The 279,030-nt window shown below is 36.3% G+C and overlaps 38 protein-coding genes, 3 long non-coding RNA genes, 4 other non-coding genes and 6 pseudogenes across 56 annotated transcripts in view; 28 read left to right on the forward strand and 23 right to left on the reverse strand.

Moving 5' to 3' along the window:
- The first annotated feature begins 12,236 nt into the window (after nt 1-12,236).
- Nucleotides 12,237-17,851, forward strand: LOC148932827 (uncharacterized). Its single transcript, XM_089065246.1, has 4 exons — nt 12,237-12,261; nt 12,319-12,663; nt 13,363-14,539; nt 17,797-17,851. Exons 1-4 carry the CDS (start codon nt 12,237-12,239, stop codon nt 17,849-17,851), a joined length of 1,602 nt encoding a protein of 533 aa, XP_088921372.1.
- On the forward strand, nt 17,311-20,833 carry LOC148932828 (protein GRAVITROPIC IN THE LIGHT 1-like). 2 transcript variants are annotated; one of them, XM_089066066.1, is made up of 2 exons: nt 17,311-17,470; nt 19,242-20,833. In XM_089066066.1, the coding sequence occupies exon 2, from the start codon at nt 19,310-19,312 to the stop codon at nt 20,576-20,578; it is 1,269 nt and encodes a 422-aa protein (XP_088922192.1). In that variant the 5' UTR covers nt 17,311-17,470; nt 19,242-19,309; the 3' UTR covers nt 20,579-20,833. The 2 variants fall into 2 exon arrangements, with proteins under 2 accessions (XP_088922192.1, XP_088922193.1); XM_089066067.1 differs by having other exon boundaries at nt 19,299-20,833.
- Nucleotides 20,834-22,761: 1,928 nt separating this feature from the next.
- Nucleotides 22,762-23,522, forward strand: LOC125202416 (pectinesterase inhibitor 11 pseudogene; annotated as a pseudogene).
- Nucleotides 23,523-29,493: 5,971 nt separating this feature from the next.
- LOC125200558 (proline-rich receptor-like protein kinase PERK9) lies at nt 29,494-32,653 on the forward strand. The gene is made up of 4 exons (XM_048098207.2): nt 29,494-30,156; nt 30,583-30,843; nt 30,927-31,775; nt 31,896-32,653. The coding sequence occupies exons 1-4, from the start codon at nt 29,721-29,723 to the stop codon at nt 32,378-32,380; spliced, it is 2,031 nt and encodes a 676-aa protein (XP_047954164.1). The 5' UTR covers nt 29,494-29,720; the 3' UTR covers nt 32,381-32,653.
- Nucleotides 32,654-33,610: 957 nt separating this feature from the next.
- LOC125200559 (uncharacterized) lies at nt 33,611-35,925 on the reverse strand. Of its 2 annotated transcripts, none has more exons than XM_048098208.2 (7): nt 35,839-35,925; nt 35,371-35,638; nt 35,016-35,110; nt 34,851-34,931; nt 34,679-34,754; nt 34,503-34,595; nt 33,611-33,979 (listed from the first exon to the last, which is right to left on the reverse strand). In XM_048098208.2, exons 2-7 carry the CDS (start codon nt 35,612-35,614, stop codon nt 33,840-33,842), a joined length of 729 nt encoding a protein of 242 aa, XP_047954165.1. In that variant the 5' UTR covers nt 35,615-35,638; nt 35,839-35,925; the 3' UTR covers nt 33,611-33,839. The 2 variants fall into 2 exon arrangements, with proteins under 2 accessions (XP_047954165.1, XP_047954166.1); XM_048098209.2 differs by having other exon boundaries at nt 35,720-35,847.
- Nucleotides 35,926-37,157: 1,232 nt separating this feature from the next.
- LOC125199171 (protein BRI1-5 ENHANCED 1-like) lies at nt 37,158-40,016 on the forward strand. 3 transcript variants are annotated; one of them, XM_048097289.2, is made up of 4 exons: nt 37,158-37,292; nt 38,542-39,054; nt 39,527-39,728; nt 39,802-40,016. In XM_048097289.2, exons 1-4 carry the CDS (start codon nt 37,163-37,165, stop codon nt 39,926-39,928), a joined length of 972 nt encoding a protein of 323 aa, XP_047953246.1. In that variant the 5' UTR covers nt 37,158-37,162; the 3' UTR covers nt 39,929-40,016. The 3 variants fall into 3 exon arrangements, with proteins under 3 accessions (XP_047953246.1, XP_088920713.1, XP_088920714.1); XM_089064587.1 differs by having other exon boundaries at nt 38,575-39,054; XM_089064588.1 differs by having other exon boundaries at nt 38,578-39,054.
- Nucleotides 40,017-40,928: 912 nt separating this feature from the next.
- LOC125216080 (vestitone reductase-like) lies at nt 40,929-42,780 on the reverse strand. The gene is made up of 4 exons (XM_048117702.2): nt 42,620-42,780; nt 42,022-42,552; nt 41,321-41,516; nt 40,929-41,235 (listed from the first exon to the last, which is right to left on the reverse strand). Exons 1-4 carry the CDS (start codon nt 42,744-42,746, stop codon nt 41,094-41,096), a joined length of 996 nt encoding a protein of 331 aa, XP_047973659.1. The 5' UTR covers nt 42,747-42,780; the 3' UTR covers nt 40,929-41,093.
- Nucleotides 42,781-45,737: 2,957 nt separating this feature from the next.
- Nucleotides 45,738-45,810, reverse strand: TRNAK-CUU (transfer RNA lysine (anticodon CUU)). The gene has a single exon. It is a non-coding gene; the product is annotated as a tRNA-Lys (tRNA).
- Nucleotides 45,811-45,934: 124 nt separating this feature from the next.
- On the forward strand, nt 45,935-51,873 carry LOC148932829 (uncharacterized). The gene is made up of 3 exons (XR_016135253.1): nt 45,935-46,045; nt 46,122-46,212; nt 51,827-51,873. It is a non-coding gene; the product is annotated as an uncharacterized LOC148932829 (long non-coding RNA).
- Nucleotides 51,874-52,604: 731 nt separating this feature from the next.
- Nucleotides 52,605-60,332, forward strand: LOC125201310 (glutathione S-transferase 2-like). Of its 2 annotated transcripts, XM_048099367.2 has the most exons (11): nt 52,605-52,743; nt 58,141-58,296; nt 58,375-58,465; nt 58,542-58,598; nt 58,936-59,021; nt 59,124-59,195; nt 59,390-59,443; nt 59,537-59,612; nt 59,827-59,888; nt 59,982-60,041; nt 60,121-60,332. In XM_048099367.2, the coding sequence occupies exons 2-11, from the start codon at nt 58,279-58,281 to the stop codon at nt 60,217-60,219; spliced, it is 675 nt and encodes a 224-aa protein (XP_047955324.1). In that variant the 5' UTR covers nt 52,605-52,743; nt 58,141-58,278; the 3' UTR covers nt 60,220-60,332. The 2 variants fall into 2 exon arrangements, with proteins under 2 accessions (XP_047955324.1, XP_088921761.1); XM_089065635.1 differs by lacking the exon at nt 52,605-52,743 and having other exon boundaries at nt 58,127-58,296.
- Nucleotides 60,333-60,466: 134 nt separating this feature from the next.
- Nucleotides 60,467-62,838, forward strand: LOC125201307 (glutathione S-transferase 2-like; annotated as a pseudogene). The gene is made up of 11 exons (XR_016135783.1): nt 60,467-60,607; nt 60,796-60,882; nt 60,965-61,061; nt 61,138-61,194; nt 61,566-61,651; nt 61,754-61,825; nt 61,922-61,977; nt 62,070-62,145; nt 62,282-62,343; nt 62,430-62,489; nt 62,564-62,838. The product of XR_016135783.1 is annotated as a glutathione S-transferase 2-like (transcript).
- A 142-nt stretch (nt 62,839-62,980) lies between these two features.
- Nucleotides 62,981-64,383, forward strand: LOC125201309 (DUF1499 family protein). The gene is made up of 7 exons (XM_048099366.2): nt 62,981-63,212; nt 63,283-63,339; nt 63,426-63,551; nt 63,640-63,718; nt 63,804-63,896; nt 64,004-64,117; nt 64,191-64,383. The coding sequence occupies exons 1-7, from the start codon at nt 63,055-63,057 to the stop codon at nt 64,242-64,244; spliced, it is 681 nt and encodes a 226-aa protein (XP_047955323.1). The 5' UTR covers nt 62,981-63,054; the 3' UTR covers nt 64,245-64,383.
- Nucleotides 64,384-64,393: 10 nt separating this feature from the next.
- On the reverse strand, nt 64,394-67,895 carry LOC125201311 (proteasome subunit beta type-1-like). Its single transcript, XM_048099368.2, has 7 exons — nt 67,733-67,895; nt 67,518-67,625; nt 66,398-66,479; nt 65,363-65,492; nt 65,130-65,272; nt 64,962-65,048; nt 64,394-64,660 (listed from the first exon to the last, which is right to left on the reverse strand). Exons 1-7 carry the CDS (start codon nt 67,777-67,779, stop codon nt 64,586-64,588), a joined length of 672 nt encoding a protein of 223 aa, XP_047955325.1. The 5' UTR covers nt 67,780-67,895; the 3' UTR covers nt 64,394-64,585.
- A 221-nt stretch (nt 67,896-68,116) lies between these two features.
- LOC125201306 (65-kDa microtubule-associated protein 3-like) lies at nt 68,117-72,476 on the reverse strand. 2 transcript variants are annotated; one of them, XM_048099365.2, is made up of 13 exons: nt 72,345-72,476; nt 71,701-71,779; nt 71,387-71,593; nt 71,020-71,262; nt 70,549-70,758; nt 70,325-70,480; nt 70,059-70,218; nt 69,725-69,876; nt 69,544-69,631; nt 69,387-69,460; nt 69,209-69,283; nt 68,852-69,113; nt 68,117-68,781 (listed from the first exon to the last, which is right to left on the reverse strand). In XM_048099365.2, exons 2-13 carry the CDS (start codon nt 71,737-71,739, stop codon nt 68,351-68,353), a joined length of 2,097 nt encoding a protein of 698 aa, XP_047955322.1. In that variant the 5' UTR covers nt 71,740-71,779; nt 72,345-72,476; the 3' UTR covers nt 68,117-68,350. The 2 variants fall into 2 exon arrangements, with proteins under 2 accessions (XP_047955322.1, XP_088921760.1); XM_089065634.1 differs by having other exon boundaries at nt 68,852-69,119.
- A 1,103-nt stretch (nt 72,477-73,579) lies between these two features.
- LOC125202896 (U2 spliceosomal RNA) lies at nt 73,580-73,749 on the reverse strand (annotated as a pseudogene).
- A 3,479-nt stretch (nt 73,750-77,228) lies between these two features.
- LOC125201365 (uncharacterized) lies at nt 77,229-79,580 on the reverse strand. The gene has a single exon (XM_048099443.2). The coding sequence runs from the start codon at nt 79,445-79,447 to the stop codon at nt 77,438-77,440; it is 2,010 nt and encodes a 669-aa protein (XP_047955400.1). The 5' UTR covers nt 79,448-79,580; the 3' UTR covers nt 77,229-77,437.
- A 5,781-nt stretch (nt 79,581-85,361) lies between these two features.
- LOC125218327 (LOB domain-containing protein 30-like) lies at nt 85,362-87,624 on the forward strand. The gene is made up of 2 exons (XM_048119982.2): nt 85,362-85,813; nt 86,947-87,624. Exons 1-2 carry the CDS (start codon nt 85,466-85,468, stop codon nt 87,286-87,288), a joined length of 690 nt encoding a protein of 229 aa, XP_047975939.1. The 5' UTR covers nt 85,362-85,465; the 3' UTR covers nt 87,289-87,624.
- A 4,965-nt stretch (nt 87,625-92,589) lies between these two features.
- LOC125219665 (brefeldin A-inhibited guanine nucleotide-exchange protein 2-like) lies at nt 92,590-102,423 on the forward strand. The gene is made up of 11 exons (XM_048121712.2): nt 92,590-94,016; nt 94,907-95,224; nt 95,610-95,952; nt 96,041-96,463; nt 96,546-96,835; nt 97,181-97,454; nt 99,098-99,597; nt 99,731-100,052; nt 100,135-100,477; nt 100,600-101,276; nt 101,600-102,423. The coding sequence occupies exons 1-11, from the start codon at nt 92,833-92,835 to the stop codon at nt 102,209-102,211; spliced, it is 5,286 nt and encodes a 1,761-aa protein (XP_047977669.1). The 5' UTR covers nt 92,590-92,832; the 3' UTR covers nt 102,212-102,423.
- A 10,686-nt stretch (nt 102,424-113,109) lies between these two features.
- On the forward strand, nt 113,110-114,481 carry LOC125201158 (AT-hook motif nuclear-localized protein 22 pseudogene; annotated as a pseudogene).
- Nucleotides 114,482-116,375: 1,894 nt separating this feature from the next.
- On the reverse strand, nt 116,376-118,078 carry LOC125199185 (uncharacterized; annotated as a pseudogene).
- Nucleotides 118,079-118,870: 792 nt separating this feature from the next.
- On the forward strand, nt 118,871-120,287 carry LOC125201159 (early nodulin-like protein 18). Its single transcript, XM_048099128.2, has 2 exons — nt 118,871-119,193; nt 119,703-120,287. Exons 1-2 carry the CDS (start codon nt 118,992-118,994, stop codon nt 120,146-120,148), a joined length of 648 nt encoding a protein of 215 aa, XP_047955085.1. The 5' UTR covers nt 118,871-118,991; the 3' UTR covers nt 120,149-120,287.
- A 4,845-nt stretch (nt 120,288-125,132) lies between these two features.
- On the reverse strand, nt 125,133-126,167 carry LOC148932830 (uncharacterized). Its single transcript, XM_089065247.1, has one exon. It carries the CDS (start codon nt 126,165-126,167, stop codon nt 125,133-125,135), a length of 1,035 nt encoding a protein of 344 aa, XP_088921373.1.
- A 3,120-nt stretch (nt 126,168-129,287) lies between these two features.
- Nucleotides 129,288-133,586, forward strand: LOC125202371 (calcium-dependent lipid-binding protein-like). The gene is made up of 11 exons (XM_048100754.2): nt 129,288-129,618; nt 129,845-129,946; nt 130,595-130,645; nt 130,950-131,070; nt 131,229-131,350; nt 131,492-131,590; nt 132,030-132,110; nt 132,187-132,272; nt 132,574-132,799; nt 132,865-133,029; nt 133,129-133,586. Exons 1-11 carry the CDS (start codon nt 129,514-129,516, stop codon nt 133,468-133,470), a joined length of 1,500 nt encoding a protein of 499 aa, XP_047956711.1. The 5' UTR covers nt 129,288-129,513; the 3' UTR covers nt 133,471-133,586.
- Nucleotides 133,587-133,668: 82 nt separating this feature from the next.
- Nucleotides 133,669-135,356, forward strand: LOC125208496 (phenylpyruvate reductase-like). The gene is made up of 2 exons (XM_048108133.2): nt 133,669-134,210; nt 134,600-135,356. The coding sequence occupies exons 1-2, from the start codon at nt 133,761-133,763 to the stop codon at nt 135,122-135,124; spliced, it is 975 nt and encodes a 324-aa protein (XP_047964090.1). The 5' UTR covers nt 133,669-133,760; the 3' UTR covers nt 135,125-135,356.
- Nucleotides 135,357-145,349: 9,993 nt separating this feature from the next.
- LOC125200783 (agamous-like MADS-box protein MADS3) lies at nt 145,350-148,762 on the forward strand. The gene is made up of 8 exons (XM_048098549.2): nt 145,350-145,655; nt 146,901-146,976; nt 147,073-147,134; nt 147,286-147,385; nt 147,635-147,676; nt 147,882-147,944; nt 148,135-148,271; nt 148,382-148,762. The coding sequence occupies exons 1-8, from the start codon at nt 145,474-145,476 to the stop codon at nt 148,467-148,469; spliced, it is 750 nt and encodes a 249-aa protein (XP_047954506.1). The 5' UTR covers nt 145,350-145,473; the 3' UTR covers nt 148,470-148,762.
- A 2,704-nt stretch (nt 148,763-151,466) lies between these two features.
- Nucleotides 151,467-154,471, forward strand: XSP1 (xylem serine peptidase 1). The gene is made up of 9 exons (XM_048098546.1): nt 151,467-151,601; nt 151,670-151,758; nt 151,854-151,951; nt 152,033-152,276; nt 152,360-152,873; nt 152,945-153,267; nt 153,351-153,459; nt 153,541-153,754; nt 153,832-154,471. Exons 1-9 carry the CDS (start codon nt 151,467-151,469, stop codon nt 154,377-154,379), a joined length of 2,274 nt encoding a protein of 757 aa, XP_047954503.1. The 3' UTR covers nt 154,380-154,471.
- Nucleotides 154,472-154,533: 62 nt separating this feature from the next.
- Nucleotides 154,534-157,042, reverse strand: LOC125200782 (ATPase GET3A-like). The gene is made up of 7 exons (XM_048098547.2): nt 156,594-157,042; nt 156,098-156,222; nt 155,564-155,714; nt 155,261-155,371; nt 154,982-155,120; nt 154,794-154,909; nt 154,534-154,710 (listed from the first exon to the last, which is right to left on the reverse strand). The coding sequence occupies exons 1-7, from the start codon at nt 156,852-156,854 to the stop codon at nt 154,534-154,536; spliced, it is 1,080 nt and encodes a 359-aa protein (XP_047954504.2). The 5' UTR covers nt 156,855-157,042.
- Nucleotides 157,043-157,142: 100 nt separating this feature from the next.
- Nucleotides 157,143-158,705, reverse strand: LOC125200784 (E3 ubiquitin-protein ligase ATL41-like). The gene is made up of 3 exons (XM_048098550.2): nt 158,177-158,705; nt 157,630-157,727; nt 157,143-157,549 (listed from the first exon to the last, which is right to left on the reverse strand). Exons 1-3 carry the CDS (start codon nt 158,333-158,335, stop codon nt 157,300-157,302), a joined length of 507 nt encoding a protein of 168 aa, XP_047954507.1. The 5' UTR covers nt 158,336-158,705; the 3' UTR covers nt 157,143-157,299.
- A 1,751-nt stretch (nt 158,706-160,456) lies between these two features.
- Nucleotides 160,457-162,893, reverse strand: LOC125202243 (serine/arginine-rich splicing factor RS40-like). 2 transcript variants are annotated; one of them, XM_048100604.2, is made up of 6 exons: nt 162,787-162,893; nt 162,561-162,691; nt 161,661-161,773; nt 161,308-161,543; nt 160,845-161,108; nt 160,457-160,750 (listed from the first exon to the last, which is right to left on the reverse strand). In XM_048100604.2, the coding sequence occupies exons 2-6, from the start codon at nt 162,664-162,666 to the stop codon at nt 160,699-160,701; spliced, it is 771 nt and encodes a 256-aa protein (XP_047956561.1). In that variant the 5' UTR covers nt 162,667-162,691; nt 162,787-162,893; the 3' UTR covers nt 160,457-160,698. The 2 variants fall into 2 exon arrangements, with proteins under 2 accessions (XP_047956561.1, XP_047956562.2); XM_048100605.2 differs by lacking the exons at nt 162,561-162,691; nt 162,787-162,893 and adding an exon at nt 161,961-161,985.
- Nucleotides 162,894-163,853: 960 nt separating this feature from the next.
- TRNAC-GCA (transfer RNA cysteine (anticodon GCA)) lies at nt 163,854-163,925 on the reverse strand. The gene has a single exon. It is a non-coding gene; the product is annotated as a tRNA-Cys (tRNA).
- Nucleotides 163,926-166,863: 2,938 nt separating this feature from the next.
- TRNAC-GCA (transfer RNA cysteine (anticodon GCA)) lies at nt 166,864-166,935 on the forward strand. Its single transcript has one exon. It is a non-coding gene; the product is annotated as a tRNA-Cys (tRNA).
- A 5,355-nt stretch (nt 166,936-172,290) lies between these two features.
- Nucleotides 172,291-173,587, reverse strand: LOC125202677 (uncharacterized). The gene is made up of 3 exons (XR_007173149.2): nt 173,451-173,587; nt 173,231-173,379; nt 172,291-172,494 (listed from the first exon to the last, which is right to left on the reverse strand). It is a non-coding gene; the product is annotated as an uncharacterized LOC125202677 (long non-coding RNA).
- Nucleotides 173,588-176,269: 2,682 nt separating this feature from the next.
- Nucleotides 176,270-178,135, forward strand: LOC148932831 (uncharacterized; annotated as a pseudogene).
- A 2,927-nt stretch (nt 178,136-181,062) lies between these two features.
- LOC125199212 (uncharacterized) lies at nt 181,063-182,267 on the reverse strand. The gene is made up of 3 exons (XR_016135049.1): nt 182,166-182,267; nt 181,978-182,094; nt 181,063-181,241 (listed from the first exon to the last, which is right to left on the reverse strand). It is a non-coding gene; the product is annotated as an uncharacterized LOC125199212 (long non-coding RNA).
- Nucleotides 182,268-186,906: 4,639 nt separating this feature from the next.
- LOC125201334 (shaggy-related protein kinase alpha-like) lies at nt 186,907-190,488 on the forward strand. Its single transcript, XM_048099397.2, has 13 exons — nt 186,907-187,354; nt 187,903-188,157; nt 188,243-188,335; nt 188,423-188,482; nt 188,559-188,831; nt 188,935-189,009; nt 189,132-189,188; nt 189,275-189,415; nt 189,512-189,562; nt 189,639-189,734; nt 189,820-189,903; nt 189,996-190,098; nt 190,184-190,488. The coding sequence occupies exons 1-13, from the start codon at nt 187,295-187,297 to the stop codon at nt 190,249-190,251; spliced, it is 1,416 nt and encodes a 471-aa protein (XP_047955354.1). The 5' UTR covers nt 186,907-187,294; the 3' UTR covers nt 190,252-190,488.
- A 2,578-nt stretch (nt 190,489-193,066) lies between these two features.
- LOC125211599 (E3 ubiquitin-protein ligase At1g63170-like) lies at nt 193,067-195,939 on the forward strand. 2 transcript variants are annotated; one of them, XM_048111469.2, is made up of 5 exons: nt 193,067-193,753; nt 194,458-194,589; nt 194,669-194,801; nt 195,123-195,287; nt 195,420-195,939. In XM_048111469.2, exons 1-5 carry the CDS (start codon nt 193,188-193,190, stop codon nt 195,594-195,596), a joined length of 1,173 nt encoding a protein of 390 aa, XP_047967426.1. In that variant the 5' UTR covers nt 193,067-193,187; the 3' UTR covers nt 195,597-195,939. The 2 variants fall into 2 exon arrangements, with proteins under 2 accessions (XP_047967426.1, XP_047967434.1); XM_048111477.2 differs by having other exon boundaries at nt 193,068-193,753; nt 194,470-194,589.
- A 173-nt stretch (nt 195,940-196,112) lies between these two features.
- TRNAG-GCC (transfer RNA glycine (anticodon GCC)) lies at nt 196,113-196,183 on the reverse strand. Its single transcript has one exon. It is a non-coding gene; the product is annotated as a tRNA-Gly (tRNA).
- Nucleotides 196,184-198,225: 2,042 nt separating this feature from the next.
- Nucleotides 198,226-200,009, forward strand: LOC125211614 (16 kDa phloem protein 2-like). The gene is made up of 5 exons (XM_048111489.1): nt 198,226-198,381; nt 199,035-199,100; nt 199,333-199,459; nt 199,559-199,673; nt 199,765-200,009. Exons 1-5 carry the CDS (start codon nt 198,315-198,317, stop codon nt 199,828-199,830), a joined length of 441 nt encoding a protein of 146 aa, XP_047967446.1. The 5' UTR covers nt 198,226-198,314; the 3' UTR covers nt 199,831-200,009.
- Nucleotides 200,010-200,817: 808 nt separating this feature from the next.
- LOC125211584 (Tetratricopeptide repeat (TPR)-like superfamily protein) lies at nt 200,818-202,881 on the reverse strand. The gene has a single exon (XM_048111459.2). The coding sequence runs from the start codon at nt 202,651-202,653 to the stop codon at nt 200,947-200,949; it is 1,707 nt and encodes a 568-aa protein (XP_047967416.1). The 5' UTR covers nt 202,654-202,881; the 3' UTR covers nt 200,818-200,946.
- Nucleotides 202,882-203,472: 591 nt separating this feature from the next.
- On the reverse strand, nt 203,473-205,853 carry LOC125215396 (ankyrin repeat family protein). Its single transcript, XM_048116804.2, has 6 exons — nt 205,696-205,853; nt 205,114-205,201; nt 204,920-204,984; nt 204,003-204,071; nt 203,855-203,904; nt 203,473-203,753 (listed from the first exon to the last, which is right to left on the reverse strand). Exons 1-6 carry the CDS (start codon nt 205,846-205,848, stop codon nt 203,642-203,644), a joined length of 537 nt encoding a protein of 178 aa, XP_047972761.2. The 5' UTR covers nt 205,849-205,853; the 3' UTR covers nt 203,473-203,641.
- A 73-nt stretch (nt 205,854-205,926) lies between these two features.
- LOC125202248 (phosphomannomutase) lies at nt 205,927-209,290 on the forward strand. Its single transcript, XM_048100613.2, has 12 exons — nt 205,927-206,073; nt 206,201-206,290; nt 206,860-206,904; nt 207,022-207,088; nt 207,208-207,284; nt 207,575-207,610; nt 207,953-208,008; nt 208,086-208,185; nt 208,303-208,398; nt 208,470-208,559; nt 208,723-208,774; nt 208,953-209,290. Exons 2-12 carry the CDS (start codon nt 206,222-206,224, stop codon nt 209,003-209,005), a joined length of 741 nt encoding a protein of 246 aa, XP_047956570.1. The 5' UTR covers nt 205,927-206,073; nt 206,201-206,221; the 3' UTR covers nt 209,006-209,290.
- Nucleotides 209,291-209,634: 344 nt separating this feature from the next.
- LOC125202247 (LIM domain-containing protein PLIM2b-like) lies at nt 209,635-210,941 on the reverse strand. Its single transcript, XM_048100612.2, has 5 exons — nt 210,708-210,941; nt 210,527-210,626; nt 210,416-210,441; nt 210,260-210,349; nt 209,635-210,199 (listed from the first exon to the last, which is right to left on the reverse strand). The coding sequence occupies exons 1-5, from the start codon at nt 210,846-210,848 to the stop codon at nt 209,846-209,848; spliced, it is 711 nt and encodes a 236-aa protein (XP_047956569.2). The 5' UTR covers nt 210,849-210,941; the 3' UTR covers nt 209,635-209,845.
- A 1,483-nt stretch (nt 210,942-212,424) lies between these two features.
- Nucleotides 212,425-218,234, forward strand: LOC125200747 (DEAD-box ATP-dependent RNA helicase 8-like). 2 transcript variants are annotated; one of them, XM_048098497.1, is made up of 10 exons: nt 212,425-213,002; nt 213,777-213,837; nt 214,494-214,728; nt 215,257-215,495; nt 215,874-216,125; nt 216,229-216,409; nt 217,253-217,341; nt 217,437-217,510; nt 217,580-217,701; nt 217,881-218,234. In XM_048098497.1, the coding sequence occupies exons 1-9, from the start codon at nt 212,734-212,736 to the stop codon at nt 217,656-217,658; spliced, it is 1,479 nt and encodes a 492-aa protein (XP_047954454.1). In that variant the 5' UTR covers nt 212,425-212,733; the 3' UTR covers nt 217,659-217,701; nt 217,881-218,234. The 2 variants fall into 2 exon arrangements, with proteins under 2 accessions (XP_047954454.1, XP_047954455.1); XM_048098498.1 differs by having other exon boundaries at nt 217,887-218,234.
- Nucleotides 218,235-225,305: 7,071 nt separating this feature from the next.
- Nucleotides 225,306-226,752, forward strand: LOC125211817 (transcription factor MYB17-like). Its single transcript, XM_048111758.2, has 3 exons — nt 225,306-225,704; nt 225,882-226,011; nt 226,090-226,752. The coding sequence occupies exons 1-3, from the start codon at nt 225,572-225,574 to the stop codon at nt 226,643-226,645; spliced, it is 819 nt and encodes a 272-aa protein (XP_047967715.1). The 5' UTR covers nt 225,306-225,571; the 3' UTR covers nt 226,646-226,752.
- A 9,231-nt stretch (nt 226,753-235,983) lies between these two features.
- On the forward strand, nt 235,984-238,834 carry LOC125201750 (uncharacterized). The gene is made up of 6 exons (XM_048099989.2): nt 235,984-236,216; nt 236,606-237,129; nt 237,539-237,731; nt 237,841-237,905; nt 237,986-238,196; nt 238,282-238,834. Exons 1-6 carry the CDS (start codon nt 236,052-236,054, stop codon nt 238,633-238,635), a joined length of 1,512 nt encoding a protein of 503 aa, XP_047955946.1. The 5' UTR covers nt 235,984-236,051; the 3' UTR covers nt 238,636-238,834.
- Nucleotides 238,835-242,411: 3,577 nt separating this feature from the next.
- LOC125201985 (uncharacterized) lies at nt 242,412-244,409 on the forward strand. Its single transcript, XM_048100293.2, has 6 exons — nt 242,412-242,549; nt 242,662-243,167; nt 243,239-243,431; nt 243,504-243,568; nt 243,654-243,864; nt 243,943-244,409. The coding sequence occupies exons 1-6, from the start codon at nt 242,415-242,417 to the stop codon at nt 244,294-244,296; spliced, it is 1,464 nt and encodes a 487-aa protein (XP_047956250.1). The 5' UTR covers nt 242,412-242,414; the 3' UTR covers nt 244,297-244,409.
- Nucleotides 244,410-248,742: 4,333 nt separating this feature from the next.
- On the reverse strand, nt 248,743-249,924 carry LOC125199224 (actin-depolymerizing factor 1-like). Its single transcript, XM_089065248.1, has 3 exons — nt 249,819-249,924; nt 248,962-249,253; nt 248,743-248,893 (listed from the first exon to the last, which is right to left on the reverse strand). Exons 1-3 carry the CDS (start codon nt 249,922-249,924, stop codon nt 248,743-248,745), a joined length of 549 nt encoding a protein of 182 aa, XP_088921374.1.
- Nucleotides 249,925-253,739: 3,815 nt separating this feature from the next.
- Nucleotides 253,740-265,262, forward strand: LOC125199235 (uncharacterized). The gene is made up of 7 exons (XM_089065249.1): nt 253,740-253,797; nt 254,173-254,228; nt 255,721-256,232; nt 263,574-263,766; nt 264,470-264,534; nt 264,611-264,821; nt 264,887-265,262. Exons 1-7 carry the CDS (start codon nt 253,740-253,742, stop codon nt 265,238-265,240), a joined length of 1,449 nt encoding a protein of 482 aa, XP_088921375.1. The 3' UTR covers nt 265,241-265,262.
- Nucleotides 265,243-266,348, reverse strand: LOC125208978 (actin-depolymerizing factor 1-like). Its single transcript, XM_048108533.1, has 3 exons — nt 266,238-266,348; nt 265,585-265,850; nt 265,243-265,516 (listed from the first exon to the last, which is right to left on the reverse strand). Exons 1-3 carry the CDS (start codon nt 266,238-266,240, stop codon nt 265,366-265,368), a joined length of 420 nt encoding a protein of 139 aa, XP_047964490.1. The 5' UTR covers nt 266,241-266,348; the 3' UTR covers nt 265,243-265,365.
- A 264-nt stretch (nt 266,349-266,612) lies between these two features.
- On the reverse strand, nt 266,613-271,066 carry LOC125208970 (AT-hook motif nuclear-localized protein 10-like). Its single transcript, XM_048108522.2, has 6 exons — nt 270,886-271,066; nt 269,785-270,363; nt 268,317-268,381; nt 267,657-267,782; nt 267,064-267,225; nt 266,613-266,993 (listed from the first exon to the last, which is right to left on the reverse strand). The coding sequence occupies exons 2-6, from the start codon at nt 270,173-270,175 to the stop codon at nt 266,877-266,879; spliced, it is 861 nt and encodes a 286-aa protein (XP_047964479.1). The 5' UTR covers nt 270,176-270,363; nt 270,886-271,066; the 3' UTR covers nt 266,613-266,876.
- Nucleotides 271,067-276,294: 5,228 nt separating this feature from the next.
- LOC125201606 (acyl-CoA hydrolase 2) overlaps nt 276,295-279,030 on the reverse strand; it is a 6,055-nt gene continuing 3,319 nt past the window's right edge. For both annotated transcript variants that reach the window (XM_048099783.2, XM_089066122.1), the window contains exons 9-17: nt 278,660-278,772; nt 278,021-278,083; nt 277,887-277,942; nt 277,380-277,484; nt 277,221-277,277; nt 276,992-277,093; nt 276,819-276,867; nt 276,657-276,725; nt 276,295-276,568 (exon numbers count right to left, since the gene is read on the reverse strand). In XM_048099783.2, coding sequence (XP_047955740.1) covers nt 276,491-276,568; nt 276,657-276,725; nt 276,819-276,867; nt 276,992-277,093; nt 277,221-277,277; nt 277,380-277,484; nt 277,887-277,942; nt 278,021-278,083; nt 278,660-278,772 — 692 coding nt within the window. In that variant the 3' untranslated portion in view covers nt 276,295-276,490. The remainder of the gene's footprint in view (nt 276,569-276,656; nt 276,726-276,818; nt 276,868-276,991; nt 277,094-277,220; nt 277,278-277,379; nt 277,485-277,886; nt 277,943-278,020; nt 278,084-278,659; nt 278,773-279,030) is intronic.

The following is a 279,030-nucleotide window of genomic DNA, read 5'->3' on the forward strand; positions in this document are numbered from 1 at the left end:
TCGTTCACTTTAAGGTAACACGGTCAGTTCTGAACAAAGAAAAAAAAGAATTTCACAACCTAGATGGGCTTAGACTACCTATCGTGAAAGGTTGCAATGTCAGTCCGATTATTTCTAAGCCTTACTGAAATAAGATGACGTTGGTGTGGTATAGCACTGAATTGGATCTAACAGCGAGACATGTCTTTATGCTACCTACTGAAAGACGAGTTCTTGTAAATTATTGTTTCTTAATCAATGTACGTTAGCATTGAGCATACAGTATTGATTATGCACTACTTTGACTTACCAAATGGTGCGGGTTTTTCGCAACCCAATAAGCCTGGTATATTGGGTAGTGGTAATTAATATTTAGCGGTGCTAAGATTGCTATTATGTTGAATCGTGCGCGAGGTGAGTCTCGTTTGATAACATCCTCAAGAGGAGCTTGAAATAAGGTTTTATTATTCGGAACCTAGCTAGTTGGAGTTTGATTACTCTATGAATAATAAATAAGAATTTCTTGTTGAGTCCACTCTTGGAATAAATAAGATATTAATTAATTAAGTCCATAGCAGACAATAATTAATTAATGGATGATTCTATCTTAAGCGCGGGAAATAAATATCAAGCAATGGAAACCCGGAGTACTTATAATTTCGGATTTGGATGGGGAGTGCAATATTATTTCTGTAGTGGCTGCTCGTAATATTCCAATTATAAGCGTATTAAATTGGGTTTAATTTAATTAGTAAAAAACTAATTGGAGGAGCTCATATCCAAAACCTTCCATAGATCCCTGTCTGGGCCCAATATGTGACTTAATATAAATAGGAGAATAAAAGAGATAGAAAATACAATTTTTTTTTGAGAAAAAATTTCGTCCCCCTCTCTACTTGGAAGAGGACGAAAATTCCTCTTTTCTCTCCTCCGTAGGAAAGGTTTTCCGTATTCTTTATTTAAGTCCTAGTATACTGGTGAGATCAACCCACCCTGATATTAGTTTACAATCCGGAAACCAGACAGAAGATCTGTGGTTTAGTACTGAAGATCTTCACGTGGAGAAGGCGCTAGCTATATTCGATTCTTTGGAGAATCATCAAGGTAAAATAGCTAAACCGTAGAAAATCATGTTTTAGGTTTTAATTAATTTAAAGCATGATTTATTTGAGTTATGAACATAATACATGTGATAATTGCGCGAATAGAATTTGTCTAAATAATCTGCTAAATAGATCAGGATTATTATGTAATCGATATATGTGAGCGCTTCCGCTGCCAACCCCTTCAGGTGGTGTATATGATGAGATTGTGCTAAGTTACATAGATTGGTTCACTTAAATTTGGGCATTATTTGTTGGTTTTTGTACATTATATAGAACTCTGTTGTTCATTATTGTACGTTGTGATAAAATACGTGAAAATGAGTGAAATTTGTATTCATATGTGCATTATTTGCTGCTATTTGTACATTACTGTAGACAGTGGTATACATTATGTTTTGTGGTTTTAAAAAAAAATCGATCGATTGTTGATTGAATGTTATATTCAATCGTGCATTATTTGCTTCTATATGTACATTATACATCAAGTAGTGTGCATTATATAATATTAATGCAATACATTATTGATTTTTTAAGTTTCAGGATATTGGCTGAGCAAAGGGCCGAGACGAGTACCTCTCATGAAGACACAGAGAAAAGGAAGCCGAGTGGGAAGAAAGTCGACCATCTCTACTGTCGACGGACCCCAACCGAGTTCCTGAACTGTTTAAAAACCTAACTCCACGGCAGAAGGAAGTCGTCCATGAACTGGGTTTTGGAGCTTGTCATTCTTGTTCAGGAGGTGTCCAACTGTTTTGAAATAGATTTATAGGGTATTTTGTCTAGATTTATGATGATGTAAAACAATTGGGATGGTTTGAATTCAATTTCCTTTCAACATTATTCTGTTCAATCTGTACATTATTCAATTTCCTTTCAACATTATTCTCTTCAATCTATACATTATTCACTGATCTGAATGTACATTATTAGATACTATTGGTACATTATTTACCGTACCAAATCTTAAACGCATTAAAAAAATAAAATTTAATTCATGTAGTGGTGCTATAACCTAGCCCCATGGGTTGCTAAACCCAAGGGGAATAATTCAAACTCTCTTCCCTTTGTGATGGTTCCGTTTGTGAGTGGTTACTGCAACCTAGCCCCATGGATTGCTAAACCCAAAGGGCATGAATTCAATTTTCTTTCAACATTATTCTCTTCAATCCGTATATAATTCACTGATCCGTGCACATTATTAGATACTTTTAGTACATTACTACTGTACCAAATCTTAAACGCATTAAAAAAATGAAATTTAATTCGTGTGGTGGTGCTATAACCTAGCCCCATGAGTTGCTAAACCTAACCCAAGGGGAATGATTCAAACTCTCTGCCCTTTGTGATGGTTCCGTTTGTGAGTGAGTACTACAACCTAGCCCCATGGATTGTGATAAGGCTAATTCCATGCATCGGTTATGTGGTAGAAAAACACTTTATTTTGCTGAGTCTAACGCAATTTTTAAGCCAGGTGTGTGAAGGAGACGCTAGATCCAGGGAAAGCTGGAGAGAATGGACTAGCAGAGGAAATTGAAGGAAAATGAGCAGAACTGAAGGGAAAAGAATGCTAGAAGAAGGAAGTCAATAGCTGAGGGCAACAAAGACTATTTATACCTCGCTGGGCCCACTTCAACGCCTATAAATAAAGGAGCATGCATCACACGCCATATACGATTTTGCTCTTAGCTCACACACTCACACACACTTGAAAAATGGGAATTCTGGGGTAGTTTAGGGTTTCTAAGGGTTTCATCTTCAGAGAAAGTCAGTCGTAACGCCGTCCTTGCGAAGGGCGAAGATACAATCTATTTACATTTTGTTTTTGCACTTTATTTCGTTCGAACTTCATCGTTTTAGAAGTCGATTTGGTTGTTGCTATTTACCGATTATCTAAGCATTTGGTTTATGTTATGTCGGCGTTTATCTTATGTTTGTTTGAAGTTTTATTTCGGCAGTTACATGTTAATCTCTGTTTTGGACAATTCTGTGCTTGATCTGGGGAATACGGTTGTGGATCTGAATTGTTGTTGCTGATTGGTGGTTGTTTGTTGAATCTGAAGCTATGGATTTACTTTTGGTCGGAGTTTGTGTCGGATGCTTGGATCCGGAGTGGATTTAGGATCCGAGGTTGGATCTGAACAGGGGAATCAAGTTGTGCATGGATTTCGGACTCTTTTGCTCTCTTTGCAGTTTACTCCGTCTAGTAGCCGTAGATCTGTTTAGTTTTTAATTGTTCTTCATTAAATTGCTTAAATCCAGTCTGCTTTGTTTTCTGATTACGTTTCATCTCTGTTTCTACTGAGTTTTTATGCAATTTGATTTGAAGAAGATGATGTCGCTGTTAGTTAGTACTTTAGTTAGTTGTTTTCCAGCTTTTCGTTCGTACTCTAATTTTTCAGCAAATGGTCCCCACCGTCAGTTTATTTTCCAGGTTTAGGTAATTTAGAATAGTTTCTTAGATCTAGTGATTTTCTTGTTTTCCAGTTTACATGCATGATTGCTGTTCTGCCTAGATCTAGCTGTTAGCATAGAGGATTTCACTCAAGTTAGTCTAATTTCCTCAACCCAAAAATGCGTGGCAGCAGCCAACCCAAAAATAGTCTCGAATCCTTGAGCATGTCTAATTTCGCATCCATCTCTGTGGGATCGATCCCTACTTCCCTGTGCTAATTTTAGTATACGTGGTTAAGGGTTTTTTGAAGAGGTATTATGTGTGTCCGACGACCGAGATCTTCCAACGATCCGTGAGTTCCTAGACCTTGTGATCTAGTGGATTCACTGGACCCAGGAGAATTGTTATTCCTTACTGTGCACACAGTCTAAACAACGCTGCATTTTATAAAAAGCGAGCTTCAAATGGCGCCGTTGTCGGGGATGGATGGCGTTTATTGTTATTGCATTTGAGGATTTGGTGTAAATAGTTTAATTTCTGTTATTTTGTGTTTCTTGACAGTTTATGAACACGGGCTTCCATTCTGGAAATTGGGCTAGTTCATCTGGGTCAGAGAGCGGCCGATACAAGTGGCAAGTCAAAGAGTCTACGTCCACTATCACCACCAGATCAGGTTTAAGGACAGTGGACCCATTTCCGTTTGAATCAGAAAGTGAGAAGGAGTGGAATTCGTCAGGAGAAGAGGATCCGAAGTCGTCAACAGAAACAGAGCATTCCGAGACTGAGGTGGAGGAAGACCCAAATATGGCTCATTTAGTAGATCCCGATCCGGAGATAGGGTCACTCACCGCTCATCTAGACGGTGAACCCGCCCATGCTATAGTCTCAAACCCGCGTCGGAGGTCTATTGATATCAAGACAAATGTGCTTGGAGTTTTGCCCACATTCTCTGGACGAAGGAATGAATGTCCTTACGAATTCCTAAACGAGTTTAGTAAGCTGTGTAGCATTCAAAAGCGACCCAACGAGGCGACTGAGGAGGACTACCGTTTGCGTGCAGTTCCGTTTGCCCTCAAGGGGGAGGCTAATACTTGGCTGCTGAGGCTCCCACCAGGCTCGATTAACACATGGAAGGACTTCAAGCTGGAGTTCTTGGATTATTTTTTCCCGTCCAACAAGACGAATGCCTTGAAGAAGTAGATCCAAGAGTGCAAGCAAGAATATGATGAGTCTCTAAGCTCTTATTGGTCCCGGTTTAAGGGACTGTTTGATGCTTGTCCAAACCATAGGATGATTGAAGCGGAGACTTACTATCTGTTTTACGAAGGTGCAAACCCTGAGTCAAAGGACTTGATGAATTCCTCAAGCGGGGGAAATTTTACCAAAAATAAAGCAAGTGAAGCCAGAGAAACTTTGGGAAGATTGATCGAGGCGAAGAAGGCCTATGATAACCCGCGGAGCATATTGAGGAGGGGGTCAGCCAATGCAGTAACGGAACAAGATGACAAGAAGGTGGAAGACAGGATAGATAAATTGGAGAAAGCACTGCTGAATGCAATTGAGAAGTACAACCCTCATGCTCTAGCGGAAAATGAGAAACCCCCTGGTCTGGAGGAAAGGCAACTTCAGCCTTATTATGGTCAACCGTGTGAAGGGGAATGCCAAGCCCAGGCAAATTCAATGGGAAGCTGGAATCCGGATGGAAGTTGGAACCAAGGAAGACAAAGGGATGCCCTATGGAGGACTCACCCCAATTTTAGATGGACTGACAATGATCAAAGTCAGCCACCCCCACTGCAGCTCACGAATTATGCACACCCTCCAGAGAGGCAGTCCAACTGGTCAGGAAAAAATCAAGAGGGGCAATTACAACCGGGGTACAAAAATCAGGACCATACTAATTGGGGAAATAGGAATCAGAACAATCCAGGAAGCTCCTATGTACCACCTCTTGGGACTACCGCAGCGGAAGACACGGAAACCAAACAGGTCCTAGAACGGATCTATTTAGATGATTATGCATTCGACTCCAATTTCATGCAATTTACATAGATCTATAGATAAAACATCAAATAAACACATAATCATGCATATTCGATGTAGATTCGATTATTACCTCATCTTGATCCATCATAGGATCGAAGTTGCTAGCTGCACCACCCAGAGATCCTTGGTTTATCGACCGTGAATCTTCCAACCTATTCCCTAGTCCTTGATTCTCCATCCATGTGGGCGGATCTTAGATAATCAATAATAGTCTTGATGAGATCTAGAGAAACCCAATCACAAACTCGATATTGTCTTGATCTAATCCTATGAATTAGGATAGAACAAGAACAAAAACAAAACCCTAATTCTCCCACATGCCAAGACACGAAAACCGAGGTAAGGAGAGAGAGAGAGAGCCGGCGACGGCTTCTAGGGTTTAGGGAGGAGTGTTGTGAATGAATGGTGTGCTAGGGTTTCCACATCCCATCACTATTTATAATGGACTTGTTGGGCTAGGTTGGGGATCCATGGAATGACTTAAGTGTTGGGCTCACCCATTAGATAAATTACTAATTAAATCAAATGACCCATGATTTAATATATTATCAATGGAATATTATTTTATTCCACTAAAGAATAATATTGCACTTCCACTTAAATCACCAAATTACAAATAACTTGGGTCCATTTTATTTTATAATATTTCCCGCGTTTAAGATTATCTTGATCCATCAATTTAATTCTTTTGTCTGCTATGTGACTAGAATTAAATTAATTCTCCAAAGAGTTTTTCTAGTTTGAAACTTTATTTATTATTCGTGGAATAAATTCCAACTGCGCAGATTTCTGAATAATAAATTCCTCTTTCAAACACCTCATTAGGGATCACCCTTTTAGGGATTTAATCATACCACACTGGGCACGCGAATTCTATGAAATAATATTCCAATACCTTCATGTTATTCAATTACTACCACCCAAGATATCATGAACTTGAGTTACGTACAAACTCTCACATATTGATAAGTCAAAGTGGCGTTTGATTGAATAAACAATATTGATATTAATATCATAGACTAGAAAATACTAAACTTTCTGAAATATATTCTTTCAGTAGATAGCAATAAAGAATACATTTTGGATTAGATCCTTTCAGTGCTTTACCACACCGGTGTTACTAATCTCTTCTTAGGTAAGAGAGAATTATCACAAACACCACAACCGTTCCAATAGGTAGCCAAAGCCTATCTAGGTTGTGAATACGTTTTTCTTCTTACTAGATCTGGCCAAGTCCCCTACTGGAAAACTCATGAGGAGATTCATCGAATTTCCCTACTTGACCTTCTTAGTAAAAAGCCTTAGACTTGTTTATCATATTTCAATAATAAACCATTTATATTATATTATTTATTCTCATAAATAGGTAAACAAGTGGATGTGGCGTTTCTCGTATACATGCACAAGCTGACTGTACAAAGGCATGTACGCTCGAAGCATCTTTTAGTATACAAACCCCAACACCACCTCACCAGAGGAATAACCCAAGGAACTATCAGAATTCTCAACCAAATCACCAAGGGAATCAGGGGTCTAGCAACCTGTACAATACCCACCAAGGAAATCAGGGGAACTATCGACAACCCCAAGGACAACACCAAGGTCAAGGATCAAATTCTAACCAATTCAACTCCAGGCCACAAAGGAGTCTGGATGACATGGTCCACGACCTAGTGAATTCACAGCAGTTCATGCAGAATAACTTGCATTCCAATAACGACGTGGTGCACAAATTGCAAGACGCTCAGTCGGAACATAAAGCCGCCATGGACATGATGGCAAAACAGCTGTCCCAGATCGCAGTTTCTTTGAATGAGATGCGGGGAAATGAAGGAAAACTTCCTGCCACGGTCAAGCCACCAGACCGAGCAAACACTAGTCACATCACCTTGAGGCCTGGGCGGGGCTATGAAGGACCAACGCTGGAGATTGATGAAGAGGTACCCACACAGGCAAGTAAGGGGAAGGAAAGTCAAGTATTTCAAGGAGATAGCCCTAGACCCAGAGAAATACCTGTTCATGATGACCTCCAGAAAGGAGATTTAGGGGGATCTATACCTCGATCAGCTGATCCATTTTTCCTAGATCCAGAGCCTGAGTTAGTAAGTAAGGAAGGAAGTAGGGAAGCTGGTGAAACCCAAGCTGGGAGTTCCGCAAATGCAGTGAAGCGAGCAAAACCATTTCCATACTGAGGGGAAGCAAAGAAAAAGAAGGATGATACAGAGGATCTCATGGAGATTTTTAGCAAGCTGGAAATCAACCTGCCATTCTTGCAAGCCCTGAAAATGCCTGCCTTCAACAAGTTTATCAAGGAATTCATAGCTGGGAAAGCTAAACCCGACGGGAAGATTGTGATCGGGGAGAACGCGTCTGCTGTGATACAAAAGAGAAGGATGCCCTCGAAATGCACAGACCCAGGTATGTTCACATTACCCATTTCTCTAGGGGACATCAAAGTCGAGCATGCTATGTGTGATCTAGGGGCGTCTATAAATGTATTACCACTTTCGATCTACAAGAAGCTGACAGGGGTTAGGATGGTCGCCACCAAGGTGGTAATCCAGTTAGCAGATAGAACTTGCATTTGTCCTGAAGGTGTGTTGGAAAATGTCATAGTTAAGGTACATGATTTTCTGTATCCTGCTGATTTCTATGTTATCAAAATGAATGATAATGAGTCTGCTGAGTCGAGTGGCGTGCTATTAGGAAGACCATTTTTGCGCACGGCTAAGACCATTATCGATGTTTTCGATAGAACATTTTGCTTGGATTATAATGGGGAAAAATATACATTTAGCATAGATGAGGGAATGAAACGGCCATTGGATGTTGAGAATTTATATGCTATAGATGTTATTAACCCCTTGGTCCAAGAATATCTTGAGACGGAATTGATACAGGAACAGATTGACAACTCGGAGTTGAGCCATTTAATCGACAGAGAAGTTGTGGGGTGGTGTGCAGCAATGAACACAACGGAGTTGACAGATGAGGAACTCACAGAGGCCATCATGGAGTTTTGCAGAAATCCCGAGTCAGCTAGATCTAGGGGATCAGCTCACGTGGCTAGTCTGGAGAATTCTCCTGGGTTTGGGAAGGAAACATCATCAGATATTGCAGAAAAAAATCCCTTGCCCCAGGAGACGAATGACGCGAAAGACACTTCCACCACGCCTCAAATATGTTTATTTAAAGAAGAATGAGGCATTCCCAGTAATAGTCAACAGTAACTTGACTGAGGAGCAAGAGAAGGAGCTGTTGGAAGTGATCAGGCGGAACAAGAAACCTATAGGGTGGACCCTCTCTGATTTAGTAGGAATCAGTCCTGATCTCTGCATGCACCACATTCGTTTAGAAGAAGGTGTGAAGGCTCACCGAGACGCACAATGGAAACTGAACCCAAACATGCGAGAGGAAGTTCTGAAAGAGGTGTTGAAATTGCTCTCTCTAGGGATCATTTACTCTATTCCGGACAGTGAGTGGGTCAGTCCTGTCCATATGGTGCCTAAAAAGTCTAGAATACAGGTTGTCAAGAATGATAAGAATGAATTGGTGCCCACTAGGCTGGTGACGGGGTGGAGGATGTGCATCGACTACAGGAAGCTGAATGAGGCCACAAAGAAGGATCACTTCCCCCTACCTTTCATTGATCAGATGTTAGAAAGATTCGCTGGCAAACAGTATTTTTGTTTCCTTGATGGATACAGTGGCTATTTCCAGATCTACGTTAACCCAGAGGACCAAGGGAAAACCACGTTCACGTGCCCCTTTGGTACATATGCATACCAAAGAATGCCGTTTGGATTGTGTAACGCACCAGGAACGTTCCAGCGGTGTATGATGAGGATTTTTTCGGATCTGCTGGAAGTATGCATTGAGATCTTCATGGATGATTTTATCGTATATGGGAATACGTTCGACACCTGTTTGGCCAGCCTTGACCTAGTATTGAAAAGATGCCAGGAGAAGCACTTAGCTTTGAATTTCGAAAAATGCCATTTCATGGTGACTGAAGGTATTGTCCTGGGTCACGTGGTTTCGGAAAGAGGAATACAGGTAGACAAGGCGAAGGTAGATGTGATATCAAAGTTACCATACCCCACGAACCCAAAAGAGGTTAGAGGCTTCCTGGGTCACGCGGGTTTTTATAGGAGGTTTATCAAGGATTTCGCGAAAATCGCACAACCGCTCACTCATTTGTTGCACAACGATGTGGAATTTGTCTTTGACGAAGGATGCAAGAAGGCTTTTCAGTTGCTAAAAGACAGACTTGTGTCAGCACCAATAATCAGAGCGCCAGACTGGAATCATCCTTTTGAGATAATGTGCGACGCGAGTGATTTCGCTGTGGGAGTTGTCCTAGGGCAGAAGAATGACGGAAAGAGTTATGTGATCTTCTATGCATCCAAGACTCTAAATCAAGCTCAGAAGAACTATGATACCACGGAGAAGGAAATGTTGTCTGTCGTTTACTCGTTCGAAAAATTCCAACCTTATCTTCTTGGGTCGAGGATTATAGTCTTCACAGATCACGTAGCAATAAAGTACTTACTGGCTAAGAAAGAGTCTAAGCCGAGGTTAATCCGTTGGGTATTACTTTTGCAGGAGTTTGATTGGGAAGTGAGAGACAAAAGAGGAACAGAAAATCGAGTAGCCGGTCACTTGAGCAGAATTCATCAAGGGGAAACGGAAGAGGCCATACCCGATGCTTTTCCTGAAGAGCATTTGTATTATCTAGGGGATTCTCCTGGACGGATCAGTTGGGAAACCGTTTTGGCATTAACCGGTCTAGGAGAATCCGACAAGGGAAAGCGAACGTTAAACGCGGAACCATGGTTTGCTGACTTAGCAAACTACTTGGTCACGGGAGAGGTGCCAAGTTCAGACGAAGTTTCCCGGGCCCAGAGGATGAAAATTAAAAGCAAGGCCAAATATTACTTTTGGACGACCCTTACTTATGGAAGATGTGTTCGAATCAAGTGATTAGACGCTGCATTCCCGAATGGGAACAAAGAGATGTGCTAATTCATTGCCACACTTTGGCATGTGGAGGTCACTTTGGACTGAGGAAGACAACAAGGAAAGTATTGGACAGCGGTTTTTACTGGCCGACACTCAATAAAGATGCCTTTGAGTTTTGTCAGTGTTGCGAGAGATGCCAACAGACAGAGGGAATTTCAAGGAGGAACAAGATGCCTCAGGTCTCGGTGATTGTTTGCGAAATTTTCGACGTATGGGGAATGGACTTCATGGGACCATTTCCATCATCCTGTTGGAACACTTATATATTGGTTGCAGTAGACTATGTGTCTAAATGGATAGAAGCTAAAGCCACCACGACATGTGAATCGAAGGAGGTGGCAAAATTTCTGAAGGCCAATATCTTCAACAGATACGGAGTTCCTCGAGCTATTGTCTCAGATCAAGGAACACATTTCTGTAATCGCACCATCGAGGCTCTGATGAAGAAATATGGTGTTCACCGTAGGGTATCTACCCCATACCACCCTCAGTCTAACGGCCAAGCGGAAATTTCTAATCGCGAGATCAAAGCAGTATTGGAAAAAACAGTTAATCCGTCAAGGAAAGACTGGAGTAAGAGGCTCGGCGATGGATTATGGGCCTACAGAACTGCTTTTAAGACGCCTATCGGAATGTCGTCTTATAGGCTTTTATTTGGCAAAATGTGCCATTTGCCCGTGGGTATCGAGCATAAGGCGTACTGGGCAGTAAAGGAGATGAATATGAAGCCTTCGGCTTGTGAGGAAGAAAGAAAACTACAGTTACAAGAACTGGAGGAACTGAGGCTGGAGTCTTATGAGTCTGCCATGTGGTATAAGGAAAGGACAAAATTATGGCATGATAAGAATCTCCGGGTCAAGGAACTCCATGTGGGACAGAAAGTGCTCATTTTCCAATCCCGGCTCAAGCTGATGCCAGGAAAGTTGAAGTCTAAGTGGATCGGTCCATATACCATTGTCGGCCTCCGCGCAAATGGAGCACTAGAGATCCAGGGAAATACCTCTAACTCTGTTCCTTTTCTTGTTAATGGTCATAGACTGAAAGTCTATAGGGATAATTCTGAGTTGTGTAATGGAGGAAGTGCCACTGCGCGCACTTTCTATTATCACCTAGTCAGACAAGGATGTATTCTCGATGAATTCCTGGGTCAGGTAAATTGATTGACATTTTTGAATATATACACTGAACCAGGGTATCTCGGGAATACTCAAAAGAAGTTTGTAAATAGTTTAAGTGTTTTTTCAAACAAAGGAAAATCCAAAAAAAAAATGTATATACGATTTTAATCTTCCGAAATATTTTCAAAGCACTAGACTCCAAAGGAAAATCGATGCTTCATTTTCTAACCTCGACCTAGGAGTCTGGCGTCTTCAATTTTTTTTTAAGTATAGGGTCATGGTTAGGGAAGTCAGTTAGGGAAGGAGAGCCTGGAGGAAGAAGTCAAGGAGGGATGGAGATAATTTGAATTTCAAAATTTGGCCGATATTTATGGGAGGTGTACGGTTGCTTACATCACGCCTGCAACCGCACCATCTTTTCATCAGAAAAGGCAAACCGGCACTTCTCTCTCCAATAATCCCAATCGACGAAAACTACATTTCCTCTTCCTTCTCTCAACTTTCATTCTCTCTCTAGAAACATAAACCCTAACCAATTTCGACCGAGTTTTCTTTGTTTTCAGATTTACAGTAATGGATCCAACTCAGGCCACTGGAAGTTCGCAGCCGATGGCGTATGACTCAGTTCTGTTGGCAGAATTGACGCAAAAATTAGGTAGCGTCGAGAAAGCGAAGGAAGCCTACGCTATGTTCTCCGCCAGCCTGATGACATCCGCGGCGGCCATACCACCACTGACAATTCCAGCGGATTCGGCGGCACAACCCGTAGTTTCCCAAGAAGAAGGGCCTCAAGACTCAACCAGGGTGCCGGACTCTGGATCGCAACGAGCAGAAACCACTTCACGGGAGGCGGATAAAGAAGAGGCAGCGCATGAACTGTCGGCGGATGGTCGGCGGAAGATTGGTGAAGCGGAGGTGGAGACTGAACGACAAGGTAACGGAAACCCTAATTCTGAGGGTAAGAAAGATGCTGAGGGGGAAACCCTTGTTCGAGAGGAAAGTACTGTGGGGGAAACCCCTGTTGTGGAGAGAATTGCTGAGGGGGAAACCCCTGTTCACGAAAAAGTTGCTGAGGGGGAAACCCTTGTTTTGGTGGAAGTTGTTGAGGGGGAAACCCCTGTTCGAGAATTGATGGCTGAGGGGGAAACCCCTATGGAGGCTGGGGATGAAACCCCAAAGGATTTCAGGGGTGCGACCCCTGAACTCATGGAAGAGGGGGAAACCCTTGTGTATATTGAGGGGGCGACCCCGATGGTGGATGATGCGGGGGAAACCCCGGGAGAACTTGTGGAAGGGACAGATCTATACACTACTGGAGTACCGGAGCCCGCTGAGGAAGGGCTAAATCTGATTGTGGACCTGGTGGATGACCAGGAGGAAAGTGAACCCCAAGTGGACAAGAGGGCAGAGAGGAGACAAGCCAGGAGGAGTCTGCTCGACGAGGTTGATGACTTGGTTTATGCTGAGAAGGAGGAGTTCCCTGCCCGAGGGACAGATGCTGAATAGGCAGAGGAACGTCGCCTGGTCAAGGAAAGGGCGAGAAAAGGAAAAGCAGCTGCGACCGGATCAACACGGTCAAGGAAAGCTCCCTCCATCAAGGAGGTTGAGGAGACCCTTTCCCCAGGGACCGAAGCTCCCTCTACCGAGGAACAAGACAAGCCTACTCATGAGTACGACTCTGAACTTGGAGAATCTTAAGAGGAGTTTGTCCTAGGACGTCCGGAGATATGGCTGACTAAGGAACTGTTGGAGTCGATGAGGCAGTTCAACGATCAGAAACGGGCCACAGTGTACAAGGAGCGATGCAGTGCTGGGAAGATGGCCAAGTCGGGCAAGCAGTACAGTCCTAAGGAGCTTCGGATGATTGCATACGATGAAGACTTCCGCGCATGTATCTATTCAATCGGGTTCGAGTGGTTGCTAAAGCACAGCCAGGAGAAAGTGCCGGTGGACCTAGCACGAGAGTTTTTCTCAACATTCCAATTAAAGAACACCTCTGACCTCGACGCGGACTCCATAACATTCAGGCTTTTCAATGAAGAACACGAGATGAGCATCCGGAAATGGTCTTTGAAGATGGGGTTGTTTACCCAGGCTGAGGATGATGAAGGAATATGGAACGAGAGGATGATCGGCATGCCGAAGAATACGCCGGGTTTCAAAGTACAAACAGCATGGGAACTAATCACTCACTCCAAGGCAGGGGCAATCAAGTCAAGCTACTCCAAGGCTTCTCACATCGAGGACAGAATCCTCCGTTTTGCTCAGACGTTTATCAGCTACAACTTAATGGGAACTGCAAATTCAGCTCTGACGACTACCGACCTTTATTTCACTTGGTGCATGGCAAAAGGTGTTAAGGTACATCTGGGTTATTGGCTGGCTCAAGCATGTCATCAAATGACCAACAACCCTGCTCGACATATGTATACCTACCATCTCCTAGGCGCCTACCTCCAGCGGAACGTTGAAATGAAGATAGCCAAAGCCGCACCCTTGGTCGTGATGTGCGAACCCCCGGAGACTTTCAGTGTTGAGTACTTTTTCAACAAGGGGTTACTTCAAGCTCACGGCAAACAAACTTTCTTCTACACGGTAGGAGACAAGGTGAAGGCGGAGGCTGAGGAGGCTGCGGAGGCAATGCCGAGTGAAGAGGTCGAGGAGCTGAGAAAGGATGTCCAGGATGTGAGAAAAGAAATGCAGGTGATGAGGAAAGAAATAGTGAAAGAACTTGGGGGGATAAGGAAAGAATTGAACGGGAGCCGAGAAGAGGTGAAGACCCTGCGGGGCAATATTGCAGACTTGGAGGTGAAGTCCGCCAAGCAAAACAAGCGGATGACGGAGGTTGTGGAGCTTATAATGAAGATGTTGAAATGGTTGGAGAAGACACTCCCCTTGACCCAATCGAAGGTAACTCCTGGGTCCAGCAGCGAGGTCAAGCAACCAGGCCAGAGCAGTCCCTCCATCCAACGACCACCGCACCCGCTCAAGCAAATGGTCACCCCGCCCATGTCTAAACCAGTGTCAATCCCAACGAAATCAAAGTCCCTAACGATTAGGAAACCAGTGTCTGATCAACCAGAGAAGGAGGAAGATGAACCAGCGAGAAAGAAATCGAAGATGACCCGACCCGGAATCCCACCCCAATCTGGCTCTCGAGGGAGCCAGACCCAGAAGTGAATCACCCCATGACCAAGTAACTTTTAATTTCTGCTTTCAGTTATTTTTTTTGTCTTTGTTGTTGTCTATATTTTTGTTTATTATTTGCTATATGTGTTGTCTTCTCCCACTTAGCCCAATGCTTGGTCTAAGTGTGAGAAGTTTATGTTTTCTATTTTGTTGTGTCTTCTCCCACTTAGCCCGATGCTCGGTCTAAGTGTGAGAAGTTTTTATTTGTATAAATTGTTTATTGTGTGTTGAACTGACTACCCTTTCCCCCTTCACGACGATGGCTTAGGGACAAGCTTAAGTGAAGTGGGAGGGGGAGGGGAGTCAATGTGTGTAATTGTCAGCATGTTATGAGTCGTTAGGTCTATGTTTTGCTTGTGTCGCATGAGTCAGTGAATACAATACGGCATGATCTCCTTAGACCTTGTGATCTAGTGGATTCACTGGACCCAGGAGACTTGTTATTCCTTACTGTGCACACAGTCTAAACAACGCTGCATTTTATAAAAAGCGAGCTTCAGATTGCTAAACCCGAAGGGCATGAATTCAACTCTCACCAAACATTATATACTTACACAAGTACATCATTTAGTATTACACATGTACATTAAAGGTCACTTGGCGTACATTCTTTAGTTCTACTTAGCCTAAACATTTATTCCCTGAAACACGTACATAATTCAAAAATGAATTTTGATGTATGGGTTAGTAATATGCCCTAGCCCTATGGATTGCTAAACTCTATGGGAATGGATCTAACTCCCTTCCCGTAATTATGAAGGAATACGAAATAAAAACAAACTAAAAAACCTTCGTCCATTGTTGAAGAAATCGAAATCAATGAACGAGTGCTCGAAATTACTGACAAGTTATGATAAAAAATAAAGAGATGAAAGTTTAGGGAGAATGACTTCAACGGCGATTGTCTTCAACGGAGAAAAAAGGATGAAAGTTTAGGGAGAGAAGAAATATTGTAGCGTGATATTGTGAAACAAAAACCGCAGAGAAGAAAGATTGTAACGTGATATTTGATAGAGATAATCAAGGAAGTTACCATAACCAACTCATTTGAGAATACCAAAATTGGCCTTTTCGAATTTTTAATATAATTTAATTAAATACAAGTGGCATTATTTTTGGCCATCAGATCTTGAAAATGAAGGACCGAGATTGAGAAGGACAATAGAACAAAAGATGGAAAAAGGATGTGAATACATCCCTATCCAATTTGATAAGTACTACTAATATGAATATGAGATATGGGCTAAACAATAAAACAAAATAAACAAATGAGGGTCAATCATTTGTTGCGTTTCCTTTGTTTATAGTTAACATTCCTATAGCTCTAACGTCTCTTGTGGCGATCTTTGCATCCCTCACATTGTTTGTTGAACATACTAATTATATTGTTCACGTAATTGTTAATACGTGTGTCCAACTAGATATAGGATACTGGGTATTACCAGATCCAATTTGAAAAATTACGGAGATATAGTACTCATTGATCGATTTTATCAGATATTGGGTTTGAAATCAGGTGGGCCGACTGATAATCGAATCTTGTTTTTAGTCAAAATTAGGTTTTTGTCAAAAGTTACATGAGAACTTAGAAATTAGTTTATCTCTCAGCTTTTATGTTTTTTTTTAATATTTATAAATACTTTCAATTATGTGACAATATGTTTTTCTAACCATTTTAATTTCTGACGCATTTTAAATTTTTAAAGAAAGAGTGGAGTATGTAAAAAATTACTTTGGAGATTTGGACAAATTTAAAAACACTTCACTCATTCAACTTATATAAAATAACAACACACAGATGTATATAGATGGCATATGTATTCTAAAATTTTCTATTACGATCCTTAATGTTATAAAAATCTATATTTTATTATAAATATCTAGATATTTTTATTAGATAATTCTATTACTATATTCGTCTCAACACATTTTTTTTGGACACAAATTTTTTGGACACAAATTTTTAGGTAGTGTTAAATAAAAAGAGAAATTAAAGTAAATTGTTTCATCGTTAAAAAATAAAAAAAATAATTAAAATAAGCTAAATCCGAGTATTTATGGTATCCTATCTATCGTCGATGACTAATAATGACACAAAATATGAAAGAATGAAAAAAAATGACATTGTTTCTCTTTCAGATTAGTAGAAAACAATATATATTTTTATCGTAATATAGGAAAAATTCGTGTCAATAAGTTGCTCGTCCTAATCACATATTTCGTGCCAGAAAATAACTACCAGTAATAAATCAAACTAAAATAAAGTTGTATTTAAATATTTTCGATTGTAAAAATAACTTTGCTCAAAGAGATTATAAATCTATAATCTACAATCACCTTCATTTCATTTAAATCTAAATTAGTGTGAAATGTTAAGACAAAGGATTCCCTATGAAAAGTGGAGTTTTAATCATTGAACAAACATTCTTTACAATAAAAATATGGAGTATTTGGCAAAATAAAATAGGAGTATATAGCAAAAGCTGAGTCCCCTCTTGGCCCTTACTTTTCCATAACTATGCAGATGCAGTAATGGGTTATTTTTTGTCGGAAAAGATTTTCACGCCTTCCGCGTAGCTCTTTCATTCTCTTCTCTCAACTTACGGCTCAATTTTCTTGTGAGATCTCCATTTGGGTTTTTTATTCCTCTTATTTTGTGTTTATGTGAACTTTTACTCCTTTTGATCGATTTGTGAACTTTTATATAAGATTGTACTCAGCAATTGTTATTTGTAGTGACAAGTTGTATGAATGGATTTTTTTTTTAATTTGAGTGGTAGGGTATCGAATTCCAAGTTTTAGTGATGATTGTAGATGAATAGATGGATTAGAGGGATTAGGATTAATTTAACTTTTTTTGGTACTGGAAATGTTTATGTGTGAAGAAAGGTGTTTGTTTGATTTCCAGTGTGATTGTTGTATGTTTTAAATCTTGATTGCGCAGCTGTCTTTGCAAGGTGCTGAATTTCTTTGTATATGCTAGCTATTTCAGTGATTAGATTATCTTTCAAGACCTCAAAATCTTTGGTTAGTCTACTTACTTGAGTTTGTTCCTTTTTTGGTTTCTTAATTCTGTGGAGTATAGTACATTGTAGATCTCTTTGATTTGGTTGTTGGTTCATGTGAGGATGTTGAATTTGCTTCAAAGATGATCTTTTTCCCCAACTATAAAGTGATAAGCATAGGTTTTCTCTTTGGTATCTGGTAGATTGAAGCATTGGAACAAACCATTTAACTCTTGGATGCTGAAAGAGTAGGAAAAGGGTATACTCTTTTGGTTTTTTGTTTGGTGGTGAAGGGGGGGGGGGGAGGAGAAGAGGGGTATAGGGTGAATCCTTTGCACATCACAGCTTTTCTTTTTTAACAATTACAATTAAGACATATTCCAGTTTTGTTGATTAGGCATCTTAATTTTATGCAAGTAATGTTGTGTCCTTAGTTTATAGTACTACATACCAAGGTCTTATATTGATGTCATGTGATGCTTGTGATCTTAATCGGACACTTCACGAAGTGGCAGTTGGAGTGTAGGGTTTTTTTATGTATGTCTGCTCCCTAAACACACTGGCTTTCTCAATGTGATTTTCATATTTTTGTAGTTTTTGTTTTATGCTGCTAACTTTCCGTTCTAGTATAAAGTATATATTAAACATAGGTAAAAGACTTGTAAATAATCCCTTACATTGAACTATGTTGCATACTATAGTTGAAATATACACAACTTTTTCTTGTGAAAAAGAAGGCTGTTATGTTTTGGAATGGACATGACTTCTTGTGTATATATGGGTGTTACAGTGTATACACACATGAGACGTAGACCTGGTCTCTGTTAAAATGTTTTGTTTTGTGACTGCCATTTAATCAGCAATAAAATGCGTATATCATTTGTCTTTCTATGAATCTGTAACATCGAGCTTGCATTCGATGTTATCTTTCTTCTATGTGCTGTATTTTATCTGGTTTCTGTGGGGCATAGAATCATCTTCTTAGGATGTTACGGTTTCTTGGTCAAATTTTCCTCTTAATTCTACAAACACTAAGCAATAGAATTCCGAACATTTTCCCTAAATTGGATACTATACTACTCTTTCTTCATTATCTTTATGTAGTTCTAGTCTGAGTGTCTCCCTTGCTTCTTTCATGTATTAGGAGTGACATTTTGGTTTCTTGGCTTGAAGTATTTCATCGTGCTTATCTATTCTTGAATATTTGGTTTCAGAGTAGATACCTTTCTCTCTGTTAAATAGCTCTCAATAGTCAATACTAATTACAAGATTTGGAGCTGAGCAAGCCATCAAGATTGATATGAATTGTGTATTTTTTCACTAAAGTGTGCTTTGTATCAGTTTTCTCATCCTATAGTCACAAACAACCTTCTTTTGATTGCAGTTGTTGCTACAATATTTCCCTGTGGCCCAAAAGTAATTTGGTGAGCTTTGTTTTCAGTAAAAGTCGATATGCAAAACACTGGTGCAAAGGATACCCAACTTCGTGAAAGCAGCAACCAAAAAGTTCACCCCCAACCAATGGAAGAGGCAACGAATCAGAGCCCTGAAGCCATGGAAGCATTAGTGTCTAAAATATTTACCAATATCTCCTCCCTCAAGTCGGCTTACATTCAGCTGCAAGCTGCTCATACTCCTTATGACCCCGATAAAATTCAAGCTGCTGACAAGCTTGTAATATCAGAGCTAAAGAATCTTTCTGAACTCAAGCATTTCTATAGAGAGCACAACCCCAAGCCTGTCTGTGCCTCACCGCAAGACTCTCGATTAGCTGCTGAGATTCAAGAGCAGCAGAGCCTGTTGAAGACGTACGAGGTCATGGTGAAAAAATTTCAGTCTGAGATCCAGAATAAAGATTCTGAGATTGTTCAGTTGGAGCAGCAGATTCAGGAATCCAGCCAGAGACGAGTAAAACTTGAGAAGAATCTGAAGCTTAGGGGCTTGTCAACGAAAGAATCAGAAGGGAGTGGTGGCGAGTCTGGTCAATTTTCGCTGGATTTATCCCCCGAGCTTTTCAGGTCAGCAGTGGAAGCTGCGTCCAGGGCCATTCACGACTTCTCTAAGCCGTTAATCAACATGATGAAAGCCGCAGGGTGGGATCTTGACGCTGCAGCAAACTCAATCGAACCAAACATTGTCTATGCAAAAAGGGCCCACAAGAAGTATGCATTTGAATCTCAAATCTGCCAGAGAATGTTTATCGGGTTCCAGGATGAGGGCTTCGGCATGAAACCAGAAAATCAGGCTGAGACGAGGGAGAGTTTATATCAGGAGTATCTTAGTCTGAGGGAAATGGATCCACTTGATGCTGTTGGCCAGAATCCGGATTCGATGTTTGGAATGTTTTGCCAGAGGAAGTACCTCGCTGTTGTCCATGAAAAGATGGAAGCATCATTTTTCGGAAACTTAGATCAGCGAAACTACATAGTTGGTGGAGGTCATCCCAGGACGGCCTTTTACCAGGCTTTTCTGAAATTGGCTAAGGTGATCTGGCTCTTGCACCGATTGGCGCATTCGTTTGATCCTCCAGTTAAAGTTTTTCAGGTGAAGCGGGACAGTGAGTTTTCGGAGGTTTATATGGAGAGTGTTGTGAAGGATTTCATCATAGAAGAGGGTGTTGAGAAACCTAAAGTCGGTCTGATGGTAATGCCTGGATTCGGGATAGGTGGTAGCATCATCCAGTCTCAAGTCTACCTAACAGGTATTAAGGTAGCAGAATAACACCTCCGTTCCTTTCCTTCGCGTCCTGCTCATAAAGTTCTCGATTGAGGTGTAAGTAACCCTACCCGATGCGTGTCTCAGATGCGTAGAACTAGCAGGTCCCAAAACTGAACTTAAGGAAATTGTTCACTGTTTTTTAAATAGTGTGTTTGTTGTTAATGATGTTAAATGTAATGTGCCCCTCAAAAAACTGAACTTTGAGGAATTGTTCATTGCTTTTTAATGATGTATTTGCTCATCTTCCATTTCTTTCAATAGTTTGTTTCATTCAATCAAAACTGTTTATGGTGTCTCAGTTAGCCCATTTTATGGAGTACTATTCATTTCAATTTTCATTATGTGTAAAATTAATTACATGCTCACAATAATAAAATATATTAAAATTTCTGCACACCCAAGTAATCAACAAATTTTCATCTACAAGCAAAGAGTAAGCATTATATATCATTCAAAATTGGGCAGATCCTAGCTAGGTATCACTGGATTTCCCTTTGGAGATTATATATTGAATTGGTCAAAACGTTGACTTAGCGTGAGGCATGGTCCATCAAATCTGCTTTTGATTTAAAAGTTAAAACTGAATTAATTAATTAATAAATGCATCAATTATTGGCCGGTTTAAGAAAACATAACCCAACAGCTAAGAGATTCATGCTATCATTTTTATTTATGTTGTTAATATGCATACTACTCCATTATATAGTGACTATATAAGTGTAGATATTTGAGATTCTATGAAAAGAAAAATGACATATTTATGTTTGGTTTAACTATATTGCCAATAGTTCAAAATAGGAGTTTTGAACTTAGGATGTAAGACGAGTAGGGATGTTAATCGGGCCGGCCTATCAGATTTCGCGCCAATCCTACTCGGGTTGCGGGTCAATCAGGTGCGGGCTTGCCAGGTTGTGATTTCTTTCGGGTTGTAAAAGTTCGGCCCTAATCCTAAAAGCTCGGGTTTCGGGCTAGCCCGACGGGTTAATCGGGTTGCTACCGATAAGGTTAAGGCTCGAACAATCCAATAAATCATGATGAAAATTAGTTATATTTATAAAATATAAAATATTTAATTATGATAAATTTGATATATATGCTTAAACTCAATCATAAAATACTAATATTTGTGATATTTCGTGAAATTTTAATGCATATTAAAAATTTAAATATTCTTTTAGTGAGATTAATTTATTTAACAATTATTATATTAATAAAAAATCAATATATAATTTATATATTTACCATAAAATTGAAAGTTATATTTTTTTAGTTATCTATGTCATAAAATTAGTCAACGAAGTGTTGAATTAGGAGTAAAAAATTGAAAAATATAAATTTTAGCGGGTTATCGGGCCAGCCCATCGGGTTTTCGGGTCTGGCCCTATCGGGTTGCGGGTTAATCGTGTGCGGGCTTATCGGGTTTTATTTTTATCGGGCTAGAAATTTTCGACCCTAACCCTATAAATTTAGCGGGCTATTCGGGTCAGCCCACGGGTTGCGGGCTACATTGACATCCCTAAAGACGAGTATAAGAAAAGATTAATTAATAGCCACTATTAAATAATATATATAGTCCCAACAAATTAATCAACCAAATTAAAAATTGTAAAAAACGTTGCCAAGATAATTAATATTATTACTTAGGCTTTGAAAATTGACTAGGATTGGAGCAGCTGTAATACGTGTAGAACTTGTTAGTTAATCAAAGTGATGATTTTCTCCATTTGTCCAGACAATTTGCCACTGATTAATCCGACAATCCTGCTCTCTGCTTCATCTCTATCATTTACAACTTATATTCTATTTGCATATACCATAATCAAAATTCGTGTAACCATAGGAGTTCTTTACATTTTCAGCTTTCCTGATATAGTCTCTTATTTATTTATTTATTTAAATTCACATCAAATTAAAACTGGGCCTTACCATAGAGAAGTAAGTAATTACTAATTACATGAAATTTCATGTATTCCATTTTGTTTCACTATAGATATGCATGCATACATAATTTGTTATTTTTTGTTTTATAATGTAATTAAAAGGTTACTTCCCTTGACCAATTGCTCAAACATGAATTAAGCTTTTTGCTACACGTGCACAATCACTAAAATAATTTAATTTGATCCTATTCCTATGTATATAAGCCATAAAACCTCTTTCATTTCCAAAAAAACAAATACAAACACAAACACGAACATCTCTGCCTCTAAAAACCTCCAAACAATGAGACTCCCTCTCCTTTTCCTCTCCCTCCTCCTACTCGCCCCGGCCTCGGCCCGGCACCCAGCCATCCGCAGGCGGTCCCGGGCCAGGGCCTTCATCGAGCTACAATGCCAAACAACACTATACCCGGACCTATGCACCCGCTACCTCTCATGCCACGTGGCCAACCTCTCGACAACCCCAACTCACCAAAAACTCGCCCAAATCGCACTCAAGGTAACCCTAGACCGGGCCGAGTCGACCAAGGCCTACGTGACCGAGGTGGCCAAGCAACTAGAGCTGAAGAAGGCGAAGCACTACCAAGAGATCAAGGACTGCTTGGATCAGATCAACGACGGTGTTGCGCAGCTGTGGAATTGCATCAAGGAGACGGAGATGATAAAGGAAGATGGGGTGAGCAGAGATTTTCCATGGCATGCTAGCAATGTGAAGACATGGATGAGCGCTGCTCTCACTGATGCAAACATGTGTATCTACGGGTTCTCGGGCCGGGCCATACCCGGGAAGACGAAGGCGGTTATTAAGGCTAGGGTTTTGAATCTTGAGCAGATGACTAGTGTTTCTTTGGCTTTGTTTAATAGGTTTGCTGCAAGATATAAGTCTTCTACTTCTACTCATCATCAACCTTAATTAATTAGGTTTTTAAGTAACTTTTTTCTTGTTAATTTGTTTTGTTGTTACTAATGTAAGGGAAAAAATATGAGTATATGTGAATAGACTTATATATTGAGAGTTTTGAGATATTGATGAAGTTGTGATTTTTCTTTGGTTTTTCTCGGTTTTTTGAAATTTTCATATTTATCATTATTGATTTCAGGAGTGGTTCAATTGAGCGCTATTTTTAAACGTAGAGTTTCAGAACTTATCCATTGGACGTATAAAACATATCAGTTCGAGCAATATATATGTTTGGACAGTTTAGTAGTACTATGAATGGACAACAAAGCCCGGCTCAGTTGATGGACGCTTTCCTTCTAACCAATAGGTGATCAGGGGTTCGAGTCGTCACGAGGGTAGATGGGGAACCATTATTGATCATCTTAAAAAAAAGTCTAGTAGTATAGACTGATCGAGTCATCATGGGGTAGATGAGGAACCATTATTGATTCTCTTAAAAAATATATATGATACTACGGTTTGTTACAATTTGTGCTGCTACCTGATAATTAAATTATGAAATTCTCATTTTAAGATAGTTCTGAAAGGATCCATCTTCTATTAATTTATAACGGTAGAAGTTTACATAATCATATTTTTATTTTTAAATGAAGACATTAATTATGGAATAAGAAAAAGGATAAGTATGGTACTTATTTAAATAGAGGTAGTATAAATTAAATAATTGAAAATTTATACGAGAGGCACACTACTTCTTGGATCTAGCGATCTCCGATTTGATTAATGGAGTAAACTTCAGTCCCAAGGAAATATATTTGTCAATTATTTAAAACACATAATTATGTAGCTAGTACTATTATTTAATATGCCTATTTTTGTATGCTAGGAAACAAAATATTTAAAATTCGTATGATCCTTATACTGAGATAAGATAAAATAGATTGATTTAATCAAGAGACTTTAATTATATGGTATATTAATATTATGATGAGCATATGTATTGAAATTTAATATTTAAGAATTTTAATGATCATACTAGTGATACCACCATAGAGCTGGCATGTAGAAGCTGGAAAATCACTACAATATTATAGGAAGCCACTGTTGTTATTATCAATAGAAATAAAATAATTTCGATATATAGATATATTTTCAAGTAGTGGAAGTGCAATTGTTGTGATGATGGGAAACAAATAATTGGATAGGAGAAATTTTAAATTGGTTGAACCAATGTTTTGATATTTCCGAGCTACAATAATGGAGATAGATAGAGATGGAGGCTCGTGACTCGTGAGCCCACATTTATTTTCCCAAATTGTTACACATTACAATACGTGGAATTGTGCAGGATATGGGTGCCTATGTTTCCCTAAACTTACACTTAAATTATAGTAGTACTCCATGTTTGTTTCATCACTACAAATAATAGCGTTAAATAAATTTACAAGGGTTGCATTGAGTGTGTACTTATCATTTTATATGCATTTAATTGCTAAGCTTTTATAACCTTTTTTTTTGTAAAATACATTATATAAGAAAGCCTAAAGTATATAGTGGAGTACTAATTAGTATAGAGTGAACTACAAAAATGGTCCCTGGACTATGGGTTTATCTCGCCCATAGTCCCTGGACTTTAAAAATATCGCCAGTAGTCCCTGGACTAAGGGTTTATCTCGAAATTGGTCATTTTGGCTTTTTTTGGTACGAAAATACCCTTTGATATTATTTTGGAGGGTTTGGGCAATTTGGTCTTTTTACACTTTTAACATTTTAAATCTGATATTATTTTAGTTATGTACTAACTTTGATATTATTTCAAAATTATCATTCTTCTTTCATTTTGTTATCCTTCACTGAATTTTTTTTTATTTCAATATTAGATTTAATTTTATAAAATTAAATTTAATATTTAGATTTTTAAATATCAATAAATTTTTTAATGAAAACTATTAATTCATGGACACTATAAATATTGATTAAAACTATTAATTTTTGTTATTTAATATAATATTCAATTGAATTGAAGAAGTACAGAAAAATAATATTAATCATGATGGAAAAATAAGAGTTATTCTATTTAGCCTCCGTTCGGTTGTTATAATTGCTTGTGATTAAATATTATGAAGTTGACTAAAAATTTGATCCTACTTAAAATTTTATATAGGAGTATTTTTGTTGAAATTTTCTAGTAAATTTTGATTGTTTTCAAATTAATAAACAAAAATTATATTAGTCTTACATTAGATGCATATTTATTTCAGAATAAATTGTGTTATATAATCTATTTATGATTAAAGCTATTTAAATATTGATTAAAACTAAGGCGTTGTCATACCTTATTGATTACATAGTACTATACACTATCAAATATTGATTATAACTATTAATTTTTGCTATTTAATAATTTTTATAATTAAAAAAATTTATTGATATTTAAAAAATAAAATTTAAAATTTTGTAAAATTAAATCTAATATTGAAATTAAAAAAAAAAATCAGTGAAGGATAACAAAATGGAAGAAGAATGATAATTTTGAAATAATATCAAAGTTAGTACATAACTAAAATAATATCAGATTTAAAATGTTAAAAGTGTAAAAAGACCAAATTGCCCAAACCCCCTAAAATAATATCAAAGGGTATTTTCGTACCAAAAAAAGCCAAAAGGACCAATTTCGAGATAAACCCTTAGTCCAGGAACTACTGGCGATATTTTTAAAGTCCAGGGACTATAGGCGAGATAAACCCATAGTCCAGGGACCATTTGTGTAGTTCACTCATTAGTATAAGTTATAAGATAAGTTCTTGGATTTGTGTTCGCCAGCTTTTAGTGTATGTGTCAAATAGACTGAATAATAGACAATAGTTATACATAAATCTAACTCATTGGGTGATTAGTTCCTACTCAGATTGCAGACTAATCAGGTGCAAGCTAATCAGATAGTAATTTTATTCAGGCCAGTCCATGAGTTGTGAACTACGCTGACATCCGTAATAAAAAATTTAGCATAATTTTTACTTTAAAATTTTACATTATGCCAACATTTAAAATGGGACAAAACAAACATCAGAATATGACATTAGAAAACGGAAGGAGTAAGACATTTGGTTTTTTCAAGAGAGTTGTTTTTTATATTAAAAAACAAAAACATAGTACTATCTAAAAGCATCACTTTCATCAAAGTGCCATAAAATACTCCTCTAGCTAACATGGCTATTGTCATATGATATCATTTTGCATAAGAATAGCATTGTAGATGCGATATATATATATATATATATATATATATATATATATATATATATATATATATATATATATATATATATATATATATATATATATATAGGATTGTGATCAACACAGAACTAATCTTAAATGCAGAACACAGAACTACATGAAAATAATTTATTGTAGGAGACCATTAAGGTCATTGTTCTTTCATTATTAGTTCAATATAGTAATCTGTTTCTTACAATAACCTTATGATCTTTTATAATGATTTTAAAATGCAATTTTTCTAAGTGTATATTTAGTGTATTTTAGTGTATATAATAACCTTATGATCTTTTATAATGATTTTTGGATTTGTTTTTTAGTGTATTTTAAAATGCAAATTTCCTATAATGAATTAAAAATGATCTTATAATAACCTTATGATCTTTTATAATGATCTATTTTATTTTGTTCAGTGTTCTACATTTAAAGGGGGTTCTGCTTTTAACGCTACCCTATATATATATATATATATATATGAAATCTTATATATGCAATATATATATGATATCACTGAAATCTTATAAGTAAAAATTTTAAAACTAACTACACACCTAATTTACAAAAAACGTGTCATTGTATATGTGTATAGATATATGATATTTTTTTCAAATTTCTATGAATATGAGAATTATCCAAGATGATTTATACACCAGATTATTAGCCTTCTCGAAAAGATACAATTAAAATTGAAAAAACAGTAGGAAAGATATCCGAAATAAATTAGAGAATCTTTTTTTTTTAGTTTTCCGCTACAAGTTTGTCCCCTGCTTCGAACAAACATTTAAGGCTAATTTTTTAGTCAAATTCAATTTGAATTTTGAAAACATTTATTCTACTATTTCAACGGCCGACTGTGACATGGTATTAAATATTAATCCCAAATTGCATTGGACATGGGAATTCTCGTATATGTGGACAAAATGTATAAGTATGGAGTATTTATTAAATTTTGCATTCAAATTATTTCAAGGGAAAAAGAGATAACTACAATTACTAAATCACAATATTTCGACATTATTGCACATTCGACACAAATTTTGGACCATTTCAAATAAATTAAACCACAGTTTATAGCATTTATTTTTCTGGACGAGATACGACCTGGATTTAAACATTCATCCGATGTTATTAATGCTCAAATTTGATGTAGAAATTTTGAAATCCATCGTCTAAGTTTTTGCTTATTAAGTTCTCCCTCCGTCGCTATTAGGCTCTCATTTCTTGATGGTACGGGTTTTAAAGTGGGTGGATAAAATTATTGAAATATGAGTCCTACTTTTATATATATTAATTTTAAAAGAAATGTAAGTGAGATGAGTTAGTGGAATGTGTTATGTGAGATGCTATTAACATTTATGGTAAAAGTGAACCGAGACTCTTAAGTCGACAGACTAAAATAGAAAAACGAGACTCCTATTCGCGGATGGAGGGAGTATGTTATTAATTTTTTATTGGATGTTATAAATTGTACTCTCCTGTCCCACGTCCCAAATAAGTTGAGTCGTATTTCTTTTGGAGTGTCTATTTTCTTTTTTGACAAAAACAAACATCTATTCATTGTTACTTTATTTCATCACTCCTATCAATTCAACATAATTTTTTAATCTCCCTATCCATAAATTTTACCCCAACTTAATTGGGATGGGGGAGTTGTTCAATACACCAAAAAAATCTAACTTCGTCAAATAGATCCCTAACATTTCACGTTTTTACATTTTAGTCCATTTGTGAATAAATGTTCCTATGCAATTTTACTATATATATGGAAGGTCATACATTTCACTTACTCATTTTTATCATATTTCATTAACTAACATATATAAGTAAAACTCATATACTTTTTTTTCATCAAGTTTTCTTAAAACTCGTGTAAAAAAGAAATAAAATACTTTATGGATAAATAGAGGATGTATTTTCATATGAAACAGTTTGAAAAGAAAACACACTAAAACATTAAGACAATGAAAGTGCATAAACTTATCCCTAGCCTTATATCAGATGACTTCTTCAATATGATTTGAATTCTGAGTATAGATTTTCTACAAAAGTTTAAAAATGTTGTAGAATAATGTGAGTAGTATTTGTTCAAAGTTGTATATGTAATAAATTTGTTTTCCAAAAAGAGTGAATTGTAAAATAACATAGAGCTAGGAATTAAATATAAGTAAATAATTTAAAGAATTGAGAAGGTATATTTAAGAAAGACTAAAATAAATATGCAAATTTAGAGGAAAATTTAGTATGGATACAAATTTTTGAGGATGGACATTTTCCCCACTAAAGGGCAAAGGGCATGTGGCACCTACACTACAGGTTTTTTTTTGGCAAAAACATAATTTCATGTATGATTTGCATAAAGATCTATTTTATCAATTTACCCATTTTTTCTATTTTCTTTTCTCATGTTTATTTAAAAATAGAAACATCACTTTTTTTTATTTTTTTCCTCTCTCATATTTTATTCTTTTCACTGAACTTATGAAAAAAAACCACTATATAAAATTTCGGTAAAAAAAAACTCCAATTCGAAGAGGAGGAGGTAGTAGCAATTATTGAAAAAAAGAAAATGATAAAAGTGGGTTGGTCAGATTCTCAGATAGTAATTGACATTTGAAAAAGGGATTCTCTAATATACTCCATGAATCAGCTCAATTCCAAAATTCAGTAGAAAAAAAAGGCATTACAAATGTTAAAGGCTGCAGAAAGCCATGTGACTACTACCGGCTACCGGTCTTCCCGGTTACCACAAATTCAAATTTTGCCAAAACAGCACAAAAGAGAGAGAGGGACACACACTAACACAGTGAGACCCATCTTGAACAGAAACAAGATAGAGATAGAGCTCTGCAACTCCATTGTTTGACACCAAAAAAGAAGCAAACTTTTTATACAAGTGGACTTGGAAAAATTCCCAATTGATAAAGAAGCAAACTTTACTCACTATTTGGTTTGGCAAAGAGGATAGAGCTTATAGCTTTCTTCCAAACCAACTTTCCCACTACACATTTTGCTTGGAAGCTCAAAAATGGCTCTCCTCCCCCTTTTCACACTCTTCCTCACACTGCTCCTCCTTCCATTCAACTCTCTCTCTCAGCCCTCACCAACCACTCTCTCTGTTCTCATGGCCATCAAATCCTCACTAGACCCTCAAGGCCTCATTCTGTCATCATGGTCACCCAATGCTACCGACCCATGCAATGCATCTTTTGTAGGGCTTGCCTGCAATGAGTATGGTGAAGTTGTCAACATCACCTTGCAAGGAAGAGGGCTGTCTGGAAAAATCCCACCTGAGATTGGCCAACTCAAGAGCTTGAGTGGCTTGTACCTGCACTTCAACAAGCTTCATGGGGTTGTACCTGCTGAGCTTGCTAACTTGACCAACCTCTCAGATCTGTACCTCAATGTCAATAATCTCTTTGGTGACATTCCTCCTCAGATTGGTGACATGCCTAATCTTCAAGGTCAGTTCTTTTTTTCTTTTTTGGGGGTTTAGTTTTCTTCCTCATTACCTGTAAAACCATATGTGAAACTAGATAAGTGAAAAAGCATCCATTTTGCATGCATCACCTTTCAATTTGGTTAGATGAGGGATTGAGCTTGGAAGAAAGATGGAATCTTTGTTTCTATAAAATAGGATGCTTCTGTTTTTGACTTGTAATGGACCTAAATGGTGGTGAGTGGAAACATGTTTTAATCAGAAGTTGTTGACCATTTGCACCTAGAAAGCTAAGGGTTGTGTAACTTTTCTTGCATCCTAGCAATAGATTTGTGCTATTCTCTGGAAATAAAAACATTAGCCATTTAACAAACATGAAGTAGGAGGGAGTGACGAAGGATGAAGAGGTTTGTGAATTTACTCATTCATGGTAAACCTCTACTGTTTGCAGTGTTGCAGCTCTGTTATAACAATTTAACGGGAAATATTCCCACACAGCTTGGCTCTCTGAAGAAACTTAGTGTTCTTGCTCTACAGTCCAACCAGTTAAGTGGTGCAATCCCTGCCAGTTTGGGGAATTTGATGATGTTAAATAGGTTGGACTTGAGCTTCAATCGTCTCTTTGGATCGATTCCAGTGAAATTGGCTGTTCTACCATTGCTCAAAGTTCTTGACATTCGAAACAATACTCTCTCCGGCAATGTACCTCTAGGTAGCGAACCATTCCCTTGTGTCGTTATCCTTTTTGTTTTCGAATACATGATGTTATATGTTTTCTTGGTGTACAAATCTCAGAATTGAAGAGACTGGATGAAGGTTTCCAGTATGCAAACAATGCAGAACTGTGTGGGATCACTTTTCCTTCTCTTGGAATCTGCAGTGCTTCTGCTCAAGATACCAATAGTCCGAAGCCTTTTGGAGCTGCCACGAGTCATCTGCCTGCGAAAGACATTCCAGAATCGGCCAATGTCCAGCACAATGGAGGGCAACAGTCAAGGAAATCTCAATCTGCAGCTGTAGTTGGATTGGTTTGTCTCATTGTTGCCGTGACTGTGGCAGGGCTGTTCTCATTTTCATGGTATCGCAGGCAGAAGCAGAGAATCGGGAGTGCATTTGATTCTAATGATGCTCGTTTGAGCACTGACCAGACAAAGGAGGCTTGCAGGAGAAGTGCCTCGCCTCTCATCAGCCTGGAGTACTCAAACGGTTGGGATCCTCTAGCTAAGCGCCAAGATGTGAGCAGTTTTTCACAGGAGGTGCTCGAGAGCTATATGTTCAACTTGGATGAAGTTGAGTCCGCGACACAGTACTTCTCGGAGATGAACCTGTTGGGGAAGAGCAGCTTCTCAGCCATCTACAAGGGGACACTGAGGGATGGATCCACAGTTGCAATCAAGTGTATCTCGAAGATAAGCTGCAAGTCTGATGAAGCCGACTTTCTCAAAGGACTGAAGCTGCTCACCTCTTTGAAACATGAGAACCTCTTGAGGTTGAGAGGCTTCTGCTGCTCCAAGGGCAGAGGAGAGTGCTTCCTCGTGTATGACTTCGTCTCGAATGGGAACTTGCTGCATTACCTTGATGCAAGTGCAGGGAAAGCTCTTGACTGGCCAACCAGGAAATACATAATCAAAGGAATTGCCAAAGGTCAGCCAGTTTACCTTGATTCCTTGAACTTATTTCTTGCTATATCTGCATACCATGCTTCAATTAATCATCGAGTATTATGTAGTTGAATGTTGAAGATGATATTGTTGAAATCTGCAGGCATCGAGTACTTGCACAAGAGCCAGAGTAGCAAACCTACATTGGTGCACAGCAACATATCAGCTGAGAAGGTGCTGATCGACCAACACTACAACCCGTTACTCTCGGACTCTGGCATTCACAAGCTGTTAGCAGACGACATTGTGTTCTCGACTCTAAAGGGTAGTGCTGCAATGGGGTATCTTGCTCCAGAATACACCACTACGGGGCGGTTCACTGAGAAGAGTGACGTATATGCCTTTGGGATGATCATATTCCAAATTCTGTCCGGAAAAAGTAGAATCACGCAGCTGAACTGCCATGGAGCAGAGATCTCAAGATTTGAAGACTTCATCGATGCAAATCTCGCAGGGAAGTTTAAAGAGTCCGAGGCGGCCAGGCTTGGGGAAGTCGCTCTTCTCTGCACTCACGAATCTCCCAACCAAAGGCCCGACATTGGAGCCGTGATGCAAGAGCTAAACAACATCCCTTCGAGCTCTTGCTGACCGACCTAGTAATCTACTAATTTCGACTCAGCGGCTGAGTCTGCAACTGCTTGTGTTGTGTCTCACATGAGATGTATGATATCTAAGCAAAATTAGTTACTTGCATCACTGATCTTACTTTTTTACTTATCTTACTCTTGTAAGATTAGCTAATGCAAAGATTATTCTGCAGTTAGTTGCTTCCTAATTGTGAATCAGATATCATCATAAGTCTAATTTTGATTCAAGTTGCAAGAATTGAGGTATTTCAATAAAAGAGGACAGTTTCTGACAGTGTAGGATGTGAGGCACATGACTTAGGTAGTGGGATAGGTTATGTTTTAAACAATGAAAAAGGATGGAATCCAAGGTTATCAAAGAAGTGTCTCTGCATTCTTGTCTTTGATTCTTGTGAATGTTGTTTGTCCTGTTATATATTTTACTCCAGGCACACTTACCATTGCTTTTAGGATAAAAAACAGAGAAACACTGCAGATTTTCTGACAAGATGCATCTCACCCCAATAAGAAATCCCAACCAACATATGGCTACAGTAACTAGATTCTCTTGAATTTGCTAATGTTCATATAATAACATGCCAATTTATAAATAAAGCTCAATTTGGGACTATTTGGAATCACATTTTGAAGCAATGTCCAATGCTGGCTAGAATATTGGAGAGAGCAGCATTGGTTGTAAACATTTATTTTTTGACACCAGATTCTTAATTGAATAAAAAATAAAGTAGAGAGAATTGTCTTTTCAATTGTTAAAAATGTTAATTAGAGTAGAACATCCTAACAAAAATGTCACTTTAACTGAGACAGATGACTCGTATTTTGTCCCGCGAACTAGAAACTTACAGATGAATTGGGCTCCGATTTCGTATACTAAGGGCATTAGTAGTATGATCGTGACTCGGTCTGGATGGCCAAGTATCATTAACTGGACGAGGCCCTTTCGTTTTCTTTTTGCACCATCCAAAGAAAAAGGAATATTGTATGTAAGAACAGTTCAATTTACAACATGCCACTTTCAAACTTTGAGATGATAATACTCAACATCTTGTGCATTTACTACAATTAAAATCAACCTCAACTTTGAACGTTTTGTTGAACTTTCAGTTCTAACATATTCTTTTCAAATGTTGAACTTTAACGAACTAAATGAGAAAACAGTTTGGCATTCGATAATTACTAAGCGTGACAAATTTAGTCGAAACAACAAAATAGTTGACAACAACAACAGGACTTAAAAAAGTGCCACATCTTGTTCACCAAACTAAGGTTCTATATCCAGTTACGGATGCACGAACTAAGTACAAGGGCTAGAGCCAAACCAAGTATAAAGTGAGACCATAAATACATGGTTCGTGACGATAACAGATACAAAACCCAAACAGCATAGCATGCATCTCCACATTAGATAACATAGTAGTAGATAGATAGATAGATAGATAGATAGATAGATAGAGGAGACTTCACTCCACAGGGACAATTCTTCTGGAGGTATCACGAGAAGATGGCTGAGGATATTCGCCCTCGTTTCCATAATACTCGAGAGATGGGAAAGGCCACCCACCCCAACCACCAAAATCCTCCCATCCACCTTTGTTAGCACCTGCATTAATCAATACCCAACTTTGAGAAAACTGGCTTTACATTTTAATCCATAGGTTTTACTCCCAAGTGCTTGCACTTTCTTCTTTATAGAAAAGGAGAAACTTAAGCTGCATACACTTAAACCGCAAACTTTCTTCCCCCCTTCCATTTTTTAATACAATTTTGAAAAAAACAAAAACACCCAATTCATGGTGCAAGAAGGATTCATTAACAAGTATTGGATTGTTACTAGCCCCCGCTCCCACCTTACACATTTATATACACACCTTAAAATTCAGTTGTATCTTATCATCACTCCAAATTCTCAATCTCATACTACAATAGACCTTTACTTAGATGATCATGAAATGTAAAAAAATCAATCTATAGTCACATCACAACAAGAGTTTGTTTAGTAACCTGAGGTCCCTTAAACTATCATACTGCGCTGAATCAATCTGGTATTCACAGTTCAGAATGTGAACCAATTCTAACCAAGAGTATAAAACAAAATATATGCACAAACAATTTGAGTAGTGTACCCGCATTCTCAAGTAGACCGAAGCCATCGCTCCATCCAGATAAAACATTCTCAGCATTAGTCTTCCAATTTTCTTGAAAACCAGCAAGCTCATCTAAGAATGACATGGAACAAAATGTTAAGAGCAGCCTTACTAAACATAAACTTGCATCTAGACATTGTGGGAACAAACCAAACCTTCTTCTAAATTGTGTAACGTTTGCAATGAATCAACTCTGCCATCCTTAGATTGTTTGGTCGTAACAGAATGCCCCTTCATATACACAAAACACGAATTGTGAGACTAATGTGCTTTATTGGACGTTTCACAAAGGGTAGAAGAAGACATGGACTCCAGTAAGTAGATTACCTTATCATGTATCCCTTTAGAAATGGTATGCAGTGATTCACCAACCAGCCGATCATCTTCTTTCATTTCCATCAGAAACACCTTTTGATCCGACATTAAAAAAAGTAACTTAGCCCGCTTGTGTCAACATAAGATCCCAAATCCTCAACATGAAAAACCACTCACCCCATCTCCCCCAGACCTTCTCCCAACAGAGGAGGTGTAGTATATCCCATCGGGACCACCATACGCGACCCTCTGGAAGCTAAAACTCTGATAGTCTGGAACCCAGAGTCCGACATTCACCAAGTAATAGACACATAAACAAAACAAGATATAACTACAACTTGTCGAATGCTGATCACTACTATCCTTCCCTATACAAACACCATTTCCTACTCTAACCATTCAACACCATGATTAAATTTAACAATGCAATCAAGATCAACTACACATAAGTTCCTCAAACAAAGCAGTCATATATTATAATTTACAATTGATTCCAAATGTATGACAAAGTAGAGGTGAGAACATTATATACCTGATGGGGATTCATCTGAATTCTTAACAGATAGGTTTTGTTTAGGCAAACTTTTAGCATCACTGATGCCATCATCATCAGGGTTCAGCTCTTCAATGGAAATTTGCTTGCGGGGACCCGAATTATTACCAAAATTGCTGGTGAAAAATGGATCAACAAACGGGTGCGTCCCACCAAACAAGCCACCGAAAGGCTGAGTGAAAAACGGGTGATCAAAAGGATCTTTCCCTCCAAAAAACGACATTTTGTGTGCAATTCTCCAAATACCCTGTGATTGTGAGGTGGTTAGATTGAAATAACATGGAAAAAATGACGTCTTTCTCTGTATGTGTGTGTGTTCATGAATTACCTGCAAAATATGATCAAAATTTAGAATTTTTCCTGTATTGTGTCAGTCTATAGGCTGGACAGAATGTGAAATTAGAGAAGAAAAAACTTTTAGCAGAGATTTCACAACAAATTTATTACCTTTATCTAGCGACAGACGAATTATGAGAGTAGAGATGAGCAAAGTAGTACTTGCACTAGGCTATAAAGCATATCGTAGAAACTTCTCGAAAAGCAAAGAAAAATAATTACAAAATAAAATAAAATAACGATTATATAATTATAGAGAAAAGCAAGTTTAAAATTAAATAAAAATATTTTAAAAATTGTAGATACTTACAAATAACTAATAGAATTTCAAAAATACGGCAAACTAACAATATAAATTAAGATACTAGTACTAACGAAAAGTGAAATTGTAGAAAAATAAATTGTAAATTAGTAGTAGTATAATGAAAAGTAAAATTGTAAAAATACAATTGATAATATTAATAAGCACACTCAGTTACGGTATAAAAATAACTATTGAATCGATCCATTGCAAAATGGAGAAAGAAATACTGATACTGTATGTAGAAAAAATAAGAAAAGAATTTATATAAATTATTCTATACATATCGTAATCCAATATCACGAAACTTTTAAAAAGTTAGGTTTTTCCCATGAATTTTAAAATTGGCAAATAATATCACGAATTTTATCCCGAGTTTGTTTTTTACCACGAATGAAAAAATTACCACAATTATATTATGATACAGTTTTTTTTTCATAATTTCTAGACAACAATTTTGAGAGCTTCAAATTTTTCAATCTTTGAAGATAATTTTCTTGAAGCACTCCCTCCAAAATTGTTCTTTAATCTATCAAAATAACATGAATTTTTCATTCATGGGAAAAAACAAATTATAGGTAAAATTCGTGATATTATTTGTCAATTTTAAAGTTCATGAAAAACATACAACCTTTTGAAAATTTCATGATAATAGACGTCAATTTCCCATCTATATATACATTCTCAAAATTAAATACTCCATCAATCGTTTTGTTGATTCCCACACACTTGAGTAATGTTATATATCAAATTTTTAAATTACATTCTTAACATTAAATAAAATCATGTACTTTATTTTTATACAAACAAAATATGTTAGACAAATGTATCTCTCTAACAACTAGTGTTACTCCTTTTTTATTCTGTTTATTCATATAAAAATCGACTCATAATATTTTAAACACGCACAATCTTCCTAAAATAACAATTCACGACACTTTTGTGTGTATAAATTCTATACGCAAAATGAAAATTGAAGGAAATTTTGGAATATGAGGATTTGTGGATCCACACTAACAACATGACTAATCTCATCTGTTACGCATGAGTTTATTACCATTAGAATTACAATACCTGCATCCGTTACCAGCTATAAATAAGAAATACATATTCCCATAACAATATATGTATAAGATGGAAAACAAAAATACAGAGAAAGGGAAAGTGTGTGTAACTGGTGGAAATGGATATGTTGGATCCTGGCTGGTTATGAGACTTCTTCAACATGGCTATTATGTCAACACAACTGTTAGATCTAATACAGGTTTGTTTCATTTTCAATTTTTAGATTTTTTTTCTCTTCCACGCACCATTTAATTAGATATTTTTGATTCGAGTGTAAACTGTAAATCAATATTATTAAAAATATCGATAGAGAAAAACAATTGTTGAGTGAGTATTTATTTTGAGTGTGACAATGTAACTCAAAATAATTAATATGCTTCAAAAAAATTATCTATTTTTTCCCCTTCATGCAAGCTTACATAGGAGTTGAACCACCGATCAAGTAATTAACATGTTTATATTATATGAAAATGATCAATGTAAAATTTGATCTCAATATAAAATTCAGACCAAATTCTGACCATAAGATTTGACAATCTAATGGTCAATAATTAAACAAAACACGGAGGGTCAATGTAAAGTATATTTAGGCCATATTCGGGTTTGAGGACATGTTAAGATCATTTTATGTCATCCTTACTATAATTAGGGGTGGGTCGATACGATATATCGTATCGAAAACGTTGTATCGTGTATCGTATTGAAAATATCGATATGAAAGAATTTCATATCGTTATCGTATCGAAAGTTTCCATATATCGAACTTTCGATATAAAAAAATTTCCATATCGTTATTGTATCGATATTTCGATATATCGTACCGAAATTCGATATATCGTTAAATATCGATATATATCGAAAATATCGATATATCGAAAATATCGATATATCGAAAATTTTCGATATATATCGTATTTTTGATATAAAACGATATATCGCGATATAAGGAAATTCATATCGTTATCGTATCGAATACTTACGATACGATATCATATCTTATCGAAAATTATGATATATCGAAAATTCGATAATTTTTCGATATTTTTCAATACGATACGAGCGATATATCATTTTTTCGGTATTTTTCTCCAGCCCTAACTATAATGACCTAAATAAAAGCTAACAATGACTTAAAAATGACTTTCGTATGCTTACTTCTGCATTTTTGTATTAAGAATGTGTTTTAATATGTCGTGTCGACATTAAAATAACAATGTCAACACAATGTATTAAAATATCGTTGACATTTCAATGTTATCGTGTTGACATTTTAATACACCGCATTGATGAACTTGCCGAATTAGCAACTTAATAAAGTTAGCAACAGATCACGTCTCCATAAACAATAAACCACTTTTATCTTACAAAATTATAGTATAATTTTTCTTTCACTTAATTAATTGATATATATCCATGCAAACACAAACACAAACACAAACACATACTAGAGCTAGGGTTTCTCAAAGATCTATCAAGCTCAGCAGAAAGGCTCAGAATATTCGAGGCCGATCTCAACCACCCCGACACTTTCCGAGCCGCCATCTCCGGCTGCATCGGCGTCTTCCTCGTCGCTCATCAAATGCCCACCGACACAACCACAACCACAACCAACTCCGGCGAAACCTCCACCACTTCCACCCTCGCCATTCTTCAAGCCTGCCTCGACTCCAAAACAGTCAAACGAGCCGTCTACACTTCCTCCGCAGTCGCAGCCATCTTCTCCACCAAAATCTCCACCACAATCGACGAGGATTCCTGGTCCGACCTCGACCTCGTGCACAAATCTCCGCCCCCGGTGGCTGCCTACGCGGCAGCCAAGACCTTGACGGAAAAAGCCGCGTTAGAATTCGGAGAGAAACACGGGCTCGAAGTAGTCACTCTGCTTCCCACTTACATACATGGCCCCTTCATCGGCCCCCGCTGCCCTGCTTCTGTCTACACGCTCGTGTCTATGCTACTCGGTTAGTTTTTATTTCGTTCGTCACACTGCAAAAAACAACAAATTTACTTACGGTAATTCCTATTTTTTAGTTGGTAAACAGAGTTAATATTGGTAATTTTTTTAGCTGTGGACTACGGGCATTCTGTCAGAAATTCGTCGGTAACTACCGAGGGATTGACCAAATCCAACCCGTTTTTTTATTGTAGTTTCAGGCACACACTATAAAAAAAAAGAAAAAGAAAAAAAATTGCAAAAAATTGGTTTGAGAAAAGAAAAGGAAAATTTTATAGTATCATATAAACATAGTTTTAACTTTTAAGTTTGATTAATGTGTTGTACTAATTTCAAAATGTGTTAAACATATTATGTGATTATTTTGTGTACGAGTGTTACTTTTAGTATGCATATAATTATTCGACTGTAAGAAAATATATAGTCGCGATAACGCATTTACCAACATTTTTTTTCTGGGTTCGCCTCTGTGGTTGCAGGGAATGCTGACTCGTACAAGTACTTAGCGGGTTCGGTTGATGTGGTGCACGTGGATGATGTTGCGAGCGCGCAAATTTTCCTTTTTGAGTCGGGTGTTGCGAAAGGGAGGTATATTTGTTCGGCCGTCGGAACCACCATTGATGAATTGCATCAGTTGCTTTGTAGCAGATATCCTAACTATCAAATTGCGCCTCCTGATTGGTTAGTTAGTATTTTCTTTTAAATTTTAATTTGTGTTTTTCTTATGATTAAATTTTGCATTGCTTTTTGGTAGTTCTATGGGGAGAACATATGAGATTTCGTCACAGAAGCTTCTGGAAGCAGGTTTTAAGTACAAGTATGGACTGGAAGAAATGTATGATGGAGCTATTGAGAGTTGCAAAAAGCTTGGACTTTTTTAGTTTGGCAATACAAAATTAATGTGTACAACATTTATAAGATTTAAGTGGTATTAATTCTATATTAAATAAAGTTTATTCTGTTACGAAACTCGTCAAAGATTATTTAAGTATATTATATACTACCTCGTTTAAGTCAACTATATTTCTGCGGAAAAAAAACTTTTAAATGTTAGTAGTTGCCGATTAGTTTTTGGTTCTCTTCACCCGCTACAACATTTGATAATCTATACAAGTCCTTAAGAAATAAAAAAACTTTTGAAACGACATAAATTTTAGTGTGCAATTCGTAGAATAAGAGAGAATAAAGTATGAAAAATGAGGAAAAAAAAAGGTAAAGGAAGAGAAAGAATGATCTAGAAAAAGTATTGAACGTAATATTAGTAAATTGTAGGGTCAATTTCCTAAAATAGAAAGTTTAGAAAGTTATCATTTTTAAGGAACAAACGAAAGTAGAAATAGTTTCTAATTTTAAAGGATGGAGGTAGTACTCTCTCTGATCATCATTAGGAGTCTCAGTTTACCATTTTAATTTGTCCACCATTAGGAGTCCTAGTTTATTTTTACTGTAAATGATAGGTAGACCTCATATTCCATTAATTCATTTCACTTAATACATTTTATCACTAATAGTGTATAAAAATGGATCTCATATTCTATTACTATCTTTTTTCACTCATTTTTCTCTATAGGAGTATTTCTTAAAATTTGGGTAAAAATCAAATGACTTCCAATGGGGAAGAAGGGAATACTTAGACTTTTGATTAGTTTATTTTACAATGATCAGCTGTCCTTCCCCAGTTAGAAGGAGACTTTTGATTACTTAATTTTACAATGATTAGCTGTCCTTCCCCAGTTATAAGGAGTACTTTGAATTGGTCATGGTGTTGTTATTTTACACTGTGTTTGACTTTAACTAAATAAGGTGCTTAGTTTTAAAGATATTGAAATAATCAGATCATTAAATAGAATAATTTGGTCTAAAAATTAAAACTCACTATCATAATCAATCATACATAAGAGCTTTTTAAATTCTATGCCAAAAGCAGCAACATCCCCACAGAATTATTACACCAACCTATAAAAATGCATGAAGAGAAATACAAATAAATCAAACGAGTGACATTCATGTAATACGTGGTTTGCAAGCTATTACACGAAAACAGAATTATAGAAGACCAAGTTGTTTGTATGATTTGATTGCTCCATCGTACATTTCTTGAATCCCATTTTCGAACTTGAATCCACTTTCAAGGAGCTTTTGACTTGACAATACCGGGAATTTAACACGTATCAAATTCTCAAACTCACTGCAAAAAATCAACTCAATTTATATAAATAATGACATGAAGTATACATTAAATTTTTTAATAATCTAGAACGTCAAGAACTTACTCTGTGGATGGTAGCGGATATTGGGGGTAATTAATCGATAAAAATTCATGCAATTCCTCAATAGTAATGTCAACATTTGAACAAATGTATCTCCCCTTTGCTTCAGGATACTCAAACAAATGAATATGAGCTCTTACGACATCGTCTACGTGAACCACACTGGTCTGAACAAGTCGTTGGTAACATTTCTTGTCCCCTTCAAATGTTTGAAAATTAATACTGCAAACTCATATGTTGTACAAACTACAAATTATGATCTGGACAGTTAAAAAATATCAACAGATGACAAAATAGTAGCAACAGAAAATGTCAACACAGCATCAGCCGTTGACACGGTGTTGACATTTTCTGTTGCTACTATTTGTCATCTGTTGACGTTTAGAGTTTGCATTTAATTATATTCCATACTATTTAGTTATCTTAAGCAACCGAACACCCCTCGCACGATTCTTAAACATAGCACATATTCGACCGCAAATTTTTCCAGTCGATCCCTTCAAAAATTGCTTGTAAATTCCCAAAATTCTGATCAGAGTAACGAATGAAATAAAATATTCCATCCGTTCAACAAGAATATGCACTTTCTAATTTTGAAAAGTCTTTTCTCTCTAAAGACTTTACTAATTTTACATTAAAACTCATGCCGAACTCAAAGTGCATATTCTTTGGGGACGGAGGGAGTAAACTCGAAGCGACCATACCTCGGATAAGTGCCATGAAAATGGAGACGGAATCCGGGACATAAGGACAAATAAAAGGACCATGAATCCAAGAAGGAAGAAGCGCCACCACATCCAATCCATGCCTCTCTCCAAACTCCAAAACCTTCTTCTCCACCAACGTCTTTGTCACCATGTACGCCCCCCCAAACACCCCTAGCCCCCTCAGAAACTCCACGTCCGTCCACGACCCCTCATCCACGACATCGCGCCCCCCGGCCTCCTCGTTGAACACGGCCGTGGCGACGCTCGAGCAGTACACCACGCGCCTCACGGTCTTGGCGTCCACGCACGCGCGCAGAATCCCCACGGCTCCGTTCACAACTCTGTCTATCTTCACGCGCTCCGCTTCTCTCTCCTCGAAGTCCAGCGGGTGCGCCACGTGGAACACGCCCGCGCACCCCTCGATCGCCGCGCCGAAGCTCTCGGGCCGGTCGAGGTCCGCGTCGAATATCGAGAGCCGCTCGGGTGCACCCTCGAGACTCGTGAGGTAGTTGAGGTCCCTTTTCCGCTCTGTCAAGTCAGAAAAAAATGTTATTGATGAGACTATTTTTCGTGGATGGAAGAAATATTAATTTACCTGGATGGATTCTAGTAGTTGTGTTGACATGATAACCATGTTGAAGAAGCCTTTTGACCATCCAAGAACCAAGAAAACCAGTTCCACCAGTCACACACACTTTGCCTTTGTTGTTTGTCACTCCCATCTCTCTCTCTCTCTGTGTGTATATAACTATGAATGTACAATCTGATGTATATTATATATTTACTACTCCACTATTGAGTATGTGGTTTATATTTGAGGTGAGAATATCTACTATTGAAGATGTGGTTTTCATTGGTATGGCTTCATGCGTTGCACGACTAAGGTTAACATTAAATAACAAATAAAATATGCTAATTATCTTTATAATTAAAAAAATATTTTTAATTTATAAATAAGTAAGATCACTTCTTACAGACTGGTTGAAAATGATTCAGATCTAATTGACTTGTTCATGGCTTAGAAGAGTAGAGGCACTGATATCTTTTCATGGACAGAAAATATGATAACAATATTTTTCAGCCCAATCGAGAAATCCTTTAAATATGATGTAAAATGGATCTTGTTCTATCTTTATTAGAGTTTTATATATGAAAAATACGAATTAAAAATATTCTTGTTAACTATCATTCATGGTAGTATTACAAATATGCATAGTACAAAATTATATATTAACTAAAATAAAAGTTTTATGACTAGATTTCGGTGTACCAAATGATATATACGCATCAAGTTCAGTTTAAAGGTAAAATCTCATGCCTGTAAATTTATGTGTAACAAGAAGTACGACGGAGAATTTATTTTGATAGAAATTAAATTTCTATTTTGAATTCGGAATCGAATTATTTTATGTGTGTTTTTCAGATGAACTTTAATAGGAGTACAATAATTTTACATAAAATACCAATAGTAAAAAAAGGTAGGAGTACTACTATTTTGATAGGTCCACCTATGTAACCACTATAATAAAATTGTGCCCAAACCCAAATGTACCTTTCTTTTGTTCATTAAATTAACTAGTGACATCTATAAATCTTTACACATGTTTAATGTTTTTGTTTTGCTAATTCAGTTATATGTATAGTTAGTTATTGCAACATTGTGATCATCATTTTCTGACCGAGGGTCACATGAATAAAATGTGTCTATGACTCGGTTCCATGTGCTCTTTTTTTTGCTAATTCAATTATACTATGCTTATTTACTTGAGAAAAACAAATCCACCTCCATATTAATATAGCTTAGAATAAATCCAAGAATGCTCAAATAATATACTCCACACTTTCTACTCTAATTTGTTAGGCACGTCAAGTAACTAGAATCGTGTGGGACTAGCTAGTATTAGTGATGTGTATATTAGAGCACAACATTTCGATATCAAATTAAATGAACACAAACAAATTCAATTACTTTTCTTAATAATACTTTTACTGAGACAAAACGTCAAAATAATACATCGGGGTCAATTCCACATAGAGGAGTATGGTTACTTAATTAAGTTAAAACAATAATTTTGGATTACGATGGACCAACCCGTAGTTAGGGACGGATCCAATGCATTGGCAGGTGGGGCATATGCCCCTCCTCAAATTTTCCTACGTACATATACATATCTATGTTTTTTTGCTAATTTACACTATTTATTTACTAAATGCCCCTTCTTAATTCTTCTAAACTTTCTCTATACATATTTTTGCCCCTCTTGAGATTATTTCCTGGCTCCGTCCCTGAATGTAGTTACACTACAAATGTACAACAAATAGACACGAAAGCTGATTAATTCGCAAGATAAAAAAACATTGCTCTTAACACGTTCGAGATATCAAATTAAAGCCAACTGAGCACATAACAATTACTACCTTTGTCCCTGAAAATTTGATACATATTACCATTTCGGTCCGTCCCTGAAAATTTGATACACTTCACTTTTACCATTTTTGGTAGTGGACCCCATATTCCACTAACTCATTCATACTCACATTTTACTATAAAACTAATACTTTAAAAGTAGGACCCACATCCCACCAACTTTTTCAACTCACTTTCCATTACATTTCTTAAAACCCGTGTCGGGTCAAAGTGTAGCAAATTTTGGGGGACGGAGGTAGTAATTTCTAATTAGTAAAACAATAATCCTACATAAGTAGTACTATAATCTAGTACATCACATATAGGGGTGGGTCGATACGATATATCGTATCGAAAACGTTGTATCGTGTATCGTATCGAAAATATCGATATGAAAGAATTTCATATCGTTATTGTATCGAAAGTTTTGATATTTCGAATTTCGATATATCGAACTTTCGATATAAAAAAATTCCATATCGTCATCGTATCGATATTTCGATATATCGTACCGAAATTCGATATATCGTTAAATATCGATATATGTCGAAAATATATCGAAATTTTCGATATATATCGTATTTTCGATATAAAACGATATATCGCGATATAAGGAAATTCATATCATTATCGTATCGAAAACTTACGATACGGTATCGTATCGTATCGAAAATTACGATATATTGAAAATTCGATAATTTTTCGATAATTTTCAATACGATACGAGCGATATATCATTTTTTCGGTATTTTTCCCCGGCCCTAATCGCATATACCTAAAACACTTGTATCCATTTACGACTCTGACTATAAACAAGTAAGAATCCTAAAATTTCGCTACATTTTCTTTTCATGTTTTAAGGGATAGGCATTAAATATTTTGAAGGGACTATACAATTGTATCAAATGCGGTACTTAAACTTTAAAAACATCCTCACGTGTCCCTAGATTTTGATATAATATCACGTAGGACTTTTGCACTTTTTGGATATTTTTTTATCTAAAATACTCTCTAGTCCTTTGTGATAAAAGAGAAATGAAAATTGTATGACACTTTCTAACTTTTATGCACATTTTCCTATATTATTTTTCATAAATTTAATGAACACAAATTTTAAACTACAAATATATAGGAGTAGATGGTGTTGATGTCTCTGCATAGTCTCTCTTATTAAAAAATAGACTAAAATGGTGATAGTCCTTATAAAAAACTAGACTGAAAATAGACTACAATTCGGAGAGAATAACCAAGAAAAATAATAAAAAATAAAAAGTGAAATAGTAAAAAATAATAAAAAAAAAATAGCCGCCCACCGTGGGGCTCGAACCCACGACCACAAGGTTAAGAGCCTTGCGCTCTACCAACTGAGCTAGACGGGCCTGTTGTTCCATTGCTAAATTCAAACCAAAATATTCGTAGTTGATTGTTACTAAGCCTTTGATTTTGTAGTAAAGGAGTGTACAGATAGTCAGATAGAGATGAAATGAATGAAGGCAGCACACCTGACTAAACTAACTTACACTTTTAGCCTTGAGAAAAGCTGGGAATTTGTTTCTCCATTCTTCACATCTGCACTTCCAACACCTCAACTCTACTATGGAATCCCAGGACAAGGTCTCTCTCTCTCCCTCCCTTTCCAGATTTAATTCAGTGATGGGAATCTATTGGTTAATCAAAAAAACATGTGCAGGTTCATTCATCATCTGCTCCCAAGCTAGTGCTCTACTCCTATTGGCAGAGCTCTTGTTCTTGGCGCGTTCGATGTGCTTTGAATCTTAAAGGTCTGCTCTTTCATCCATCTTCTGCCCTCAATTCTCTTATAAAAATTGGATCCTTACACATATATGTGATGTTAGGGAGATTCAATATAAAGAACAGAAAAACGGATATCTGAAAGTCGTGAAAAACACTTTCAGATCAAATCAATTTCGGTGGTTCTACCAAAGTTATTTGATCGGATAAAATTCAGAGAGTGCAGAACATTCATATGTATATTCGAGATAATGAACCAGAAGAATTGATCAGATTTTGAAGAAGACGAACCGGTGCAGCTGTTGACGAAACAGTGCATCCGTTGGGAATCCTAACTGAAAATAACTGTTTTTCAAAAGGTTTCCGAAATTGCAAATTAGTCCTTCGATTTTCAGAAATTATATTTTCGGATGCATTTCTGTTTCTAATATAGCTCGACCCGAGCCAGGGGCTCTGCCCCTTGACCCCGCTACCCGGGGGCGCTGCCCTCGGACCCCCGTTCATCTGTTTAGGGGCTTCGCCCCTGACATCATAATAAATTCAAATAAGCGTGCACTCCGCACCTCCATACTTAAATGATGTATCATTATAACAATACTGATCAATCAAGTTAATCCAATTACACTAAAATATCCAACAATCCTCCGCTATTTTAGTGTAATCCTTGATTAACTAAAACAAGTCATCTCAAACTTTTGCATAAATGAAATATCGTAACGATTGAATTCCATATTAGTACATTACACATTCCAAATATTCGAATACCCCGGGTGTCTCTAAGGATTGAACCCTGGGAACTCACATTGAATACACGAAGATAATGTACACAAAAGTTTACATACGAATATGTTCTATCTTGACACTATATTTTACTAGCCTATGTCCTTATCCTTCATAAACACGTCGAAACCATGTCCCAGTTTCTTGAAGCGGCTAAACTTCATGCTTATATAGGTAGCTCCTTTATTCTTGCACCTACATATGCAATTTTTCAAAAGAACTATTAAGAATATATACATTCAACCTCCTTAACTTGTAGGTCCGAACACATACCTTGGGACGATTTTCAAATGTGTTCCAATCTTCAAATATTAAGTCTTCCACATTGAATTCTGCATCTAGTATCATACTAAATGGGAATTGGGTATCTTAATATCAAAGATTTGTAGTGGGCTTTAATCCCATCCCTATAGCCGATTTGTTCACAAGATCTCTACTTAACCCTTTGGTTAAATGATCGGCTAAGTTATCATGAGTTCTTACAAACTCCACAGATGTCACACCATCCATAATAAGTTCACGAATCATGCTATGTCTAACACCTAAGTGTCTTGACTTTCCATTATACACTTGACTATATGCCTTAGCCAAGGTAGCTGCACTATCACATCTGATAGATATAGGTGATATCGGTTTAGGCCACAATGGAATTTCATATATTAGATTTCTTAGCCATTCAACCTCTTTACCAGCTGCTGCTAATGCCACAAACTCCGATTCCATTGTTGAATTCGTGATACAAGTTTATTTCTTTGATGCCCAACATATAGCACCACCTCCAAGACGGAATACCCAACCACTTGTGGAAGAATGATCTTTCATATTGGTGATCCAACTTGCATCCGAATATCCTTCAAGAACAGAAGGAAATCCAAAATAAGTCAACCTATAATCCATGGTTCCTTTTAAGTATTTAAATACTCGATTCATTGCTTGCCAATGGATTAAACTTGGATTATGAGTATATCGACTCAATTTTCCAACTGCAAAGGTTATATCGGGTCTAGTACTAATCATAGCATACATTAGTGATCCAATAGTCTTTGAATATTCAAGCTGATTCACAGCAACTCCTTTATTAGGCACGAGTTTTGCACTAGGATCAAAAGGAGTCTTAACTGAAGAACAATCTTTGAAGTTGAACTTTTCCAACACTTTCTCAATATAATGTGATTGAGAAATGGAAATTCCTTGTTCTCCATGTGTGATCTTAATTCCAAGAATCACATCAACCTTCCCCATGTCTTTCATTTCAAACTTAGATGACAAAAATTCCTTTGTTTTATCAACTTGATATTGGTCAGTACCAAAGATCAACATGTCATCCACATATAGGCAAATGATAACCCCTTTACCGGTAGCATCAAATTTACTATATACACACTTGTCTGCTTGGTTTAATACAAAACCATTCGACAACACCACGTCGTCAAACTTTTGATGCCATTGTTTGGGGGCTTGCTTTAGTCCATAAAGAGATTTTACCAACTTACAAACCTTATGTTCATTACCAGGCATGACAAAGCCTTCTGGTTGTTTGATATAAATCTCTTCATTTAATTCACCATTCAAGAAGGCAGTCTTAACATCCATTTGGTGAATTAAGAGATTATGTATAGCAGCAAGTGCTAACAATAATCTAATTGTGGAAATCCTCGCAACAGGAGCATAGGTATCAAAGTAGTCAATGCCTCCCCTTTGTCTAAAGCCTTGGATAACCAATCTGGCTTTATATTTGTCTATGCTTCCACCCACCTTCATCTTCATTTTGAAGATCCATTTGCTATTTAAAGCTTCACAACCGGGTGGTAAATCCGTCAGTATCCAAGTACCATTTTGGATTATAGAATCCATCTCCTCTTGGATTGCCTCTTTCCAAAATGCAGAATCTCTCGAAGCCATAGCTTCTTTGTAGGTCCTTGGATCACACCAATAGTAAAGCAATATTGATATTGAAAATTAATTTCATTTCTTGATCCTTCAAGTAAGTACAATTGGAAATCATTTCCAAAAGACTTAGCTTTTCTTGCTCTACTACTTCTCCTAGCCTCAGGAGGTGTATCCATCACTTTTCCAGTTACATCATCAGAGTTACTAGACCTTGCAATCATGCCTCCAGGTTTAGGTATAGACGTGAATCTATCCTCATTGCCAAATTCAGCATCCCTTGACTCAATAATAGAGTGCACAGATACCTAGTCATTGGGTTCTAAGACATAGAACCTATAACAAACAGAATTTTCTGAATACCCCAGAAACACACAATCTATACCTCTTTGACCTATGATTTTCATTTTAGGATCAGTTAGTCTTACCACTGCTCGACAACCCCAAACTCTGAGATAACTCAATTTTGGTGGTTTCTTATGCCAAAGTTCATAAGGGGTTATCTTGTTCCTTTTGTTAGGAACTCTATTCAACAAATAACAGGCTGATAACATAGCCTCACCCCAAAATCCTTCACTTATGCCAGAATAACACAACATTGAATTAATCATTTCTTTCAACGTTCTATTCTTTCTTTCAGCTACACCATTTTTATTGTGGTGTATATGGAGCAGTCGTTTGATGTACTATACCAGTCGATTCAAAATACGTTGGATCATAATACTCACCTCCCCTATCAGTGCGAAGAGTTTTAATCTTCACACCATGATAAAGCTCTACACTTTCTTTAAAGATTTTAAATTTATCAAGAGCTCCATCTTTGGAATGACAGAGATAGACATGGCAAAATCTAGTAACATCATCAATAAAAGTAACTACATACTTTTTATTACCAAGTGATGGAGTTGAATGAAAATCACACAAATCACTATGTATAAGTTCTAAAACCTTAGTAACTTTATTTACATTCTTATTGAAAGGTTGTCTAGTTATTTTAGTTAACATGCAAGTTTTACAATTTTCATTGTTCAACTCGAATGCTGGTATTAAACTCATTTTCGACATATCTTTCAATCTCTTATAATGTACATGTTCAAGTCTAATATGCCACAATTCTGATTTACTAACATGATTACTAATACTTGTAGAAGTCATGCAAACAGAATTATTAACAAAAGAGACATCTAGATTCAACCTAAACATGCCACATAGATAACCGAAACCAATAAAATTACCATGTCTTGACAGAATGAATTTGTCACTTTCTAACACTTGTTTATAACCACAATTATTCAATACAATGCCAGAAACTAGATTCTTACGAATACCAGGTACATATACAACATTTTCTAATACTAAAGAATTTCCAGAAGTAAATACTAGGCTAACAGTTCCTATTCCCTTGATTGGTTCAGTTGCAACGTTGCCCATCTTCAACGAAGATCCATCTTCAATTGGTTTAAAATCCTTGAACCATTGACGATCTTTGCATACATGACATGTTGCACCCGAATCAATCCACCATGACAGATCATCATCCTGCTCATAAAATGTTTCAGAGATTATTGATGCATAATAATTCTCAACAAAATAATTATTAGGTAAAGAAAACGAACATGATTGCTTTTCAGGATCCTTGGATCCACTTGAACCAGCCTCGTTTTTCCTTTTTCCTCCACCCTTTCCAGACTTACAATCATTCTTGAAGTGTCCGGATTTGCCACACTTCCAGCAAGTCAGTTTAGGCTTCTTATTTCCATCCTTACTGTTATACCCTTGAAACTTCTGTTTCCCTTGAAACTTACGTTTCTCTTTACCAGCCTTTGAGGATTCACCCTCTTCCACCATGTTCACAGAAGAACCAACCACGTTTTTAGTATTACTAACAGAACTCTTTTCCATATCACGTATGGACTGTTCAATTTGGAAATCACTTCCAAGTTCGACCAAGTTCAATTCCTACTTCTTGTGTTTTAGATTATTTTTAAAATCCTTCCAAGAAGGTGGTAGTTTATCAATAATACTAGAAACAGAAATGGATTCATCCATTTTCATATCATATTGGTACCAACAAGAAATTTCTTGCTAGAGGCATCTTCTGCCATATATTTGGCTTCGAGGGAATCCCACAATTCCTTAGCAGACTCAACATTTTGATATATATCAAATAGGGAATCAGACATACCGTTTAAGATGTGACCACGACATATGTAGTCATCGTTCTCCCACTTCATCCGTCTCCTCGTCTGTTCCAGAGTTTCATTTTCAACAGCCTCGAGCATGGGAGTACTCAGAACGTACACCACCTTGAGATTTGTCAGCATGAAATGCATCTTCTTTTGCCAGCAAACTTATCCAACTTCGCGAAACCTTTCGCTCATTCCTTCATCGTTTCTTTGTTCGACATAATTGATTTGATCTTTGTTAGGGAGATTCAATATAAAGAACAGAAAAACGGATATCTGAAAGTCGTGAAAAACACTTTCAGATCAAATCAATTTCGGTGGTTCTACCAAAGTTATTTGATCAGATAAAATTCAGAGATTGCAGAACATTCATATGTATATTCGAGATAATGAACCAGAAGAATTGATCAGATTTTGAAGAAGACGAACCGGTGCAGCTGTTGACGAAACAGTGCATCCGTTGGGAATCCTAACTAAAAATAACTGTTTTTCAAAAGGTTTCCGAAATTGCAAATTAGTCCTTCAATTTTCAGAAATTATATTTTCGGATGCATTTCTGTTTCTGATACAGCTCGACCCCAGCCAGGGGCTCTGCCCCTTGGACCCCGCTACCCGGGGGCGCTGCCCCCGGACTCCCGTTCATCTGTTTAGGGGCTTCGCCCCTAACATCATAATGAATTCAAATAAGCGTGCACTTCGCACCTCCATACTTAAATGATGTATCATTATAACAATACTGATCAATCAAGTTAATCCAATTACACTAAAATATCCAACATGTGATTCGCAGGGCTTTCTTATGAGTCAATCTTGATAAAGGAGACCACTTCACTCCAGGTTTGTCTTTTTTTTTTTTTTTCAAGAAAAATAGTGATATAGCCTACGATTGATGCTTTTGTTTTGATCAATGCTTGAAAGCAGATAATAATGCAATTTCTCGTTGCTGAGAAATGTATGAATATTGTAACATCCCAAAAATGACCCTAGATCGAAAATAATTTTTACGGTACGAAAATCGTCAAAACTGCGGTTTTCGACTGTTCTTTGTGGAAATAGTAATGAAATAAATTGAAATAAGTGCATAAAATTATTGTATGATTAAATTAGTCATAAATAATGCTATAAATGTTATATAAGTTAATATTTGAGTTTTAGAAAGAATTATTACGTGTTCGAGAAACGTCATTGATTAGAGATTTTTGATGGTTTCTTCGGGAATAATTAGAAATGTTCATCAAGTAATAATTTATATGGAATCTAGAAGCTAAAATAAGTATAATGTAAGGTTTGAAACGATAAGAAAATTATATGAAGGGATTTTAGAAATCAAAGTGATGATTTTGATAAACTAAACGTTTAGTTGATTAAATTATGCTTCGACTCTAATGTATTAATAAATTAGAATTTATTTGCTACAAGATGGTATATATATAAATCATAAATGTGGAATCATATGTTATGAAGATAATTAGCACAAAAAAATGATTTTAACTTAAGGAAATTAAATAAATAAAATAACTAGATAAATATTAAACTTCTCTAGAAGTTTCATGACATCATTTAAAAGCCAACATGTCTTCTTCTCTCTCATTTGAAGAGGGAGCACGACCCCCATGGAGAAGATGAAGCCGTGAACTCCATGCTTGCTCCTATCCCTCGATTCTTCGTCGTTTAGTTAATCCGATCGCGAATTCTCCGATAATTCAAGTAAGGCCTCTTCACTTATACCATTTTTAATGTCTATAGTTGGATAAATGTTGAGTTAGAATTGAGGAAGAAATTGACATTTAAGGAGCTGTGTATATGTGTTTAAATGGTTAAAACGTTGTGTATAGATGTTGTTAAGCACGTTTTGATTGTTAATTTGGAAGCTGTTGAACTCTAATATGAAAATTGAAAATATACCTTAGGGTTTGTGGTTTTAGAAGTTAGATGTTCAAGCTAGATGAAGTGTATGGTTTATGAGATGATTAAACATGAATGGAAATAGAATTCTATATAAAAGTTTGAGTCAGATTTAATCCTCTGTTTTTCAGCCCCATATTCCAAATTGTTTTGAATGTTTAAGACTGTGGAAAGTTTGGTTTATCAATTTTTAAAATAACTATTATGAGTCTAGAGGTTCCCTAAATTGTTTTGTGAATTTCGGAGTTCATTTATTGTAAGTATAAATTGTTATAATAATACAGCTACAAACTGTCAAAATTCGGGTAATCTGCCTTATTTTCGTATGTTTTATTTGAATTATTCCGGGCACTTGAGCTAGAGGTAAAATCGAATAAATAATTTTTAAATTAACTAATATGGTGTGAGGTGTTCTTGGAATTTTATGATGAATTAAAAAGTAAAGACACTATTTATAAGAATTATTTAGAAAACGTTGACAGAAATTGTCCATTTTTGGTAGTATGTGGGAAAATGATGATATCTCTCGAACCATTACGAATTTTCAAATGAATCTTGTTGATTTGTAAACTAGACTTCCTGGGGTATTTAAAGTTACTAGGTTATGCCTCTAAAGCCTTCCGAATGAATATATAAATTTTATGACGACTCAGTCCAGTGCAGTTGTTAGATTAGAAAGTTAATGAAGAAGAGGATATTAAGTTAATATAGCAAATTTATTTAATAATGAAAATATGATCTTGGGTAAATATGAGTTATTAATAGTTACGATTTTTATATTATGCACAAAGGCGAAGGAGCCTATAATGCGATTTGAACACAAAGGAGTTGTAACACCCCTTACTCGGTTAGTTTTAACCAAATAAGTGGTGTCACATCTCAGTACGATCGATAAACTAAAACCTGTCTATTTAACATGTATAACCTTTTCTTTTTCTTCTTTTTGCAAACTCTCAACATACAACACTATTATATAAGTAACTACACCTGTTAGCACAACCATTTACTACTATGCATAACAAAATTCATGCTTCGACAATTATTTACAATCCCATTAGCAAAAGAAGGTTACATAACCTTACATTTCCAAACCAACTATATACAATCAAAAGTTAGCCTAAGCATGCCACGTGAGAACTCCAACTGTACCAGCAAAAAGGAGGGTAGTGACTTGACACGTGCAGCTACCCACGAGCGAGATCACTCGCTTCTAAACTCTGCAGGAGGAGGGAGAAGAAAGGGGGGTGAGCTTCAACAAGCTCGTAGTGTAAACGCATTCCAGAAATCAATCTCGAAAGACTTCAATCGATATCACTTACACGGAATATCAAATTATAACTTGGAATGCTATGCAATATCTGTTCAATTTTCATTTCAAAGTCAATTATAGTTTACTAACACTTTATATAATATCTCCCAAACTATCTTAATACAACAAATACAATATATTAGTCATGATGATACTTTCAGATGCAACCATTTACCATCTATCAATCAAGACCATATGGCACGAAGTAACATATAGCATACAGCTATCAATTCATTTCATTAATCAACAATATGCTTTAGGAAAACTATTCAGATATCCAACGTACGAAACATCAATTCTCAATCAGATATCACATTCATATCACATATCTGCCCCCAAATTATGCTTAGCGATGGACACGGGTACACGGACACTATAAGTAACCCGATGAGGGCCTCTGTCATGTATACATCTGGGTGAGATACTATCAGATGTTGTATATCTTTCGTATAGCCTATCATAATGCATTTGTCACATATTACCCGTATAGGGCTCATATCAACTGTCAACATATCATATGGATCATCGCTTCGGTTATCCGGAAGACGAACGATCAAACATGTGTGCAGTACTGCTGTCCTATGGCATGTCAACTATACCCTGTGACTCACTCAAGCAATGGGGCGAAACACATACTTCTCATATCTATTTTCACGTTGTTCAATATATATATATATATATATATATATATATATATAATGTTTCATTATTAGCCGCTGCGCATTATTAGAATGAAAATGTGCATTATTAAATGACACGTGGCATTAATCTAACCGTCAGATGACAAAATCGTAGGGCTAGGATTAAGAAGGAAAAAGGAAAAAAGATATGAAAAGGATTTGAATACATCCCTATATATATATATATACTTTTAAATTACCTTACGTATCATCTACCATATAAATCCACAATTTCAAAACATAATTCCAACCTCTTACCTTTCAATATCCCATTCCTATCATTGAGTTATACAATTCATGTAATCATACTTAAGCTTTATTGGATCAGGAGATAAAACACATAAAACGCAGCAATATGTATTGAAGTTAAGGGGATTGAACTCCAAAATTACGCGTACACGCAAAATTACGCGTACACTACCTGTACACGTCAACAAAAAACCTATTACTTGCTTAATCAACCATGGATCTGCCCTTTTCCCCTATCGCTGGTGCTTGCACTCGGTTCACCTAATTTTTCAAATAATCACATATACAATTTATAAATACACACTTGAGACACAAGTAAATCAAATCATCACATCTATTTATTTCACTTTCCATATTCTTTCCTTCTTCACCAATTAAGCCAAATAAAACATATGCAAGCTAACACATTTCTAACTATACTTATACCAAAAGGAAGCAAAATAATTTGATAATACTATTCAATAACTCCGAAAAAAAAAGAGCTAAACACGGCTGTCCCAAAAATATAAGACTCAAAATTCCATTTTTCTCTATAAACCAAACCAAATAATTTTGAGAATATGAGACAACAACTTTATTTTAAAATTAAATTAAAAAATTTGACATTTTGAAAATAAAACTTTAACCAAACTATTTTTGATATCCACAAACACCCAAAGCTCTTTCACTCTATCCTTTTATCAAATTTCAGCTTGCACATATATCAACAAACAACATTTAACTTCATAACCAAGCAGCCCCAACACCATGTAATATAAAAATTAGCAAGTGACTATCTTAAATTCATATCAATAGCTTATAATCAACTATCATCCCTAAAATCAGATTTTTCCTATCACTTACATGCTTAAATATCATAACATACTTCCTATTACAAAATTCAAAAGCCAAATTACACAAAAGCATCAAAACAACAAAACCCCCAAGTTAAAGAACCCTAATTTCGACTCCCAAAAACTTGACTCAACTTATTTTTAACACAAGTATACCCGCAAGTGTACGGGGCTAATATAGCAAATAGTAAGCAAAGAGTATCGTATCCACAGAGACAATGAGTGTCAACCTAATTACCACGAACCAACCTTAACTACTATCTAGATGAATCGGAATTTTGATTTTTCTAAATCTATTTAAAAGTAAGGTAAAAACAATTAAAAATAACTAGAGAACTAAAAGCAAATAAGAAAACGGATGTAGATCAAGGATGAGAAGGGTAGAATCCTACGGGATCGATAACAACTATCCTATGCTCAACTAACTTCCTAACTATGCCAACAAAGGGTTTCAAGGGTTATTAAGCTATCGCTAAGGTAAACTATATCTTTTCTCAAAGCATATAATTTGTAGATTGCTACCTAGAACTGAAGTCTCCTTCCTAGAACTAAGGCAACAACTCCTAATAGCTCCTAAGATACTTAGCTTCATTCAAAGGCTCAAATCTCTCGATTATATTGGCAAAGACGTCAATTTCTTCTCTTTCAAATTAAACTACTCACTTCTCAGTTCTTGTAGTAAAATCCACATGCATTTATAAGGTGATCAGTCAAATAAATGTATAAGCACAGAAGAAATCAAAATAACCACATGAGCCAAGGCATAGAAAAAGGAAATCAATTAAACATAAGAATCATTGTATCTCCCCCGTAGAACTCTACGAAGGATTTAGCTACTCATGTTCAACACAAAAGTCAAAGAAATATTCAAAGAAATATTCAAAAACATTGTTTGAACAAGAATAAAACTAAAAGTAGAAACTCCTAGAATTGGATTGGGCGGATTGAAGGTCTCGTCTTCAATCTTGAGATGAATACACGCCATTTCCAATAACGCATGAGATATTGAAACTCCCAGGATCTTTAAGCTTGGCAGGTAGCTTCTTTTGAATTATCGCACTACAATTTTCAGATATGTTCACCGTCTCATAATCAATCCACTTCTTCTTCTTGGAGAGCACATCTTTTAAGAATTTTGCATACGTAGGCATCTTTTGCAGAGCTTCCACCAATGGTATATTAATGTGCACCTTCCTAAAAATATCGAGAAATTTAGAGAATTGCTCATCCAACTTCTTCTTCTTCACCGCAAATGGGAAGGGCACTCTAACTGTCATAGGAAACGGAAACGGCGACGGAAGTAGATATCTCCCCACACCGGGTTCGGACTGAAGTAATCACGTTCCAACATTACGGCGGCTTCCTCCCGGTTACGGTGGATATATGTCCGGCGTCGCCTAGGAGGCACGGCGGCTTCCTCCTCCCTACGTCGATCTTCTTCTAGCGATTCTTCCATTATTCAACGCATTTGCTCAAATGGATCCATAAATGATTAAATTTGGGAGAAGAAAAAAATAAAGGAATGATTTTATAGAAGTGATTGGAGAGGAAAGAAAGAGAGATGAGAGAATAGATGTGTGTTTGTGTGTAAAATGGAGAATGGAGAATGGAGAAGAGTATATATAGAATATAAAAAAAAAAAAAAAAAAATATGACCGTTGAACGGTCATATTACCGTTTTTTTTTTAAAAAATTTTTTTTTCAAAAAATCTGATTTTTTTTTTAAAAAATTGAATTATGACGTCATAAATCCGACGCCCACTCGCGGGTCGGCGAGTGGGCGTCACGCCAGCCGCCCGCGCGCGCCACGTGGCGCCGGGCGCGTGTCTCGCTAGTTCGAGGCTGGCCTCGCCGGGACGCGTCGGGCGTCGAGACGAGACGGGAGCCGCAACACTGTCTCGATGTCGTCTCGTCTCGTTGAGACGAGACCGAGACGGTATCGCGAATCGTTGCGGATGCTCTAAGAGCCTTGCGCTCTACCAACTGAGCTAGAGGGCTTGTTGTTTTATTACTAAATTCAAAGACTAATATATTTATTAATACTAAGCCTTGTATATTAAATTTGACTTTCTTTGTAATAAAGACTAATATATTCAAGGAATGGATCACCTAATCCTTTCCGAGACAGGTACAGATAGTGAGATAGAGATGAAATGAATGAAGTCAGCACACCTGACTCAACTAACTTACACTTTTAGCATTGAGAAAAGCTGGGAATTTGTTTCTCCATTCTTCACATCTGCACTTCAAACACCTCAACTCTACTATGGAATCCCAGGACAAGGTCTCTCCCTCCCTCCCTCCCTCTCCAGATTTAATTCAGTGATGGGAATCTATTGGTTAATCAAAAAAACATGTGCAGGTTCATTCATCATCAGCTCCCAAGCTAGTGCTCTACTCCTATTGGCAGAGCTCTTGTTCTTGGCGCGTTCGATTTGCTTTGAATCTTAAAGGTCTGCTCTTTCATCCATCTTCTACCCTCAATTCTCTAATAAAAATTGGATCTTTACACATATATGTGATTTGCAGGACTTTCTTATGAGTACAGGGCTGTTAATCTTGATAAAGGAGACCACTTCACTCCAGGTTTGTCTCCCTTTTAATCCCCTTTGGTTTTCAAGAAAAGTAGTGATATAGCCTAAGATTTGATGCTTTTGTTTTGATCAATACTTGAAAGCAGATAATAATGCAATTTCTCAGAATGTGGAAAAATTGGGGCTTTTTTTGATAAGTGGACTAAACAAATCTTGTGGACCAGTTGAAAATAAATTGAGCACTTAGAAATGGAAATGGAAAAAAAAATTCTATCTTGTTGAATGTAGAATAGACACTTGTGTTAGATGTTGGCTTGTGTGTTCTGAATGTAGTCCTAGGGTCTTCTTGCTATTTGTGTTATTATAATAATTTGCATTTTGGCTTGCAGAGTTTGAGAAATTAAATCCCCTTCACTATGTCCCAGTCTTGGTTGATGGAGATGTAGTTATTTCAGACTCATATGCGATTATACTGGTCTGTAACTTTATGTAACGCAATGTTAGAGTTTATGTTTATCTCTTGTTTAATGCTGAAAACAGTAAAATGGTTAAGATGCAATGTCTTTTTTCCTGACAGCATTTGGAACAAAACTATCCTCAAAATCCTTTGTTGCCATCTGATCCTCAACTTCGAGCAATCAATCTTCAGGTCAGTTTCGGTCCTAGAGGATAATCCTTTTGTTACATATCGTACATTGTTCAAAATGTTATGCGTCGTTTTTTGGAAGTTTACCGGTTCGTAGAAGCTTGCTTGTTTCATAAACATCTAGTTTTGACATGCCATGTATCTGTATTCTATCCATCAATATGATTGCTGCTTCACTGAATGTGAAATTGTCACAGGCTGCAAGCATTGTGTCATCCAGTATACAGCCTCTTCACATGATGGCGATCTTGGTCAGTTTTCAATGACATATTGTCTGTAACAAGACATACCATTAGAAATAACTCAGGGTCTGATAGTTTGGTGCTTACTCATGAATGTTGCAGAAGTATTTCGAGGAAAAGTTTGGGCCTAAAGAGCGAGAAGCTTGGGTGCAGATCCATCTAGAGAAAGGCTTCTCTGGTGAGATTCTTAATAAGTACTTAGTAGTTTTCTGTAGTTTCATGTTGCCATTCTTGTTATATCTTCTTCAATAGAATTCTTTTCCTCATGAATAGAATTCTTGCAAATTAGTAACATCTGTTTGTTTTTCTCTCTTGCTTGATGAATTTATTTTGCTAATCGTATGGAGCATTTCGTGTCCATTGTAACCTTATTCCGACTGATTTTGATCTAGCCCTCGAGAAGCTGCTGAAAGACCGCGCTGGCACGTATTCTACAGGAGACACGGCTTATATGGTGAATTTCTTGCTTTTTTAGCCCGTTACATCGCAACTGCAAAGCATGTTTGGATATTTTGTTTACGGTGAATGTGATTATGGTAAACCGCAGGCAGATGTGTTCTTGGCTCCTCAAATCGCAGTTGCTGCAAACAGATTCAATGTTGATATGGTAATTAAGTCATCAAGATTATGAATTGATTATTTGTCTGTTTATATATTTAATGATCATATTTATGTTGTTTTGGCAGTCAAAATTCCCAACTTTGGATGCAATATATAAGTCCTGCATTGCATTGCCGGAGTTTGAGGCTTCTTTGCCGGAGAGACAACCTGATGCTGTGCCATAGTTCAATTCTTGGGTTTTTTTTTTTTTTAATAAATAAACTAGTGTGAAAACTAGCAGTCTTTGATGTGCACTCAATAAACTCTCTCTACTTACATAAAAATTTCATTTTTTCAATTTATTTTTCTTATACTAGATGAGATTTTTCCACCATTGCTCGTAATTAGAGACCATGCTAATTTTAATCTCTTGTTCAGTTATTTGTTTTCTCACCACGACAATATATCTCGACTCGACTCATCTCCACGTTGCTAAGAAATAGTAGTAGGAGAGTTGTGTTTTTCCGGCAGGGGCAACACAGTTGTTTTCGGAGGGAGAGAATTGCACGAGAAGTAAGAGAGTTGTGGGAAAAAAGTTAAAGAAGCGCACCGGCAACTATGAATATGACTATGGTACTGTTGTTGAATCTTGAAAATATTAATATGAACAAGAAGCTAGACAGGCTTCTTGTTTCTTTACTAAATTCAAATATTAATATTTTTCTTACTAAGCCTTGAATATTAATGAAAATATTTTTCTTACTAAGTTAGTTGTGTCAGCACACCTAACTCAACTAACTTACATATTTTTTGACCTTCAGATAGGCTGGAAATTTGTTTCTCCATTCTTGACAACTGCACTACCAAATTGCCAAAACCTCAACTCTACAATGGAATCCCAGAACAAGGTCTCTCTCTTTCCTTCTCTCTCCATATTTAGTTCAGTGATGGGAATCTGTTGTGTAAGAAGTTGGTTAATCAAAAAAACAGGTGCAGGTTCAGTCATCATCAGCTCCCAAGCTAGTACTCTACTCCTATTGGAAGAGCTCTTGTTCTTGGCGCGTTCGATTTGCTTTGAATCTTAAAGGTCTGCTCTTCCATCCATCTTCTGCCCTCAACTCCCTTATAAAAATTGGATCTTTACACATATATGTGATTTGCAGGACTTTCTTATGAGTACAGGGCTGTCAATCTTGATAAAGGAGACCACTTCACTCCAGGTTTGTCTCCCTTTTAATCCCTTTTTTTGGTTTTCAAGAAAAGTAGTGATATAGCATAGGATTGATGATTTTGTTTTGATCAATGCTTGAAAGAAAACAATAGTGCAATTTCTGAAAATTGGGGCATTTTTAGTAAGTAGACTAAACAACTCCTGGACCAATTGTAAATAAATTGAGCACTTAGAAATGGAAATGGGAAAAAATTCGATCTTGTTGGATGTGGAATAGAATAGACACTCTGTTAGATGTTGGCTTGTACATCTTTTGGTAAGGCCAAGATATATTGAATTATATGGCTTATCTTAACATGCCTACCAATCAGGCACTAAGAACATATCTGTCATTACAACAGTTTGCATTTTGGCTTGCAGAATTTGAGAAATTAAATCCTCTTCACTATGTCCCAGTCTTGGTTGATGGAGATGTAGTTGTTTCAGACTCGTATGCGATTATACTGGTCTGTAACTTTATTCAACGCAATGCTAGAGTTTTCGTTTATCTCTTGCTTGATGCTGAAAATAGTAAAATGGTTAAGACGTGATGTGTTTTTTCCTGACAGCATTTGGAACAAAATTATCCTCAAAATCCTTTGTTGCCATCTGATCCTCAACTTCGAGCAATCAATCTTCCGGTCAATGTCGTTTTGGATAATCTTTTTGTTACATATCATACATTTTGGGATGTTTTAGATGCTTGTTTTGTTTCTCTGAATGTGGAATTGTGATAGGCTGCAAGTATTGCGTCATCCAGTATACACAGCCTCTTCACATGATGGCGGTCACGGTCAGTTTTCAACGTCATACTGTCTGCAACTAGGCGTAACATTAGGAACAACTCAAGGTTTGAAAGTTTGGTGTTACTCATGAATGTTGCAGAAATATGTAGAAGAAAAGTTTGGGCCGGAAGAGCGAGCAGCTTGGGTGCAGATCCATATAGAGAAAGGTTTCTTGGGTGAGATTCTTAGTACTTTTTTATAGTTTCATCAACATCCGAGTGCTTTTCTCTCTTGCTCGATGAATTTATTTTGCTAATCGTGTAGAGCATTTCATGTCCATTGTAGCCTTATTCTGACTGGTTTTAAATCTAGCCCTTGAGAAGCTGCTGAAAGACCGTGCTGGCACGTATTCTACAGGAGACACGGCCTACATGGTAAATTTTTCTTCCCGTTACTTTGCAGCTGCAAAGAATGTGCGAATATTTTGTTTACGATGAATGTGATTATGGCAAAACCGCAGGCAGATGTATTCTTGGCTCCTCAAATTGCAATTACCGCAAATAGATTTAATATCGATATGGTAATTAAGTCATCATCGAGATTTCATGTGTTTTGTTGGAGTTTCATATGATCATATTCATGATTGTTTTGCAGTCGGAACTCCCAACATTGGATGCAATATATAAGTCGTGCATTGTGCTGCCAGAGTTCGAGGCTTCTTTGCCGGAGAAACAACCTGATGCTGTGCCATAGTTCTTTCTTTTGTTCAAGTCATGAATTTTTAAATAATTACTGTCAAAACTTGTATTCTCTATCTTCGAATATTCGGCTTTTTATTCTCAAAAATATTTTGCTAGATGAGATTTGCACTTTAAAGCCCAAAATCATCCATAAGGTTTACTAATGTAAAATATTCGGTTTTCTTTTTATTTTTTTATTTCTCAAAAACTTAGTTTGTGACAATATATCTCGACCCGTCTATGCGTTTATAAGAAATACTGGTGGAAATACAGTTGAAGAAGTGCACCGGCCACCGGCCACTATGAATATGGTACTAGTGTTGAAAAGGTTTATGTATAAATATAATTTCACCAACAAATCCACTACAAAACACATCATTCCAGAGAGAGAAAAAGGAGAGTGAAATGGCTTCCATGTCAACCCCCAAAACTCACTTATGGAGCCACAAAAAATTCAGAAGAGACGACAACCTACGACCAATCAAAATTTGCATTGTGTCTCAACAGAAACACCACCAGGAGGAGCCCTCCGATGAAGCCACCACCCATAAGGGAGGTCGAAGGTATACAATACAAAAACATTTATATAAAATATAGAGCTCCACCATCTTCAATTCTTGAATATAATCGCAGGGAGTTAATCTTGAGGAGCAATGCAGTTGCTATTCTTGGAGCTATTTTCCACTTTAGGTATGGTATTTCAAGAATCAATAGGCACCTCATCTACCTTATCCCCTTTCCTTTGAAACAAATCTAATTGGCATTGGCATTGGCAGTGGACCAAAGCCAAATTATTTGGGTGTGCAGAAAAATCCAGCTGGATTGGCTTTGTGCCCTGCTACTAAAAACTGTGTATCTACTTCTGAGAATATCAGTGATCTAGCCCACTATGCTCCTCCTTGGTCCATCTCCTCTCTCTCTCTCTTTTATGTAATTTTATGTAAAAAGAGAATTATAGTAGTAACAAAAGAGTTTGTGTGATTGATTCAGGACATATAATCCTAAGGAGGGGAGAGGGAGTAAGAAACCAGTGAGCAGAGAAGAGGCTGTGGAAGAGCTAATTCAAGTGGTAAATTTTGATTTAGTTTTTTGTTGTGTTTGAAAAATGATTATGGATTCCTCCCTTCTTATGTATACTCTGTTTATAATTATAGATAGAATCAACAAAACCTGACAATTATAGTCCCAAGATAGCAGAGAAAAAGGGTGACTACATCCGTGTGGAATATGAAAGCCCACTCCTCGGTGTAAGCCTCCCAACTGTTTTTCTTGATTTTGACGAATGCTGAAAGTAAAATGAGATATTCAATGTCGGATGGACGGAGGGAGGATAAACTTGGCATTTTGTTTGCAGTTGGTTGACGATGTTGAGTTTTGGTTTCCGCCCGGCAAGAAATCCATCGTGCAGTATCGATCTGCGTCACGGATAGGAAATTTCGACTTTGACATCAACAGAAAGAGGATCAAGGTTCTAATTTCTAAACCCAGCCTTCTGTGATTTGTATCTAATATTTCAGCTGACTTCACAACAATATGCGCAGGCACTGCGTGTAGCATTGGAGAAGAAAGGATGGTCATCAGAAAACACCTTTTGATTTATCACCTCTAGAATGTTCAGTTACTTAAGTTTATTTGTTGCTATTTTTAACAGTACTCCCAATATTTTGTTACTGTAGTGTAATGGATTCATCAATATTGACTTAAGGATTCTTCACATAAAAGTTGATAATTAAATATGAAGAAATAGCCATAAACTGGTCGTTAATAATCCATAAATTTGCCACAAACTAAGATCCAAATACAAGCAGAGACACAATGTGAATGGCAGTGTGAAATGAGGAAAATTATGTGCTGAATAAACCAAATTTTCATATCCTCTGACACTATTGATCTCTGGTTTCTGGGAAAGCAGGAGCATAAGAAATAGGGAATGTATCTAATCTTTCCTGAGCTCCATGAACTCACGACGGATACCACTAGCATTCAATACGAGCATCTCCACCTTGTCTCCCTGTAATCACCAAAAGATCGAGTAAATAAGAATGGCAGCCAGTAGGTAATCAATTACCTAAGGCATTCGACCCTTACTCATAAAGAAGAATGATCAGAACCCTAGTTACTAACGAAAGTTTATGGCAATTGGCAAATATGGGCAATCTCTACATATGACAGCCGGCCAAGTTGATATAGCTCATCTTATGATGTACTAACATATTATGTTATAGGGCATGAACAAAACTTAACATTTGGAAATAATAGCCTCTAAAGAACTTAAAATAACCAAAGAAAAATGCTCGAGAATTCAAACTTACTGTGTAAATATCTCTTTCAGATGCTGATGCGAAACAGGTTTTGACCAAGTCGATGGCTTCTATCTCTGAAAGTGGAGTCACTGCATCCTGCAGTTATCATCGTTCATTCAGATATGCAAAGTGGAGGAGGCACAGATGAATCACAAACTAAGGAAATTCAAAGCTAACCTTTGCAGGCAACAAAAGAGGACTTGGAGATTTCAGTTGGTTGTCCAAGAAGGGTGTGATAAGAGTTGCACCAGAACCTTGGGCACTGTATCCCACCCGTTCGTAAGATCCAACAGCATCATATGTGAAGACACATCCCTTTCCTTTAACAAAGTTCAGAAGGCAGGAGAAAATCAACAAACTAGCAGAAAAGATTTGGAATAATATCCAACTGAAATAATCTTTACTCTTACCCTCACTGTCAAGGCCACCCAAGACATTGAAAGCATAGTATGGGAAGAAACGTTTGAAGTACAGGGTATTAGACAGCAAGTGAGCCATTGCAGGGCAGCTCATTTGCTTGTTATGCTGGTGTTGATAAGTCTATACCAAAAGAAAAAAAGAAATGATAAACTTTTTCATCTGTTATAGCTAGATGAAACATAAACTGAAGACCAATTCTTAAAAAAAACTTTGCATAAGATTGATTTCAAATTATTATTGCTTGTTTTAATAATACTCCTATAAAGAAATTAGATGCCAGGATTTCCAAAGTCATAAAAAAAGAATACGGAACCAACTGTGGAACCAAAAACTAGGAGACATAAAAAGGTTGAGCAGTACTTAAAATAAGTGAGCAATGAGATTTGCAGTGCACTTATCTTGAGGGTGACAAGGTGTTTTTTTATTTATTTAATGCATCATTTCATGAGACCGCCGTGGAGGTAGCTCTTGTGAAAATTTGATACAATATAGTTCAACTGTTCAATATAAACAAACTGCCCTCCGTGATTTAATCCATAGATCAAGAATAACAATCAAACGATCTAATTCTTGAATAACTCTAAGTTAATGCCAAGTTAACATCTAGATAACAAGTACATGCATTGTCAATAGATGTAAGTACTATTGTACTGTAAAGCATGTTCTCAAGCAATCACCAAAATGTCGACTTCATAAACTATTTCAACTATTTCATGAACAAGAGGTCTTCAAATGCAGTCAACAGGCCGTATGCTAAACGAATTATTATTTTTATTTGTTAGAAGCATACAAGTATATGGAGTTGGATAAAACAGCAAACTCTGGAGTTGATTGAGCTGAATGTGCTAACATGGTCTAACTTAGGACCCTAACCTAATCTCAGCCTCATTTATTAGCATAAAATGCTGGTAACTTACAGGCATATACCAAGCTCAAGTAGCTGATACAAAGATCAACAAGAAGGAATATATGAATATTCTAAAAATTCAGTATTAGCTTCTATATTACATGTTTCAAAAACTCACCAAGTGTCTAGCAGCTAAGACCTTTTGTAGAGCTCTTACATCAGCCTGGAAACCAGAGGACGCCAACACAGATTTGTCCGCTCTACATGGTAAAAGGAAACAAAGAATCAATTACACATAACATATACGACAAAGTATAGAATAGTAAATTTTGCAAGAAATCAAAATCAGTATAGCCATAGGCACTATTACTAAGAGACAGGAACGGAATAAGAACAATAATTTAAACTTCCATAAAGAAACACAATTAGACAAATAAATGATAATGACAGAAAGGTAGCATCTGCACCATAACAAAATATTTCCAAAGGATCAGTAATATTAAAGAGGGGCATAACATGCACAATCTTTTCAGACTGTTAAAAGAACGACTTATATTATAGAGGTGGATTTTGTGAAGCAATTGAAATAGAGATGAGAACCACTTATATTAAAGAGGGACATAACATGCACAATCTTTTCAGGCTGTTTAAAGATCAATGACAAGAAACCTACATGTTAAATGAAAAAAAAAAGAAGCTAATTCTAATGGAGCTTGCAGGTTCAGCAGTAGACAACTAGACATCAAACTGTTAATAGCTAAAGAGTATTATATCAAGCACCATGTCCAAGATCCAAAGGCTCACATACTTCAATCCATATAACTAATTATATCCAAATCGAACATGCATGATGCATGAAATCAAATCTTGCAGAGAGATAGCAGATTTTAACAGCAAATCTCCAGTGTCAATACAATTATTTGGGCAAGTACAAATTCTCATTTGCAATAGCTGAATTGCCAGAGACTGGAAAAGTGAATCAAGAGCAAATTCATTAATCAAATTATTTTTGGCCACGGTATTAAAGGCTTTCTCCACTCGTCCTATTCACAGACAATCAAGAACTTCCCACTCTAGGTATGAATCTATATAACTCAAGTTCAATTAGCCAAACTAATCAGAAGAAAACCTCCACTCAAATAAAAGAAAAATCTTTCCACTATCTCCCACATGATTCTCTCAACAGAAACAATTATATGTTGCTCGTTCATTTAACAACTTACAAATGTACATTACTAATGGTGGCACATCAAAAGCGACTCAACGGTTAAACCACAGTAAAAGGCTAGAGAATATACAGCTGATTAATTTTGGAGTAATCGCGAGTAAGAATACTGTAGCCAGTGGACATTCGAGTGTCAGCGGCAATCACACAGTAATCAGCTCCGGCAATCGCAACAACGGTTCTGCATAGAAAACACAAAAAATTCAAGCACATCATCAGTTAGCCTTCGGAATCGGCATTTCCTTGTTGATTATTTCAAAAAAAAGTCCAATTAGGGTTCACACATACCCTCCATTGTTGTCGTAGGGAGACCAATTTGCTTGCTGCTTTGTCATCGTGACCTCGAATCAACTAACAGAAAAAATCGATAGCTCAAAGAGAGAGAGGGATGAAATTTTGGTGAGGATTCCAAATCAAAACTATGAATCGCACTCGCTTTTCTTAAGCTTGTCTTTCCTGTCAAGAAATCAAATCTATTATGCCATACGACGTCGTACCAACGAAATACTCTAATCTGGGCCTTCATTCCTAACTACAGCCTGTTTATGTTTTGGGCCTTCATTCAGTTGGGCTTTATGGATTGGTAATTCTATAAATTAAAATAATATGAACTTACTAATCAATATTTTATATTCTTATTCATAAATTCTTTGATGTATTGACACGACAATATTGAAAATGGGAATACAAATTGTTATATCAAATCTAAATTGAGGGTGCATATAGCAACGCATTCCACACAACTCAAAATGAGTGTCAACCAAAACACCAAATGATATATAAAAGAAAGTTAATATACATGCATGAATAGTAGTGGAAAGCAATAGACGAATAGTCTATGTTGAATAAGATGAGACTGCACAAACTATGTTTATCCAAATCAGACCTAAGCAAACCAACTAGGCTTCAAACATCAACCATGGAGAGTGTTCTAGCAACCGCAAAGCCGGCTCTTCTCTCCTCGAACGAGTACTCGATTTGTTCAGTTGCACGAACACCAGGCGTGAAAGGGGTTTTAGCGGTTCGCATAGCACTCGACGCTGTTTGAGGAGTGGCTGGCACTGGGATTGGCATTGCCTTTGGTGTTCTGTTCTCATCATTTGCAGAATAATACCTCTTCGTTGGCGTTGCTGCAGCTGGAGTTTTGTAACCACCAAGCTCAGCATCTTGAAGCACCGCGTTCTTCGTGTTCTGGTCCTCCTGCTGAAGAATGACATTGGAGCATAATGAAGAGAGGGGGGAGAGGGCCTTCCTCAATCTTGCTGATCCACTCTGATGTGAGATTGATGCATTGCTCGAATGCTGTTTAACCGCGCCATTGTGCGTGTTTTTCTTGCCTGTGTGGTAGAGAGTAATCAGCACATATATGTACAGTCTGTTCATAAAGAGTTTGTGAAAGAACTTTACCAGAAGAGAGAGCTGCAAGGCCAGCATGGTGATGGTTGTTGTTCAAAGTCTGGCGTTTCACAGGATTTTTCTTGTGAAGGCTACGCGAAGAGGGAGTAGCTTTATCAAGTGCAGTTTGGAGCGCGGCTCCTCCTAATGAAAACCTCTTACTAGCTGGACCTCCAGTTGAAGGTCTTAAACTCTTGGCACCGCTCTTGGATGGACTAGGCTTTGAACCATAGATTGCTTCTTGCTCAGCCATCAACTGTCCCTGCAGCTTCTTCTGATCCTACACATGACCCATCAAGTGTATTAATATACTATATCACTACCAAAGAATCCCACACAGGTTCATGCTCAACAATGTATTAAGCATACCTTCTGAATTTGACGCTCTTGTTCTTTCAAGAGCTTTATTTCGGTGTACTGATCAATCATGGAAATTAGACCAACCTAGATCACAAAATTAAAATTAAAATTAAAATTATGTAACATGTTATCATGGCTGTTGAATCCAACAGGAACAAGGATCTCATAAACTAAGAGGAATGCTTACACCATCGTACAGGAACTCTGTGTTTCTTTCTTTCTCCCAAGCTTTTAACTTTGACTTCAGAGTGTCTACCATTCCTTTGATACCAAGATATACAAGTGACTACGATATAAGTATTTCAGTTTGCTTTATTATTATGATGAAGGGTGAGCATTTGTACCTGGAATTTTATTTACAAGCACACGAGCCTTCTCAGCACGTTTAAGCATAAGATGTGCACCTCGCCCAGCATTGTAACGATTGTCATCCTATTTAGTAATACCGTTAGAAATATCTTTAGGAGGGAGCATATTTATATACTGAAACAAAATTAAGGAAACATATACAACAATATGACTAACCCTGTTGTATTCTTCTAGCCAGCATTCTTCTTCGCATGCAAGCAACCATTTCTGGACCTTTTCAAGAATCTCTTTTCTACTGAAAGCTTCCTCTTTAACCTTGGAAATTTGTGCCTCTAATTCTTCAAGTAGATAGGATGCACTGATAGCCCCTGCATAATTGAGAGAATAAGGGAGATGAGAATGGCCATTTATCACCTACTCCTACTATTCTTTTCAATGTATTGCCTCAGTTTACATTGTATGCCTCTTATTTAATTTTCTTATTAAACAGACCAAAAGGAAAAAACAAAATAACCCGTTAGCAAGTGAGTTTAGCAGAAAGGAGCTATACCTGACTCGATAGATTCTATAGAGAGATCTTTTATAGATTGTTCTTCAACAACCATGTGTGATTTCAGACATATTTCCTCCAAAATCAATCTCTTTTTCATAAGTACTTCTTTAATTTTACTTGTTTTCATTTCTTGCAGCCTCAAAACTTCTGCCTCAGCCTATGGACAAGAAATGTTAGTATGTACAGCACTGCCAATCATAGGGAAAAAACATGGTGCCTTCTAGATACCGCTAAACAATATGAAAGGGAGAGAGAAAGAGTACATCATTGATTATCTCTAAAGACAGGCTGTTGGGCTCAGTTAATTCATTTTCTGCAGCTGCGATGGTAAGTGTTACATTCTGGAACATTTGTTGCTCCTCAACTGGTGTATCCATCATAGTCCAGAGTTCTACCATGGTCATTGCAAGATCTTGAAGCTGAAAATGCAACCAATATGAGAGATGATAAATTGCTAGAAAGAAAGTTGACTTGAAACTAAGCATACCCTTTGCATGCGCTGCAACTTAACATTCTTAAGCCTAGATATGACAGTAGATAAACCCTGTATCGTATCTGCACTTATGCTTTTCTTTTCACATGTGTTGTCCAGAGACGGATGAACACTGCAAATTGTCGATTTGAAGTCCATCCCAAGCACCGCGCATAGAGCATTAGCAATATTCAATAGATGAAGCAGCTGTTCTCTGCGTTCATCCTGTGCAATGCACATAAATTACGTGAACTCAATAAGAAAAGGAAGTCGGTGTCAACTCTCTGCTAAAGCAGAGGGCTCCCAGACACAATGAGATAGATTTATATGCTTCTAAACAAGATCAAGAGGTGTAGTGGTATTTTCTGTATTGTTGTAAACTTCAAATATCATCATTTCATAATGTCATCTCTTAACAACTCTATTATTTAAGAGGCAATTAGCTCTAACGTCAACATAAGAAAAAGTGAAGAAGGAGAACAGTACCTTTTCTTTTTGCAACAAAAGCAACTGAGTACGTAAGTCATCCAACTTTTTTATAGACAAATCACTCTCATCAACAGATATTTCAACAAGACTTGTTTCCGTTGAGCCAGCAAGCTCTATAGAGATGCTATTAATTTGTTTCAGAACCTCTGAAAATTGGCTCTTCCTCTCATTTCTTTTCTCTCTCATATCCTCCAGTTGGGGCATAATTGTCTCAAGCTCTTGCTTCAGGCTCCCAGAACTCTGTTTAAAACAGCAAAGTCACTATTTATAAAAGCATATTAAGTATCTAAAACCTCTCAATTTTATGTACTGAAGGCTTTAAGTTGGCTTCTTTTTTTCCTTATACTACTCTGTGCACTTTCACCTTCTTTATATGAGGTGGTCGGTCTCCCAATGCAGCGCTAATGTCCGCAAGCTGGGCTTCAGCATCAGCAACTGTCTGTCTCAGCTGAGCTCTTGAACGGTTTGCATGATCCACTTTCCTTCTATATGCATCTAGACATTCTTGTTCAAGTTCAAAAAGCATTATGTCCCTATCATTATCAGCCTCTCCAACTTCATCCCATATTTTCTGATCACAGTAACCATTTCAAAACAAATATTTTTGTATGTCAGGTAACAAAGTTTCAACAATCCCTATCTGTTACAGAAAGACAAGAAAACATTTTCTGAGATCACCTGTAGCTCTAACAAAAGAGAACCGCAAGTCGTTTCCATTTTCAAACCTTGATCGGTATGCTGGCCGTACACTCCAAGCCTGATGTGCCAATAATCCCACAACAGAAGTAATAGGTTAGAAAAAAATATATATAGCCCCAAATAACAGCTAAAACCCTTAATCAGGGAGAATGAAAATTGAATTAGTGACTCCAACAACCGAAAATTTAGTGTCAAAATTATAGGAAGATATAACATGCAATTTCTATCCGATTACTGTACAAATAGTATATACTAACACATGATCAAATAGTCATCAACCGTTCGAAACAAACAAACAAAACATGGATAAATTTAGAAAAAGCTAAGAAACATGTCACTGTAACTCATCTGATAGATCAATTCTCCACAAATAATAACACCACGACACATAATTCAAGTTTCAAGACGCATATCAAACAATACTCTACACAAAAGAAAATAAAGAAAAAAACCATATCCTCCGAATCAACCAAAAGTTCCAAAAACACGAAATTTCCACGTCATCGCCATCATCAAGAGCAATCACACCACTCCACATTAGGAAATTATACATGTAACTCCTCCGTTCAACTGATCGTCTCAAAAAGAAAATAACAGAAAAACAAAATGACAAAACGGCAAACCTCAACTCGAAAACGGTTGATCGCAGTTGCAATTCCGGAATAACGCTCCGAACTCGTGGCGGATTGAGCAGAAGATTATCCCTCAAGCGTATATTTCGTGTGTAGATTGCAGAATAGGAACTGTGGAAATGTAAAGAGAAATACGTAAGGTTTGTATTTGAATAAAAAAAAAGTATTGAGAGGGAAAATGATACGAAATTGAAATCGTTATTTTTCTTATCTTTTATCCTTTTTTAACGGAGAAAGGTAATTTGAAATTTGAAACAAGATTTAATTTGGATGAATTTTAAACTTTCGAAATTTCGAATTAATCTCTGCTTTTATGCTTCTTTTCTTTTGTGTTTAGGTTATCAAATTTTTATTTACTTTTTCTTTTTAAAACTATCTTTGAACAATGAAAAAAAAAGAAGAAAAACGAATATATCACATCACACATTCGCAACTTTATTAGGATTATTACTATTGATTAGAAATTCAAAAACAGCCAAATTAATGGAGTATAAAATTTTATAAGTAAGCAGATTAAAATCCAATTGTAAAAATTATAAACTTAGATCGAGCAAATTGGTTCTAAATAGTTGACGAATATAGAGAAAGAATTTTGTGTTTGGCATACTTTTCTATCACTTCCAAGAAGGGATAAACGGTTCTCAATTTTGCGCAAAATTTTATTTTTGTTAATTCAATCATTTTAGCTAGTACAAAAAAATATACTACTATTTTTATTTTGCAAATATATTTTCTAAAGTAAATAAATATTTTTTATTTATTTTCTCTCACATATAAAAACCACATTTTTATTTTTGAAAAATTCAAAAATATGAGAATGTAAGTAACTGGAGAATTAAAATAAAAATGCAAAAATATGGTGATGTCGCATATGATGGATTGATGATGCGACACATAATATATGAATGGTAATGTTTATTAGATGCCATGAGTATCAAACATGTTATGAACATAAAACACCAATCTTTGTATACATATATTATGTGAACAAAGCATTATATTTAGCATAAAAAGCTATCACACAATTAGTTCATAATAAAATTTCACCTCCAATCACTTAAAAATTCAACCTATGCATCTTTTCGTATTCATTCTAATACTGTAATAAATTTTTATATGTTGCAGTATTGTTTAAGGGAGAACCAGCAACTACAAAAGAAGAAGAATACATATACAACACATTCAGCCGAACAATATTCTTGAAAGAAATGCTTATACTAAAGTTGATGGGATGCCCCAAGGACATGCAATAGTGCAACACAAAAGCGACACTTAGAGACCCAAGCAGCAAGCTACCTAAATGGGAGAAAAATAAATGTAATATCGTGTGGGCCAATGACACACATATAAGAATAGATACTACACTTGATCTTAGCCAAAAGGCCGAGAAAGGTATGAGTTTTCCATCGACTGGCCCATGCTTTTATTACATCGCATTATAGTGCGATTGGATTATAAACTCTCCAAAATAAAATTCCACTACAGCAAGAAATTAAGAATCCTGAATTTTAACGGAGCCATCTTGCTTGGAATTGTGAGACTTGACTGCAGCAGCTGGTCTGTAGTTTTTGTTTCCCACATAACTAGACTTCTTGGCTCTTAATCTATTGCCATGACTGCCCTTCTCTTCTCGAGTGATTGTGTGTGTGTTTCTCTGCATTTGCTCTGAATGCAAGTTGTTTTTCCAAGATGAATACCAGCTCCTGAGACTTAGCCATCTGCAGAGTCACATATTTATTTTCATGGTGAGGAGAAAACAACTAAGAAAAGTTGAAAAAACAAACATGACCATATATAACTCACTGAGATCTCTTATTACTTGTATACAACTTGCGCTCTCTTGTTCCAAGCTGGTTGAGAGGCTACCAGACCAAACACTCAGGCCCTTCTTGGTAAGATTGAATGAAATGAGAGAGGGATGGAATGTATTCATTCCACCACATGTGCATTCCATTCCATTATACCAAGAAAACTGGAAGTAGAAATCACCATTCCATTCTAGAGAGGCAACTCAGTTGTATATATAAACAAAACCTGCCTCCTTTCAGGTTAATCCCAATTCTTATCTGGGAGCTGCTAATTCTCAAACTTGTGCCTGTTCACCACCCTGCAGCCACAGGTGGAGTCTGCTCTTGGATACAATGATCACATACTTGGGACTTCATTGAACTATCAACGTAACAGTAGCACATAAATAAACAACTCAAAGAGAGATTCCCATTTAGTACATACTAAACATTTCAAGAATTCAGGACATAGAAGTAAGAAAAGGAAAAGAGAAAAGGGAGATTAAGATAGCTTCCAATGCAAATATTAGCATACCAGATATTATAACATAAATAATCACAAAGAGAAATAACATAAACTTAAGGACCATCTTCCAGTTCAGTCTTAATAATGCATTGAAAAACAGAGTATATCTGGAGCTAAACCTATTGTTTGAAAATGGGGTACTCAAGCATCCTATACATGATGATAATCATGGAGAGGCAACATCCATCACAGGGATTGTTGAGTCCACTTTTATGCAAGAGCAATGTCACATATTCACCTGCAGGGACACTAGTATATCAAATAACACAAACAAAATTATGTGAATTACTTTGTCAATGTTATTAGCATTTACGTTATGCAGAGTAAATACATGAAATTGACATAGCTCATTCATGATTCTCGTTCAATGAATAACATGTCATACACCCGATGAGCACTCAAATGCCAAGATATGACAGCTTATATGGATTATATAAGGTGGGTGTGCATGCCTAAGGTCATAAAATCTGCCCTTAAACGTAAGGAGCCATAAAACAAGATTTTCACATCTACAAAAGGATGACTATATCATTTGCATTTACAACGTTCGGCTCAAACATATTTTGTTGGCTTGTAGACATCACTCTCACTGGCCATTGTCTATCCTATATTACGTCAAACCCAGCATTTACCTCATTAACAGCAAATCTCATCAATATATAAATCTTAAGTATGTGAACAAATAGATTCATATGCATTCTTACATCTTTCATGCTAAAACATAAAGCAGCAGCTTGTACCTGTAGATACCCAGCATGTTATGTATGTAAGAATTCACCTTCTTAAGCCTCCACAGGCTGAAATGCCACCACAGGATGAACAAGAAATAATAGAAAACGATCAGACAGTAAAAATAGGGATAGAATCAGAGAAGATAAATCATAAACATTTGCCCAATGCCAACTCATCAAACAGTGTCTCAAATATTCCTAATATTGACAAGATTTATGATTAATATCCCATTGCCAACAAAAAATATTAGTAAGAATTTCAAGAATCCAATCTTACTAAATTCATCAAATGGAAAATGATGCTATTAATTCCTTGACCTCTAATAAAATTTCTTGGATATTATCATAAGGCCTTAAATCTCTGGCATCAAAGGCAACAGTAATTTTTAAAAAGCTGTAGTCTTATCCTCACTTCACCACTAGCAAGCTCAGGCCCATAACGACAGAAAAATAGCAAAATTCTGCAAATTAAATGTTTCTTAAAGAAAAACTATTCATTAAGAGATAAGCCTATGACCACACTTCAGCATAGAATTATACCTTACAATATACGCCAAATGATATCTGATGCATGTATTAATAGCTTGGGGATGCTCAACAAATACGTCGATATCAAATCACATTGATAATTTGATAGGTTTAAAAAGTAAACCAGCCCCAATTAAATAGTTTCCTGACTTTATACTTAGTTAACTGAGCAGTAAAATCTAAGCCAAACAAGGATGTAGACAGTTCAGTCACTCACAATCATTTATCACATACTATCAAAATCCGCAGCAGAATAAATTAATTATAATAGTTAAGCAAAGATAAATAGCATAAGTACAGGTAGGCCCTTGGTATAGATTTGAGGACCTCATTACAAAGACATGAGATTTTTCTTTTAATGTTTCACAGAATATTTCTTTCTTGAATAAAGCTTCTTTCCATCTGTTTATATAAAAACTTATTTCCATACAATTAACCTGCAACGAGAAACCAATTTACACAGCCTCAGTCATGATGGTCAAGCCAACAAATGATAGCTTAAGGTAATGTGGGCTGATTGGCATGCAAACAATTACAAATATAGCAGAGAAAAGCAAGAGTTTTCATGGTTACAAAATAAGGAAGGAACTATAACAATATAATAATAAGAGACGGCAAATGAGCTTGGAAAATCAGATACAACTTCATTAAAATCTTTGTATCTCAACTCTAGCCAGCAGAGTCTCAATCAAGAGCAAAAGGTCATATTATTGGACCAGAAAGCATGAAATCAGCCTATCATATTACGAGCAGGAAATATTGGAGTTTCTTTATCAAGTACACTAGTAATCAGATACAAAATACAATGCACAATACACAATATACAAAATGGCCATGAGCACTAGTTCTACTCCCAGAACCTTAGGCACATCAATGACATCATAAACAACAACAAAGTTGGGGAAAAAGTGGTACAGGGAACCAAAAACTGAAAGAAATGTAAATGTAGATATAAGCATCCCAATTGGGTTAAAAAAGAGAGTTATATAGTTGTCTGCTATAATTAACATCATATTTAAGGCTCCTACCGAACCACCATAAGTGTTATAGCTGGATTTGACACTCAAGCCATCATATCATAATTCATAACTATATACCATGTAAATAAATACAGGCAATTATGAATAATATTAAATGACTAACTATAAATACTTGACAACCATTAACTCCAACTTACTGGTAAAAGAAGAATATGAGGCTATAAGCAATACACAAGAACTGAACAGCATAAACAGTTAAAGCTGAATGGTCTGACTTCCACATGCACAGAGCATATGATTATCAAATCAATGTTGAATAAAAATTAGAAAATGTCAGCACAGAGCATATTAAAGTATATTCAGAAAAGCCCAAATGGCTATACTTTACAAATTACATGCATTACAAACACCTAAGAGGCTGTTAATGTTATTGTGAGAGGCTGAGAGCTTTCAAGCTGTGTACTTAAATGTACAAGTACAACCCACTTCCAACAGTGTTTTAAGGTGAGTAATACCAAAAAAAAAAAAAAACTCAGAATTTGGTTAGAGTGGGTTCACCAAGATGAATAGTTTCTACACGATCTCCCATCTCCCCATGTCTGAATCCACCATCTTCACAGTCCGCACCGGGGTCCAGTCCACAAGGAGAATCAAACCATTTAGGATTTTCGGGGTAGAATGCATCTACCTGTATACCAGCAAGACCCACATTTGTATCCATTGCTTCATCGTGCCTCAAGGGCTTGGTCAGTTTAGGGTTACTGCAGCCAAGAATTCCCTTCTGATCAAAGTCACCACATTTCAACCACTTCTCCTCTTTACAAGTCTCACCAAGAAGATCCTTCTCATTCCTGCATTCTGTCCTCATCCGATCCCAGGAAGCAACCTCACCAAGCGTTCTCCCAAAGCTGTCCTCGTCATCTTCTAATACATCTGCATCCTTACCATCACCATAGATCCTAGTGTGGTGGTCATCAACCCAATCTGGCAAATCATGCTCCACCACCAACACATCATCCAGATGCTGATGCTGCTTCTCTGACAGCAACCCAACAGACTTGGATCCATCATCTGCAACGTTTCTAAGCCTATTGGCCATATCAAAGAGTTCACGAGACACAGACCCCAACAATGAAGGTGGGATTTTTCCAAGCCTACCCTCGAGCAACCCCAATTCATTCCTCAGTTCCTGCACCTGCTGCAAAACTGAATGTTGCAAGTCTCCAGAATCCTTCCCTAAGAACCCAAAACTCTCACTTTCCCCATCCTCAGCCATCCCGTATACATTATCTTGATCCATCAAAAGACCCCCTTTATGCCCCACCATTCGATGCATAATCCTAGCATTTCCATCCAAGGGCCCAGGCTCATGCCCTGAATGCACCGCATAAAGCTTAAAGACAGCTGTCCCCTCTTCCTCATAGACAAATGTCTTATCCTTCTCATTATAATTTGATATTGGAACTATCGCCCTGATACGAAAGCCACACCCACACCGCTTGGATGTATACGGCTCTCTCTTCAGCATACGCGATTTCTTCGAGGAAGCTGGCTCTCCTGCTCTATGACACGCGTAATCCTTGACCTCTGCCATAAATGGCTTATACCTAATATATTTCTGACGTATGCACAATACAACCTTATGCTTGGCAGCCAGTTGTTGCAATTGTAATGGAACTTCCTTGGCGGGCACATCAAAAGATTCCGTGTATTCAAACCTTCGCCTCTTAGACCTCGGAGCACACCCAGACGACTCGTCCGAGCAAATGGGGCAAGCAGCCACACATGTCCTAATGTAACTCTCAGGAATGCCATAGAATTTTGCCCCTACAGTCCACAGCTGCTTAATTCTCTCTATAGTTTCTTTCAACCCCAAGTGTTTGAAGTCCGCATCACTATGAAATGACATAACTATGTCCTGCCACTGATCAACATGCGAAACATACTGACTTGTATTGTTCTTGAAACAGAGAAAATGGCTACTGTTACCGGTTATGCTAGAAGCGGACTCCGACACGTGGACATTGAGCTTGTCCTGAATGCGCTTCCACGCCGTGAGATAGGCTGTGTCCTCGTTCCGATCCTTCCACACCGAGCGCCAGCTGGAGAGCACAGGAGGCGGAGTCGCGGCCCGGATCTCCTCCGGCGTGGCCAATCGGCCCTCAATCAAGCACTGAATCATGAGAGCATGCGATTCCTTGTTAAAGGTGTAGAATTGGGAGGAAATATGCGGCTCGGGGCTAATGCAAAACGAAGTCTGGCTCATCGGCCGCTTGTTGTGGTTGATTGAGGGGGGATTTGGTAAATTAGGGTTCGGAAATTGAACGGCGCCGTTGGATTGGGGGAGGGGGATTTCGGCGTCGGAGGAGGAGTGGCTTCCGCCGTCTTCGTCGTCGTCGTCGCGGAAGAGGTCGATTTCGGCGAGGGAGAAGGCGTCGTCGTCGATTGAGGGCTGGGATTGAGGGTCCATGAAGTGGTGGTGGTGGTGCGGCGATGGGGCCAAGTGGTGGAAGAGATCTTCCTCAATTTTGCTTGGATTCATTTGGGAGGAAGGGAAGGAATTGAAGTAGGAGTAGTAGTTACAGTAGTAGAGTTTTTGTCAATGGAAGCTTTGTAGTCAGTGATTCTGACATAAAAAGAGATCAAGTGTTTTCAGTTTTTCCCTCTCTCCTCTCTCGCTCTATATATATCGATTTATTGGGACAGGATGAATTAGTGTTCTCGGTTTTGACTTTTGTCTAACCTAATTAATTAATTTTAACCAATTTTAATTATTTTTATTGTATGAATCATGGTGAAAGTTTTGTATCACAAAAATTACCAAAATAATTCATAGGGTAATTTTATTGTGTCACAAAAATTATCATTTATTGTAATCTGGTCCTACTTGAATAATTTGCATTATTATTCAAATCGCATTACATGATCAATTACTTTGAATAATTTCATAATAGTAGCCACACTATGATCAATTATAGATTTAGTCTATAGATATTATTTGTGATGACCAACTAACAAACATAATGCAAAATCAATACTTTGAATATCTTATTTGCAGCGGCTAATTTAATCTGAACATTTTTTTATAATTCAAAATCTAGAAAATACAACAACACATCAAATGCTAATCTAAACCGAAAAAAGAAGGCAATAAAAAATCTAAGCCAGAGAGAAAGAAATAAAAACTAATCAATAAAAATCACGCAGCTAGCAGCCAAGAACATCAACCAAGAGCTATCGAAACTGAGGCAGACAACAAGCAGAGAGGACGAGAAGAAACAAGCTCTCGCCCAACGCGGTGACCATCTTCTGTGTGTATTCATTTTTTTATAAAAAAAAAGGACTCAAACCATTCAAAGAGTGGTGACCAAAGAAAGGAGTACAAAAGTTAGAACAAATACAAAGCTTCTCAAAAGCAAAGAACTATCACAAAACCAACACACCAAGCACAGTCTAACAGCCCTAACAAAAAACCAAGTCCAAAAGAAACACTCGACAACCAAAAATCTACAAACCGGAAACAGTCAATCACAACAAAGATGGATGATAGCCACAACTCACCAGGCATACAAAGAACGATCTGGTAGGTCATCTCCGTGTTAACCATCCAATGAGATTTGTCACTTCAGTAGTGTCCTGACCATCTTTTAATTTCAGGTAAGTCTTCGCATACTTGCTTGGGTGAAAAAGGAAAATTCAAACACCATACTTCTAATTTCTGTGTGAACTCGTTGCCATTGCCCACATTCTTATATCATTTTTTGTGTGAACTCGTTGTCATTGCCCACATTCTTATATCATCAAAAATGTTCATAACTTGAAATGATAGGCTAGTGTACTTGTCATTTTTTTGTTTTTGGTTCTTATTCTTCCAGGCTAGTGTATACTTACAATTTCTTTTTGGTTCTTATTCTTTAGGGCTAGTGTATACTTGTATCAACAAATACAAAGCGTACAAAATGAATAAATTTGTACCTCTCTTTGTGGCACTAAGAATGGTCTATTTTACAGTGTCAATTTATAATTTTCTTTGTAGAATTATTTTGAACAATTTTTTTTAAAAAATTATAAACTAAAATGAAAGTTTCAATTAAATTAGTCAAATAGCAAGTAAATAAAGGTAGCTCGAAACCAAATAAATTGACTCGACTCAAAATGAGTAGGTTGGCCGGATTAACATCCCTGTGCACACATGTGTTTAGACTCGTAAGAAACCTTTCAAAGAAATTTTTTCTCATAATTATGTCTTAGGATAACATTAATCAACTAATAGGCACTATGGTATATTATCATCATATTATTGCAAGACACCAAATTTTTAGTAGGCCTTTCATAATTGGTGTCTGGGCTCAACTTAGTTTCTGACTTGAGTACATGTTTTATGCAGCGGAAGCCCACTATAACAACTCAAAGCAACTCCCCAATTATATATAGTGATGTCAATGCGAACTCATATATTAACTGAACAGTCTAACAATTTATGAATTTAATATGATTATAATTGCAAATTTATAATTAAAAAATCATAAGTCAAATAGTTTAAAATTTTCCCATCATGGAATTAGAGCCTATGTAATGCATTCAGCAGTGTAAATTATTTCAATTGAGTGATTGAAAATGTTATTGTAAGTACAATAACTGAGGACTCTTAATTTGAACTTTTATTTATATGTATATTTGTTAATTATTCATATATCAAATTTCTATATTACGATATATATTGGTCCTTAAATAATTTGCATCGGTAAAGTATTTAGAAAATGAAAAAAAACACCTCGAATTAACTTTAAAAGCGTTCTTAGCTGTATTATTTTTTGTGGTGACTCCATCCGTTTGTCATTAGGAGTCTCATTTATTGACGGCACAAAATTTAAGAAGTGCTTATAAAAGCGAGTGAAAAAAAGTTACTAGTAGAAAATGAATTTCACTTATTTATATTAATTTAAAAATGAAATGTGAATGGATGTAAACCATATTACAATTTATAGTTATATTAATTGAAATTCTTATTTATGGACAAACTAAAATAAAAAAACATGACTTCTATTAACAGTACTCCGTATTACTGCAATAAAGAAAATCAAATTAGAGATAGTCCCTATCATCCACTGGGCCGAAGAGAGAGCTTGTACCGGGCCGAAAATCAATCTTCTGAAAAAGACAGCCCAATTTGATTAAAAATTGTGTAATGTGATATAAGCATATATATAATCCCTACTTCATAATACATGTGGACCCATATATGATAATATTAAAAAAAGTTATGACATATTATGGCAAATAAACCAGATTCAGAGGTAACTGAACTTGTATGATTAATCTTTATGTATATATATTGATTAATACATCCAATATTTGATGCATGATCTCACCGAACTAAAAATGTCGTATTAATTGAAGACTTAAAAATGATGAATGCCTATGCTCATGATTTATCACTTCTTTTTTACAAAATTTTATGAAGTTGGTGACAGATTAAAAAAAGTAAAATTCGAGAGTTAGATATTTCCTTCGCTGCATTCATCAAGATATTGTTCAATTAGTAATCTCACATCTACTTCTTTGTAGCTTTGAGCAACTCTAACAAGCTCATAGTTTCAAGCTTAAAGTTATAGAATTAGAATTGAATAAGTCCAATTCAGTTTCAAGTATTCTTCAATACACTTAGACATCGGTAACAAATCATGCTCACTTTAAACGATGGCCGATGACCTTTGTAGCTCATTCCAACCACTAACCGATAATGAAATGTAACTCAATTGGTAAGACGCTTCTCCTTTAACTTATAGGTCGGGGGTTCGAATCATCACGAGAATAGATGGAAAACCATTATTAACCCTAAAAAAAATCCTCCAACCACTAACCATCAACAACAATACACTCTTTTAATCAATAGTACAAAATTTCTTTCCCTCTCAAAACTCTTATCATTTTTATACAAAACAAAATGAGTATGAGGGGGAAAAAAGAAAACCTTCGTGAAAAAGGCAAAATTCATACTCCAACAAAATTATCCGCTGTTAGAATCCCTATGAAAAACAATTCACGGTATATCGAAACAATATTGATGTTGGAAATAGAAATGAAAACAACAAATTAGAATCAAACCTCATACAGAAACTCATAAACTAAAACGTAATATTGAAATATTGCAATACTAAACTATACAAGAACCGATTATGTATATTCACATTTTCAATTATTAATTTCGCAATACTAAAGTATACAAGAGTAGATTAAATTGGAATTTCAATTTCGATTTCGATTTCGATTCTCTTGAAAAAGCATAAATTTTACATTTTCAATCTCTAAAAATGCGAGTCTATATATAGATGTGTGTGTATATGTACACACGTGTAAACACTCGCACACACGCTATTAGTTGTATATTCACACAAAGCAATTTAAGAAATGTGATTCATTCACTTAATTCTGTTACGTGCGGCATCACCGAATCTGACGTGGCACCTAACCTTCTAAAATAAAACCACAGCTGGCATCTTAGGGTTCCATTAACGCTGAACTGTCTTCTACTTTAATTTGACTGCATTTACTTTTATTTTTTATGTTTTTTATAATCATAAAATAAAATATGTAATTGAAATATTGCATGAAGCACGGACCCAAAACTGCCAAAACAATTTCATATATAGCTAGGTTCTTTATATCTATATTAGTGCACTCTTTTTAATTGCTACTGCCTCCGTCTCCTAAAATATTGACACACTTTGACCTGACATTAAGAAATGTAATGAAAAGTAAGTTGAAAAAGTTAGTGGGATGTGGATCATATTTTTAAAGTATTAGTTTTATAATAAAATATGAGTAGGAATGAGTTAGTGGAATATAAGATAAAAGTGAAGTGTGCCAAACTTTCAGAGACGGACTGAAATGGTAAACTGTGTCAAACTTTCAGGGACGGAGGTAGTAAATAATTGAAATTGGGAGTAAAAATCCCTAATAGCTAGTAAGACTAATGGTACAAGTTTGTTTAATTTTATCAAGTTCCAAAATTTATGTTTAAGCTTAATTAGCGATCACGACTAAATTGAGTTTAAATGACTTGAGCTTGAATATTTTCAATATGGACAAATATACATGATCAAACTAAGCACGAACAAATTCTTAGATAAATATTAATTAATTGAAGTTCTAGTTCGTGAAAGTGAGTGTTTGTGATTATCAATTTATCACTATCATTTTATAATCTTCAATTTCCTCATTTATAAGTTGGTAAAGCAGCGCTGTCAACTTGTCAATTGAAATTGGATAAAAGTAGTTAGGATTATGACAACCAAATATAGTGCTTTATAATTAACACATAATCTATCATGTCCAAAACACTTATGCAGGGTGTGCTATTTTATTTTTTATGAATCTAAGCTGAAAGTGAGATCATTAGATGAATTTGTCCCAAATACGGATTAACTATAAGTGTGTGAATGAAATCCAACAATTTTAATCTCGATTGAAATAAATAATCCATTTTAATTCTGATCATTTTCATTAGGTTGTTTTGAGAAATCCGTAAGCCGCAGGATCAAAATATATATATTTGGATTTTTTAGTAGAAAAAGCAATGTGGCGATCTCGAGTCGGAGAGGATTGAGATTATATTAATATTTGTTCATTTATTATTTTGGTGCGTATAATGAGAAAACTATAAAATACACTCCATTATTGTTTAAGGAAAAAAAGGGATTGGTAACTACTATTTCTTAATTAATTTTTTATTTTAGTTCAAAGGGAGAGTGAGCTATACGTGCAAGGTAACTTCTTGGCCTCAATGTAACTTGCTTGGTTGGTAATTATATGAAATTGAACCTCATCTACAATATTCTCTGTTAAATGAAAAAAAAATAAAATTCTTCTTAAACCTTTAAATACAAAATAACAATAGAAATACATCGAATCATAACTTGTAAAAAATAAAAAAAAAAGTTAAGACTTTGTCGTGTTTAGTTGCGTCATTAAAATAAATTAATAAAAGTTGAGTGCCTTTGTGGATCAAAAGGGCTAAGATTTATAATTATTTAAAATAGTTCGTCTATAATATTATCTGCGGAAATCCATCTACAACCTCTACTAATGTTTTTTGTTGTTATAACATGGTGATTTTACATTATACGTGACATGTGACAACACGAGATTTGAAAGACGTTATGAATTTAAGGGGCATAAGGACACTATTGTCCCCTAATTACATGTAAATATACATACCAATAATATACCATATAGATAGTGTCATAGATACGTAGGGCCGAAAGAAAAGGTATATATTTAGGCAAAATAGACCAGATAAATTAAAGCAGGTAGCTTATGGCATGTTTGCTTCACGCAAGTTTGCTCCATCGCGTGGCTTCAAAGTCTTTTTTTAGTGTTTAAAAACACTCTCTCAATCCAATGAATTCCACCAAACCCTAAAGCCATTAATTATCAAGGAATTAAACCCACTAATATATATACCAACATACAACCAAAAAAAAAGAGAGAGAGAGAGAGATCGATAGCCATGAGAGTTAGTAAATAGCTAATATATTTTTCATTTAATTTATAAAAGATGAGTAGTTCAAATTTTGCTAGTAGTAGCATGTCCGGGAGCGGAGGTGGAGGCGGTGGAAGCAGCAGTGGCGGAGGCGGAGGAGGGCCGTGTGGCGCGTGCAAGTTCTTAAGGAGGAAGTGCGTGACGGGGTGCATATTTGCGCCACATTTCGACTCCGAGCAAGGAGCATCGCATTTTGCGGCCGTGCACAAGGTGTTCGGAGCTAGCAACGTGTCGAAGCTCCTCCTCCACGTCCCGGTGGAGAAGCGGGCCGACGCTGTCATCACCATTTGCTACGAGGCCCAGGCCCGGCTCAGGGACCCCGTCTACGGCTGCGTCTCCCACATCTTTGCCCTTCAACAACAGGTTATTTAATTTAATTTAATTAATTAATTTCTTGGTAATTTTATATGATGGTCTAGATAGCTTCCTTAAAATCTGTCATGTCGGAGATGGACACACAAATTAAATTAATTTTTAGACTTTGAAATCCCTTAGTGGTGCATCAATCTATTAATTTGAATAGAATAGAAATCAAGTTTTGTATATGTGCATTGAGTATGTAGTAAGATTTGAGTTGGCAAATATACTTTTTATACAATTAGTATAACAAGTGTGGACCTGGATGTTACACTTATATGCTTCTCTGAATTCAAGAAAACTCTTTATATATATACAGAGAGATGGTGTAGCTTTCTGTGCCTCAACTTTTGATTGCAAAAATTGTAAGACTAGGCTGGTATTAAGGATTTTGTCTGTGATTTGTGTACAACGTTGGAGGGGGGGGCATGACCCCTAATTGCTGGTTTTTTGGCTCTATTATTTTATTGCAAGAAATTAATACTCCATTTTTCTGTTATTTTTTGTATTCAATTTCACTTCATCATCACCACTTGTATATATATATATATTTATATATACACTCCGAATTGTGTTGAAATCAAAGTGTTAGTAATTTATTTTATACAATTGGTGCTGTGACTGTGAGACAATTTGATGAAGCTTGCTTACACGATTCGCAATTTTGATGTATATGGTTTCAATTATAGCATAAGATTCTCTCGTTATATTTGGATGAAGTAGCATTCTTTTCTTACTGAATCTTATCACTTAAATGTTTATATCTCACCTTAAAAAAAGGTGTATTGTACCGCAAAAGTATATTTCAAATTATGAAAGCAATTTGACATGATCAATAATTATTATTCTTTTTCAGTTTAATGAAACCTAAAACTCTCCATATATTAAAATTATATTGGAAAAGAATTAATTGCATTTTTTGCTTATTTCTTAATCTAGATTATATTATCCTCAAAACTCATATTTGAGGGTATATATACTACTGTACATATTAATTTCGTGACATTAGAAAACGAAAAATAAATGAAGTTGTATTTTGAATAAATTATTGAAAAAAAAGAACGATATAGAATAATTTATATGCAGGCGTGAAAAATTAAAACAAATGCTACAAAGTTACAAAATTTGGTACTGTACAGGTGGTGAATCTGCAAGCAGAAATCTCCTACTTACAAGCCCATCTGGCCACCCTGGAGCTTCCAACTCCGCCGCCTCAGCCGCCGTCGCTACTGGCACCACCACCACCCTTATCCATAGCTGATCTCCCCTCATTTTCAGCAGTTCCAGCAACGTATGATTTGTCATCTCTATTTGATCCAACGGCATGGAATCTCCCTCACCAAAGCGACACATTAACATCTCAGTTTCCGACCCCTCGAGGCGGCGGCGATCTTCAAGAACTGGCTCGTGAGTTTCTGGCTAGACGCGACCCATGTACAAATCAACCTGCTTCGCCTTTGCCACCTCACTCTACCACCTAATTACTAATATTCAATAAATAATTAATGGAATGGAAAATTAACTCTTTTCAGCCATAATATGGAGGAAATTAACTTTTTTCTTCTTCTTTTGCTTTTCGGGAATTGATTGATCGATCATAATTCGGTCTGATTTTGATTTTTTTCTACAGTGAACTCTTTTCTCTGGCAAATTTAATTTCGATCCGGAGATTATTTTTTGTAATTAATGTATCCAGCCTCCAATTTTATGTTTAACTAGTGTAACACTTGTATGATACACAAAACTTTTTATATATTCATATTTATATAAGTTGTAATTTGTATATTGTTTATACTAATAATAATTAGATTTAATAATATACTCCTATGAGTTAATAATAATAGAGAATTTGTAGAGTTTCACATTCTTCTCCACTTTCAGTGAGCACATGTCATTTGTTATAAATTGAATTAATAGTGTCTTACAGTTTGATATCTCATATATATATATATATATATATATATATATATATATATATATATATATATTGTTTTTGACTTTTTAAATCATAATTCGTTAATAAAAAACAATTTTAATTAACAATAGTAATTTTTTAACCTTTCAAATCATGGTCTATTAATAAAAAACAATTTTGATTAATATATAATTTTTCAATTAAAATGGCATTACGTAAATTTCTCCAAAATTCCCCTTTTTATATATTTGTAGATTTTAAAGTAGGGATATACTAATATGCTAACTAATTTTAAAGTGTTAATATACATCCAATCTCGTGTTGCCACGTGGTACAAAGCATGCAGTATTGTAAATATTAAAATTCAATATACATTTGTAGAAGTGATTGATGGATTTTGACAGATTGCATTTTAGTTATAGACGGATTGCATTTTTTATTGTTGAATTTTGCATTTTAGATATAGACTGTTTAATTTGCATTTTATATATAGACGAACGGATTGCATTTATATATATTTTTTATTTTGCATGGTTGACAATTTATGATAAAATGCAAAATTCAACAATATAAAAAATAATTTGCCTATAACTAAAATGCAATATGCGAAAATGCATATACAACTTCATAAATATATATTGAATTTTAATATTTACAATATTGCATTCTCCGTATCACGTGGGAACACGAAATTGAATGTACGTTAACACTCTAAATAAGGATGCGCCCTAATGCTCCCCTATTAAATACTCCATATATTTTAATATTGCAAAGACGTAAAAAAAAGCCAACACGAATATAATTTGTCACGTGATTTGCCTTTATTTTAATTTTTAAATATGTTTAAGCAAATAAATATAATTTGAGCAAATATGTTATCGTATGCATCTGATGAATGATTTATCTGTGGGACTTAATATATTACTGGCCTATTTCTTACATTATGTGGCCCAAATTAAAAGAATGTGCAAACTGAGTTATGGAAATAGATGTCCCTCTTTTGGGCCAAAGTCCAATTGCTAGTATATATTATTGATAAGAGTCTAAATCAATGCAAATAAGAGTCGACAAGAGCATCCACAATGGTCGGCGAGCAACCGGCTAGCCGATTCCCAGCGCTGGCCGGTCCGCTTGCCGCCATTGTAGGCTGGCGATCGGCGAGCGATCGGCCAACACATTTTTTTTTTAAATTAAATTTTCGAAACACTATATATACGCGATTTTCACGTCATTTTCATTCGCACTGCTTGTGTTAACGAGCTATCTGTCTGTCTTAATTTCTGTACAAGAGCAACAATGCAAAATGAGTAACACGGGTAGTAGTAGTGGTAGTAGTGATGAGGAGTACGAACGGCAAATGGACGAAGCATTGGAGGCCTATACGTCCAGTGAGATAGACCGGCTGATACAAAGGGCTTTGCAGTCGGAGGTACCTCGACCTCGACCCGTTGTCCACCGCCGAGCAGTGATTGCTCGGGATCACGTAGCTGCACATCATCGGCTATATGACGACTACTTCGCAGAGTAGCCGCGATTTAACGCCAACCTGTTCAGGAGGCGTTTTAGGATGCGCATGGAGCTGTTTATGCGTATCGTTGACGCTTTGGAGCGTCGATATTTGTGTTTCCGCTTCAGGCACGATGCGGCTGGCAGACCCGGCCACACCCCTATTCAAAAGTGCAGTGCGGCAATCAGTCAGTTGGCCTACGGAGGTGCGGCAAACATGTGGGACGAGTACCTCTATATAGGTGAGACGACTGCCCTGCAGTGTCAGCATTTCTGTGAGGGCGTCGTTGAAATAATCGGGGACGAATATCTTCGAAGCCCTAACCCCCAAGACTATCAGGATCTGATGCAGATGCACGGGGAGAAGCATGGGTTCCCGGGGATGTTAGGCAGCATATATTGTATGCATTGGGAGTGGAAGAACTGTCCCGCTGCCTGGAAGGGGTTCTACACCACCGGCTACAAGGGAAAGAATCTCACGATAATCCTCGAGGCCGTAGCTAATTACCGGCTGTGGATTTGGCATGCGTATTTTGGGGTAGCCGGGTCGAACAATGACCTAAACGTCCTCAACTCGTCGCCCCTTTTCAACGAGCAGTGCCAGGGCATCGGTCCGGCCATCAGTTTTGTCGCCAACGACAACTGGTATGATATGAGCTACTACTTGGCGGATGGGATATACCCTAGGTGGCCCGTCTTTGTGAAGACGATCAGATGCGCAAATGAGGACAGGAAGGCCTACTTTACGGAATGACAGGAGTCGGCGCGCAAGGACGTGGAGCGCGCATTTGGTGTGTCCAGGCTCGATGGGCGGCAATTAAGGGTCCAACGCGTTTGTGTCATGTCGACTGCATTGCTTCTATAATGTACGCCTGTATTCATGCACAACATGATAGTCGAAGATGAAGGTGTACAACTGACTAGTTGGGCCAATGACGATAAAGCTGGTCCAAGCCACGACGTGGCCGCCCCCAACGTACGACGGGGGGTACCTCACGATGAAATCGGCCGCCTCCAGGCACATGCCGACATGCGCCAAGTGGATGCCCATATTCAACTCCAAAAGGATTTAATTGAAGAGTTGTGGGTGCGGAGGACTGCACGACGATATTTGTTTTTTGTTTTATTATGTATTTTTTTTATTCATGTAAATTTTTTTTGGACGCACTTTTTTTAATTTAAATGAAATTATTGCATTTTCCCGTATATGTGTCGTACATTTAATTCCGTATTTTGTCTTTAATTCTATAAATATAGTTGTTTTTAAATTTTGATTATTGTGGCTAGCCTATGACTAGCCTATTGCTTGTCCAGTTGCTTGTCCTGATGATGTGGCATGAGAAATTTTAGTGTTGATGATGTGGTAGGAGAAGTTTGTGGCTAGCCTATGGCTGACCTAAAACTACTGTGGATGCTCTTAGTGAACCTCTTAGTGAAAGGCACATGGCAAACGTCTCTAACCGTATATATTCAATCTTGTGGGTGCACTCCTTTATCTCCTTCTGTTCCTTTTGAATCTTGACTAGATCTAGTTATTGGACATTGACCAAATTGATAAAAATTAATCCAAATTACCTGGTTTACTACATGTTACGTAGAATATAAGTCATAATACAAATAATTGAATTAAAATATACAATTGGGATCCCTCAGATCTCAATCATCTTGGAATTGATGGAGCAATTGTTAAAATCGGGGTCATAGACGACTTAGGTGTTGGATTTTAGACCGTGGCAACCTCCCACTAACACGCATCTTTCTAATTTTATCAATATTGGTAGTTATATAAATATATTGAGTTGTTAATGAACATTAAAGTAGTCACCAATTACATTAATTTCACTGAGATTTGAGTTATTTTTGCAAATTTGTCTAGATAAATTTCCACAGATTTATAACTTTGATCAAATTTTGGCACGTGAAACTTTAAATAAATAAAAATGAGTATATAATTTAGATTTATTCAACTATTATTCAGGATGAAATTTTTTGGATGAAATTACATGTGATATGCTAGTCGAAAAATAATGGGGTAACTGCTTTTAAAGTCACCAACTTTCCACGAATTCCGGTTTTTTCCACGAACTTTAAAAAGTTCGTGTAATGTCACGAACTTTATTGTCAGTTACCATTTTTCAATGTCAAGTTTTCCAGTCTGATTCAAACTGTTCGTTTCCTATTAAGACAATGTCCAAATTCTTTTATCTTACTATCGTTATCTTCGTCTTTGAATAGCTTCGCGTGGGTACCTTGTACGCCTCAATCGGAACTCGGATGAAGAAGTTATGGCCATTATAATAGTACAAGGTCGCACAAAGGTCGCAACCTTCATCAAATGGTCATAACTTCTTCATCCGAGTTCCGATTGAGGTGTACAAGGTACCCACATGAAGGTATTTCAAAGACGAAGATAACAATAGTAAGATAAAAGAATTTGGACATTGTCTTAATAGGAAACGAACAGTCTGAATCAGACTGGAAAAACTGACATGGAAAAATGACAACCGAGAATAAAGTTCGTGACATTACACGAACTTTTTAAAGTTCGTGAGAAAAACCGGAATTCATGGAAAGTTGGTGACTTTAAAAGCAGTTATCCCAAAAATAATAGTATATGAATGTCACCATTGTGATTTAAACAAAACCATTAATTCATAAAGAATACAACACCATTTAGTTGAAAAATATCAATAATATAATACATACTCCATTCGTCCACGATTACACGTCCATATTTGATAGGACACAAGTTTTTAGAAACGTAGTAGAACGTTGGTGGAAAAATGTTAGTGAAAAGTGGATCATACTTTTATATATTAGTTTTATAATTAAATTTTACTGAGATAAAGTTAGTGGATATCGGGTCCATTACAAAAAATGGTAGATAAATGAGTCATTTATTAATGGACGAATGAAAATGACAAAATTGAACGTTTATTGGTAGACGGAGAGAGTATAAACTATTGTTTTTTTTTGCAATATCATCTTTTTATCGGCTTGAGTTTTAATAAATTGTTTGATTTTAAAAAGAATTTTGAGAAAAAATTAATGGAAAATAAGTCATATTTTTATTTATTGTTTTTAATTTTCATAATAAAAATATGAGTGGGACCAGAAGCTCATTTGCCAAAAATTATGAAAATAAAATAAAACATTTATTGATACGGACAAGAAAAATGAAATATTTAATGACTGACGGTGAGAATAGTAAAATTATTACATTATCGGTCCCATATTAAATGACATTCTAATATTATTCTTTTCATTAGTATATCACATTTTAAATGACATAATTTTAAAAATAGAAATAACACCACTTTAACTCACAAAATAAGTGAAGTCATTTATTCTTGAATCACAATTAGTTTAGGTGGTAAACCTCTGGGGCTTTTCCGTCATTCAAACCACCGTGTATAAAGAAGAGTAAAACTTCCGTTCCATTTCAGATCACCGCCGATTAACATGGCACCACCACCACCACCACCGCCATCTCCACCGCGCTACTGAAAAGAAATCAGAATTCCGCCGCCACCTTACCGCCATCACCACGACGGACATCATCACCAATCCGGATCCACCCGCTCCTCACCTTGAATCTCCGGGAATGGCTTCTGCGGGAGCCGATTCCCGCCTATCTAAAGTCCTACTCCCATCGCTCGACAAAATCATCAAAAACGCCTCATGGAGAAAGCACTCCAAACTCGCCGCCGAGTGCAAATCCGTTGTCGAACGCCTCACCACACCCAATCAACCCCCATCCCCCTCCGCCGAATCCAAATCCGAGTCGCCACGGTCTCCACACCCCGGAGTTCTCCTCGACCTCTCATTATCCGATTCCGAGCTCATTCTCAGCCCGCTGATCAATGCGCTCGCGTCCGATCACCTCAAGCTCGTGGAACCCGCGCTCGACGCGGTGCAGAAATTGATCGCTCACGGCTACCTACACGGGGAGGCAGACACGAGTGGCGGCGACGATGCGAAATTGCTTTCGAAATTGATCGACTCTGCGTGTAAATGTCATGATACAGGGGATGAGACGGTGGAATTGCTGGTCATCAAGGCGCTTCTGTCTGCTGTTACGTCGGTCGCGCTGCGGATCCACGGCGACTGCTTGTTGCAGGTGGTGAGGACCTGTTACGACGTTTATTTAGGCAGTAAGAATGTGGTGAATCAGACGACTGCGAAGGCGTCTTTGGTTCAGATGCTAGTTATTGTGTTTAGGAGAATGGAGGCTGATTCGTCGACTGTGCCGGTGAATCCGATTGTGGTGGCGGAGCTGACGCAGCCAATGGAGAAAGCTGATGCTGATGGTTCGATGACTGTGTTTGTACAGGGATTTATTACTAAGATAATGCAGGATATTGATGGTGTTTTTAGTCCTAGTACACCGAAGAGCATTATAGGATCGGGGGCCGGGGTGCATGATGGGGCTTTTGAGACTAAGACCTCGACCGTGGAAGGCACTAATCCGACAGATTTGTTGGATTCAACGGATAAGGATATGCTTGATGCCAAGTACTGGGAGATCAGTATGTATAAGACGGCGTTGGAGGGGAGGAAAGGGGAATTGGCAGATGGTGAAGGGGATGAGCATTTGGAGGTCCAGATTGGTAATAAGTTGAGGCGGGATGCTTTTCTGGTATTCCGAGCTTTGTGTAAGCTCTCTATGAAGACTCCACCAAAAGATGCGCTGGCGGATCCTCGGGCAATGAAGGGGAAGATTCTGGCTCTGGAGTTGCTCAAGATTTTGTTGGAGAATGCTGGGGCAATATTTAGGACAAACGAAAGGTATTCAATGCTCAACTTCCTTCTATTGTTTGCATGACTACTTCCTCAGGTTTTCTTTTTGTTTTATTGGATTGGGGGACTTTCTCAGATTTTCTTTGCTGTTTGTGAACTGTAATAATAGCATGCATAGTATGACCATGGAGTTTCTGCTTTTATAAATGCAGGTGGAATCAACAATGGTTGTACAACTTTTTCATGATATACATTGTTAAGTAGCAGTTAGTACTTTGGCTCATTGCTAGAAAATTTCCTGCATTATCGGTTTAGAGAGTGCAATTAACTTAGGAATTAGGATAGTCGAGCTGCAATATGTTGCTCCATAATAGTCCTGAGTAAATGTTGGTTTGAGGCTGTGGCACATATTGGACTTTGAACATTTTTTTGATGGGGGGGTTGGATGGATTTTGAAATAGGTATACCGAATCACACATTATTCACTATTATCCTATTCTTAGACTTTAAGTTAACATCTAAGATTTGATATGCTAATTATTCGTTTGTATCATACACAAATACATACATACATATATACATGTGCATATACACACACGTATACATGCGAATTAAATTATCCAAAACCTTGTCAGGGAACGCCCCTGGTGGTTTGAGATCTTGGATTAGATAGGAATACTGCAGCTATGATGTGCTTATCAATTTATCATAAGGTCTCTTTATTCATGCGAATTAAGTTATCCTCACATAAGTTTGTATCCTTCTCTAGTTTTGACCAGTGGCATTGACTCTAGGTTTTGAGTTAGAGTCCCATTGTTTACATGATGTATTGTTATTCCATCTTTCTTTACCCTTGTTTGCTTTCTTTTCTGATTTTTTTTTTCTGTTGTTTTTTCCATCTATAATCATCTACGTACTCTACTCTTGCTTTTCCGCAGATTTTTAGATGCTATAAAGCAGTATTTATGCTTGTCGCTTTTGAAGAACACCGCCTCAACCCTTATGATCATTTTCCAGCTTTCATGCTCGATATTTGTAAGTTTGGTCTCAAGATTTCGAGCTGGACTGAAGGCCGAAATTGGAGTATTTTTCCCTATGATTATCCTGAGAGTATTAGAAAATGTTGCACAACCTAATTTTCACCAAAAGGTAACAGTGCTTCGGTGTCTTGAGAAGCTCTGTGGTGATTCACAGATCATGATCGACATATTCCTTAACTATGACTGTGACGTTAACGCTTCAAATATTTTTGAGAGGTATAATTTTGACATGGCTCTCTTTATTTGTTATTGTTGAAGTTGCATTAATATTATTTGCAGTTATGCTTACAATTTTTTGACATTATTCAAAGGAAGGGCATTTTTGTGTATATGCGGTGTCTTATAGTTGTCCATAACACACTTAATGTACTTTTAGATCATATTCCAAAATCAGATTTTTTTTGAAATCTCTGTTGCCTTTTATTGTTGGAAATGGTATAGTAGGTTAAGAGGTTATTTGACTGGTTAGTGATATATTTTTTGAAAAAATCCCTTAAAGTTTAGTTATCTAACCTAATTCAATTTTCTTTCTGAGAAGATAAATTTTGGTCGAAACAACACACTAATAATTTGCACTCTTTATTTTGTTCCGGTATTCCAGGACAGTCAATGGACTACTTAAAACTGCGCAAGGTGTTCCACCTGGTGTTGTAACTACACTCCAGCCTCCACAAGATGTTTCCATTAAGCTAGAAGCTATGAGATGCTTGGTTGGTATTTTGAAGTGCATGGGTGACTGGATGAACAAACAATTGCGGATTCCCGACACTCACATTCCGAATAAACTTGAAGCTGTGGATAACAGTTCTGATTCTGGAAGTGCTCCTCTGACAAATGGCAATGCAGATGAATCATCTGAAGCATCAGATAGCCACTCTGAAGCAAGTGAGGTTTCTGATGTCTCAACAATTGAGCAGCGTCGTGCATATAAACTTGAACTTCAGGTCCAGTTCCATAAATAAGTGTTTTTACTGCAGTAATTAGTTGTCACTCCAAATTATAACAGTGGTCTCCTTTTTAATTATATTGCAGGAGGGCATCTCTCTATTTAATCGTAGTCCCAAGAAAGGTATTAATTTCCTGATAAATGCTAAGAAGGTAGGGGACTCTCCAGAAGAGATAGCAGAATTCCTTAAGAATGCATCTGGCTTGAATAAAAGTCTGATTGGTGACTATTTGGGTGAAAGAGAAGATTTATCACTGAAAGTGATGCATGCATATGTTGATTCCTTTGATTTTCAAGATGTGGAGTTTGATGAGGCAATAAGACTCTTCCTACAAGGCTTTAGACTTCCAGGTGAAGCACAGAAGATTGATCGTATTATGGAAAAGTTTGCTGAGCGGTACTGCAAATGTAATCCAAAAGCCTTTATAAGTGCCGACACAGCTTATGTGCTTGCCTACTCTGTCATAATGCTAAACACTGATGCACATAACCCCATGGTTAAGGTCAAGGTACTGTGACACTTCTATGATGGGATTTTTTTGTGTGATCTCATCTATTTTTATAGCTTCTTACATTTTTCTGTTTATGTAGATGTCTGCTGAGGATTTCATAAGGAACAATCGTGGAATTGATGATGGGAAAGATTTACCTGAGGAGCAATTGAGATCATTATTTGAGCGCATATCAAGGAATGAGATCAAAATGAAAGAAGATAAACTGTCCACCCAACAGCCACAATCTGTGAACTCAAACAGACTGTTAGGGTTAGATGCTATACTGAATGTTGTAATCCGCAATCGAGGTGGTGACAGCATGGGGACTGGTGATAACCTTATTAAAAACATGCAGGAGCAATTCAAAGAAAAGGCTAGCAAATCAGAGTAAGATATATTATAAAATTTCATCATTGGCTTGGAACTTGATGTGCAACTGTTGACTATAGGATTTCTATCACTATATCCTTGCTTCTTTTCCTTCTCAGGGCCCATCATCTTTACTCGAGAGTCGAGACATAGTCTTTGTAAATCTTGTCCCATTTTACACTCACCTGACAGACAAAAGTTATTCCTGTACTGTGGGAAATGATGGTCAGGAATTGATAAACTAAAATAATACCAGAACGAAAATATTTAAGACACTTTTTCCTGTCAAATTTAATGACTTTTGCTAGTTTCCTAGGATGTGTAAACCAATATGACACTATACTTGCATTTTGGTGAATGCAGGTCAGTTTATTATCCTGCAACAGATGTTGTGATTCTCAGATTTATGATAGAGGCATGTTGGGCTCCTATGCTGGCTGCCTTCAGTGTTCCTCTTGACCAAAGTGATGATGAAGTTGTAATAGCTCTATGCTTGGAAGGCTTTCGCAGTGCAATCCATGTTACTGCAGCAATGTCTATGAAAACTCAAAGAGATGCTTTTGTGACATCGCTAGCCAAATTTACCTCCCTCCATTCACCAGCAGATATTAGACAAAAAAATATTGATGCAATCAAGGTAGTTATTTCTTATCTGCTTATCATTAAAATCATTAAGGTAGTCTAAATGAATCTAGTGATACGAATAAAAGTAGCAGTTCTTTTTTTCAAATTTCTGTTACTTCTATCATTAGTTGGATCACATGGCATGTAGAAGTTAAAAGGTAGCTCCACCAGTGTCTTATTATGGTATTACTTCCCTGCCTCTCCAGAGCAGTGGGAACAAACCCTTGCACCAGCAAGCATCAAGTTCAAATAATTTTCTCTACAATTACAAAAAATTGCAGTTCATGTTCATCAATGCAACTCTGGTCCATTTGTAGTTCTGCTCTTTAGCTACTGTGTTTCGATATCCTATCTCTGCTATGGATGTTTATTCCTCTCACTGATCCCTGCAACCTCCTAGTTCGTTTGCATGTGAAACCTTCTTTTGTTGACACCTCTGCAGGACTCTACTCATGGCTGTTCTGTATAATGCCTGTGCTTATAAGAACTTATCTGTAATCATTGTCATCTTCCCATCATTTTGTCTCTCTACTTTACCAGTATCTGTTCATCAATAAGAGCCTTTTCGTTCGTAGTGACCGTATGCTTATCCTTTAGCTACTTCTATGACTTCTCATTCAAGTAAAAAAATCTGGCAGGGTTCTAAACTGCTGCTGCCTAGGCTTGGCCTAGCGGCTGTCATGCTTCTATCTTAATTGGCCTATTAAGGTGTTGTCTCACCTAGGTGTCAGCAGGCACTATCTGGGTTTAAGGTTAAAGTTGATTGTTTTTATTTGTTACTAGCTACTCCCTCCGTCCCAACTAAGTTGGGTCACTTCTTTGGACACGAAGATTAAGAAACTGTGTTGAATGAGTTAAATGATAATAAAATAAAGTAGGAGAGATAAGAGAGAGTAAAGTATGTGATGGAGTAAAGTAAGAGTGATTAAATGTTTTGTTTTTTTGTCAAAAAAGGAAATGACTCAACTTTGTTGGGACATCCCAACAAAGAATATGACTCAACTTAATTGGGACGGAGGGAGTATTATTTATATTATAATTTAGATTTTTAACATACAATCACTAGATTGTAGTATCAGTCAAAAGTTAGAAAGCATACGTATACTAACCAAATCTGCCAGTCTCTCAAAAAGGTAAATAACTAAATATCAGTGATATACTTCTTGAACAGCACCTATAGTACTCCTTTTCTGATGATTTAGTTTGACTTATATCACTAACTTTGATTGTATCCTATTTTTGTATCTTAGAATTCAAAACTAGGAAAAAGTATAGATAGACTCAAAATACAGTGAAAATAAAATTTTACCTCAGAAACGTATAGAAGTCACATTTTCATTACCGAGCCTAGGTCCCTTTGGCACCAGGCTTCAATCTGCAATCTCGAGGACCTTGGATATTTTACAACACCAGCATGTGGAGCATATTCCTCTAAACCTAATGCAGAGAGTATGGTAGATGTAGTTGGCTATTACTTGAGTTCAATAATAGCATGCCTGAAATATATTGGTAGCTGAATTTCTGCAAATTGAACTATGTCTTATGAAATCATGTATAAATCTGGGCTTGCTTGAAATTTAGATATGATTATGATTTGGTATAATTTTATTGGAACTTTATAGCAAATATGATCAAATCTCTTACTTCCGTCAACAGGCAATAGTAACAATAGCAGATGAGGATGGGAATCACCTACAGGAGGCATGGGAGCATATCTTAACATGTGTTTCAAGGTTTGAACACTTGCATCTGTTGGGTGAAGGTGGCCCCCCTGATGCTACTTTTTTTGCAATTCCTGAGAATGAACTGGACAAATCCAAATCAACCAAATCAAATACTCTTCCTGTTCTGCGAAAGAAAGGACCTGGGAAAATTCAGAATGCAGCCTCACCTGTGAGGAGGGGATCATATGATAGTGCTGGTATAGCTGGTAATGTGGCTGCTGGAATTACATCTGAACAGATTAACAACTTGGTATCTAACTTGAACATCATAGAACAAGTTGGTGATGTGAACCGCATATTCATACGGAGCCAAAAGCTAAACAGTGAGGCTATAATTGATTTTGTCAAGGCTCTTTGCAAGGTATCTATGGATGAATTGCGGTCCACATCTGATCCACGTGTTTTCAGCATCACAAAGATAGTGGAGATCGCGTATGTTACTCAACTCTGATTTTTCTTTGTTCTTCCATAATATTTTTTCCTGGAACTAGTCTTCTGTCACCTAGTTTTTTCTTTCTTTTTTTTTGGCTACATAAGTTTATGTTGTTCTCCCCATCCTTGACAGGCACTATAACATGAACCGCATCAGGCTTGTCTGGTCCAAGATTTGGCATGTGCTCTCTGAATTTTTTGTAACCATTGGCTGTTCAGAAAACCTTTCAATTGCAATATTTGCAATGGACTCTTTGCGCCAATTATCAATGAAATTCTTGGAGAGGGAGGAGTTGGCAAACTATAATTTTCAGAATGAGTTTATGAAGCCTTTTGTAATTGTGATGCGCAAGAGTAATGCTGTTGAAATCAGAGAATTGATTATCAGATGTGTTTCTCAGATGGTGTTGTCCCGTGTAAACAATGTGAAATCAGGATGGAAGAGCATGTTCATGGTTAGTCTTCTGCAATTGTTTTTCTTTCTTAACCATTGGTTCGGTTTATGAATCATTAATCCATACGTTTGCATACTTTCAGGTCTTTACAACAGCAGCTTATGATGATCATAAAAACATTGTACTCCTTGCCTTTGAAATAACTGAGAAGATTTTGCGTGACTATTTTTCTTATATCACTGAAACTGAGACCACTACTTTCACAGATTGCGTAAATTGCCTTATTGCATTTACCAATAGTAGATTCAATGAAGACATTAGTCTAAACGCCATTGGCTTCCTCCGTTTCTGTGCTGCAAAACTTGCTGAAGGAGACCTAGGCAAGGGAGTTTCAGGAAAGGTTGCTCCAACTTCACCGAAGATCGACAATGAGGAAGCTGCTAATAAGGTGGATCATCTTTATTTATGGTTTCCTTTGCTGGCAGGTATGGGATTTTTGTTTTTTATTATTTTTGTATATTTATAAATTGATCAAGATTTAAAACTTTTTTTACCATGATATTCTCCTTCAGTTGTGATTTTAATTTGACCCCTAACTACAAACCAGGCCTATCTGAGCTCAGCTTTGATCCAAGGCCTGAAATCAGGAAAAGTTCCCTACAAATACTCTTTGATACTCTACGCAACTATGGCCAACATTTTTCATTGGCATTATGGGAAAAGGTGTTTGAATCTGTCTTATTTAGGATCTTCGACGATGCTCGGCGTGCTATTGATCCATCCCTTGCTAGATCCCCAAGTAACTTGACTGATGGCAATGCGGAGGAACTTGATCAAAATTCATGGCTGTATGAGACATGCACGTTGGCTCTTCAACTGGTTGTTGATCTTTTTGTTAACTTTTATGATACTGTCAACCCCCTATTGAAGAAAGTATTGTCGTTATTAGTTAGTTTTATCAAACGTCCTCATCAAAGCCTTGCTGGAATTGGTATTGGTGCTTTTGTTCGTTTAATGAATAATGCTGGAGAACTGTTTTCTGAAGAGAAGTGGTTTGAGGTGGTTTTGTCTCTCGAAGAAGTTTCCAGGGAAACACTCCCTGACTTTTCTATTGTGCTCAACGAAGATGATAAAATCAGGGACCGTGAAGAAGATACAAAGGATGATAGCCATGATGAATCTACTGGGACAATTGATGATGCGGGTAACTCGAGCAGGCAGCATTTATATGCAGCTATATCTGATGTGAAGTGCCGAGCTGCCATTCAGCTATTATTAATACAGGTGCAATTTACATCACTTTTAAACTTATATGGTGCATCTTTGCTGCAGTTTTTAACTTTTCTGGCTTGTAATTATATCTTTCCGGAACTCGCTCTCTGTGGTGTTCCTCAAGTAGAGGGGCCGGTAATTACATTGTCGACACAGCAATTGGTATTGCATACTTTAGCTGGAGGACCATCTTAATGTCAGAAGATGAACAAAAAAATAGCATGGCGTAATGAATACCGATTTAGAAAACAGTACATCGATATCTATTTCTGGTAAAAAAGTCTTGTTATAGCGTAGAATTGATACTGAGGGATTACTTTCTATGATTGTTGCAGGCTATTTCGGAGATTTATACAATGTATAGAGCTCAACTATCAGTTAAAAACACTGTTATCCTCTTTGACGCCATTCATTCTGTCGCCCTTCATGCCCACAAGACAAACAGCGACGCCTCTCTACGGCCAAAGCTGCAAGAACTTGGGTCCGTGACACAACTGCAGGACCCTCCCCTACTCCGCCTCGAGAATGAATCCTATCAAATCTGCCTCACATTTCTACAGAATCTTGTTCTTGACAAGCCTCCTAGTTTTGAAGAGTCAGAAGTGGAGTCTCACCTCATGAACCTCTGCAAGGAGGTCTTGCAATTCTACATCGAAGTCGCATGCTCAGTCAAGACGCCTGACTCATTGCTCGACAGGAAGCCCTTGCGGATGATACCCTTGAGTTCCAGCAGGCGCAAAGAACTGGCTGCACGAGCACCTCTTATCGTTGCAACTCTGCAGGCCATGAGTAGCATAGAGTATTATTCGTTCGAGAAGAACTTGGCATCCTTCTTCCCCCTGCTCGCGAGCCTAATAAGCTGTGAGCATGGATCCAACGAGGTTCAACTGGCGCTTAGTGAAATGCTGAGCTCAACAGTGGGTCCAGTTTTGCTCCGATCATGCTGATCTACATGTCCCTTGAGATGTATGATTATTTTCTCAAGAATTTTCCATAATGTTAGACAGTAATAGTTTAGGAAATATAAAAATAGCACTATAATGTATTTAGAGATGCATGAATTTTTATGAACAAGTGCAGCAGCAGTTATTGTCCAGTTACAGGAGCCCCGGAGATGTATGCTTATATTGTTTCGGCTATGAAATAATTTTTCCTTTCAGTTGCATATTTTGTGTTTTTATTTGGAATGATCCATTAGTCTTTTATTGGCAATAAAATGCATTCCATATTTTACATAGATATGGGCTTGTTATTATTTTGTGGGCTAAAAGTTGATGAGAATTTCTAAAATAGGCTATAACTTGGGGGTATTTTCTGATGGGCAAATGGGGAAAAAATTACAAAGTTCGGTAAAATTCTGGTCTATCCTATAATTTATAAAAATAGAAAACTAAATCATAACTTTGACGATTTTCTGAATTGTCCAATGGAGTCGAAGTTGAGGAGAACTGAGCATGATGTGGATGCAACTCATCATTTTGTATGGCGGAATGTTTTATGAAAAATGTTATAGGAAATATTTTTGGAATATGTTGAAAGTAACACTATTAATTCATATTTTATTTAATTTCAAAATTGGGCTATAAAGGTACAGCAATAATATCTATTAATATTAAGTTTTGTTTTTTGGAAATTAGGGGCTATAATGAAATTTGACTGATGAGATACAATGTCTCAATTATGTGTCTCGTTATGTCACAATTCTCATTACTATGTCCATTACTACAAATATTTTTTATGAAAATAATATTTATGAAAAAAAATTACTATTATAAAATTGAAATAAAAAAAGAACAATCTGAAAAATGAAAGTGAGACATCACTTACTGTATATACACTGAATTTAAGTGAAAACTGGGGCTTATTGTAAGTAAATTAGAATTTGATGTGTAGTCCAAAATGATGATTTCTCTCATTTATTCAAAATTGGACCGGGTCAACTACACGTGTTACGGTCGATTAAAATTGAAAACGCATAATTTGAGAAGAGTAAATTCAAGTATATTATATGTCTGTATTTTCATAATTAAATATTCATCCAAACATCAATAACCAAGTTGAATTAAAAACAGTAGTCCACAATAAATTATTAATGGACACTTAACTAATTAGTTATGGGCAGCTGCCTCGGTTCTAACCCAAATAGGGGACAGGCCCAAACCATGTGTCCCTTTATTTCATAACTTTATGTTCATAAACTACTTCTTCCGTCTCACCATATGCAAGATATTCTATTAAACACTTATTTTTAAAAAAAATATGTAATAACAAAATAAAAGAGAGAATAATATAAAAAAATAATTAAATTAATTAATACTATTATTATCTTAGGCAGTCTAATCAAGATCCAATTTATTAAATTAGGTTAATCTGAATTTTGGCGGGTTTCGTAAAATGACTCCACATTCGATATATAGAAACTGAAAATACAATGCATATAAATTCATTTATAAATTGCAGACAAAATCACATGTGAGTTTTATGCTATGGTCTTAAATGTTTTTGCCATGTTTGAGACATGCATATTAAAGTTTATAGAAATGTGATCAAATGAAAACTCTAAATATTGTACAAACTCAAAACTATGATCTGAACCATTGAAAAATGTCAACAGATCACAAAAAGCATCAACAGGAAAATGTCAACAGAATTTCAACGGTAGTCAATGATTGATGTTGTGTTGATATTGTGTTGACATTAAAATCTTGAAATGTTACACTATGTTGATATTATATTGAAACTTTGTTGAAGCTGTGTTGATGAGTTTTGAATTTGTACAATATATATGTTTACATTTTATCACTATCCAAATTTCATATATACTAAGTACTATACATTAATAATAATAGTTCTACTTGCACTAGAATATAGTAGTAATGGATTCGTTCAACTCATTAACTTTATGTATATTTTGGCTCAAGGATATAATAGGAGATTCTTAATTCTCTATATTAGTGTAAATTATTAATGAATAATGATAAGAGCATCATAAAATAGTCAAATTAATGTCAAAAGTACGAAACCATCCCATTATGGGTACGTTTATTAATTGTGTGCATTTTTTACTATATCTGTGTGTGTAAGATTGTAACATTAAGATTGAATATGAAAATCATGATTTTGTTTAGTGTTGAGATCTATGAATGTACGGAATTTCATCTCATTTAAATTTGTGTGTTCATATTTGTGTACGGAGTAGTAGTGATTTTCTTAAGCTTATAAGAAGTTGCCTATATAAAATATATACTCACTTAATTTAATTCACTTGTTAATTCCTGTACTAATTAAATAAGTATATATCCAAACCATAGAGTTTGGTTTACTTTATGATTTGGCATGTTCTTGGAACTGTCAAGTGCACAACTTTTAGTTATTCAAAAAACATCCTTTTAAGACTACTTTTAGTTAATAATATTATTAATTAGTATGGATTAACCATCGCCTAAACGCCCAACAAATATTTCTAGATTTAAAACTAGGATATGATCCATTGTTAATAACCTTAAATATAATTATTCACTCTGCTAACTTGTCAACTATTGTCAACTATGGCAGTGTTTAGTTTTCTGGATAAAATAGTAGCAAAATATAATCTAGGATTAAGTTGTGAGATTATTTAATAGAAGAGATGGTTAATTTTCATATGATTATCGATCTAAGATTAAGCCATGAAATTCAATCTCATGAATCAAACATAATACAAATTTAATAATGAGATATAATCTTGCAAATCGAACACTCCTTATATATATATTACAAATGTCAAACATAAATGGAATGTATAAAATTTAATTCAACACAAAAACATAAGTATATCAACTAAATTTATGTTGATATACTAATAGAACCTTTTAAAACTATGTCTATATAACACAATAAATCATTCCTTCATGCGGTCAAATTAGCTAATAAAGAAAATAAATAGTATACTATAATTTATTATTTAAAGTGATTATATTTACCCTAAATTCTAGGCAAAACACATTCTTAGGTCCTTATACTTTAGTCAAAATGTTCATTAGGTCCTTGTACAATTTTTTCGTTTCAATAAGTCCTTATACTTTTCACAATATTTTTATCAAGTCCTCGTACAATTTTTCGTTTTAGTAGGTCCTTATACTTTTATCATTACTTTCATTAGGTCCTTGTACAATCTTTTATTTTAGGGACTTTTTTACATTTATCTTGGATAATAATCTAAATTTAATTAAACTTAATGAACTTTTTAATATTCCATTATTTAACTTAGCATAGTCTATAAAGATAAAAGTAAAAGATATTTTAAAATAAAAAATTGTATAAGGACCTAATAAAAGTTATAATCAAAATATAAGGACTTACTAAAACGAAAAAATTGTACGAGGATGTGAATGAAATTTATGAGAAAGGTATAAGGACCTATTAAAACCAAAAAATTGTACGAGGACCTAATGAACATTTTGATTAAAGTATAAGGACCTAAGAATGTGTTTTGCCTAAATTCTAATACACATATAACATTATAGACCGATATAACTAACATCATGTCAAATACAACATATTTTGTTATGATTGCCTTATTGTGGGAAGCATCGGTTATAGCATTTCATTCTTTGTATTTCAAAAAATATTAATTCAATGTAATCAATAATAATAAAGTGTATCATATAAATAAGGCTCGATTTAAAATGTACCAAATTCACCACCGAAATCCCAGTAGTCGATATTTATTATCTAAATAAACTTAGATAAATGTGCAATTGTCTCCAAATTATATGGAGGAATGAGGATCATAATCGTTACACCCTATAGCCATATTGTCCTTCCAAATTATTTTGGGGTATCTTAATAAAACGAGTTTTAATTAATTAATTATGGTTTCGTAAAGCGTTGACATTTATGCAGTGGTTGATGAAGTTAGCAGGTGGAAAGATGACTAATTAATTAAAATAGATTCCAAACAGATCACTATCTTATCACGTGCTGACCTCAACTTATGTCGGCTCTTAATTAATTAATTAATTAAACCATCCCATTACAGATGCAATTAGCCATTAATTAATCTCAACTTGTTTGAAACCTCAGGGGCTTTTTCGTCATTCCACACATGGAATAAGGCCACCCCTTTGGATTTATTCTATATAATAATTTCGCCTAAGTTTGGCGTTTAGAGCCCACACCATAAATCCACAGTAATATTTTGAGGGATTTTGTCTACTTCGAGATTTATTAAATATATTCAGATCTGATTAAATACTACATAATTAAATAAATGAATTTTTTGGCGCTCCGGTCGATTGACTTAACTCGTGAACTATTTGAAATTTAGATTAATTAGAAAAAGATTTAATTACAAGTAAAAATCAGTGTGTAATTGTGTACATCACATGAAAGTGATACTGTTGTTTCAAGTGGTCCAATTCCACCGAGGATTAGCTGCTTATGCAAATTTTTTAATAAGGGGAAGGTAACTAATGGAATCCATCAAGTTAATTAAAGAGTTGATTAAGATAAGCATAACAATTAATTAATTAATTAAGATGGTTGCACAAACTCCAATGTTGCTTTAATCAACTTATAATTATTTAGCATTTTCCTTCTAAAAATGTAGGGTGCCATATGAAGTCAGAAGTCGTATGTCTTATTCAGTTATTTGAAAGCTTAATTAGCATCAAATTTGCAAAGATTTTGATTTAAATTCATATTCACTAATATGTCTGTAATTTCATTGTTATTTAACTGTGTTCTTCAGTGTTTCAATTCAAATTTAACTTAGTTATTCATATGACATGACCATCTAAGTATCTAAAATAAAACTTGTTTTTATTTTAGTGTTGTGTACTATAAATAAATATTTTTTGATGGGTAAAATGGTTGAACTGATTTTTTCATAAAAGGAATTCTATGTTGAGAAAAAAGAAATACAAACGAATGAAAAGAATTAAGAACGTATAACGATAATTAACTACACCAGCACAATTATTTTGTTAAGTGGGCTAATTTGATGAATTTTATTGTCATTTTACATTGTGTGAAATATTATTAGCTGGATCTTCGATGTCAATTGTTAACTTAAGGAAAAAAATAAAATGCTACTTATGGTAAAAGAAGGGATAAGACTGATTAATATTTTTCCAGGCATTTGTATTTTATTTTGTTAATATGTAAGGGAATTAGGGATCATCATATATTCATATGGATCAACTTCGCATAAAAGATTATTAATTATTACTAATATTATTATAAATCCCGACTTCCCACAAGATATTATTATTATCATCATAATAGTATTTATTATTTTGGTGTGGTTGAGTTTGTGGTATAAAAGTAATGGTGATGTCGACATAAGATACATTTGGGACACAAGCCAATCATTTGGAAAACCATTGCAACCAATATGAACTCCAAAAGACAAAAGAAATAGTACTATTAAAGAAAAAATATATTTTCTTCCATACAAGAAAAATAATTAAATTAAACGAACTTGAGGATTGGTTGACTGCCCCCATAAAATGATGAGTTACTAGTTTTTTGTTTTTGTTACCACACATGCATTAATTTAAAATTGTTCATTATTTTATAGGGTTTCTTTAATGTTTTGTTCTGCATTGGTCTTTTTTATATTAAAGAGTTCGAAATTGATATTTTTCTTATGGAAATGGTTTCCAAATTTATGTGCTTGGTTGAAAGATATAAAATTCTCTCAATCTCAGTGAAGAAGTTTCTTTTTGGTATGATATTTAAAAATTTTAAGTACTAGAAGTAATAAAATATAAGCAAGTGAAGAAAGAAAAAAAAATAATTAATTTTTAATTTATTGTTTTTTACTGGCAAATCAAGAAATAAGGGTGGGTGTATAACCCTACCAAATTAAGATGCTTTTTTATCTCCTACGAAAAAATAAAAAAAAATTACTATTGTTATTTCTTAAAAATTATAAATTAGTTACATTTTGATCCGTCTAAACATTGTTGGCATAAGGTGGCACTGCTATTATGGAGACAATCGATGTTCACCGACCATCCTCAACTCCACATGAAATCAATATTTGATCCCTCACTTAACTTTAGCGTTAAATACCAAAAAAGGCAGCAAACATTAATTTCCATTCCTCAAACATCAGTAGCATAAGTGCTGCCTCTATTATGAAATACCGAAAAAGGTCTCCATATCCAGCATTTTCCGTTCCTTCAACATTGCTGGCATAAAGGTGGCGCCACTATTATGGAGACAATCGATGTTCACCAACCATCCTCAACCGTACATGAAATCAATATCTGATCCCCCAGTTAACCTTAGCATTAAATACCCAAAAAAAGGCGGCAATCATTAATTTTCGTTCCTCAAACATCGTTGGCAATAAGGTGTCACCGCTATTAAGAAATACTGCCAAAAAAAAAGGTCACCAAACCCTATCAGTTTCCGTTCGTCCAACATTGTTGGCATAAGGTGGCGCCACTATTATGGAGACAATCGATGTTCACCGACCATCCTCAACCCACACAAAATCAATATTCGATCCCCCACTTAACCTTAGCATTAAATACCCAAAACAGGTCAACAAACATTAATTTTCCGTTCCTCAAATATCATTGACATTAGATGCTGACGCTATTATGAAAAATCGAAAAAAGGTCACCAAACCCTAGCAATTTTCGTTCCTCCAACATTGTTGGCATAAGGTGGCGTTCATCGACCATCCTCAACCCCACATGAAATTAGTATTCGACCCTCACTTAACCTTAGCATTAAATACCCAAAAAAGGTCGGCAAACATTAATTTCCGTTCCTAAAACATCATTGGTATAAAGAGTCGCCGCTATTATGAAATACCGAAAACGGGTCACCAAACCCTAGCAGTTTCCGTTCCTCCAACATTGTTGGCATAAGGTGACCTCTCTATTATCGAGGCAATCGATGTTCACCGACCATTCTCAACCCCACATGAAATCAATATTTGATCCCCGCTTAACCTTAGCATTAAATACCAAAAAAAAGGCCGGCAAAGATTAATTCCCGTTCCTAAAACATGCGCTGCTATTATAAAGACAATCAATTTCCACCGACCATGACATTCGATCCCTCTCTTAGCCCTAACCGTGAAATAACAAAAAGATTTCCCAAACCATAGCAATTTATTAATAAGGGGAATCGACAACAAAAAAATTCGATTGGTTATAAGGATGCAAAGCCATTGGGGCACACACATTGTAGTTGGGGCTTAAGCCCCCATTAAGCTCTTTTTAAATTATATAATAATGTCAGATTATCAGTACTTCATGTGAATTATTATGCAAAAGCCCCAATCATCACAGAAAAAAAAATTAAAATTATTAGTATTATCTTAAAATTTAGAATGACAGTCTCTACTAAAACAAATTTCTACCTTGACCATCTTACCAATTAAATTATACTCCCTCCGTCTTACTTTAGGTGTCCCGGTTGAGTTCGGTACGAGTTTTAAGAAATACTCCTATAAAGGAAAGTTGGTGAAAAAAGATAATGAAATGTGAGTCCTACTTTTATATATTAGTTTTATAATAAAATGTGAGTGGAAAAAGGTGAGTAGAATGTGGGGCCTATTACCAATTATGGAATATTCCAACCGGGACTCATAAAGTGAGACACCCAAAAATAGTAAATCGGGACTCCTAAAGTGGGACGGAGGGAGGAATCGTCTATATACGTAGAATTCAGTGCATTCTGCATACTACTTTCAAATTAGTAGTTTTTTATATGCACAAAACATGTCCAAAAGTTTATTATATACTATTTTACTAATTATTTTAAATTGGTTAATTACAAAAGGTGTGTGGTACTAATATATAGATAAAAGAAAAATATATAAAGAATTAATATTAGTACAGAAACACATTCTCTTAATCATTAATCTCGTGCTCGTGATTAACGACAGAATGGTTACTTATTATACGATAGTTAATTTTTTAAAACGCATAACAACATACCAGGACTTTTTTTTTTACGATTTCTTAATCTTACAAACACAAAATATACTACACCAATTGCAATAGAATCATTGAATTAAGTAATAAAAACGATTATAATTTCCATACCATTTATCACGACACCGATGTAGGTGGCATCTTAATTTTTAAAAAATACTAATATTATAATGAATACAAACATGCTATATATGCATTTATGCACATGTCTATGTGTAGCATTTATGTAAATAGTTAATGGCATATCAACAAAAAAATATGGTGGGTGACTCATGAGGTAGAAAACTCCAACAATTTGTTGTATAAAATTCAGTGTCATCCCTAACAAACTATGATGCTTTTTTTTTTTTGTTAAATCTCTATGAAACTTTAAATTAGATACTACATTTATTAGATGGCAATAATATTTACTTGCACCCATAGATTTAAAACAATATCAATATGGTTTTTTGTTTCAAAGTGGACCTATTAATTATTTCCAAACCAAAAAAACGTTAAAAGCAAAAATTAGCTAGTAAAATTAAATTTTTATTTCTAGAAGGAATGGAGGTCTCTCATTAAATGAATATGTTGACTAAAATTAAAACCACTTTTTATGAGCAAAGAACATCTATTAATTAATGTCAATTTTAAAGATAGAAGGACTTGAAGTATTCTGTATTCTCATAATAAAAAAGATTTTCATTAGAACCTCTCCATTTCAATATATTTACAAAGTAGTAAAATGCAAAATAAAAGGACTAGTGTTAGTTAGACATATCTTTGCTAATGAAAGTGTTAGTTATAAAAATATTCTCTATTATTCTATTGAAGTATAGTAATGAATGAAAAGTCGAATTTGAGTGATTTAAAAACAAAAGAGTCGCCCTTTAGACACGGTCTGCAATGAACAGAAGCACTTGTTTTCTTCCAATTCCCCATAAACATGTGCTATAACATGTCGTCTTCTTTCCTCTTGTTCTTGAATGCATCCCTTTTGATTTTCTTTTTTGGATCATTTCTGCGTGCTTAAACAAATTTATTTTCACCTATGTTACGTCTTGTCACTTTATAAGAAATTGTCCAAAAATAAAATAAGCTAGCAACTTCTATATGTAAATTTTAAAATAAGCTTGGTAGGGTGCACTACATAAATGTAGTAGTATAGTAAGATGTTGCACTATTTAAATCAGAAAAACATCGTACTATAGTATTAGTAGAATAAAACTTCATGGAAACTTATAAAATAAAATCATTAAGAAAACTAAATTCAAACATTAATCATTTAAAAGCAGTCAAATTTTGTAATCAATTTGATTCAAATACAACAAATTAATAACTGAAACTAACCTGAAAACTGAGACTTTATTAAACATCACAAATATTTTAAGTTATAAGTACATATAACAATTTTTAATTTATCACTAGATTAACGTAAACATCACAACTATTTTAATCTATAACATATAAAATATTTAATTTATTACATGGAGTAGTAGTATAATATAAGCGATTGAGTAAAATTGACGAGGACGGCATTGTCAAAAACGACGAATAATTTTTGAAGAATCATGATTTAATTATTTGTCACATTTCAACATCATCTGTAACACCCAAAACTTTGGTCTGTCTTTTGTAAAATGCTCAGTGCAAGAGATGACCCAATTCAAACACTTATATGATTATTTTACACCTCGATTTGCTTGATTTGATTGAATGACATGTATATGTATAAAATATAGAAAGCCCTTCAATAATTAGAGGGAGTTGTTGATCACGTTCATCGACCATTTTCTTCTCAATCATCGGACATGGTATATATCATGAATAATCATAAAGCGACAAAATTGGGGGTCTTGTCCTATAATCTTCACCAAAATAAAAAAATTAAAAAAATTTTGTTATAGCATTGAAAAAAATTGAATAGATTAAAAATTTATAATATTGCTGGTTTTGCTCTTTATGTTTACATTCGATCAACATCGTTACAGATCTTATTTTACTGATTATTAGGACATGAATCATGCCCTTCAATTAATTAATTCGAATATTCGGCTATAGGATTTTGACATTTTCATGTTTGTAGGGAACTTGTTTAAAGTCAGTAATCAATTACCCCTACTAAAGTTTGGAAAATAATTGAGAGTGAACTAATAAAATATTTATCTTTCTATTGTATAGAAAAAAAACATAAATTAAAATAAAGGGTTTTACATGTAGCAACTAGCAAATACTACTCCTATAGTATGAAATTACTCTATTTTGCCAACAGTTGAAAACCACGAAGATTCTTGGTTGTTAATTGAGTATGTTTTGTTCACAGTTCTAAATGACTATGCTTCTTAGTTGTGATTATGATTTGGATCAGTATTCAAATATGACGAAATTCAAATACAAATTTCGGATTAAAATTAATACTTTCAATATATGAGTAAATTTCAACTGTTTAACGTACAATTTTGTGCAAGCTCAATTTAACACTGCTCCAGTCTCATTTAAGATGTGTCTAACTTTTTGTCCCATTTTCATATTTAGAATAAAATTTATCTGAATTAATTACAATTTTCTATCTACATTAATACACTCAATACCTCCATACAAACTTCCGTGTTATCAAAGATTGTGATAAGACAGAGAGAGTAGTAATATATGCATCGACAGATCTATAGGTGCTACGATCGTCCTTCCGATTTGCATAATTTTTTTAATAACACGACAAAAAATTGAAAACTACTTACGTTGTTTAACTTTTTTTAGAAAACAATCACTTTCCCGTTATTTGTCTACCGAATAATTCCGATATTGTTAAAATTATGTTTTGGATCAGCCACCAAACACTAAGGAGATAGTAATAAGTGAGATTATCTCTAAGAATAAAAAGAGTTGAGTGTGGCAGTTAAAAGTGTAAATGCAGGTTCACAAATTGTGTGCTCAAGAAGAGGAGGGTTTTTAGAGACAAAAGATAGAGAGTGGTGGGGCCCATCACCACCGCCCATGCGCACGCTATTCCCTTCTCTCTTCCCTTCCCCTCACCGCGCCACCACCATCATTCCTCCCTCCCCTCTTTGACCTAACCCTAACCCTCTCTCTCTCTCTCTCTCTAAAATTGGCAACCGAGTAACATTAATTGCAAACTCCCTCAAGCCCAAGAAGGCCAAAAATCATAATCATACGCGTATGTAGAGATATTGCTGAAGGTTGTCCACAGTTGTTCCTCAAATCTCTACTTAAATTCCTCCAATTTCGTGTTTTTTTAGAGAGAAACAGAGAGTGTGCAGCAATTATTCAAAAACAATGGATCAGCTTGCTCACGGCCGCCCTCTCCCGCCGCCGTTCCACGCCCGAGATCTCCAGCTCCACCACCACCAATTCCAGCCCCACCTCCTCAATCCCGAAAACAACGACAACAACAACAACAACAACGAGGAGAATGACAATTCCCCGAGCCTAAAGCGCGACCGCGACGAGAGCTATGGCGCGGACGCGGCCTCGGACGGGAAGGACGCGGACGCGTCCGGAGGGGAGGTGGCGCGGCGCCCGCGCGGCCGGCCCGCGGGGTCGAAGAACAAGCCGAAGCCGCCCATCATCATCACGCGGGACAGCGCCAACGCGCTGCGGTCCCACGTGATGGAGATCGCGAGCGGCTGCGACGTCGGGGAGAGCATCTCGGCGTTCGCGACGCGGCGGCAGAGGGGCGTCTGCATCCTCAGCGGCGGCGGCACCGTGACCAACGTGACCCTCCGGCAGCCCGCCGCGCCCACCTCCGTCCTCACCCTCCACGGCCGCTTCGAGATCCTCTCCATCTCCGGCTCCTTCCTCCCGCCCCCGGCCCCGCCCGCCGCCTCCGCCCTCGCCATCTACCTCGCCGGATCCCAGGGCCAGGTCGTCGGCGGCACCGTCGTCGGCCCCCTCATCGCCTCCGGCCCCGTCGTCATCATGGCCGCCTCCTTCGGCAACGCCGCCTACGAGCGCCTCCCGCTCGAAGACGACGAGGCCCCGCAGCCCCCTCCGCCGCCGCCGATGCTGCCCGATCCGGCGGCGGAGAATTTGTTCCAAGGAAACCCTCAGAATCTGCTGAATCCGGTGCAAATGCCGCCGGAGGCCTATTGGGCCACAGGTCGCCCTCCATTTTGATAATCGATCATCCTCATATTTAGTATTTCTTGCAATTCGATTTAGTGCTTTCTCCCTTTTGAATTCATGGTTAGTTACAAAGCATGCAGCTTTAATTTCATGAATTCTTTTGTGCTACATTTTCATATATCAAATCTTGTTACATTACAAATTTACAATCTCTATCTCTTTTCCCTTTTCAATATTTCATGCCTTTTCAACTACATAAAATACTAAGATAGATGTATATTTTTAAAAAATGTATATAATTGATTAGTAGGATCATTAAATATGTAGTGAATATGTGTATAATTGATGGAAGTGGAGATGAACAGAGGGGTATGGGCTTAACAATAGTAGTTTGACTGTAATTAATATTTAGAAATTGAAAAAATGTTGGTGAGAGACATGAATATTGGGTTCTGGGGTTACACGTGCAGTGGGCTTAAGTAGCTCCTTTCCAAGGCACAACTAACTCCAGCAACAAACAGCAGGGATTATTGCAGATGCAGATAAAGTTTTCACCACCTTTATGCCATTTTCTATCTCTCTCTCTCTCTTTCTCTGGTGAGGTGAGTTATCTGTCTCTAGTCTTGATTCTGTAAATTAAGGTTCACTGGACTGAGGCTACTGACATGTTACTCCATAAAGAGTATTTATTTTATGGAATAAGGTTGGAGATAGATTAATTACACATACAATTACTTTTTGCCTTGCTATCATAATATGAATAAACTATTTATTGCAAATTTCTTTGACCTAGATTGAGATAATTAAGTATGTAGAGGAGTTGAAAAAGAACTCATATTTGTTGTAGGAGTATTGTAATTAATTGTAGATGTTCTATTCTTTATTAATCTTTACTTATGTGCCATGAATTTGTGAAAAAAAATCCCGCCAAAACTTTTCAATTTAGAGCAAAAGCGGCGAGCACATTAGTGGTTACGAAAGTGTTTTGGAGGGAAAAGTTCTGCCAAAATTTTGTAACTTAGGATAAATGGCGAGCGATTCCTTGTGCTTGCAGAACTGTTTAGTACAAGATGTTCGCAAAGATAAGTAATTTTGATACTAATGCCCATCAACTATATCTTTATCTTGACCTCGTTCTTTGGACACAAAGTGTGCGCACAAAGACGTACATGAGATTTTCTCTTTTCGTTCATTTTACCGCGTACCCGAAGAACATCATCTTGAAGCACCACTGAAGTGAAGGGATTAACTAGAAGTGTGAGAATCGAGAGTGATCGGGTTTGTGTGCACGTAAAGTTTAGAGTGAAGTTGTAGCTCAAGAGTGATTTTCAATTTCTCTTTTACTATTGTATATTGTGAAAATATGACTATTGTAGAGTACAATGGTATAGAGGTTGTTTTGATCAATTTATTTATTCCTTTCGTCACTTGTTAAGTGAGTCGTATTGTCGTATTTCTTTTTAGGACGTGGGTCAATATTTTTGAAATTTTCTCTCTTACTTTATATTCTACTTAATTCACAAAATTTCAATTTTTAAAAATATCGTGTCGAAAGGGAAGTCTCTTTTAACTAGGGACGGAGGAAGTATAATTATGGTTAATAGCCATTTATTAGTGGCTTATTTGCAATTATTGAAAATGTAAAGATGAAAGTATAAATGTGGTATAGTTTAGGCCAGGGATTAGTATTTAATACGAACGTTAAATGATATCCTTGAACATAGATTATTTTTTGGAAGGTTTACTCGAATAAATTTGTTCCAAGGTAAGGGCATGGAGAGAAAAATTTCCAGATTTTCTTCAAGGCATGTAGTAGTTTTTTTTCTTATAAATTTACTTCTAGTCAACCATCCAAAATGGCTAGTTCAAAATTAAAATATCCTTGTGCAAAATGCGACAACATGAAATATCCACAAACCGACATGATAAGATATGAAAAGGTACATATTCATAGATTTGTAGTGTTTAGCAAAAATGAAAAGGTGAATTTTGTACAATTTGGCAATATGTTGCCACTTATTATAAATAAATTTACAAAATAAATTCATTGATATCTTTCCTATTCCATTTTCCAGTATGGATATTGACAATGCAATTAAGGAGGAGATCAAGTAATCTCTTGCCTGAGGCTAAATAATGTTGATGTAGTCACAGGTGGTGTAAGCTTAACCCTTGGCCTAGATTCTTATCCTTTACGTTTCCTGTAATCTTCGACTGCCTGTAAACGAAGCCTTTCTTGTGAAGCATCCTGGCCTACTTCATCACAAATAGATACTAATTGGTTAGTTAAAAGTACTTGCTAGCCAAAAATGTCCAAATAATTCCATCACGGTATGAACATAAAGTATAAGCAGTTAACTTCGGAGATGCCTCAACGATATCCCCAAACTTAATCTCTTCACAGCCGTGAAAGGCCAAGTCCTCCTCTTCTTGGACCTTCTGCTGTTTCATTTTTTTAGCTTCCAACAGCCTACATATGTTAACCAAAATCACACATTATCCTTCATGAAGGTAAGTGTGAGGACATAAATTGTAGAGCTTACTTCTTTTTGCGCTCTTTTCTAAGTGAACCAGCAGCTGGTGTATCCAATGCCTTAACCGAAGGTCATCCGCTACTTTACCTTTCCTCTTCTTTTTCTTCTTCTCATTCTTGCTCATTTCAGGGGCTTCATCTCCTTGCTCCTTACGCTGTGCCATCGAATCCTGACCATTTTTTCTTTTCATCCATGTAGTAGGTACCAAATACAGTTCAGTTTTTGCTCAAATATTGCAGGCAGCAATAATACATGGACTGATTTCGAGACAGCCTAACAACTATGTACATATCCTGAATTGGTGTGTAGAAGATTAACCGAGTGATCACTTATATTTTGTGGCAGGTTATATGTTGACAGGGTAGAAAACAAAGCACCATCACCCACAACAGCGCGGGATATGGGAAAAACAACATCTGAGTATCATGTTGCTGTGATCATATATCTAAATCAGCTATCATCACCAGCACAAAAGATGAATTGCCAGCCTTAGCACTCAGTAAAGACTTTATTGTAGTACTAGTTATAAATTGCGAAGATTATTCCTAGATCAAGTCTTATCGTCCAATTATGCAAAGCAAAAAAGAAACTATATGCAACAAAATTCCGTATTTCGATTCAGAATGTTAAACATCTCAAATAGGATTTGAGCATCATCAATACCAAAAGCATGAAAAGCACTTGCACATACATACAATGTCGAAGCCAATGTAGCACGACCAGAGCAGACAAGAGATTCACTCACAGTAAATGTGTCCAATTAGTCGAAACCCTCTGAAACATCTCCTCTAATCGAACTTGAGAAAATGAAAATATCCTAATAGGTTGCTACCAAAATCTGAATTTGTGTATAGCACAGCAACCAGCTGCGTAGATTGTCAAATAAAAACCAGAAGCTTCAAAATTCACACTACTACATTCATACTTTGCATCAGCAAATAGGAGAACCGTTTAAAGTGGCTTTAATACCTTGTCAGCTGCATCTCCTGTTTTTTTTCTTCCCAAAATTAAGTGCTTCTTTTGAAGCTCCTGAAAACAGCATTTAAAAACCGATAAATAATGGAGCAATATATGATGAATAACATGAATCCGATCAAAGCTTCCAAACTAAACAAATGCACAAATATCTATTCTATCACTATATGCAATTTATGAAACCTGTAAAAGACATTAATTAATTTGCCAAGTTTGGACGAGAGACGGGTACTGTAGTGTTCCCGCCATCATGAGCCGCTCTGTAGTTCTTCTCTCTTCTTCTAATCGCCTTTCCTCCCATTTCTTACCTTTCTTCCACTTAGATACAAAGAGAAGTATTCATAGACCCTAACATAGTCTAATTCTCGTAGGGATTTGATCAAATGCAAACTCTAAATATTGTACAAACTCCAAACTATGATTGGGACCATCAGAAAATATCAACAGATAGCAAAATAATACCAACAGAAAATGTCAACAATGGATGCTGTGTTGATATTGTGTTGAAACTGTGTTGAATTGATGTTATTTTGTCATCTGTTGATATTTTTTGACGGTCCAAATCATAATTTGAAGTTTGTACAATATTTAGAGTTTCCATTTTATCAAAAACCAATTATATAACTATAACACCCATTTCTATAAATACACTATCTTATAATCCAATTTATTTAAACTGTTTAAAAAAAATTAAAAATATTGTAGCCAATAGTGAATTTAAAAATCACTTTCGGTCAAGGTTTAAAATATTGGATCGTTTCAATCGCGAATCACACTGATGTTCGATTAATTTAGAATAAAAGTTGCTTAGATACTGAATTGTTATGAACCGATGGATAAACTAGTAGTAATATATACTCCTATTTAACTACGTTATATTTGCTATAGTATTTCATTTAAGTAGTCGATCGTCCAATTAAACTATGAATCGATATTTCATCGATTTGCTATATTTACATATATACTAGTAGTAGAATATTTCAATTAAACACTCGATCAATTTAACTATGAATCGATAATTCATCGATTTGCTATATCGATGCGATTTTTAAAATTTAATTCTAGCCCGTTTTAAGTTTAAACACTGAACGTGTGAGCCTCAGCGCATACAACTCATACACACCTCGTGACTTTGACTCCCAATTTGATTAGATCACAATCACACACAAATCTCTGCTTTTGCCGATCACCATTCATCCCAGCAGGCCTCAATCATGATGCCAGCGACCAAAGCCGCGCCAATCCGGCTTTTCGTCGCCGCTCTGATCGTCGCCGCAGCTGCGGCGGCGGACACTTACACCAACCACACCGTGGGCGGCGACGCCGGCTGGTTCTTCAACGCCACCGCCAATAAGACTTCCGCTGATTACACTGCTTGGGTTGCTAATACCACATTCAATCTCGGAGACTATCTCAGTAAGTGCTCAATCCTGATTTTCAAGTTTCAGCTCAATTCGTACTCATTATTGGATTGGATTTGATTTTATTGATGCTAGATTTCTAGGTTTTATGAGTTTCTGCTATTGAGATTTGAGTTTTTTAGTTGCTTATGGATTAATTTTTGGTGTCTTCTTGTTAATTGTTGATTGCAAATGTGTATATGGATGTTTGTATAACAGAATCTAGACTATTAGCATGTTTCAATTATTTGGGATTAGGGCTTTGTTAATGAATCTGGTTAATTTTGGGGGAAGGAAATAAAGAAAGTATGTTGCTAATTAAGCTGAGATGGTGAGAATTCATTAGTTGAAATCTTCAATTTTTATGCATTTATTATGCATTCAAAGAAATGGAACATCAGAATTCAGACTCAGAAAGGCAACAAAATTTGGTTGACAACAACTTGAGCTGAAATTAGAATCTAATGAGATTGCAAGTTGGGAAACTTATCTGATTATCTGTTTCATTCTGCTTTTTTTCTGCAGTTTTCAACACAAACACAAACCAAACTGTGATCCAAACCTACAACAAGACGACGTACAGTAGCTGCATAACCGATGATGCCTTGGACAGCGATACGTTTCAGTATGATGGCGGAAGAAACGAGTTTGGAACCGAAATGACCGTATCTGTGCCGCTGACCATTGAAGGGACCCAATATTACTTCTCGGACGCTGATGATGGGCAGCAATGCGAACAGGGGATGGCCTTCGAGATCAAAGTGGAGCAAGGGCTGGGGCTCCCGCCGAGCCTCAACCAACCACCTCCTCCGGCCTATGTTCCGTCACCGGGCTCAGCAAATGACGAGGGGGAGTCGCCACCTGCAGATACGGTGGCGAACACCCCTCCTTCCTCCAATTATGCTGTCATGACTGGTGGTAGCTTTTTTGTTACTGTGATTGTTGTTTTGATCTCCTTGGTGGGATGTTGATGGTATAGACTATAGATATTCAAGATTTTTTTTAGATTTCAGGGTCTTCGAATAAATTTTTGGACACACACAGTAGAAGAGAAGAGATGATCAACTTTGTTGCACTGAGCCTACACTGAATTCTTTTATTTTTTTTTCATCGCTGTCTTCTTTTCTTTTGCTTTCACTATTTTTCATCTTCAAATTAAAGTTTCATTAGCTCAAACAATAGAGAATGTGATCTTTAGCTTTATTGTCATAAGTTCAATTTTTCACCAATATAGAATGTGATCTTTTTTTAACTTATTATATCGAGCTAGATTTAAGGGCCTGAATATATTTTTTCATATTTTATGGATGTAATTTGGCAAAATAATAATTTAAGTAATACTAGTTTTTTTCTTATTTTTGAATTAATAGGTCAAATTTATGATTTCGCATAGAGCAACCACCCCTATTAATTCATTTGCAACTCTTTCAAAATTACGAGTACCAACAAACAAAAAACATTACTCTTTGAAAAAATAAACATCAATTTAGAAATTGGAGTATATAATATCAAATTTGCATTAAATTTTCACTTTTAATATCACCCGAGTATATAAGTCCAAGCTTCGGAGTATACAATAGTGTTAATATTACAAACTGAAGTTAGTGCAATGATATCAATGTGTATGTAGTACTATTTCACAAATACATAAAATATTAAGGTTAATATTACAGTGTAATTCTAGTTGAGGATAAAACAAGCAATTTATAACAATTGCAGAAAATATAATTATTCATCAACAAAGTCGCACACACAACACACACTAGTCCCATCGATCAAGACAATATTTCATGTCAAATTTTACTACTAGTACAATTTTAAACACACAATGTTCGAGCATATGCGGAAAACAGTATTTGCATGTCTTCACAAAAAATTTACTGACTCTGTAATGTCTATGTAATACTTTTTCTTTATCGTTTTACAGCAAAGGAAAAGAGACAATTTGTGAAGTTTAAAATTCATGGAAAAACCTCAATTTTTTGAAAATTCCATGATATTAGAGCCCAATATCCCTATTATTTTCTTTCCTCTTAATAAATCAAAAACGAATTTGCTAACCCCATTCTTTTTTCGTATCCATATTCTGTTGGTTTCAATTGGTTTTCATACATACAGAAAGCAACGCCTTGATTATTCCTAGTATTTTTTAGGAAATCTAGACAATTTTAAGGAATTTAACAAGTTAGATTGAAAGTTTGTTACTAAGATCGCAGTCATTGGTTTTGATCGTTTTCTTTTTAAAATGAACTCAAATAAAACTCCACTCAAACATTTTCAAACTAAATATGTATACATAACGCACACAATTTCATTCATAATAGTAATTGTTTGAAAAAGATAAAAATGTTTGGAAAAGATGAAAATTGTCATATTACATGTGAGTTCGACATAGCGGCACGAGATGAAGAGGAACAAGACTTACCTACCGCTCTGGACGCATGTTTTTTCCGATATGTACACAAACTCTGAATCCTCATATCTCTCATATCTTCCAAATGGTGGCTTGATTCAATTAATTTTATTACCCTGACAACACCATATCTTAGAGTAAGAGGAAAAAACTGGTATATTTTGCTTATGGCAACCATCTCATGCAATATACTAAGGCCTCGTTTAGTAGCTATGTCATGTTTCGACTAGACATATATGATTTGTGATAGTTATCATAGTTTCAATTAGTTTATTTATCTTAATTGGGTGTTTGATAGCCTAAGATAATTATGAATTATTCTATTTAAGTATTTGGTACAATAAGTTACAACTAAAGATAAAATTATGATGGTCAAAATTAACCTCACTAATTTAACTTAATAATTAAAGTACCCTTAAAGAATAATTGCTCTCTCCCTCTACTCAATATACGCAAATTCCCAATATACCTCTCCAAATTTCCAATATAATAAAATCATCTCTCTTCTACAACTCACTCTCTCTCTACTGTTAATTGCTACGCATCTCTCTTCTACAAATTCCTAATATACTCTCTCTCTACAGTCACCATCTTTCACCATCTTCCTTAACTCTATCTACTATACTTCTCCAAATTTCCAATATAATAAATCACCATCTTCCTCAATCTCTCTACAGTACTTCTCCAATTTCCAAATATCCCAAAATCACCATCTTCCTCAATCTCCTCTTCACGACCGACGATTCTCCATGGCGCCAACACCGCCGCCTTCCCTCTCCCTTCTCCCTCGTCTCCCTCTCTCTGAATCGCTCTCTCTCTCTCCCAATATCCCTCTTTTTTCCGGCGATCTGCGCCGCTGCTGGAACACATCGCCGTAACACCTCGGTTCGCGCCGCTTACCATCTCGCTCAGAACCCATCGCCTCTGGCCATCGTCTCCGTCACAGTGCGGTCCCGTTGCTTCGCCGCACGCGTCGGAAGTCCGTCTCTCTCTATTTTGGCATCGATCTACTTCTCCCCCAATTCCAAAGTTTAGATTTTTACTCCTGCTTGTTTAAAGGAATCATAAGGTTTCTGGAAGAGAATTCATCGTATTAGGTTATTCAAATGGAGAAGAGTTACATGCCTTTTTATAGGCTAGATGATCACCCAATATATGGTAAGCTATAATCATGCTAACCTAATATTCTATACAAGGTATTTAAATCATTCACTAATTACAATATCAATCCTTGATTGCAGGAGATCAATTCTTGATTTGTGGAAATCTTCCTTCCAACACTCTCCCTCAAGTTAAGTGACGGGATTGCCGATGCTTAACTTGTCCAATACTCTCCGAAAAGATTGGGAATTCACAGCCTTTGTCAAGATGTCCGCCAATTGATCTTCTGACTTGACATAGGGAAGCTCCACAATTTTTGCATCAATTGTGTCCTTTATGAAATGTCGATCAACTTCCACGTGCTTGGTTCGATCATGTTGAACCGGGTTCTCCGAGATGCTGATGGCTGCTTTATTATCACATAGGAGTCGACATGGTTGAGATGATTTGAGATCCAGCTCAGTCATGAGCCTCTTCAGCCACAATACTTCCGTCAGTCCACTTTTTATCCCTCGAAATTCTGCTTCGGCACTTGAAAGTGCTACCACCTTCTGCTTCTTACTCCTCCATGTTACAAGATTACCTCCTACAAAGGTAAAATATCCTGCAGTAGACTTTCTGTCATTTGGGTTTCCTGCCCAATCTGCATCAGTATATCCGTGTATCTCCAAGTGTTCATGTTTCTTGAATAGAACTCCATGTCCTACAGTCCCCTTCAAGTATCGCACTATTCTCAGGACTGCTTCCCAGTGATCTTCTTGAGGTGCATGCATGAACTGACTTACTACTCCCACGGCGTAGGCTAGATCTGGCCTAGTATGGGACAAATAGATCAATTTTCCCACTAATCGTTGGTATCTCCCTCGATCGGCACGTTTAGCTCCTTCACGGATTTGTAGTCCGTGATTCTGAACCATTGGAGTATCTGCTGGCTTGCAATCTATCATCCCAGTTTCTGCAAGTATGTCAAGCACGTACTTCCTTTGATTAATGAAAATCCCCTGCTTTGATCTCAATACCTCTATTCCCAAGAAGTACTTCAACGATCCCAAATCTTTCATTTCAAATTCCTTGAACAGATTCTGTCTTAACTGACTGATCTCCTCCTCGTCATCTCCAGTAATAACCATATCATCGACATAAATAATAAGACACGTTATCTTACCATTTCTTTTCTTAAGAAAGAGAGTATGGTCTGAGTTGCTTTGACGGTACTCATATTTCTTCATCACTTCAGTAAATCTCCCAAACCATGCTCTGGGAGACTGTTTTAGACCGTATAAAGTCTTCTTCAGTTTGCAGACATCTCCATTCTGAAAATCTCCAGTAAATCCAGGTGGAGGCTCCATATAAACGGGCTTGGTTAGTTCTCCATGCAAGAAAGCATTTGTCACATCAAACTGATGCAATGGCCAATCTCTATTAGCTGCTATCGAGAATAGTACCCTCACTGTGTTGATCTTGGCGACGGGTGAAAAAGTCTCAGCATAGTCGACGCCATAAGTTTGAGTATATCCTTTTGCTACCAATCTAGCTTTGTAGCGATCAATCGATCCATCAGGCCTCCTTTTGATGGTGAACACCCATCTGCATCCCACTGTTGTGGCTCCCTTGGGCAGTTTGCTCACCTCCCAAGTCTTATTTTTCAGCAGAGCATCCATCTCGACTAACATTGCATCTCTCCAGTGTTTGACTTTCCATGCTTCCTCAGCAGTGTAAGGAATTTCCTCTTCTTCATAGAGGGCAGCCTCAAAAGCCCTAGCCATCTTGGTCAAGTTCCCCTTCACAAAGTTTGCTATCGCATACTGGCTCTTCTTCCCTATCTTTTCTGGGGAGTATCGTTTTGCCGGAACTCCTCGAGTGGTCCTGAATGGAAGAATATATCGCCCAGTACTTTCATCTATAGCAGTGCTTTCTTCCACGGTAATAGTCTCTGTGACAGTTTCTGTGCCAACAGGGTGAGTAGCAATAATAACTTCTGTAGGGCTCTCAGAAATTACCTCGGATATCGGTTGAGAAGGAATACTTAGGGGCGGTTGAGGCGACTCCATCGTGGAGGGGACATGTCCGGTGGTAGTGCTAACTAGTTCTGTTGAGTCCACGTTGGAAAAATTTGGCCGAGACACAAACGACTAGGACACCCCTCCCCTGGTTATTTCAGTTTATTATTTCCTAAACTTTCTATCCCGAATGATTTTTCTTGTGAGACTTGTGTTTTGGCCAAAAGCCACAGACAATCGTTTAAATCTACAAATACTCGTATGAATTCTATTTTTTCCCTTGTTCATGCTGATGTGTGAGGTCCTTCACCTGTTGTGGGTGGGAATGGTTTTAGATATTTTGTGATATTTGTAGACGATTGCTCTAGGATGACATGGATATATTTTTTGAAACATAAGTCGGAGGTAGTTGATAAATTTATCCTTTTTTTCACTCTTGTCTTAACTGACTGATCTCCTCCTCGTCATCTCTCGATTTCCCCCTCCAGTCGATCGGTTGTTCGCCGCCTCATTTCCGGTGGAGATTCCGATTGCCACTTTAGCTCTTGCGGCTTGTCTTTCTTCCCACCATTCCGGATATCCTTGAAGCTGGAAACACGTTTCAAGTGTGTGTTTTTGCATTCCACAGTGAGAACACCACAATTTTGATTTGTCCGCCGGTTTGTTTCTCGGGCGGTGAGTGGCCGTCGTTCGTGGGGTTCCACTTCTTTGAGGCTGTCGCTGTCCCTGTACTGCAAATCCGTGTCCAATTCCTCCCGATGACGAGTCGGCGCTGCCGTGGCCGTCGACGGTAGGGTTCGAGGGGGATGGTGGCATGATCTTCCTTCGAGCCGCCTCCTTCTTCACCATACTGTAGGCGGTCTCCACCGAGGGAATCGGCACCTCCTTGAGGATGTCTCGCTTGATGCTTTCGTATTCTCCATTCAATCCAGACAGGAATTTGAGCAGCCTCTTGGTGTTGGAAAAAGTCCGGTATTGGGTTACTCCTTTATCACAACAATCAATCGGTTGTTTTTGGCACCGATCAACACTGATCCACAACCCGTGGATCTGCCGATAGTAAGTCTCAAGGTCCAGATTTCCTTGTTTGAGTCCTCCTGCTTTTTCTTCTAGTTCATAGAGGAGGTAGAGATCTGCCTCGCTTTCATACGTGATGGCAAGATTCTCCCAGAGGGCCTTCGATGTTTGATGGTGAGCGAAGCCGGCGATAATATCCGTCTCCATGTTGTCCACTATCCAGGAGAAGACAATCAGATCTGTCTCCTCCCATTCTTCATACTCCTTGCTTCCCGGAAGTGGTGGTACTGGTTTCCCGGTGATGTGGGAGTAGCCTCCCCTACTCCCGATCGCGACCTTCATCAGTCGTGACCACAACGGGTAATTGCTGCCGTTGAGTTTGAATGCAACTGTTACATTCTTGCTTGTTCGAATCTTGCTATATGATGATTCTGTGGGTGGTTTGTTATCGCCGTCCATGTTGGATTTGGATTTTGATTTTCTCACTTGGTTTTGGTTTTTCTGGCTGGGATTGGTAAGGCGATGATGATGTTTCTGAGCCTAATTTTTGACCTGCTCTGAAGCCATGTTTAAAGGAATCATAAGGTTTCTGGAAGAGAATTCATCGTATTAGGTTATTCAAATGGAGAAGAGTTACATGCCTTTTTATAGGCTAGATGATCACCCAATATATGGTAAGCTATAATCATGCTAACCTAATATTCTATACAAGGTATTTAAATCATTCACTAATTACAATATCAATCCTTGATTGCAGGAGATCAATTCTTGATTTGTGGAAATCTTCCTTCCAACACTGCTCAATAAATCTTGAAGAATAATCGCAAAAAATTTAACCTTTTGATTTAGAAATAGAGTCGCCGGAAAAGATATATGAACGGAATCGTCGAATTTCGTTGTCAGATTGGAAGATTGAGAGAATGAAAGAAGAGAATAGAAATTTTGAGAAGAGGAAAAATATGGAGGCACGTTTATATTTTTTTAAGGTTAGAAAAATTGATGGGTAAAAATGTATTTTACTAAAATTAACTAGGCATCCTGGTATGTAACACAGCAAAATTGTGGTTTACATATATGGTTGAAACATGTGGGCTTTGTGCGGGCCAGATACAAGACACGGGCTATTTAGATAGGTAACGTAACTACCAAACGCACAAATAAACTCAGATTACTGCCTTATCTTGTCGAAACATAGCTACCAAACGGCCCCTAATGAGTTTATATCTCATGATATAGAATATACTAATTAGCTTATAATTGCCATGTGTAATTTGACTTGCAGAATGTGAATTTCCTTCAAACTTCCATTTCTCTTGGAGAAAATTGCTCCGCCAATTGCGCGTATTACTCCGCCGATTGCGTATTTTTACGCAAACTGACAGTCAGCTCTTTCTCACAGAATAAACCTCTTCTCTTATTACGAATGGCCTCAGACTGTGCCGAAGGAAAATTTTTGTGAGAAAACTTAACTTGTTGTCATGCCCTTTTATATAAAAATGGTTTTTCTTTAGTTGCATTGATTAGTCGGATTCTTAACGATGTCCACATCCTCCATTAGAAGAGAAGAAGAACTTGTTAGAGTAATTTGACAAGCTGTGTATAATTATATTGATTAGTCATATATCTAATTTTGACACTGGCATCCTATATATGGGTCATTGGATGACTACGAACCCATTGTGAACGTAGAGTATTGTCCCCAAACTCAATACGAAGTGGCGGTCACAAATTTCTTGTACTCTGTACAAGATAAAATTAGAGAAACAAACTCAATACTACTCCTGTCCCAAGAAACTTGAGTCATTTTTCTGTACTCATTTTGAAAATTCATACTTCTTCCGTTCCACTGAAGATGATTCATTTTCCTTTTTGACTTGTTCCAAATGAAGATGAGTCATTACTAAAAATAGAAACACTTTTATTCTCTGAAGATATAAGAATAAGGTTTTGTATCCATGTTTTTCCACTATAAGAAGAAGAAGCACATACCATATTGATATGTTTTGGGTGAAAAATGGTAGATTATATGTAGAATGGGATTTATAATGGACCTTGAATTCGGACTAATAGATTTGTTAAAATGGCAATTTGGGAGGATGCTGACACTTGCTTCGAGAGGCAGCAACAAGAAAAGGAAATGTTGCGGAGCAGCGATTGAGGCAGCCACTTGCACAGAAAGAAGATGGTCTAAGGAGTGAGAAGGCGAGCAAGGAAAGAAGATGGATTGAAGCTAAGGATGATCATATGACAAGGCTGAAGCTAAGGTTGTGAAGCAGAATGTTTGAGCCTTGGGAACAAATACATAATTTATCATAGTATAATCACTTTGATTTTGTGCTATCCTTTTTTCTTTTCATGTGATTGTTACATATTTTGGAATGTCAAATTATGGAAGGCATTATCCAAAATACATCATCTCGCAGCTAAAAAAAGTTCAAATTGTTGAATTGATATAAACATATGCATATTTAAGAACAAGGACAACAATGTCCTTTCAGTTATATGTATTGATATAATCATGTGATGTCCTTTCAGTTATATGTATTGATATAATCATGACTACTATTTTATCAATCAAACAACCGTATACAATCTTTATCTTGTCCTAATCTTGATTTCGGTCCTCATTTCTTATCATGACTTACTTATCTTACTATATCCTCTCTGTGTTATAATCGTGCCCTGATTAAGTTTACGAATCTTTAACTCGCTTTTTCCCTCTTTTTTTTCCCAAAATATTAATTATGTTTAATAGTCTCATAACGGTCCATCATGGAGTGATGGAACGAGTTTATACGTAGATTAAACGTATTTGTATCGATGAAGTAATCATTTACCAAAAGTTCAATAAAGAAAATTAACTGTATAATTTATTGAAAGACCACAATAGCAAATCATCATGTAACAAAACTAAAATCTAGAAATTATAATGATAGAAATCCATTGGTTCTATTCTAAAACTAATTGGTTTTAGGATGGAACCCATGGATTTCTATTATGGTATCAGTGCCGGTCACCGACTGTGGATTGTATTTGACTGACCCAGCAATATATTTGAGCCAAAACTGAAAAAAAATGACTGATCCAGCAGTATATCTGGATTTAAAATTTGGGCCAAGTGGTCCAATCGATCAGAAAAAGTCTAACTCCTCCAAGCTTCACCTTGAAGGGTTTAAGGGAGGGTGTTGGCAATTGAAACTGAAAAAGTAACTTATAATTGTCTCACATTAGTGTCAAGAGAAAACTGAAACTAGTACATAGGTCTCATGAGCCACCCTTCTTTTATCACAATTGATTTTAGGATATAACCCATAGATTTCTATTGTATAATCGAAAGACAAATATAGGCAATCATCATGTAAGAAAACTAAAATCTAGTCACTAATATAAAAAACTAAAAAAAATATTTATACACAACTATTTTACCTTTTAACCATTTTATTTGATTTATTCATAAGTAATTTTAAGTTATCAATTGTTGAATTAAATCACTAATTTACATCTAATTGTAATTTTCATTTCACGTTGAAACTATCACGCAAAGCAAATGGAGACGTATAAGATTTTGATCACCAATTTCTGAAAAATCAAAGCAGCAGTTGAAGAGAGAGAGTGGATTAATTCTGACAAGTAAAAGCATGCATCGATCTCAGATGATCATATCGGAATTTGTACGTACATATATACAAACATACGCCTCGATTCAAATGTAATGCAGCAGTGAATTCAACGGTAGAAGCCACTGGATGAAATTTCCGGTTGAAGCCGCGAAATCAGGGTTTCAGATTTGAAGAAACGGAGAAAAATGGGGTTGATATCGGGAATGGTGATGGGGATACTGTTTGGAATCGCGTTGATGGCGGGTTGGAAGCGCATGATGCACCGCCGCAGCGATAAGCGAGTCTCCAAGGTTGTTTTCGCTTCCATTTCCTCATAATTTCGAATGAAATTGTTCATTTTCTCTGTTTCGTTCATTGAAATTTCTGGATTGAAGCGCTCGCACGCAGGAATAACACCTTGATTACTTTGTCTACATTTGGTTTGATTGCTCAATTGCGTCTGATTTTAGTGTTTCCGATTTAAATTTTGGTGCATCGGTGTGACTCTGTGTAACGATCTGATGCTTCCATCGGCAGGCAGCTGATGTAAAACAAGTAAGCGCGCTGAACAGGGATGATCTGAAGAAAATCTGCGGCGACAACTTACCGGAATGGATATCGTTTCCTGTTTTTGAGCAGGTGAGGATACTATTTTTCTTCATTAGGAACTGTATGTTTATAGTATTAATCTTTCCTTCAGCAATCTGGATTGGTAATTGTTTGTTTTTTAGTATCTTAACTTTGGTCACAATAGATGATTTATGTTTCTTACTAATAAGATCCTTATATTGAAAATTATAATGAAACATTTAATAATCTTGGAAATAAAGTAATAAAATCTAATAAAATCGTAACTAAAGATAAGTATGCATATCATGTGATATCCATATCAAGTTATCAACCATATCAAATCCCATTCGGTGTCAATTTCCTTATGAATGTATGTCTTGTTTGAAGTCTCTTAGCTTAGTTAGCTAAGACTTAAATGGATCAATGCTTGGAGGAGACAGATGAACCATGATCTGATTTATATCTAACTTGCTAGCAGCCACTTCTAATAGAGTTCTTTTGTGGACTAATGAGAGGACTTTGGATATGTTTTACAGTAGTTCAATATTCTAAGAAGGGTCTTTAGTGAATGAATATTTTCTAATCCTCCAGTTGAATGTAAGTATTATGCTCTTATTCATAATATCAGTTTTGCAATGCACGTTCTTCTTTTCCTTTGTGCGCGAATGGAGGTGACCATCTGTTTTTTATGTTATGCTACTCTGCCTGTAAATTCAGGTGAAATGGTTGAACAAGCACTTGAACAAACTCTGGCCATTTCTTGCAGATGTAAGTTTCCCACATTTTCCTCCAAACCATGTCATATTTAACTTTTCTTTATCTAACTAATTATCAACTCTTGCTATTGGATTTAGTCTCCCTAATGATTACTTCATGCTATGTAATTGCTTCCTTTATCTTATAGCCCCTGTTCTTAGGTTCCTCCTAAATTTCTTCTCATCTTACCTCTGTAATTAAATGTGGAATACCTTTACATGTTGATATCTAATCCTAGTTATGATATTCACATTTTTTATTTTCAGTTTCCATTTACTTGGATTCAAATTACTGATCATGAATTTCTTCTTCATAGGCGGCAGAGGCTGTCATACGAGATTCTGTTGAACCAACATTGGAAGAATATCGGCCTCCAGGGATTTCTTCATTGAAGTTCAGCACATTGTCTCTAGGAACTGTGGCTCCCAAAATTGAAGGTCACACCTTTATTGGCATGTTGTTAAATCACTTGCTTAATCTTCTATGTGCATTTTCCATCATTCAGTTCTTATGTACTTATTATATTTTGGCATAATGTCATTTTGATACTTTCTAATTCAACCTCTTGGCATGAGTAATTACTAAATCCATGCAGGAATTCGAGTTCAGAGTCTTAAAGAAGGTCAGATTACTATGGATATTGACTTCCGTTGGGGTGGGGATCCTGATATTGTTCTAGCTGTTGAGGCAGCACGTATTGCCTCGATACCTATACAGGTTGGTGTATCAAATGTTTCATACTAGCAAACATCACTCCCACCTGCAAAGGGTGCTATTGTACAAGTTTGTGATATCTTAATTCTTTTCATATAGTCTAGCACTATGGACCAAAACTTATGCTTTTCATTCCGTTTTCAGCTGAAGGATCTTCAGGTTTTTACTGTAATCCGTGCTATATTCCAGCTTTCTGATGAAATTCCTTGCATCTCTGCTGTTGTTGTTGCTCTGATGGCTGAGGTATATTATGAGCATCCTACTTCTATAGTATGGCTGGATTTAAGGAGATACTTTATATATTTCCTTTTCATTTTTATTTTTAATTTTTGGAGTAACAGATGAAAAGGTAATGAATTTGAGTCAGAGGGTATAAAATTTAGAATGAGCAAACTCCTTTTGTCAGTTAAGGCAATGAACTTGTAAAAATTGAAGTACAGTGTATTTTTATGTATTTCCGAATTGTGGTATGGAAGTCTGGTATCTACCATCCATGCTTGATAGTGATTGTTTGTTACTATTTCTTTATAATTATTTATAGTTTTTAAATGTTACTCCTCAATTAGCTTGTACCATATATTAATCTCAGGTTTAGAGGAAAGGTGTTTTTCCGGAGGCATTTGCAGTCGTCTTTCTTTTATGATTGACTTATTTTTGTGATTGGTGTATTCCTATGTTTCAGCCAAAGCCACGAATCGATTATACTCTGAAGGCTGTTGGTGGAAGTTTAACAGCTCTTCCAGGGGTTTCAGATATGATTGATGTAAGCTTTTATAGTGTTTCTCTTAGTGGAAAGTTCACCTTTGTTATTGTACTAACTGTAATTTTATGGATGTAAGGATACTGTTAATTCAATTATAACAGACACGTTGCAATGGCCGCACAGGATTGTTGTTCCTCTTGGTGGGACGGATGTAGATACAAGGTTACTCATCTCCTTTTTTCATGCTTCCACTTTTAGTATTCTGAGAATCACAACTTGTATGAACCAGTTTCATATTTCATTTAGTGAAAAAAAACCTATTTAAGTTTTTGTTAGGCATCTGTCTGTAGGAACCTGGCTTGCTGTGGCCAGATAACATGTAAATATAATTTAGAATTTGTAAAATCAAATTGCTCTCTACTCTTCTGTTCTAGTATTTGTTTGCAAGGTTGATACTCATGAGAATACATGGATATCTTGATCAAGAGACTTGACTCTCAACTGTTAATTTGAACCTCTGCAGTGACTTGGAACTTAAGCCTGTTGGAAAAGCTACAGTGACGATCGTTAAGGCAAATGAACTGAAAAACATGGAGTTGCTTGGCAAATCTGACCCTTATGTTTCTGTGCACATACGTCCGCTGTTTAAAGTCAAAACAAAAGTTGTAGACAATAACTTGAATCCTATTTGGAACGAAACGTTTGACTTAATTGCCGAATGCAAGGAGACACAGTCCATCATTTTTGAGGTTTATCTCTTTACTATTAACAGAGTTCATATGTAGAGCAGATGATGAAGTGTTTGATGAAGCAGGTATTTGATGAAGATATCGGGGAGGACAAGCGTCTAGGTGTAGCAAAGCTGCCTCTGGTTGAATTGGAATCTAGAAGATATAAACAAATGGAGCTAAAGCTGCTCCCCTCACTTGATATGCTCAAAATCAAAGATAAAAAAGACAGAGGATCTCTCTCAATTGAGGTGCTCTACTCTGTGTTCATAACCAGATTCTATTTTGTAGTATGATATAAACACATTGCATTGCACTGCATCTGAGCGTTCCGGATTGAAACTTGTCAGGTGACTTATCATGAATTCAGCAAGGAGGAGCAGTTGAAGGCGCTCGAAGAAGAGAAGAGAATGATAGAAGAAAGACATAAGCTGAAAGACGAAGGGGTGCTCGATAGCACGATGGATGCAGTCGATGAGACGGCATCAGGCGTTGGTGCAGCCGTGGGCGCTGGAGCTGGCCATGTCGGGGGTGGCTTTGCAGCTGTGGGCAACAGCCTGCAAAAAGCCGGGAAGTTCATGGGGAGGACCATCGCGGCCCACACCGGCGGTGGAAACAAGAAGAGCAGCGGATCCACCACGCCTATCAACTCCATCCAAGAAAATGGTGGTGCAAAACCACGTCCAACTTGACTCATTCTTGCCTCATTTTTTTGTTTCCTTACTATTTTTTTCGTCTAGTATGTAAATACAGTGAAGTTCATTAATCCTGTTGAATAATTTGAGGCAACAAATTGTTACTTAAATGAGTATTGTGTGTATTTTTGCATCCAAAATCGACTAAACAAACTCTAAAATTTTCCTCGTGTTTACAATAAAACAAAAAACAATAAAGTAGGAGGAATATTAGAGTATCTGTGAATATAAAATTACATTATCGGATTTTTCCAAGTGAGTAAATTACTACTACTATCTGTATACCGATGGGCTCCGGCGATGAGCAGTTGCCGGAAATCGTAGTCCTGGGCCCGCCGGTCGTTTTCGCATTATACGACCAACAATTCAGCTCCAGATTCCGATTTTTAAGGCCATGGGAATCCGAGGAACCATTGCCACAATTCCTAGCTTCCCGGGCCCGCAGCACTCAGGCCGCCATATGCAGCGGCGATTTCTCCTTATCCGCCGCCGTTCTCGCCAATTTACCCTCGCTGCGCCTTGTCGTCACTTCCAGCGCCGGCCTCAACCACATAGATCTTACTGAGTGCCGCCGCCGTGGCATCGCCGTCGCCTACGCCGGCAATTTCTTCTCCCCCGACGTGGCTGATCTCGCGGTAGGGCTGCTCATCGATGTCCTTCGGAAAGTGAGCGCCGGAAATCGCTTCGTCAAAAATGGCCTTTGGCCTAACAAACCAGACTTCCCTCTCGGATTCAAGGTTAACCCTTTTTCAGCCAAAAAATAAAAATTAATTGATTACAAATTTATCAGCAGAAATTATTTGGTTTTTTTCACTCATATTGTCTAAATTGAAAAATATTATGATAAAACTTTTATGAATTCAAGTGAAGATGAATTGGGGATAACTTGATTAGGGAATGATGTGTTTTAGGTAACAAATGAATGTGTAGTTTGATGGTGAAGGGTGAAGAGAATTATCCTAGATTTATGGATCAATTTGTGGCATGAATTTTGTGTTTTTAAATGTTGGTGCTGCATAGATATCTATATCAAGAAATGAGAATAGTATCTTACATTCTATCTTCACAAATGTTGTTGTGCTTAGATCTTAGTAATGCAGTGTTGTGTTTGCAAGTATGATTATAGTTGGGAGGCAAGCGAGTCGGAATCGTGGGGTTAGGAAGCATAGGTTTCGAGGTAGCAAAGAGGCTCAAAGCATTCGGGTGTGGCATATCCTACTACTCGAGGAAGAAGAAGCCGTTTGTGTCATACACATCTTATTCCACCATCCACGAACTAGCATCAAACTGCAACGTTCTTGTCCTGTGCTGCTCATTGACCGAGCAAACGCACCACTTGGTCAACCGGGAGGTCATGCTGGCACTGGGTAAGGACGGGGTTATTGTAAACATTGCACGAGGTGCTGTCATTGATGAGAAGGAGCTGGTGGCTTGCCTGCTCCGGGGAGAGATTGCTGGTGCTGGCCTGGATGTGTTTGAGCACGAACCTCGTCCTTCTCCGGAGCTTTACCAGCTCAACAATGTTGTGCTGTCGCCTCACAATGCTGTGCTCACTGAGGAGTCGATGGAAGGATTGTACCAACTCATTTGTGGGAATTTGGATGCCTTCTTCACAGGTAAGCCTTTGCTTTCGCAGATTCCGGATGAGTAGCTTAGTCTGCGGGATGTATCGAGCATCCGTCGTCATGACCATCACAAGATGAAGTTTGGTTGGATAGTTCTCCTTACTTCTCAAATTGGATGTCATGATTTTCCCAGTTGTTTCGAGTAGATTGCTGCAAAAGTTTGCAGCCAAATGAAATTTTAGTATACAGTTTAGTGAATTTGGTTGGATGGATTATATCGTTGTTATTATCTGTGTTTAAATGAAGGTGTTATGTAAATGAGAGAGTTATAAACAACTTAAAACCTATGACAAATCACATAATTCAGTACGACTAATATTTGATTTTGTCCCATTGTTTTAGCATTTTTAATAAAAAAGAAATGACTCCCAAACTGCAATACGAGTTTATAATAGCGTGGGACAGAGGGGAGTATGAGTTTTTAACACAAATGAAATTGTGAGCTAAATCTTAATATTGGAAATTACAAAAGATCGTCACATTTATGGGATGACACAGGATTTGAGGAGGTTTTGTTTTGTGTATTAGATAGTGAGAGAAAATATAATTTTTATATTAACGTGAGAGAAAAAAATTTTTAAAAATAAAAATGTAACATCTTTTGTGGAATAAACTAAAAAGGAAAGCGTGACCTCTTTTGTTGGACGGTGGGTGTACTGTAGTAATAGCAACATTGCGCATGTTTGTATAATTGTGAATGACGTTTTGATTGTCCACGTCGAATCGTATCGGGGAAGGTAATATTAATAATAGTAATATTTTTTTTTATCAAACTGTCAAATTAAATTATTTTTAAGATATCCGTAAAAATGCAGTTTTCAGAGTTTTATAAATGTGATACCCAATGGTCAATGACCGTCTAAATATTTTGCAAAGGGGCCTTCACTTCTTAATGTATTAAAATTATTGCAGAGTAGATTAAAAGGAGCAGCCTTTAGCCATCTTATCCCTCACCATCTTCGCATCTTCACAATCACAACTTGATTAACTTTTTCTCTTATTTCAATTCGTGTTAAATTATAAAAATACTCCTGCACACGTAGGAATGTCAATTCAACCCAAAATCAGTGGGCCGACTCGAACAACCCGGTAATATAAGCGGGTTAGGGTTGTAATTTTATTACCCGAATACAAAACGGGCTAAACGGGTTGGCCCTAATGGGTTGGCAGGTTAAACGGGTTGGCCCGAACGAGTTGCGGGTCGGCCCGATGGGTTGTGAGGTTTAATTATAAAATATTAAGTTTTAGGGGTTTTTTTATATTTTTGAATTCTCAATCTTCATTCTACATAATCATTAGTCTTATTCAATCTTCATTCTAAACGTTTTCACTCGATCCCACAATATCAACTTTCAAGTTCTACCTCAACTCATTATTGCACCGTCTCATCATCTCCACTAGTGTTTTACCACCACCAAAGTCACCCATCAAAATCTTAATATATTTATCATTTTAATAATGATTCATGTAAGATATGATTTTTAATTTTCATAAAGAATTAATTACGAATAATGTCATAATAATATCACGAACAGAAGCTTTAATTTATATTGTAGTTGATCGAGGTGAAAGACTTCTTTTCAATTATTATTGAAGAAAACTATGAAAATTTGAAGATTTTATATGATTCTAAACTAAAAAGAAAAAAGTATCTAAAATTTAAAATCATTTTATAGAAGAAAATTTTGATACAAGAGATTATTTTCGAAAGCGTTTAGGCCCGAATAGCCCGATGGGTTAGCCCAAAACCCGACGGGTTAGGGTTAGGGTTAGGGTTGAAAATTTATGACCCGAAAAATTCATAACCCGAATGGCCCGCACCCAAATAGCCCGGTGACCCGAGTGGGCTGGCCCGAACCCCAACGGTTTAGCCCGATTGACATCCCTATACATATGTAAAAGTATTACTAGTACTCGATCCGTCCACTCCCTCCGTCTCATTAAATATGCAACATTTGAGAATTGACACGGATTTTTATATAATACTCCCTTTGTTCCATTAGAAATGAAACGTTTTTCTTTTTGGTCTGTCCCATTAAAAATGAAACGTTTCTAAAAATGGAAACAATACTCTCTCTACTTTTCTTCTCTCTTATTTTACTCTCTCTTCATTAACTAATAAAACAACCCTACATAAAATCTCGTGCCGAAAAGCAAATGTTGCGAGTATTATTTTGTAAGTTAATGAAGAGAGAGTAAAGTAACATAGATGAAAAAATAGAGATAGAGATTTTTCAATTTTAGGATACATTTCAATTTTAATGGGACAAATCCAAAAAAAAAAACATTTTATTTTTAAAATATAATATACTCCACTACTAGTAATTAATCTTTTAAAGTATTCCCTTTATTCTAATATAGTTGAGTCGTAATTCATCTTTTTGGATAATCCCCAAGATAGTTGAGTCATTTTTTGACAAAATTTTTATTTTTTCTCCTATTTTATTCTTTCTTTTTCTCATATTAATATATTTTTTCTTCTACTTTATTCTCTCAATTCTATCCTTCAAACATCAATTTCTTATATTTCGTGCCCCAAAAACATTTCAATTACCTTGGGACATGAGAAATACTTACATCTCTATTAAAACCAAAATTATATTAAGAGGCAAGTCTCATCACCAATATGCTTTGGCGTACAAAAATAATCATACTAAAACAAAAATTATAAATATGAGAGTAAAATATTACCTGTATTAATCTAAAATGTTAGATTGTATATAACATTCTTAGTTGAAATACAAAAAAATAGTACTTAGTATAATGGTATATCTAAAAAAATAAAAATATAAACATAATCTAACAAAATTCTATGGTAAAAATGATATGCAAAAGATAATGAATTCTGGATGAATGATAAATGCTCAAGCCAAAAATGGATGAACAAAATAAATCTAGATCAATGCAACATTAGAAATAAAAATAAAACCAATAAAAAACAAAATTACAACAAGATAATGAATAATATTAATGAATAGTTAATAGTAGTAGTACCATAATTAAATCGGATTAAAGTTAAAGTAAAGATGGTTATGGTGGACCCCATTGATAGTACGAATAGGGCGGCATCTTGAGACGTGAAAGCTCAGGTGATAAGAAAGGCTTGCCTATAAATGGTAATAAGGCAGAAATATTACCAACTTGGCCCTATTAATGTGTTTCCATAAATGGAAAGCCTTAACTACCTCCACTTACTAAACAACCAACTCTCTCTCCATCATGTGTGCTTAACAAAATGTGTCTACTGCATACCTTTTGAATTTCTATTTCTTGATTGTTTACTATTGCAACCTCTTACCTATTTGAATCTCTTTGTAGTAAAATTTAGTTTGTCTAATGTGGATTGTTTCATACTTTCATGAATGTACTTAGTGAGGAATGGGGACTAAATGAGCTTCAACATCAGTTTAACTTTGATTTGTCATTTCATTAAGTTTAAGACAAATGAAGTAGAAAATATATTTCGTCCCCTACATGGAATATTTGTATTTGTGCTTATCTAAAAGTGGGATATATATTGACTTGGCTCCTAATTTTGTAGTGTATTGGAGTTTATATATTTATATAAGTATGATATGGTTTGTGATATTTGAAAAACCCAATCTTACTGCAGAACATAGAACTAAAACACGGAGGACAATATTTTATTACATGGAATTTTTTTTAGTTATTTTAGATATCATGACCTACCAATCTAAAAATGTCTTTTGTATTATCTAAAATTGACAGGCCAATTACATTAAGATTGAGTTTTGTTTTAATCACAATTTGATAATAATCTAAAAATGTGGTGTACTTATGAATTAGAGTTACATTTGATTTCAAAATAAATCTTAAGGACTATATATCTATGACACCCAAGTCTCAGCTAATATTGACAAAATTCAAAGAGCATAGCTGTAATATAGTACTAACCTATTCATGTGTCCCTTTTTTCCGAAGTTTTTTAAAATTGTGGTCCTCCTATTAAATATTATTTATTCTCTTGCAATAATCAATTTTGCTAAAAATGAAGACCTATTAAACCCTATCTTGCCTCACTTGAAGGAGTAAAACTAAATGACCATAAAAGCATTATTTTCCCTTATTTTTTCTTTCCAAAATACAAAACTATATTACATGGTTATCATTGATATGTTGTATCATTAATTGTATATTTGTATGTGTAAGTCCTCGATTGCTATCATTAATATTTAGTGTATACTTTTGAGTTTAACCTTAGTACCTAATGAATTAGTTATATATGTTTCAAATCAAAATTGGGTTGAATATATATTAGGGAACACATATATTATACTCCCTCCGTCCCATAAAAATATGGATAATAAAGATGACACGGGAATTAAGACAAAATTAATACAGTAAGAGAGAACACGAGAATGGTATGGTAAAGTAAGAGAGAGAAGGAGAATTGTAGTTAATGTAGTGTTAGTGGATAGTGGAACCTACATTATTAAATTAATTATAACTTTTAAAAAATGGAATACACATATTTTTATGGACGAATAGAAATGAAAAATGTATATATTTTTATGAGACGGGTGGAGTACTATATAGGGTCGTGCTAGGTTGAAACAATCTAACACAAGCCCATTAATTAAGATAGGTCTCTAAGATAAGACATATCCCAATGTATCATTGGATGGACTATAAGATTACATACAAGAGAAGCTCCAAACTTTCTTGTCAAATTTTGTGAACGGCGCATTCATTCGTGTAAGGAAGGAAGGTATCGGATCGTTAGGCAAGCAAAAGGCGAGATTCTACATATCCTGTATCCAAAATTGACATGGCGAATTCTTTCAAATTCCTCTTTACACAAGACGCAAAACTCATTTTCAACTCTTTAGTAACAAAATCTGAATAGCCTCTTCCTTTGTGTTTAGTCTATCATGCAAGAAAAATCAAACTGAAAGTTGTGCACGCGATGAGGCCACATTTCTTCACGCTTACTTCTCATGACGACATTGGTTGTTTTCCTATCCGAAGATGCGAGTAACCTATAAATTAAAATTAGAAATCGAAAAAAAGTTGGTTCATCAAAATTCCACATTCTCAGAATCCCTCTGTCCGCTTAGAAGTCCCGATTTACTATTTTAGTCCGTCCGCCATTAGAAATCCCGGTTCACTTTTACTATAAATGGTAGGTACACATCACTTTCCACTAACTCATTCCACTCACATTATATTATAAAACTAATGAAGTATATAAAAAATGGGCTTCATATTCTACTATCTTTTCTCATTCACATTCTCTTCTATTTCTTAAAATTCGTGTCGAATTTAATTGAGACTCCTAATAGCGGACGGAGAAAGTACCAAAATTCATATTCTTACCCAATATGCATGTTTATTAAGAATCGTTTTCTTTACACTCTCACTTTTTTTAATATTTTTTATTTAAACGGTGGTAATTGTATTTGTGGGGCCTACTCCCATAGTAGAAAGTTGAGCACGAGCCATTGCAGCGCGTGGTGGAGTTAAGGACATGGTAATGAAAAGCATTGGTTGGACAGAAGCATTAATGTTTGAGGTTGAGGCCACTCTATTTTCTATTTTAAAATTCCATATTTTAAGAAAAAATGCATTTTTCATACTACACCATATGTTTTTGAATAATGTGATGATAATTTATGATTTTATAAATAAAAGGGATGAGAGTTAGAATTGAAATTTTGTTTCCAAAAAAGTTCAGTGTGCGTGTATATATACTTCAATCCTCCCAAGAAATAGTTTCATTTTGATACTTCCAAATAATGTTTTAGTTTTATTAGTGGACTCTATTAACTATTTATTATTTTTAATATTCCCTTCGATTTTTGAAAATAGCAATTCTTTTCTTTTAAGTCTGTTTCTTATAAATAGTAACTTTTAAACTTTTCACTTTAAGAAATTTTTACACCCATAATAAAGTGGACCTCATCATCCACTAACATTAATTTCATTATTTGTTTTCTCTATCTTACTTTATCAAGTTTTCTCTCCATCTCTCATACTTTACCTATTTTTTTCCCCTCTCTTATTTTACCAAATTGTGTATTAAAACTCGTGTTGTTTCAAACTTTCCTATTTTAAAAAAATGGAGGTAGTATATCAATTATTTATCATTTTTATCATATGACTCCATCACTCTAATAGCAACGCAGTCTACACTTTATGGAATCACAATACACCAATCGAAGGAATATATATATATATATACATATATACTAATATACACACATGTATACTCCAAGGTATAGTCATGTCATTGATGTGAATAAGTAGTAGTAATAATGATAAAGAGGGGCATGGGACCTAAACTATGCAATGATGTGACCTAATTGAATTGAAGTGTCACAAGGGGGGATCAATCACCTTTGTATGACGACCATGAAGACCTAGCCAGTGGAGATCAGCTCACAAACACTTCCTTAAGATTAAATTATTTTCGTTGCCGCGGGACAATTCTTCCAAGCCTAGTGCACATAGTCGATGTTGTGAGTATGTCGAAAAGTTATGTTGTGTCGTGTTCCATTCATATTGAACAGGCAATCTTGCATTGTCGGCCCCTTCAAACATTTAGCAATGAATGCGTCATGAATGGCGAGGCGGAATCGTCTAAAGTATTCTGCTCAGACAAGGTGTATGCGGCGACTTCACGTTCTCTGCATATGTACTTCCTCCACAACTTGATGGATTGGTTGAACCTTCGATAAACAATAAAAAATTACTGTGTGATAAATTTTGTTGCGTTTTTTGATATTGGTCTGATTAAGACAACAACAACATCCCCATCATCATATGGCTCTATATTACCGCCCTTGTGCATCACATCGAAAAGGGACTGCATCATGGATGTCCCAATACATAAACAACTTATAATTAAATTCTTCACCGATCCAATGCCAACCTCGATCTTGTTAATTAGTTAAGTATTGTATACTTCATTCCCCTGAAAATACAATTAATTATTGTAACAGCCCGACATTTCTAGGGTATAATAATTGTGGCGACTGCTACTTAGGCGAACTTAAATGCAACAAGAACAAAGACTAGGGTTTCAATTAAAGAGATTTACCCTAGCAATTAATGAAGATCAAGGCAATAAGTCAACGGCTAACTTACGAGAATCAAGACTAAATAGAATAGGCTCAAAAGTCAAAGGTTTAGCCTAATTCCAACAAAACGCAATAATTCCCCTCATTCCAAAACAAAGAATTTAAGTTCACCACAACCAAAGATAATAAGTTTTCCAAAAATATTCAGCAGAAGCATTTCAAGAGAAAGCGGAGCCATGTATGAAGACACGACTACACTTATAGTTTCAAACATCCATTTTATTCGATTCAATCTTCTCAACACCACCGACCGCCCATCGCCGCTCAACCTGCACATAGGGAAAACACATGCAGGGCTGAGTATTTTCAACATACTCAGTGGCCTCATGCCAAAACATTTTATAGTTATGCCACCCTTACCATAGTGAACTCGAGGTTTTGCATTTATTTAAAGATAAGCATCGAGTATCACAAAAATATATCATGGACTGGCCAGTCAAATAAAACCTCCCATTTTCTCATCAATCATCATTTTATAGTGCGACGAAAGTGTGGCCACACTTTTCGTCCACGAGACCGGCCGACTAGCAAGGACGGCTCCCGATCCCCCCGTGTACACTAGCCTGATAGGGTTTGCGGCCCTACTCAGACCCGAATTCGTTTTTATAGCCGCTGTAGCCTAATGGAGCGTACTCACAATCTAGGCATCAGACAATCACAATATCCAAAATAATTTATAGGCATGGCATAACAGTTCAATCCACCCTTATTTCTCCAACATCATAAATTTGCACATAGAAGAGAGTTTAGAATAAAGTCCACCTCGATTTCCTTCGAGTTCAACAAAAATGCACTTCTTCTTGATATTCCACCGGGAACGCGAACTATCACCTTTAGTTCATATTTTTCAAATAAGTCTCAAATCATGGATTAAAATTATGCATGATCTCACGTTTCCCTTTTCCCTTCGATTATTTTCAAAATCACCAATCAAAATCAAAGTACGATTATCATATCGTTTTTATTCACACAACAACTCCCGATCTTTCATCAAATCGTGTCACGCATGAGTGCTTCCCACACACAACACACGCACACACACACAACCACACGTACACGCCTACCGAGGCGTGCACACACACACACACACACACGGTCACACCAACACATGCATTCATGCATCCAATTTCACCGATTAAAATCCTCCTTCACTCATTCTAAATGCATGTGGACTCAAGAACACCGATTAATCGGTAGAGATTAGAAGTACCTTTTCTTGCAAAAACAAACGGTAGAAACAAGTAGAATCTTGATTCTTCAATGAATTCATGAATTGCAGCTTCAATTCTTCTCCAAAAGATGAAGAATTAATGGAGAAAGATAAAAGAAAAACTTGAGAGAGTGGGAGAGAAAGAGAGATTGACGTGAAGAGAGTGGGGGCGGTTTTCTGTAGTGCTAGGGTTTTGATTTCTCTCCTCTTATTTATAGAGTGCAAGATATACTCCAATAATTAAATAAATAAAGATTTGGGAGAGATTTGTTGGGGAGTGGCGTTAAAATAGTTGAGAAATAGGGGGTTTTCGAATTTCAAGCTATTTTAATAGCTTTTGATTTTAAATTTGAATATTTTACGGAGTAGAATAAAATATCACGGAGCAAGAATAATAATAAAAATACTCCCCAAAACATGGTACTAGGCGTGACTTTTAATTCCTTATAAGGAATTTAATTTAAATCCTAACTTAATGAGGATATGGTAAGATCTTCTTAGATTTGAAAAGATATGCTAGGATATTTGAATTTAATTATGGAAGAGAATCAATAAGGGATCAAATAATAAAATAAAATAATCCCTTCTCCCATAATATAGGAGATTTCGAAAATCTCCAAGAAATAATAGGGGTTTCGAATTTTTCATGGAATAAATAGGAATATCCGGACTTTGGATTTAATTTGGATAATTATCCCAAGCAATAATTAAATCCAAGAAAAATAGGATTTCTTTCCCATAAATAGGAGAGTCGAAAATTCCACATACTTAAAAAAATGCTCCTATTAAATTCTCACTCATCCCTTAGGCAAATAATTCACCACAAATATTATTTCCTCCCACATCAAAATATCCAAATTTTTCGAAAATCATCTCCACTTCACATTTTCAAATGACTTTGACCATTCCACGGCCACGTCATATTTTCCACAATATTGATTTTTCAATAGCCACGTCACATATTCAACAAGTTGACCATTCAACTAAATCTCAACTCAAAATCGCAATTAGGTCTCAAGAAATATTGCAATAAATCACTCATCAATTAATTCCACATATCATAGCATTAAAAGCATTTAATGCAAAAAATTTCCACGTCACAAAAAATTAGGGTTCGAAAAAGCGGGGCGTTACAATTATATTGAGCAAGGGTTGTGCTAATGCGCTAACTAATTTACAGTAATAACTAATAACTTTCAATTCTGTGTATTAAAAATATCAACACAAAGATATAATTATATCAATACAACATGTAAAATTTAAATATCAACACATAGATATAAGTTTATCAGCACAAGAAGATTGATAAATTTATGATTGATAAACTTATGTCTCTGTGTCGATATTTTTAACATACAACATTGATATTAGTTATTACTGTAAATCAGTTAGTATTTGATCACACACCTATTGAGCAATATTATCACATTAAAAAAGTTACTCCCTCTGCTCCCCGTTAAATATCTCATGTAATATTTCTTTATTTAGACCGTCCCTAATAAATGTTAAACTTAACTGGAGTATTATTTTCAGTAAATGAACTGATACTACACTAACTAATTCTACTTAAGTTGTTATATAAAACTAAGTAGTGTATATAAAAGTATAGTCCATATTTCCAATAACTTTTTTATCAAATTTTTTCCATAAAATTAAACAATTTTTTAGTCAACATGGGTCTTTAGTAGGGATATGAGTAGTACACACTACATTACTCAAGAAGCAATGGTAAGCGCGTGGGATGAAATGAATGTTTACCCAAGAAAACCACTGTCGCACAAGACAATTTAAGTCTTCAGTTAGGTTTTCCAGTACAGTAGATATAGAATAAAAGGAGCAGTAAAATTAATATGTTTTGGGTAAAAGGTGCCAAAAATGATGAAAAATTAAAAGAATTTTGCCTCCACCATTTTCTTGCAACATGAAAAATCCAAGAACTACATGTTCATGTGTATTTATGAAGGCAAGGAATTTTCAGACACACCCTACCTCTTTATAATTAACACATCCCCACACCCCATACACACACACACACACACACTGAATCAGACAGAGAGAGAAAAAAATGGGGAGAGGGAGAGTGGAGTTGAAGAGAATTGAGAACAAAATCAACAGACAAGTCACCTTTTCCAAGAGGAGAAATGGGCTGCTCAAGAAAGCCTATGAGCTCTCTGTTCTCTGCGATGCCGAGGTCGCCCTCATCATTTTCTCCAGCAGAGGAAAGCTCTATGAGTTTGGTAGTACTAGGTAATTCTTTGTCAACTGTTCATGTGTTTACACAAATGTGTTAGTATTTTTTTTACATTTTGGCTTTGTTTTCTTCGGACAGCCTTAAAAAACATGCAAGATTGTTTCTTTTTTTGATTAAACACGTTCTTGCAGTAGTTTTTAGTTTCAAGATTGAAACTTTTTTGTTTTGGGGATTTGGGTTTTTACCATCGTTTCTCAAGATTGAATTTTTATTTAGTTTTTTGCTTTTTGTTTGTCAAAAATGGCGATGCTAGTTTTGCAATCGACACGTTTCATACTGTTCTGGGATTCCCAATAATAAAAAACTGACGAGGTTTTGGAACACCTCTCGGACCTCCGTGCAAGATCTAGGGTTTAAATTCTCTCTCCTCTTATCTCTCTCTCTGCATCTTTAATGGTTCATCAATGTCTATTTTATATTAGTGGGGCAAGTTTCAGTTTTTGTCTTCTTTTCTTTACATCCTTAGATCTTTTAGTTTAATTGTTGAATAAAGCCTTTTTTTGACTACCGTACACCAATTCTTGAAAGAGGGAGAGAGAGAAAAGAAATGGTGAAAAATGCATTTGAATTGTTGCATTTTTTAAGGGGAAACATTAGGCTGTGTTTCTGGGCAGTTCCATCATTTTTTTGATGAAAGTTTCACATTTTTTTTAGGTTTTTTTGGGTCATCTGAAATTCAGGCTTTTAAAGAAGAGAAAACTGTAGCAACCAAATTGGTGAAACCCTTCTTTTTTTTTTTCTTTGGAGAGGGTGAAGATTCTTGTAGTGTTTTCTGCTGTGGTGTTTTTTTGTTTGTTGCAAGTTTTTCTCACCTCTTTTGACCCAAGATTCAATCTTTACCTAGTACAAAAATCATTGAGGTAAAATTCTCTTACAACCCAAATTGTACTATGTCATTATTTGGTTTTGGTGATTTTTCATTATTTTTTGCTTTTTATTTGCCACACTTTCCCATCCTACTCTTATGTTTCTCATATCTGTCTCTCTTAACTTGGATCTTAATTAATTTTTGATTCGTTCAAGAACTGTTACTTATCTCTAAACTGATTGGTGTTGAAGACTGTCAGGCCTCATACATTTTTTTTCTTTAGTTAGATCCCTAAAAATTGGAATTGTCTGAAAAAAAACAATAGTATATCTGATATGAGTTTCTTCTTCTTCTTCTTCTTCTATTGAGGGAAAGGTCATAAGAAATTTGATTTATTGATTTTACAGAGAATTAAACTTTAGTACTTTTGCAGCATAGCAAAGACCCTTGAGCGTTACCACCGTTGCTGCTTTAATCCTCAAGACAATCCTACTGAAACAGAAGCACAGGTTTTAATTAATTAATTAATTAACTAATTTAGTTAATTTAGCCATATTTAAGTCTTGTTAATGTTAATGGTTTGTTTTTGGTGATCACATCTACAGAGCTGGTACCATGAGGTCTCTAAATTGAAGGCCAAGTATGAATCCCTTCAACGCACACAAAGGTTTCTTGATAATTGATTTTTAAAATTTTTGTACTATTTATTAGAGTTTCATCAAGCAAATTACATTCTTGATAAAGTTGTGAATGTTTTTGTAGTACTACATGTTTAGATGCTAGTATAATTTGACATGTATTGTTTGATGGCTAAAAAGGCACTTGCTTGGAGAAGATCTTGGCCCTCTGAGTATTAAGGAGTTACAGAATCTTGAAAAACAGCTTGAAGGGGCTCTTTCTCAGGCCAGGCTAAGGAAGGTATAGGATTCACATTTTAATTTTTCTTATCTTGAGAAATTTGCTTTACGTAATGTATATAGATGTCAAAAAATATTCATTGACATTTTACTTAAGGAAATCAAATTTTTATCATAGTTTCTTATATTAATCTTAAAAATAAATAGGAATGATTAAGATAGATAAATGAATTAGAAATAAATTCATAATTCTCATATTTAACTAGTACTTTCAATAATATTGTACTAACAAGCTTGAAATTGTCTGCAGACGCAGATATTGATGGAACAAATGGAAGAGCTTCGCAGAAAGGTATATTACTTTTATTTAACAATCAGTACATGTTTGGAGATGTTAATAAATGATGTGCTTAATTGCTAAAATAAACATTTTTTAACAGCATATATTAAACTATTGTATATTTGAAAAATCTAACCAGTAGATACCAAAATAAAAGAATAAAATAATTACATTTTCAAACATAATTCACATTATTAATATAATCAAATTCTTGCAGGAACGTGAACTGGGAGACATGAACAAGCAGCTTAAGATCAAGATTTCTCTAGAAATGTCATCGGTAATAGTATATTTTATATGCAAACTTTTCATTTAATTAAAAACAAACATTTTTGCAAACTTTCTCTATATGTGTTAGCTTAACGGTCGAGTGGTTAATGCCTAAAATCAAAAGACTTATGAATATATAATTATCCGAAAAGGAGACTTATTACTAATTCAAAATAATTCACGATCTTTGGAATTTGAAGCTCGACGCGGAGCGACAAGGCCTGAGAGCCCTTCCCTTACCATGGACGCTTACTTCATCTGAAGCCAGTAGTTTTCCACTCCAAATACAAGCTTCCAATCCAATGCAAATGGAGCCAGAGCCTTTTCTGCAAATAGGGTATGTCAACATCTTAATAATAGTACTATTTCAAACCCCACTTCTATTATTATCTTTTTGCCAAGATAATAAAATAAAATTGAAAGAAAGAAATAAATATTTTGTGACAGGTATCATCACTATAATCTTGGAGAAGGGCCATCTGCTCCTACAAGGATGGCTGTTGATAATAATATGGTCCAAGGATGGACACTTTGATATTGGTTTAGTTCCATCCACCTTCTAATCCTTTTGATGAATATATGTTCTGTCTTAATTTCAAGAATTAATATGCCTCAAAACTATTACTATGTGAAGTTGGGCTTTGATTTTAGTGATCAAGAAACTTTGTAAAGTTCAGATAATTTAAACTTGTATGTGACATAACATACACTTTGATGCAAATGTTAGGCATGATTTTGTGGTTCTGATTGACATGAACATATGGTCTGAAATGGGTTTTGAATGTAATTTACCACTATCATTAATTATGTGTAGGAGTATTGAATATATATGTGTTTTGTTGTATTGAATTTAATTTATGCATACACTAGTAGATATATTGATTTAATTTGTTAGGTCATGATTCAATAGGAATATTTTGACTTGGACTAGTAATAATAGATGGAATACAGGAACGACGACATAAGTTGCAAAGAATACCCTAAACCCTGAAAGTGGTGACATCATTATATTCATATTATATCAAATAATTTTTTAAAAAACGTAAGAACATTATATAAAATGTTATTTAAGCAATATTGTTAACAATATACAATGTTATTCGTAAATGTACATGTGCGACGCACATTTGCTATTCTAATACCGTGCAAAATGTATATGGAACACACTCTATATTTATTAATTTAATCTAATAATATTAAAATTGAAATTTACAGTTAAAAAATCTAATTTCCTACTATAGTTAATGTAATTTTATGCAAAATATGGTATATGTAGGTCTACCCAATTCATATATTTGGATAATGAGTTAGGTTACACTCACTTCATCATATTCAAAATTGTCACATTCGTGACACAAGATTTTAAGTAATGTTAGGTGTTTATTAAAGTAGTGAAAAACTATGCTAATTAAATGTTGAGTAAAGGTCAAATGTGGTCCCTAACATATGGTCGTTTTATCAATTTAGTCCTTAACATTGTCTTTTTGATTATTTGGTCCCTCACAAATAAACTCGGACCCAAATCGGTCCTCACTTAACATAACCGTCAAAAAATAGACGATGACGCAATTTGACTATATTAAATTACTAATGGTAATTAATTATACATAATTATAATTCTTTTCCTATTAGCAAATTTGAAAAAAAGATAGTATCAGTTGCAAAATAAAATGAATAATTTGTAATTTAATAGGAATTAAGAATTATAATTAGGTATAATTAATTACCATTAGTAATTTAATATAGTCAAATTGCAATCACCGTCTATTTTTTGACGGTTCTGTTAAGTGGGGACCGATTCGGGTCCGAGTTTATTTGTGAGAGACCAAATAATCAAAATGATAATGTTAAGGACCAAATTGATAAAACGATCATATGTTAGGGACCACATTTGGCCTTTACTCTTAAATATGTTATTGAAGATAGGAGTAAGAGATAAATTTTATTTTAATTTTGGAAAAAAGACATCTTAATTGGATAAATTATACTAAAGGAACGTGAATGTCTTGGGATGGAAGGAATATCAAAAATCATGACATTGATTGAAAATAAAATGATATTTGTTCCTTTCATTAACATAAAAACCTTTATCCGTACACAACCACAACAGCATAGAGATTGAGGAGTATAGTATTATAGTGGAAATGGAGCCCAAAAAGAGCAATGTTAGCCCAAAAGGACTACATCTAGTTTATATAGAAGGAATAATTAAATGAAGAATGGTGCAATTGATTGATAATTGTGATTTGTGAATTACGAATTATTGATGATGAACAATTAATATCATGAATTATGATTTTTGGATTGTAGCTGACGATTTGGACTTATATTATTTGTTTGTTTTCATATCTTAATATAGTGACTATTTTTGGTTATAAAATTGTGAAGCGATTGAAACAAAAATAGGTGGAAATTTGAAAAAAATAGTTTGAATTTAGACGATATAAGTTTGAATTGAGAAGCACTAGTTGAATTTAAATATGAGTAGGTAACTAGAAAAATGGGAAGGAAGCTTGCTTCCGGCAAAGTAAAACACGGTTTATGTATTAATTTATAGCACTTTCAAAACTTGAAGGTAGCTTCACTGTTTTCAGCTTTGCTACTTATGAAATCAAAGGGGCTATTCTCTTGCATTTCAATCCAAGCAATTCTTGTGGTCATACATACTCATGGATCAAAATAGACAATTAAGTTACCATTCATACTCATTCTATATTCCTCAATTGGGATTTAAAATATACAAAAAAACGTCGCACTCACGGCTACATAGTGGGTCCCAACTTGAAATGTCTAGCTCCACCACTATAATTTTACTGATCTACTTCAGCTATCAAGATTAGTTAAATGGCACATTCATATTTTTGTTTGAATTTAATATATAGAAAATGTCTGTTTCGGCTGAATGTGAAATGTCTAGCTCGATTAGTAGTTTATTCCTCTCTATTGAGCATTGGAGATGCAAATGGAATGAGTCCAAATTTCGGACTTGAGAACTAAACTTGAAATCAATACTAAAATTCAATTATTAATTTTAAAAAATATGTTTGAAAATTAATCATAAACTCCAAATGGAGTTATTTATACTAAAGAGAGATTATCGAAAGTGAGACGTGATTTCAATTTTCCATGTGTGGAATGCAGTAGTTGAGTGAACACATTTTGATCATTTTGTAACTAGTAAAAATAAAGGCAAAAATGTAAAGTGTAACACAAAGATTTCCTATAATTAAGTTAAATAGTTGGTGCAAAGTCCAGGTGAATCAAGGTAAACAGTAGCCATAAATACAAGTTAAGGTTGTACTGAATTATCACCCAAGTCTAACCAAAAAATAAAATTATCCCAAATCATTTTCAGACATGATTTAACGTCCCATAATGCTCATATTTTCCTTGTAAGATTTCCCAATTCATATCCTACAGCATAGACTAAAGAGTTAAGCTAAAGTCTGATGATATTATCTATTCATACCATTCATGGGAAGCATTGTTTCTTCTTCTCCCCCAATGCCTTCTTCACTTGCATCCTATTTATATGTCACAACAATTCTTGTCAGATTACATGCACACACATGTTCCTCTTCTGATGTCGAACAACAGCCGCCTTCGTTCGCCTCTTCTCTTACTCTACCTCGTCTTTGCAAGCGTAGTCGTAGCTGCAAAAGAGAATGTGAGCAACTCTGTCTAATTAATCAGTTTTCAGTACTCTGAATATGATGTTTGATGTGATTTTTTCAGGACATGTACATTGTTTTCTTGAGGGACGAAGCCTCGGGCGAGAGATTGCTCGAGACACACCTCAGTGTCCTCTCTTCATTGAAGGAAAGGTTTGTTACCATTCCTGCATCTCCATCTTCTTGTAGGCCAAGAGACTATGCAAAAAGGCGCGATTTTGAGTGTTCGTCTCTTTGATTTTGTGTAGTGAGAACGATGCTTCGGAGTCCCTTGTGTATAGCTACACCAAAGTCTTCAATGCATTTGCTGCAAAGCTGTCTCAAGATGAAGCCAGAAAGCTATCAAGTATGTAATGTTTATGTGATTTTTGTGTGTATCGGTGTGTGATCAGCTGATCATCATATATGATGGGGGAAAATACTTCAGATATGGAAGAAGTGGTGTCGATTTTACCCAATAGATACCGTAAACTACACACAACGAAGTCGTGGGAATTCGTTGGCCTCACTCCAAACTCAAGAAGGAACTCTAAAGTCGAGAGCAATATCATCGTTGGCCTGCTTGACACGGGAATTACTCCAGATTCCGACAGCTTCAAGGACGACGGCCTTGGCCCGCCACCGGCAAAGTGGAAAGGGGGTTGTGCACCCAACTTCTCAGGATGCAACAAGTAAATCTATTTCAATTTTCAAGATCAGCTAGATAGATATGTGTTGTAGTTTAAAAGAAATTCCCTGTTTTTTACCTCTGAAGCAAACTTATTGGAGCAAAGTATTTTAAGCTGGACAAGAAGCCTGATCCGGACGATGTCCTATCGCCCTTGGACACGGACGGGCATGGGACCCACACATCGTCCACTCTAGCTGGAGTCCCGGTCCCCAATGCAAACCTTGATGGTTTTGCACAGGGCACTGCACGCGGTGCAGTGCCCCATGCTCGGGTGGCCATGTACAAAGTCTGTTGGGCCACTTCCGGGTGCTCTGATGCGGACATCCTTGCTGCGTTTGAGTCCGCCATAAGTGATGGTGTCGACGTGATATCCATCTCTATAGGAGGCGTAACCGGGAGCTACACCGCGGACTCAATAGCAGTGGGGTCCTTCCATGCTATGAGGAAAGGGATCCTCACGGTGGCCTCGGCTGGCAATGACGGGCCGAGCCATGGCACTGTTGCAAACCACGCGCCTTGGCTTTTCACCGTGGGGGCAAGTGGGATGGACCGGCAGTTCAGGAGCAACATCGTGCTGGGAAACGGAGTCACGCTATCGGTAAGTCTGCACCTTGGATTCCACCTCCCATTGATTCACTGGCTAAGGACAGTGATGTTTTCTTGATTTAGGGAGTCGGGATAAGCACGTTCGAGCCAAGGCAGAAGCTGTACCCTCTCGCGAGTGGGATGGATGCTGCAAAGAACTCGGATACGAAGGAGGAGTCGCGCTACTGCCTTGAAAACTCCATGGATCCCAACAAGGTGAAGGGGAAGCTTGTCTACTGCAAACTGGGTTCTTGGGGTACTGACTCTGTCATCAAGGGCCTCGGTGGCGTTGGCAGCCTCATCGAGAGCGACTCCTTTCTCGATGCTGCACAGATCTTCATGGCTCCGGCGTCCATGGTTAATTCCTCTGCAGGGAAGAGAATCAATGACTACATTCATTCAACAAAGTAGATTCTCACCTTCTTCATAGTTTATAACAAAATTCTTGGATTTCTGAGACAATACTTGATATATCTGTTGTTCTGTGCAGAACACCATCTGCAGTTATACACAGATCAGAGGAAATCAAGATCCCAGCTCCCTTTGTAGCTTCATTTTCTTCAAGGGGTCCCAATCTTGGAACAAAGCATCTTCTCAAGGTAATAAAATTGGAACAACTACATCCAGTTCTTACTGATCTTTTTTACGTTTCGGTCTCTGATGAAAAACGATACCAACAGCCGGATATAACAGCTCCTGGGATCGACATCCTAGCATCATACACACTTCTGAAATCGCTAACCGGACTGAAAGGCGACACTCAGTATTCCAAGTTCAACTTCATGTCCGGTACATCGATGGCGTGCCCACATGTAGCAGGCGCTGCGGCCTATGTGAAGTCGTTCCACCCCAACTGGTCTCCAGCAGCCATCAGATCTGCCATCATGACTACCGGTAAGTAACACTCCCTGGTTTCGAGTATCTAGGCTCGGGTAAATTTTGTCAGCTGATCTTTAGTTGAGCTTGTGCAGCAAAGCCTATGAGCTCGAAAGTGGACAAGGATGCTGAGTTCGCATACGGGGCAGGGCAGGTTAACCCGACTAGAGCAATCAGCCCCGGGCTGGTGTATGACATGGACGACATGTCTTACGTCCAGTTTCTATGTCGTGAAGGCTACAATGGAACCGGCATCGGCAGTTTAGTTGGTCAGGGACCGATAAACTGCTCGAAACTGGTTCCTGGAAATGGTGAAGATGCCATCAACTATCCAAGTATGCAACTAGCCCTCAAGAATAAGCAAGAACCTACCGTGGGAGTTTTCAAGCGGAAGGTGGTGAACGTTGGCACGCCTCGGGCAGTCTACAACGCCACCATCACAGCTCCGGCAGGGGTGGAGATTGTGGTGAAACCAGCCACGCTCACCTTCACTAAGGCACTGCAGAGAAAGAGCTTCAAAGTCGTGGTGAAGGCGAAGCCTATGTCCGACCAGGTTCTCGTTCTATCGGGCTCACTCACATGGAGAAGCTTCCACTACACAGTGAGGAGCCCTATTGCTGTATATAACCCATGGGCCAATTAATTAGACAAACTGAATTATGGAAATAGAATTCTTTTATAGAAAGCCTGTAAATGTTGACAATTGAATAAAAAGGAACTGTGAATTTCTGGTCAGATACAAAATATAAAAATAAATCAAATAGGAAAAAGAATTTCTGGAGTAGATGATTCCGGAGTCAAGCCTTCTGTTTCCCTTTTTTAACTATTTCAAGTTCCGATTCAGCTTCTTGGAGCTTTCCTTTTAGGATCGATACTCTCTGCTCCACCTCCTCTATCGACCCTCGTTGAAGGGATGCTTCGTATTGTGTTAAAAAATGTTTTGAAAAAGCTTGCAAGGCCTGAACTCCACAAACCTGTTCAATAACATCAAGTATCAGTTAGAGAGAGAGGGGTGTGGTAGGACTACATCGAAAGCATCAATGCGATTATAACATACTTCCTGAGGCAGCAACGGCAGCCTAGTTATGTTGAAGTCGTCGTACAACACATAGAACTGATCAAGATACTTCCGTTGCATTTGCATTCTAGCTTTGAGCAATTTCGATTCAACAGCTGAAAAGTTAAAGATACAACATAGATCAAAATAAACAATTTGATACTTGACAATGGAAATGAATAGTTCACCTTCTTCATCAAAGATTACTTGGTTAATAACGATATTATGAGTATCTATTTCGAATCTGGTGAGCTCCTGAACTAGCCGTTCCGTTTCGTACAGAGACAGGAACTCCGGAATGCAAACACAGATGAAAGTAGTCAAATCCTGCCAGGCAGTAATCAAGAAACAGACTCAACGGATTATTAATGTGTAAAGTTGAACGAAGGAACTTCTCATTCATACATCCTCGTAACATCAATAAACCTCGGGAGTAAACAGCAACAGAGAATCATTTGAGGTCTTACGGGATCCTTAAACTGTCTGTTTACTTGTTCGATCACATCTTTCATGCCTTCAAGCTTCCCCAATATGTCATCTTCACCAAAATCATTCTCAACACCAAACATGCGAGTCATCTGCATGAAAGACCGAGATCTCATCCCCAGTAATCATCGATTTTATGCACTATCTAGAGGCTTTTTATCCAGAGCCAATTCATTAAATGTTTCCCTTACATCAGTATTGCTATTTACTCAAGAATTCATGGTGAGACCTTCAAAAATATTTTCTGAATTACTATTATATTTTGAAAAGTCATCAGCTTGTACCTGGGTGAACATTCCACCAAACTTATTCCTCAAACTCATCAACTTTGAAAGACCTTTCTCTAATGTCGATGGAAATTGTAGCAACCGAAGAGTATGACCAGTCGGAGCTGTATCAAACACTATGACAGAATAATCCATAGTCTGCACTAGCCTGCAATCCAAATCCAAATTCAACATCAATTCAATTAAGAATGATGGAACAAATATACATGGATCAGTGAACAGAAATCAAGTATTTAAATGTAGAGATCAAAGCAACCATAGTTCCTTATAAAATAACCCCCGTTCAGATCGAAACTGAAGAAGCAGTAATGAGATCAATATGAAGAAATTTAAATCGATGTAGTAATACAACATAATTAATAAGAAATGCTATACTTCCATAGGAGTATAGGACTGGAAGATAACTCCTAATGTTTATCTCCAAAAAAGCTGTTACTTTTGACATTGCAAAAGAAGATATAGGCATTTGTAGAAGTGACTAGCCAGCAAATGTGCATATAAAGTTTAGCACGAGCATGACATCGGACTTACTTGAGCATTTCTCCAAAACTCATAGCCTCATCGATTCCAGGGATTGAATTTGTCAGGTCCGACATAAACCCATCGGTACCATCTGAACTAAGGTGTTCATCATTTTCCACATTAGGATCAACTTCCTAGAAGACAAAAGAACTACATCACTAGATACAACATCATACATACGTGGCCAGGCCAGCGCATACATTCAGTTCAAACTTAAACCTGCATATACTCCACACCACTTGCTCCAACCAACATATCCAAATTGAAATAGCAATCACAACAATTTCCAAGAAATTTGAAAGCATAATCAGTTAAATGAACATTAATTCATCAATCCAGAGAAGGGATCAAGAAAACAATGTGAACATTGCAAAAGTAAAAAATTTACTAAAAGACCTCCAAACTTTTTTCACTGCATGCTATCCCAAGGTCATTTAACACGTTGAAATCAAAATGCAATATCCAAAAACATAAACAAATGCAGATGGTAATAGAATTTCCCCACCATTGCATACAAGTTTGTGAAGCCGTTAACGAGAGTAGGGGACTTGGTGAACCTCTGTTGGAACGCATCGCTGAGGTTATGGGCGGGGTCGGTGGAGATGATGAGCACAGAGGGTCTAACGTTGGCCAGCAGAATTGACATGATTGAGCTGCACGTTGTCTTCCCCACTCCCCCTTTGCCACCGACGAACACCCACTTGAGCGACTCCTGCTCCAGAATGTTCTTCACCGTGCCCTCCGGCATTTCCTCGCTCGAACCCATGATTGATTCTGCGATCCAAATACCCCTTTTTTCTGTGGGGAATTTACGCAAACATGTGGAGTGTGTGCTGTGTTTCACCGAGCATGGAAACAGATCTTGATGGAAAATTCTTGAGATTGTTACCTCGATCAAAGATTGCTTTTTTAATTTATCAAGATTATCCACAAGTAACAAAATGGGAATGAATTTTATAAAAACAAATAAACATTTACATGATCTTGTTAATTGCTGTCTAAAATAAAGATTAGGATATAGTACTAATAAATATTATGAGAAAGTAGAGTGATATGTATGTAATGTAATATTAACATATTTCCATAAATCAATGAATCTCACCATCATGTAACATATCTACAATCAATCCCTTCTACATTCTGTAAATTCAAATTTTTCAGAATCAAAAAGGGGAAACCAAAAAAAAGAAGGTAGTGAAGCAAAGTAGTTTCTATGTTGATCTAGAGGTTGCTGCATAGGGGAGCAGCCACTGCTGCGAATACTCGGCTGAGATCTCCGAGGACTGTGGCGTGGTCGGAGGAGGCGCCTCCATCGACTCCTGCACTGAGAGACGGCACACGGGGCAGGTGGACTGCTTCCTTAGCCAAACATCAATGCAGCATAGATGGAAACTATGCCCACATTTTGGCATAATTCTCAACACCTCTTTCTCTTGATACTCAGACAAACAAATGCTGCATCTGTAATTTCACAATATATTCAGTTTAAACAAAAATCAACCTATTTCATTCAAGCCATTCAATGATAGTATGATACTCACTGTGTATTCTCCATCGAGCTGAATGCTTCGCGATTGAACTTCATTGTCGGGATTGCTGCAACCATTACTGGTTCGAGGCCATTAATCCGATGCTCTGGCTGCCAAAAACCACAAATTGAATTTTCAAGAATGCAATGGTGATAGAAACCTCAAGGCCATATCCATATGGAAAAGGCTTCAACTAACCAATCTACTACTTGTAATTTGTTTACATCTCTTCTCCTCACTTACTCTTTTATGCAATTTTCAATATGGTTAATTGCCTCTAATTTCACAACTACTATCACAACAGCACAAAATGACAATGTATTTTACAGCCAGAGATTTCACAGAAAAAAATACATCTAGGCAAGGGGAGAAAAAAATCAAGCAATCACACTACCTTAGAAATCACATAACTGTATAACCAAACAACTTCAACATAAACATTCACTTAGTGGAATTCATGTACAAGAACACAAGGGAAATTATCAAGAATTCAAAATTGCAATGATCATAGGTAATTAGGCCAAGACTCAATCTAAAGACCAGCAAAACAGATGCATACCAGCTCAAGATCGATTCTTGAATCAATATCCAACATTTGCTGGGCCTCCAAGCGGCGGAGCCGCCCACAAATCAGCCGAGTGCACACAAAAACAATGAAAGTTGCACTCATTCCAAACCCAATAATTGTGGTGATCAGATTCATCCCAGACCCCAACATAACACCACTCCTATTTTCTTCAATCCCCACTCTCTCAAGACAAGAATCTTAGATCAAGATTGCTTTTTTCAGGTAGCCCATCTGAAAGTCAACTATTAGGTGAGAATAAGTCATCCCCCCAAAAAAATGAAAATCAGCTCAAAACAGGGCAGTAAAGCCCACATCAAGAATTTTCAAGAAACGGGTGAAGAAAAAGATTGAATTTTTTGTGGGAGCCAATGAGGAGACATTACACTTATTAAGAAACAGCAAGAAGAAGGTCCAAATAAGTGACAAACCAACAGAAACAAATAATTATAATTATAAATAGGAGCGTCCAATAAAATAATGACAATTTTACCAATTAATCAAGAATTAAGTAAATGAATCAATAATGAAGAGGTGCAACAAAGTCTTGCATCACCTATCTTGCTTTGAGCTTGATGTGCACTTCTATATTTCCACTAGGGTCCATTCTCTGGGACCCACTGTTTTTCCATCAAACAGCTGGTGGGTAAGAAGAAATCTTTCTTTGGGAAAATGGCGGCTAAATGTGTATACGTGGACTGGGAAATGATTCTTGTTAGATTCAAATCATCAGTAAAATAGGCTACAAATGATTCTTTTTTCTCTTTTTTATCTAATTTACATTATTAGACCGACAATGCCCCCCTTTGTTTGATACGTCTAATTTAAGAATCTTATTACAATAAAAATGTTGAGGTAGGTGGGATAATTCAGGTGGAAAATGAATATTGGTAGGTGAAAACGTCAAAAAAACATGAATTTATCTACAACTTAGGGTCCACCGTAGTCCTTCCTTATTAGAGTGAATTTTTTGAATCAATCTGACTTTAGATGATAAAAATCATAAATAATAATCTAAATAAGTACTTAACTATATTGTAGCCTAAGCAATCAAACTAAACTCCTGTTGTAAATTTGTCATAAGAAAATGAGTGCTATAAAAAGTCGCTATGTTGTAATGAATAATAAGAAATGGCGAGATTCTATTTTATCAATTCATAAATTGGTTGGTAGATTATATCAATTCATAAATTGGTTGGTGGCTCATAAAGTTCAATTTTGTTGCGTGCTGTTTGGAAGGATCATCGTGCAATTTTATTAATTGGATATAATTGTTTTGTTGATCATCAATCGTATCTAACACGTTGTGCTTGACCCATATATTTCGAAATTAGAATGTGTTCATTTTTGGAGGAAAACATGTGTGAACCCTCTCCTCACTTCCAATCAAAAGTATCAAATTGGTCATAAATTGATTAATATTATTATTGATAAAAGATATTGGATAAGTATCTATAATAGTAAAAATGATGTATCATGACTATGAATAAAATTGGTTATTGTCATTTTTTTAAAGTGAATATAGTCTATGTAGTAAATTTCTTTATGTATCATGCAGTTGAATTTTGATATTAAAATACAATAATAATAAAGTTATGGTTTATTTTACCTTTCTTTTGTGTTTTTCCGATATTCAATACAAAATCAATGGTACTTCAATGATCATTCTCTATTATTTCTTGGGTTTACAAAGTGAATAAACAGAAATTTTTTTTCATTGAGATCACTTATATAATGATGTAGTGGAGAGGAAAACCAACTTTAACGAAGTTATAAAATATGTAGTAAATAACTTAATAGATAAAAAAATCATTAATTTGATATAAAAAAAACACACTTCTTCATTTTTATTTGCATGATGACCAATCAGCATTTTAAATCTTGACATGATTATATCCAATTATTATTTTTCTCCATTTAATACATTGAATTATCATTTCAATGTCCACTTAAATATATTAATAAAAAATAGCACTTCATCCATCTCATTACATGTGAGACATTTCTTTTGGCCACAAATTTTTGTTTTTTGTCATAAAAGAAATTATCTCACTTATAGTAGAAGTGTAAAAAGAAATACACCTCACTTATAATGAAATAGAGGAAATAATATTTTGTAAATACGTTTAATTAGAGCGATGAAAGTGTCTCATCGTGTTAAATTAGTGTGGGTTGTTGAAATATGTTTAGCATTAGTCGAGCACATCATATTTTATGAATTGGCTTTGTTTTATCAAAGGCTCAGTTGTGATCCATAAAATTGGACATAAATCATAAACCAATCCACGATTACATCAATTTATCCATGAAATACAAGATCAATCAGATACACATCAGTTGAAACATAGAACAGTTCGACATAAGTACGAATTACAATCGAATTCAACAATGCATAGGCTACAACACTCTCTACCCAAAGTTTTAACAATAACTAGTTGAATAACACTTGGAGAAATATGCAGGGAAGAATGATGAGAATAGATTCTACCAAATGCTACCAACAGTGTTCGTCCTTCTCAAGACCGAGATCGTGATCGAGACCTCTCACGTGCAGGCGGGGGTGAACGACTGCATGTTTACATATAACGAAATTTCATTAAGTCTCAGTCCACAGAAACTATGTAGAAAGTAACAAATGCTAGAAATAAAGAATAATAATGACCTGTTGTATCTGTCATTGGCAGGGCTTTCTGCTCTTCCATATTGAGGACTGCCCCTCCGTTCTGATCTAGAATTTGGTACAGATCCATGTCCATAGTCAGGGCTACCCCTATCTCTTTGATAGGGACTTGGGGAACGTCTGCGATCATAGTTTCTTCTATCAGGAGACGTGTCACGTCCTCTTCCATCAGGGCTGTGCCCATTTCTTTTGTCATCATCGTCCCGGATTGCATATTCCACTGATATAACTCGATCCATGAACTTGCTGCAAAGTAAGAAGAGTGTCAAGTAGAGTAATTTCCTATTCGGCTTCAAGAAACTATGATCTGGGGTTTCAATATACGGTAGCTTAATGGCCTTATTCTAAGTTACTTTTTGTGTATGTTATACATACTTTAGTTGGCTTAGTAGACCATAGTAATAACACATACAACAACTAGACAATAGATGGATTTATTACGGACCTTAGGTGAGTCTCCTCTAATGCTCGGGTTGCATCTTCCTGCAGCTCATACTGCACAAACGCAAAGTTCCTTCTGATCCTGACATTGGATATCTTCCCATAATGCTCAAAATACTTTTCAATGTCCCTGGTCCTAGTATTGATAGGATCAAAGTTAATAACAAATAACGTTTTAGAAGGTCGTGCACTGGAAGAAGATTTTCTGGTGCTATCAGGCCTTCTGCTACCACGCTCTTGCTGCAGATGAAATAAGCACACTTAATTATGTTAAGAAAAGGGATCAACAGTAACCTTAAATTCATACGTATAAACTACATACCATTTGGCATTAAATAAATAGAAAAACAGACAAACCTTGGTCCACTCAACACGAATTCTGCGCCCTTTCTTGCCAAACTCTATCCTGTCAAGCCTCCGGATCGCATCCTCTGCGTCCCGCTCATCTTCCATATAGACGAAGCAGAAGCCTATAAAGCCAAAAAGAGTTAAGAGAAACAAGCCTAGACTTCTAGCTGGGAGACAACTGACTAAGTGAAAAGACACCTTGCACAATGTAACATAATGATGCTAGGTAAACAATTACAACATTCAAAACCCCTGCAAATAAGATGGAGAGGAAAGGGAAAAAACGTTTGCATGAAGAGAACATAACACCTGCCACTGGATCCGAATTGAACATGAATCTATGTCGAAACATGTTGGAAATCGGTGACTGGGCAAAGTGGTGAGGAATAGAAAAGTGAATGATCTACAGGTAGTGTGGAATGGTAGAGCATGGCAGAAATATCGATTCTTTCGGACAGACAAACATGTATCTTGGGCACAAGCCACAAAATTAAAGCAGAGAGAACCATCCATCCAGGAAGACCAAGAGTAATCCTGCGCCAAAGAAACTATTGAGCTCGAAGCCTCACTATAGCATAAAGACAAAAGCGCCCTCCTCTTATAAACAACACCAGCTAAACATTCCTTTTTCTATTCAATTAGTAAAAAAAACACATCTTTTACACTGCAACATCGATTAAGATCTTACTTTATAGCAAAACAACAACTAATGACAATCACTCAGCTCTCCCCTTTCATCCATCCAATTTTTTTTTTCTTTTTAGTTTCCATCGACATTACAAGTACAAACTGCCTTAGATGAGTGCAATGTTCGAGTCTTCGAGGTCAATAATGGAAGCGGATCACACAATACCACAGAATCCAACACAGGATCTACTTTAAGAAACCATCAACTAAAGATATTTTTACCAGATTTCATATCTACGCGATCCACCCTCCCATATTTTCTGAAAAGGCGATCAACGTCGGATTGCTTAGCGTCAAAGTCCAGATTCCCGCAAAATATAGGCTTCATGATGCTGAATTTTTTTCAGAAATACCTGCAAAAATAGTAATCAAGCTCAATTTGTTGCAAGGCTGAGCTATGGTTGAATTAATCATAGAAATGGAGAGAAGAAGGTTGTGGATCAGTTACCTTGGCGCCTCCTCTCTTTGCAGCGAGACTGATGTTGAGAAACCCTAGAATTAGCTAATTGATTTTGAAGAGGTAAACTTTCGGGCCTCCACAATGTGGGCCAAAAGGCTCAAAACATGTTATTGGGCCTTTGCTGAAATATTAACTAGAATTGTAGTGTATTTGAACAGAATACAGCGTGTATTACGGTCAGAACAGTATCTTTGTCAAAACGTAAAATCATATGCATAAAATATTATATGATTTGACGTTTTGACAATGCTTAGCGTTCTGACCTGAATACATTCCTGTGAATATATCTCCAAATTATATATGGTTGCATGCATGTGTGTAATAACGTTTTGGTGCAAATATTATTGTAACAAAAAGTTGCATCGCTACAAATGAGAATTTTGGCATAGACATAGTCAAATGTGATACTCCAACATTATGCTTATGAAATTATAAAATTAAAAAGAAAAATTGTCTCTTTAAAATAAAAGGAAAGAGGAAAAGGAGGATTCCTTTTGAGTTAGGAGCATTAAGTTACTATCAATAGATATAGCAAATGAATTGTGAATGAATCAAAAGGAAAATGGTGACAAATGGGGAGTGAACGAGAAGTTTAATATTTTTTTAAAAAATCGGATTATGAACAATACTTACAAAGGAACCTGTTTATAAACTACCAATTAATTTTAATATCCCAAAAGAAAAAAAAAACAAACAAACAAATGAATGCAAGGGAGATACTGTTGCATGTCTACTTCCATTTCATTTCAATAGCAACAACATATCTATGGAGTATTTTATAGTATGGAATACATAACATAGATTATTCAAATCAAAAAATATTATTCAAGCATGTCACCTGTATAGAACATAAAATTTGAAGGATGTGGTTTACCTTTAGTAATTTTTTTTCCAACATAAGAGAGTCTTTCTTTATATCCGTTTTTAATTTCCGAAGCAAACAAACTTTAATATAAGGAGTACTTAACATGATTGGTGATTAAATTCTTAATCAAAATAATAATTGGACTCACCATAGATTAATTAAATTCATTTCAAAAAAACTTTAAACAAAGAGGGCCCAACCGGGTTCGAACCGGTGACCTATTGATCTGCAGTCAATTGCTCTACCACTGAGCTATGGACCCATTTTGGTATAAAATCATATTTAAATTAATGAACAATTATTAGTAATAACGTATTCGCATATATTATAATATCATATACAAAATAAATTTATAATGATATTATTATGGTAACACTCCATATACTATTGTACATTATATATATTTGCATTACAATTTGATAAATATAACATCACATGGCCATTAATAATTGTATTATAAAGAATATGTGAATTACATAATGATCGTGGTATTAAATTAATAAATTCCAAGATTTACAGCCTCAATTTTAATAATGTCCCTTATTTAATTTTTTGGAATCTATATGTTTTTCTAAGTTTACTCATACGATACAACTTTAAAAGAGATGCAATGTAATCCGTATTTAAGGTATTTTTGACCATCCCTATAGTAGGACACTAGTACATTCTTATCACTATATGTATAATTGTATGTATAATTATATGGAAGGCCAACAGATTTAAGAAATATTGATGAATGGTTTTAGATTTATTTACATTCAGTACGTTAAACATGCTATAATTTTATATGGTTCCACTTGTTAAAGAATTAGTACAATTTTTTTGGTTAAAACTATGAAAATTGAGAATCTCTACTATAATTCCACTTGTCAAAGTAATAACTAAATAAATAAATAAATTTATAATGCCACTTTGGTTCATCTCCCAATTAAGACACAAATATAATGTATTCAAACAATTTAGTTTTCCTGATACTAATCATAATCCATTTATTAGTGTAATAATATACTTATATATAGAAAATTCTTACAACAATATCAAAGAATTGTGATGCAAAATATCTTATTTCAAATATATAAAATCTTCTCTACCTTAACACAATAATTTTTTCACACATTATCCATTTATATTTTAAAGCCCAACAACAAATAGAGAAACTTATTCATTCTGTTGGATAGACTAAAGCTATGGCGGTAAGCATTATATGATATTTAACATGTTTCAATTTTGTATTTGGGTATTACAAAATTTAGAAAACATTGTAGCATTGAGGTTCCAAACTTGCATACTTTCCGTCGTTGTGTATAACTGATTACTGTGTTTTGCCTTTTTGATTGACGATTGTATAGACCGAAGCTATGATATTTTACTCAAACAATTGTTGGAGGTTTACATATATGTATAATGTATTAATGATATAGTTTTCTCATTGTTTTTATGTGAAATATTGCAGAATGTGCATGAAGATACTATCAGCAAATTGCCTATCGATATGCTCATGTCTATAATTTCTCGGTTGACCGTTCAAGAAGCTACTGCGACTTGCATACTTTCAACGTGTTGGCGGCATCTCCATTGCTACATCACTCGTCTCAATTTCACAAAATATAGATGTGGGATCGACAACAAATCAACTTATGTATGTATGGTCGAACATATCTTGAATTCACATAAAGGCGATCGAATAGAAGAGTTCAGGTTGGACATGCTTGCAGGTGGCAAGTTTGTGAAGTGGTTTGAGTTTGCCCTGACTAAGAAAGCTGAAACAATACGTATAGTTATACCTCATCGAAATCCTGCATTTCATGGACTTACAAATACTAATGGTCTTGCATGCCTTAAAGATCTATATCTATCTCACATTCAGATGACTGATCAAGACTTTGAGTTTTTGGTCTCCAATTGTCCTGTTCTTGAATGTTTAACCATTAGCATATGTTACAAATTGGAAAATATCGCGATTGTTGGCCTTTCAAAATTGAAGCATTTAAACTTATCTTTCCTTTGGGGACTTAGATCCATTGCTATTTGCGAGACAGTTAGTCTTGTTTCTTTGACGAGCCGTGAATGGAGAATTGGATGTAGCGTTCACCTTCATAATATTCCGAAGCTTACCAAACTTGATATTGGAGATAATAGTCAAAATATGGTGACACATATTGATTTCATTACTGGTATGTCATCGTGCATACGCGATCAACTCCAATTATTACGCCTCTCATCTAGGTCGGTTTCTACGTATAAGGTATAATAATAATTCACCTTTTTTCCATCCCATCCACACATTTCAAATGTTAATATATGTGATTTTAATTTGCAGTTGAATCTTAAGTTGTTGAATAATTTGTCGCTTCAACTTGTAAATATAAAACATCTACAGTTGGTGCTTGATGCGAGGAATGATCATGATTGTTATTATATTTCACAATATGCATGTCGTTTGGTTGAAGCTTGTCCTTCATTAAAAAAACTCATGATCAAGGTATACATTAATTTGGTTATATATATATATATATATATGCATACATATTTATGCAATAGTCAGTACATATGACACATCCTTATAAATTTTCTTGAAGTTGACACGCATGCCAGAGTGGCTCCAGGGGGAAGTCGGGGTAGAAGCATATGATCATCGTGGGTGTGACTTGTCTCAAAAGCATTTGGAAATCTCAGGATATTCGGGTTCTTTATCTGAACGAGAATTGGCTTTGTACATCATTAATAATGTTATGACTCTTCAAAAAGTGATTGTCATATCACTAATCACTTGATGAAGAAGCATTATCTCGTGCGTGTCTTGATTTTGGACATATTGAATCAGTTAATGTATTAGTTATTTAATTGCGGCAATACTTGATTAAGAGTTTCCGAAATATTAGTGATTGTAAATAGTCTCATTTAAATGACAATTACCTTTTTTTGCATTTTTATCCTAAAATGTGAATACAATGTCGCGTGAAAAAACTAAAGCACATTAATATCAGATAATTTATTAATTCTAGTATTCTACCTACTACCATCAAGCTCTAATCAGCCTGCAAACGTCAACATATCATATAATTTGCTGAAAATGCAAATTTGACAATTAGTGAATAGATTATTACATTTAAATAATCCACGCAAAAGTTCAACAGTGAATTTTGTAATCAGTAAATATTTAGTACTAATAAATAATTTTGTAAAAAGTATGAAGAAATGGGTCCATAGCTCAGTGGTAGAGCAATTGACTGCAGATCAATAGGTCACCGGTTCGAACCCGGTTGGGCCCTCTCTCTGTATTCTTTTTATTTCCCAAAAACTGTATATCTTTGTCTGTTTAATTTAGTTGAAAACATTTATCTCTTAATTTTATTTATTGAAATGATCCTAACTCATGTTATATAAGCATGTCATTCTTAGAAAAACTTATTCTTAGAAAAACTTGTACTAAAGGTATGCATTAAGTTGGGTATATATGTTTTACTGAAAAATAAATTTGTTTAGATTAATAGTGTTGTTAGACTAGTTAAAGTTGTTACTCCTTTTATTAGTTACTTTTAGCATTTTCTCTAGTCTATTTATAAGGTTTAGTTTGTAAAGTAACTCTTTCACAATGTAGTCATTAAAGGAAAATCCTCTTTCTCCCTTCTTTGATCGACAATTTTGTCCATAATATTCCATGGCAATTTCTTCAATGTTCTTCAATAATTTCTCTGCTTTTTTGATTCATGAGAATTGCAGATTTTAGATTAAAAGATTAGAGCACCGATTTAATCGGTAAGAGCAAAGAACAATTTCTATTAGAGAAGAACATAGATAGCAACTGCAGATTCAAAGGAGATAGATTAACTGCAACATTGCTTTTATATACTTGTTAATTTATTTTAGAGTGAACTACAAAAATGGTCCCTGGACTATGGGTTTATCTCGCCCATAGTCCTTGGACTTTAAAAATATCGCCAGTAGTCCTTGGACTAAGGGTTTATCTCGAAATTGGTCCTTTTGGCTTTTTTTGGTACGAAAATACCCTTTGATATTATTTTGGGGGGTTTGGGCAATTTGGTCTTTTTACACTTTTAACATTTTAAATCTGATATTATTTCAGCTATGCATAAAACTTTGATATTATTTCAAATTTATCATCCTTTTCCCTTTTGTCATCCTTCACTTTGTTTCTTTATTTCAATATTAGATTTAATTTTACAAAATTTTAAATTTTAATTTTTAAATATCAATAAATTTTTTTAATTATAAAAATTAATAAATAGCAAAAATTAATAGTTATAATCAATATTTGATAGTGTATAGTACTATGTAATCAATAAGGTATGACAACGCCTTAGTTTTAATCAATATTTAATACAGTAGCTTTAATCATAAATAGATTATATAACACAATTTATTCTGAAATAAATATGCATCTAATGTAAGACTAATATAATTTTCGTTTATTAATTTGAAAACAATCAAAATTTACTAGAAAATTTCAACAAAAATACTCCTATATAAAAATTTTAGTATGATCAAATTTTTAGTCAACTTCATAATATTTAATCACAAGCAATTATAACAACCAAACGGAGGCTAAATAGAATAACTCTTATTTTTCCATCATAATTAATATTATTTTTCTGTACTTCTTCAATTCAATTGAATATTATATTAAATAACAAAAATTAATAGTTTTAATCAATATTTATAGTGTCCATGAATTAATAGTTTTCATTAAAAAAATTTATTGATATTTAAAATCTAAATATTAAATTTAATTTTATAAAATTAAATCTAATATTGAAATAAAAGAAACAAATTCAGTGAAGGATAACAAAATGAAAGAAGAATGATAATTTTGAAATAATATCAAAGTTAGTACATGACTAAGATAATATCAGATTAAAATATAAAAGTGTAAAAAGACCAAATTGCCCAAACCCCCCAAAATAATATCAAAGGGTATTTTCGTACCAAAAAAATCCAAAAGGACCAATTTCGAGATAAACCCTTAGTCTAGGGACTACTGGCGATATTTTTAAAGTTCAGGGACTATGGGCGAGATAAACCCATAGTCCAGGGACCATTTTTGTAGTTCACTCTTTATTTTATTTCTTAGGTTTGTTTGTGTTGGGTGATGAGATTTCTGCATGACTGCATGTATATAATATAGTAGTACCTTGCAATTATTTTCCTTCTTTGAGATGATAGAATAATGGTTTCCATAACCTCTGATCTATTGATCGAAAAAGAAACGTCTTATCAATTGAGTTATGCAAGTGGGTAGAGTGAAGAGATCATGTGAGTGAAGAGATAATTGGAATATTGGATTTACTCTATAATTAACATTAAAATAGTAATTTCCTATTTCATAATTTTCCCTTAAAATATATTACCTCGGTATTTTAAAAATAGAAACTATTTCTATTTTGAGTCGTTTCTCAAAAATAGAAATTTTAAAATCTTTCTATTTTTGGACGTAGACCCCATAACCAGGGGCGGAGGCACGATGGGGCAGGGGGCTCCTTGGGCCCCTCGCCCATTTTAATAAATACTATATATAGTATATAGAGTAGTGATATATGGCAAGTGCCTATTAAAGGCATAATTAGAGAATAAATATCAGCTGCAAGATCAAGAAATCAAGGGCTGATATTAATCTATGTGATTTTTGAAATTGGAGGAGAAATCAGTTCACTATATTAAACATTTACTTCACTAGAAGAAGGCGGGGGTATAATGGACATTTCACAAATAAAATTAGGATTAACATTTGAGTTAATCTCTCATTTACGTAATTCATCTCCCCGCCATCACTCCTCTTCCCGGCTTCTCGAAGCACCCAATTCAATCGAATTTGGGATCGAATCACCATCCCCGTGAATCGCACAACCGACTCCTTTTTCTGCATTTGCTTTGCTTCTCAACTCACTTCCAATTCAATCCAGTTACTAAGTCTAATTCAACCGATCTGAATATTTACAATCGAAATGGAAATTAGTAATCAGCAATAACACAGAAGTAAAATATTTTGAAATTGAAGTGTATAGAGAGAACGCGATAGATTAGGACAATCTGGAGTGTGGATTTCAGTGCCAAACAATAAAGAAGATCAAATTTATTTTTCTGGTACTTCCTTTGGAATAGATTATTATTTGTAAGACTTTTAACTAGATTTAGAAAAGCTTACCGCAATATTAAAGAGAGAAAACATGCTTAGAGTGAAGTATTCCATGGTTAGAGTGGAGTGTTTGTGATGCATGCTTAGAGTGATCTATTTTTTCATCTCAGTGAAGTAAAACGTACTTAGACTGAAGTGTTTGTGATCCATGCTATTAGTGATCTATTTTTTCATTTCAGTGAAGTAAAACGTGCTTAGAGTGAAGTATTTCATGGTTAGAGTGAAGTGTTTGTGATGCATGTTATTAGTGATCCGTTTTTTCATTTCAATGAAGTAAAATCTGCTTAGAGTGAAGTATTCCATGCTTAGAGTGAAGTGTTTGTGATACATGCTTATAGTGCACTATTTTTTCATTTCAGTGAAGTAAAAAAAGTGCTTAAAGTAAAGTATTACATGCTTAGAGTGAAGTGTTTGTGATCCATGCTTATAGTGCACTATTTTTTCATCTCAGTGAAGTAAAAACGTGCTTAGAGTGAAGTATTCCAAGGTTAGAGTGAAGTGTTTGTGATCCATGCTATTAGTGATCTGTTTTTTCCATTTCAGTGAAGTAAAACGTGCTTAGAGTGAAATATTTGTGATGCATGTTATTAGTGATCTATTTTTTAATTTCAGTGAAGTAAAACGTGCTTAGAGTGAAGTAATACCGTGGTTAGAGTAAAGTGTTTGTGATGCATGTTATTAGTGATCTGTTTTTTTAGATCATTTTACAAAGAATAACCTATAATGATATGAAAATGACATCCGTATTTTTTAAATTTAGACTACAAAATGATATGATCTTTTGCTTAATTAATTGATGAAGCTTTCTAATGAAATTTAGTTTTTCTTATAGTGTTTTGATTGGATAGAGTAATTATGATATGTGAATTTTGCAGATGGTGTGTGAAGATAGAATCAGTAAGTTACCTGGTGATATTTTGATATTTATAATCTCTCGACTCACCCTCCAAGAAGCTATTTCGACTAGCATACTTTCAACCTCTTGGCGAAATCTCCATACCTACATCACTCAACTCAATTTCCCAACATATATAGATGAGATTGACAATTTATCAAATTATGTAAGTAAGGTCGATCGTGTCTTGAATTCACATAGAGGCAGTCAGATAAAAGAGTTCAGGTTGTCCATGGAAGGATATTGTGGCACTTTTGTGAGTTGGTTCGAGTTTGCTCTAACGAAGAAAGTTGAAATAATCCATATAACTATGTATCATAATCTTAAGGGTCTTGACTTTCTAATGCGAGAAACGGTCTTAAATGCCTTAAAGATTTGTCTCTAGATGGCCTTCAATGTACTGATCAAAACTTTGAGTTATTGGTCTCCAATTGCCTTGCTCTTGAATGTTTGACAGTTGAATCATCTCACGAGTTGAAATATGTCTCAATTTTTGGCCTCTCGAAATTGAAGTATTTAAATTTATAATACCTTTGTGGAGTTACATCTATTGTGATCCGCGATGCGATTAGCCTGGTTTCTTTGACATGTTGTGAATGGAGAAGTGGATGTAGAGTGCAACTTAGTAATATTCCGAAGCTTACCAAACTGGATCTTAGAGATTGATTTGCTAAATTAATCACGAATGTTGAGTTTCTTGCTGGAATGCCATCTTGCATACGTGACCAACTCCAACTATTGCGCCTCTCATCTTTCAGTGTTCTATGTATCAGGTTTGGCTCAAACTATTCTTTTTAAATTTCTTCTGCACAAATTACACATGTCAAATATTAATGCATGCGATTTTATTTTCAAGTGAATCTTGAATTATTTAACAATTTATCAATTCAACTTGCAAATATAAAACATCTGGAAATGGTGCTTGATACGAATGATTCTTATTGGTATTCACGCCATACCCTTCAATCTAGCTGGGATAATTTTTCATGCTATACGCGCCGTTTAGTTGAATCATGTGGTTCATTAGAAAAACTCGTGATAAAGGTAAGCATTAACTAATCGCTAAATTGAGTATATATACGTACATGTTGATGCATTAGTCAATACATTTGACACATATTTATGATATTTCTTGTACATAGTTTCTACACGAGGCGTTGCCGGTCCGATGTAAGGAACTCAAGGTAGAAACATATGATCATTTTGACTACGACTTGTTTCAAAAGTATCTCAAAGTCTCAGGATATTCAGGTTCTTCGTTAGATCGAAAGTTGACTTTGGACCTCATTAATAATGCTAAGCTTCTTCAAAATATGATTGTCGTGTGTTGTGATGAAAATGCATTAGCTTGTGCACAACGTGATTTTCGACATGTTAGATCAGTTAATGTGTAACATCCCACATTTATTTTAATGCTAATAATAGTTTCATATAGAAAGTGAATGATACCATAAAGTGGAGTAGTACTTTAAACTACTATGTTTGCTTGCTTTACATTTTATCTATGTTAAGAAAAATTAATTACTAAGATGTGAGAAAGGAAGCTTGCTAGAATGATAAATACAAGAAGTCGAGGAATGATTTATGCAAGAGCAAGTATAGTAGAAGAATATTAAGTGTCCATGTACATATATGAGATAATGCTCTTTAACATGAGTAAATAAAGTAGCAATACATGTGAATATAATTATCAACTCTCTAGTATTTAGTACTATACAATAGCAGCTTCTCGGATAGCCATTCCTTATTCTTGAATGCCCACTTTCTCTCCCAAACCATGTCCTGCACTCAAAGAAAATGAGTTTGTAATACTAGAAGCCAAAGTACTTCTACACTCTAGTTCCTTATTTAGTCAAAGAGTAAATAGTTCATGAAAGAACAACTTTGACATCATTCTATTGATGGTGACACCGAAGCACACACGCGTTACCATCTTTCAAAATCTTGCAAGAATAAACCCTTCCCCATGCATGCTCCAACAGTGAGTTAATTAGCATAGTAAGTTAATTAGAATCAGAGGAATAAAGTCTCCAACATCATGATGAGTATGATGAATTTGAGGAGAAGAGTTTTATGTTTCTTGTCGCCACATTCAAGATCACACGGTAAGAAATTAACTATAAATAGAACATCTCTCTCAACCTTTTTCCCATCACAATCTCTCATCAGCTTCATCGCATAAATGTATCTTTTCCACCCACAAAAATCCATGTTTCCACACATTCAAGTTTAGAGGAAGGTGCTTCAAAAGCTTAGCTAATAAGTAGATGAAAGTTGCATTTTGTTCACTCACCAAGTTTTCTCATTATCTAAGTATGTTCCCTACCACAATTCTTTCTTTAAAGCATGCCGTCATTTAGTACATATCTCTGTCCCAAAACTCAAAATACAACCATGCTTAGTACTTCTTCAAAATCTCAACTTTTATGCATAAATAAGAAAAATCGTAGCCTCTTAAATCACAAATATATGAAGCCACCCAAATAGAAATTTAACTAAGGAAATAAGAAAAACATACCTTGGCTAGAATTCTGCTCTCCGGCAGATCGGCGGCGGCGACGGCAGCTCAGTGGCGGCGGCGGCGGCGGCCCGACAGTGATGGCGAAATCCGGCGAAAGGACGACACTTCTCCGTCCTCTTTAACGTGTTTTCTATTCCTTCTAATTTCTAAAAATTGTTATGCAAAGATTCAAAATTTAGAAGCTCGTTTTACAAAATTCAAAATGAGATAAACTTACTTTCCGAGCAATGAAAACGGCAGTGACCGGAGCAGCGCCGGCGTAACCGGCGGTGGCAGCCGTTTCCGGCAGAGGCGAGAGAGAGAGAAGAAGTTTGAGAGAGAGAGAGACGTTGGGGAGGAAGGAGGCGAAGGAGAGGAGTTTGAATAAGTAGGGTTTCATCTTTTAATTACTTATTGGGCTAAAGAATGGACTTTAAGTTTATTTCCAGTTGGGCCTCTTTAAGTTGAACAAGTTACACCTCTTTAAATTAATTCATTGGGCCAAGGATAGTTATTTTGGTTAAGTGTGTGGGCTAGAATTAATATGATAACAAGAGAGCCCATAATTTCCTAATTAATTCTTTGATAGATGATTTAATAATTATGTTTGAATGAAATTAATTTCTTGAGCTTATGTTCTCGTAATTAATTTAAAGAAGTATGCTTGCATAAGTTCTTGGAATTTCTTAGTTGAGTAATCTCTTGGTTAGTTGTTTCCAATAATTAAATCCCTCGATTTACTTGAGTGAACGGAATAATGTTTGAAGGAATAAGAAATAGGATGCATATCCTAGGTGCATGACATCTACTGTTACTTATCTTTGCAGGTTGAGCTGCGATGAATGGAGGGGGGAGTGTTGAATCCAAGGGGCTTATTTCTAAATCATGCAGTACTCTCGGAGGTTCATGTCTTCATACATGGAATCATGTTTCAGTCATTCCGCTGTGCTAGTTTCTACTCTTTTCCTAAGACTCTGATATTTAAATAAATCGTGTTGTACGAACCACTAAACTCGAATCCTTATGGGATCGAGTGTACCTTATTTAAGTACTCCCTTTATGTTTCTCTTTTATTATATGATTTACTCTTATATCTTCTTCCCCATTTCTATCCCCTTTTCTAAATTCCCATACCCCATCACATTAACCATGTTTTACTATCCTTGGTAAAATGCGGGCATGACAGAGTGGTGTCAGAGCACAGTTCTTTTCTGCTCTGGACCCGTGAGTCTTTTCCAGTCAAAGTCTAGACTTGTTTCACTAGACTAAAATCAGTAGCCCGGACTCAGCACCCCAATTCATCACGCTCGACCCGGTAAAATGTAAGTTTTCTAATCGAAGTAAAGTTTAGTATTTTCGAACTTATGTGTGAAAGAAATTATTTGTTTAAATGCATGTTAGATAAATGAAGTAACTCTCTTTTATGTGAGCTCTTAAATAAAGTAATTTGTTCCTACTTCATATGCCTAAATAGTGATAAAAACACCGTGCTGATAAGTTCTGTCTAGGAGTCTGGATTTTAAGTGGGACCGCTTGTGACCCCTCTAGTTCTTCTGGGAATTTATTTGGAATGGTAATTTTTCAAGAAGATTGTTGCAATCAACTTGAGAATTACTGAACCGGTTTATTTCACTATTAAGGACAATTTTTCGTTACCTTCAATAACTTTTCCTGCTTTCCTAAAATAAAGAAATGATAGTCATGATAATTCATGAATTTAGAATACGACATCCTAAGTGTTCCTCCCAACTAAATAGCAATATCTAGTTGAATCATTCAAAACCACCCATCAACTTTTACATACCTTAAGGTTTCCTACTCAAGGACTTCTATGCTGCAACTAAGGCTTGTTTGATTACCATCTCCTTGTAGATGGAACCTTTTCGTGTAAGGGCAAGGATGAGCACCGTGCCACAAAGAACCCCGGAAAGTATAATACAAGAGTATGAGATGTACGACCGTAGCTACGGTGAAGACCTAGGAGAATTCCTCGCACATTTTCGAGTCTTGTGGAGCAAAGCTCAACCACATGGAGTAACCCACCTTGATGGAATAGTACGCTTGATTGGGAAACTACCCGAAAATTGGAAGTCATGGGCCATCACAATCTCCCAACACTACATTTACCCCAAAAATCCTAACAACCATGATGTGGGCGGATTTCTTCACTTCTTGGGAGAAATCCACTATTGCTTCATTGTGAAAGGGAAACCACCCAAAGGACCACACTTGACACCAAAAATACCACTCGAGGAGTCACCTTACCTAAACCACCCAACTTTCCACCAAAAGAATACTCACCCCTTAGATCCAACTTCGCGAAGAATTACCCACGAGACAAGGCAAAATCTTCGCAATTGACCGCTAATGATTCATTAAGGGCAACAAGAGATGCCGCATCAAAGGAAGATCTGCCCGTTAATGGAAAATCCGATCCACGCGCAAAGATAGCCAAAAAGAGATATAGGGAAGACAAAGCTCCCATAAAAATAGAATATAATCCATGTGACAATCCCTTTCTAACGGTAGAGGGATACACTATCGACGAATGGATAAGGCGTCGTTCCTGTGGGACAATAGGAGGACGGTACCTACCCGAGGATGACCCCGAGATAATTATTCACGTGAGTAGTAGTTCCGAGGAGGAAGACAACGAAGAATCCGAGGATGACCCCGAAGAGGACTTTAACCCGTCTGATGATGATACCACGCCACAGTAGTGCATGAAGATGTCTCGTATTTGAACCCGATAAGCAGAAGACTTTCAGCCTTGTTCCTTTTTTGTTGTTAAATCACTTCCTTTTGTAACCCATGTGTACGTGCTAGAATAAATATGCATGGTCTTCTGACTATGTTTTGTACGAATAAGTCCTTTTCGAAGGCAAGTTTCCAATAGATAAATGTTGTGCTTGTTTAACCCATGAGAATCTTTTGACTTTCTATATCACACTTGCTACTTGATCATATTTTCATATCCAAAGAGTTACCATTCTTTGATCTTATTACCCACTACAAAGAATATCAATGTTCTAAACGAGTATACTTGAACGTATCAGAATGCCGCCTCGAAGAGCTGGACGTTGGAGACCCCGAGGTCCCGGAAGAGCACGTGGAAGGGAACCACGACCCGTCCTGGGCGAACGTGATAAGTGGCGAGGCATTACACCACCACCACAACCACCTCCACCCCCTCCGCCAGTTGAAGTACCGGCTCGCAGAATTGAAGAAATCTTCTTAAGACAGAATCCACCAATGTTCCATGGACTGGGAGACCCAGCCGAGGCTGAAACATGGATACGTGCACTTGAGCGCATATTCAACTTTCTACAATGCACTGACCAAGAGCGTCTGACTTGTGTAACATTCCAAATGACGGGGTCAGCAGACTTCTGGTGGGAAGCACGCAAGAAGATATTAAACCCCGAGCAACTAGCAGGACTGACTTGGGAACAATTTAAGTTAAGTGTGTACGACAAGTACATCCCAAAGAGTTATCGCAAGAAGAAGGAGACAGAGTTCTACCACCTCAAACAGGGTCGCATGTCGGTAGCACACTATGACTGTACCTTCTGTGATATGGCAAGATACGTCCCAGGCCAAGTAGACACGGAAGAGAAGATGGCAGAGAAATTTTGTGCCGGTCTGAGGTACGAAATAAGGATGGCTTTAGCCAGCCATGGAGGACTGTCATACCTCGAAGCACTCAACCGAGCCTTAGACATAGAGGTAGCAATGCCCAATGAAAAACATGTCACAACTCCGCACCTCCACCTGTGCAATTCCAACCTAACACCTCAAGGGACAAGCGAAAATGGGAAGGAAATCAAACTCAACAATGGCAAAAGAAACCATGGCAAGGTCCCAACCGTCCACAAGAGTTTAGAAAACCCCTTGTGCACAACTTTGCGGGAAACTACCAACCAAAACCACTTCCCTGCCCTAAATGTAACAAGATGCATGGCGGGAATTGCAAGGCAGGAACTGATGTTTGCTACATATGTGGCAAGAATGGCCACTTTGCAAGAAACTGCCCAACCAAGCCCGCTGGAGTAAGACCAAGACCACCTTCTCATTTGCAAGCAATGCAAGCTCTACCCGGGAGAAGGCAACATCAACCGCCTCCCAAACTACCTCAACGCCAAAGCCTTCCATCTCAATCAACTGTTTACTCACAAGCAAGAGCTTATGCACTGAGGCAGAAACAATCTGAGAAGAACCAAGGAAATCTGGCAGGTATGGGAAGAAATTTCGACATACCTATCATTCTATTGTTTGATACGGGTGCATCACACTCCTTCATATCAGCTCACTGCATGAACACTTTAAATATTCCAACAAAACCAGCTGAACCTAGGATTAAAGTGGCTTCACCGATAGGAAGCATTGTTGAAATCGAACATCTATGCTCGAACGTAGAAATCACTTTTGGAGAACATAGAATCATAACCAACAACTTAAGCGTCATGCAAATGTGGGGATATCAATATAATCCTAGGAATGGATTGGCTAGCTGAAAATTTTGCCACTATCTTGTGTAATCAACGACAAATTTCCTTCCAAACCCCAGGAACGGAACCCACGAGTTTCCATGGGATTAGCATGGGAAAACGAAAATCTATAATCTCCGCCTTACAAGCTGCAACACTTGTTAGAAAAGGGCATCCAGCCTACCTCGTTTACCTGAATGAGGAGCAAAAGGATGAAAGGAGAGTCGAGGATGTAGAGGTAGTGCGTGAATATTCCGACATATTTCCCGACAAACTACCTGGCTTACCTCCGGATAGGAAACTTCAATTCACCATCGATCTAGAACCCGGAGCCGCTCCAATTTCCAAGGCACCATACCGAATGGCCCCTAAAGGGGTTAGAAGAACTCAAGATCCAACTTCAAGAGCTTATGGACCTAGGTTTCATTCGACCTAGCGTCTCACCTTGGGGAGCACCTGTACTGTTCGTAAAGAAGAAAGAAGGAACGATGAGAATGTGCATAGACTATCGGGAATTAAACAAGCTGACTCTGAAGAATAAGTATCCTCTACCAAGGATAGAAAACCTCTTCGACCAACTCAAAGGAGCTAGCGTGTTTTCCAAAATGGACTTGAGATCCGGCTATCACCAACTGAAGATCCAACCCGGAGATATACCAAAGACGGCATTTCGAACTAGATATGGTCACTATGAGTTCGTAGTGATGCCCTTCGGTTTGACAAATGCCCCAGCAGTGTTCGTGGACCTAATGAACCGTACTTTCCACCCGTACCTCGACAAGTTTGTCTTGGTTTTCATAGATGATGTACTCATCTACTCGAAAGACCGCAAGGAACATGAGAAACATCTAAGGACTGTCCTAAACACATTGAGGCATGAGAAACTACGCTAAGTTCAATAAGTATGAATTTTGGCTCAGCGAAGTGAACTTTCTCGGGCACATCGTGACCGCAGAAGGAATTCGAGTGGACCCAGCAAAGATTGAAGCCGTGCAGAACTGGAAATCACCAACAACCCCAAATGAAATTCGAAGTTTCTTGGGATTGGCTGGTTACTACAGAAGATTCATCGAAGGACTTTCCAAAATCGCGAGGCCAATGACTCAGCAGCTGCAGAAAAACGTTAAGTTCTCATGGACTCCAGAATGCGAGCAAAGTTTTCAACTACTAAAGAAGAAACTAACTGCGGCACCAGTATTAGCAGTCCATGAAGCTGGAACAAATTATGTGGTCTACACCGATGCATCAAAGAATGGACTTGGTTGTGTCCTAATGCAAAACGGGAAGGTGATTGCATATGCATCGCGACAACTACGACCACACAAGCTGAATTATCCAACACACGATTTGGAGCTAGCAACAGTGGTGCACGCACTAAAGATCTGGAGACATCACCTCTACGGAGTCCGGTGTGAGATTTTCACAGATCACAAAAGTCTCAAGTATTTCTTCGAACAGAAAGATCTCAATATGCGACAACGAAGATGGCTTGAACTGGTGAAGGACTATGATTGTGGCATAAACTACCACCCTGGCAAAGCTAATGTTGTAGCTGATGCCTTGAGCCGAAAGACTCAGCATGTAGCAGTTCTCCTTACCCAAAAGGAAGAACTACTGCGAGAGTTTAGTAAGCTAAAATTGGAAACAGTGCAAACAATTGAAACTATGCAAGGAAGGGTAGCCACCTTGGTAGTCGAACCCGACTTGAGAAGTCGAACCGTGGAAGCACAAAGGAAAGACGAAGCTTTGGAGAAAATACGAGTAAAGGTGAGAATGAAAGAACATGGAAATTATCAAGAGGAAGTTGATAACGCCCTTACCTTTGAAGGGAGACTTTGTGTGCCAAAGGATGAGGAGCTCAGAAATGAGATCATGAGTGAAGCGCATGACACTCCCTACACCGCCCACCAAGGAAGCAAAGTATCACGACATGAAGAAGAAGTTCTGGTGGGACAGAATGAAGAGGAGCATTGCATTGTTCGTCGAACGATGCCTATCTTGCCAACAAATCAAGGCCTTGCATCAACGGCCACAAGGGAAGTTGCAACCCTTGGAGATTCCCGAGTGGAAGTGGGAACACGTAACAATGGATTTTGTGACGGGATTACCCAAATCCAAACAAGGAAATACCGCCATTTGGGTAATTGTGGATCGCCTCACCAAGTGTGCCCATTTTGTTCCAATACCCATCACACACGGGTCGGAAAAATTAGCCCAGTTATATGTTCGAGAGATCATACGAATCCATGGGGTTCCCATATCGATTACATCAGATCAAGACTCAAGATTCGTATCCAGATTTTGGAGGAGCCTACAAGAAGAACTGGGCACAAGATTGAATTTCAACACTGCTTTCCATCTAAAAACTGATGGGCAGTCGGAAAGAACCATCCAGACATTGGAGGACATGCTCCGAGCTGTTGTACTCAACCGAGGAGGAAGCTGGGATACGATTCTACCCTTGATTGAATTTGCATACAACAACAGTTATCAAGCAACCATAGGCATGACGCCATATGAGGCTTTGTATGGAAAGAAATGTAGATCGCCACTCCACTGGGATGAGGTCGGCGAAAGAAAAGTGCTAGGCCCGGATTCAGTCGAGGAAATGATAGAAATCGTGCGAAAAATCCGAGATAGAATCAAGGAAGCGCAAGATAGACAGAAGTCTTATGCGGACAGCCGTAGAACAGACCTACAGTTTGAAATAGGGGATAAAGTCTTTCTGAAAGTATCTCCCTCAAAAGGGATAACTAGGTTTGGGATCAAGGGCAAATTAAGACCTCGTTTTATCGGACCCTATGAAGTACTGGAAAGGATAGGTCAAGTGGCGTATCGTTTGGCGCTACCACCAAATCTGGGAAATGTACACAATGTTTTCCATGTGTCACAACTTAGGAAATGCATGTTTGATCCAAAACATGTAATTCATCAAGAAGAAGTAATCATGAACCCAGACCTGAGTTATGAAGAAAAGCCCGAAGCCATCTTGGATTGAAAAGAGCAACATTTGAGGAATAAAACCATAATCTCGGTAAAAGTCCTGTGGAAGCACCACAGACAAGAAGAAGCGACATGGGAAATTGAGGATAAGATGAAAGAACAATATCCAGAACTGTTCACCTAAAGTCGTTTCTTTTAAAGTGGGTAGAATGTAACATCCCACATTTATTTTAATGCTAATAATAGTTTCATATAGAAAGTGTTGGATACCATAAAGTGGAGTAGTAGTTTAAACTACTATGTTTGCTTGCTTTACATTTTATCTATGTTAAGAAAAATTAATTACTAAGATGTGAGAAAGGAAGCTTGCTAGAATGATAAATACAAGAAGTCGAGGAATGATTTATGCAAGAGCAAGTATAGTAGAAGAATATTAAGTGTCCATGTACATATATGAGATAATGCTCTTTAACATGATTATATACAGTAGCAATACATGTGTAATTATCAACTCTCTAGTATTTAATACTATACAATAGCAGCTTCTCGGATAGCCATTCATTATTCTTGAATGCCCACTTTCTCTCCCAAACCATGTCCTGCAGTCAAAGAAAATGAGTTTGTAATACTAGAAGACAAAGTACTTCTACACTCTACTTCCTTATTTAGTCAAAGAGTAAATAGTCCATGAAAGAACAACTTTGACATCATTCTATTGATGGTGACACCGAAGCACACACGCGTTACCATCTTTCAAATTCTTGCAAGAATAAACCCTTCCCCATGCATGCTCCAACAGTGAGTTAATTAGCATAGTAAGTTAATTAGAATCAGAGGAATAAAGTCTCCAACATCATGATGAGTATGATGAATTTGAGGAGAAGAGTTTTATGTTTCTTGTCGCCACATTCAAGATCACACGGTAAGAAATTAACTATAAATAGAACATCCCTCTCAACCTTTTTCCCATCACAATCTCTCATCAGCTTCATCGCATAAATGTATCTTTTCCACACACAAAAATCCATGTTTCCACACATTCAAGTTTAGAGGAAGGTGCTTCAAGAGCTTAGCTAGCAAGTAGAGGAAAGTTGCATTTTGTGCACTCACCAAGTTTTCTCATTGTCTAAATATGTTCCCTACCAAAATTCTTTCTTTAAAGCATGACATCATTTAGTACATATCTCTGTCCCAAAACTCAAAATACAACCATTCTTAGTACTTCTTCAAAATCTCAACTTTTATGCATAAATAGGAAAAATCATAGCCTCTTAAATCACAAATATATGAAGCCACCCAAATAGAAATTTAACTAAGGAAATAAGAAAAACATACCTTGGCTAGAATTCTGTTCTCCGGCAGATCGGCGGCAGCTCGGCAGTGATGGCGAAATCCGGCGAAAGGACGACACTTCTCCGTCCTCTTTAACGTGTTTTCTATTCCTTCTAATTTCTAAAAATTGTTATGCAAAGATTCAAAATTTAGAAGCTCGTTTTACAAAATTCAAAATGAGATAAACTTACTTTCCGAGCAATGAAAACGGCGGTGACCGGAGCAGCGCCGGTGGCAGCCGTTTCCGGCAGAGGCGAGAGAGAGAGAGAAGAAGTTTGAGAGAGAGAGAGACGTTGGGGAGGAAGGAGGCAAAGGAGAGGAGTTTGAATAAGTAGGGTTTCATCTTTTAATTACTTATTGGGCTAAAGAATGGACTTTAAGTTTATTTCCAGTTGGGCCTCTTTAAGTTGAACAAGTTACACCTCTTTAAATTAATTCACTGGGCCAAGGATAGTTATTTTGGTTAAGTGTGTGGGCTAGAATTAATATGATAACAAGAGGAGCCCATAATTTCCTAATTAATTCTTTGATAGATGATTTAATAATTATGTTTGGATGAAATTAATTTCTTGAGCTTATGTTCTCGTAATTAATTTAAAGAAGTATGCTTGCATAAGTTCTTGGAATTTCTTAGTTGAGTAATCTCTTGGTTAGTTGTTTCCAATAATTAAATCCCTCGATTTACTTGAGTGAAAGGAATAATGTTTGAAGGAATAAGAAATAGGATGCATATCCTAGGTGCATGACATCTACTTTTACTTATCTTGAAGCTAAATAGTTGTTATTAATTTTCTTGAGATAAGGCATTCACAAGGAAGTAATACCCTAAGGAGGAGGTATTTTTGTATCAAAGTTGCAAGGATCTAAGGTGAACTTTCGAAATTATATACAAATGAAAGTATGAAATATTTTGAGATAATATTTATCTATGCAAATGATATTGTCTTGCCATAAATTGTTTTGGTTTTATGTAATGATGCATATCTGTGTTGGTTATACCGAATGTGCTAAGCCAATTAAAGTAAGAATCGAATTCGGGTCCCAGCAAGGGGAGAGTCCCTATTCGGACTAGTGTACACGTGGACTGTGTGTCATCGAGAGGGTTGGCCGGTCCGGTGTCCGTGGAAAGTGGCCACTTTCCCGGCACAAGAAGGAATGTTCAGATATGGCAAATTACAGAAGGAATGAGACTGCAGTCAAACTTTTAAGCAAGGGAATTTAGTAAGCTTGGGCCCTTTTTACTAAAACTCTCAAGTATTACTACAACGATGACATGACAATATTTCTTTTATAAATGTATATGTGTATATTTCGGCAATGTGTTCACTGAGTACCTTTGTACCCAGCCCTGCATATATTTCTAAATGTGCAGGTTGAGCTGCGATGAATGGAGGGGGAGTGCTGAATCCAAGGGGCTTATTTCTAAATCATGCAGTACTCTCGGAGGTTCATGTCTTCATACATGGAACCATGTTTCAGTCATTCCGCTGTGCTAGTTTCTACTCTTTCCCTAAGACACTGATATTTGAATAAATCGTGTTGTACGAACCTCTAAACTCGAATCCTTATGGGATCGAGTGTACCTTATCTAAGTACTCCCTTTATATTTCTCTTTTATTATATGATTTACTCTTATATCTTCTTCCCCATTTCTATCTCCTCTTCTAAATTCTCATCCCCAATCACATTAACCATGTTTTACTATCCTTAGTAAAATGCGGGCGTGACATAATGTATTAGTTATCTAACTGCACCAATATTTAGTATAGCTTTAATTTAATTGTTGTTCATTTATTATATTGTATCTCAAAAGGATAAAAAGTTTCGGAAATATTTATTGATTTTTAATAGTCTCATTTAAATTGCAATTACAATTTGGTTTATTTGTGCTAGATGATAGTAATATCTACATCAATCGTGTTACCTATGTTGCATTTTTATTCTAAAAGTAGAAAATAATTTCGGAAGGAAAAAAGTCAGGCTTCATTAATCATGAAAATATTGAGTCATGAGCTATTGCGTTATCAGGATTATAATTTTGAATATTTGTGCATGTTTGTTTGACATGGATTGTGTGCGAGGAAAATAATCTAATTCCTATTATTAAATTCATGAAAATATGGAAAATAATATGATTCTGATGAATTATTAAATTCAAGTTTGATAAATTATAAGGACATAAGAGAAAGAATAAAATTCCTAAAATTAGGAAATGTTACATATACATTCAGGATTCTTTTTTCCTGTCTCAACCTAGGTTTTTTTTTTCATATTTAGGATTTTAGAGATATATGCATAATTTCATCAATCGTTCTCTTCTACTTTCTTCATGTCAACAAATCTATATAGAGGGATTTAATTTCAAAACGATCAGCGATGGCTACAAGATCACGACTCTGATTGAATTTTGCATTTTGCTCGTCTAACCATGGGTTTGCTTTCATCGTTTAGTTTGTTTAATATAGGAACACATTATTTGAGCTTTGCAGCGAAAAATAAACAAATTTAAAGTAGATAATAATAAATATTTTGTGATATTGCTTAGTATTTATTCTTATATGTGAGAAGATGGTTGTTATAAGTTGCTCAATTCCACTCATGCTACAAAGAAGAAGAAGACTTAAAAAAAAATCTATGATTGCTCGAAAAAAATGATAGCGTGGAATCGTATGATATTGACATTGTAAATTTCTACTCTGAGGTGTATGATGTTTTGACGTCTACGATAATTTTGAATAGTTGATTTTCTCTTGGGATTCAATGAATCAATTGAAAAGATTCTGAGTTCGATGATTTCAATGGTCACTAATTTTACTATTTTGGATCATCCTTTAAATTAGACTAAGTCTAAATATGGAAAGCTTTTAATCAATTTCGCACTACTAATAATGTGGATTTCATAATCCACTAACACTACTTTCACTATATTATTTTTCTCTTACTTTACCAATTGTATATTAAAACTTATGCCATTAACAAGTTTGTTTTTTTAGGACGGAGGAGTTATAAAATACGAACACTGCTAAAATTCTTGATTATTGTGATTTTTAATAATGCTTTATTGTACTCCATCCGTCCGTCATTAGGAGTCTCGATTTATCATTGTAATCGGGCTTCCATTAGGAGTCCTTATTTACTTTTACTAAAAATGTTAGGTAGACCCCACATTTTACTAACTCGTTCTACTCATATTTTATTATAAAACTAATACTACTTACGTCCCTACTAAGTTGAGTCATATTTCTTTTTGGGATGTCCCAACTAAGTTGAGTCATTTCCTTTTTTGACAAAAAATAAAACATCAATTTATTTTATTCCATCACCTACTTTAGAGCATCATTAACGCCAGCGGGCTGGACCGCACCTAGGTCCCGGACCGCGGACAACGCTTTGGAGGAGGGAGAGGACGGGGCTGGGCCGCGTCTGGGGACGAGCCAGCGGCCTGAGGCCGGGCCTGGTGCGGTCTGGCCCACGTTGTAGGCTCCTGGGACGGGCCGCAATTCAATTTTTTTAAATGAAAGGAGGAGAGGAAGAAGATGACTGCGTGGGAAGAGAGGAGGAGAAGAAAAGAAAGGAGAAATTTTTAGGTTTAATATATTTAATGGGCTGGGCTTTATTTTAATTTTATGTATTTAAGTATTTGTTCAATTTTAATGGGTTGACTTTTTTAATGTATTTTTTTTAATTTTGAATTTTCTATGTTTGTAATTTTCAATTTTCGAATGAATTATGAATTTTTCATGTTATAATTGCTCAACATTTTTTATTTTTACGAATAAAATAGGTTGTAGTTGGGGCTTGCAGATTATTGGAGTTGTGGTCTGACACATAAAATTAGAGGAATGATGACGTGGAGGTGACTTGGGCTTGGATCCGGGTCAGGGTTAATGATGCTCTTACTCTTTTTTTATCTTTCTTACTTTATTCTCCTCTCCTACTTTCTAACACAATTTCTTAATTTTCGTACCCAAAAGTTTTGACTCAACTTAGTTGAGAAGGGTCCACATAAAAATGGGTCTCACATTCCACTATCCACATTCCTTTATACTCTTTTCGTCCCACCGAAGATGACTCACTCTCCTTTTTAGTTTGCCAAGATAACCCATTAATAAAAATAGAAATTTCTTTTCTTAGGACGAAGGATTCTTAAAACTCATGTCGAACTCAAATGAGACTCCTAATAACGAATGAAAATGGGGTACATTTTATATCTATTTTATTTATTAAATTCAAGTAAAAACTGTAATTTAAGAATCTCAAGAATCATAATCCCAGTGTTGCGTGCTGTCACGACAACTTTCCCTCCTCAGCGAGCCCCTTTGCTAAACGAGACGTCTGCAACGCAGCTTGTTGCGGGCTCGGACTCATCTCGAGCGAGCTCGCAACCAGCTGTAATGCGGGTGCCACCATAATTTTATTAAGACTTTTTTAATAAATTATTAATTGATGGAGTAGTATAGTAAATAAAATAATAATAATAATAATAATAATAAAATAAACATTATTACTATTACTATTAAAGTGTAGTACCTATTTATTTTTTCATTATATAATCGTCAAAAATATTATTTTTTCTTTAACTTTTATTTTACATTTTATTCTTTTCACTAAATTAATAAACATCACAAAATTTAATTGCGACATCATGAAAAAAGATTAAAATTTAATTTAATCAGGACGAATAGAGTAATATTATAAGAAATACTCCATATTTTTTTATAAATTAAATATTTCACTGAAACGATTATCAAATAAAATTATTTAACTCGACGTTACAACTAAATTTAATCACTCGTTTCAAATTTGAAAAGGCCTGAAATAAATGCAGCTAATGAATTCCAGTCAAACTGAAATCCATTAGAAAACACCCCGACCAATCCACGCCGTGGGATCGCATCAACAAGGAATCGACGGCCGAGATTCAAAGTCTAGCCATAGGCTCAGATTTCAAAGATAAAAGAAATATGGTCGGAAAGGATGATGATTAGCTTTGAAGCTTTGACTGGAGAGAGGGAGAGAGATTTCTCTGCCTTTATTTTTCTGAATTTCTTTTCCACCTTTTCCCTTTTTTTGGTTTCGGTTTCTCCTATATTTCTCGCTCTCTTTCTCTCTCTCTTCTCTTGTTTCTGTTGTGAACGCAGAAAAGAAAGAGAGAGAGGAAAACTAAGAGAAAAACACATTTCCCCCATTTTGCGATTCACTTTCATTTCCTAATCTGGATTGTGCTCTTTGTTCGGTTACTTTGATTGAAGCCACATTTTCATCTGATTCCTCTTTGCTGTGATTCTATTTGGATTTGTTAAATTCATATTTTTCGACGATGAATATGATGCGGCGGCTGAAGAGCATTACTTCCGGCCGCTCCTCCGTTTCAGATCCTGTAATTTCTTTTTCTTCTTCTTCTGTGTTTCTTTCTTTGTGTGCTCATGAATTTTAATTGTAATCAAAATGTAATCATTTTTGGAATTATTTGGGATTGGAGAAAAGAAAATGTTTGGGAATTTCAAAGATTGGATTTTTGGTGGTTTTATTTCTATTTGAGCTTTTGATGATTTGTCCTTTTATTAATTGATTCTTTTTTTAGAAGACATGTTATTATTTGTGTGTCTAGAATTATGTTACTTACATTCCTCTAGTGCTGATATGTTGATACGTGTGGACTTGTAGCAAAGTTGAGGATGTTGATAGCGACAGGAAATCTTGTGATTTTTGTGGATTTTTGTTGTTGTCTGTTAATAAGTGGCTCTGAATTGCAGCTGCGTTTTGTTTTTGTCTATTTTGTTTAATCTTTGAGGATGTGTCTAGTGAACGATCAATAATGCATTGGCACCATATTTGGTAGCGTTTGTATGATGATATCTGGAAATGGAATGCAATGAATCACAAACGCAAGATCAAATCTGAAATTTGATGATTTGTTTGGCTCAGGGTGGGGAGCCTAGCACTATTAAGAGGGCGAAGGTGGATCAAGAACTCGATCAGAGGCTCCCGGGTGGAGTAGAGACGGTAGAGAACAGGATGCGGGATCCGGAGCAGCACAACGAGTTAAAATCTGTTGCGAGCACATCTGGCAGTAGTCATGATAGACGAGACAAGCCTGGCTACGATGAGCTTCCCAAGGAGATGAATGAGATGAAAATTAAAGATGATAAGAAGAGAGATGGTCATGAGGAGAGCCACAAGGTTGGATTTAAATCATATTTCGATGTGAAATAATGTTACTTTGATGGATAAGTTTGTTGACATGGGAATTGTTTGCTATTTCCAGGATGTGGAAGCCGCGGTCGTCAGTGGCAATGGGACAGAAACTGGTCAGATAATCGTGACTTCAGTTGGTGGCCGGAATGGGAAACCAAAACAGGTGATTGTGCTTGCTGGCTGTTGTTGATCATGTTAGCATATCTTTAAATCAATGTGTTTATGTGATTTCGTTTTATGTTATCCTTAGACAATGTCATACATGGCTGAGCGCGTTGTTGGAACTGGTTCGTTTGGAGTTGTCTATCAGGTAATGTGGATCGAATTAAGTACTTATGAAAGGCGGTGCGTTGTATTATGGTGTCCTAATGTGGTTTGTGGTGTAGGCTAAATGCCTTGAAACGGGTGAATCCGTGGCTATAAAGAAGGTGCTTCAGGATAGGAGATACAAGAACAGGGAACTGCAGGTAATGCAGATGCTTAGCCACCCGAACGTTGTGCAGCTGAAGCATTCCTTCTATTCTACTACGGAGAAGAATGAGGTGTACCTAAATGTCGTTCTAGAATACGTACCAGAAACTGTTTATCGGGCTTCCAGGCACTACACCAAAGTGAATCAACACATGCCCGTCGTCTACGTTCAGCTGTATGTATACCAGGTACACTCTATTTCTTGTGATTGTTATATTTGTCGTCCGAGTGGTTTATTGTATGTTGAAACTTCGAATCATGGTTCCCGTTGTTTCTGATCTGAAATTGCAGATATGCCGAGCCCTAAATTACATTCATAGAGTTATTGGAGTGTGTCACAGGGACATTAAACCACAGAATCTACTGGTATGATTATTCATTTCTGTTTGAACGTAGATAACTTTTGTCGAAATCGTGCATCGCTGTTTCTAAATTAATGGAAGCCTTAACCAGCACTCGTTCATTTTCTCTTGTAATTAATGCTGCAGGTTAATCCTAGCACACACCAGCTTAAGATCTGCGATTTTGGGAGCGCAAAGATGCTGGTATGTAATATCACTTCAGAGTTTGATTGAAATCATACCAATCCATGAAGGTCTCTCATTCAGATTTGTGTTTTTTTTTGGTACAGGTACCCGGTGAACCAAATATATCGTACATCTGCTCCAGGTATTATAGAGCTCCCGAGCTCATCTTTGGAGCCACGGAATACACGACTGCGATTGATATGTGGTCAGCTGGCTGTGTTATGGCTGAGCTACTCCTGGGGAAGGTAGGCATATATCCCCTGTTTGTCTGAGAATGAGAAACATCTTCTACTTATGTTTTATTTTGGAATTTAGTCATCATGTTATTATAATGGGTGCAGCCTATCTTTCCCGGGGAGAGCAGTGTCGATCAGCTAGTCGAAATAATCAAGGTATGCTCACACATTCTGCAAACCCGACGTCTTGCCTCTTGTTGTATCCCAGCCCTCAGCTGTTACTTTTGTGTAGGTTTTGGGAACACCAACGAGAGAGGAAATCAAATGCATGAACAGACACTACACCGAGTTCAAATTTCCTCAAATCAAAGCCCACCCGTGGCACAAGGTTTGTCATCCTTGACTAGGATGCCCTTTCCCTACCATCCAAATTTTCCATGTAAAACCACCATTTATGAAGCTATCTTTTGCAGGTATTTCACAGGAGAATGCCTGCTGAGGCAGTGGATTTGGTGTCCCGGCTCCTCCAATACTCCCCGACTCTACGTTTCACAGCTGTAAGTTTTTCGTTTTAAAAACTCATCTATACATTCTAACATACATACATTTCAAGATCTCGAATATGAATCTCTTGTTTTTTCCCCTTTAGTTGGAGGCTTGTGCACACCCTTTCTTCGATGAGTTGAGAGCAACAAACGCGTACTTACCAAACGGGCGACCACTACCTCCTCTGTTCGACTTTTCACCAGAAGGTGAGTGTGTTCCACTCTGCCCAAACGGGCTATTTATACGCTATCCCAGCCTCTCGATTGTAACTGTTGGGTCGAAATCTTGCAGAGCTGGCCGGTGCACCTCACGAGCTGCTGGAACGGCTCATTCCAGAGCATTTGAGGAAGCAAAGTTGATGAAAGTAAGGAGAAATTGAAGTTCATCAAGGGGATGGATGACACGACGGTTCTGTTGAAATATGCAGATATATATATAAATATGATATAGATGCCCAGTTTGCAGGTGTCCACCTTGTTGATGGAGGCTTACAAACTGGAGATGGTTTTATTAGTTTATTTCTTTTGTATTTAGTTCTTTTTGTTCTAAGTTTTGTTCCTAATATAAAAATGAGAGTTTTGCGTTTTCATGATTTAGTCTGTTGTCTTTGAACATGGCTCGTATGTGATGATAGTATCTTGAATTTAACATACTCCATGATTAAAATATTTAATATTAGTAGTTTACATTATCATTAAGAATTGGAACTTTGCATATATACAAAACCCCAAATTTTGTAAGGCATTTTCGGACTTCTTTATTCATAAAAGATATAGTTAGCATGTTTCTGTCCAATAATTTATCTGAGTTATGGGAGGACAGGGTATTTATGTATACTATAGTACTATTGAATTTTCATTTAATATTGACATGAGATGTTGAAATAAAATGATGAACAATTGAAAAGGGACAGTGAAGGATTTTTTTTCCGTATGATTAAATATTTTGATAACGATATAGGGTCACAAAAAAATGATAAATAATTTAGTTAAGATATAGTAGTACTAAAATACATATAAATGATGATATAGAAAACTATAAAGAGGACACATTGATAAAGTTAGATTGGATCATTACTCATTAGTGGCAGATCAAATCATCATAATTACAATCTCCCAATTCATCATATTAGTAATAAACAAAAGATTAATTACCTCAACAAAGAAATTGATCAATAACTTTTTTTATGTACGAAAATAGTAAGTTTGATTATTTATGAGCATATCAAAATTTAGTGCCACTTAGAGCATTGAAAATTTGAAATCAAATTTGAATTATAAAAAGGTTACTATTTGGCTTATAAAAATCAGAAACCAAAAAAAAAAAAAAAGAAGAGGAGGAGGTATTTGAACATTCTAATATGTACGTACGTGTCCGTGTGTATACAAACTATTAATATCCAATCATACAGTTTTATTTTTATTGCAATTAAACAACTTCATTATATACTCCATATACTAGTCTTGAAAGCTATTAGAAACCTAAGGAAATGGAGTACATAAATAATGTACATGGTATTATTTTAATTCACGATTGTCCAAACATTGGGATCTTAGCATGCCAAAAATTATATGACTGTGACATTTATTTGAATAAATAATAAATAATTTTAGATATAGGTATGAGTTGGCGCTCAAATTGTAAATGGACGGCTGAGATATACCAGATTATCTTTTCCTAGTTTGGTGTTCTTCCAATCATGTAATTCCATCTTGAGATTCAAATTCAATTGTTGCGGTAAAGTCAGGTCCATAATAGAGAAACATATGGTATGAATCATGCATGCCTTAATTTTCGTCAACTATAGATTATTATAGTACTCCCCTTTTGATTTGCGGTAAATGATTATGATTTATGAATAATCACATTAATTATTATTTTTATTTGGGTCATTATAACATAATAATTGTCTTCTTTTTTTTCTTAACAAAACATGAGCTATACCTAAATCGCCAGTTTCGATTCCGAATTGGCCAAATAATAACGGCTCCATAAATTGTAAACTAGCTGCTGACTTGAGTGTTTTTCCTATTTTATGAACAATTGTAAATTGGCTTGTAAATTCGGGAATTCGAACTCGAAATTTCAAAAATATCATATCCAATATCCGACCCGTATGTGATTTAGGGTACCCTAATACCCGGTGCGCGCGTACCCGAACCTAACTAATCGGATACCTATAAACCCAAAATTAGTATTTCAAATTTATTCTTTTATATAAATTATATTTTGATAAGAATATAAATTATTAAAAATAACACAATAATACTATTTATTGACTATTATTAAAAATCTAAACTTCAATTCTAATGCTTTGGCTTTCTCTAGATTAGATATTTGTGGACATTAGACAAATAGACACTACTTAATTTTAAAATAAAGAAATTTTTGCATAAATCTACATGTGATTAAATAAATTTACTCTAGATTTACCCTAGGGGCTAGGGCCATAGGCCCTATACTAAATAAAATATTTATCAAAATACATAATTAATCGGGTATTAATCGTGTACCCTAATACGAGCTAATAGGGGTTTCGGGTACCCTAAATCCAAAAAATTCTAACATTAACTACCCAAACCCGTACCCGAACCCATAATTTTGGATTTCGGGTACCCAAAACCCGTCGGGTATTGGGTCGGGATCGGGTATACCCGAAACCCGTGGACTAAATTTGCAGACCTAATTGTAAACTAGCGGATATGTTGGACACCCATAAACATTGAGCGACTAAGACTCCAACTATAACGTAAGCGTAACCAACAGTGACAGAAGGAGAATTATACAGCAAACAATCCTGTGATTTCTAAGCACAACTCATAGGCTTCAATATTACTACCATTATTTCTCTCTACTCGATAAAATATTAAAATTATAATTTTATCTCTATTTTATTATTGCTCGTATCTTAAAATTTGTCACTTAATTATTTCTTTTTTAGTCCACTCCTAAACATTTGTCACTTTATATTTTTATCATTTTTAATAATAAACCCCACATTTCATATTAATTTATTTTCATCATATCTTATTATAAAATTAATATATAAAAATAGGATTTACGTGCCACCAATTTTTTCAACTAATTTTCTTATGTCACGTTAAATAGTGCCAAATTATTATATTCATTCAATCATTCAAAATGACCTACCAAGAAGTAAAAATAAATTAAAAAAATATCTCACACAATCCCGGATCTGATCTCCATCTCTGACCGTCCGATCAACCCACCTTCATCACAACGTTCAGACAAATCTAAATCCAATCAGGAAACAGCGCAGCACCGTAACAAAACGATGTCGTTCCCGCCGGACTCTCCGTCCCCCGCCGCCGTCGATACGACGCCTCTACTCTCCGACCAGATCTTCCGCCCCCACCGCCGCCCTCGCTTCCTTCGCCGCCCGCCCAGCCTCCGCGGCGCCGCGAACTTCCTCCGTCGCGCCAGCAGCCGGAGCCGCGCCATGCGCGAGCCCTCCGTCCGCGTCCGAGAAGCAGCGGCCGATCAAATCGAGGAGCGGCAGAGTGATTGGGCTTACTCGAAGCCGATAGTGATTTTAGACCTCGTTTGGAACATCTCCTTCGTGGTCGTCTCAATTTCGGTGCTGATTGTGAGCCGGAACGAGACGCCTTCGATGCCGCTGAGGCTCTGGACTGTGGGTTACGCGCTGCAGTGCCTTCTTCACGCGGTGTGTGTTTGCTGGGAGTATAAGAAGAGGTATTCGGGCCACAATTTGGAAGGGGGCGACGGAGCTCAATTAGGGTTAGGGCACACTCGGAATTACTCGAATTCCAGCTCCGGAAGTGATGACGTGGAATCTGACGGTTATTTTTCCGATCACCGGCAAAGTAATGATGAAGCTAGGTACAGTTTATCACAATTTTACGCTTTTTTAAGGGGCAATGTTCTCATTTTCACCTGAGTTAAGAACTTAATTTTGGGGGGCAATGTTCTTATTTTCACTCGAGAATTTTAGGGGCAATGTTCTCATAGTTTGGAATAATGTGCAAGGCAAATTATCAAGATCTTAATTTGTGATTTTGTGATGCTGGTGCCTAGAAAAATCTATACTTTCTCAAGTTTGGGGATTGTGGATGGGGATTGGAAGATTTGTGAATTAGGATTTAGATTGTTAACTACAATTTGGACAGAATAATTTGAGTCAGGAACTGTTTGTGCTTGATGAACTACGAGACGTTTGCATAGCTAGGTGCAGAATAATCGTGACTACTGCTTTGCTTGAATTAGTTGAGAGAAATTTGGCAAAGATGAGAATTGATTTGAGTCCATAGCCACAGTATATTCATGACATTCACTTGTTTAAAGTCGAGAATTAATTTGAGTCACGGTGACAGAATACCAAGTGTTTATTCATTGCATTATTTGCTGGTTCTAACAGTTGATGCACTTCACTTTTGTCTGATTGTAAATACTATCATATTTGAGCCCTGCATTTCCCTAAGCTTGCCTCGGAGTATGATCCAAGAAGCTTTCCGTTGACCTTTTATGCTCCTTACTATCCTAATTACTACATGATATTTATGATTACAATGTTAACTTGCTGATAGTTTCCTTGACAGCGTTGCTAAACATCTGGAGTCTGCAAATACTATGTTCTCATTTATTTGGTGGTTAATTGGTTTCTACTGGGTTTCTGCCGGTGGCCAAAGTCTGCCAAGTGAAGCGCCTCAGCTTTACTGGTTTGTCCAACTATCTATGTACTGAAGTTATTTATGCTTGTCCTGTGTGTTTATGAATCCTCAACCTTTATCTTTGCAGGCTGTGCATAACATTTTTGGCATTCGATGTGTTTTTTGTTGTCGTTTGCGTTGCTGTAGCGTGTGTTATTGGACTTGCTGTTTGCTGCTGTCTACCTTGTATCATCGCAATCCTATATGCTGTTGCCGACCAGGTAGGTTAAAATCATGCCATGTTGATTTGAAATTGATTTCACTCTTTCCTGTATAGTTTAACTAACTGAATAAACTTCACATATCAACTTAGTTCGTAGTCATATACTTTTACTAGAATCCTTGTGTAAAATCCGACACAAAGACGTGTCATATACTTTTTGATACTCTTGATACCGCTGCTAATTGTGATGTAAGTGTAAAATGTTCTGCTTCTGCAGTTGTAATGGTTGGACTTGTATTTCAACCAACAGAGAATTGTGTGCGACTAAGTGATGTCAATTAATACCATAAAATGTGTGTTTTTCATGTTTGTGTTACAGGAAGGAGCTACTAAGGATGACATTGAGAGACTTCCTAAATACAAATTTCGGAGAATTGGTGATTTGGAGAAGCGAAGTGGTGAAATTCAAGGATCATTTGGTGGAATAATGACGGAATGCGACACTGACTCACCCATTGATCATGTCCTTCCTCTGGAGGATGCTGTATGTCCATCTATTCTGTTTTGCAATCCAAATCGTGTGGCATGATGTGTCTTTACACTACTACTAGTATTTAGCTCAGTAATTCATGCATATATATATTGATGCGATTGAGATTTGGCTTTTTATACTCAGGAATGCTGCATTTGCCTCTGTGATTACGATGATGGAAGTGAACTGCGGGAGCTCCCTTGCGCCCACCATTTTCACGTGGCTTGTATAGACAAGTGGCTGTACATGAACGCAACCTGCCCTCTCTGCAAGCTCAACATAATAAAAAATGGCAACCTTAGCGGTAGTGAAGAAGCATGATCATTGAAAAAGCTACCTCCATCGCTCTGGGCATCCCCGATGCTGGCTGGGTGGTCTCGTCCCTGCCTCGAGCCTCATGTGAAGCAAGGCAGCAGCTGCTGCCCATGTATGTGATATATCTACTATACATATATATAGCCCTTTGTTATTAAATATAGTGAGTTGATATGGTGTTCGATAGTAGTAATGTTTTAATCCCAAACCATATAAATGTGAGGTACTAGAAGAGCTAGCTTTTTTTAGTTTCTCATGAGTGTTGCACTCTGTGGTGTAAGAGAAGGAGCAACAGTGTATTTATTGCCCACCTCATTCCTCGATTTTTATGTAAATCTTTGTTATTCCATATTCTACTCGTCTTGATTTCTCTATTTCCGTGATGAATAAATAAGGACTTTAGAAGGGATGCATGCTTAAATCAAAACTGTCGAGCTGAACTAAGCATACTTGGAAGCATAACCATCGATTTTGGTCCAAAATCGGAAAATAACAGTTGAAAAATAAAAGAAAAAAGTAATTTGCACCAGCCGGGAATCGAACCCGGGTCTGTACCGTGGCAGGGTACTATTCTACCACTAGACCACTGGTGCTTCTTGTTATTTTTCTTCTGTGAATATTAATTGATTAATTAAGCTAATCGATCTCAGTCAATTGTTCATAGATTAGCTATCACTGCATCTATCTGAGTATGTTTCACATTAAACAGAACTGCCTTTGTGATTTCTAGGATGCTTTAAGGAAGAGTATACTGAATTTATTGACAGTAAAAAAGCTTTAAACCGCGTTGAAGTTGGGCTTCACGTCAGGATGTTTTTCTCAATCTTGCAAGTGCTGGATGGAAAAACTGGTTTAAACATGCTTCCACAAACAAGAGAATTCAATGATGTAAAACATCTCACTCTACTGCTCATCTTTTTTCTTGTAGTTCTATAGGGTAATTGGCTAAGCTTATTTTTTTTAGTTTAAAAAAGAGCCTATGGAGTAATTTTTTTTCTTAGGATAGGAGTAACTTATAAGTTGTTAAGTTGTTTGGATAAGGTTAGGAAATTGTGAATTTGAGAGAGAAAATGGAAGGTTATATGAAATTGGAAGGTTATATGTTTGAAGGAAATAACAAATCATAGTATGATAATTTTGTAAGTTAATTGTTGCTTATAAGATCCTTGAAAAAAATAGAATGAGGTCGACGAACTTTTGATATAGAAGATTATATAAGTAGTAGTTTTGTAAGTTGTTTACAAGTTCATTTGCCACACACTTTAAAAGTTGAAAATACAATACTATTTTTTTGGTCCTTGGCACTAATATCCTACTGTAATCCAGTAGTAATAGTAACTGAGCTGAAAATATCAAAGCCGTTCAACCACAATCCACATTCCGGCAATGTTGAACTAAATCAAAGGATGTTGTGACGACTTTCTGGTGACTGGGAAAATTGAGGGTGTTAATTTGTAATTAATTGAAAAAAGGTAACATTATTGAATTAATATTTCAGTTTCCATTTTTAGATTTTTTCCGTTTTATCGTTTTATCGATTTTTGTAGGATATACATTTTTGGGAAATTGGTCCATAATATCATGAACTTTGCTCAGATTTTGATTTTTCCCATGAACTTTCAAATTAGTATCATAAATCATGAACTTTCAGTTTGGTTTGGTATTTCCCACGGCGAATCAAGAGTAAAATCCGGCTAGCTTATATGGCATTTTGAATCATTTTTAGCAGAATTCTTATACGTGGCATGTCATGTTGGCATATTTATTTGGAATATTAAACACAATACTACTTTTATTTAACAAAATAAAACTCTAAAAATAAAGAAAACAAAATAAATTTAATAAAAACACAAAGAATTCAATTAGAAACACACATATGTGACGCTGTGCTACAAAAATTAACACACAAAAACTTGTTTCTCTATTTCATAAACGCTAGGAACACATTTTTAGGAAAATTTTCACAAATTTTGGATTATTGGGAAAATACCAAACTAATCTGAAAGTTCATGATTTATAATACTAATTTGAAAGTTCATGGGAAAAATCAAAATCTGGGCAAAGTTCATGATATTAGAGTATCTCCAACCATTCTACTAAACTCAAACATATTTTAGTGTAAATCTCATACTAAATATTGATTTTACTCCAACCATTTATACTAAATTCAAACTTAAAAGAATATTCTCTATATTATGCATTTTTCACTCACAAAATTTGAAAAACTTTTAGGTTTTAGTTTAGTGTAAATCTAAAGATAGGTATTTTTTTCTCAAAAACTAAAAATAGGATTGATTTTTGAGTACTATTAGAGCTAAATACCTATCCAATTTTAGGTTTTAGTAGAGATGGTCTTAGGACCAATTTCCCTACATTTTTTGTTACCAAGAAGTTGTTATGTTTATCATGTTGAGTTTGAGAAAGGATTTATAACTTTCTCGAATGTAAGAAAAAATATAGAAAAATATATCCAAATTATACGAAAAATCACTTTTGTAACCCCAAATAATCACATTTGTGCCACAAATAAAAATTAGTAAATTATTAATAAAATTTTGAAAAAATATAAAATAAAATATTATATTAGGAGATCATGAGGTGGGTCCCGCAACTTTATGACTTCATTACATATTCAGCAATAACTTTAAGGTAGAGAGAAAGAGACCGCGATTCTAAATTTTGGTCCGTTCCTCCTGTGTTCCTGAGTTGGATTTTGATCCGAAGATGACCAAAGGAACCCTTGAAGTTGTTCTTGTCAGCGCCAAAGGCCTCGATGACTCCGACTTTTTATGTATGTTTCTTCACCTTAACTCTCTCATTTCGCCTCTATAATCATTTATTCTCTCGATTACATCGGATTCAAATTCGTTTTTCTTCCAATTTTAGTAATATTATGGAATTTCTTACATATGCATAGATCCACCACGATTCATGGTTCCGATATTTCAGTTGTTATGAGATTCACGACTCTGAGTTGACTTAGTTACCGATCCATTGATTCGTATGAATTTTACGCGGTTTGATCCGTTTAAATGCTAATAAAAGTATCATCACTTGATTAGGGAGATTTAGGGATCAAAACTGCTGGCTTGATATTTTAAATCATGATTAGATCATGCTGAATTCAAACCTCATGATCCATGAATAACTCTGTATAAACACTGAATCAAAATTATCTGAAACACACTAATTTTCAGTCCAGATTGTACGTTTTTTCTTCCAATCTCTGTGCGATGTGGTTTCATGGGATGGTAGCTGTTGTATAAGGAAGAATTTACTTTTGAGGATTAATATTTGATCTATTGCATACTAAGACGGATTAGAACATAATGTGCTTACTAATTTCTGTAATTTGAGTTAGTTTTGCTTGATTCACATCCCATTGAAATGAAGGGATTCAAGAAATCCTAGTAAAATGCTTTGTCATGATCTTTGATTTGGCAGCTGGGTCGGATCCCTATGCGGTTCTCACTTACCGGACTCAGGAGAAGACAAGCGGCATGGGGACAGGTGCATTTTCTTCTTCATCTTGCAATTCTTGCATAGTTGCATATATGTGGTTCGAATAAAAACTTCATACTATTATGAGAACTGAGAGCTACAAGACTCTTGCTTCTATCTGTAAAGTATAAGTAATTTGCGATATTTGTTGTGTAGAGTTCCGTGCAGTTATAACTATAAGAAGTTTTTGTACGAATGACTACTTTATAACTATAACGCTATTCTACATTGTTGTATCCAGTTGATGGATCTTGCTCCGAGTGGAATGAGAGCTTCCTCTTCTCCATATCCAGCGATGTGCCCGAGCTGAAGATCAAACTAATGGACAAAGACACGTTTACAGCAGACGACTTTATTGGAGAAGCAACGTGAGTAATATACAATACTCATGTTAGATTCTTGCTCATGGTTTATGTATATGATCAACATTGATGTCTATCTGATTCTTGAATTTTTCTTGAGCGTAGAATTCCTCTCCAGCCATTGTTTGTTGAAAATAGCCTTCCACCCATGGCGTACCATGTTGTCAAAGATGAGGAGTACCGCGGAGAGGTTAGAGTCGCCCTCACTTTCACTCCCCAGGTATGAGACATCTTACCAATCATAGTATTTGGTTTGTGTATCTGTTGTCGTGTGTTTGCTCCTTAAACGATGAAATTTTTTTTCGTTGCAGAGAAGCAGAGGCGATGAGGTTGAAGAGGAGAACCTTGGAGGATGGAAACAATCATGTGTGGAGTGAGAAAGATGTTGGCATTACTTGTCAGTTTGAGATAGTCATTTCTTTGCAACTATTTCGATTTTTTTGAGGAACCTACATTTGATGGATATCAGCACTATTGGTCATGGTGTTCTTATATATGGATCTGATTTTATGCTCTCTAAGTTTTATCCAATAATTCAATTACAATGTTTTATGTTTGTTGTGCTGCCATATTCATTCCTTTATTTATCATTCAGTATACACAGTCTATACGAGGATAAAATAGAACTTTGACTATCTTAAATATTCTTATAAAATCTATCATTCGAGCTAATTTTGCTTGATTCATATAAGTGGAGTACAAAAATAGATTCAAAGATATCATAGTACTATCTTATCAATCTATAAAAATAAAATACCTATATGTTTAAAAACTATACAGAGGATAGCTCTTGATTGAGAGGGTGTTCGGTTGCTCAAGATTAACTTGTCTGAGGAGAAAGATCAATTCAGTACTCACAAGCAAGGACTGATCCTACGTGACATTGTCTTGAAATTAAATACCGAGTCATATCTAATCGTACATCAAAGCAAACAACATTTTAAAAAAATATCTTATCTAATCTATCAAAGACCATGATCTTTAGGTTGAATTTAGACTTATTAGATTAACTCAAAAACTTGAGTAAGAGAAAGTGCCAAATTCACTTTGAAAAATAGTACTCCCTCCGTCCCAGAGAAGTTGACACACTTTCCTTTTTAGTTTGTCCCACAAAAGACGTCACATTTCCCTTTTTGGAAAAAGTTCTCTCTCACATGAATATAAAAATTATATTTTCTCTCTCCATTTAACACACAAAACAAAACCTCCTAAAATTCCGTGTCATTTCCAAAGTATGCCAACTTCTCTGGGACGGAGGGAGTAGTATACTCCTAGTACAAATTAGATCTTCCAACTCTATAATAAAACTATACTTATTTTGCAACAACCAACACACTTATATTTCAAACTAGTAATACACAGTCTAAACAAGTCAAAACAAAACCAGGTAGATTCATGAAAATCAGTTACACAACCATTGGAAATGTGTCATAAGGAAAGATCATTCATACCTGGGAAAATCATCATAGTCAAAAGTTGCAAACCAGATGATATCAATCCTCCCAAAACGAAAAGCCCCTTTCCCTAGTAACACCCCTTATTTCCGGCCGCCGCCGAAATTCAACATCCTTTAACTTGTTCTTGGCTTTGAACCTCTCCTTTTCCCCTACTTTACTAGAGTTAGATCCATTCTCCCTTGATCCAATCACATTGCTTTCACCATTAGCATCATTCTTACTCGCCAACCACTCTTGAATCATAGCATCCACTTTCGGCTCCGGCAACAGATCCTTCTCCTTCATCTCCACATAGTACTTATGAGCCACATCCACCCTCCCATTCAAGAAAAGGCCGTGTATCAGCACAATGTACGAGCTCCTATCCGGGTCGAGCCCATTCCTCCCCATCTCGCCCCACACCTTGAACACATCATCAATCTGGCGCCACCGGCAGAACTTCCTGATCAACATGATGTACGTATCGTGGCTCGGATGGCACCCGGTGGTATGCATTCTCTCCAGAAGCTCAAACACTTGCTCCGTTGTCTTTATAGCGCGGAAGAAGGCGTGGTAGGTCCGGACAGTGGGCGCCACGCCTCTCTCCACCATCTCCTCGAAGGCCCGGTTTGCCTCATTCAAGAGATGCGACTTGCAAAGAGGCATGATCAGCGAGTTGTAAGTGACGGTGTCTGGTGCGATTCCCTCCTCGTCCATCGTCTCCATGAGGGCACGAGCTTCGTCCACGAACCTCCCCTTTGCCAGAGCGTGGATCATTGAGTTGTAGGCCTTCCTATCCGGTTTGATGCCTAAAGATTTCATCTTTTCGTAATGCCTCATCACTGCATTGAGATTCCCCATCTTGGAATAGCAAGACATGATGCTCGAGTACGAGTAGACATCGTGTCGAACCCCTCTCTTCTCCATCTCCATCCAAATCCTCCTCCCCTCGCGAAGGCTGCCGATCACATTGCACCAGCCGTTGAGGATGATGTTGAAGCTCTTCGTGTTGAGCGGGTAGGCGGCTTTGTTGCAGAACAGGAGATCCTCTGCATCTTTGACATTTTTGTACCTGCATAGAGCTGAGAGCAGGCCCTGGAATTCGTCGACTCCTATCTCGAGATTGAATCGCCTGAGGCCGTAGAAGGCGCTGATCGCCTTCGCGACGTCGTGCACGGCCGCGTGGCGCCTGATCATGATCAGGATCGTCATTTTCGTGACGAGGGACGCGGCTCTCATTTCCTCGACCAGAGACCACGCGGTGTCGAATTTCCTGAACTTGCCGAGGATGGAGATCATGGAGTGGTACTCGCGCCGCGAATGCGAGTAGCCTGGCTGCTTCCCTGCCCACAGGAAGAAGGTGAACGCCGCCTCCCAGTCGTTCCGCACGCGGGAGAGGACGTTTGCGACGAACTCCGGCGACACACTCAATCCGCATTGCTCCAGCTTTGTGCTCCTTTCCTGCGCACCAGGTGTTCGTAGAATGTCCACAATGGCGTCGAAATCGCGCGAGGAGCTTGGATGGATTGAAATAGCTTCCGTTTCTTCAGCATCGGAGTCGGATCCGGATTCATGCTCCGATCCGCTGTGATTGTGGATTGAGGAAGTGAAGGACGCGGAAATTGAGGGGGTGGCGGCGATGGGGTGTCGAGAGAGAAGGTGCAGAGGGCGGTCTGATTTGATGTACGGCGGTATCCGATTCAATTGGAGATTACCGCGGAGTGCAAGGAGCAGAGTAGGTATCCGGCGAAGACTTGCTCTCATACTTGAAATCAATCGGCAATCAATTTGTGGACAAGCTGTTTGAGGAAACTTGTGAATGACGGAGGTATCAACATTCACGACGCAGATAAGAAGGCGGCTGTGTTGAATACTCCACCGACATATCTCCTCTCTCGCATTTCGTGAAACTGAAGCGCAATGTGAAGTTCACTTGTTCACAACTGTTCAACAAAATGACTCACTGAATCACCAAACCTAACTACCTAAGTATTCAAGGTTTCGAATGTTGGGGATGCTATCAGTATTTAATTATTTTAATAAATAAATATATTTAATAATTACCATTTCTCACACACCATAATATAAACAAAAAAACTTCATATTAAATAATTAGATTATTAGTAGAAATCACATTTTTTGTATAATTGTCCCATCGGTAGGTACAAATCGAAACTATTAATGCAAAATTGTACAATAATTGCAAAAGGTTGAATAAATCGTGGATTTAATGTCTTCTCATATTTGATTTGATCATATTTATTTTGATTTTCGCAATTTTTAATTTTTTACAATTATCTTATGATAGTAAATAGGAGTTTTTAAACTAGTGGGCAAAATGGATTGACAATTGCGAAAAGTTTATTATAACGACATCAACTTACTACAAGTATTTATTTCATTTCGTCACATTAGCTTCGATTTTGACAACTTTTAATTTTGAACCATTGTGGATTTGTGGTATTTTACGTTAATCTCATATTTAAACTACTACTATTACAACTTCTATATTAAATTATTATTTTTACCATATAAGAGCTTACTGTACTGTATATTTAGTTGATCATGAATCAAGCTACTTAATTTCAGAAAAAAATAACTTTCATGTTATTGCAGCCATAATATAGATTTCATATTTCACGTCTTTGTCACATAATTGCAGCCATAATACAATATCAAAAGCATCTAAAATTGCGAACAGACTCATGATAGGAGAATTTTAAGCTTGGTATCATTTTTTTCTTTAAACGAACTAAGAAACTTGTGTTCTTGCAAGATCAACCTGAGCTGCTACTTCGTTGATTGCATCGATCACGTCCAATTTTCCCCTACTGAGCGCCTCATCAATCGGACTTTTCTCGTGGCTGATGATAAGCCAACATCACAAGCGATTTAGCTCAGCTAGGAAATTAAGAAAGACAAATCCAAATATTGATTAAACTTGTTATAGAATAAATAAACAAACCTGTTCAGTGGCGAGATTTCAGCTCCGGAGAGAATCAGACGTTTCACAACCTGCAGAAAACCGAATCATATATATAAACTTGAATAAATGGATATAACTTGCTCAGCTCATGTTGTAAGTTTGTAACAAGGTTTATATTTTATAATACCTCAATGTGGCCATTTAGACTTGCCCAATGAAGAGGGGTGTTCTTCTCCACGTTACAAGCATTAACATCCTGTTCCAAAAGAAAAGGAAATAAGAATTTCTTCTGTCACGACGAAAAAAGAGCATTCATGATTGACAATAAAAAGTAACCAATAAATGAATACATGAGGGGATGGATCATGAATGTAGTTGTTCTCTTCCTCGAATTAAAATGTAGACAATAAAACACCATTTAATTTCTCTATCTCAAAGAAAAGGCAACCAAAAATATGAAAGACAAAAAACACTATTTAGTTTCTTTATCTCAAAGAAATGGCAACCAAAAATATGAAAGACAACCAAAAATATGAAAGACAGAAATCACCATTTAGTTTCTCTATCTCAAAGAAAAGGCAACCAAAAATATGAAAGGCAAAAAACACCATGTAGTTTTATGCCAATTCAACCAAACCATGGAGAAAATCATAAACTTACATCATTGATCACGACGAATACTAAGAAAGGGAGAACACAAACGCACACAAGATAGCATCTTTGTCATTGTCATCTACTACCATTTTCCAAGTTATGACAGATAGCTTTAGGCAACTCCTGGCGGTAACAGTTCCAAGATAAATGTTGTCATCAAGAACCTCCCTCTATACTAAGCAGCTAGATTATACACTTCAATCAAAACTCATGAAACCAGCCTAGAATGTTAGTATGTCCAATGGTATATAGTATCTTATACAAAGCTTTACATGAAGCCAGTCTAGAATGTTACATCACTCAGAAATATCTCATCATACCTATTCAGCCCAAAAGTAGGAAAAGACAAAATTATTACTACTTCTCAGCAGACAATAAATCAATGACAAAAACAAAGTAAAATAATCCATTGAAATTCTCGGAATCAAATGTGAAACCAGCAGTCCTCACCACTCCATTGCGGACAAGATAATCAACAATGTCAAGATGCCCATTTGCTGAAGCCATATGTAATGCTGTAGCATTGCAGGAGCAAACAAAATCAGAATATAAACAGAACAAACACCGTAGTTCTAAAACTATCGAACGTAAACTGTATCATTAATCAACGAAAGAAAGTAGCTAGAGAATGTCACAGTAATAACCTGTACGGCCTTCTGAATCCTTCGAATCCAGAGAAACACCAGAAGATGCTATGCTCTTGAGATCGTCTATATCATCATACCTAGCAGCCTGTTCATGAAATCTAGGAGAGTCAAACATCCAAAAATATAAACACAACAGAATCACAATTTTTTAGAGTACATGATTGGCAGATATAAACAGCTCAAAATTGTACTTAGATCAACATTACTAGCTGACAGTAACTAGTAAGAGACTTTCAATATCTGAAAACTACACCAGTAAGAAATTCGAAAAATACTCAACTCAATCTGAGAAAACCTAGCAAAGCAATAACAAACAAAGTAACATACAGATACAGAGAGCAGTTTGCAAATAAAATTGGGCAAATTCTGCATATCATCAAACTATAAGAACTAATGCACTATAAAGCGTGTTGCAGAGATATCAAGCTATCACAGCCTGAAAGAGTAAATAAATTCCGATGAAACTCAATAAACTACTACATTTGGTAACTGTTTTTGCTAAATCCTTCGTGAATATTTAATTAACAACACAACAGAAAGCAAAAAAAAGGAAACAATTGATCGGATGAGGTGGAGTACCTCAAGCAAAGCGTCGACGGTCTCCGCCGTCGCATCTTGTGGCGGCTGCTCCGCTGATTTCACCGGCGCTCCCATTCTGAGTTTGTTAGTGCGATTGAAAGGGTCGGCCCTAACAAAATAGTGTTGGATTCGGCCCGACCCGACCCGCAACATGTGATATGGGTCATGAAGTTTATTAAAAATAAATAAGGTTGAGGGCATTATCGACATTGCACACCGACGATATAGGATCTTCATTCCACTGGTTGTCGTTAAACTATAAAAACGATTGCCACTTCCACCAGCAACTGCCTTCCACCCCTTTTCAGATCTGCTCTTTTCTCTGGAATTCCCTCTCCTTTCGACTCAGATCTCACTCCTTGTTGCTTCACTCAAAAGGTGATCTAATTTGATATTTTCAATCTTAACAGTTTTTTTAAGTACATTTTCAGTTCTGGTGTGTGTGTGGTGATATTTAATGTGATCAAGTTTCGGAAGTTGAAAGCATCGTGAATTCGGAATGCAGGAGGAAAATTTGAAATTGATTATGGCTGTACGAAGACCTGGCGTAATTGCTCTTTTTGATGTCGATGGCACGCTCACTGCTCCCAGGAAGGTGTGTAAATTGATTTATTTTTCTTATTTGTTCTGCTTTCCGATTTCTAAATTCTGTAATCTCTACGGGATTTGACTTAAAATGTTGGTACAATTTCACAGCTAAGTTGATATAATTGGCGATTAGTGTTAAACATGTGAAACTCCTTTGCTCGAGCTGAAACTTTAGAGATGACTGATGAGGATTTGAAACTAATAGTGTGGATAGTCCATCACGAATTTTGCGAATGCCTGGTTTCCTTGAACTAGTTAAAGCGTATGAGTAGTTTTGAAGTTGCACTATCTCTACTTTTAGTAGAACCTTCATAAATTAATGATCTGTAATTTAGTAACCTTTATAATGTACTCATTACTTTTATGATCCCTGTGAACTTTGAAATGATGAAATATATCTTTTCGTCAATAGACTATTAGTGAATAGTCTTTATAGAGATATTAGTTGATAGAAATAAGTTAAATAATAGTACTATCTCTTATTGGGGTCTTAGAGTTTGCATCTATTCACTCTTGTTCAGTTACATGTTATTATGTTGAGTTGATTTAGCGTTTTTGCAACTTTTTTTGCTGCAGGGGGCTACTCCTGAGATGTTAGAGTTCATGAGGAACCTTAGAAAGGTACTTCATTTTTATTTTTTCTTTCAGGCTGCATAAAATTTCGCTGTTAGAGTAAAACATATCCAGTAGAGGAAAACATGACAATGTTATTCAAACTTTGTACTTATCTCTTCACAGGTTGTAACCATTGGCGTTGTTGGAGGTTCTGATTTTGTTAAGATAGCAGAGCAGCTTGGAAAAACAGGTCACATACACTTAAATCTTGAAATCCCTCACTTAGATCCTGATCCCTGATAGCAGATCATCTTTGCGTGATTTTACTTCATCTTAATTGTAGAGATATGATTTCTTGTTTCTATGCAGTTACTGATGACTATGATTACATGTTTGCTGAGAATGGCCTTGTTGCTTACAAGGATGGAAAGTTAATTGGAACACAGGTATTGTCTAAGACTCAAAACATATCATCTCTGCTGAAAGAGGGTGACAGAAACATTCTTCATCTTACTTCCTGCAAAAACAAACTAGTTGGAATACATGTGTCCTTTTTTATGATCAAATTGCAGGTCATAATGGAAAATTAAACCATTAGAAACACTTAAATGCTTAATAAGTTTGCTAGCTTCTTGAGATATTGGCGTGCTCCTACTTTCTTGAAGATTATTGAAGCATCTCGTACTTTTTCATATTGCTAGCTTCTCATTTTCATGAACTCATATATGCCATGCAGAGCTTGAAGACCTTTCTTGGAGAAGAAAAGCTCAAGGTTAGAATCTGCCACCTTGTTTATGAAGTTATTCATATCGAATACGGAATACTACAATTATTAGGCATGTTTCACCTTCTTGAAGGGTGTTACAGTGAATGTTTGACCTCTCAAATGCAGACATGTCTTTTGGAAAGGAATAGAATCTACGATAGAGTTAAAAGCCGTTAACTGTTTTTTTTTTTTACTTTGCACCATGACCTTGTTCTGTGAATGCATGCCATCAGATTTGATGATAGATATGACAATTTTTCACCTTCTGGCTCTCTGGATGCTGGCTACTAATTTAACAAAACAATTTCTTATTGGAAATCATTTGATGGGTTGTTAATAATATTGCAGGAACTGATTAACTTTTCTCTCCACTACATCGCTGACTTGGACATCCCCATTAAAAGGTTAATAAACCTAAAACTGTCATTTGGAACCTGGTCATATCTTATTGGAATCTCAGATACATTTTCTTTCATTATAGGGGAACATTTATTGAATTCCGAAATGGGATGCTTAATGTCTCCCCCATTGGAAGAAATTGCAGTCAGGAAGAGCGAGATGAGTTTGAAAAGTATGATAAGGTAGTCGAAGGACCATATCTTTATCATAATTGAGACTTGAGAGACATTTGAAATTCTGTCATTAGAACTTGTATTCTCATTTACTCTTTACAGAACTGAGTTCATAAATGTAATCAGGTTCACAACATTCGCCCCAAAATGGTGTCAGTGCTCCGTGAGAAGTTTGCACAGTATAACCTAACCTTTTCCATAGGTGGACAAATCAGTTTTGATGTAAGAAATTGTCTGTGTTCACTAAGTTACCATTTGATGTAGTTTGTACCTGAGCAAAATGTTTCCTGCAGGTCTTCCCCCAAGGTTGGGATAAAACATATTGCTTGAAATACCTGGAAGAGTTTCAAGAAGTTCACTTCTTTGGAGACAAGACCTACAAGGTTGTCTAGCCTTTATACAGTAGAAACTAATCTGTTTTTTTTCCTTACTCCTAGCTATAATCTAACATGTTATTGTTTCTACAATTAATTGTTTGATCAAAACTTCTTCCACTAGAGCCCATCTAATGGAAATTATGTCTGCTTTCCCTTTGTATTTGACTAGGGAGGAAATGACTATGAGATATATGAGTCAGAGAGGACCAATGGCCACACAGGTGAGTGCATTTTTTCAATTTCCCAGTGTCTTCATTCAATCAAGAAATTCACTGCCAGGCTTATGAAAATCTAAATTGTTTTGAACTAAACCAGAAATTCAACCATGATTTATTAGCACCTTTTCTACAAATCCTCCCCCTTGTGATGAGAAATTGTGTTTTCCTTACTTGATGTCAGTTACTAGCCCTGAGGACACATTAAGTCAGTGTACGAAACTCTTCCTGAGCTAGCAAGATGGATGGCCTCTGATTTTTCCAACATCTCAAAGTTCTGCTGTGAGCTATTTGTGATTCATAGACATCAGGAAAAATCCAGAATTTGAAGGTCTACCATCTGAGAGTACAGATTCTTCCTTTAACGGACATTTAAAATGATGGGACTGAATCCATTCTTCTAATATATATAGAAAGGTTGTTGTTATTTCGTATTTAATACATTGTGTTTTCAAGACATTGTACACTTTGTTGTATGAGTGACCTCATGCCCCCTGATTTATCGAATGTTCAACTTGCTTAGTTCCCATAGATTATGAGTGACCGACCTTATAACATGATGAAAGATGATTAAAATCTGGTTACCTCTGTTAGCTCGGAAAGGAGGCGGGACCTAAACTCATTGATCGTAGCTGCCATCTCTGAGTCACGAAATTTTGCCTGCATAAATTAAGCATAGTCATTATTATCAGTTGTGCAGTGTGCATCTCATTGAGAGAGAGAATGTGTGTGTTATGATTAATCACATTAGTTTTGCCATGATCTCTGGGTAGAACAAAAGCTAAACCAAATAGGCAATAGCCTATTTGTCCAGTTTTATGTCTTCTCAACATAATGTTCATGAACTTCAAGAAGCAAGTGTCATGGATACCAAAAGTATGGGTAGAAATTTAAATTAGCAAAATTGAAGAATATACTATATTATTGAGGTGTACAACTTGTATCTCTGGTACTGTATAACACTTGCTAAAAAGAAACAACAACATTTATACATCAAATATAGTGCCAGAAGCAAAAAACAAAAAACAAAAAAAACTCATAACATCAATTGGACTATGTATATGCATATCTCCTCATCTAGGATTCTTCCTCTTTAGGCTTGTCATCGTCTCCGGCGTCTGCAGGTTTGTCCTCGTCTGCGTCAGGGGCAGGTGTCGGATCAGGGTCATCGGCGGGCTTGTTGTCCTCCTCTGCAGGCTCGCCTTCTTCGACCAGAGCGTCGACGTCGATGCCCTCCATACTGGCGGTCTTCCTGTGGGCGGTGGAATCAATGACATGCTGGTAATTTCCCTTCTCCAAGAAGAGCTGCTGGAAATGGTGCTTGCAGTAGAGCACCCCATCTAGGGCTGCATAGTTGGAGTGGGTCAAGAGGCACCCCCCATGGGCACATTTGAAGCATGCCTTGTGGTATATTTGTTCCTCCATTGTCATCTGCATATATTCAACTTCTTTCAACACAACTCCTACATATATCTATTGAATAGTAATTACCTTATCAAGAGGGTAGACAGTCTTGGTGCAGGCAGCACATTTGTCTTGGGTACCAGAGAACATGGCAGACATCTTGCTGGGTGCCCTTGTCTGTCATCAACAATAATATCAACATTTTTATTCATTTCACAATTGCATATGCATATAAAATCTTACAAGTGAGTTTTCCCTATCTCCTTTTCCTGCATGAATGAATGAATCATCAGCAAACTGTGGAGAAGATGCACTAGTACATATACAAAAGATAAATAGATTGAAATTTCAGACCAGTTTGGAAATTCTTGCTGAAATTTCCAGACTCCTTAAAAAGCTGTTCGAAATGAGTCTTGCAGTAGAGCACGCCATCCATGGAGGAGTAGTTGCTCATCTATGAGATAGATACAATTACAAATGCATTTAGAATGTTATATAACAGAGAGAGATAAGATACAACAGAAATAATACATACAACAAGGGTTCCTTTGCAGTGGCTGCATTTGAAGCATGCTTTGTGGTAGGTGGCGCCATCAGCAGACAAGAGATCGATGAAATAAACAGTCTTGTCGCAGGCCTTGCATTTATCCTGAGTTCCGGTGAATGACGATGCCATCTCCTCCCTATTTATTATATAAATCAAGAAGGTAGCCCCTTTTTCAACTAAGGAAATTCCCTCTTTCCAAACCACATAACTCCTTTTATACTCATCTCGTTCTTGTGGTGGAAAGGACATTCATTGGAGATCCCATAATATGGGGGAAATGAAGGGAGATGGTAGTTATGTTAGTTACTCTCTCTTTCTATTATTTTCCCCATTCCACTTTGTGTATATATATGTTACACACTACTATCCATGGTTAGATATATTTTTTTCAAAATATAAATTAATGTGAAACAAATCTACAATTTACATTACACCACTCTTTTGTAGTATTATTTTCCCCATTCCCCTACTGTAATGTTGGTGTGTCTAAATATTAACATTTCATTACACATTTGAGAACTTTTACTTGTTTGAATGTTGCTGCTGCATTTGTTTCTAAAATGTCCGTTTAATTACATGGAATTCCGAATGAGATTGTATTCGACCACGACTCTCGTTTCATACATGATTTTGGGCAATATATACATCGTCGGCAAGGAACTGAGTTGGCCATTAGCGCGCGATGTCATTCGCCTTCGCCACCTATAATTTTTCATTATATCCGCAATGCTTCTTCTAACTTTTTGGTTGATGAGTTTGTAATTGATTGTTGTCGACTTATTGTTTTATTGCTCAAGAAAAATTTGTGCACAAACAATGTATATATGAAGTATTATGCGGAAATACACTAGCTCGACCCATACGAATTATACGAAGGTGATTGTGAGATTTGAAATTTTATGGCTGATATACTGTATAAAAAGAGGGATGTATTCCTATCCTTTTGTCATCTACGCCACGTGTCATTTAATAATGCAGATTTTCATTTTAATAATGTACACCGACTAATAATGTAACATTATAATCTAATAATGTAGATTTCCATTCTAATAATGTATACCAACTAATAATGTAGCATTATAGTGTAATAATGCAGTTGATCACAATCATCCAATTCAATGATCTAAGATTTATGATCTGTTTGAAGCTTAACACTAAAGAGCTGTGGGGATCCTAATAAAAAGATGTGATAAAATATCAATTGTTGCATCTGGGAGTGTTTAAAATTTTGATTAGTGACCAATTCAGTATGTTGTTCCTATTTGGACATATAAATCGATTCAATTGCAATTGACCCGATTTTTAATTTATTTATTTTTTCATTATTTTTTAAGTGACATTGTAGTACTAACATAACTTTGCTAACTTGAGTTGCTTTAATGTTATTGAGATTCAAGATTTGTGCTATGCAATATCTTTTTTGCTTATTATGAGTAAGAGATTAATCCGGCTCCATTAGTAATAATCAACTCGATAAAGAGTAACGTCGGTAAACCACGAATTGGTAGTTTTGCCAATTCATTTACTGGTCTGTTTTTATAACCTAAGTTGAAGTCGGCTTTTTTTTTTTTTTTTTTTATGGTATATGCGAAAAATAAAATTAAGAATTTTATTTTCTTGTAATTTAAAATAGATATAAATAGATTATAGATTACAATTAAGGGAAATGCTATATAAATGTGCATATTCATTCCCAAATAGTAGTATGTAAAAAAATCCTGGGACGCGCGCCCTGCCCTAGAACGGTCGCAATTCGTAGACTCAATTTCTCTTTCAACCTTCGCTTTCCCCACGAAAATCTTTGCACCATATTCCTCCCTCCCTCCCAATTGCGAGACGCCACTGTATCTTCTACCTCGCCCAAATTTTGTTTCTCGCACAATTTCTGTACATAACCCACTCGATCTGTATCTCCTCATTTCCTAGGCTCTCTATTTTGATACGAATTGAGGCGCAGGATCGCCCAATCCGCCATTGTTTCAAAGTTAATTTCAGTAATTAGTATCTATTTTTGATGAGTTCGCGAGCGAGATACCCACCGCCGGGAATGGGTGGCGGCAGAGGCGGATACGGCGGAATGAACCCGAATGCCGGACCAAACCCTAATTTTCAGCCGCGAAACCCTATGCACCAGTATGCGCAAAGAAGTCCAGCTCCTAGTAATCAGAATCAACAATTGTTTCAGAATCAGCAGCAATGGCTGCGAAGAAATCAGCTGCCTCCTTCCGATTCCGCTGTCGACGAGGTTGAAAAGACCGTTCAGTCGGAAGCCGTCGATTCTAGGTTATTGTCAATACTCTGCACATTTTGCTGTTGGTTTCATATTGGCTAATCTCCATGTTCTTAACGTTTTATCTCTTTTCCCCTTTTTTGTCCTTTATATGCATTCTTACTTGGTACATTTTTAACTGAATAAGTGAATTTAAGAAATTGAATGTCTTTTTTTGTTACTACTCCGTTTCTTAGTATTTTTATGGTAATCATTGCTAGCTGTGTGATGATCTGGAGTTTAATCATTGAAATTATTGGTAAAGGACTGATGAGCTAATTTTGTCATCAACTTTTGGGAATCCAAGGTTATACAGTGTTGATATATAACCTGACTTCAGCCTCAGAAATGTAGTTGCTATCACATTTGAAAAACCAATTACACTTTCTTGTAGAAACGAAAGATTTTGGATACTTGATTCATCTATAAGTTGACTATGTGTTTCTTTTTCTTGGGGACTTCAAGCAGGTAGTCGCTGTGTTTTGTAGAACTAAGTGCTGCTAGAGAGAGTCATTTTTAGTTAGAATTACGTGGTACAGATTTTGAAAGCATGCAGCTTGTTGTTGGAATGGTCTCGTGCTAATTTAAGGACAGGAGAGATATTTTTTTATTTTTTTTATTTTTAACTCTGCAATATGGTTTTGTGGCAGTACTGGTGTTGCTTCTTATTTTTATGCTTTCCATTTTATTTGTTGCTGAACTTGGAGCACTCTTCTTCTGGCCCTTTATCTCCACTGTACACATAACATTATTCTTGCATTTTGGTACTTATTATTTATATTGGCCAGTTCACAAGATTGGAAGGCAAACTTAAAGTTACCACCACGGGACAATCGTTACAGAACTGAGGTAACACTTTCGTTTTTCACGATTTTTGGATTGTTGCAAATCCAAACTGAAATTTAGATATTATATTTAAGTGTATTGCTTAAAATTGATAGATATTTTCGTCCAGTTACAAATGTCTGCTTTGTTCTGCTGGTTAATGCAATCCTTGGTTATCGTAGTCAGGGAAAAAAATCATTGATTTTCTTGTGGATGTTTCTAATATGTCATAACCAAAAAGTTCTGATTGAGCAAGTAGGAAATTCAGGATGCACATTGGCTAGTTAACTGATTATAAATTACTATGATATTTGCTTGATCTGTAAGTTGATAGTTAATGTTAATAACTGATTTGAAGATGTCAAGCTAAGTGAAAAATTTGTTCAGATGGTGAATAAGTTGAGACTTGAGTGCATTGATTTCTTTTTCAACTGCTTTTATTTTATGTTTATTGAATACTGAATTTTATAGTGGACACTGTCACGATATGACTCATTCACTGTGAGGTCTTCTAGCATTCTCATTTAACACTTCCGCGTATGACCTTATTGGTAATTAAATTCTTTAAAAGTTGATACTTTCTTTCTCGTTTTATTCAACTTTTCTGTTTGTGATCTTTGCCATGTCTGGAGAGTGGAGAGACTGTTGGCCCGACTTCTGTTTTATCATTTGTCTTTCAGGATGTTACAGCTACCAAAGGAAATGAATTTGAAGACTACTTTTTAAAGCGCGAACTGCTAATGGGAATATACGAAAAGGGTTTCGAGAGCCCGTCTCCGATCCAGGAAGAGAGTATTCCAATTGCTCTCACTGGAAGTGATATTTTGGCTAGGGCAAAAAATGGAACTGGAAAAACTGCAGCGTTTTGCATTCCTGCCTTGGAGAAGATTGATCAAGATAAAAATGTTATACAAGGTTATATTACCCATTTGCAGTTTTCTGCAATTGTAGAATTTCTGAACTTTCTTTGAAGAAATAGGAGCTGATTTTATCTTGGTACAAAATGCTTTTTAAGAGGTCAAGATAAATATTGGTATATACCATTGTGTTAGGAGGGAATTGCATTTTGACAGTGTACCATGGTGCTCTCGCTCTCTCTGCCTATACACAAACATATAGGGGTTTATAAAGTTAAGTGTGGGATATTGAATACATCATAGGATCAATCTGACAGCTACTTGGTAAATTTTGTGCATAAAGCTGAAGAATGTGGATACAATCCTTATATATCTTTTAAAAGAGCATGACTGTGATGTAGACAACTTCTAGCATTAATAAGTTCTAGGGCATCTGTAGTTTTAATATTTTACTAGCTAATACTAATATTCATTGATTTTTGTAACTACTTAATGCTAAGCCTGCTTAACTTAATATTGAATGGAGTACTAATTTTGGTTATTTTATTGAACTTATTAATGCTAATTTGGATTCCTTCATTTGCAGTTGTTATTCTTGTCCCCACAAGAGAATTGGCACTTCAAACATCACAAGTTTGTAAAGAACTCGGGAAGCACTTGCAAATTCAAGTCATGGCAACTACTGGTGGAACTAGCTTGAAAGATGACATAATGCGCCTTTATCAACCAGTGCATTTACTTGTTGGGACACCAGGAAGAATTCTTGATCTTGCTAACAAGAATGTCTGTGTTCTGAATGAGTGTAGCATGCTTATAATGGATGAGGTAAGTAAATATATCCTATCTTGTTTGTTATTGGAAAGTGTTGGATGTGGAAGATTATTGGCCATCTGATATTGCATGACTATTCATTATGACTTGTCTTGTCGTACCACCCATTTTATAGCCTTTATGGAATTGAAGATTGGCCCTGCGACTGTTAGCCCATGCAAAGCCTTGTTTAGAAATTATGACATGCTAAAAATTGGGCGTGTGGCTGTTAGTCCAAGTATATCATATTTGGCCTATTCTAAACATTCTGACTTTAGCACATCACAAATGCTCAAAAAACATTGTGCATGGGCCAACAGCCACAGATCCAATCCTGGGGATGGTGACATTCTATTGCTAAAAAATGACCTTCATTCCATTGATTTCTTTCAGGCTGATAAGCTTCTGTCGCCAGAGTTCCAACCTTCTATTGAGCAGTTAATTCGCTTTATGCCTGTAAACCGCCAGATTCTTATGTTCTCAGCTACATTTCCTGTTACAGTAAAAGATTTCAAAGACCGATATCTGAGAAAACCCTATATCATCAACCTTATGGATGAGCTTACCCTCAAGGGTATAACCCAGTTCTATGCTTTTGTTGAAGAAAGACAGAAAGTTCACTGCCTCAACACCCTTTTTTCAAAGGTTAATTAATCAGGAGTTACTATTTTGTCTGTTCTATCACTGTCTGGGAATTACTTTACCATCTTTGGTGATTTGGTTTTGATGTCTGTTTTCTTTGGCTCAGCTTCAAATCAACCAGTCTATTATTTTTTGCAATTCTGTGAATCGGGTGGAACTTCTTGCCAAGAAAATTACGGAACTTGGCTATTCTTGCTTTTACATTCATGCTAAGATGCTTCAGGATCACCGCAACAGAGTATTTCACGATTTCCGTAATGGTGCCTGCAGGAATCTTGTTTGCACAGGTACATACTATGCAACTTTAGGCATTATAAATCTATAGAATTTTCCATGGGTGGATAACTGGATATATATAAACCATGTTCATAGCTGTTTATTCCTGTGTTTCTTAATTGCAACATTTAACAAAAAAAATGGTTATACTTGCTTAAAACTTTAAGGGGCCATCTGAAACTTTTGTGTTTTTCTTGCCCCTTCCTCTTTATGTGAGGTCTTGGACAGGGTGGAAATGTTTGAGTTATCGATGCCTGGTAGTGCTATATATTTGTTCTGATTGTATGAAGATGGGAATAAGAGGATCAATAATTGAGAAAGCCACCATAAACAATCTTGTTCTCGTTACTTGCATGGCGAGAGCCCTTACCTTTATCAGGATCCGGCATGGTGGGACTTTCAGTCTCTCCTCTTGGTATCTATGTTGTGTCTATACACAACAGATGTGCATGATTCCCCCCTCCCCCTCCTGTTCTTTTACTGATTGTTTTGTTCAGAAACCATATTCTATCTTCCCTCTGAACCCTGATTACATTCTTTTTGAAATGTCACTCTTAAGTCTTAACTTATTTTGTGTCCGTTTTCAAAGTAAAGCATCGGTTGGGTACTATTACAGGAAGAATGATGCTCTTCTATATGACCTCACTTTAGGTTATACTTACGTATTAATTTTAGAACCTTGAATTTGGAATGCTGTCTACATAATAGATATTGTAGATTGATAGAAATGGCGTACTTTGGGGTGTGACATATAGTCTCATCTTTTTATGACAATCTCATACATCTTCTCTTTACGATCATTTATGCTCTAAACAATCTTATCCATTACTTTTTGTGCTCTTATTACATTGCAGACTTGTTTACAAGAGGGATAGATATCCAGGCAGTCAATGTTGTAATCAATTTTGATTTTCCTAAGAATTCAGAAACATATTTACACAGGGTATGTGACGTTTTTTACTTCTATAACTTTTTTATAAGTTGTCATGTTAGTGTGTTATCTGATTTTCCTACTCTTATTTTTCATTTTGTGTGAAGGTTGGGCGATCTGGAAGATTTGGACATCTTGGTTTAGCTGTGAATCTCATCACCTATGAGGACCGTTTCAATTTGTATGCACTTCAACCCTTATTTCACTGTTATTAGAGATTAATATACTTACCAAATTTTGTGTTTCTCAGGTATAGGATTGAACAAGAATTAGGAACAGAAATCAAGCAGATCCCACCACAAATTGACCAGGCCATATACTGTCAGTGATCTGTGGGGACTGCTATTCAATCCATAATTTGAAGTTTGTAAGGTTGGCAAGTTTTGGAACTGACATTTTCTGTATTAAATGTTTTCTTCCCATATCACATTTATCCCCCACTTTATTTCATTATGTTCTTTCGAAAAAACTTTTAAATATCAAGAGCAAGAATGTGATTGTTCATGTATCTTCCATGCTTCATACTCTACTCCTCTCTAACACCTTTTCAGTTGCAGGAAAGTTGCTGCCTGTGGAAGAGGTGAGATGATCGAAGGTCGGGGTTAAGATGGAATCATGCTCTTGGTAATGAGAAGCTCTGTGTCTGACCAGTAATGAAGATGATGCCCAGATTTCCAACATATTGGGCATCTGATGGCTCTTGAACTTCTAAAGATGGTATACCATATAATTTCAGGATTATGCCCCTATTGCTCTAGGTTATGAATCGTTTTTTTCTCTCTATTATCGTTAGACTATGTCAATCCTGTCTTCCTGTATGTTCTGCGTGACCCCGGAAAGAGGGCTTTCTTATTCTACTTTGTACGTGTGATCTTCAATGAAGGAGAAAGAGTGTGGTTCTGTTTTTTCGCCTCCCGTTACATTTTGGTGAAAGATCCGATATCCCGACTGCTGAAGTAGCTTGTTATTCTGGCAATTTCAGGCTTGTCAGTTACTATATATCTTGACCGTAGCCTATAGTTAGTTGTTTCGGTCGGATCTTGATGGACATAGAGTCTTGTTGCAGATGATATAATCATAAGTAACTCTTTAAATTGGTTTATTGATGGTTATTTTAATGGAGCCCATGTTCGTTGTGGATGCACTAGTATCCAAATAAAAGGAGACGGGACATGATATAGAGATATATTTATTTCGTAAAAGATGATGTATGAGTAAAATGGAAAAACAAGATAAGTTTTGAGGACTGCTTTCATTATAGTTGTCGGGGTGAGTAAATGCTCGCAGATTTGGACAAGAATTTGTCCACGACATGTGCTTCCCCTAGCTGTTCTTTTCACTTCGACAGACTCCTGCTTAATCAATTAGTATGAGGGATGTATACTTTTGAGAGCATCTACAGCGGCCTTTGGACGGGTAGCTGGGCATCCCCCTCCGCTGTGGGACGGGCTTGGAGAGGGGTGCGGGGCAGGCAATGCCCATTTTGTGGGAGATCCACCATAGGGTCGCCTTTTCCGGTGGGTGTGCTGGGAAAGGAAAAGCGGAAGAAAATGAAAAGGGGTGATGGAATAGATACAAATAATTTAAGTTAATTTTCGTTATACATATGGTCAAATTAAAAAAATTTAAAATAAATGAAGTTAATTTATCAATTATTTTGATAGTTTGATTATTTTATTTTAAGTGGTAGTTAGAGTTTATCACTTTTTAGATAGAATTTGTTACTTTATTTAATAAATTTCGACTTCAATAGTCGAGAATCAATGCAAAGGGTAAAGACACCCAAGAGCTAAGAGGAATCGTGTAGCCACTCAAATTATTATCATCACGAGGAATTAAGAATAAAACAAATAAAACAGGACTTGACTATTCATATAAATCAGTTGTGTCTTGTAATTAATTTCTGTCCCTATAGGTAAATAAGACATTAAGGTTGGTGGAATGAATGCCCCAATTGTACAGTGGGACATTAGAATCATATTTGTTGCGTATTAAATAGTGTATGATGTTATAAACAAAGCATCTACTCAGGTCACCCTTCATAATGAAACATTACTAAAGATACTCACTCCTACACATTAGCAGATCGTAATCAACTTGAAAATTTCGTATGCGACTGTTAATTTGACGACGAGTTTAGTTTAATTCGATTCAGTAATTGGAAGCTGGCAATGTTCGCCCAATTTAAACTCCGAAACGCCAAAATCAGTTACTCTCCGTCCCACTAAAGATGACTCACTTTTCTTTTTAGTTTGTCCCATCCAAATACTTATTGAAGTCATACAGGATTTAAATAGCTAGAGTTGTAGAGTAGAAGTAGCAATATGTTTTATTGGATAACAATTTGCTCTACACCAAACTTTAATCTTCAAAGTCAAAGTTATGTCCATTTGCAAATAGAGGTGGTGTTCGGTTGCCAAGATAAAATAATATCAAGATATAATTTAGGATTGAATTGTGAGATTATTTTAGTCATAGGGGATTAGCTAAGACTAATTATCCCATGATTATCCATCTAGGATTGAGTTGTGAGATTGAATCTCATGAACCAAACACACTATAAATTTAATCCCAGATACAATCTTGCAAACCGAACACCCCCATAATATACAATTGCAATATGTATTAGTCTATAGGTTTTGGTTTTGGTTGAAGGATGAATATTGTCTTATGATGGTTTATGAATTACTTTACTCATACTAAGTATCTCAGACGAGGCTTGGTCATCCATACAAAGCTAACAACTTTTAAAATAGAGAATACAACGCTATTGGAGCATACATGATAGGAGTATGTGACGATCGTATCAACAAGTCATCCAAGCCTTCCAACAGCCACTCCCAGTCTCCCACACCCCTCGTCTAACCCAACTCTCACGCCTCCCCTGCCCATCTTCTCATCATCACTCCATAGTCACCTGCATAGTATTCCCTGGTTTCTGTCCAACTATACCAAAATGCGAACGGTAAACACTGACATGCTATATATGTCGTGCGATCGATCGTGTATTAACTAAAGATGACTTAATGCACTCATAGCAAGGGATCTTGTGCCCATGTAAACATACATTGTCAATTATTGACGTAATACACACCTAATTTCCTATTCTTACTTCAAAAAGGATAATTTTCCATTTTTTATAATGTACCAATATAAATGGCTGGGAATTCGGTCACCGAACCTAAAATGTTGAATCTCGGTGAACCGATAACCGAAAATTTTCGGTTATCGGTTCGGTTCAGTTCCGGCAGCAAGACGTCGATCGGTTAGAATCGAGAGAATCGATTAATTTCATGTTTATATAATTATTTTTATTAAAAACTACTCCTTCCGTCCGCCATTAGGAGTCTCATTCCTTGACGGCACGAGTTTTAAGAAATATTAAGAAAAGTGGGGAGAAAAGAGTTATGTGTCCCACTTGTATATATTAGTTTTAAATGAAATGTGAGTGAAATAAGTTAGTGGAATGTGGGACCCTATTACCATTTATGGTAAAAGTGAACCTGGACTCCTATTCGCGGACGGACTAAAATGGAAAAACGGGACTCCTATTCGCGGACGGAGGGAGTAATTTTTTCTTTTATTCATTTTTATAAAAGATTAGTACAATACCGTATAGACATAGCAGCTTAAAATCTGAGTTAGATCAAAATTCAATTAATCATATTAGAATTAATTAAAAATAAATAATGTACATTTATATTTTTATAAGATTGAAAACTTAAATTAGACTAAGATTCCGTAATTTACTAGTACTAACTATTATCTAATTTTAGTTGATTATAATTTAATGTCGAGATCGATTTACTCCCACTAATTGGTATTGTCAATTATAAAATCTGAATTATAAACTCAGATTCAAAACGCGATGTCCATACATAATTCTTTCTACAAATTTAAAAAGTAAAAATGCAATGTAGCGCAAGTGGTGGCTAGGATGGGAATTTTTCGTACGCAATGTCCAGATACCAATGAACCACATAATTCTTATTTTTTTTAAAATTCGGTTCCGGTTCGGTTAACTGGAACCGAACCGAACCGAACCGAGGCCAATTTGGTTTCGGTTTCAGTTCCGGTGCTTCTATCTCGGTTACTTTTGGTCTAGGTTAATTGTGATGTCGGTTCGGTTAGAACCGAACCGATCGAGTTCCCAGCGCTAAATACAATGATAAAATAACATGTAATACAATGAGCTTGACTTAATACACACCTAACCAAAAAAAAAACTTACACAAATTAATACTCCATCAAATATCAATGGTTGCAAATGTGCACTATATATATTAATCTATCTACTCCCTCCGTCCCATTAAATATGCAACATTTACTTTTTCGGCATGAGATTTTATGTAGTGTTGTTTTGTGAGTTAATGAAGAGAGAGTAAAGTAAGAGAGAAGAAAAATTAGAGAGAGTATTGTTTCCATTTTTAGAAATGTTTCATTTTTAATGGGACAGACCAAAAAGAAAATGTTTCATTTCTATTGGAACAGAGGGAGTATTTCACAACTCCATAATTGAATGAATTTTCTTCATTGGTTGTGTTTCATTACAAGTGATCAATTTTCTTTTTCTTTAGCAAAAAATAATTTATTTACTACTCCCTCCGTTTCATAGTAACGGAGGCGTTTCTTTTCGTAACAAAGATTAATGAAAATTGTGTTAGGTGAGTTAAGGGGGAGTAAAGTGAAAAATGAAAAAAGGTAAAAAGATGAAGAGAGAATAAAATAAGAGAGAGTAAAGTAGGTGTGGAAAAATGTGTCGACTTTTACTAAAAATGGAAATGACTCTATTACTATGTAACGTACCAAAATGACAAAATGACTCTATTACTATGAAATGGAGGGAGTACAATATGTTACTTTATTTTTTATTATTCTATTCTATTTTATTTCCTCTTTCACTTAACTCAATAATTACTAATGTTATGTGTTTAATAAGTTAGTAATAACAAAATAGAGAATTATATATGGACATTTTTAATTGTTTGATATCAAAGTTAAGCTTAACTCAAAGTCCTACATAATACAAGGGCCCTACCCAATCTTACCAAAATTATAGCTTTAACCATGTTTATGTAATCCACCAATTTGTCAAGTTAAGACATGATACAAATTTAGATAATTTCTGTTCTATCAAACAACAACTAAAAAAAATCATATCTTTGCATATTTTGATATGAAACCCGTATTTCTTATCTCATTTTACATATTTTCTCAGGGTCCTATTCTAATGCTTATAGCACCTTAATTCAAAATTAAGACTAAATCTCCACCATTGGATTTTAAAATGAGTGGATGAGATTAAAGCTCACAAAATCTCAATAAATAGTAGACAAAATATCAACAAAAGGGTAATATCGTCATTATGTTATCATATGATAATTTTCGTGAGTGTTTTTTTATATCAACATTGTGTATTACAAATATCAACAATATGACATTAGAATATCAACACAAGGACAAGAAAATATCAACACATTTTTATTGAGATTGGACATGCATAATATTGAGATTTTGCCTATGATATATTGAGATTTTTTGTTGCATTTGTTGAAAATAGCTGCTTATCAACATGTACGAAAATAGAAATATAATTTATCAAATTTCATCACCCGAACATCGTCGGAACATATGCAATTGAGATCTCGTTGGAATCCTTATTAAATTATCTTTAATTTGATATATTTTGGGAAATTGGTCTCTAAAACCATGAACTTTGCTTAAAATTTGGTATTTCCCATGAACTTTGAAATTGGTATATAATATCACAAACTTTGCATTTTGTTTGGTTTTTCCCACGACATGTTTATTACTATATTTGACTAACTTACGAGACTTTTATCATACTTGACACAATTAAATCAACGTGGTTTTCAACGTGACTTTTTATGCTACATGTTATGAACTTAAAATGTGGTTTCAAATATTATAAAACATATCACGGTTGCCTATGTTAAATAAGATTTTGATGAAAATATCTTATTTGAGTGAGTTCGGGAAATACCAAACAAAATGCAAAGTTCGTGATATTATATACCAATTTCAAAATTCATGGGAAATACCAAATTTTAGGCAAAGTTCATGATTTTAGAGACCAATTTCCCATATATTTTTTGCGAAAAAATAATTTAAATTGAGAGAGTTACGTAAATTTAAAGATTTGGGATGATTTTGAGGAGAGAGAAAGTAGTTAGTTATAATTACTACATATAGGATTTGACATTAATACCCTTTTAATTTAATTAATAATTATTTAAATTTAAAATATATTACACTTGACATTATATTAACCACAAGATCTTCTAATCTAATGGTCGAAAATTGGTCTCAATTTAGGATTAGTAATTAGTTAGCAATTGATAACATCCCTATTTTCTCATATCCCATCTTTTTTAAACGAGTCCTAATAATAATTAGTAATGTTACTCCCTCCGTCCCGCTTAAAATGACACGTTTTCCTTTTTAGTTTGTCCCAACTAAGATGACACATTTCCTTTTTTGGTAACTTTCTCTCTCCAATTAATACACTCAACCATTTTTTCTCACTCCTATTAAAATATTCATCTTTCTTTATCTCTCTACTTTAATACTTACACTCACCTTCTCTCTCAAATTAAACACTTTAACCAATAACTCCTAAAATCCCGTGCCGGCTAAGCAATGTGTCATCTTAGCCGGGACGGAGGGATTATTATTTTTCAAAATCTCAGCGTCTGAGATGAGACACGTTGTGGAAAATCAGGGCGAAAAATCTGGCAGCGAAAATGAATTGACTTTTCAAACTTCAAAGCGATGAAAGAAAGAGAGTGTGAGTGTTTCAAATTTCAATTTAAGACAAATCACAAGAAAAAGGGATGTCCGTTTATTGCATTTTCAGCAGTGGATCCGTACTCTCTCTCATGCTCATGCTGCATCAATCTCTGTCTCCTCCATTATTGCATTAACATCCCCACACACTAACACACACACACACACACATATATATATATTTGCATGTGCATGTATAGTTGTAGAGAGAGTACTCTCTACTCACATTCAATGCAACCTCCATTAAATGCTTTCCACCACCTTCAATACATCCCATCTCATCTCTTGTTTGGTAAATCTCTAAAACTTCTCTCTCTTGGTGATCTTTTCTAGTATCTTGCATTTACTACTCACTTCACACACCAGCACATTGAATGGAGACACTTGATTTGCACTTTAATTTCTTGGCGCAATTCAAGCATTTACACACCCTTCCTCTTAAATATGCTCTATTTATGTGTCTGGAGATTTGTATATGTAACAATTGGATTGGTAAAAAGGATACTATTTTTTTGGAGATATGCATATAGATATGAATATGATCTAATATAGATTGAAACACACCCAAAAACAAAAAACCCTAGTTTGACCCTATAATTCTCAGTCTCTTATTTTGGGGGAACTTATATTCTTGGGGGTTGGGACCGTTTATTGAAATAAGTCTTGATTTGATGTACAACTACTAACTCAATGATTTGATGAGAATTAAGAAACCCTAATTATTTGAAATTTAAAATTATTATTCAATATATCAAAAACAGACCAAAGAAACAATTTTCGGACTAGCTACTTATATGAGGCCCAAACCCTAAAATGAAAAATTGAATTAATTAATTAAAATCAATTCAAAGACTGAAATATACTAGTACAAACATGAAATTCGAAAATTGAATGTTGAAATGAATTAAACACAGCCGAATATGTGGGAGCAAATGAAGTCAGTGTGCATAACCTGAGAAGAAGGGAAAGCAATAAATAAAAGAATTTATTTGGTCTACGGCAACATTCAATTCAATCCAATTATCCTCGTCCATGTTAATAAAAATAATTGCCCCCTATATTTGGCTAGAAAAAATTAAATAATTATTTTAGTATTTACTCCTCTGTAATTCTATATATCAGTGTGAGTGCGAGCATTCAAAGCTCTCCATTTATCCCAGCTGCGAAAAAGTACTCTGAATTGTCTTTTCGCATTTATTATTTTTTCAACATTCAAACACTCCATTTCTCCCTTCTTCACATCATAAACACCTCTCCCCCCTCTCTCTAGAGATAGTGTGTGATTGCAGCTTCAAGAAGGATTTTTTTTCACTTCTATTTTCATTGAATTACAATAGATCAATTAAGTCTTGTGTTTTTATTATTGGTATGAGAGTGTGCATTTATAATTGAGGATTTAAGGCATAATTAAAGTCTATCTCTCTCTCTGGTCTTAATGGGAAGGGCTCCATGTTGTGATAAGAAGGGGTTGAAAAAGGGGCCATGGACTCCTGAAGAAGATGACAAATTGGTGGAATATATCAACAAACATGGCCAAGGAAGTTGGAGATCTCTCCCCAAACTTGCAGGTTTAATTTCCTCAATTTACTCTTTAATTTGCCAATCTCAATCTCTTTGTTAATTTGTGATATATCCTTGTTGTTGGTGTTACTATGTTGGGCCAATTAGGGTTTTTTTGTGTCCGATTTGGGATTTTCCACGTTAAATCTTGGTGTCATATTGATTCGTTTAACATATTCACACAGGCCTTCTCCGGTGTGGAAAGAGCTGCCGCCTGCGGTGGACCAATTATCTGAGGCCGGATATCAAACGAGGCCCCTTCACTCCGGAGGAGGAGAAGCTCGTCATTCAGTTACACGGCATTCTCGGAAACAGGTCCGATTTTAATATAATATAATATAATACAATACGATAAGTCGATAAACTATTTCTGATATAATTGATTGATTACAGGTGGGCCGCGATCGCGTCCCAGCTCGCGGGCAGGACAGACAACGAGATCAAGAACCTATGGAACACTCATCTGAAGAAGCGCCTTCTCAAGATCCGCGAGCCGTCTCCCGCCTCCACGCGCCACATGGCGCAGTGGGAGACCGCTCGCCTCGAGGCGGAGGCACGCCTCTCCAAGGAGTCCTCGCTCCTTCTGACCCCACTGAGGCCGGCCTCAGGAGCTCCAGAGGGGGACTTCTTCCTGCGCCTCTGGAACTCCGAGGTCGGGGCGACCTTCCGAAAGGAAACTTCCGGAAGCACGCGCAGCCCGTCTTGTTCGTCCACCAAATGCAGCACCTTGTCGGAGGCCACCGTGAAGGTGGAGCCCGAGTCTGAGTACAAGGGCGGCAAATTGGGGGGCGAACGAGACGTGGGAGCCGGGTCGGGATCGTGCAGCAGCAGCAATGAGATGGAGGAGGAGGACTCGTCGGAGTCGGCGTTGCAGCTGCTTTTGGATTTTCCGACCAACAATGATATGAGCTTTCTGAGCCAACCTGATTTCTATGGCAATTTCTTCTAGAATTTCAGAAGATATGTATGTATTCTTTTTTGTGTTTTTTGGCTGTATGCTGCTTGAAGGATTCTGTCTTGTAAGAAATGCTGCAGATGTAATTTCCTCCCAACTAATCTATAATCTTGAAAATGACAAATTAATACATATATATGGTAATTAATTATACTATATAAGAGGTTTTTATTGGAATTATTGCACTAAATCTATAAGAGTTATGCATTCTAATGTGTTGAGTACATTTACTATGACAACTCTTATTCATTTACGTACTTATTACAAAACCAAAGGGACTCGTGAACATAAATAATAAAAAAATTTAATTAAGCACACAAAACCAAAGTGGGATCTTGACCCTTTGTGCTTCAACAAAATCCATCTTCTTCTCTTTTGCCTTCTTGTAAAAATGGCACGACACAAACATTGCTGAGTCTCCGATACACCGTGTAACACATCTTTGTATGTAAAGTTGTCGGCGCGCACGTCATGCGACATGCGCTCGCCTCGACCAACGACTTGGCACGTGCTAAACAAGTCATCCCTTACGACTAATTCGATTTCAAAGTTGATTTTGTATTTATTTTTGAATGAGAAATGTAAAAATAATTAATAGTGTTTGTAATGTTTCAGATATAGTGCTCTTAAATTGTTAATGAGGAGTATGAAGAATCAACTCTATGGACTATGTTGCTTCTGTATTGTCAATGCCCTTATCTCGACTTTCTTGTAGAGCACCTCAAGGGAAGCCTTGTTGATGTTTTCCCACATTAAGGTGGTGTTCGGTTTCCAAGGTAAATTAATATCAAGATACAATCTATGATTGAATTGTGAGATTAGTTTAGTCATAGGGGGTTCCCTATAACTAATTGTATCCCATGATTATCCATCTAGGATAGAATTGTAGGGTTGAATCTCATGACCAAACACACTACAAATTTAATCCCGGTTACAATCTTGCAAACCGAACACAGTTACTTTGGCTAGCTATAGCGTCGCTAGAACCACATTTATGACATTTTATTACTATCAATTTCTATACAATAAGCCTTCCTCCTAAAACCAACCATGAAATTAGTAAAATTATGTTTGTGTAAATTAGCATGCATTGGAGAGAGATTTCATGGTTCAAGAAAATAAATATGCCAAGATTAAGCAATATAATTATGAATGAGCTAATTCGATTAAGCAGATATCTATGTTCTTAACGATTGAATCGAATTGCCTTAATAATAGTAGTACAAGAAATGTTACAAGAAAGTTGTCTATAATTTAATCCAACTGTGATTTGACTTGAGGTTTGAAAATTAGACCAGATTTCACTAGAACAACTTTAAAGTGTGATGAGCCTATATACCTAATTTATTGGAAATGACTATTCCTATGCGTGTGAGTCGTGTATAAGATCAAAAGAAAATCTTTCATTTTAAATTGTTCTCAGCATTATTATTAAATAAATAAAATAACATAAAACCACTCGTTGTCATATTAGAAAAGAATATTTTCATCCACAAAAATGTGGTACATACACTACAAACGTCTTTATCTTGATTCTTACACGAAAAAATTTAGCATGATGAATGTCCAAGAAAATAGATTTATTATTCAATTTTGATCTGTCTACTAAAATTACTCTCTTTTTATTTATGACAAATTTCTCATTCTAATAATGATTTTTTTATATAATAATTCCTCAATTATTTTTTATCTTTTTAACTTAATCAATTTAATTTGCAGTAAAACGATTTTTAGGGGATAAAAATAGTATTCAAGTCTCAAATCTAGGAATTGAGGGCAGGTAATAGTATGAAAAAAATTATGTTTGCATATGCTTCGAAGAATTAACATACACAGATGAAAATAATAACGATTAAATCATTTGTTTAGATTCGAACGATAATAAAGGTTAGCACATTTTAAGTCTTTGAATTCGAAAGAATATCACCATATGTTTTTCCACTTATTTTTTATCCATTCTGCCCTTGAACTGAGAGCATACTTAACTTAAATCTATAGGTATTTTGTGAATTCAAATCTAATGCTCCTTCCCTCCTATAAACATATGGACAATGGATATGGAACGAGAATTAAGACAAAATTGATAAAGTAAAAGATATTGGGAGAAAGGTATGTTAAAGTAAGAGAGAAGAGGAAAATGATAGTTAAAGTAGTGTTAGTGGATAGTAGAACCTACATTATTAAATTGATATAACTTTCCAAAAATGGAATGCACATATTTTTATTGGACGGATGAAAATAGAAAGTGCATATATTTTTATGGGACAGAGGAGGTATTATTTTTGTAAATTTTCAAATTATACAAAAATTATGTTGTATATATGTAGATAATAAATAAAAACAACAAATTAGTACATTTATTAGAAATTATCTACATATATTTATATATAACAACCAAAAGATTCTGATCCAGGATGCGGTCAGGGCAGCTAATAGGGTCAGCCAAGATCATGAGAGATTTGGGCTTTAAATATTGGGCCACAATATATCACTTTCGTCGATTTCTCTTTGTGTAATCAATGTGAAATAAATTTTTAAATACTCCATCCATTTAATAGAAATAGAGTCATTTTATCATTTTAGTACGTTCCATAGTAATAAAGTCATTTTCATTTTTAGTAAAAGTCAATATATTTTCCACACATACTTTACTATCTCTTACTTTTTCTCTCTCTTCATCTCTCTACCTTTTCAAATTTTCCATTTTATTCTCCCTTTACTTAACTTACTTAACACAATTTTTCTTAATCTCCATGCCGAAAAGGAACGCCTCCGTCACAATGCAACGGATACATTAGAAATTCGTCAAATTCTTCTTTTTAGATCCATTTTGTAACGTCAGCTTATTCAAATCACTCTACCATAACATCTCACAACACCACTGGCTTCGATTTTGATCTTTTCAATTTTTAAATAATATGTTATGATTAAATTGCCATAACAAAAAAGGTGAATGTCCTTTATAATTATATTAACAAAATTAATAATGAAAACTGATTAAGTTTTTGGCATTTGATAATACAAGAAAACTTATTAAAATTTAGGACTAAAAAGGTCAGCTAACTTTCTTGTATAGCATAGATAGTATAAAAATAATTATATTTTAAATATAAATAAATAAATTATACACTTCGAAATGTTTTCGTGAAACATATCTCGATCGACTCATTTAAAGTTGAACAAATTGAACATAGGAGTGTAATTTATTCCAGCTGTTTGAAAATTAGACCCTTTCAGCCTAAAAATTTAAAGAGTGATGGATCACTACCTAATTTATTGGAAATTTTGACACTTATTCGTTGACATATAATGCGATCAAAATAAAATACTTCATTATAAAACTGTTCTAAGTTCTCCCCATATATAAAATAAAATAAAACTACTCGTGTTAATATTAGACAAGGATACTTTCATCCACAAAAAAAAGTGATACACTACAAACGTCTTTGTCTTGATAGAATCCCTTCAAAATATGTAAACCGCCCACACAAGAAAAGTGATGGCCCATTATTATTAGATTAAGAAAATTGACAAAGAAGATTGATTAACATTTTTGGCATTTGATAATACTGATGTGAATCAGATGCTAACTCTACTATAAGATTTCTCCTATTTTTTATATTAAAATTATCTATCAATTAATTATTAAAGTTTGATTATTATATATTAGTTGATAAGTGTACATGTGGAGTGATTACAATGAGCCAAAGCGGTGGGATTTGATTCAAAGTGTTCATTGCCTCTCAAGACGGTGTCCAAATTCTTTTATTTTACCACCATTATCTTCGTTTTTGAAATAGCTCCGCGTGGGTACCTTGTACGTCTCAATCGGAGCTCGGATGAAGAAGTTATGGCCATTTGACGAAGGTTGCACGGAGCAGTGTGAACCCGGCGAAAACGCCCGGGTATAGAAGAAACGCCAGGGTTGGCATAATAAACACCCGGGTCGGGCTTTTTCTCGGAAACTGCCGAATTTAGTCTTCAAATTGGTTTCTGGAGCGGTTTCTGGGGGGTTATTCAGATATTCCAGACGAGAAAGGAGAGGAGAAAGAAAGAGAGGAAGATTGGAGGTGCAATCATTCAACTTCCGTCGTCCCGGAGGGGATTTGCTACCATCTACACATCAATTTCATGAGTTCTATGGTTCTTCTTTATTGGTTGTGGATGTGTAACTAAACTCTTACGTTGCTCCTAATTTGTGAAAGACGTTAATTACTTTTGGATTCTGTGGATTAATATTAATTTATGATCTTTTTCTACGGTGCTTTTTACATTGAATGATAATCCCGGCCTGATTTATTATTCAATCATATCTTTTAGCCAATGTCTCTTTAACTTGGTTAAAAGGTGGAAACTTAGATAAAGAGTTTGAGATTTGTATTGTGTTCAGCATATGAATCTTGGATAAGTTAATTTACATGTTGTTACAATAATTGTTGGACATTTACTGTGCTTCCGTAGGAATGTTCAATTGATTTTGTAAATGAATCATGTACGTTGGAATTTAGAAGTTGGGTTAGAGCTTACCACGCTGCCACATGAGTGATAATCCGATGAGTAAGAATTTGATCTTAGTATTCAGCAAGGTTAAATTCATGCATCTGCGAACATGTTCAGTGTGAGTAGAATGAACGAGATATTTACAACTTTCATTAGATTAATCTTTAACCCATAGGTTTATTGTTCCATTGAGTTAATTCACATCTGGAGCATATTAGGAGCAATGTTCTCACTCTCTTTGTTATATTTTGTGTTGTCATTTTATTTCTTCACTTGTTTTTGTTTCAATTTGGTTTCTCAATCCAAAAATTTCAAAATTTACTTGCTTTCGAATTAGATAACTTTACGCCTCCATGTGGTTCGACACTCTTTTACTACAACTACATTTGTACTCTTGCAGAAAAGTTGTAATTTTAGAGCTATTTAATATACTTGTGTGTTATTAGTTCATCGATATAAAAAATCAAAAAATACACGTCAAATACAAGAAAAGTGGTTCACACTTCACATTTAGGACCAAAAAGGATGTAAATTTCGTTGTCCTGAATGGACTGCAGTATAAATAACATCACTTGCATAAAAAAAAACTATATTTTTTATGAATAAAGGAAAAAAAATTAAAATCAGTCCTAAGCATCTTATCTTATCTTATCTTACTAATCTAAAGTGACAGTTTGGTGAAAAGATAATTTTATTCTTTTTAGAGAAAAAATGTAAAGCTATTTTGTTTATCCTTTTGGTCATTTTGAGAAATGACAACCATTGGATAGAAAAAAGAAAGCTCCTATTGAGCAATAGTGACTTCTTAAATAAGAATAAACAGTTATATATACTCATACCATTAATTGAATCTCTATTTTAGTGGACTAATTATCTGATTTTTTTATTGCAGTAGGCGACAACTCCAAGCCTCCAAGCTCTAATATATGAAACGTGATTTTGAGATAATAGGGTTTCACTTCTATTTAGTTGTTGGGCTCATTGTTTGGGCTATAAATTATTTAATTGTTTACTTCTATTTAGACGTTTGGAAGCATACTCATACGAATTCGTTCTGCATGTCCAAGTACAAATACTAAATAATTTATACTCCATATTTTATTTAATTAGACATGAATAGCTAAGAAAAATATATTGCAAAAGGTTAGATAAAAAAAATTATAATGTGCCTCACTCCATTTAATTGTTCTATACTTAGATTGTATAGGAATTAAGTAATTCAGCAATTATATTTTAAGTGTTGTATAGATTGAATTGCTTTTTATTTACTCATATTTCTATTTTTTTTACTTCTCAAAAATTTGAAATATATTTATATTGATTCAAATGTGGATAAACCAAGTAATTATGAAACACCAATAAATAATGATATAAAATAAAACTAAATTAATATCTTTATCAAACAAAGAACAATATTGCATAACATTATTAATTGTTGTTGTGTATAGTAATATACAATTTTATATGTAATATATTAGTTTAATTAAATATGTTGAAATTACTTATAAATGTATATTTATATTCAATATATATAATTTATAAATATATTTATATTTAAATTACTAGAAGTACACATAGTTATAATTGAGTTGATTTTGTTAATCGAAACTGGTGAACTATTTATTCGTTCGAATAGTTTGCTTTTTTTTTTTTATTCTTTTGTAAGTAGTAGTATTATATTTTTTTTATTTGTATGACTTATTCTATTTCATTCACAAATCTCCTCTTTTGTTATTTCTTTTATTTTATACTACACTCATATCAAATATTAAAATAAAATACAATCATCCGCTAAAATATGAAATGTTTCATTGAGTGGCTTGAGAAAAGTACAATTGTACAAATATTTTTTTATTGTTGTTAATAATACAAATACTTATTTTTATTAGTTCTTATTTGTAAATATATTTTTATACTTATTTACTCCATATTCTTTATTTTAAGTTAATATATCTTCATTATTTAAAAATCTTTTATCTTATCTTTTGTCCCATACATAGCACATGTGTTAACACTAATTGATTTAATACAACGTATAGCTAGAATTGCCAAAAAAATAAAATAGCAACCAACAACAAAAACTAAAAAACTACTTCCTACAAGTCCTAAGTAAACCGATAGGCATCCTCGGTAAAGCCAAATCCAAAAGCACTATAAAAATAAACAAAGCAAAAGCATGGAAACTCGGCAAAAATAAAACCAGCCAACAAACTAATCCAAAAATAACTCACATATCTTAAGCGGAAAGATAGAGGAACATACCGTTGGTTATATGATTTTGGTTTTGTGATTTCCCCCTAACCACTTTGTTGTGATTTCCTCCTAACCACCTTCTAAATATCAATACTACTCCCTCCGTCCCTAAAGAATATGTACTTTGGTGACGACACGAGTTTCAGAGAGATGTAATGAGAAAAAGTAAATAAAGTATTGTTAGTGGAAAATGGTCTCACCTTATTAGAGAGAAGAGAATTTTCAAAATTAGAGAATACATATTTTTGTGGGACAGACTAAAAAGGAAAAAGTGCATATTCTTGTGGGATTGAGGGAGTATTATTTTCTGATATTTATAATTCATAGTACATGATTCATTCAAGTCAAAAGTTGAATATGAATATTCTTTTTAAGCCTAATAATATTTCTCTATCCATGAAGATTAGTCTTTTTTTTATATTTTTATTTGAGGTATGTCCATCAAAATTAGTCTTGTGGAAATCAATTTTTATCATACTTAAGCCATTTCTCATTTTCCATTTTCCTCATATTTTAGTAAAATACTATGTAATTCTACTCATTCAAGCATATGTTAATTAATTCATTTGTTTACTTGAATGAGTAGAATTGGGCTATTTCAAGGCCCGTGACTTTGATTCCAAAAAAAAAAATTGGGTCTTGGGTGTGTTATATTGGTAGATTAGATTATCAAGAAGTCAATATAACTAGATTTTAAATAAAGGGAGCCACTGTCGGTAGTAATAGGTCACCTAAACCCTAAATAAATGTAATTGACATTATATACGAAGAAATTTTTGGGGTATTAATTACCACCCCTACCATTCGAAGACATTTTTAATTTGACTTACTTTTTTTTTTGGGATTTAGGTTCACGATTTATGTTTTAGGATTTAGGGAAACAGAGTTAAGACAAAACAAGTAAAGTATAGTTAAGGAATATTGCACTAGATAAAAAAAATACTTTCTTAATTAATACACTCAAGTACTAATCTGAACTATTAGATTCAGATATTAGTGGACATGATTTAAATTTATCAGATATTATTAAGGTATAATATCATCAAAAGGGTTGTAATAATAATATTGTTTTAAATGTAAAAATATTACTATGCAATAAATTAAAGCTAATTCCGATCGGCGAAGATGATTTTCATAATTACCGTATACTAATGTTTACAAATTTGATACATTTTCACATTACCATATAATCTTCACACATCATACTCACCATCTTCACAAATCAGATTCTTAATACATAAATCTAGTCTTTTGGTGATATTCCATAACAATTATAAATCCAATTTAGAATCCCACGAATTAGATTATAAGTCCTACATAGGGGTGGAAATTCGGATACCCGTGGGTACCCAAATCCGAAAATCCGGGTACCCGAACCTGAAATCTCAAAAATATCATACCAATATCCGACCTGTATGTGAATTCGGGTACCCGAACCCAACTAATCGGGTACCCATAAACCCGGAATTATTATATTTGAAATTTATTCTTTTATATAAATTAAATTGTGATGAGAATAGAAATTATTAAAATAACACAATACTTTATTGACTATAATTCTACTCCTATATTATATAAATTAGACATTAGACAAATAGACATTACTTAATTTTAAAATAATTTTTTTTTTTGTATAAATTGAAACATAAAAGAGATTAATTTTTTAAGACATTAACTGAACATGTAAATAAAATGGAGAAAGCATAATTAATTAACTATATATTTTCAAACGATAACAAGTAAGAACATAAATAATGCAACATGAACCGAACACGAATGTAAAGAAGTATTAAAGTCGAGATAATAGAACAGTGAAATGTCAAAGCAACCAAACATATAATCTAAATAATGTCAAAGCAACCAAACATAATCCAAATAATAAACTAAGAACTTTAGAACCCAAAATATTTATCACAAATACATAATTAATCGGGTTTAATCGGGTATTAGTCGGGTACCCTAAACCCGAAGAATCCTAAAATTAACTACCCAAACACGTACCCGAACCCATAATTTCGAGTTTCGGGTACCCAAAACCCGTCGGGTATTGGGACTGGTTCGGGAATACCCGAAACCCGCGGATTAAATTTCCAGGCCTAGTCCTACATCTAGCTAGAGGAGAGTCGGTACGGTATATTATGCCGAAACTTAATACTACTACATACCATATCAACTTAATACTACTATACATCATATCGAAAATCTAGTATGTGTAAAAGTCATACATCTATCTTATCAAAAAATTTGGTATACCAATTTCAATACTAACACCGTACCGTATTTTCGATATGCCGTATCAAAATTTGGTATACCAAAATTTTACGTATACTAATTTACAAAATCATACACTTAAAACTCGTGTTGGTTCAATATGGATCGTACAAAAGGAGTATTTAGGAGGGAATAGTGCTTAAGAATGAGTATTTAGGAGGGAATAGTACTTATGAATGAAACCACACGCTACAACACTCCAACCCCTACGGCCATTAAATTGACTACTTAGACTTTCTTGCTCAAAATATGACAAAATCAAAACATATTTTAACGTATTAATTCCAACTCTTCTTTTTCTAGATAATAATTTTAATTGGTTTATCACAATTTTGTATTCTACATTTCGTAATTAAACACCTTAATCTCTCTCTCTATGAAGAAAATGCCATGGTCGAGGAGTTTGGATTTTCAGAGAGACTCTATGCTTGTTGGATTCTGGAAATCAGTGAAAAACAGACCAAAACTAGCGTTGAGTCAACTATTCTGCTTCATCTTCATCTCCGTTTCCTTTTTAGCCTTCGCCGGCTGGATTGATCTCGTAAGTATCCTCTCATGAACCTTGGGCGATTGATTGCATACATGCAAATAATTCATGCATAATTTTTTAATGCTGAGTTAATTTATCGTGATGTTTGTCAATATATATACATTTACGTATTATAATTGGAATTGATTTGACTTTTAAAATTGAAGTTCTCGATATTTTTGTGTGATAGAGTATTAGCTAGGAGATTGAAAATTGAAATTAAGTATTGATGAAATGATGAATTCTGGAAAATGAAGGCTAGCGATTATTAATTCTATTTGATTTGGTTTGTTGAACTTCTTAATTGAATGTATGTGATGAAATTTCATTGATTTTTTACGGAATTTTATTATGAATTTTCAATTAATAGACGAGGTTTTTTTTCTGGAAATTTTTGGCAGAGTCAATATTCAAAATATTACTATTCCCAAATTTGTAGCAACAAAACGGCAAAAACGCTTGAATTTCCACTGGACTGCAGCTCATGGAACCGAACCAACGTCTGCCCGAAAACCTACCCGAAATCGCAACCCTGCCCGAAGCCGTCGCCCGGATCCTGCCCGGAATACTTCCGATGGATCCACCGCGACTTGCGCCACTGGAGGGAGACCGGAATCACCGAGGCTATGGTGGAGAAGGCGCGGCGAACGGCGCATTTCCGCCTCACCATTTCTGGCGGGAAAATGTACGTGGAGAAATTCCGGCAGTCTATCCAGACGCGCGATCTGTTCACGATTTGGGGATTCGCGCAGCTGATGAGGTTGTACCCTGGTAGATTGCCGGATTTGGAGCTGATGTTCGACTGCGATGACCGGCCCGTCGTGCCGGAGGCGGAGATCGGGCGTGGACCGCCGCCGGTGTTTCGCTACTGCTCGGATTCGCGGAGCTTGGATATCGTCTTCCCCGATTGGTCGTTTTGGGGCTGGTAATCCACTAAGTCTCTCTCTTTCTTTTTTTTTTTGAAAATTTGTTGAATTCATTCTCTGATTTTATTGGTTGCAATGTTTTTTTATTAATATATACCAACTTAATCTAGTTTAGTGCTGGTAGTAATTGCATTTGGTTGAATTTCTGCTCTAATTTTGAAAATTGGTATCAACTTTAGTTAAAGTTTTCTTCATAGAACTCGAGCTCCATGGACCATGAGAGCACTATAATCTTTTTCTCAAGAAATATGCTACATTTGATTTAATATTCACTAAAATGAACTCGAATACACCAAATGTGACATTGATTTGTGGAAGTGGTCATGACAAACACATATATTTCATTTATCCTGAGTTATTTTGCGTAGTTATTGAGTTTTTCTTTGAATTTGTCATTGATTTGAGCAGGGCAGAGATAAATATAAGGCCATGGAGAAGTATGTTGAAGGCAATTAAAGAAGGGAATGCGAAGACGAGATGGGAGGACAGAGTGCCCTATGCCTACTGGAAGGGGAATCCGCACGTATGCCCTTGGCGGGGTGAGCTTATGCAGTGCAATGCCACTGATCAAAATGACTGGAACGCGCGCCTCTATGTTCAAGTATGCATATCTGCAACTATATCACATCTTATTATAGGTTAACATGAATTGCATATACATTCTTGCCTAGTGATGTGTTCATTATATATGAATGTTTGTACTGTTTCAGAATTGGGATGCAGAGGCTAAAGAAGGATATCAGCACTCCAACATAGAAGATCAGTGCACCCACCGGTTAGTAATAGTTCTGTAGGAGCATAGTACATTCGAGTATTTCGAAACTGATGATTCACTGTCTGCTTACTTGATTTCAGGTATAAGATTTACATAGAAGGGTGGGGGTGGTCCGTGAGCGAAAAGTACATATTTGCCTGCGACTCGCCTACCTTGCTAATGACGCAGCGCTGGCATGATTTCTTCATAAGGGGCATGACCCCTCAAAAACATTACTGGCCTGTCAAAGACAGTGACAAATGCAGGTCACTCAAATTTGCTGTTGAATGGGGCAACAATCACACTGCAAAGGTCTTGTTTACAACATTAAATATCATCAAATCTCACACTATATAGCTCATGATGTGAGCCTTTTTGAACTGTGTGTGGTTGTTAGGCAAAGGCGATTGGAGAAAGGGGGAGCCGGTTTATCCACGAGGATATGAAGATGGAGTATGTGTATGACTACATATTCCATCTGCTAAATGAGTACGCGAAGCTGTTGAGGTACAAGCCGAAGGTCCCTCCAAACGCAGTGGAAGTGTGCTCGGAATCATTGGCGTGCTCAGCAGATGGGAACTGGAGAAAGTTCATGGAAGAATCCATGGAGAAGTCGGCTAGTGATTCGGCTCCATGCACAATGCCTCCACCTTATGAGGATCAAGAATTCAAGGCTTTGGTTGATGAACAGGCCAAGGCAACAAGACAAGTTGAAGCATGGGAAGAACGGTATTGGGCAAAGCAACGATAGTTAATCAAAATCCCATGGTAGAGTTTCTTGAGAGGAATGTATTAAAAGTAATTGAGTTTGTATTGTATTGTATAATGTATAGGTCACTTATGCATGGAAAGATAAATTATGTACTTCAAGGTGATCAACATATGATTGATGCCTAACTGACTAACACCTCTAATATACTTATTTGGCTTGGTATGAGTTTTTCAACAAATTATGATTTATATTCAATAAAAAACATTTCATATATTTTCACGTGCATATAAATTAGTGATACCAATCTCTATCAAAACACTTTTTCAACAAATGAAATACACGACTGTTAATGTACAAAAAAATTAATCAAAGGATTTCCAAACAATGTGTTTCGGCTATAAAACAGCCCAAACAAACTTTCTTTGGTCCAATTTAAAATTTCAGCCTAAATTCAAATATTTCTTCGGCCCAAATCTTAAACATTATTCTTAACTCTTTTCATTCTTCGGTATTTCTGTTTTTATTTCTCTAGTGATTATCTTTCTTGAGTTCTTCCAATAACATTGTTAAGATTGATCAGTTTAAATATTTTTACATTAAAAAGTTGATTATTTATACATATATACAGCACGACCATGTTCAAAATCAGTTTTATGTTAGATTATCATATAAATAGGTCAGAGTATTTGAATTCAAACACTAAACACTATTACAAAGTCAAATATCAATAAATTTATAGATATCTCGGAGTAGAATTTTAATCGAAATCTTAACCTAAGATATCTTACCTAATTTATTTTACACATGGCACCCTCCTTTATGAGTTGGCCAAACAATAAAGAGGTTAAGAACATCTCCAATGCCGGCTAGCCGATTCGCGTCGCTAGCTGGTCGGCTAGCCGAACCATTGGAGTAGGTCAGCGGGAAATCGGCCAAAATTTCGGCGTGGGCTAGCCGGTTGCGTGGCGCTGGCCGCCATTGTGGCGTGCCGATCGGCCAGCGCTATTTTTTATTTTTTTTTTAATTTTTGAAAAACTATATAAACGCGATTTTCTCTATCTCTAAATTTCTGTACAAGAGCAACATCTAGCGATGAACAACAACAACTAGCGGCAAACTATAACAGATTCAAGGCATACTAACATTTTTTAATGTATTTTTTTAATAAATTAGTGAGGAGTAGAGTGGGGCGGTGGCTCGTATGTGGAAGCCCGGATTTTTTTTTATTATGTAATTTTTTTTATTTTAAGTTAATGTACTTTTTTTATTTAAATAAAATTAATGAATTTTTCCGTATATATCTCGTAAATTTAATTCGGTAATTTAATCGTAATTTTAATTCCGTAAATGTAGTATATTTTGAATTATTTTTATTGCGTCTGGCCTATGGCTGGCCTAAATCTGATGTGGCAGGTGGATTTTTAGTGCTGCTGACGTGGCAGGGAGAGAGAGTGGCTGGCCTATTTGCATTGGAGATGCTCTAATACATGAGGTCAAATGTCTCAGGTTCGAATCTTTCGTGGCTAGGCCTGCTTAATCGGTCCTCTAGTTCTCAGGTACCCGAAAATAGAAGCAGAACTGACCGGATAATTAAGGAATCGGGAACCGGTTTTCCGGTATCGGTTATAATATTCTCAAAAATTTCGGTTCTGATTCTACCCGGAACAGATCCGGAACCGAATAATAAATCAATTTTAGATTTTATAAGATACTATTAATTAGAATCCAATTATCTTATAGGGATTGTGTGTGCATGGGGATGTGTGTGCGCGTTAAGGTGTTGTGTGTGTGTGTGTGGTGTTGCATGTGTCTAGGTGTATACTTGTTAGTATTTTGTTGTGTGTTGATTTAAATTTTAGGTGTTATACTTTTTAGGTATTTATTGAATTATTGTTTTTAAGTATTAGAATATTGGATGATGAATATTGTTATCTTGTTGATTTTTATTTTTGTGTGTTTTTCTGAATTTTTAGGTATAAATGCTATATTTCTAGATGTTGAATTATTTAAAAAAAATTAAAATTAAAACTATAAACCGGATCTGATTAGTAACCGGAATCGGCCGGATAAGAACCGGTCGGATCCGGTTCCGGTTCCGGTTCCGATTCCGATTCAAGAATTCATGAAAATTTGTAACCGAGTACCCGGTCAAACCAGACCGGATAGAACCGGAACCGGCCGGTTAAACATGCATATTCGTGGCGTACTGGCCTTTAAATTTAAATATATTTACCATACAATAATAAATAAACATAGTCAATTAAAGCAACTTGTGCAGCCATCTAAATTACTACTCAATAATTTGATGGATTAATTGATTTATGCTAGCTAATCCACGGTGGAAATATTGAACCATGTGATATTTGATGTGCATATACGATTTGGAATCTGTCACGCACTAATTTTATATTCTCCATATATTTATTTCTATTTAAGCCTTTTATTAATCATCATCTGTAATGTGATAATTTAAATAATTATAAGAGACGAGCAAAGTTGAGGTCAGCAGTCAGCACGTTTTAATATGGAGATATATTTGGAATCTCTTGTAATTATTTAATCAGTCATAATAATTAGAACTGTTATGTAATATTTCAAAAAGTTTTGCAGTAAGGCCATCTCCAACCATTTACGTCAAACTCAAAGCTATTTTTGAGTATACGTCATACTAAAAAATAGTTTTACTCCAACCATTTACCCCATATTTAAGTTTACACCATTTTTAAGTATTTGTCTAACAAAATTTTAGAGTAAACACCATATTTGGTGTTATTCCATTGAAAAACTCAAAAATGGGTTTGAGTTTGGTGTACGATTGGACAAATTATCTACGCCAAAAATGAGTTTTGGTGTATGATTGGAGATGGTCTAAAATACTCAATTTTGGTGTTTACTTTAAATTTGATGTTGTTTCATTAAAAAATTCCAAAAATTGGATACAGTGTATATGGTTGGAAAACTTTTTTAAATCAAAAAGAGGATTTGGTGTATGGTTGAAGGTGATCTAACTAGTAAATTTGTATCCATTAAATGTTCCATTTTCCCTTTTTCGTCGTCCATCAATAAATGTTTCATTTCCCTTTTACTATATTTAAGTAAGTGGACCATACATTCCACTAACTCATGCAATTCACTTTTATTTATAAAATCAATATATAAAAGTAGACTCCACATTTCACTAACTTTTCTACCCACTTTACTACTATATAAAGTCAAACAATTTCTTAAAACTCGTAACGGTCAAATATGGAATATTTAATCACGTACGAAGGGGTACTTCATTTAGAGGAATAAAAAGAAAATACCCACGCTACAAGCCATCTTGTTACTTTTTAGCATTATTTATCAATGAAATTTATTAAGAAAAAAATCATCAACGTCAAAAAGTATTGGTCTATAAATTTCAACTCAACTATGGTGTGTTAAATTTGCAAAATTGTATCCTGAGATTAAATATTTAGTGTATTTAGTTTATAAGATTCAATCTCACAATTCAATTCTAGATGGATAATCATGAGATAATTAGTAGTATTCAAATCCTACATTATATATTATTTTATATAGGAAATCGAACACTACCTATATATACTTGTAGTACGATTTTCCTTCATCAAATAGTTTGGGTCAACGGCTTCCAATAATCAACACAAATACTCCTCCTATCTTACTTGCACTTTCTACAACGATGTTTATAAGAAATTCAAATACTCCATGTGCAATTTTCTTTAATAAATCACATTAACGTTCATAGTAGTAGTACTATATAATAAGTAATGAATCTTAATTTATGAAGTGAAACACACACACATGCCACATTGATGATGATGAACAACAACATATTGTGGTCAAGGCCAAGGCTTCCCGCTTCTTTTATGAACGTTAAAAGTGCTCCATCTCTTCTTCCTCTGCTCATATTTATTTCTTTTCTTTTCTTGGCGCCACGGATTCGCCTCGTAACTATTCTCCCTTCTCTAATCAAAACACACTAGCTTATTTTGATTAACAATTCATGATCCGATTTTGAATATTTTGATTTTATACTGACAAATTCCGAATCCACCGCAGCGTATACGCGATTCGGTGATTGCCGTAGGAAACAAACCATCACCGATTCTGGACTGCGTGAAGTGGAATCGCACCGAAATTTGCCCCAAAATTCATCCGTCGCCGGCGGAGGAGAGAAGCGGATCCAGCTGCCCCGATTACTTCCGATGGATCCACGAAGACCTGCGCCACTGGAGAAAAACAGGAGTCACCGAGGAAATGGTGGAGGGGGCGCGGCCCACGGCGCACTTCCGGCTGACGATTTTGGGCGGGAAAATGTACGTGGAGAAATTCGCGGAGGCGTATCAGTCGCGCGTGCAGTTCACGCTGTGGGGGCTCGCGCAGCTGATGAGGAGGTATCCTGGAAAATTGCCCGATCTGGACCTCATGTTTGACTGCGAAGATCTGCCGGTGGTGAGCGCGGACCAGTACGGGCCGGAGGGGCCGCCTCCGCCCCCGCTCTTCAGGTACTCCGCAAATAGTACCACCTTCGATATCGTCTTCCCCGATTGGAGCTTTTGGGGCTGGTACGTAATCTTCTTCTTCGATTCAATTTTTTCATTTCCCGCTTCTAGATAGTAAAGTGGGATATCCGCAGGGCAGAGAGAAATATAAAGCCATGGAGCAAGTTTGTGAAAGAGATAAAGGAAGAAATGGAAATGTTGAAATGGGAAGAGAGAGTGCCTTATGCCTACTGGAAAGGTGACCCCAGGGTTTACCGCCAAAGATATCTACTCATGCACTGCAATCTCACTCTTCAAAACGACTGGAATGCCCGCCTTTACACCGTTGTAAGTTGTAACATCTCTTTTCCTATCTTTAACCATGCCAATTATAAATATATACCAACTTTCTCTCTACAGGATTGGCAACAAGAGACTCAAAGAGGGTTCGATCAGTCGAATCTTGCAAAGCAGTGCACCCACAGGTGGTTTTTGACAGAAACCATGATGCATTCAATTCAACAAGTGTTATTTTTGATTCTTGATTCTCTTCTGCCATGTTGATGTAAGGTACAAGATTTATGTAGAAGGACGGTCATGGTCCGTGAGTCAGAGATACATTCTGGCCTGCAACTCACCCACATTGCTCATCCAGTCACGTTGGCACGACTTCTTCTCACGCGGCCTCGTCCCTCAACGCCATTACTGGCCCGTTCGAGACTCCCAAATTTGCAAGTCCATCAAATTTGCTGTTCAATGGGGCAACAATCACACTGCAGAGGTAACATCGACTGCACATTAGTTTGATATTGTCCGCTACAAACTAATTGGAGTTTTTACTGAAATCTTGTTTTATTAGGCCAAGGAGATTGGTGAGGCCGGAAGCCATTTCGCCCGGGAGAGTTTGAGCATGGAGAATGTTTACGATTACATGTTTCATCTGCTGAGTGAGTACGCAAAGCTGCTCAAGTACAAGCCTAAGATCCCTCCGAACGCGACTGAGCTCTGCTCGGAGGCGCTGGCTTGCAATGCAGATGGGAAATGGAGGGAATTCATGGAGGAATCAATGGAGAAGTTCCCTAGTGATTCACCTCCATGCACGATGCCTCCACCTTTTGACCTCGGACCGTTTGCACGTGTGAAAACGGAGGCCATGGACGAGGTGAAGGCGTTGGAAGATGAGTATTGGAGGAAAAAAGACAATGTACATTGATGTAATTGATTTTTTTTGCTTTTTCTCTTTGTTCTTATAATTTAAGCAATTGATTTAAGGCAGAAACTATTTATATTTATAAAATTAATAAGAATCCTTACAAAACTATTTATTCTATACATAAATAAATTTTATTCGGATACAATTATGTGAGAATTATTATGTGTATATTTTATTATATATATTGTCTATTATGCGTATTAAATCTTGTTATGACATTTATTTGATAGTACTATAACGTAACAAAAGGCTAGTGTGTTACTACTATTATCTTTATATTTTGGATTTCTAAGGCATGTCTCCTGACGAAGCAGTTAAATGATTAATCCTTGTCCCAAAAGTCAACACTTGAAGCGATAGAAGATTGGCCAAATAATTTGCTCTATTTATATGGGTAGAAATCGAATCCTTGACCTGCTACTGCTAGTGTATAATTTTACTACTATACGCTAGTTTAATCTTACACCAACGATACTAAAAATAAATAATACTCTCTCCGTTCACGAATAAGAGTTTCATTTCTATTCAGCACGAGTTTTAAGAAATATTAACAGAAGTGGGCGGAAGAAAGTTAGTGGAATGCTGGTGGGAGTCTCACTTATATATATTAATTTTAAATGATATGTGTGGAATGAGTTAGTGAAATGTGAGTCTCTTTATCATTTTATGGTAATTATAAACTGGGACTCCTATTCATCGATGGACCAAAATGGAAAAACGAGACTTTTATTCGTGGACGGAGGGAGTAGAAGAGAACCAAGTGTATATGTCTTGCAAAATACTAATAATAATATTTCCCAAAGAATCATAGTCATAAAATCCAAAATATGATATCACGATAAAAATATTAAAAAAAATTGAAAAATATCAATGTTCAATAAAAGAATGAACTGATGGTATTTGGACAATATATGATGCACATTTGTAGCATTTCGTGAAAAATATTGTATCCGAGGTTTTTTAACAAATTAAATTTTACTCCGTAATTCATTTGAGGTGCTTTTTCATATCATATTTTTTCCCATTTAGCCATTTTCAGTCTTAAGGGCGCTATTGACCTTTTCTTAGTTTGGTGTGCCTTCTATTCATGAAAAAATGAAGTAACCGAGTAAAATAAGATCATAATTTTTAAAAATGTGTAAGATCAAAACTGTAAAAGAAATAAGAGAGAGAATAGAGAGAAGAGAAGATGATAAGTTAAAATATACAATCACCACATATTTTCGTTACCTCTGTATCTGTAAATCATTAATTAGACGTGAAAAAATTTCGGCAAACATGCAGCCACATTGAATAAGCTAGTGGCGGATAAAAAGAAAATGTCAATAGTGTCATTAAGTTGAAATGAAAAATGGAAAAGAAAAATTAGAAAAAGTACCTCAAATGAATCAAAGATCTTTTCCAAATACCTCAAGAGCAATTTATTTTCATAAGGTACCACGAATATGCATCCTTTATTGTCCAAAACAATTTTTGCAATTTACTCATTGTGACTCAACTAGTCAACTTAGTTAGGACGGAAAAATACATAATACCGTTTATGTCTCTCATATGCATTAAGGGTTAATTGATCTTGGGCAAAATGTTTCTAAAGTCAAGAATTTTTACAAAAGTTTGGTTTTTTCCAGTGAACTTTAAATGTTGCGTTAAAATTAGTAAGTGAGAGAATAGAATAAGGCTGTAAACATATTATTTTTTTTTTCTAAAAATGAAAATGATCCACTTATAATTTGACACCCGAAAAAGAAAAATGACTCACTTGTAATAGGATTGAGGTAGTACCAATCTTGCAATTCTGCTGCTCCGGAATCAATTGCGTTGCCCATTCGTGCAGCAAAGTTAAAGCATAATGATGACAAAGCCATGTTGATAAATTTGAAATAAATTATTGCAAATTTACATTGAAGAAGAATATCTAGAAATCTAGAATCATGGCCAAAATCCGAATAAGGCATCACGTACGTGGCACGATTGTGGTTCCTTCGTTTATCTTTACAAATTAGTGTCTAAATATATTAAGAAACTAATTATCTATTTTAAACTTAACCCATACACATCCATCTGGCCATAAACTAAAGCCATTTTTTATTCTACAATATTTTCTTTATTAATTTACTCCATATTCTTTCATTTCCACGTAAAAGATCATTTTCTTCATGAGTACGTTTACCCACTCCACCAATCGCCAAATATTGATACCCACATGAACTTTGGCAAATATTGTTAATCTTAAAAGAAAAGCAAATTAACTTCAAAGTTTAGAGACTTTACATAGTATTTTTAAAGTTTAGACATCGCGAATATACAAAACTTAAAATTAGACAGACTTTACATAACATTTTTTGCTCAATGGAAAGAAAAAAATGTTAAAGGCCGCCCTGTCTTCATGGCAGCTTGAACCAGCCTTTTTTGTGCAACCATTATAATTGATTGAATGCCAAACAACTCTTTTACTTGATGAATTCCATTACCTTCCCCACATTAAAGTTTAAACAATTGGAATCTATCACACACCAAGTTTATATTCTCGATATATTTACTGCTAATTAACGCTTTTATTAAGTACACATGTGTAATGTGATGGTTTAAATTTAAATAAATAAGAGACGAGCAAAGTTGAGGTCAGCACGTAATTAAATCATAGTGATCTGTCTGGAGTATCTAATCATTCATCTTTCCACCTGCCGAATTCAAATGTCAACGCTTTACAATACATAATTACTTAATTTACTTGCATGAAACGATTTAGATCTTTCACATAATAATATTATACTACCACCTTTCATCACTTTAGTCAAAATATAATAAGAGGTCATATTTTATCTAGAAAGTTAGTACATGCAAAGTGACCAATATATATAGGTATATACCCCTCTAGTATATTCCCAATGGTGAGAGAAATATATTTTACTCATAGTATAACAAGTACAACCAATTGGTTATAGCGAAGTTGATAGCGCGGACCTGTCACCGATAGCGTGGTCAACTCGACCTTAAGATTACCGGATCAAACCCCACAACTCACTGGAAGACTTTCAGGATTAGTCGAATCACTAAGTGGTCAAACCAAAAAAATAAATAAATAAAACAAACAGGTACTAATAAATTTGTAGTTCATTATATTATTACTACCTCCGTCCCTCTGTAGTAAAGGCGTACCATTTTGAGCACTTATTTTGGAAAAATGATAATAAATAGTTAGAATGAAGAAAGAGTAAAGTAAGATAGAGAATAATATAGATAAGAATCTTCTCTATATTATTTTTTCTCTTACTTTACTTTCTTTCTACTTTAATTATTTATTATCATTTTCTAAATGAGTGGTGAAAATGAAACGCCTCTACTACAAATGGTATAACACCCTAACTTTTTCTATTATTTTATTCTCCAAGACGTTGTTTGTGCATAAAAAAATTTTCACCTTTGTTTATTTTGATCTATAGAGAGTAAAATAATACTTATATATTTACTTTTGGGCCTATAACAATTGTTCTTTTACAAGTCCAATTCTTTTCTTTGAAATGAACCCAAGCTATCTTTTTATTTCTATTTTTAGTTTATACTGAAAAAGTTGTTGCCGCCAAAATCTCAACAATTGGAGATTTATGTCTTCCTCAATCACATGTCTCCCACTTTTCAAAACTATTTTTGGTTGAATGGCAGACAAACGAAACTAAGAGAGGAACGAGAGTGCAGTGAAGAGTTGCAGCGATGAAGATGGCTGGTGTGGAGAACGAAAGGGATTTGAATTCCATAGCTATTAGTAGTATTTCTTTTGGAAATTGGGCCAAGATAATTATTTTCAAGTTGGGCCCACAATTTTTGGTAAAGAAAATGGGCTGGAGTAATGCTATGTTCTGGGCCAAGTTAATTATATGCACATTTAAATATAAGAAAAAGGAAATGGTTCATTTTCATTTGTTAGAAACGAATTTTTTGCTTTCGTAAAAGTTAGGCAATTGTAGCACATACTTTTCCAACTTGGTAAGTTTATAACTTTTTTTTCTACTTAAAACATTTTAGTTATAAAAAGTTAGTAATGATTGATAAGATTTGAAAACATCATGTTGAATGATGAAGTTTCAGTTAATTATAAGCAATTTGTGCCATGAAATCAAAATCGAAGTTGTTTGTTTATTGCATCAGCTTTGATTTTGTTATTAGTGAGTTTTTTTTACAAAATTTTGCAGTAGTATTAAAATAGTAAAGGTTATGCAGAGATAGCATGTTTGTGCATGATACATTCAATTCAACACATCAAGTGTTGTTATGTAAGATACAAGATTTATGTTGAAGGAAAGGGATGGTCTGTGAGTCAGAAATAAGAGAAATGGATTCAAGAGAAAATCATCATATTTTTTTGTTGCATCAAGAAGAGAAGATTTAGGCTCAGTTGACATGAACATATGTCAAAATTGAAAAAAGTAACAAAAATAGAAACTTGAACTAATAAGCTCTTTCCTTGAAGATGTCCATGCTCATCTCACTTGCATCAGTTGCTTGCAACTCAACCTGAATGCCATCCAACTCTCTCTTGAACCGGTCTTTTGAGCTCGCGTAAAGCATCTTGGTCCTCACCTTTGAAGTCTCAGGACACCTGAGACAATATCCCAATAATTTCATCAAAAAACACTACTTGCAAATTGAAGATTCATGTGATCTCACCAAGCAATGAAGAAAATCTTGCTCTTGCGGCAGTTCTCATCAGTTGTGAAGTCGTAGTCGTACACAGCATACCGGCAATCATCAGCAGGCAAGCTGTTGTTGAGGTCGATGTGAGTCTCGTCTTGGCCCCCGGCCTTCTCCACCACCACTTGCTGGAGTCCGTCGTCAAGTTTGAACACAATGTACCTGAAGCAACGTTTTGCCTTGAGCTCCAGAAACTTCAGCTTGCACGCGTCGTCCACAGCAACCCCAGATGCCGAATTCGCCTGCTCGGATAAATGACAGAAGCATTCTTGATCAAGTGCAGAAGGTTTTAAGCATACTATTGGAAAAAATTAACTTTTTTTAATATATTTTATGTTGGTGGTTTTCCAAATGCGTAACTGACTACGCATTTCAGAATGCATATTCAGTTACATATTTCCAAAATCATCGTACAATCGATCGGCCATGTCTAATTAAAAAAATGAATCAAATTAAGCTGAAAAAAATCGAGTAGAATTACACACGACGCGGAAAAATCGGAAATCGGAAAAGGGGAGAAATTGAACGGCAGTTTAGTAGGGTTTGGGGATGGTTTATTGGCTTTGTAGGTGCGATAAAATTAAGGGGAAAATTGAATAGTTGGAAAGAGAGAAAGCGTTGAAAAGGGCAAATTTAGGAGTCGGCGATTTGGAAGAAACGCGGATCGGGCTTTCCAAATACTCGTCGACTCCCGCGTTATTTCATCAACGGCTGCGACTTTTTGTTTGGTGGAATGGCCAACAAATCTGTATATGGCCGATAGACAGATTCTCTAGGCATCCTCGGGCTCCTGTGCTGCATCGACCCACTCACCGACATATTTGGCGGCGTACCGCCCATCCCCATTGCCCCTGGCATAGTCCCACCCATCCCCGCAGTCCCACCCATCCTCGACATATTTGCCGGCGTACCCGCTGCCCCCGGCATCATCTGACCCATTTGACTCATCCAAATGTACATATTGTAGAACATTTGGGGAGTCATCGCCGGCATACCGCCCACCCCCGCCATCTGGGGATTCATCCCCGCAAAATTTCCCTCCGATCCGATGGGAATCGAGGGTGTGTTCCCTCCGCTCGTGGTGGAGGAGTTTCTATTGTACTCCATTGTAGTAGAAATGAAATTTGTAGAGAGAGAAACTTGTCAACACAAGTGGTGTGAATGAAATGAAGTTGGGGGAGCCCTATTTATAGAGTTTATTTAAAAAATAATAATAATAATAATAAATAAAAAATTTAAAATGTCGGACGTCCGACCGGGACGTCTGACCTTCGCCACAGTGGCGGACGTCCGGTCGGACGTCGACGGGAGGGGCGAGGCCATCGCAGGGGCACACGGGACGGGCGTGGGCGGCCGTCAGGTCGCCCGTCCGCGACGGGCGAGTGGGAAGGACACTGGTGGAGACACCCTTAGAGTATTTTAATTATGTATTTTTTTTTATTTTTTAGGATTTTAAATTATGTATTTTTTTAGGCTTTTAAATTGTAATATTTATTTTATTTAATGAAGTGTGTTTCTATTAATTGAATTTGTTGGAATTAAAAATAAAAAATGAAATTGAATGAATAGTTAAGAGATGGTTAAGAGATAGAGGGATGCGGGTGCTGTCTCTTAGTTAAGAGATGAGCTGAAAAGTACAGTGGGGCCCATGAATAGTGAAGAGATGAGATGGTTCAGAGACGAATAAGAGACAACATGTTAAATTTTCAAAATTATATCCCGAGATCAAATATGTAGTATGTTTGGTTCATAAGATTCAATCTCGCAATTCAATTTTAGATGAATAATCATGGGATAATTAGTAGTACTCAAACCTAAATTATACTCCCTCTGTCCCATTAAAAATGCATCGTTTTCCTTTTTTGGCCGTCTCATTAAAAATGAAAAGTTTCCTAAAATAGAAACAACTATATCTCTACTTTTTCATCTCTCTTATTTTACTCTCTCTTCATTAACTCACAAAACAACACTACATAAAATCTCATGTCGATTTTCAAATGTTGCATTTTAAGTGGGACGGAGGGAGTATATTATTTTATCTAGGAAACTGAACACTACGTATATACTACGTAGTACGTTTTTCCTTCATCAAATAGTTTGGGTCAAGGGCTTCCAATAATCAACACAAATACTCCTCCTATCTTACTTACACTTTCTACAACGATGTTTATAAGAAATTCAAATACTATAAAATGTGCAACTTTCTTTAGTAAATCACATTAACATTCATAGTAGTACTATATAATAATGAATCTTAATTTATGAAGTGAAACGCGCACACACAGATGATGATGAACAACAACACATTAGGGCTACCCGCTTTTATGAACGTTAAAAGAGCTCCATCTCTTCTTCTTCATCTGCTAATATTTGTTTCTTTTCTTTTCTTGGTGCCATGGATTCGCCTCGTAACTATTCTCTCTTCTCCAATCAAAACACACAAATACACACTAGCTTATTTTGATTAACAATTCATGATCCGATTTTGAATATTTTGATTTTATACTGACAAATTCCGAATCCACCGCAGCGTATACGCGATTCGGTGATTGCCGTAGGAAACAAACCATCACCGATTCCGGACTGCGTGAAGTGGAATCGCACCGAAATTGGCCCCAAAATTCATCCAGCCTCTTCGCCGGCGGCGGAGGAGAGAAGCAGATCCGTCTGCCCCCGATTAGTATGATTTTATTTTTTTATTATTAATAATAGATATGCAAAATACCATATAGTAGTAATTTCCATATTTATATTATGCAATTTTCCATAAAAGTAGGATAATGAATGTTTCCTAAATAATTACATGTCTAGTTGGATGTGTTGCCTTTTGTATTCTTATTTGTCAATAAATAATTGGTTGGACACACCACCTCATGGTGCCATGATGGTGTGGAAGGACCACTGAATATTTTTTCGATTGAACGGAGAAGAATAATGTAAGATAAAAGTATAAAAAAGGAGACAATGATGACTATATATTAAGAATGTAGTACTATATGTTATTTGAATACGATGTATAAAAAAGGAAAAATGTGCACTTAAAATGGATTTTGTGGGCAAAGCATATACTAAGGAGTAAGGACTAACACATAGTTAGATATACACGAATGTAATCAAATGCAAACTCCAAACTATGATCTAGATTATTAAAAAATATATTATAAAATAATAGATATAAAAAATATCAACACAGTGTCAATGATTAACACCGTGTTGATATTGTGTTGACATCAACATTTGAAATTTTACACTGTATTGACATTATGTTGACGTTGTGTTGACATTGTGTTGAAAAGTTTGGAATTTGTACAATATATAGAGTTTGCATTTTATCACTACCCTAAATATACATATATAAACATGTTCAAGAACTTATACATATAAAAATATAAAAATACTACTAAGTATAATATTTTTAAAAATTTTAAAATAAAAACAACATATTCTTACTTTAAACATGTATACTTAATACTAAAAATGAAAACTACAACATAGTTTACAAATTTAAATAAATAAATAGTTCATATGTTCTCATCACCAAAAACATACATGTTGAGAAATAGAAACTCCTATTAGATGGTAACAATGACCATTAATTCATAAATTTTAAAAAACTTCTTTGTAAACAATAGTAATATTATAATCATAAACAATCACTTTTAATTATAGAATTTTCAACGGAGCATCCAACAACAGTCACACAACAGAAATAACTATTAGTATGGTCGAAGTAAAAGAAAATAAATAAAATTAAGAACAAGTATTTAATTAAAATTACAAGATTTTGGGATAGTTTACATAAAATTTATGATATTATTCTAATAATATTGGTCCAAAAAATGAAATAAATTGGCCCAATACTTATATCATTCTTTAATGGCCCAAATACATTAATTACCTACACACGGTTCTAAAAAATAGAGTGAAGAATTAATGGTCATTCACCTATATGCAAAATGACATAAAATAAAATTGGGTCCAATTTCCCTGTATTTCCATCACCAAAGAGAATGCAAAAACCCTAAAATTAGTCAATGGATCGGATAAGCAAGAAGATCGAAAGCCTAAATAGAGTACCACCACAATTTGATGGGGTTTGGGAAATTTATTCTCAATTTGTTTTTCTATTTTTTGAATTATGGTTGTACGTTTCTTCTGCAGTAGCATTTCCCCCTAATTCTCGAAAAAGGGCCACTGAAAAATTCAATCTTGAAATGAAATGAAGATCCAAATATTCGGCTTAAATTTGATAAGTAATTCCTCCTAAAACCAACCATAAAATTAGTAAAGTTATACACCCTCCGTCCCCAGATAATTTGTGTAATTAGCATGCATGTAGAGATATTTCATGGTTCAAGAAAAGAAATGCCAAGGTTAAGCAATATTATGAATGAGCTAATTTGATTAAGCAGATACCTATGTTCTTAACGATTGAATCGAATTGCCTTAATAATAGTACAAGAAATGTTTCGAGAAATATGTCGACTAAATTAGAGTTATGACGAAAAAGTTGCAATTATAATTTAATCCAACTGTGAAATGACTTGAGGTTTGAAAATTAGACCAGATTTCACTAGAAAAACTTGAAAGAGTGATGAGTCGTGTGAGTCGTGTGACGTTTAATAAGATCAAAAAAAGATTGTTGGGTCTCGGTGGTGCACACTCGAACTCCGCATTAGTATGATATTGTCCACTTTGGGCAAAGTCCTCACGATTTTGCTCTTGGGGTACTCTCCCGAAAAGGCCTCATACTAATGGAGGTGGGGAAGCTTACTTATATGCTTGCAACTCTTGTCTTGTTCATCCTCCAAGGTGGGAATTGTTTGCCCTCACAATAAAGACCATTTTAAATTGTTCTAAGCTCTCCCCTTCATTATTATTATTCAATAAATAAATAAATAAAACTACTCGTCATATTTGAAAAGGATAATTTCGTCCACAAAAATGTGGCACATACACTACAAACGTCTTTATGTAAATCTCCCACAAGAAAATTTAGCATGATGAATTATAGACTTCGGTTATAAAATACATATGTCCAAGAAAATAGTCTGATTATTCTACTTAGATCTGTCTACTAAAATTACTCTCAATTTATTTATAGCAAATTTCTCTTTTTAATAATGAATTTTATTTTGTGAGTATTAATAATTTCTCAACTTTTTTTTAACTGGTTGTGGTTATTAGGCAAAGGCGATTGGAGAAAGAGGGAGTCGGTTTATCCACGAGGATATGAAGATGGAGTATGTGTATGACTACGTATTCCATCTCTAAATGAGTACGCAAAGCTGTTGAGGTACAAGCCGAAGGTCCCACTTATAGATTTTTACACTTATATTTTATTATAAAATTAATATATAAAAATAGGATCCACATTTTATTATCTTTTTCCACCGACTTTCTTTTATATTTTTTAAAATCCATGCCGAATTCAAATGGAACTATTTATATCTTTGGGCTATAAGACAGCCCAAACAAACCTTTTTGGCCCAATTTAAACTTTGAGCACAAAACAAGACATATCTCCGGCCCAAAGCGATCTAAAACGTTCTTCTTCTCTTTTCATGCTTTTGTACAGTATTTCTTTTCTTTCTTTTTTCTCGACATTTTCTTTCTTGAGTTCTTCCAATAACATTCCTAGTCAAGATTGATCAGTTCAAATATTTTTACATTAAAAAAAAGTTAATTATTTATACATATATACAACCCGACCATGTTCAACATCAGTTTTGAACTTTTATGTTAGATCATCGCTACGTACGTGATTAAAGCAAGTTTGGAGCTTGTGCAACCATCTAAATTAATTTGTTGCTGTGCTTATTCTTAATCACTCTTTGATTTGATGGATTAATTTATTTAAGCTAGCCAATCCACGGTGGAAATATGTGATATTTGATGTGTACGTCTATCACACACAAATTTTATATTCTCCAGATATTTACTTCTAATTAAGTCTTTTATTAAACACATATCTGTAATGTGATGTCAGCTCGTGAAAAAACATGGTGATCTGTTTGGAATATATTTTAATCAGACATCTTTCTACCTGCTAACTTCAATTGTCAACGCTTTACAAAAACATTATAATTAAAAACTTGATTATTAATTTACAACACCAAAAAAAAAAATTAAGAAGGCTTTTTTCTACACTCCATATAGAATGTAGAAAATGAGAATTAATTAACATATTAGATGGACAGAATAGTACTTACCCACGTCCTCATTAATCTTATTAATTGTTTTTTTTTATCATTTTTATTTGATCTTTATTAATTAATTACTATCTCATTTCTTTTTTATTGTGGTTAGTGAATCTCATTTTCCAACTCATTTCACTATAATTATGGAGTATAAAACTAATATATTTATTTTACTTAATACAATTAAAAATTTTCTTAAAAACTAGCACTGGTAAAAAAAATAATTAGGAAATTAATAAGCATTGTATATAAATGTCAAAAATGTGATGTAAAACACACATACACATTGATGGTGAACCACAGATTGTGGTTAAGGCCAAAGCTTCCAGCTTCTGTGAACGTTCCTACCATTAAAAGAGCTCCAACACTTCTTCTTCAACTTCTCATCTTTACTTTTTTGCTTTTTTTGGCGCCATGGATTCGCCTTGTAATTCTCTCTTCTCCAATTAAAAAAATACGAAAAATGAGATTAACAATTCATGATCCGATTTAGAATAATTTTCTTATATGCTAACAAATTCCGAATCTGGCGCAGCGTATATACGATCCAGTGATCGCCGTTGAAATAAAATTATCGCCAATTCCGGACTGCGTGACGTGGAATCGCACCGGAATTTGCCCCAAAATTCATCCAGCCTCTTCGCCGGCGAAGGAGAGAAGCGGGTCCAGCTGCCCCGATTACTTCCGATGGATCGACGAGGACCTGCGCCACTGGAGGAAAACAGGGATCACCGAGAGGACGGTGGCGGGGGCGCGGCGCACGGCGCACTCCCGGCTGACGATTTTGGGCGGGAAAATGTACGTGGAGAATTTCAAAGAGGCGTTCCAGTCGCTCGCCTTGTTCACGCTGTGGGGGTTCGCGCAGCTGATGAGGAGGTATGGTGGAAAATTGCCCGATTTGGAGCTGATGTTCGACTGCAACGATCGGCCGGTGGTGAAAGCGGAGAAATATGCGGCGGAGGGAGCGGTTCCGCCGCCGCTCTTCAAGTACTGCGCGGATAATAGCACCTTCGATATCGTCTTCCCCTATTGGAGCTTTTGGGGCTGGTAATTAATGTTAGGGTGTCTCCAATGGCGGACGTCCAGGTAGGACGTCGCCGACGTCCGACCGGACGTCCGCCGTAATGGGTGGGAAGGGCGCTCACGCCCGTCCCGAGTCCCGTCGGATGGCCTCACCCCTCGCATCGACGTCCGACCGGACGTCAGCCACTGTGGCGAAGGTCGGACGTCCCGATCGGACGTCCGCAATTTTTAATTTATTTTTTTTTTAAAAAAAAACTCTATAAATAGGGCTCCCCCAACTTCATTTCATTCACACCATTTGTGTTGACAAGTTTCTCTCTCTAACCTCTTTTTTCAATTATCTATAATGGCGAGTAGTCGTGCGGGTGGTAGTGGCGGAGGCGCTAGTGATAGTGATGGTGATAGTGATGATGAATTGGATCTCGCTGTGCAAGAGGCGATTGATCGATTGCTCCGACAGAGGCGGCGGCGGCGGTACCTCGGCCAATCCATCGCCGACGTCATGTACCCCGGGACCACATTGCTGCACATATTCAGTTGTATGAGGACTACTTTGCTCCGCAGCCGCGTTTTGGGGATGCCTTATTTCGCCGACGTTTTAGGATGCATCGTCCTCTGTTTATGCATATCGTTGGTTCTTTAGAGAGAAGGTACGAGTTTTTCAAGGTCGGGGAGGATGCGGCTGGCAAACCCGGACACACGCCAATACAGAAGTGTACGGCCGCAATCAGGCAACTGGCGTACGGAGGTCCGACCGACATGTTCGACGAGTACCTCCACATTGGGGAGTCTCCAGCCGTCGAGTGTCTGTTGGAGTTTTGCGCGGGCGTTAGATCGATATTCGGGGATCAGTATCTTCGACGTCCGAGCCCCGAAGACTGCCAGCGGCTGATTAATATGCATGGATTCCCTGGGATGTTGGGCAGCATCGATTGTATGCATTGGGAGTGGAGGAACTGCCCCGCCGCCTGGAAGGGGATACACACTTCCGGCTTCAAAGCCAAGCATCCCACGATGATCCTTGAAGTTGTAGCTGACTACTGGCTGTGGATATGACATGCTTATTTTGGAGTGGTCGGGTCGAACAACGACATCAACGTCCTCCAGTCGTCGCCCCTGTTCAACGATCAGTGCAATGGCGTTGGTCCCGCCATCAGTTTCGTCGCCAACGGCAACCAGCACAACATGGGATACTATTTGGCGGATGGGATATACCCAAACTGGCCCGTCTTTGTGAAGACGATCAAGCATGCGATCGGCCAAAGAAGTCCTACTTTGCGACCCGGCAGGAGGCAGCGCGCAAGGATATTGAGCGCGCATTTGGTGCGCTCCAGAGTCGATGGGCGATGGTGAGGGGTCCGGCACGGCAGTGGTATATTCCCAACATCGGCGACATCATGTACGCGTATATCATTTTGCACAACATGATTGTCGAAAGTGAAGGGGACGAACTGACTCAGTGGACCAGCGAAGATGACACGGGTGCCGGTCCAAGCCACGACGTGGCCACCGCAAATGTAAACATGGGGGTACCTCATGGAGAGGTTGAGCGGTTGCGCGCATTTGCCAACATGCGGCAAAGAAATGCTCATATTCGACTTCAGGAGGATATCATCGAAGAGGTTTGGACGTGGAGGGGTGGCCGTTGATGTGAGTTTTTTTTTTCTATCTACTATGTAATTTTTTTTTTCGAATGATGTATGTTTTTTTTTAAATGAAATATTCGTATTTCCCGTTCGTATTCGTGTCGAATTTTAATTCCGTGAATTTTAATTTTAATTGTGAATTAATTTAATTGTAGGAAGGGCTAGTGGAAGTCCTAGTGTGAAGTCCTAGTGATGTGGCAGTAGAATGGGAAGGGCTAGTGCTGACGTGGCAGGCAGTTTTTGTGGAAAGGGCTAGTGGAGGTCCTAGTGGGAGAGGCGTCACCGGAGACACCCTTAGGGAGATTTTGAATATTGAACAAAAACGGATAATCTGAAAGTCGTGATAAATCACTTTCAGATCAAATCAATTTCGGTGGTTCTACCAAAATATTTGATCGGATACAATTCAGAGAAATCAGAGCTTCTGTATGTTGATGTTCGAGAAGTATATAGAACCAAAAGAATCGATCAGATTAAGAAGAAGATGAACCAGTGCATCTGCTGGGGGAAAACCGAAAATAACTAATTTTTAAAAGGTTTTCGAAATTGCAAATTAGTCCTTTGACTTTCAGAAATTACATTTTCGGATGAATTTCTTACACAACAACTTCGTTGGAAATAAAAAATTTCCAAGCTCGACCCCAGCCAGGGGCTCTGCCCCTTGGACCCCGCTACCCGGGGGCGCTGCCCCCGGACCCCCGTCCATCATAATGAATTCAAATAAGCGTGTACTCCGCACTTCCATACTTATATGATGTATCATTATGATAATACTGATCAATCAAGTTAACCCAATTACACTAAAATATCGAACAATTAATTCTTCACTCCCTCTCTCTCTTCCAATTCAGATATCATTTTGAGTGAACTGCACCAAAGGACCCTAACTTTTCGACTTGTTTCACCGAAGACCCCTAACAAAAAAAAATCCCACCACCGGTATCTAACAAAATATATAATCACAAACCTTGTTTTTTCGGACCATAACACCCTCAGGGCTTGAAAGGGAAAATTCAACCTTTTACGACGCAATCCCTGCATCTCACCTGCTGCTTGTACTGTGGATGACGCGAATCCTAATGGATGTGACAGAAACATCAAGTCTTTTGTCCTCTCTGTTCCTCAGAATGTATACGGATGCTTCCCCCTCCCTAAACTCTATCATGTACCAACATTGTTATTTTGTAAATTAAACACTTAGCTTTTTGTTTCTCTTTCCTATTTCCCTCCAATTCACTTTCACTCTATATAATTTGAGGTATCCCTATTCTTTTCTAAATAAAACTTATACTAGTATAATTCTATAAATATTTTTCAAAATATAGTATATATAATTGCCTAAGTAAAATATAATCTGTAGTGCATTCCATGTTCAACAATAACGAGTAATATATGTAAAGAAGTATATCTCCAATTTTATAAATTTTTTATACTCTACTACACTTAATAAATCCCTTCTACAGATTTCAATAAAAAAAGTATTAGCCCAACTGATTAAATTATTATACCCAATTTATATTCCCCAAATAAGCCCAATATGGTCATCTTATACCCGACGCCTCCTTTCCCCAATTCACTGAACAAACCCAAATCTCCATTTCTTTCGGCATGTCTATTCAAATCACCTTCTCACTACCTCAAGTCACCTTCGAATCTTCGAAGGTTCACCACCGTCTTTTTTTTTTTACGGAGGGGGCGACTATGGCTTTTTCCAGCCATCCCTAAGGAAAATTCGAAGCTCTTGGCCGCCGGGAAGGGGCGACCGCCCCCTCCTGGATCCGCCACTGCCTCCAAAACGGAACCGAAGTTCTGCTGGAGCGTTGATAAGGCTAATTTCATGCATCGGTAATGTACGAAAAATGTTATAAATTGCTGGGTCTAACACGTTTCCTAAGCCATGTGTGTGAAGAAAATCGCTAGATCAAGGAAGTACTGAAGGAGATGGTCTAGCGAAAGAAGAAGCGAAGTGAGCAGGATTTACAAGGGGAATTGGCGTGACAAAGGAGTCAAAAACTGAGGGCATTAAAGTCTTATCTATACCTCGCTGGGCCCCACTCAAACGCCTATAAATAGAAGAGCATGCAACGCAGGGCTTATCACTTTTTTTCACTCTTCTTAGCTCACACACTTTACACACACTTGGGAATGGATCTGGGGTAGTCGGGAACGGAAGGTTACTTTCTTAGAAATTTCGTGGTTGGCAACACCGTCCGAGTGAGGGCGAGAAGATACAATTACTTTTAATTTCAGTTGTTTTGCTTGTTTTCACCGTCGAACTTCACTTTTGGGAGTCGACCTTGATGTTGATGATGCTTATTTGTCTTTCCGTTTGTTGATCTGCGTTTAGCAGTTAAATTTCAAGTCAATTTGCATAGATCTCTCTGCTGTTAGTTTATTTCTTCAAATGTTATGCCGATCTCTGTTTATTTTGATGTTGTGGTGTTTGATATGGAATTTGGTGACAGATCTGTGGTTATTTGAGTATTCGGAGTTGCTTGTTTAAATCTGACGAGATGAAGTGTTTCTGTTGGTTGGAGTTTGTATCGGATGCTTGGATCCGGAGTGGATTTAACGTCTGAGGTTGGATTCAACGTGTGGAAGGATAGTTGTTAGATGGATTTTATTTTCTCCTTGTTTTCTGTTTGCTTCGTCTAGAGTATGCAGATCCGTTAGGTTCTTTGTTGTTTATGCATTAATTTGATTTAAAGGTCAGTTGCTCTGTTTTAAATTTCGCTCATGTTGAATTTCTCGAGAAGTTTTACGCAATTTGGTTGTAGAAGACGATGTCGCTGTTAGTTAGTACGAGAGTTAGTTATTCTGCCAACTTTTCATTCGTACCTCGCTTTTTCAGACATGGTCCCCACAGTAGGTTTATTTCCTAGGTCTAGTAGTGCAGTGGTTTTCTTAGATCAAGTGTCGGACAGTTAAATTTCCTTACTACGCTCTTTCATGATTTTGCCTAGGTCTAGCTGTTAGCTTAAGAATTTTAAAGGTTCCCAAGTCAAGTTAATTTTAATTTTTCCTCAACCCAAGAAAATGCTTGGCAGCAGCCAACACCAAAAACACACCCAAATCCTTGAACATGAGTATTACGCATCCTTCTCTGTGGGATCGACCCCTACTTCCCTATACTAGGTTTAGTAAAACGGTTGAGGGTTTTTGAAAAAGGTACTTTGTGTGTCCGACGACCGGGATTCCTCGCGTTCAATGAGTTCCTAGACCACGTGATCTAGTGTGCTGGATCTAGGGAACCTGTTATTCTCTATTTTTGAATACACTCACACACATCAAGAGGGCTTTTCAAGCGTCCTCCTCCTGTTCGTCACGGCGCAAAAAGAAGCCGCCACCGCCAACACCACACCGTCTTCGTCACTATCACCTCTGGTATCACGAACGAATGAAAGGAATGAAATCATTAGAGAGGGACAGATAATATAGTATAAGAAAGATGAAAGAAAATAGGAGAATGGAAAAATAGAATCTACTCCCTCCGTTCCCTCATAGTTGAGGCGGAATTTTTCGGCACGGAGTTTAAGAAATGAATGTTGAGTGTGTTAATTAAATATATAAAAAAGTAAGAAAGAGAAAAAGGTAGAGAGAATAAAGTAAAAAGTGAATAAAGTAGAGAGAATAAAGTAAAAAGTGAATAAAGTAGAGAGAATAAAATAAGGGAGAGTAAAGTAAGAAAGAAGAAAAAATTACTATATATATAAATGACTCAACTATGAGGGAACTTCCCGAAATGGAAAAATGACTCAACTATGAAGGAACGGAGGGAGTATAATTTTTGACATCTCTTACATAGCAAAGTAAGTAGGTGTAGAGGTGCCCACGGTTCAGGAACCGACGGTTACGTTTCGGAACCGCCGGTTCCGGTTTTGGAAATTATTGAACCGGAACCGAACCATGAGGGTGTTTCGCGGTTCCGGTTCCAAAACCGCCGGTTTCGGTTTCGGTTCTGAACCGGCGGTTTTCCGGTGGTTTTTTAACGGTTTTTCACGGTTCTGAACCGGTGGTTTTTTGCGGTTCCTGCTTGGTTTCACGGTTTTCCGGTATTTTTTCGCGGTTCCGGCACGATTTCGGTTCAAAATTTTTTGAACCTGAACCGAACCACGGTTCAAAAATCAACGGTTTCGGTTTGGATAAATTCTCACGGTTTCGGTTCAGAACCGTAACCGACAGTTACGGTTTCGGTTAACTGCCGGTTCAGTAAACCTTGGGCAGGTCTAAGTAGGTGTGCAGAATAATGCAGGTTTGATTCGTAAAGAGACTAAATTCCCCTTTAGCCTATTTGGGCATTTTCGTCCGAAAAATGGCAAAAAACACAAGGTTTGTGATTATATATTTTGTTAGATATCTTTGATGAGATTTTTTTTTTAGGGATCTCCAGTGAAACAAGCCGAAAAGTTAGGGCCCTTTGTGCAGTTCACTCTTTCATTTTAGGTAAATGATGATAGTAAAATTTAATTCTAATTAGAGTGATTAAAGAAATCATAACTGAATTAAATTCGAATACGCATATCTTTCTGTTAAAATACTACTGCATTCTATTGAATCTATGAAATTATTGTGTTTATAGTGATATAAATACTGAGAAAAGTGTTTTCCCTATCATCAGATATTGCATTTTTCAGTACGAAATGCATCAGTCAGAAATTTTTATTATCACTATAACTAAGGGGTCTACTTGTATATATTTTTCATTTTTTTTTAGTTTGATTGTGAGATTACTGTGTCATGGGATAATTTATTGCAAAGAAAGAAAAAATGATTAGGATTAAGATAATTAATGTAACAAATTTGACAAGGTCAAATTCAAAGAAAGAAAAACGATTATAGTCATCCTCACGGATTAAAAAAATTTATGCAACGTAAGTTGACTTTTGAGAATACTATATAAATTTATGCTCATTTAATATTCTCTCCGTTTCACTATAGTTGAGTCATTTTATCATTTAGAGAAGTTTCTTCGTAGTTGAGTCATTTTCTTATATGGTAATTTTTTTCTCTTTCTTACTTTACTCTCTCTTATTTTATTATCCCTACTTTATTCACGTTATACTTTATTCTCTCTACCTTTTCCTTTCTCTTACTTTTTTATCTATTTATTTAACACACCCAATATTCATTTCTAAAACTCCGTGCCGAAAAGTTTCGCCTCAACTATAGCGAAACGGAGGGAATAGAAGGAAATGGAAATGATATTTTTTTTGGTAATACATGGAAGTTTTGCGTTCTTCTTTAACAGTCTTATTTTCCAGTTTTTTCTTCAATTCAAACTTTGTAAATTTTTGTTCTCTCTTTACATGAGTAGGATTTATAGTTCTCGTGGTTAAAACTTTTTAGTTAAAAATTGCTAGTAATGATCGTTTCTATTAAACAAGCACATATAAATCACGAATTTTAGTCAAAATTAGCAAAATATTGAACCACTAAATTTCAATTTTTTGCATTTGTCTTACATCAAAATCGAAGCTAATGTGGCAAAAAAAACGATGTTGTTTAGATTCAAAAAAATGACACTGTTTTGTTTGAAACTGCATCGTTTTGTTTGTTACATTATCGTGAATTTTCCCATATTGGTTTCAACTTTGACTATGGGACATTTGCCAAAATGAATATTTTGTTATTTAATAGTAGTATATTTCAATTTTAGACTTTATGAAATTAATCAACCAAATTTGTAGTAAAATAAGAAGATACTGTTATGGAGATACAGGGCAGAGGTAAATATAAAGCCATGGAGCAATTTTTTGAAAGAGACTAAAGAAGGGATGGAGATGTTAAAATGGGAGGATAGAGCGCCCTACGCCTTCTGGAAGGGTAACCCCAAGGTTTCCCGCCAAAGACACCTACTCTTCAAATGCAACCCCACTCGTCTAAACGACTGGAATGCCCGCATTTATGCCCTCGTAACGACTCTTATCCTATTTTTGTTTTCGAGAAAATATTTCGGATGCCTAGTAAACCTTAAGCAGATCAAAACACGAATGTATATCAGGTTACACAGTCCGGTTACGATTCCAACATTTTTGAATTGTTAACTTGCGGTTTTGGTCCAAAACCGGGAAATCGGTTGTTTTGGTCCAAAATTAGTAAAAATCAGTACCAGCGAAAAATCGTCTATTATGAATCAAACCTGGAACCGCAAAGAAGGTTGTCGGTTCCACTCCCTTAGAACTTAAATCCGATGAATTGGAAGCGGCGACAACCTTAGAAAATACTCCCCAATTATAAATAGGGTAAATTGTCGAAAAAATCATGATGTTTAGATCAAATTCAGTCAAGAAATCCACTTAATTTAGTTTTTGTTTGCAATTATTTATCTGGGTTTTTTTTGGTGTGGCATGCGAGAAATCATTCATGGGTGTCACTGATGTAGAGTTAAATGGTGTCTTAATAAAAAAGACGTTATTTGGTTGAAAAACATCAACATTAGATTACATATAGGTGAACTAATTTTTTTTGTGAGGGATAGTTGCGAATATATCCAACTTTCATCATTTTTCCGGTTGATTTTTAAAATAGCGGCATGAAACAGGATTTGACAAAATTCATGATATCCTGCCAATTTGCCTTATGTATATACTAAGTTTATCTTTGTTTCCATCCTAGGATTGGGAACAAGAAGCTCAAAGAGGATTAAATCAATCCAATCTTGCAAAGCAGTGCACCCACAGGTGGTTTTTGACAGCAACCAAATGATGCATTCAGTGCAACAAGTGTTGTTTCTGATTCTTGATCCTGTCATGTAAGGTACAAGATTTATGCAGAAGGACAGGGATGGTCTGTGAGTAAGAAATACATTCTAGCCTGCAACTCTCCCACATTGCTCATCTGGTCGCGTTGGCACGACTTCTTCACCCGGTCCCTCGTCCCCCAACGACATCACTGGCCGGTTCGAGACTCCCAAATGTGCAAGTCTATCAAATTTGCTGTTGAATGGGGCAACAATCACACTACAAAGGTATCATCATCATGACATCTCCTCACCTAATTTCCAGTGTTTTTACTGAAATCATGTTTTTTTAGGCCAAGGAGATTGGTGAGGCCGGGAGCCATTTCGCCCGCGAGGCTCTGAGAATGGAGAATGTTTACGATTACATGTTTCATCTGTTAAGTGAGTACGCGAAGCTGTTCAAGTACAAGCCAAAGATCCCTTCAAACGCGATTGAGCTCTGCTCCGAGGCGCTGGCTTGCAACACAGATGGGAAATGGAAGGAGTTCATGGAGGAATCCATGGAGAAGTTTCCTAGTGATTCGCCTCCGTGCACGTTGCCTCCACTTTTTGACCTCGGACCGTTTGCACAGGCGAAAATGGAGGCCGTGGATGAGGTGGAGGCATGGGAAGATGAGTATTGGAGGAAAAAAGACAATGTACATTGATGTAACAAGACTCAACAAATTAGAGAAATGCATTCAAGAAAAACTCTCATATCCTTGCTCAAAATAGAACAGAAAATCATCAACTCAAAATTGAAAAAGAAAGATTTTTAAAATAGAAACTTGAACTAATAAGCTCTTTCCTTGAAGATGTCCATGCTCATCTCACTTGCATCAGTTGCTTGCAACTCAACCTGAATGCCATCCAGCTCTCTCTTGAACCGGTCTTTTGAGCTCGCGTAAAGCATCTTGGTCCTCACCTTTGAAGTCTCAGGACACCTGAGACAATATCCCAATAATTTCATCAAAAAACACTACTTGCAAATTGAAGATTCATGTGATCTCACCAAGCAATGAAGAAAATCTTGCTCTTGCGGCAGTTCTCATCAGTTGTGAAGTCGTAGTCGTACACAGCATACCGGCAATCATCAGCAGGCAAGCTGTTGTTGAGGTCGATGTGAGTCTCGTCTTGGCCCCCGGCCTTCTCCACCACCACTTGCTGGAGTCCGTCGTCAAGTTTGAACACAATGTACCTGAAGCAACGTTTTGCCTTGAGCTCCAGAAACTTCAGCTTGCACGCGTCGTCCACAGCAACCCCAGATGCCGAATTCGCCTGCTCAGATAAATGACAGAAGCATTCTTGATCAAGTGCAGAAGGTTTTAAGCATACTATTGGAAAAAATTAACTTTTTTTTTACATATGTTTTATGTTGGTGGTTTTTCCAAATGCTTTTTCAGTTACATATTTCCAAAATGCTGGAAAAAAAAAGATAGGCCCATTTTTGTCCCATAACCAGAGAAAACAAGCAAATAGAATACATAAATCATCTTATAATGCTAAAGAAATCTATCAAAAACATATAATGAAGAAAGTGGATATGTAGAGAATCAATAGTTATAGAAGTCATTCACATAAAAATGTAGAAATTCAAGGGAATGGAGTTGAATGATAGCATGAAAACATATTCAAATACATGTAGGAATGGAAAGAATGATGTACCATTGTGCTCTGTGTGAAAAAATCAGCAGCCTCGAGAAAATGTGATTAATTAGAGATTAAATGGAAAGAAGAAGAAAACAGAGTAGTAAGAAATGGATCCTTAAATTTTGGTAGGGTATTGAAAAATTCATAGGATGAGAGAAATTTGAGGGTGTTTGTTTATACCAAAATTTCTGTGTATTTTGTTAGAATTTGACAGCACCGAAAACTTAATAATATAAAACGTTGCATAATCTTGAACAAGATTTAACATTTATAATAGCAATGAAACTTTATTACAAGCTCATACCAATAAACTGATATCTCATTTGCACTATTTGTTCCTTTAATAAACATAATTAATCATTTAAAATTATTTAATTGCCAATTTAAATGTATATAAAACGGTTTTCTGCATATTTTTGCTTGTTCCAATTCAAATAAGTTCATCTCATTTCTTGGCATCTTTCCTAGCCAAAAACTCCAACATCAGCATATAAATTCATTACTAATCAGCAACAAAGATCTGAATTAGCTGCTGAAGACTTAATCAACCAGTTTCTCCAAACGTCGATGGGTGTTGAAATCGAAAACTTGAACCAAAATACGACAGTACATTTCTATCTGTCTATACCAACTGACCTATGATTCTGAACTAGGCTAAGCATTGTCTAGAACAGCTAGGTTCCCAACTGTATGGTCTTCGGAATCTGCTGAAGTCCCTGCAGCAATGTTTTTCGCCTTTGAGGCGCGCGGTAGCAGGCTTCCCACAACAACCTGGAGTCATTCATCGAATGAGGCCTCATAAAATAAGATTATGATCAGTGTGAAATTAGTTTATAGCTACCTGAACAGGGCTGCTAGCAAGCATGACACCATCGACTCCACCACCTATGACAAGCCCATCCGGACCAGAAAGAATAACGTTCAGACAGCCGACTGGGCCTTGAGGCGCATCCACATCAAATTGTACATACGAACCGGTTAAACTCAAAATATCAAAGCATCCCTATGAAAGAATGAACGCAGAGAAAAAATAATTGCTACTGAGTCGAGAAGAAACAAGACAAGAACCAAAGAAACAAGGGAAGACAAATATCTTTCAATCAACAAGATCTAGTTTGCATAAGATTCTAAATCCAGATAAATGGTTCAAAATGTAAAAAATGGAATTAACGGCTATCTAGGTTCACTAAGAAAGAATGGAAATGAAGTTTCACAAATCAATATTAAGTTGAAGCTTGCATTAATTACATTGAGAAATATATGACAAATTCATAGTTTAAACTTCGAGCTATTAATAAAGTCTTAACAGCAGTAATGCAAGATATAGCCTTCAAGTTAAGGGAAGAAAAGGCATTTAAATTCGACGGACTACAATCTAACTCTCATAGCACTGATGCCTCTAGTTTTTACATTACATTTGCAATAAACAAATACCTCATATGTGACGCTCCCACCAGAACTCGATCTGCTAATATTTACAGCTGATACTGTACCATTTCCAGATAAAATGACTGTGATTTGTCGCCCCTGTACAAAAGACAGTACCTTTCTTTTGACATCCTGCAGAAAAACCATGGCAATAATAAACAAAGGATGTTCCGAAGTTGACGATTTGTTATCATCATTTAAGAAATGTCTTTGTGAAATGCCCTGAAAGACACACTACAAAGTATTTAGACCATATCAAATTTTAATTAATGATGCAAGCCTTCCCATTCTCTTAGTCAGTCATGTTACACTCAGATTATCGAATTTTCTGTCATAGTTCATGACGAATTTAAGTTTTGGCACTAAATTCAGCCCTTATCCTCCAATTTCTCCTAACCAGGATGTATAGACTGGATGAAGATGTAAGCAAGATGTTTCCAGATCAGCAAAATGAAGAATCATAAGATTGAACAATATTTTCCACAATTTTGTTGCCAAATATTTAATTGAAAAGACTTTATGTCATTTTACTATTTATGAAAGGTATTTCAAGTTTGGACGTCTTCTTTCTAGAAGTCCGTTAGCTAGACGACGGAAACAGGTGGAAGATGCTGGTAAATAAGTGATGTTAGGTGAATTCATTCATATAGCTGTGATAGCACTAACTTCTCCAACGGCAACATTGATGACATGCGGGACAAGTTTTCCAGGCCGGGTTAAGATAGATCCACCTGACAAAAATATGAATTCCACCACAAAATCAAGAAAAATTAAACACTTCAAATCGCCATGGAAGAAACATACCATAAACATTTGATTTGACACAATGCTATTAAATTTGAAAAAAAATTGAGAGACTACCTATATGAACATAACATGAAGACATTTGGAAAGGAAATTAAACTTTTAATAGAAGATACAGTAATAACGCTCTTATTAAAATGAGATATTTGCATATGACAACACGGTGTAAGGATATTGCTGGATCATTATCATCAAATAACTTATTTTTCAAGGTTCGGAGAGATATCAAGAATTTCATAGCTATATATGGATGTATATGAGCATTTATTGGAGTTTCCTCAATAAGAGACTCTCAATAACATATGACAAAGTGACTAAACCTCGAATAGGTCTCTGAATGAGTTGAAAAGGTAGCATTTTGAGCAAAGGTTCTGCTTGAAAATAACGCATATCGGCTAAATTAGGGAAAGTGATGCTTTTCACATCATATGCTCTCACTTTGACAAGCAAAACACATGCTTTCTACATTTACGAGATTAAAAATAACCTGTATATCTTCCTCCAGTCTGATTTGGTACTTTAAACATATCTGTCACTACTAAAATATTCCTTTGGAAAGCCATTGTGTGCGAGAGAGAGAGAGAGAGAGGGAGACAGAGAGAAAGGTAGAGAGAAGCAGAGTGTGGAGACTGTGAACGGCAATTTATAGATAGAGGTAAGGGGTGAGTCAGCAGCTTGAGGTCAACTGACATGGTATTTACAGGTGGCACTATGTGTCCAGCCCCTTGTCATCAATCACGAGAATATCAGTTATTTCATACAGAGAAAGGTAAATGGTAAATCCGTAGCTGGACAATGCAAGTTAAGCGGATCTTTGAGGTAATAATCTTTCATTAGGATCACGAACATATATGTCAATCATCACTAGTGTCGTGAACGTACATGTGTATAAGTCTTTCTGTAAAATTATGTGAATGTCCAGTCTTTATATAAGGCTTTTACTTTGCAAAAATCTATAATTTACTATACCAGTAGTATATACTCACAAGTGCTTGTTGTACTAGTTTATATCACGGAATCCACACAATGAAGCACATGATTTGAGGCTAGCATTTCATAAGATTATGACTTTAATTTTTTAATCATTTTAACAGGTAACTCGTATCGCCCATACCATTTTCGAATTACGCATTTGGAAAGCAATTATTAGGATTAAAGACACCAAACAAGAAACTTCAATCATTAAAAAAACTTAAAGAGTAATAATATCTAAACTCATTTATGAACATGCAACTATATACATAAAATCAACCAAAACTCATATTTGTTAGCTACCAAGAAATAGCAAGTAGCAATGAAACAGAGGGAAAAAAACAAGATTTAGAATTACCAAGGGGGATTTGTTGATGCTTTTGCCCCGTCCCTGGTGGTCTCCCTCTCCGCTTCTGAGTTGGTGTCACAAATGGCACGGGATTAGGCAAGGAGGGCGACAATGGCAATGAATTAGCACTATCACACCCATATTTCTGTGGCCTTCCCCTCTTCCTAGAAACAGGCTCCCCTTGCATCATAGCAGGAGGGGGGCCAGCACTCATCCCATGAGGTGACATTGTCGATGATCCCATCACATCCCTCTCCATGTTGGTTTGATACTGAAAACCGGGATTAGACAGCGAATTCATGCCAAGGTATCCCTGCAGTCCCATGACAGATTCGGCATTTCCTTGATGGAGATAATAGGAAGCCGAACCTTGCAGTGGTATAGCTTCCCTTTGATCCATATATTCACTACTTATAAATGGTTTCAGGCTGAGGTTCTCCAAATTTTCCAAACACAACACTTTGAAAATGGGTATCAGATCATATCTTCATCAAGCAAATCTTGGCTACTCCGGCTTGGATGCAATTTTGGCTTAACAATTTTTTTGACAATGCTTCTACCAATGCAATTTACATCACCCCAGCAGCTCTATTATGCAATGCAAGAGAAAAATCAATTCAAGATTCTTGAATTGCAACAAAAACAGATTAAAATATGCTATTTACAAATTACTATTCCCACAATAGAAAAGACTGAAACTTGATAAGATGAAATCAAGGCTGAAACCATTTCAATTGAAGAAGAGAAAAGGATTAACAAAATTTCAAGACAACATACGCATTACTAAATCAAAACAAGAAAAAGGCCTCATTTCAAATATGCAATTTTCTACTTTTGCATTCTCATCAAGCACAAAACATATCTGCAAACAAACACACATTTCATTTCACAACCCTTTAACAGCAGAAGGGAAAAAGAAGCAATAAAGGCCCACCTCAAGAGAGGAAACACCATTGCTCATGCCAAAAGCAGCCATGCAATAACATTTGAAACAATTAAACAAAAAAAAAAGTGTTGAAGGGCGAAACGCGTTGATGAAAAAGAGAGTCTTTTTATGAAAATCAGGTAATACCGCAGCTTGTAAAATGAGACATTGATGAACTAACTCACCATGAAAGAATTCTCTTTTGAAAGAAGAGTGTTTCTTTTGCTGGGAATTTGTGTGATGTGGTTCACTGTGTGTAGAGAGTGAGGACTAGTGTGGTTCATCGTAAACAGCAGAGCAGCTGCAGCGCCGTCCGTCACCATTATAGACAAGTAAGACCTCAATTCAATGTGTGTTGTCAAATCTTTACAAGCACTGGCAACCCTCGCGCGTGCCTTTTGCATCACTTTTAATTTTCATATGGACGCAGAAATCAAGGGGCTATTTATTAAAAAAAATATTCAAGTATAATCATATACTACTACTGTACTTGTTTAACTCTTTGACAGAAGCTTTTTTACAAGAATTTATATTTATACTTCTTCTATACTTCAAATAATCAAACTTTGGCGTCCATAACAAGTGATTGATTTTTCTTTGGTAAAAAAGTAGTAACATATTTTTCTTTTTTATTTTATTTTTTTCACTAACGTTATTCTCTCTTTCTTAGTTTATCCCTTAATTTATCTCTCTTATTTTTTTCTCTCTCATACTTTATTCTCTCCACTTATTTCAATAAATATCATTTCTTAAATCTCGTACTGAAAAAAAGTTGATCGCTTGCGGCAGAACAAAGAGTATGAATGAAAAAATATTAAGCAATAGCAATAGGCGGCCCAGCCACCGCCAAACGGTTCGGCGGTTGGCTGAGCGCCTAGCCGAGAGGCGGAAAGAAAAAAGCCCGAGAGCTCGGGCTTGGGCGACCGGTGCTGGGCGATGGTTGGGCGCCTATTGCGTGCCGAGCACCACCGTGCCGATTTTTTTTTATTTCCTCTATATATACGACTCCTTGCACTTCAATTTATTCACACCATTACATGTTCTCTCTAGATAAAATGAATCACGATAGCGATTCCTCAACACCAGCGAATAATAATATCTGCGTGCGGAACGCAGTTCCCCAGCAGGAACTATGTTCGAACTTTCTTCGTGTCCTGTCCAATTTTTAATTTTATAGTACTCCCCCTATCTCATTAGAAATGAAACGTTTTCTTTTTTAGGTTGTCCTAATGAAAATGAAATGTTTCCTAAAATGGAAACAACACTCTCTCTACTTTTTCTTCTCTCTTACTTTACTCTCTCTTCATTAACTCACAAAACACCACTGCATAAAAATTATGTGCCGGAAACCAAATGTTGCATATTTTATTGGGACGGAGGGAGTATTTGTTTAATTTGATAGTAAATGGGAGGGCTAGGCTGGGCTATGGGAAGTCTATGGCATTGGCTAGGCTGTGATGATGTGGCAGGAGGCATTTTAGGCTAGGTTGTGGCTGGTCTGTGTCTATTGCTATTGCTCTTCGAGCATTAAGGGCATATGCATCGTTGCGCGATGTTGTCTCGATCTCGTCTCGACGAGATGAGACGGCATCGAGACAGCGATGTGGGATCCGTCTCGTCTCAACGAGACGAGCTGTCTCGATGCGTGACGCGTCCCGGTGAGGCCAGCCTCGAGCTGGCGAGACACGCGCGCGGCGCAACGTGGTGCGCGCTGGCGGTGGCGTGACGCCCACTCGCCGACCCGCGAGTGGGCGTCGGAATTATGACGTCATAATTCATTTTTTTTAAATCAATTTTTGACAAACTCATAGTTTAGGCTTGTGTTTATGGGTGATTAGAGAGTGCTTTTGATGGTTTAAGATGTTAAATACAAGTATTTCACCACATATACACTAATTAGGTGAGTTAATGGGTTTGTCGTAGTTTTGTGATGAAAACAGGTTGAAACGAGCCGAAGCTGAAATTCGAGGAGTTCTCCAGAAGAAAAACCCGACCGGGTGTTTCTCATTCCTCGGAAAACCCGGTCGGGTGTTTTGAAGAAGCCTTGCGGACTCCAGAAGGAAAACCCGACCGGGTGTTTTCCATTTCTCGGAAAACCCGGTCGGGTGTTTTGCATGAAACGGGCTCCGGGAAGAAAACCCGGTCGGGTGTTTTGTCACTTACAAATCACCCGACCGGGTATTTTGCATACGTGCTCACTTTACCCTAATTTTCACTCCGAGTATAAAAGGGTTCTTACTCAATTTCGAACCCTAACTTTCCCCACTGCAATTGAGAGAAAAATCGAGAGATACAAGATGATTGAAGGCAAGGAGGCTTCCATCTTCAAGAGATTGAAGAAGAAAGATTCTCCCCAACATCAAGTCCACCTTAGGGAGTTCTATTATCTTTTCTTACTATGTTTTCCTTTGATGTTTTGTATTTTCCTTTGTCTTAGCTTCCACTATGAGTGGCTAAGTCTTTGTTAGGGATATTGGTGAAGTTTGTATGGAATCCATGGGTTAAACCTTGATTTATGCTTATCTATATCTTTTGTGGTGGTTTTGTTGGTTATTGTGCTTTTTTTTATTGTCTAATTGCTTAGCTACCAATTGGATATGTCTTATTCTAATTATTGTCATTGAGAGATGCTTGATTAGATTGTTAAATAACCAACAACTCCGTGCGTTGTATGTGCTCGAGAGAGGCATAGCTAGAGAGAGGGCTTGGGTTCGTAGGTTTTAGGAGTCGGTTTCGAAGTGTAGGGAGGAGACTCCGACATTAGAGGCCGATCAACGCGTTAGGTGCACCCGAGAGGGGGTCTAACCAATTAACCCGACCTTCCTAGCCACATATAAGACCATTTAGATGAGCATGATCCCTAGGTGAACACCCGTGATTCATACCAACGGATCCATATCCCTACCTTCCCAATTTGAGTGAAAACTAACCTTTGTTTGCTTTATTTTCCTAATTTGCTATTTGTTTACTTGTTCCTTGATCTTAGTTAAGAAAAATCAAAAACCCCTTCTATTAGTCTAAATAGTGTTCAACGTTGCATCGTAGTACTCAAGCCGGCATTTAGTCTTCGAGGATCGATAATTTCAACTTGTCACGTGCTACATACCCCATACACTTGTGGGTGACATATTTATTGCAAATTTAGCATGAGTCAAGTTTTTGGATAAATTTTTTTTTTTTTTAAAAACGGTAAAATGATTGTTTAACGGTCATATTTTAATTTTTTTTTTATTCTATAAATAATCTTCTCATTCTCCATTTTACACACATCTATTATTCTCTCATCTCTCTTTCTTTCCTCTCCAATCACTTCTATAAAATCATTCCTTTACTTTTTTCTACTCCCAAATTTAATCTATTATGGGTCCATTTGAGCAAATGCGTCGAATAAAGGAAGAATCGCTAGAAGAAGATCGACGTAGGGAGGAGGAAGCCGTCGCGCCTCCTCAAAGGCGACCCCGGACTTACATCTATCGTAACCGGGAGGAAGCCGCCGCAAGGTTGGAACGTGATTACTTCAGTCCGAACCCGGTATGGGGAGATATCTACTTCCGTCGCCGTATGTCACGCGCGCTATTTTTGCATATCGCGAATACATTGGCGGGATGGGAAGAGTACTTCAGAGAAGGGTTCGATGCTGTTGGCTGTCCTAGCCACATGACGCTCTAGAAATGTACTGCAGCGATCCGTCAGCTTGCTACTGGACAAACGACGGATTCGTTCGACGAATACCTGCACGTCGGAGAATCCACTGGGAGACTTTGTTTGTTGAACTTCTGCAAAGGTGTCCGGGCAGCCTTCACCGACGAATTTCTGAAGAAGCGAACCACCGCAGATTGTCAGTTTCTGCTCCAACTTCACGAACAAGTGCACAGATTCCCCGGGATGCTCGGGAGTGTCGATTGCATACATTGGCAATGGAAGAATTGCCCTGTGGCGTTCCGGGGGTCATACACGAGAGGCCAAAAAGGCACCCACCCCACCGTTATACTCGAGGTCGTCGCCGACTACCGGCTATGGATTTGGCATGCGTATTTCGGGGTCCCCGGCTCAAACAACGACGTCAACGTGCTCAACAATTCCGACCTCTTCGTTGAAGTTCTGAATGGTAAGGCGTCGGCCATCAACTTCATCGCTAACAATCGCCAGTATAAAATGGGGTACTATCTTGCCGACGGCATCTATCCGAAGTGGCCAACCTTCGTGAAGACGTTCAACAGGCCTGCGAACGAAAAGCAGTATCTTTTTGCGCAGAAGCAAGAGGCTCTCGCAAGGATGTGGAGAGAGCGTTCGGGGTTCTCCAAGCTCGATTCAACATTATCAAAGCCTCGGCTCGACAGTGGTTTATGGAGAATATGGTTGACATTATGTATACGTGCATAATCTTGCACAATATGATTGTCGCCGACGAAGGACCTTAGGCGGGAAATTGGTTCGACCCTGAAACCCCGGGAAGCTCAACCGCAAGTAGTCCGCCTCGAACGGGAGTGCATCCGTCTTTGCAAGAGCGGTTGTCTATTCGGGCAAGGACACGTGATTCTACCGCCCACGCTCAACTCCAGGAGGATCTAATGGAGCACATTTGGGCAAAATTTGGCAACCGTTAGATGATCATCACTAGAGAACTCCTTCTTCTGCTTCTTTGCCTCCATTTTTTTTTATTTGAGTTTAAGTGTGCAATTTGTAATTTCTAGTTTTTTAAATTATGTCTTTTTTATTTTTTTAGGTATTTAAATTGTAATTTTATTTTATTTAATGAAGTGTGTTTTTATTAATTGAATTTGTTGAAAATAAAAATAAAAAATGAAATTAAATGAATAGTTAAAGGATGAGATTGTTAAGAGATGGAGGGATGCAAGTGTTGTCTCTTAGTTAAGAGATGAGCTGAAAAGTACAGTGGGGCCCGTGAATAGTAAAGAGATGAGACAGTTAAGAGACAAGGATGCGGATGGCCTAATAACAAGGAACTCCTCTCTCGGCTAGGACTCCCGCCACATCATCATTATCCGCTATTTTTGTTCCAGACCACAATTCCTATAATATACGCCCTCTATCCAAGCCAGAACATTTAATTTACACTATTAATTATTTTACTTCTAAAATTGAAATACTAGACAATATACTCTTAAGCACTTAAACTTATGGGGCTTCCTATGTGTGTCTACCTATTTTTATTCATATAAGGGCATCCGCAATGGAGTCTTTCACCAAGTCCGACAGAAGTGGTCGGAGGCGAGACGTGTTACGGGGTGTACGAGAAGAAAAAGTGGCGGGCCCAGCCTAGGGCATGGCCGACCAATGACGAGGCAGCGATGATAGACCTTAGGGCTGTGATAGGTCAAGAAGCCATTTTGTGGGCCAGAGTAAGTGCAATGAGGCGCCAAGGATGAGGAGAGGAGGGTCGACGCCCACGCAGAGGAGGAGGCCCAAGCTGCTGCTATCATCACGGAGTGAGCAATGTGGGAAGAGGCTACGGCTAGGGCATGAGAGAAAGAACGTGGAACCATTAGATTTTTGTTGCTGCAACATAAATATTCCCATAGGTCTGGTGTTATTTAAATTTTGATATTCAAGCTATATTTCATCCCACTCAATTTATAAAACATCAATGAAGCTTTATCATAGACCAAATTTGTATGTTATGGCCGTGTACGTGAAACACTCAAGAATTGTTTAAGAGAGAGAATAACTAAACATTTGAAGTAAATTAACTACACTTATATATTTCTACCACAACACACTTGTCTACACGCGCCAGCTTCAAAATAGACTTGATATATGCCATGAAATTTACAGTTTGGATTGGGAAGATGGAGCTGGTTCCCTGGCCCTCCTCAATAACCCCTCTTGCGTCAACGAAACAACTAACTGATAATAACAATTAAATTTATCAGATATAACTACTTTTAAACTCAATACCTGTCTGTTATATAATGGTGTGGATAATGAGTTATACCTCTCCTGTTCGGGTAAACATTCGTCCGGTAACAAATCCACGACCGCTGTGAGCATTTGGACTATCGATCTGAGAACAAACAAAGCATCATCGGATGAGAGAATTAGAACTTGTTTAACTGCTGATAGGAATAGGAATGGCAGAAGTGAGCTTGCTACTTACCACATATAGCAGCCAATCGTCAGCTCTCAAAGGCTTGTGAAACCACATCCTGAGAGAATAATATACCGACAGATGTATTATGCGGTTAAATATACTGAGAACTCTCTTTGTGGAGAATCTGTAATTCGAAGAAAAAGGGAAAAAAGATGACGGTGTGAGAAATATGGACTCACGAATGGTCTAGGCTGACAGAAGATGACTTCAAACCCTTTTCGCGGTGTGGGTTTAAACTCACTTGGAGAAAAATCAGATCAGAAGCATAAGCCACCACGCATCTGCACAACAGTCGAGTGAACTTCCCACCATCAATCCAAGTCGAGAACAGTTCTTATTTGATTTCCCAAAAGTTCAACTTTCATAAGCGAATAAGTGAGCATAAAGGGCCTGCTAAAAGAGAGTAACCTGTGCAAAGCTTGATCATCGGAAAGTGTTCCTTTAGCTCTAAACCAGTACCTTAAACTGCAGAGTATAAAACAGAAATGAAAGTGAGAATGCCTTCACAAAGTATTACTCCTAGTACATCACAAATGAATTTGATGGACAAGAAAAGAATCCAGAGACCTTGGAGGAGATTTTGTGTAATTGGTGGAAGTATTAGGCTCACAGAACCTAATCTCGATGGGCCATGGCAAAAAATCAGTAGTGGCAACCTTGTTCCGGTATGTCCTGCAGCACACGTTAATAGCAAACCAAAGTAAATGACCTATAAGGTTTTAATAAATTTATGCGTTTGAGAGGACACATTTGATAAGAATGAGTAAGAAAGGGAACAAATCGATACATATTGAAGATAGAGAACAATCCACATGGAAGGGTGATATAATAGAATCTAGTGATGTGGGAATAGAATTGTGGGTGCGGCAAGCCAATACCATTGTCTTTCGTCAAATGAAGAGGAGAAAGTAGGGCATCTTCTGTACGTATTATTTAGCTCAACTCGAGAACTTATTGAATTATATATAGCTCTATTTGGTAAAATTTCTTTAACATTCCTTTATTTTTGGAATTGGGTCAATTGTGTTCATGGTACTGTTAAAAACACATAATGCTCAAGATAAGAAGTCAGACCTCGGAAGCCGAGGATCAACAAGACGTTGGTCACGTAACTCTTCCATGGATAAAAGCTGAAGCAAAGCAATAATTTGAAATTTTACAGAATATAAAAGACACTAATAAGAACTGATAAAAGTGTATTTCGAAACCTTTTCTGGATCTGACACGGAAGGCATCGTTGCCACCTGGTGAACAAACTGATGCTCCTCTTTCTGTATATTGTTCGCAATGTTTAGAAAAAGTTGCAATAACAGAACAAGGATAATCATTCCAAATGTAAGCTATCAATGACATATTTAGTTTCAGCACTCTCCAATTTTCGCAGGCAATCATCCTTTACTTTTTTTAAAAAACGGCCTAATCCCGCATTATCAATCCATACAAAAGAAACCCCAGACACCAAATAAAGGAAGAGCCCATAATGAATCTCTTCTAGCTTTAAGACGCCACGTACAATGAAATACAACCCATACCATAGCTTTATAGCCACGTTAAAAAAATCAACAATCTAAGGTCTACTCTAAGAAGGGGCTATAATTTTATTTTTGGCAATAAAGGAAAAATTTACTTCTCATCATATGTTATTTAGTTCTGATTCAGTTTCTCTTTGTCGTACTTTTGACAGCCTGATAGAGAGCGACGTGATACGACAGGATGGTGACCAAAAATAAATCACTGTGCCATCACCTGAACTTTTATAGGATTGCCGATTACCTACAATTGGCAGTGTGAGCATGTATGTATATATGGCAGATCAAAGAAGAGCATCACACTCATGATGGAATTACCTGAAAAGAAGCTATCAATGTAAACACGACATTCCCCCTTTGTATAGCATCCACCCTTCGGGTCGCAAAGCTTTTCCCATCACGTACCCGATGCACTTCATATATAATTGGTTCTGAAACCATTATGAAACATCAATTATAATGACATGTTACTTTTGGATCAGCTTTTATACTATATGGTGTAATTAGAAAAATGGTGAATGAGAACACCCATCAAATTTGAGCACAATGATTGTTTATTAGCCATCATAATCATCTCCAGTTCTTAATGAATGTAGACATACTTATTTGGCTAACTCCAAACTTTAAAACCCCCTGAACATTGTATATACTTGGTTTCAGATTCAAGAGCTCTGTGTGTCGATCATGTT

The sequence above is a fragment of the Salvia hispanica genome, chromosome 2 (assembly GCF_029641045.1).
Source record: "Salvia hispanica isolate PSC_SH4W2 chromosome 2, Shi_PSC_v1, whole genome shotgun sequence".
Classification (NCBI taxonomy): domain Eukaryota; kingdom Viridiplantae; phylum Streptophyta; class Magnoliopsida; order Lamiales; family Lamiaceae; genus Salvia; species Salvia hispanica.

Bases quoted from the DNA above. Each gene is read 5' to 3' on its own strand.
- LOC125199235 (XM_089065249.1), top strand. From the start codon at position 253,740: ATGGAGGTGGGGAAGCTTACTTATATGCTTGCAACTCTTGTCTTGTTC. The intron at 254,229-255,720 runs GTATGTGTATGA...AATCTGGCGCAG, and splicing joins CACGAGGATATGAAGATGGA to CGTATATACGATCCAGTGAT. The intron at 263,767-264,469 runs GTAACGACTCTT...TTTCCATCCTAG, and splicing joins ATGCCCGCATTTATGCCCTC to GATTGGGAACAAGAAGCTCA.
- LOC125208978 (XM_048108533.1), bottom strand. The intron at 265,517-265,584 runs GTGAGATCACAT...ATATTGTCTCAG, and splicing joins AAGATTTTCTTCATTGCTTG to GTGTCCTGAGACTTCAAAGG.
- LOC125208970 (XM_048108522.2), bottom strand. From the start codon at position 270,175: ATGGATCAAAGGGAAGCTATACCACTGCAAGGTTCGGCTTCCTATTAT. The intron at 267,226-267,656 runs GTATTTGTTTAT...ATTCTTTCATAG, and splicing joins GTGGGAGCGTCACATATGAG to GGATGCTTTGATATTTTGAG. The intron at 266,994-267,063 runs GTAGCTATAAAC...GAATGACTCCAG, and splicing joins TTGCTAGCAGCCCTGTTCAG to GTTGTTGTGGGAAGCCTGCT.
- LOC125200783 (XM_048098549.2), top strand. From the start codon at position 145,474: ATGGGGAGAGGGAGAGTGGAGTTGAAGAGAATTGAGAACAAAATCAAC. The intron at 145,656-146,900 runs GTAATTCTTTGT...GTACTTTTGCAG, and splicing joins TATGAGTTTGGTAGTACTAG to CATAGCAAAGACCCTTGAGC. The intron at 147,677-147,881 runs GTATATTACTTT...AAATTCTTGCAG, and splicing joins TGGAAGAGCTTCGCAGAAAG to GAACGTGAACTGGGAGACAT.
- LOC125199171 (XM_048097289.2), top strand. From the start codon at position 37,163: ATGGAAAACAAAAATACAGAGAAAGGGAAAGTGTGTGTAACTGGTGGA. The intron at 37,293-38,541 runs GTTTGTTTCATT...AACACATACTAG, and splicing joins AACTGTTAGATCTAATACAG to AGCTAGGGTTTCTCAAAGAT. The intron at 39,055-39,526 runs GTTAGTTTTTAT...CTGTGGTTGCAG, and splicing joins GCTCGTGTCTATGCTACTCG to GGAATGCTGACTCGTACAAG.
- LOC148932827 (XM_089065246.1), top strand. From the start codon at position 12,237: ATGGATCCAACTCAGGCCACTGGAA. The intron at 12,664-13,362 runs GTACTGTGGGGG...GAGAATCTTAAG, and splicing joins AACCCTTGTTCGAGAGGAAA to AGGAGTTTGTCCTAGGACGT. The intron at 14,540-17,796 runs GTTGGAGAAGAC...TTGATTGCGCAG, and splicing joins ATAATGAAGATGTTGAAATG to CTGTCTTTGCAAGGTGCTGA.
- LOC125202243 (XM_048100604.2), bottom strand. From the start codon at position 162,666: ATGAAGCCTATATTTTGCGGGAATCTGGACTTTGACGCTAAGCAATCC. The intron at 161,774-162,560 runs GTAAAAATATCT...TTGGCTTTATAG, and splicing joins TCGCGTAGATATGAAATCTG to GCTTCTGCTTCGTCTATATG. The intron at 160,751-160,844 runs GTCATTATTATT...GTAAACATGCAG, and splicing joins GCCAATGACAGATACAACAG to TCGTTCACCCCCGCCTGCAC.
- LOC125218327 (XM_048119982.2), top strand. From the start codon at position 85,466: ATGAGTAGTTCAAATTTTGCTAGTAGTAGCATGTCCGGGAGCGGAGGT. The intron at 85,814-86,946 runs GTTATTTAATTT...GGTACTGTACAG, and splicing joins TCTTTGCCCTTCAACAACAG to GTGGTGAATCTGCAAGCAGA.
- LOC148932828 (XM_089066066.1), top strand. From the start codon at position 19,310: ATGCAAAACACTGGTGCAAAGGATACCCAACTTCGTGAAAGCAGCAAC.
- LOC125211614 (XM_048111489.1), top strand. From the start codon at position 198,315: ATGACCAAAGGAACCCTTGAAGTTGTTCTTGTCAGCGCCAAAGGCCTC. The intron at 199,101-199,332 runs GTGCATTTTCTT...TGTTGTATCCAG, and splicing joins GACAAGCGGCATGGGGACAG to TTGATGGATCTTGCTCCGAG. The intron at 199,460-199,558 runs GTGAGTAATATA...TCTTGAGCGTAG, and splicing joins GACTTTATTGGAGAAGCAAC to AATTCCTCTCCAGCCATTGT.
- LOC125202371 (XM_048100754.2), top strand. From the start codon at position 129,514: ATGGGGTTGATATCGGGAATGGTGATGGGGATACTGTTTGGAATCGCG. The intron at 129,619-129,844 runs GTTGTTTTCGCT...TTCCATCGGCAG, and splicing joins GCGATAAGCGAGTCTCCAAG to GCAGCTGATGTAAAACAAGT. The intron at 132,111-132,186 runs GTAAGCTTTTAT...TATGGATGTAAG, and splicing joins GGGTTTCAGATATGATTGAT to GATACTGTTAATTCAATTAT.
- LOC125200784 (XM_048098550.2), bottom strand. From the start codon at position 158,335: ATGTTGGGGTCTGGGATGAATCTGATCACCACAATTATTGGGTTTGGA. The intron at 157,728-158,176 runs GTATGCATCTGT...GGTTTTTGGCAG, and splicing joins CAAGAATCGATCTTGAGCTG to CCAGAGCATCGGATTAATGG. The intron at 157,550-157,629 runs GTGAGTATCATA...GTGAAATTACAG, and splicing joins AGCTCGATGGAGAATACACA to ATGCAGCATTTGTTTGTCTG.
- XSP1 (XM_048098546.1), top strand. From the start codon at position 151,467: ATGTCACAACAATTCTTGTCAGATTACATGCACACACATGTTCCTCTT. The intron at 151,602-151,669 runs GTGAGCAACTCT...TGATTTTTTCAG, and splicing joins TCGTAGCTGCAAAAGAGAAT to GACATGTACATTGTTTTCTT. The intron at 151,759-151,853 runs GTTTGTTACCAT...GATTTTGTGTAG, and splicing joins CTCTCTTCATTGAAGGAAAG to TGAGAACGATGCTTCGGAGT.
- LOC125201985 (XM_048100293.2), top strand. From the start codon at position 242,415: ATGATGATGAACAACAACATATTGTGGTCAAGGCCAAGGCTTCCCGCT. The intron at 242,550-242,661 runs GTAACTATTCTC...AATCCACCGCAG, and splicing joins TGGCGCCACGGATTCGCCTC to CGTATACGCGATTCGGTGAT. The intron at 243,569-243,653 runs GTGGTTTTTGAC...TGTTGATGTAAG, and splicing joins GCAAAGCAGTGCACCCACAG to GTACAAGATTTATGTAGAAG.
- LOC125201159 (XM_048099128.2), top strand. From the start codon at position 118,992: ATGATGCCAGCGACCAAAGCCGCGCCAATCCGGCTTTTCGTCGCCGCT. The intron at 119,194-119,702 runs GTAAGTGCTCAA...TTTTTTCTGCAG, and splicing joins CAATCTCGGAGACTATCTCA to TTTTCAACACAAACACAAAC.
- LOC148932830 (XM_089065247.1), bottom strand. From the start codon at position 126,167: ATGGACGGCGATAACAAACCACCCACAGAATCATCATATAGCAAGATT.
- LOC125199224 (XM_089065248.1), bottom strand. From the start codon at position 249,924: ATGGGTCAGATGATGCCGGGGGCAGCGGGTACGCCGGCAAATATGTCG. The intron at 249,254-249,818 runs GTACGCCGCCAA...CACTTGATCAAG, and splicing joins AGGGGCAATGGGGATGGGCG to AATGCTTCTGTCATTTATCC. The intron at 248,894-248,961 runs GTGAGATCACAT...ATATTGTCTCAG, and splicing joins AAGATTTTCTTCATTGCTTG to GTGTCCTGAGACTTCAAAGG.
- LOC125200747 (XM_048098497.1), top strand. From the start codon at position 212,734: ATGAGTTCGCGAGCGAGATACCCACCGCCGGGAATGGGTGGCGGCAGA. The intron at 213,003-213,776 runs GTTATTGTCAAT...TATATTGGCCAG, and splicing joins TCGGAAGCCGTCGATTCTAG to TTCACAAGATTGGAAGGCAA. The intron at 215,496-215,873 runs GTAAGTAAATAT...GATTTCTTTCAG, and splicing joins GCATGCTTATAATGGATGAG to GCTGATAAGCTTCTGTCGCC.
- LOC125201309 (XM_048099366.2), top strand. From the start codon at position 63,055: ATGGCTTCCATGTCAACCCCCAAAACTCACTTATGGAGCCACAAAAAA. The intron at 63,213-63,282 runs GTATACAATACA...ATATAATCGCAG, and splicing joins ACCCATAAGGGAGGTCGAAG to GGAGTTAATCTTGAGGAGCA. The intron at 63,897-64,003 runs GTAAGCCTCCCA...TTTTGTTTGCAG, and splicing joins ATGAAAGCCCACTCCTCGGT to TTGGTTGACGATGTTGAGTT.
- LOC125219665 (XM_048121712.2), top strand. From the start codon at position 92,833: ATGGCTTCTGCGGGAGCCGATTCCCGCCTATCTAAAGTCCTACTCCCA. The intron at 99,598-99,730 runs GTATGTTACTCA...CATCCTTGACAG, and splicing joins ACAAAGATAGTGGAGATCGC to GCACTATAACATGAACCGCA. The intron at 100,478-100,599 runs GTATGGGATTTT...ACTACAAACCAG, and splicing joins ATGGTTTCCTTTGCTGGCAG to GCCTATCTGAGCTCAGCTTT.
- LOC125200559 (XM_048098208.2), bottom strand. From the start codon at position 35,614: ATGTCGTTTTTTGGAGGGAAAGATCCTTTTGATCACCCGTTTTTCACT. The intron at 35,111-35,370 runs GTATATAATGTT...TCTGGGTTCCAG, and splicing joins TTCAGATGAATCCCCATCAG to ACTATCAGAGTTTTAGCTTC. The intron at 34,932-35,015 runs GTGAGTGGTTTT...TCGGATCAAAAG, and splicing joins GAAGGTCTGGGGGAGATGGG to GTGTTTCTGATGGAAATGAA.
- LOC125200558 (XM_048098207.2), top strand. From the start codon at position 29,721: ATGGCTCTCCTCCCCCTTTTCACACTCTTCCTCACACTGCTCCTCCTT. The intron at 30,844-30,926 runs GTAGCGAACCAT...TACAAATCTCAG, and splicing joins CTCCGGCAATGTACCTCTAG to AATTGAAGAGACTGGATGAA. The intron at 31,776-31,895 runs GTCAGCCAGTTT...TGAAATCTGCAG, and splicing joins AATCAAAGGAATTGCCAAAG to GCATCGAGTACTTGCACAAG.
- LOC125215396 (XM_048116804.2), bottom strand. From the start codon at position 205,848: ATGTTGCGGGTCGGGTCGGGCCGAATCCAACACTATTTTGTTAGGGCC. The intron at 205,202-205,695 runs GTACTCCACCTC...TTTCATGAACAG, and splicing joins CCGTCGACGCTTTGCTTGAG to GCTGCTAGGTATGATGATAT. The intron at 203,905-204,002 runs GTATTATAAAAT...GGTTTTCTGCAG, and splicing joins GTCTAAATGGCCACATTGAG to GTTGTGAAACGTCTGATTCT.
- LOC125201306 (XM_089065634.1), bottom strand. From the start codon at position 71,739: ATGGAAACGACTTGCGGTTCTCTTTTGTTAGAGCTACAG. The intron at 69,632-69,724 runs GTTAGTCATATT...ATTACTAAATAG, and splicing joins GGCTAGAAGAATACAACAGG to GATGACAATCGTTACAATGC. The intron at 69,284-69,386 runs GTAAGCATTCCT...TTTGTGATCTAG, and splicing joins CAGAGTTCCTGTACGATGGT to GTTGGTCTAATTTCCATGAT.
- LOC125202247 (XM_048100612.2), bottom strand. From the start codon at position 210,848: ATGGCATCGTCATTCACCGGAACTCAGGATAAATGCAAGGCCTGCGAC. The intron at 210,442-210,526 runs GTCTGAAATTTC...TCATTCATGCAG, and splicing joins CAGCAAGAATTTCCAAACTG to GAAAAGGAGATAGGGAAAAC. The intron at 210,200-210,259 runs GTAATTACTATT...GAATATATGCAG, and splicing joins CTGTCTACCCTCTTGATAAG to ATGACAATGGAGGAACAAAT.
- LOC125211584 (XM_048111459.2), bottom strand. From the start codon at position 202,653: ATGAGAGCAAGTCTTCGCCGGATACCTACTCTGCTCCTTGCACTCCGC.
- LOC125201310 (XM_048099367.2), top strand. The intron at 58,599-58,935 runs GTTTGTCTCCCT...TTTGGCTTGCAG, and splicing joins AGGAGACCACTTCACTCCAG to AGTTTGAGAAATTAAATCCC. The intron at 59,444-59,536 runs GTCAGTTTTCAA...TGAATGTTGCAG, and splicing joins TTCACATGATGGCGATCTTG to AAGTATTTCGAGGAAAAGTT.
- LOC125202248 (XM_048100613.2), top strand. From the start codon at position 206,222: ATGGCTGTACGAAGACCTGGCGTAATTGCTCTTTTTGATGTCGATGGC. The intron at 207,611-207,952 runs GTTAGAATCTGC...ATAATATTGCAG, and splicing joins TTGGAGAAGAAAAGCTCAAG to GAACTGATTAACTTTTCTCT. The intron at 208,775-208,952 runs GTGAGTGCATTT...ACTTGATGTCAG, and splicing joins GAGGACCAATGGCCACACAG to TTACTAGCCCTGAGGACACA.
- LOC125201750 (XM_048099989.2), top strand. From the start codon at position 236,052: ATGAAGAAAATGCCATGGTCGAGGAGTTTGGATTTTCAGAGAGACTCT. The intron at 237,732-237,840 runs GTATGCATATCT...GTACTGTTTCAG, and splicing joins ACGCGCGCCTCTATGTTCAA to AATTGGGATGCAGAGGCTAA. The intron at 237,906-237,985 runs GTTAGTAATAGT...ACTTGATTTCAG, and splicing joins GAAGATCAGTGCACCCACCG to GTATAAGATTTACATAGAAG.
- LOC125201311 (XM_048099368.2), bottom strand. From the start codon at position 67,779: ATGACAAAGCAGCAAGCAAATTGGTCTCCCTACGACAACAATGGAGG. The intron at 66,480-67,517 runs GTATATTCTCTA...TTTACCATGTAG, and splicing joins TACTCCAAAATTAATCAGCT to AGCGGACAAATCTGTGTTGG. The intron at 65,049-65,129 runs GTTAGCTTTGAA...TGATAACTGCAG, and splicing joins CTCTTTTGTTGCCTGCAAAG to GATGCAGTGACTCCACTTTC.
- LOC125211599 (XM_048111469.2), top strand. From the start codon at position 193,188: ATGTCGTTCCCGCCGGACTCTCCGTCCCCCGCCGCCGTCGATACGACG. The intron at 193,754-194,457 runs GTACAGTTTATC...ACTTGCTGATAG, and splicing joins CAAAGTAATGATGAAGCTAG to TTTCCTTGACAGCGTTGCTA. The intron at 194,590-194,668 runs GTTTGTCCAACT...TTATCTTTGCAG, and splicing joins GAAGCGCCTCAGCTTTACTG to GCTGTGCATAACATTTTTGG.
- LOC125208496 (XM_048108133.2), top strand. From the start codon at position 133,761: ATGGGCTCCGGCGATGAGCAGTTGCCGGAAATCGTAGTCCTGGGCCCG. The intron at 134,211-134,599 runs GTTAACCCTTTT...GTATGATTATAG, and splicing joins ACTTCCCTCTCGGATTCAAG to TTGGGAGGCAAGCGAGTCGG.
- LOC125201365 (XM_048099443.2), bottom strand. From the start codon at position 79,447: ATGAATCCAAGCAAAATTGAGGAAGATCTCTTCCACCACTTGGCCCCA.
- LOC125200782 (XM_048098547.2), bottom strand. From the start codon at position 156,854: ATGGGTTCGAGCGAGGAAATGCCGGAGGGCACGGTGAAGAACATTCTG. The intron at 155,715-156,097 runs GTAAGTCCGATG...TTTGGATTGCAG, and splicing joins AGTTTTGGAGAAATGCTCAA to GCTAGTGCAGACTATGGATT. The intron at 154,711-154,793 runs GTATGTTATAAT...GTTATTGAACAG, and splicing joins TGCCGTTGCTGCCTCAGGAA to GTTTGTGGAGTTCAGGCCTT.
- LOC125201334 (XM_048099397.2), top strand. From the start codon at position 187,295: ATGAATATGATGCGGCGGCTGAAGAGCATTACTTCCGGCCGCTCCTCC. The intron at 188,336-188,422 runs GTGATTGTGCTT...TGTTATCCTTAG, and splicing joins GGAATGGGAAACCAAAACAG to ACAATGTCATACATGGCTGA. The intron at 188,483-188,558 runs GTAATGTGGATC...TTTGTGGTGTAG, and splicing joins CGTTTGGAGTTGTCTATCAG to GCTAAATGCCTTGAAACGGG.
- LOC125216080 (XM_048117702.2), bottom strand. From the start codon at position 42,746: ATGGGAGTGACAAACAACAAAGGCAAAGTGTGTGTGACTGGTGGAACT. The intron at 42,553-42,619 runs GTAAATTAATAT...CTGACTTGACAG, and splicing joins AACTACTAGAATCCATCCAG to AGCGGAAAAGGGACCTCAAC. The intron at 41,236-41,320 runs GTAAGTTCTTGA...GATTTTTTGCAG, and splicing joins TATCCGCTACCATCCACAGA to TGAGTTTGAGAATTTGATAC.
- LOC125211817 (XM_048111758.2), top strand. From the start codon at position 225,572: ATGGGAAGGGCTCCATGTTGTGATAAGAAGGGGTTGAAAAAGGGGCCA. The intron at 225,705-225,881 runs GTTTAATTTCCT...ATATTCACACAG, and splicing joins ATCTCTCCCCAAACTTGCAG to GCCTTCTCCGGTGTGGAAAG. The intron at 226,012-226,089 runs GTCCGATTTTAA...GATTGATTACAG, and splicing joins CACGGCATTCTCGGAAACAG to GTGGGCCGCGATCGCGTCCC.